General features: G+C 55.8%; 11 protein-coding genes, 1 long non-coding RNA gene and 1 pseudogene across 20 annotated transcripts; 5 read left to right on the top strand and 8 right to left on the bottom strand.

Annotated features, from left to right (window-relative positions):
* The first annotated feature begins 9,824 nt into the window (after positions 1 to 9,824).
* HGH1 (HGH1 homolog) lies at positions 9,825 to 12,643 on the top strand. Its single transcript, XM_021676005.2, has 6 exons — positions 9,825 to 10,417; positions 10,501 to 10,601; positions 10,690 to 10,788; positions 10,984 to 11,075; positions 11,158 to 11,280; positions 11,357 to 12,643. Exons 1-6 carry the CDS (start codon positions 9,825 to 9,827, stop codon positions 11,519 to 11,521), a joined length of 1,173 nt encoding a protein of 390 aa, XP_021531680.2. The 3' UTR covers positions 11,522 to 12,643.
* Positions 12,644 to 19,026: 6,383 nt separating this feature from the next.
* MROH1 (maestro heat like repeat family member 1) lies at positions 19,027 to 150,730 on the top strand. Of its 4 annotated transcripts, XM_064384717.1 has the most exons (44): positions 19,027 to 19,078; positions 36,717 to 36,794; positions 38,404 to 38,496; positions 39,759 to 39,904; positions 54,053 to 54,184; positions 54,740 to 54,902; positions 55,014 to 55,112; positions 63,724 to 63,875; positions 64,658 to 64,798; positions 65,215 to 65,307; positions 72,104 to 72,182; positions 73,397 to 73,510; positions 90,390 to 90,463; positions 100,032 to 100,154; positions 114,062 to 114,169; positions 114,341 to 114,485; positions 114,592 to 114,632; positions 114,881 to 115,022; positions 115,359 to 115,411; positions 115,730 to 115,837; positions 116,136 to 116,255; positions 116,508 to 116,630; positions 117,459 to 117,605; positions 117,708 to 117,734; positions 118,588 to 118,710; positions 118,960 to 119,039; positions 119,236 to 119,350; positions 119,459 to 119,554; positions 120,211 to 120,315; positions 122,246 to 122,381; positions 122,512 to 122,624; positions 123,712 to 123,864; positions 137,318 to 137,472; positions 143,063 to 143,228; positions 143,768 to 143,964; positions 146,931 to 147,068; positions 147,395 to 147,509; positions 148,040 to 148,186; positions 148,314 to 148,502; positions 148,798 to 148,953; positions 149,021 to 149,155; positions 149,238 to 149,340; positions 149,407 to 149,472; positions 149,795 to 150,730. In XM_064384717.1, exons 2-44 carry the CDS (start codon positions 36,773 to 36,775, stop codon positions 149,878 to 149,880), a joined length of 5,019 nt encoding a protein of 1,672 aa, XP_064240787.1. In that variant the 5' UTR covers positions 19,027 to 19,078; positions 36,717 to 36,772; the 3' UTR covers positions 149,881 to 150,730. The 4 variants fall into 4 exon arrangements, with proteins under 4 accessions (XP_064240787.1, XP_012328705.1, XP_064240788.1 ...); XM_012473282.3 differs by lacking the exon at positions 38,404 to 38,496 and having other exon boundaries at positions 149,795 to 150,729; XM_064384718.1 differs by lacking the exons at positions 38,404 to 38,496; positions 117,708 to 117,734 and having other exon boundaries at positions 149,795 to 150,729.
* Positions 47,219 to 47,676, bottom strand: LOC105731506 (small ribosomal subunit protein uS13-like; annotated as a pseudogene).
* LOC110569340 (uncharacterized) lies at positions 135,582 to 138,883 on the bottom strand. Its single transcript, XR_002479459.2, has 2 exons — positions 138,463 to 138,883; positions 135,582 to 136,968 (listed from the first exon to the last, which is right to left on the bottom strand). It is a non-coding gene; the product is annotated as an uncharacterized LOC110569340 (long non-coding RNA).
* BOP1 (BOP1 ribosomal biogenesis factor) lies at positions 150,261 to 179,055 on the bottom strand. The gene is made up of 16 exons (XM_012473281.3): positions 178,889 to 179,055; positions 176,769 to 176,978; positions 164,153 to 164,233; positions 152,993 to 153,147; positions 152,800 to 152,917; positions 152,609 to 152,710; positions 152,316 to 152,528; positions 152,070 to 152,231; positions 151,920 to 152,000; positions 151,785 to 151,854; positions 151,572 to 151,704; positions 151,315 to 151,495; positions 150,948 to 151,236; positions 150,759 to 150,843; positions 150,556 to 150,663; positions 150,261 to 150,477 (listed from the first exon to the last, which is right to left on the bottom strand). The coding sequence occupies exons 1-16, from the start codon at positions 178,985 to 178,987 to the stop codon at positions 150,324 to 150,326; spliced, it is 2,241 nt and encodes a 746-aa protein (XP_012328704.2). The 5' UTR covers positions 178,988 to 179,055; the 3' UTR covers positions 150,261 to 150,323.
* Positions 154,557 to 156,620, top strand: SCX (scleraxis bHLH transcription factor). Of its 2 annotated transcripts, none has more exons than XM_012473283.2 (2): positions 154,557 to 155,289; positions 156,226 to 156,620. In XM_012473283.2, the coding sequence occupies exons 1-2, from the start codon at positions 154,723 to 154,725 to the stop codon at positions 156,262 to 156,264; spliced, it is 606 nt and encodes a 201-aa protein (XP_012328706.1). In that variant the 5' UTR covers positions 154,557 to 154,722; the 3' UTR covers positions 156,265 to 156,620. The 2 variants fall into 2 exon arrangements, 1 of the variants encoding a protein (XP_012328706.1); XR_001110764.2 differs by lacking the exon at positions 154,557 to 155,289 and adding an exon at positions 155,477 to 155,941 and having other exon boundaries at positions 156,226 to 156,619.
* Positions 179,056 to 179,234: 179 nt separating the features above from the next.
* Positions 179,235 to 197,836, top strand: HSF1 (heat shock transcription factor 1). Its single transcript, XM_021676019.2, has 13 exons — positions 179,235 to 179,505; positions 192,138 to 192,246; positions 192,696 to 192,832; positions 193,007 to 193,131; positions 194,559 to 194,634; positions 194,709 to 194,770; positions 194,900 to 194,996; positions 195,091 to 195,227; positions 195,352 to 195,633; positions 196,768 to 196,873; positions 196,952 to 197,017; positions 197,092 to 197,161; positions 197,230 to 197,836. The coding sequence occupies exons 1-13, from the start codon at positions 179,389 to 179,391 to the stop codon at positions 197,433 to 197,435; spliced, it is 1,590 nt and encodes a 529-aa protein (XP_021531694.1). The 5' UTR covers positions 179,235 to 179,388; the 3' UTR covers positions 197,436 to 197,836.
* Positions 197,353 to 198,909, bottom strand: LOC105731486 (uncharacterized). The gene is given in 3 exon segments (XM_064384105.1): positions 197,353 to 198,542; positions 198,544 to 198,644; positions 198,847 to 198,909. Coding segments are annotated over 3 exon segments (696 nt in total). The 3' UTR covers positions 197,353 to 198,010.
* A 476-nt stretch (positions 198,910 to 199,385) lies between these two features.
* DGAT1 (diacylglycerol O-acyltransferase 1) lies at positions 199,386 to 209,682 on the bottom strand. 3 transcript variants are annotated; one of them, XM_021676017.2, is made up of 17 exons: positions 209,471 to 209,682; positions 204,313 to 204,400; positions 202,080 to 202,120; positions 201,887 to 201,972; positions 201,751 to 201,803; positions 201,514 to 201,619; positions 201,314 to 201,415; positions 201,148 to 201,222; positions 200,967 to 201,070; positions 200,836 to 200,874; positions 200,724 to 200,765; positions 200,597 to 200,641; positions 200,401 to 200,513; positions 200,248 to 200,313; positions 200,080 to 200,167; positions 199,913 to 199,975; positions 199,386 to 199,791 (listed from the first exon to the last, which is right to left on the bottom strand). In XM_021676017.2, the coding sequence occupies exons 1-17, from the start codon at positions 209,680 to 209,682 to the stop codon at positions 199,639 to 199,641; spliced, it is 1,476 nt and encodes a 491-aa protein (XP_021531692.2). In that variant the 3' UTR covers positions 199,386 to 199,638. The 3 variants fall into 3 exon arrangements, with proteins under 3 accessions (XP_021531692.2, XP_064240790.1, XP_021531690.1); XM_064384720.1 differs by lacking the exon at positions 209,471 to 209,682 and adding an exon at positions 206,802 to 209,229; XM_021676015.2 differs by lacking the exon at positions 209,471 to 209,682 and adding an exon at positions 204,682 to 206,444.
* Positions 209,683 to 215,950: 6,268 nt separating this feature from the next.
* On the bottom strand, positions 215,951 to 219,336 carry SCRT1 (scratch family transcriptional repressor 1). Its single transcript, XM_012473280.3, has 2 exons — positions 218,843 to 219,336; positions 215,951 to 216,882 (listed from the first exon to the last, which is right to left on the bottom strand). Exons 1-2 carry the CDS (start codon positions 218,955 to 218,957, stop codon positions 215,951 to 215,953), a joined length of 1,047 nt encoding a protein of 348 aa, XP_012328703.1. The 5' UTR covers positions 218,958 to 219,336.
* A 13,866-nt stretch (positions 219,337 to 233,202) lies between these two features.
* Positions 233,203 to 235,534, bottom strand: TMEM249 (transmembrane protein 249). Its single transcript, XM_064384106.1, has 7 exons — positions 235,384 to 235,534; positions 235,022 to 235,179; positions 234,767 to 234,917; positions 234,208 to 234,302; positions 233,921 to 234,116; positions 233,750 to 233,835; positions 233,203 to 233,501 (listed from the first exon to the last, which is right to left on the bottom strand). The coding sequence occupies exons 1-7, from the start codon at positions 235,532 to 235,534 to the stop codon at positions 233,325 to 233,327; spliced, it is 1,014 nt and encodes a 337-aa protein (XP_064240176.1). The 3' UTR covers positions 233,203 to 233,324.
* A 50-nt stretch (positions 235,535 to 235,584) lies between these two features.
* On the bottom strand, positions 235,585 to 238,635 carry FBXL6 (F-box and leucine rich repeat protein 6). Of its 2 annotated transcripts, none has more exons than XM_021676022.2 (9): positions 238,205 to 238,635; positions 237,801 to 237,959; positions 237,629 to 237,674; positions 237,147 to 237,278; positions 236,965 to 237,072; positions 236,765 to 236,878; positions 236,466 to 236,697; positions 236,134 to 236,380; positions 235,585 to 235,830 (listed from the first exon to the last, which is right to left on the bottom strand). In XM_021676022.2, exons 1-9 carry the CDS (start codon positions 238,609 to 238,611, stop codon positions 235,683 to 235,685), a joined length of 1,593 nt encoding a protein of 530 aa, XP_021531697.1. In that variant the 5' UTR covers positions 238,612 to 238,635; the 3' UTR covers positions 235,585 to 235,682. The 2 variants fall into 2 exon arrangements, with proteins under 2 accessions (XP_021531697.1, XP_021531696.1); XM_021676021.2 differs by having other exon boundaries at positions 237,611 to 237,674.
* A 231-nt stretch (positions 238,636 to 238,866) lies between these two features.
* Positions 238,867 to 241,422, top strand: SLC52A2 (solute carrier family 52 member 2). Of its 2 annotated transcripts, none has more exons than XM_012473298.2 (5): positions 238,867 to 239,150; positions 239,459 to 239,697; positions 239,792 to 240,662; positions 240,758 to 240,881; positions 240,967 to 241,422. In XM_012473298.2, the coding sequence occupies exons 2-5, from the start codon at positions 239,568 to 239,570 to the stop codon at positions 241,177 to 241,179; spliced, it is 1,338 nt and encodes a 445-aa protein (XP_012328721.1). In that variant the 5' UTR covers positions 238,867 to 239,150; positions 239,459 to 239,567; the 3' UTR covers positions 241,180 to 241,422. The 2 variants fall into 2 exon arrangements, with proteins under 2 accessions (XP_012328721.1, XP_064240224.1); XM_064384154.1 differs by having other exon boundaries at positions 239,005 to 239,150; positions 240,769 to 240,881; positions 240,967 to 241,412.
* The last annotated feature ends 15,221 nt before the right edge of the window (positions 241,423 to 256,643 follow it).

The raw sequence follows: 256,643 nt of genomic DNA on the forward strand, positions 1-256,643 counted from the left end.
CTGCGCCGGCTGAAACAGCTGTGCTGGGATTTGTGGTGGTTTTTTTGCCCAGGAATCTCCTGGCCTGGCTCCCTGTTTCAGTCCCCATTTTTATCAGTTGAATGGATGACTCTGTCTCCCAGGAGCTCCAATCGCCAGCTAAAACGGCGCCCGGACCCGCGTATTTTGTGCAGAGAGGGGCCAGGCTGGCGACCCGTGGGGCTCCTCTGCCTGGGAATCTCCTGGTCTGTGGGCAATAAAAATCCATCTGGAAATGTGGCGTCCACTCACCCTCCGCACTTTTGCTGAGAGCGGCAATCCTGAGCTGCTCCTAATTGGCCATCTTGGCTCCTCCCTCGATAATTTTTTTTAATTTTTAAAATTTCCGTTACTTATCTATCATCTCACTGTCTACCTATGTAACTACTTATCTGTTTTTTGGCTCGAGGTCTCAGTGTCACCTAGGCTGGAGTACATGGCTCTCTGCAGCCTTGACCTCCTTGGCTCAAGTGATGCTCCCACCTCAGCCTCCCGAATAGCTGGGACTACAGGTGGGCACCACCATGCCTGGCAATTTTTTCTTTTTTTGCGACTGAGTCTCACTCACTCTATTGCTTAGGCTGGAGTGCAGTGGTGCCATCCTGGCTCATTGCAACCTCTGCCTCCCAAGTTCCAGTGATTCTTATGCCTCAGCCTCCTGAGTAGCTGGAATCACAGGCACACACCACCACGCCTGGCTAATTTTTGTATTTTTAGTAGAGAGGGGCTTTCATCGTGTTTTTCAGGCTGGTCTCAAACTCTTGGCCACAAGTGATCTGCCTGCCTTGGCCTCCCAAAGTGCTGGGATTACAGGTGTGAGCCACCGCACCTGGCCCTCAGCTAATTTTTATAAATGTTTTTGTAGTGTTGGGAGTCTTACTATGTTGTCCAGGCTGTGACTCTTCTCTGAGTTTGAATTGTTATTCTAGTGAATTATCAAGCCTGAGTGGGCAATGGGGACTTCTGAATTTGTAGCCAGTTGGTTGGAAGTTAAGGCGGCCCTGGAATTTGTAGCCAGTTGGTTGGAGTTTAGGGTGGCCCTGGAAATCCCCAAATTTGTGGCTGGTGTCTGAAGTGAGAGCAGTTTTGTGGAAGGCTGTCCCTGCAACCCATGAAGTATGGCCTAACTCCAGGCAGTTAGTATCAGAAGTCACTGCAGAAGGTAAATTGGCACAACCCTTTTGGAAAGTTGTCTGGCATAAGCTAGTAAAAGTGAACATGGCCAGGAGCGGTGGCTCACACCTGTAATCCCAGCATTTTGGGAGGCCAGGGCAGGTAGATCATGAGGTCAGGAGTTCAAGACCAGCCTGGCTAAGATGGTGATTTTTAATCTCTATTAAAAATACAAAAAAATTAGCCAGACTCGGTCATGGGCACCTGTAATCCCAGCTACTTGGGAGGCTGAGGCAGGAGAATCACCTGAACCCAGGAGGCAGAGGTTGCAGTGAGCCGAGATTGCCCCATTGCACTCCAGCCTGGGTGACAGAGCAAGACTCTGCCTCAAAAAAAAAAAAAAAATAGTGAACATGTGCATAGCCCTGATCCTAGAGCTACTCTTGCACACGTACACCTGGCGACATTAAATAATGTTCTTAGCAGTATTTTCCTTTCTTTTTTTTTTTTTGAGACAGAGTCTCGCTCTGTCACCCAGGCTGGAGTGCAATGGAGCGATCTCGGCTCACTGCAACCTCTGCCTCCTGGTTTCAAGTGGTTCTCCTGCCTCAGCCTCCCCAGTAGCTGGGATTACAGGTGCGTGCCAGCATGCACGGCTAATTTTGTATTTTTTAAGTAGGGACAGGGTTTCACCATGTTGGCCAGGCTGGTCTTGAACTCCTGATCTCCAGTGATCCGCCTGCCTCGGCCTCCCAAAGTGCTAGAATTACAGGTGTGAGCTATAGCGCCTGGCCCTGCATTTTTAATAATAGCAAAAATTGGCAATAATCCTAACATCCAGAAACACTAAAATGGATGTATACATCCTGGCATAGTCACACAATGGAATAATGCACAGCAATGAAAATCATCAATCTTACAAACACAATAATGAGTGAAAGTAGGTCACGATAAGCACGGTGGTTCACACCTGTAATCCCAGCACTTTGGGAGGCTGAGGCAGGCAGATCACCTGAGGTCAGGAGTTCAAGACCAGCCTGGCCAACAGGGCAAAAGCCCATCTCTACTAAAAATACAAAAATTAGCCAGGCATGGGTGGCAGGCGCCTGTAATCCCAGCTACTCAGGAGGCTGAGGCAGGAGAACTGCTGGAACCCAGGGGGCAGAGGTTGCAGTGAGCCGAGACCATGCCACTGCACTCCAGTCTAGGCGACAGGGCAAGACTCTGTCTCAAAAAATAAAAAAAATGAAAGAAAGAAAGAAAGAGAGGGGCCCATGGGCCAAAGCCTTTCCTGGAGTCCAGGTGTCCGTTACCCACGCAGGTTTCCATGAGTTCTAATTAGTCAGCTTAGAGCAAGCAGGAATGAGTTCTATGGATGTGTGTTGTGACCGAGAGGTGGTCACCGCAGCAGCTTATCACGCAGTCTATGCAGGGTGTGGGGGTCTGTGGGGCAAGTCAACCAGCTTGTATGTAGATGTCCCTTATTTAACCAGGAGGTGGTTGAATAAGCAGGTATCTGGGTCAATCCCACTGAAGAACTGGAGGAGGAAGAGAACTGCAAACTGGGACAAGGGTGACTGAGCCTTGATTCTGGTATAAGAAAATCCAACTTATATTCAAAACAGATGCCAAAGCAAAATGTAATTGCAATTCACTATGCTTCCCATTCATTTTGAGCTCTTGAAGGTTCTCCTGACTTTCTTACAAGCTCAGTGTATATTTTAAAGGGTGTTTCTTGTATCTTCCCTCGTATTTCTAGATTGCAGTAAGAAGTTTTTTTTAGACTATTTGGTCTACTATATGGTTAGAGGAGAAAATCGCTCCTAATTCTTTTTTTCCATACATTTGAGTTTTTTCTTGCTTATTAGAGGCATATTAGATTTCCTGGAACTTCTTTTTTTTTTTTTTTTGAGACGGAGTTTCACTCTTGTTACCCAGGCTGGAGTGCAATGGCGTGATCTCGGCTCACCGCAACCTCCGCCTCCTGGGTTCAGGCAATTCTCCTGCCTCAGCCTCCTGAGTAGCTGGGATTACAGGCACGCGCCACCATACCCAGCTAATTTTTTGTATTTTTAGTAGAGACGGGGTTTCACCATGTTGACCAGGATGGTCTCGATCTCTTGACCTCGTGATCCACCCGCCTCGGCCTCCCAAAGTGCTGGGATTACAGGCGTGAGCCACCGCGCCTGGCGATTTCCTGGAACTTCTAACTTTCCTCTCATGTTTTTCTTCTTTGTTCTATTTTATTTATTTGTTTATTTAGAGATGGAGTCTCACTGTCACAGGCTGGAGTGCAGTGGCATGATCTTGGCTCATTGCAACCTCTGCCTCCCAGGTTCAAGCTACTCTCCTGCCTTAGCCTCCCAAATAGCTGGGTTTACAGGTGTGCACCACCATGCCCAGCTACCTTTTGTATTTTTAGTAGCAACAGGGTTTCACCATATTGGCCAGGCTGGTCTCGAACCCCTGACCTCAAGTGAGCCACCCGCCTCGGCCTCCCAAAGTGCTGGGATTACAGGCATGAGCCACCGCACCCGGCCACTATACTCTGGACTTTAACTTGCCAAACACTATTTCAATCTTCAGCCAGGTTCATTCTCCCATTGGTTTTGTTGTGTTGTGTTGTATTATATTATTTGAGACAGAGTTTCACTCTGTCCCCCAGGTTGGAGTACAGTGGTACGATCTTGGCTCACTGCAACCTCCACTGCCTCCCAGGTTCAAATGATTCTCCTGCCCCAGCCTCCTGAGTAGCTGGAATTACAGGCACATGGCCCCGTGCCAGGCTAATTTCCTGTGTTTTTAGTAGAGATGGAGTTTCAGCATGTTGGCCAGGCTGGTCTTGAACTCCTGACCTCATGATCTGTCTGCGTTGACCTCCCAAAGTGCTGTGATTACAGGCGTGAGCCACCGGGCCCAGCTCTCCCATTGGTTTTAAATGCAGCAATCATGATTTCAGTGTTCAATATATCTTTGTTCTCTGATTGCTCCTTTATCATGAAGACTGTTCTTGTTTTATGGGTGCAATATCTTCCCGGATTTTCAGAGCATAGTAACTAGAATTCTTTAAAAGTTCTGGCCCGGCACAGTGGCACATACCTGTAATCCCAGCACTTTGGGAGGCCAAGGTAGGCAGATTGCTCAAGCTCAAGAGTTCAAGACCACTCTAGGTAACACAGTGAAACCCTATCTCTGCAAAAAATACAAAAAATTAGTCAGGTATGGTGGTACACGTCTGTGGTCTCAACTACTCAGGAGGCTGAGGTGAGAGGATCACTTGAGCCTGAGAGGTGGAGGTTGCAGTGAGCCAAGACTGCACCACTACAGTCCAGCCTGGGTGAAGAAGGGAGACTCCGTCTCAAAAATAAATAAAAATAAAAGTTCCCTTCTGCTTCACATATTGTATTACCTCTGGAAATAAGTATATGCCTTTGGTTTACTTGTTTTTTTGTTCACATTAATTAGTGACATCAGTTGATCAGTTTGGGTGGCATCATCAGTTTGCTCAGTATTCAGGAAGGTAATTTCTGCAGCAGTTCTCTTTCCTAAACAGAGAGTCGTCTGTGGGCTCATGGGTGAGTGCTAGAAAGCCAACAGGCTGCAAATAGGGTTGCCAGATAAAATACAGCATACCCAGTTAAATTTGAATAGACGATACAGTATTTACTGCTTGTCTGAAATTCAAAATTTACTGTACAGGATACAGTTACATTTGACTTTCAGACAAACGGGATGCAGTTAAATTTGAATTTCAGACAAATAACAAATACTTTTTGGTATCAGTGTGTCCCAGATGGGTGCTCTCTTTTTAACAGCTCTGAGATATAGTTTAAATACAATCAACCCATTTCAAGTGTGCAATTTAAATGTTTTTAGTATATTCACAGTTGTGCAACAACCAGCATAATTTAACTTCAGAACATTTTCGACATCCAAAGAAGAAAGCCTGAATCCATTGTCTCAGTCAGCTCAGGCTGCCACAAAATGCCATAGACTGGGTGGCTTAACCTTCAGCAGAAATTTTTCTCACATTTTTGGAGTCCGGGAGGAAGTCCAAGTTCAAGGTGCTGCCCCATCTGGTTTCGGTGAGTGCTCCTCCATGTCCTCAGAGGCCCCATCTCTAAACACAGTCACACTGGGGTTAGGACTTGAGCATATCAATTTTCTGGAGGGCCCCACTGACAGTCACACCTGCTCTCCCACCCCGCCCTTCTCTTGACAGCTACTCATTGACTTTGTCTCCATGGACTGTCTAGTCCACACGTCTTATAAATGGGATCGTATGTGATTTCTCGTGATTGACCTCTTTCGCTTAGCCTGAGTTTTTGGAGTTCACGTACATTGTAGCATGTCAGCACTTTGCTCCTTTTCACAGTTGAATCATGTTCCTTTGCATGGATTGGTCCGTTTATTTATCCAGTCATCGGCTGATAGACGTTCGGGTGGTTTCCGCCTTTTGACCACTGTGAATAGCGCTACTTGTACACATCCATGTTTCTGTGCGGTTTTCAGTTTTCATTTCTCTCGACTACACGCCCAGGAGTGGAATTGCAGGACTACGAGGTAACTCTTGTGTTTGACTGTTTGAGGAGCTGACAAAATGTTTTCCACAGTGGCTGCTTCATTTTAGTCTCACCAGCAGTGTATGACGGTTCCAATTTCTCCACATCCTCATCAACAGCTGTTTCATGTCTGTTTCATCATAGCCATTCTAGTGGGTTTTGCACTTATAACGTCTGCTACACCCTACTTTGCAAAACCATCAAGACTACGCAAGGTTTGCTCTCAGGGCAGCTTCGTTAAGAGCCTGTGCAAGCATGGCACCGTGAAGCTGAAATTTTATTACCTTCAAGTACTATTTTTTTTTTTTGAGACAGAGTCTCGCTCTGTCACCCAGGCTAGAGAGCAGTGGTGAAATCTCCACTCACTACGACCTTCCTCTACCAGGTCAGATTCTTCTGCCTCAGCCTCCTGAGTAGCTGGGAGTACAGGCGCACGCCACTGCCTCAGCCTCCCGAGTAGCTGGGAGTACAGGCGCACGCCACTGCCTCAGCCTCCCCAGTAGCTGGGAGTACAGGCGCACGCCACTGCCTCAGCCTCCCCAGTAGCTGGGAGTACAGGCGCACGCCACTGCCTCAGCCTCCCCAGTAGCTGGGAGTACAGGCGCACACCACTGCCTCAGCCTCCCGAGTAGCTGGGAGTACAGGCGCACACCACTGCCTCAGCCTCCCGAGTAGCTGGGAGTACAGGCGCACACCACTGCCTCAGCCTCCCCAGTAGCTGGGAGTACAGGCGCACGCCACTGCCTCAGCCTCCCCAGTAGCTGGGAGTACAGGCGCACACCACTGCCTCAGCCTCCCCAGTAGCTGGGAGTACAGGCGCACACCACTGCCTCAGCCTCCCGAGTAGCTGGGAGTACAGGCGCACACCACTGCCTCAGCCTCCCCAGTAGCTGGGAGTACAGGCACACGCCACTATGCCCGTCTAATTTTTGCATTTTTAGTAGAAACCAGGTTTCATCATGTTGGCCAGGCTTGTCTCGAACTCCTGGTCTCAAGTGATCCACCTGCCTCAGCCTCCCAAAATGGTGAGATTGCAGGCATGAGCTATTGCACCTGGCCTAATTTACTATTATTTAATTTTTGAGATGGAGTCTCCCTACGTTGCCCAGGCTGAAGTGCAGTGGCGCAATCTCAGCTCATTGCAACCTCCTCCTCCTCGGTTCAAGCAATTCTGCTTCAGCATCTCAGGTAGCCAGGACTACAGGCATGTGCCACCATACCCAGCTACTTTTTATATATATTTTAGTAAAGCAGGGTTTCACCATGTTGGCCAAGCTGGTATCGAACTCCTGACCACCTCAGTCTCCCAAAGTGCTGGGATTACAGGAACGAGCCACCGCGCCCGGCCTAAGTACTGGCATCTTGAAGGAGGTGGATAGAAGCCAAGCAGCCATGGATGGTGGGTGGGCTGGGTCTCTGTGTAAGTTGCCCAGGGAAGTTGCCAGCCTTGTGTACAGCTGAGGAAAGAGCATTCCAGGCAGAAGAGACAGCAAGTGCAAAGACCCTGAGGCCAGAAAGGCCACCAATGTTGTTTGGCTCTGAGTCCTGAGCTACCAGCTTGGCAGACGGCAGGTACCCAAAGAATGCTGGAGGGAACGTCTTTCTTCTGCCTCCCTTCCTCCCCAGTCTGTGTGTCTCTGGGTTGCTGCTCCTCCTGTAGGGAGGACACGTGAAGAACTGGACTTCTTTCCTGTGACAGACTCCAATAGTGGTAGAGAGAAACTGTCTTCTGCCAGGACCATGGAACTGGGAGGTCCCAGTGCCTCTTTCCCAGCTGCTCTGAGAAAATCAGCCAGTGGCAGGTGGAAATGATATGGAGCCACAGAGCAGCAGGGTGGCAGAGAGGGAGAGAGATGGGAGGATAGGCAGTACAAGGCTCCAGAAAGCTCCTGGATACAGCAGTACCTGAAGCTGGTTCCCTCCAAACCTCCATTTACAAATTTTCTCTTCGTGCAAGTCAGTTTGAGTTGCGTTTGTGACATGCGGCTGAAGACGTCCTGACAAATGCCCCAAAGCTACCCGTTCCAAGATGCCCAGAGGCCTCTCCAAAGCTGCCTCTTCAGGTCTCCACTGGGGCCCCGTGCTGTCCCATCCCTGGGAGGCCCAAGCTTCTCGTTGGCTGTACCAGCCTGGATAAGAGCAAGCCTTCCTCCAGAGGGGCCTGGGGCCATTCCTCCAGTCAGCCCTTCACTGACAGGACAGCCGGGGCTAGAAGCCCGGGGCGCGGACCTCAGACCTTCAGGGCCCATGAGAGGCCAGGGCTGACCAGGTTCGGTGTGGCCAGCGCCCAGTGGGACGCACCGGCCGACCTAGATGAGAACACAAGGAGGTTTCTTTCTTTTTTCTTTTTTTTTTTTTGAGACGGAGTTTCGCTCTTGTTACCTACGCTGGAGTGCAATGGCGCGATCTCGGCTCACTGCAACCTCCGCCTCCTGGGTTCAGGCAATTCTCCTGCCTCAGCCTCCTGAGTAGCTGGGATTACAGGCACGCGCCACCATGCCTAGCTAATTTTTTGTATTAGTAGAGATGGGGTTTCACCATGTTGACCAGGATGGTCTAGATCTCTTGACCTCGTGATCCACCCGCCTCGGACTCCCAAAGTGCTGGGATTACAGGCTTGAGCCACCACCCCCGGCCTCTTTTTTTTTTTTTTTTTTTTTAGAGAAAGAAAGAAAGAGAAAGAAAAAGGGGGAGAGAGAACAGGATTCTTGCTCTATTGCCCGGGCCGGAATGCAATCTAAAAATAGGTATTAAAAACCTCTTTTAGGCCGGGCGTGGTGGCTCAAGCCTGTAATCCCAGCACTTTGGGAGGCCAAGGCGGGTGGATCACGAGGTCAAGAGATCGAGACTATCCTGGTCAACATGGTGAAACCCCGTCTCTACTAAAAATACAAAAATTAGCCAGGTGTGGTGGCGCACACCTGTAATCCCAGCTACTCGGGAGGCTGAGGCAGGAGAATTGCCTGAATCCGGGAGGCGGAGGTTGCGGTGAGCCGAGATCACGCCATTGCACTCCAGCCTGGGTGACGAGCAAAACTCCGTGTCAAAAAAAAAAAAAAAAAAACCTCTTTTATGCCGATAATTGTGCTTAACAACAAAGACAGGAAGGAATAAGGGAAGAAAATAAACAGCCAACCAATATTTCATTTAAGTCTGTGAAATGCTATGCAAATACTGAAGAGTGATTTACTTCCAATTATGTGGTCACTTTCAAAATAGGTGTAATGTGATACTGAGAAAAATGTATGTTCTGTGGACCTGGGGTGGAGAATTCTATAAATATTCACTGAGTTTACTTATTCCAGGTCTGAGTTCAAATCATAGATGTCCCTATTAATTTTCTATATCGTTGATCCGTCGAATATTAACAATGTGGTGTCAAAATCTCCCGCTATTATTTTGCGGGAGTCCAGGTCTCTTTATAAGTCATTAAGAACTTGTCTTACGTATCTGGGTGCTCCTGTATTGGGTGCATATATATTTGTGATCATTAACTCCTGTTGTTGCATTGATCCTTTTACTATTACATAATGTCCTTGTTTCTTTTAGTCTTTGTTACTATTAATGTCTATTTTGTGAGAGACGAAAGTTACAACTCGTTTTTTTCTCTCTCTCGATTTAATTGGTGAATCTTCCTCCATCCCTTTGAGTCTTTGTATGTCCTTGCTTGTGAAGTAGATCTGGATACAGCGTATCCATGGGTTTTGACTTTTTATTCAATTTACCTGTCTGTGTCTTTGATTGGGGCATTTAATCCATTTAAATTTAGAATTAATATTAATGTTTGTGAGTTCAATATTGTCATTTAATGCTAACTGGCTATTTTGCCCACTAGTTGACACACGGAGGTTTCTAGCGGGTGCGGACGCGAGACGCGACCAAATCGCGCCAGGCCTTGGGATCGCCCAGCACTCCCGCTCCGACCTCAGCAGCTTCCGGCCAGAGGCCGAGACCCACAACGCCCCGCGCGCGCCCTGGTCCCGCCTCCACACGCCGGTCCCGCCCCCTTGGGCCTAGTGGCAGCCTCGGATTGGCCGCTGCGGCTTTCGCTCCTCTGGTGGGCGAGGCTGCTCGTCCCACGGCGTCCGGGGCACGCGGGTTGTTGCGGGTGGCGGCCGAGGTCCGCTCAGCATGGAAGGGGCCACGGCTGGCGCGGGCGTGTCGGAAGGGACGGAGGCGGACCCGGAGGCTGAGGTGGTGAAGCTGCTGCCCTTCCTGGCGCCCGGCGCGCGGGCGGACCTGCAGGCGGCGGCGGTGCGGCACGTGCTGGCGCTGACTGGCTCCAGGCCCGGCCGCGTGCTGCTGGCGGGGCAGGCGGCGCTGCTGCGGGCACTGGCAGACCTGGCGCCGGCCTCCGCCCCGGCCCGCGACGCCGCCCGCGCGCTCGTGAACTTGGCCGCGGACCCCGGCCTGCACGAGCCGTTGCTGGCGGCCGACCCCGGGCTGCCCGCGCGCCTGCTGGGCCGCGCGTTGGACCCGCAGTGGCCCTGGGCGGAGGAGGCGGCCGCCGCGCTGGCCAACCTCAGTCGCGAGCCGGCGCCGTGTGCCGCGCTGATGGCGGCGCTGGCGGCCGCGGAGCCAGGAGACTCGGTCCTGGAGCGGCTGGTGCGCGCGCTGTGCACGCCCGGCTATAACGCCCGCGCGCCCCTGCACTACCTGGCGCCGCTGCTCTCCAACCTCAGTCAGCGCCCTGCGGCGCGGGCCTTCCTGCTGGACCCCGACAGGTGAAGGCCAGGGCGCCCGTGCGGGCGGGGAAGGGCCAGAAGTTAGCGGGGCCGGCCCTGAGTGACTCCTCCCATCCCAACAGGTGTGTGGTCCAGCGGCTGCTGCCCCTTACCCAGTACCCTGACTCCTCTGTGCGCAGGGGCGGGGTGGTGGGGACGCTTCGGAATTGCTGCTTCGAGCACCGTGAGTGGTGGGTGTGGCGGCGGGGCGTTGCCAGGGGTCGGGACTGGACACCGGGGCTCCTCATCTCCCCACCCCTGCCGTCCCTCAGGACATCACCAGTGGTTGCTTGGACCTGAGGTGGACATTCTCCCCTTTTTGCTGCTGCCCTTGGCTGGGCCTGAGGATTTCTCCGAGGAAGAGATGGAACGTGAGTGGCTAGTGTGGAGCCTCAGAGTTGGCCGGAGAGGAGGGAGGCCAGTGGAGGGAGAGAGAGGTGTCCAGGCCACAGGCCCCTTCTGAAACCTTGCAGCAGTGAGTTGCTGAGCACAGGTGGGGCTTACACAGGCAGAGCCTGGCCCACTCCCCAGCTCAGGGACACAGTGGCTCCCATATTCACCCCTAGGGCTGCCTGTCGATTTGCAGTACCTGCCCCCAGACAAGCAGCGAGAGCCTGATGCAGACATCCGCAAGATGCTTGTTGAAGCCATAATGCTGGTGAGCGGGACCCCTGCTGCATAAGCACCGCCCCGACACACACGAGCATGCTGACATCTGGGTAACCTCTTCACCTCCTCAGCTGACAGCCACCGCACCAGGTCGGCAGCAGGTGCGGGATCAGGGAGCCTACCTGGTCCTTCGAGAGCTGCACGGCTGGGAGCCAGAGTCCGACGTGCGGACGGCTTGTGAGAAGCTAATCCAGGTTGGTGCAGCGTTGGAGATTCTGGGGAAGGGGTGTTTATAGCTGGCCAGCTGCTCACCTGCCTCCCATCTGGCAGGTGCTTATTGGAGATGAACCTGAATGTGGCATGGAAAACCTGCTGGAAGTCCAGGTGCCTGAGGATGTGGAACAGCAGCTGCAGCAGCTGGATCAGCAGGAGCAGGAGCAGTTGGAGCGGGAGCTGGCTCCTGAGCCATGGGTGGAGAGGGCCACATCCAGCTGAGGCCCCTGCAGCCAGACACAAGCTCCAGGGCCCCCTTTGCCAGGCTTTCTCAGACCAGGCCTTCCTGCAGCTGCCTACAGGCCCCTTGGGTCCCCTTGCTCAGACTGTGCCCTGCCGAGAAGCAGGCTGCACTCAAGCTGCGTGAGGGTTGGAGGCACAGCAAGAATGAAAGTTGCTTAGAACAGCGCTGTGAGCCGGGTACCGTGACTCAGCTGCCTGTGCAAAAGGTGGAGGTGGCAGGTGGCTGGCCACGGAGCCATGAGAAGACTTCCCGGGCATGGCGTGCGGACCGGCCAGAAAACCACTGTAAGCCCCAAGGAGCCAGCTGGAGTGTCTCAATCCCGAGGCACCGCAGGGTCTGGGCAGACGTGGGCGCAGAAGTGCAAGTGGTGTTTTGTCAGCCCCCTCCCTGTGGCTCTCAGCCCCCCACTTCCTGAGACCTGGTCTCAAAGGGCTGACCCAGCCATACGTAGATCCTGGGGTCTTCCTGGGACTGTGCCTCCCTGCTTGGCCTATGCTGCAGGACCCTGTCCTCAACCCTTGTCAGCTCCTTAAGTCTCCCTGTTTCCCAGTCTTGGATCGGATGGCTTCTCAAGCTAGGCCATCTCCCTGGTCAGCTTCTTTGAGCCTGGGTCACTCTCCCTAGCCTTCCTACCTCTGCCAAGAGCCTCCAGATGTGCCTGCAGCCTGGCCCCTGCCCAAGCCCCTCTGCCCCTGTGGTAGAGCCCATGCTGGGCCCAGGGGCCTTACCTGCTTCTCTCCTGGACCTGTGTGCATCCTCCCACCTGCTAGTTCTGTGGCTGCCAAGCCCCACAGGCTGTCACGGTGGCTCTTACCACACTCTTCCTTCCTGAGCTCATCTGACCTCACTGCCACCTCTTGCACTGGGCTTCTGACTGCTGGCCCCTTCTCACTGATGGGCCCACCCAGGCCCCTTGAGCCCTGGTGAAAGAGCTTAGCTTGTCTTCTTGGGAGTTCACAGTGCCCCACTCCACACCCTAAAACTGGAGGCCTGCTCCACCTGTGGTCTCCTGCTGTAGCTGGGTGCTTCATCGGGTGCCGGGCATCTCCCTCCTCCAGGATCTCCTCTAACCTGCCCATTAAAGCTCTGCCACTCATGCAGGTATGTGTGGACTGGTGTCTTCCCCTGGCAAGAGCCCCATCCTGCCGCTAGAGGCCACTTGCCCTATCAGCACTCAGACATGTGCATCATCTTCACAGAATAAATGCTTTATCTGGCCTTGCCCCACCCACCCTCTAGTTTACCTGGGATTGCCCAGGCGTGCTCCTGATGGCAGACCTGGGGCATGGCAGCAGCAGCTGCCTGGAGTGCCGACTCCCAGGGTGGCTGCCACGGTGCTCTAGAGCCCCAGCCGAGCAGAGCTCACCCCTCCTGGGCATACCTCTGGCAGCCTGAGCTCCGGGCCCACGTTCTCCTTGGAAGCCCCTGCCGCTGGAGGCAGTGCAGCTACAGGACTGGGTGTTTACACTCAAGTCTTTGCCTGACTCCAGGTCATCCCAGGATGCTGGGAGTTGGGACTGCACCAGCTTCTCTGCAAGGGGCCACCTGCTGCCCAGCTGCTCACCCACAGGCCCACACCACACCATGTTCGCCACATGCAGCATCCAGCAGTGTGCAGCCACCTGCTGCAGGCCCAGGTGTTTGTGTGGGTGCAGTAGCGGCAGCCCCCAAATGAGTCCTGGCACTCTGTGGGCAAGGGCTCGGCTGCAGCCTGTCACCACCTCCCTTCAGCATCCCACCCCCACCCCATGCACGTCACTGCCAACAGTGCCAGCAGCTTAGAGGCGTCAGTCCTGTTGCCGATGACTGAGGTGTAGAGGGGCAAGGTGGTGTGCCCTGGGCTAGTGCAGAGCTCAGGTTTACAGTCACTGCCTTTCCTGAATTGCATTGAGTCAGGTCCTCCACCAGCCCAGCTTCCCTGTCACTGCAGTGCTTGGAGCAAACACCCCAGCCTGAGCGGGGAGGACTACCCTGCTTGGAGTTCAGGTCTCTCTCACTGCCACTCTCCAGGCCTAAGCTAGGTGTGGAAGGGACATGGAATGGGGCTTACATGGGGACAGACCTGGCCAGAAGGTGGGACCATGGCGCATGAGGAGCAGCATGCAGTGGGGCTGGCGCTCCTTGAAGGGCATCTTCTCGTTCGCCATGGCATAGAGAATGACATCTCAGGGCAAGAGCTCCTCAGGGTGTAGCCCCTTCCCAGCCCTCTGGTGGGCCCTGGCTACAGGGTTGGGGTGTCCTGGGGGCCTCACAGGTCGGCCCACTGCCTGGGGTCAGGGCTCCCGGGAGGCACTCGCAGGCTCCACAGGTCGGCCCATTGCCTGGGGTCAGGGCTCCCCGGGAGGCAGGCACAGGCTCCACAGGTCGGCCCATTGCCTGGGGTCAGGGCTCCCCGGGAGGCAGGCACAGGCTCCACAGGTCGGCCCATTGCCTGGGGTCAGGGCTCCCCGGGAGGCAGGCACAGGCTCCACAGGTCGGCCCATTGCCTGGGGTCAGGGCTCCCCGGGAGGCAGGCACAGGCTCCACAGGTCGGCCCATTGCCTGGGGTCCGGGCTCCCCGGGAGGCAGGCACAGGCTCCACAGGTCGGCCCATTGCCTGGGGTCCGGGCTCCCCGGGAGGCAGGCACAAGCTCCACAGGTCGGCCCGCTCCCTGCTATGCTTCTTGCTCATGAGGATCTCCGGGGCTGCGGGGCCTGCGGAGGCACAGAAAGTTCTAAGCAATGAGTTCCTGGGCCCCATGTAATTAGTGAGGCCGAAATCTGTATAGGGTGAGTGGGGAGGGTGGCACTGCGCATGAGGGCAGGAGTGCAGGGAGAGGGACTTCAGGATGCCAGTCTGCAGGAACGGCTGTGGAAGCTCGTGGGGTTGCGTGCAGTGCGTGGGCCGACAGCGAGAGTGTGGGTGTGGACGAGGTGGACCTGGGCTGGGGGCACACGTGGAGGTTAGGCCAGGGGCCTCAGGCCCTTGTGCAAGGGTGGCCTAAAGGCCTTCTGGGAGGGCTGAAGACAGGGGCCTGGCTGGGACAAGCGTCGGGGGTGGGCCCCTGCAGGTGGAGGCATTCATTCCCAGGCTGGGGGTAGGTGTGGGGCTGTAGACTCACTGGTAGGCTTGAGAAGGCCACAGTCACCCAGCAGTGTGTTCTTGCACTTCAGGTCCCTGCATGGGAGAGGGGAGGCAGGAGGTGGGGCTGGCTTGGGCTCAAGCAGGCCTCTCTGTGCATGTGGGCAGGCGATTGGCCCAGGTGCCGCCCTCACTGGTGCACGATACCCATGCTGTGGCAGTGCGCCACGGCACTGACCAGCTGCCAGAACAGCCCATGGGCCTCCTCCTTCTCCAGCCCTGGGTGGCAGCGGTGGTCCAAGGCGGTGTTGATGTGCTCCAGCAGGTCGCCCCGGGCCGCCAACTCCAGCAGCAGGCAGGAGCACTGGCTGCTCTGGTCGGTCTTGTACAGCTGCACCTGCAGCCCACACACCTGCAGCCCACACACCTGCCGTCACCTCGAGAGGGCCAAGGGTGTGCTGGAATCTGTCAACTGGCACCAGATCTGGGTTCCAGGGTGAGGTTGGGCTCCAGCCCTGGGACCAAAGGGAGGTCCAAGGTGGGAGGGGGCCACAGGCCTGGGGCAGGCAGCAGGTGGGGGAGAGCTAGCCCCCCACAGGTGGGGACAGGCTGTGTCTAGGCCTCTGCCCCCACGTTCAGCTGCTTATAGGCAGTGTTGAGTGATGAGATCTCACAGTGCAGAAACTTGTGGGAGAACCCCACCAGGGCCTTGGCTGTGGTGATGACCTTGATAGCCACCTGTGGGGCGAGACTCGGCCCCTGAGGGGCTGGCTGTGGCAGGGCAGTCCCCTGTCCTTTCTACACTTTTCTGAACTCAGGGGCGAGGCTGGGTGAGTAGTGCCCTTGGAGAGCAGCGATGACCTCCCAGCTCCCTCCTGTGCAGAGTACTCTGTGTTTAAGGGGTTTGGGAACAGGGGATGGTCAGCCTGCAGGAGCCCTGGGAAGGCCTCTGGGGAGGAAATGGGACTGGGGAAAGTTTCAGATGGAGGAAGCTGGAGCAGCTGGATGGTGCCTGAGAGGGTTTGAGACGCAGAGGGGCCTGCCAGGGCCAGGCTGGGAGGCACTGGAGCCCCTTGGGGAAGGAGGTAAGCCTGCCTCACCATGGTGTGGCACCTGCCTGCACGGAGGACAGCTTGGGGTTGTGCTGCAAATGCTCATGGGTGGCATAGGCCAAGTACAGCTTGGAGAAGGCCCCAGAACCGATCTTCTTGAAGGAGAGCAGGTAACCATTGTCCTTGCACTCACGCACCTGCTCCACAAAGGTTCTCTGATCCAGCTTCCGCCTGCTGTTACCCTTCATGGAGGGCAGTGTACCATGGTGGTCCAGCTTCAGCAGTCTTGGGGGGCACAGCTGAGGCTGACGTGTCAGAGGGCAGGTGCCAGGGTGGTGGGGGCTGGGTGGGAACTGCACCCCTCTTGACGCAGCAGCCAGGGTTCCGAAGGCTTGCTGGGACTGGGGCAGAGGCAGGGAGTGATGGGGCTGTGAGCTCAGGGCAGGGCTGGCACAGTCTGGACTGGGCAGGGCGAGGGCTAGCTCTGGGAGAGGACAGGCAGGTTCTAGGATGGAGAATTCTAGAGCTGTACCTCCACTGTGCCCTGGAAGGATATGTCTTCTTGTTTTGGGGACCTGCCCACTGAGGACATCTTGTGGGGCCAGTCCTGCCCACATGGGGCCCACTCTCTGTGGGGTGAAAACCCATTTCAAGGGCTAGAGCCAGGGTGAGGCCTCTGGACCCCTCTGGACATGGCTGGCCACAGAGAGCCGTTAAAGAAATTAGGGTGGGGATTTCTGGGGCAAAAGGAAAGGAAAAAGGACACATATGTGCCAACCACTGTTTCAGCTGCACCCCCTCCGCCTTTGAGAGGGTGCTGTGGCCACACTCAGCTGGGCCCTAAGGTGGGCTGAGCCAGAGAAAGGCAGGCAGGAGCCCAGTCTCCTGGCCTTCTCCACTGGAGCCTGAAGCACCTCCTGCCGAGGCCAGCAGGGTGCAGGAAGCCTCCCACCTAGAGCCCTCTGAACACTTGACCGCACACCCCAGGGCAAGTAAGGGCCCCACCCTTGAGCCCACCTCTGATCTACAGCTCCAGAGACAGAAGCCAACCTTGCCCCTCCCTTCGGGCACCCAGAGTGCCCTGTACGCACTATTACTGCTAACGTCTGAGTGCCAGGTGTCATTCTGGGCAGTCGTACCAGCTACAACTACCACCTGTAGCAGTCCTGACCCCGTTCACAGAACACACCCAAGTGCCCGGCCTGTGGGGGCAATGCACATCTAGGATCTCAAGTCCTAACAACCAGTACTTGCTTTACAGATGGTGAAACTGAGGCCCCATGGTGGTGGCGGAGCCTGGACCCAAATGTATGATCTCTGCTGTGAGCTGGAAGCACAGTGGCTGTGGGCCTGGAGGGCAGGGCTGCCTGCTGGGCAGCCATCCTGGGAATGTCTGCAAGGGCCCAGTGCTTGATACAGGCCAGTGAGTCTGGGGAATTGGAGTCTCCTCCACCAAGATCTGTGGGTGTATGTGGCATGTTTGCTGCAGCAAAGGCCCTGGAACGGGCTGGCGTAAACTGGAGACGCATTTTCTTATTCCTTTTAGACCATGAGCTTCTTGAGAGCAAGGCATGTGTTTGATATTCCTTGCTGACACACAGCTCTTGTTTGGCAAATTGCCTGGGATACAGAAAATAAGGACAAGGTCTGGGTGTAGCGGCTCATGCCTGTAATCCCAGCACTTTGGGTGGCCAAGGCAAGAGGATCTCTTGAGCCCAGGAGTTTCAGACCAGCCTGGCCAACATAGTGAGACCTTGTCTCTGCAACAAAATTAAAAAATTAGCCAGACATGGTGGTGCCTACCTGCAGTCCCAGCTATTTGGGAGGCTGAGGCAAGAGGATCACTTGAGTGCAGGAATTTAAGGGTGCTTGAGCTATGATCATGCCACTGCACTCCAGCCTGCACGACAGTGAGAGGCCTCGTTTCAACAACAAGAAAACCCAGCTCAAGCAACATAGTGAGACCCTGTCTCTTCCAAAAAATTTAAAAATCAGCCGGGTGTGGTGGTGTGCCTGTGGTCCCAGGTACTCCAGAGGCTGAGGTGGGAGGATCACCTGTGCCCGGTGAGGCTGACTTTGCAGTGAGCCCTCATCGCACTGCACTCCAGACTGGGTGACAGTGAGACCTCAGAAAAAACAAACCTGTTTGTGGTTGACCTAGGGGTTAGAAAAAAAGGGAAACTGCTCCAGGCAAGTGGGATTGATTGCTCAAGAGTCAGAAGGTCTGGAGAGGCACGGGGGCAGGGTGGAGTTCGGCGAAGGTGGGGGCTGCAAGAAGCAGTCACCGTAGAGCTGGAGCCAGGTGGTCCTGGCCCAGGGTGGCTGAGCCTCCGGGCTCTGCTGCGAAGCCTGGGAGCCTGCGCCCCGGCGGCGCACCTCCTCTCCCTCCCGGCTACCACCTGTGCCAGGACCCAGCTGGAAGCCCGCGAGTGTCAAGCCAAGTGACGACTGCAGGATCAGAACGGCCATTGGCTCTGTCCACCCTCCCTTTGCAGTCCCGATGCCTGCACCTGAATTCAAACCCGGGGCTTCACTGGGCAGCCCTCGGGAGCAAAGTGCAGACTCAGGCCTGCCCCTGTCGGAGGGGCGGGCGTTCGTCTGCGGTCGGAGTGACAGCGGGGCTGCGCTGCGCTCGGCAGCCGGTGTGCGTGGAGCGGGGGCGGCACCGAGGCCGGGAGGAGGCGGGGCCACCGGTGCCAAGGCCTGTGCGTGGGACGTCGCTGCAGGGGCCTCTCTCGCACCCGGGAGGGGTCCTGCGCGCTCCTGGGCGCCGTCCCCCAAGCGGGAGCCCAATACCCCGCCCTGGACGCGCGGGCGGGACGCTCCTCGGGGAGCGCTCTCCTTCTTCACGTCGCTCTTTTCGCGTCCCGAGTCCCCGGGACCCCGCTGGCCGCCTCCTTCCCAGCGAGCGCAGGGCCGCGCCAGTCCTGCCCGCCCTCGGGTGCCGCAGCTTCCAGCGGGCGCTTCCGGTCAGACGGAGGGTGGGCGTGTGCTTTGCGAGCGGCCGCAACGCGCGCGCGGCGTCTGGGAGTAGAGGTCGCCGGGGCTTGTGCGTCCGATGGGGACACGGGGACAGCTGCGCCCCGGGACTGCAGTCTTTATCACGAGCCTGAAGGCTGCGCCGGCGCCCAACAGTCAGAGGCGGTGACCAAGAAGCAGCCGGGGGGCGGGGCCGAGCGTGAGGCGGAGTCTGCGCACTCCAGCTTTGCAAATGAAGGTGGGCGGGGTGGAGCGAGCATGAGAGACGTGCCTCCGACCAATAAGTGCAGAGATCTTTCGGGGGCGGGGACCTACTGCCGCGCTCCGGGTTGCGGTTGGTCTGAAGGTAGCGGAGGCGGGCTCGGCGCGCGTGGCTCCGCCCACTCCGGGCAGCTGCTGGGCGGGAAGGCGGCGCCTGGGTCGCGCTGGCTGCGGCTCCTCAGGTAAACGGCGGGCGAGGATGAGCCTTCAGCGGCGCTGGGCAAGCGCCCCTTGGGGAAGTCTGGGCTGGAGGGTCTGGGGACCGCTCCCTTGGCCGGGCCGCGGAGGAAGCTGAGTCCGGAGGCGCCTCCCCAAGGTCACCGGGCGAGCGCCGGGAGGGTCGTGGGTGTTGCGGGGTCCTTGGCCCAGGTGTGCGCCGCGCAACAGCCCGGAAGAGAGGCCGGAAGTCTGCGGCTGTGCTCCTCCTCCTTCGCGCCGCTAAGTGGTCTCGGCGGCTTGCCCGCCCTCCTCGGGGGGCGCGGTGTTCCTCGGTGCCCGCGCCTCCCCGGGAGCGCGGCGGTCCCCGGCGCTCATCCCTCCCCGGGAGCGCGGCGGTCCCCCAGTGGGGCCACCGGGGGGTCCTGTCTCTGGGAAGCCAAGCATAAGCCCGGAGCCTGCCAAAGCCGCGTGCCCCGAGGCCTCCGTGAGCCTTCCGTATTCTCTGCCGATGCCGAGCAGGAAGGTGATTTGTCCTAGTCACGAGGATGACTGGTCATAGCGCGCAGGGCACAGAGCTGGCAGGGCCGCGGGGAGCCAGCCCTCTCTCGGCCGAGGCGGGACCTAGGGGCTGCGGAGCAGGAGCTGGCCGGCCGATTTGGGGTCGGATCTCCCCGCAGCGTCAGTGCAGCTGCAGGGTTTGGGTCAGAGGAGAGCGCTCTGGGCTCCGGTGGCTCGTCCTACACGCTCTGGGGAGGGGCTCCTTTGCCGGCCCGGGTGGGGATGGGACATACCCATAAACTCAAGTGCAGTGAGGTAAGCAGAAAGGGGTATGGGGGTGTGGCCGAACCTAGGGATGTGGGCGGAGCAGCGGTCGGGTGGGGGACAGCCTTGGAGGCAGAGACCACTTTGGAAGGGGTCGGTGGTGAATGCACACGATGCTGTAAGAGGCAGGCAGGGTAGGGGCAGTGAGAAGTCAGGTGAGGGTGGTGAGGTGAGTTTAGAGCTGTTGGGTCTCAGTTCTGTGACCGTGGATGGAGATGCCCCGAGGACACCGGGTCCTGGGGAGTTGAGGGCTGGAGATGTGTGTGGGAATCGTTGTTTCATTGGTGGTAGGTGTTTGTGATGTGGCTGCATGGACAGTCTGGGCACCCTGGGTGCTCAGTCTCAGGCTCTCAAGGCCCCTGGGAGCAGGTGTCTCTGGTCTCTCTTTGGTGTCAGAGTGGAATGACCTGAGGTTGAGTTGTCTTTGTTAATTTGAAACTGATGTGCAGGCTGCTGTGGCTTGTGGAGACCTGCATCTGGCCATTTCCCACAAGCTGGGGTTGATTGCTGACTTCTAAGGGACACTAGGGGTTCAGAGGTGGAGGCTGTGGGATGTGTGCTTTCCTGAGCTCATGGCTGTTCCCTGTGGCAGGAAACAGGCGCCTGTGCTTAGTTTTCTTTCCCTGGGGCCACAGAGGTCCAGGAGAGAAGTCTGGTTGCTGCTCTCTGTGGTTGACAGCCTGAGGCCTCATAGCCCCCTTTCATGGAGCTGGGTTATTTGGGGTAGAGACATCCTCTGTGTGTGCCAGTCCACACAGATTGGCCTCTTTGTGGTAGGAGCACCAGGAAGGGCTCCCATGGCTCTTGCCAGCTCCTAGCCAGTACTCAGAGAACACAGACTGCTGCACGTCATGAGAAATGTGCTTTCTTCCCTGAGCTGGAGGGGCTACCTGGTTTTGGGGTTTGCATGTGCACCAGTGACACAGCTTTGCATGGCCTATGTTGAGGAACCATGTTCTCAGTGAATTGTGAGCAGTGGGCTGTGGGATTGCATTTCCCTGGGTCATCAGCCCAAGGCCTTGTTGGTGACTTTGGAAGTTGATTCTGTGGCTGCTGTGCTAGGAGAGGAGGTTCCTTGGACCCGACGCATGGGTGGGGCATTCTGTGACCTCCCAATCTCCCTGCACACACCCGGCCCTGCAGGCTGGCTCACCATTGCTTCTGGGCTATGGTTTCTGTGGCCTTTACAACCTCGTACACCCCCGACTTATCCCTTTCTAACCCAGCACCTCTGTTGTGTGCATAGGTGTGGCATCCATAGTACTTTTTGTGGCCGGAGGGTTTTCAAGTCAGGAACTCTGGGCCTGAGATGTGACTGGTGGGTGTTTACTAAATGTGGTTGAGTGGAATGAAGAGGAAGCAGTTCTTTCATTTACACAGAAATGTGTGCTGTAGAGGGAGAGAAAGCCCTATCAATCCTGCCTGCCACCTTCTCCTGTTTGTTTGCTTTTTGTTAACCAGAACCCTGATTAGCATTTATGTTTTTTTCTGACATCCCCATTGCATACGTGTCTGTGTACTAGTGAGAGCGTCTGTAGATAGATGTGGAAAAGTGGGTGTTTGGCCACTCAGGCCTGTTGTGGCTGTTACTCATTCTCTGCGACTGGCACCGGCACCTGAATAGCTCCTGTCCCCACCAATCAAGATGCTGTGGGTGTTCAACTGTGTGCTGGCCTCATTGCAAGTCTTTGACTCACGAGACTTTTTGCCATGTGGCCTACACCTAGAGGTGCTGGTCATCGCTGATCATCACAATTTATAGGTGTTGGGACAGGGAGCAGGGATTTTCCACACCTGCTCATGGCTGCACAGTAAGCACACGTAAGGAGGGGCTGGGCACCTGACTCTGCCACTGAGCCCTCATCTAGCCACTGATATGGGAGTGCTGGGAAGTGAAGAGTGTGGCCCCTTAGGGAACAGGGGAAGGGAAGTGCTGGGTAGAGGAGGGCATGGTCCCTGACGAGGACTCCACCCCCATGGGCCTAGGTGAGGACAGGCACTCTTGCCTTCCTGCCCAAATGTTGCATTTCCCAAGGCCACCCTGGTTTTCCATGCCCCCATCCTATGCCTATAAAAATCCGAGACCTAGGCCAGGCGTGGTGGCTCACACCTGTAATCCCAGCACTTTGGGAGGCCGAGGTGGGTGGATCATGAGGTCAGGAGTTTGAGACCAGCCTGGCCAATGTGGTGAAACCCTGTCTCTACTAAAAATGCAAAAATGTGGGACGTGCCTGTCATCCCAGTTACTCAGGAGACTGAGGCAGGAGAATCGCTTGAACCCAGGAGGCGGAGGTTGCAGTGAGCCGAAGTCACCCCATTGCACTCCAACCTGGGTAACAGAGCCAGACTCCATCTCAAAAAAAAAAAGGCCCAAGAGACGGGGACAAGGCGGGGGCACCGGCAGCTGGACATGGAGACGAGCAGACTGGTGGAAGAAGACACAAGCAGCTGGACCTCAAAGGGAGCATGCAGGTAGAAGAGCACACCAACAGATCCCAGCACACTGGCAGGCCATCGACTGACTGGGCGAGGCCAAGTTTGGCTGGGGCAGTCGGAGGAGAGCTTGGGCTGCCAAGCGGCCCAACTCCAGGAGAAGACCATCTCCCTTCTGGCTCCCCCATCGGCTGAGAGCTACTTCCACTTGATAAAACTTTACACTCATTCTCCAAGCCCATGTGATCCGATTCTTCCAGTACACCAGAGGGCAAGAACCCAGGATATAGAGGGTCTGGTGGTTAACACAAGCCTCCTATAGATGGCAAACCAAAAGAGCACCCTATAACACACGGCCACTGGGGCTTCAGCTGTAAACATTCACTCCTAGACACTGCCATGGGGTTGGAGCCCCACAGCCTGCCCATCTGTATGCTCCCCTAGAGGTTTGAGCAGTGGGGCACTGAAAAAGCGAGCCACACCCGCATCGCATGCCCTGCGACCATGTGGACGAGGGAACTTTTCCTCACCACCATGCTGCACTGCTGTCAGCTCTGGAAGAGCAGGCGAGTGCATCTGCTTGTCCTAGGGTCAGGCAGCACGATCCCCATATGTCTGCTGGCCATCTCTCTCTCTCATGAGAATTCTTGAACATCCTTTGCTCTTTTTCCTGTTTATCAGGAAAGAGAGTGATGTGCACAAGCTCCTTTGCACACAGTAGTCCTTCCCTATCCACAGGGATACGTCCCGTACCTATATACCTTTGATAAAACTTAATTATAAATTAGGCACAGTAAGAGTTGGCAACAACAAATAATAAAATAGAACAATTTATGACAATATTCAGGACAGCATACAATTTAAAACATGAGTTCAGGCTGAACGTGGTGTCTCATGCCTGTAATCCTAGCACTTTGGGAGGCCAAGGCAGGCGGATCACCTGAGGTCAGAAATTCAAGACAGCCTGGCCAATGTGGTGAAACCCCATCTCTACTAAAAATACAAAAATTAGCCAGGCATTGTGGCACACGCATGTAATCCCAGGTACTTGGGAGGCTGAGGCAGGAGAATCACTTGAACTCGGGAGGCAGAGGTTTCAGTGAGCCAAGATCATGACATTGCACTCCAGCCTGGGCGACAGAGCAAAACTCCGTCTCAAAAAAAAAAAAAATTCATTTCTGGAATTTTTTTTCTTTTTTTCTTTCTTTTCTTTTTTGAGATGGAGTTTTGCTCTTGTTCCCCAGGCTGGAGTGCAGTGGCTCACTCTCAGGCCACTGCAACCTCCGCCTCCTGGGTTCAAGCCATTCTTCTGCCTCTGCCTCCCAAGTAGTTGGGATTACAGGCATGTGCCACCACACCCAACTAATTTTGTATTTTTAATAGAGATGGGATTTCTCAATGTTGGTCATGCTGGTCTTGAACTACTGATCTTAGGTGATCCATCCGCCTTAGCCTCCCAAAGTGCTGGGATTACAAGCATGAGCCACCGTGCCTGACCTTCTTTTGATTTTTAAAAATTACTTTAATTGACAAAATTGTATATGTTTGTGGTATCTAACCTGTTTTGAAATATGTATACCTGTGTAATGGCTAAATCAAGCTAATTAACATATACGTGACCTCATATACTTTCTACTCGGACTGGGAACACTTAAAATCTACTCTCGGCAATTTTCAAATATATATCGCATTGTTGTTACCTGTAGTCACCATGTTGTGCGATAGATCTCTTGAATTTATTCTTCCTGTCTAACTGAAACATTGTACCCTTTGACCAGGATCTCCCAATCCTCCACCTCTGCCAGCCCTGAGGTAGCATTCTACTCTCTGCTTCTGTGAGTTCAACTTGCCATAGAAGTTGAGTTTCCACATGTGATATCATGTGATTGTCTTTCTATTCCTGGCTTATTTTATTTCATATAACGTCCTTTAGTTCGTCACATTTCTCACAAATGACAGGAATTCCTTCCGTTGTTTTTTTTTTTTTTTTTTTTGAGACCAAGTTTCGCTCTTGTTGCCCAGGCTAGAGTGCAATGGTATGATCTCGGCTCACTGCAATCTCTGCCTCCCAGGTTCAAGTGATTCTGTAGCCTCAGCCTCCCAAGTAGCTGGGATTATAGGCATCTGCCACCACGCCTAGCTAATTTTTGTATTTTTTGTAGAGATGGTTTCACCATGTTGGCTAGGCTGGTCTCGAACTCCTGACCTCAAGCGATCCACCTGCCTCAGCCTCCTAAAGTGCTGGGATTACAGGCATGAGCCACCACGCCCAGTCAAATTCCTTTTTTTTTTTTTTGAAATGGAGTTTTACTCTGTCACCAGGCTGGAGTGCAGTGGTGTGGTCTCGGCTCACGGCAACCTCTGCCTCCTGGGTTCAAGCCATTTTCCTCCTGAGTAGCTGGGACTATAGGCACACCCCACCACGCCCAGCTAATTTTTTGTATTTTTAGTAGAGATGGCGTTTTACTGTGTTAGTCAGGATGGTCTCCATCTCCTGACTTTGTGATCCCCTGGCATCGGCCTCCCAAAGTGCTGGGATTACACTCATGAGCCACTGTGCCCGGCTTTCCACCTGGCTGCATTCCTTCTTTTTTGAGACTGAATAAATAATGTTTCATTGTGATATATACCACATTTTCTTTGTTTTCATTTTCTTCTTTCTTTAAATAATAACACATTTTCTTTATTCATTCATTCATCGATGCACACTTCGGTTGATTCCATATCCTGGCTTTTGTGAATAGTGCTGCAGTAACTATGGGAGTGCAGATTTCTTTTTGAGATCCTAATTTTATTTCCTTTGGATATGTACTCAGGATTGTTGGATGATATGGCAGTTCTGTTTTTATTTTATCTTTTTTTTTTTTTAAGACGGAGTCTGGCTCTGTTGCCCAGGTGCAGTGGCACGATATCGGCTCACTGTAACCTCCACCTCCTGGATTCAAGCCATTCTCCTGCCTCAGCCTTCCAAGTAGCTGGGACTATAGGTGCATGCCACCATGCCTGGCTATAATTTTTTGTTTTGTTGTAGAGATGTGGGTCTCGCTTTGCTGCCAGGCTGTTCTCAATCTCCTGCTTTGCCCCTTTTTAAGTTGGACTGCTTCCTTGCTACTGAGCTGAATTCCTTATATGTTGTAAACATTAACTGTTTCTCAGACGTGTGGTTTGCAAACATTTTGCCCCAGGCTGTAGGTCGTCTGCTCTTTTAGGGGTCTCCACTGGTTTGCTGTAATCCCATCGCCTGTTTTCTTGCCTGTGTCACCTCGTTTTTCATTTAGTTTATGCTCCACTGGGGTGTGCGGGATGGGTTGTGGGTGTGATTTAAATGGTGTAGTACCTGGTTTTTAAAAATACATGATTTTGACATTCAGAAGTTAATTTTTTTTTTTTTTTGAGACAGGGTCTTATTGTGTCATCCAGGCTTGAGTACAATGGCGTGATTACAGCTCACTGCAGCCTTGATCTTGCAGGCTCAAGCCATCCTCCCACCTCAGCCTCCTAAGTAGCTTAGACTATAGATACAGGCCTCCATGCCTGGCTAGTTTTTTTGTTTTTTGAGACAGGGTTTCACTGTGTTACCCAGGCTGGTCTTGAACTTCTGGGCTCAAGTGAGCCGCCTGCCTCAGCTCCCAAGTGCTGTGTGAGCCACCACACCTGGCCTAAAATTTTTATATGGTCAAACTGAATTATGTTCATTATGGCATCTGGGGTTTTATATTTGGCATAGAAAAGCATTTCCTATTCAAGACTAAAATATTTACCTATTCCCTCCCTCCCTTCTTCCTTTCCTTTCCTTTCCCCTCCCCTCCCCTCCCCTATGAGAGGCACAAGTGAGAGGCCTCAGCCTCTCAAAGTGCTGAAATTCCAGGTGTGAGCCACTGTGCTCCCCACCGCCCCTGCTTTTTTAAAAGACAGGGTTGGTCTCTGTCGCCCAAGCTAGAGAGCAGTGGAACCATCTCAGTTCACTGCAGCCTTGAAACCCTGGGCTCAAGGGATCCTCCTGCCTCCGCCTCCTGAGGAGCCTGGACTACAGGTGTGTGCCACCACACTTGGCTAATTTAAAAAAAAAAAATTTGGGCCGGGCGCGGTGGCTCACGCCTGTAATCCCAGCACTTTGGGAGGCTGAGGTGGGTGGATCACGAGGTCAAGAGATCAAGACCATCCTGGTCAACATGGTGAAACCCCGTCTCTACTAAAAATACAAAAAATTAGCTGGACATGGTGGCGCGTGCCTGTAATCCCAGCTACTCGGGAGGCTGAGGCAGGAGAATTGCCTGAACCCAGGAGGCGGAGGTTGCGGTGAGCCAAGATCGCACCATTGCACTCCAGCCTGGGTAACAAGAGCGAAACTCCGTCTCAAAAAAAAAAAAAAAAAAAATTGTAGCAATGAGGTCTTGCTGTGTTACCCAGGCTGGTATTCTTGGTTCTTTGTATGGTCTTCCCTTTATATCTATGGGGATTTTTTCCGGGAACCCCTGCAGATACCAAAATTTAGACACTCAAGTCCCTGATATAAAAGGGTGTGCATATGACCCTACACACATCCTCTCATATACTTTAAATAATCTCTGGATTACTTATAATAATACAATATAAAGGCTACATAAATAGTTGTTATAGCCTGGTATGGTGGTTTACACCTATAATCTCAGCACTTTGGGAGGCCAAGACAGGAGGATTGCTTGAGTCCAGGAATTTGAGACCAGCCTGGGCAACACGAAAGACCCCATCTCTAAAAAAATTTTTAAAAACTGAGCTGGATCAGAGCAAAGGCCCTGGTGAAGGGAAAAAAAAAAAAATGGTGAGCTGGCTGTGGTGGCATGTGTCTGTAGTCCCAGGTCCTCAAGAGGCTGAGGTGGGAGGATCGCTTGAGCCCAGGAGGTGGAGGCTGTAGTGAACTGTGATTGCGCTCCAGCCTGGGTGGCAGAGTGAGACCTTGTCTCAAAACAACAGAAGACTTTAAAAGATATTTTCTTACTGGCGGGTACTTCTTGACTTCAGGGATAAAGCATGGATGTAACTAATCTAAAAAAAGGGATCTTGTCCAGGCTTTCCTTTTGTACAGCCGGAAGACTGGCAGGTGATGTTTGTCTTTTCCCTTCAAGGCTCAGTGCTTAGCTTTATAGGTAAGCGCAGTCCTAACTGTAAAAACAGTTGTGCAGACCCCTTCCCACCTTACATCCTGGTGCTGCTTCTCTTCCTTACTAATAAATGTCCTTTGCGGCATGTTTTTCCAGAATAGGACGCTTTCGTCTGTGCTAAAAGCCTGTTCAGGCAATGTCCTTTCTTCTCAGTGACTTTTTTTCATGATGTCCATAATTTGTCTGATGACTCTTGGTTGGCAGAAGCTGTTTCTCCTGTTATCTTGACATTTTTTGCAAAACTCCTTTCTAAACTATCAAACTATCCTTTGCTGGCATTAAATCCCCAGCTTTAGATCTTTTCCTTCCTTTTGCTTCAAGTTGTTGTACAATGACTTTGCTTTTTCTCAAATCATGTTAAAGTCTACAGGTATGCCTTTCTTTTTGAGACGAAGTCTCACTCTGTCACCCAGTCTGGAGTGCAGTGGTGTGATCTCAGCTCACTGCAGCCTCCGCCTCCTGGGTTCAAGCAATTCTCCCATCTCAGCCTCCTGAGTAGCTGGGATTACAGGCCCAGGCTGGAGTGCAGTGGCACTATCTTGGATCACTGCAATCTCCACCTCCTAGGTTCAAGCAATTCTCCTGCCTCAGCCTCCTGAGTAGCTGGGATTACAGGCCTGTGCCACCCAGCCCGGCTAATTTTTTTGTAATTTTTAGTAGAGATGGGATTTCACCATCTTGGCCAGGCTGGTCTCGAACTCCTGACCTTGTGATCTACCTACCTCTGCCTCCCAAAGTGCTGGGATTACAGGAGTGACTCACCTTGCCCGGCCTGGTATGCCTTTCTTAGAGGAAACTTGCATCCACATGAAAGCTGCATTTTCAATACAAGGTAAAAAGATTTTTCACAAAAAGAGCAAGGTTTTTACATCTGCTGGTGTAGCTGTAGTGATGGCTTCATGAATTTCCTTTTCTTTTTTTTAAAAATGGTCCTTATGTGCTGGGCATGGTGGCACACGCCTGTAATCCCAGCACTTTGGGAGGTCAAGGTGGGCTGATCATGAGATCAAGAGATCGAGACCATCCTGGCCAACATGGTGAAACCCTGTCTCTACTAAAATACAAAAATTAGCTGGGCGTGGTGGCACGTGCCTGTAGTCCCAGCTACTCGGGAGGCTGAGGCAGGAGAATCGCTTGAAGATGGGAGGGAGAGGTTGTGGTGAGCTGAAATTGCGCCACTGCACTCCAGCCTGATGCCTGGTGACAGAGTGAGACTCTTGTCTCAAAAAAAAAAAAAAAAAAATGGTCCTTTTGCTGTATTCATTTATCTTTAAGTGGTGGCAACTGTGGCTGTAGACTTCAGGCTATGGTACAAACCAGGCAATTCAGCTTGTTCTTACAAAGTCATGACTTTCTTCCACTTTTTGGGAACACTTTGATCATCACTACTGGCACTGTGTGTGGGTCCCATGGTGTCATTAAAGTCACTGACTGAACATGATGAAAAATGTGGGAGAACCACAGGCAATGGGTTTTACTGCAAACTGCTCATGTGAGGATGATGGTGTCCCATGGTGTTTTAAGCAGATACACTCAATGCCTGAGCTCGCTGCAGTAGCAGTGAGAGGTGGCTGTGAAATTATCACAGCAGTACACTATGTGCTACAGTTAATTCCGTGTAGTTGTGATTCACTTCTGCATCTTTATGTTTGTTTAGATTTCTCTTGACTGCAGATGGCAGCATGTATAGTCTGTAAGTGTGCATGTATATTTTGATAAATTTTAACTTCTTACAATAGATTTCTGTATATTTCATGGTAGTAAATGATAAAATAGACTAGTATCTACATATATTTTATGCATTCATGACATATTTCACATTTTCTTAATTTTTTTGATTTTGCACTTTGAAAAGTTTTTTCAAAGTGCACAAATCTCCAAAAAGTTTTCCAGTATATTTATTGACAAAAGTCTGCGTATAAGTGAACCCACGCAGTGGAAACCCGTGTTGTTCAAGGGCCAACTGTATGATGTTAACTATAGGTTTTTCTTAGGTGTTTTTTTTTTTTTTTTTTTTTCGAGATGAAGTCTTGCTCTGTCACCCAGGCTGGAGTGCAGTGGCACAATCTCGGCTCACTGCAACCCCCGCTTCCTGGTTCAAGTGATTCTTCTGCCTCAGCCTCCTGAGTAACTGGGATTACAGGCGCTCGCCACCACGCCAGGCTAATTTTTATATTTTTAGTAGAGATGGGGTTTCACCATGTTGGCCAGGCTGGTCTCTAAGTCCTGACTTCAAATGATCCACCTGCTTTGACCTCCCAAGTGCTGGGATTATAGGCATGAACCACTATGCCCAGCCAGTTTTTCTTAGGTATTCTTTAACAAGTTGAGCAAGTTCTCTTCTCTTCCTAGTTGAGGAAGTTCCCTTCTCTTCTTGAGAATTTTTTTTTCTGCGATGGAGTCTAGCACTGTTGCCCAAGCTAGAGTACAGTGGCGCGATCTCAGCTCACTGCAACCTCCGCCTCCTGGATTCAAGCAATTCTCCTGCCTCAGCCTCCTGAGTAGCTGGGACTACAGGCGCCCACCACCACACCTAGCTAATTTTTATATTTTTAGTGGAGACGGAGTTTCACCGTGTTGGCCAGGCTGGTCTCGAACTTGTGACCTCGTGATCCACCCACCTCGGCCTCCTAAAGTGCTGGGATTATAAGTGTGAGCCACCACACCCAGCCTCTTCTTGAGAATTTTTATCATAAGTGAATGTTGGATTGTGACAAATGCTTTTTCTGCATTTATTGAGATGATCATATGGTTGTTCTTTATTAGTTTGTTAGCGTTATGAATTATATCAGCTGAATTTAAAAATATTAAAACCAGCCAGACACAGTGGCTCACGCCTGTAGTCCTAGCACTTTGGGAGGCTGAGATTGGCGAATCACCTGAGTTCAGGGGTTTGAGACCAGCCTGGGCAAATGGCAAAATACCATATCTTCTAAAAGAAATACAAAAATTAGCTGGGCATAGTGGCATGCCTGTAATCTCAGCTATTCAGGAAGCTGAGACAGGAGAATTGCTTGAACCTAGAAGGCAGAGATAACAGTGAGACAAGATCACGCCACTGCACTCCAGCCTGGGCAATAGAGTGAGACTCTATCTCAAAAAAAATGAAAGTGTATATATATATGTAAATGAATATATATAATACACATATTTATATACACACGCACACATATATATATATATATGGGATAAACCCCATTTGATCATGATGGAGTTATTCTTTTTATATGTTTCTAGATAATGATTTGATAAATATTAAGAATTTGCGTCCATAAGGAATTATTGTCCATAAGAATATTGGTTTATAGTTTTCTTTCTTTTTTGTTTTTTTTCTTGAGACAGAATCTCACACTGTCCCCAGGCTGCAGTGCAACGATGTGATCTTGGCTCACTGCAAATTCCACCTCCCAGGTTCAAGTGATTCTCTTGCCTCAGCCTCCTGAGTAGCTGGGATTATAGGCACACACCACCACGCCTGGCTAATTTTTGTATTTTCAGTAGAAACAGGGTTTCGCCATGTTGGCCAGGTTGGTCTTGAACTCCGGACCTCAGATGATCCACCCATCTTGGCCTCCCAGGGTGTTGAGATTACAGGTGTGAGCCACTATGCCCGGCCAGTTTTCTTTTTTTGTTTTAGATGGAGTCTTGATCTGTCACCCAGGCTGGAGTATAGTGGTGCCATCTCCGCTCACTGCAACCTCTGCCTCCTGAGTTCAAGTCATTCTTGTGCCTCAGCCTCCCGAGTAGCTGGGATTACAGGCATGTGCCACCATGCCCGGCTAATTTTTGTATTTTTAGTAGAGATAGGGTTTCCCCATGTTGGTCAGGCTGATCTTGAACTCCCGACCTCAGGTGATCCACCTCCCTCAGCTTCCCAAAGTGCTGGGATTACAGGCATGAGCCCCTGCGCCTGGCCTTTTTTTTTTGAAATGGAGTCCCACTCTGTCATCCATGTTGGAGTGCTGTGGCACGATCTCAGCTCCCTGCAACCTCCACCTCCTGGGTTCAAGCAATTCTTCTGTCTCAGCTTCCCAAGAAACTGGGATTACATGTGTACACCACCACACCTGGCTAATTTTTGTATTTTTAGTAGAGACAGGGTTGATCCTGATCTCAGGTGATCCACCCGCCTCAGCCTCCCAAAGTGCTGAGGTAACAGGCATGAGCCACTGTGCCGGGCCCCTAGTTTTTAAGGTAGAAGTCATTCTTTTTTTCCTTGCACAATCAACCTTTCAGCCTCCCAAAGTGCCAGGAGTGCGGGTGTGAGCCACTCTACCTGGCCTAATTTTCCGTTCACTTGTTCTATCAGAGACAGAGCTGGGTACGGTGGCTCATGCCTATAATCCCAGCACTTTGGGAGGCCGAGGCGGGTGGATCACCTGAGGTCAGGAGTTCAAGACCAGCCTGGCCAACATGATGAAACCCTGTCTCTACTAAAAATACAAAAATTAGCCAGGTGTGGTGGCATGCGCCTGTAGTCCCAGCTACTTGGGAGGCTGAGGCAGAAGACTCACTTGAACCCAGGAGGCAGAGGTTGCAGTGAGCCGAGATCTGACATTGCACTCCAGCTAGGGTGACAAAAGCAAAACACTGTGTCAAAAAAAAAAAAGAGATGTTGAAATGTGTACTATAATTTGGATTTGCTATTTTTCTTTGCGTTTTTATTAGTTTCGGCTTTGTGTATTTTGAAGCTCTGTTATTAGGTAAAAGGGTTTAGGATACTTAATATTTCTGAAATCTAGTTTGTCTAATATGACTCTAGCTTTCTTTTCTTTTTTTTTCTTTTGAGATCGAGTTTCACACTGGAGTGCGATGGCGTGATCTCACTGCAACCTCCACCTCCTGAGTTCAGGCGATTCTCCTGCCTCAGCCTCCCAAGTAGCTGGGATTATAGGCATGTGCCACCATGCCCGGCTAGTTTTGTATTTTTAGTAGAAATGGAGTTTCTCCATGTTGGCCAGGCTGGTCTCAAACTCCTAACCTCAGGTGATCCATCCATCTCGGCCTCCCAAAGTGTTGGGATTACAGGCGTGAGCCACTGCGCCTAGCTGACTCCAGCTTTCTTGTAACTAATGTCAGCCATGTTTTTCTTTGCCCATCCTTTTGCTTTCAACCTCCTAGTGTTAACATATTTAATTTTCCCTGTAGTTTTGTGAATATATGCAATAGTTCTAATAACAATCTAACGTCTGTGTCTCTGAACTCTTTCCTTTATATTATATCTGGATCAGTTAGTATTGGTTGGTTCGTCCTCACAATGGGTTGGCTCTTCTTGCTTCTTTGCACGCCTGGTGAATTTTGATTGGATGCTTGGCGTTGCTTTGCCTTGTTGGTGATGCTGCATATTTTTGTGTTCCTGTTAATAATCATGAGCTTTGCGCTGGGAACTGGCTAAGTACTTGGGAACAGTTTGATCTTGTCAGCCCTTTCTTTTAGCTTTGTTAGGTGAGACCAGAATGATGTCTAGTCTAGGATCGATTTGGTTAATTACTGAGGCGGAATCCTGAATCATGCAGGGAGCAGGCACCGTTCCTGTCCCCGTGGAAGCCCTGGGTGTCGCTGCTCCTGACATTCCTGTCCCCGTGGAAGCCCTGGGTGTCGCTGCTCCTGACATTCCTGTCCCCGTGGAAGCCCTGGGTGTCGCTGCTCCTGACATTCCTGTCCCCGTGGAAGCCCTGGGTGTCGCTGCTCCTGACATTCCTGTCCCCGTGGAAGCCCTGGGTGTTGCTGCTTAGACCACAAACTTAGTCCCTTAAGCAACACAAATTTATTTCCAGAAAGTTCTAACGTGGGTCTCACCAGCTAGAACCCAGGCATTAGGGGCTCCTCCCTTTTCTGGTGCCTCTGGGGAGGATCTGTTTCTGCTGTCTTGGGTTCCTGGCAGAATTTGGTTCTTTGTATCTGTAGGATGGAAGCCCCTGTTTTCTTGTCAGCCACCAGCTGAGGGCCATGCGCAGCTCCTCCAGGCCACCCGCACTCCTTGTCTCAGAGCCTCCCTCCTCCATCCTCTAGCCAGCAGTAGTGGGGTGAGTCCTTCTCATGCCTCAGATTTCTCCTCCTGCCTCTTCCGTCTCTTCTCTTTGACCCACCTGGGAAAGGTTCTCCAATTTTAAGGACTCACGTGATTAGTTTGGTCTCACCCAGATAATCTGGGATAATCTCCATGTATCAGGGCCTGCACCCTTAATCTCATCTTCTGAATCCCCTTTGCTGTGTTAAGGGATCATACACTGGTTCTGGGGATTAGGGTGTGAGCATCTTTGCGGCTATGATTCTGCTGACCAGTAACTTGCTGAGTGCCCAGGAAACCCTGTGCAGGTCTCTAAAGTTCTCTCTGGGCAGCGCTTTCTTTGTTACGAGAGCCTGCATACTCCAGCCACCCTGGTATAGGTCGGCACTCCCTGTTCTATCTCTTTAGCCTACGTGTTTTGCTGGGCCCTAGGCCTGGGTCCTGTCTCCAGGCAGTAAGCTGAGCTCTTATAGGGCTCCACCCCATTTCCTACTTCTCAGGGCTCACTGCCCTTCATTTTCCGATATCCATTGTCCTGAGAAACGGTGGTTTCTTGTGTTTTGTCCGGTTTTCAGTTGTCCTGTGATTCTTGCCTGGGCCAGGAGCAGAAAAGTCCAAGTACGCACGGTTGTTTATTTTCTTTACTTCTGTTTGAGTTGGGCGAGCGTGGCTGCTGCACTGGAAGGGGTATTGCACGGTTGTGGACTGGCGTCAGTTCCGCCTGTTTCTTCCTGGACGATGGAGCTGGGCAGGTCTGGCTACCCACAGGGCACAGCCTCTGGTCCCAGAGCCTGGTTGCTCAGCCCAGCTTCTCCGCCTCGCCAGCTCAGCTCAGGCCTGGGCACTCTGGCTTCTGATGCTCCACATCAGGCGTGCCCTTGTCTCTGGGAAGTGTGTGCTCTGGGCACTTGCACAGGTTTTCTGCCCTCTTCAGCTCTTAACTCTTCCACAACCTGGGATCTTTTTCTTCTCTTCGGTGTGCCACAAATGGAGTACTTTGTTTGTTTGATTGAGACGGAGCCTTGCTCTCTTGCCCAGGCTGGAGTGCAGTGGTGCGATTTCGGCTCACTGCAATCTCCACCTCCTGGGTTCAAGCGATTCTCCTGCCTCAGCCTCCTGAGTAGCTGGGATTACAGGTGCATGCCACCACTCCTGGCTAATTTTTGTATTTTTTTTTTTAGTAGAGACAGGGTTTTGCCATGTCGGCCAGGCGGGTCTCGAACTCCTGATCTCAGATGATCCACCTGCTTTGGCCTCTCAAAGTGCTGGGATTACAGGCATGAGCCATTGCACTCGGCCCTGTTTTTCTTTTCTTTTCTCCTTTTTTTTTTTTTTTTTTGAGACAGGGTCTCGCTCTGTTGACCAGGCTGGAGTGCAGTGCAGTGGTGCAATCTCAGTTCACTTCAACCTCCACCTCCCAGGTTCAAGCAATTCTGCCACCTCCGCCTCCTGAGTAACTGGGATTACAGGCATGAGCCACCTCACTGGCTAATTTTTTTTTTGTAATTTTAGTAGAGATGGTGATTTGCCATGTTGGCCAGGCTGATCTCAAACTCCTGGCCTCAAGTGATTCACCCGCCTCGGCCTCCCAAAATGTTGGGATTAAAGCCCTGAGCCACTGCGCCTGGTCTGTTTGTTAGGTAGTGTCTCACTCTGCACTTAGGCTGGAGTGCGGTGGTGCGATCTTGGCTCATGGCAACCTCCACCTCCTGGACTCAAGTAGTCCTCCCACCTCAGCCTCCTGAGTAGCTGAGACTATAGGTGTGTGCTACCATGCCCAGCTAATTTTTGTATTTTTTGTAAAGATGGGGTTTTGCCATGTTGCCAGGCTGGTCTTGGACTTCTGAGCTCAAGCAGTCGACCAGCTTCTGCCTCCCAAAGTGCTTGTTTGTTTTCAAAACAGTCTCACTCTTGCCTAGGCGGGAGTGCAGTGGCATGATCACAGCTCACCTCAGCCTGGGCTCAAGTGAGCCTCCTGCCTCGGCCTCCTGAGTAGCTGAGAATACAGGTGGTGACCATCACACCTGGCTAATTTCTGCCTTATTTGTAGAGATGGAGTCTTCCCATGTTGCCCAGGCTGGACTTCAACTCCTGGCCTCAAGCAGGTTTATTTTCTTTTAAGGTGTATTTTCTCTCATGTCATTGGAGTATTGGCAAGATCAGTCTGCCCCTTTGAGCTAGAATTTTCACACATTTTTAATTCCACCAGCTCTTAAGATTTCTGTGGTTTCTTTTTGTCTTTTTTTGAGATCGGGTCTAGCTTGTCGCCCAGGCCAGAGTGCAGTGGTATGTCTTGGCTCACTGCAACCTCCGCTTCCCAGGTTCAAGCAATTCTCGTGCCTCAGCCTCCTGAGTAGCTGCAACTAAAGGTGGCTGCCACCACGCCTGGCTAATTTTTGTGTTTTTAGTAGAGACAGAGTTTCATTGTATTGGCCCAGCTGGGCTCAAACTCCTGAGCTCAAACGATCTTCCCACCTTGGCCACCCAAAATGCTGGATTACAGGTGTGAGGCATCACTCCTGGCCAAGATTTCCGTGATTTCTTACTTTGCCTCCAGCCCATGTGTGCACACCCCAGGGAGGTGCGCTGCCTGATCAGGGATGGTCATGGCGTCTCCTTCATTTTTCTCGGGAGTGTGTTAGGAAGGAGTGGTGGATGGGAGGGGATTAAGGGAAGGAATGGGCTGGTGGGAGCTTCAGAGAACCGAGGATGTGAGTGTCAGGATGGTGGCTGCCATGCTCATGGTGAGCCTGTGGCCCTTGTGATCGTGCTTTCTGAGACACTGGACTTGAGTGTGTGCCAGTAGTGTAGACGCAGAGGGAACTTGGACGCTTGCTGGACTTGATTCTTTGGGACCACTGTTGCATGCGGTGGCGCGTGGCATGTGATACGTGAAAGCCATGGTGCCCGTGCTCAGTTCCTCACAGTGTGGAGGGGATGCTCTAGGTGGAGGTGCAGCCACTCATGCTGGGGCTGATGGTGATGAGGCGCCACTGTGGACAAGCCTGCGTATGCCGGTGAGGCACTGGCAGGGGCTGCTGGGTGCTCGGGGTTGGAGGAGAGGTGGAAACTGTTGAGGATCATGGTGCCCTTTGTCCTCCCTGAATGGTTCAAAGAAAATGTGACAGAGATATTTCCCCCAGAACAAATTCGTTTAAATTGTTCACAGAACATTTAATGATAATTGGTAATCGCCTGTAAACTCAGATATTGTAGAGGCTTATGAATTAAATCTTGTCATTTTGGTTATTCCAGATTGGAAAAGAAGTTGTCCATGTTCACACTGGGTGAAGGAAGCTGAAGCCGCAGAAATGACTGAGTCCTACATGAAGAGTGAGTGCATGGGGATTTGGGGTGGGCCGGGTGTGAGGCCTCTCTTGCCTCTGGGTGGTCAGGGCAGACCAAGGCTCTTATCAGCTCCAGTGGTGCCTGGAGTTTCCACCCTGCATTCGGGAGCCTGAGTGGGTTCTGGGCAGGTTGGATGATGCGGGCAGGTGTAGACCTCTCACACACAAACCTTGAGTTTGGGACTCGGAAAAGCACATGGTATTCAGGATGTGGTTTGAAGATTTTTTGGTTTCGTTTTGCAATGAAGTCTCACTGTGTTGCCAGGCAGATCTGGGCTCACCACAACCTCCGACTCCTGGGTTCAAGTGATTCTCTTGCCTCAGCCTCCCAAGTAGCTGGGACTACAGGTGCATGCTACCACCCCCAGCTAATTTTTGTATTTTTAGTAAAGACAGGGTTTCACCATGTTGGCCAGGCTGTTCTTGAACTCCTGACCCCAGGTGATCCGCCCACCTCGGCCTCCCAAAGAGCAGTGATTATACTTTGGCATGAGCCACCGCACCTGGCCGACTTTTTTTTTTTTTTTTTTTTTTTAAAGATAAGGTCTTCCACTGTCACCCAAGATGGAGTGCAGTGGTGCAATCATGGCTCATTGCAGCCTCAAACTCCTGAGCTCAGGTGATCCTCCCACCTCAGCCTCCTGAGTAGCTGGGCAAACAAGTGCATGCCACCATGCCCAGATAATTTTTTTGTATTTTTTATAGAGATGAGATTTTGTCATGTTGCCTAGGCTGATCTCAAACTTTTGGGCTCAAGTGATCCACCAACCTCAGCCTCCCAAAGAGCTGGGATTACAGGCTTGAGCCACCACACCCAACCTGGAGTGACTGTTTAATAAACATGTTTTCTCCAGGTTTCCATCAGAAAAAACAAAAACCAAAACCAGTAGTTGTCAAAGGCTGTTTAGGCTGCTGTAACAAAATATCTCAGATTGGGTAATTAATGAATAATAGAAATTTATTTCTCATAGTACTGGCGGCTGGGAAGTCGCAGATGAAGACACCGGCAGATTTGATGTCTGTGAGGGCTGTTCTCTGCCTCATAAATGGAGTCTCTTGCTGCTGTGTCATCTCATGGCTGGAGGGGCTAAAGGGACTAGGGTGTCCTTCAAGCTATTTTTTTTTTTTGAGACAATGTCTCTCTCTGTTGCCCGGGCTAGAGTGCAGTGACCTCCTTGGCTCAAGCCATCCTCCCACCTCAGCCTCCCATGTAGCTGAGATTACAGGCATGTGCCACCATACCCAGCTAATTTTTTAAAATTAGTTTTTGTAGAGACGAGGTCTCACTATGTTGCTTGGTGTGGTCTTGAATGCTTAGCTTCCTGTGATCCTTCCGCCTCAGCTTCACAAAGCCCTGGGGCTACAGTGTGAGCCACTATACAGGGCCTCAATCTTCTTCTTTTTTTTTTTTTTTTTTTTGATACTGGGTCTTGCTCTGTCACTCATGCTGGAGTGTGGTGGTGCTATCTCAGTTCATTGCAACCTCTGCCTCCTGGCCTCAAGGGATCCTCCCACCTCAGTCTCCTGAGTAGCTGGGGCTACAGCTGCGTGCAACTAGGCCCTCATTTTTGTATTTTTTTCTTTTTTTTTTGTAGAGATGGATTTTCACCATGTTGGCCAGGCTGGTCTCAAACTCCTGAACTCAAGTGATCCACCAGCCTTGGCCTCCCAAAGTGCTGGGATTACAGGTAGGAGCTACTGTGCCCAGCCATCAACCATTTTTCTTTTTTCTGAGATGGATTCTCTCTGTTGGCCAGGCTGGAGTGTAATGGCATGATCTCGGCTCTCTGCCTCCCGGGTTCAAGCGATTCTCCTGCCTCAGCCTCCCAAGTAGTTGGGACTACAGGCATCTGCCACCATGCCTGGCTAATTTTTGTATTTTTAGTAGAGATGGAGTTTCACCATGTTGGCCAGGCTGATCTCGAATTCCTGACCTCAGGTGATCCACCTGCCTCAGCCTGGCTGAACGTGGCCTTAGCTACAGTCAGATCTCATTGATTTGGATCAGCCTGTTTGTCTAACTATTGGACTTTGGAAATGGAGGGCTATTAAAAGTCCAGCTTCCTGCTCAGGAAGGAACCCCTTCCCAGAGGGGAGACTGAGTCACTCACTGAACACACAAATACCTGTGTGTCCCTCTGCCCCAGCAGAGGATGTCCTCATTGGCAGCCCGGGTGTAGTGCTGCTGGAGCAAAAGGGAAGGGGGACATCTCCAACCCAGCCTGGAGGGTCTTGTTGGGGTGGGGTGGCCGGTTGGCACAAGTCTCTAGGATACTTGGCCTGCCCTTTGCTGTGTGCAGGGGCCAGTGGTCACTGGCTAGGGAGCCACCTGGCCTTGCCTGTAGAGCACTACATTTATTCATTGATTTCCTTCACTCACTTCTGGTCCGTGGGGGCTGAGAGCCATGGGATGAGGCTGTATCTTTATTCCTTCATGTATTTCTCACTGCTGGGGTCTTGGACCCTCTGGCCACATGTGGGCAGTGGGGCCATGGGGAGTCCCAGGCTGTCTGGACACAGACCCTCAGGGAGCCTTCCTGAAGGGTCCGGCTAGTGAGTGAGCCGGTGTCCTCAAGGATGCTCAGGCCATGTGATCCGGACCGGAACAGTCTCTTTGCTGCCTATGTGGGAGGCAGGCTATGTCTTCTGTGTCTCTCAACCCTGATGGGCTAAATAGTGTGTGCTGGCCAGACAGCTCCTCAGGGACAGCTGAAATCTGAGTCCTGCAGCTCCACAGCTTGTCTCCTCAGTGCACTTGTCCCCTGCAGCAGCACAGGTGGGCAGTCCAGGCAGAGGGAGGTTACACTGGAGAGAAAGCAGCTGTACCCTCTCCTGCTCTTTGTCTGTGATCCTCACAGGCTACAGGTGTGTCCACTCCAGGAGTGGCAGCTGAGGTGTGATGGGGAGGGCGCTTGGGCATGAACATGCTAACTGGGCTTTGTCACTGCAGAGCTGTCCTCCACCCTGCTGGACGCCATCACCGATAAGGACCCCCTGGTGCAGGAGCAGGTCTGCAGTGCCCTGTGCTCCCTCGGGGAAGTGCGGCCAGTGGAGATGCTCTGCGCCTGTGAGGAGTACCTGCGGCAGCATGACAAGGTATTCATGCTCCTTGGTGGGATGATGATGTCAGGGCCATGGTCGTTTGGGGCTTACTTGGTTTGGGAAGAGACAGGACTGGCCACATGTCTAAGCAACCGCGCGCCTGCCTGTGTCAGGATGGCCAACCTGCCTCATCTTGTCATGTGTGGTGTATGGCTGCGTCCCCCAAAGAGCTCGGGGGCCCATCGTGAGGGACTGGGCTCTCACCACGGCATTGTTCAACCCTCCTGGTTGAGTATTTTTGCTTCCCCCTTTACCCACCAAGTGGAAGCCTAATGGCCAGGCTCTGCGCTCAGTTCCTGAGCGGCAGACCATGGTCCCTGCTTGATGGACAGAAGATTGTTTCCAAGAGAATCTCATCAACCCAAGGGGCTAGAAACACTGATAAGTGCTCAGAGAGTTCCCAAGGGCCCTCCGCTGCCGGTCCTCCTGCACCCTCAGGGAGGGGCTGCCCAGGAAGGGCCAGGGCCTTCCCTTGCTACGCTGGAATGTTCTTCCTCTGGCACAAACGTTGCCTACTCAGGAGAGCTGCAAGATTCTCGTGGGAAGTCTCTATGAAGCCCCACAGGGATGCCGAATCACTGATCCGAGCCCCAGGACAGACATGGCCTGGCTGGCTCTCGCCTTCTGGGATTTCGGCCTCTCTCGACCTTGGTTCACGGTTCTGTCTCCGCTGACAGCGTTAGCGCTGCGTTGTTTGAAACTGTTCCGCGCGCTGCCTGCTTTTCTCAGCGTATGTGGTTTGCGCTGTTCTGGGAAGGGGATGAGGCTTTTGCGGTATCAAAAGGCCATTTTTTTTTTGTTTTATTTAACATTTTGATATGTAAAAAGGGACCTCTATACGATTTATTTCTTGTCATCAGCTACCATCTCCTGGGGCAAATAACCCAGTTCTGTGAAAATATCTGCTCACTGCCATGGCCTGGCGGCACTTCCTGGGGCAGGGTCTCTCCTTTCTTCCCCTGTCAGCTGTCTTAGCTGTTTTTTAGTTTTAATTTTTAATAAATTTATTATTTATTTATTGATTGATTGATTTATTATTTTTATCTTTTTTTTTTCTTTTTTGAGATGGAGTCTCACTCTGTAGCCCAGGCTGGAGTACAATGGCACCATCTCAGCTCACTGCAGCCTCCGTGTCCTGGGTTCAAGTGATTCTCCTGCCTCAGCCTCCCAAGTAACTGGGATTACAGGCACATGCCACCACACCTGGCTAATTTTGTATTTTTATATTTATTATTTATTTATTTTTTGAGACGGAATTTGGCTGGAGTACAGTGGTAAGATCTCAGCTCACTGCAACCTCTACCTCTTGGGTTCAAGCAGTTCTCCTGCCTCAGCCTCCCAAGTAGCTGGGATTACTGGTACTCACCACCACGCCCAGCTAATTTTTGTGTTTTAGTAGAGATGAGGTTTCACCACATTGCCCAGGCTGGTCTTGAACTCCTGAACTCAGACGATCTGCCCGCCTCAGCCTCCCAAAGTGCTAGCCTTACAGGCATGAGCCACCACACCCAGGCTGAGTTTCTATTTTTAGTAGAGACAGGATTTCACCATGTTGGTCAGGCTGGTGTTGAACTCCTGACCTCAACTGATCCGCCACCTCTGCTTCCCACAGTGCTGGGATCACAGGCGTGAGCCGAGCCGTTGTGCCCGACCATTAGCTGCTTTTTGTTGTCGTTGTTTTGTTTTTGTTTTTGAGACTGAGTCTCACTCTGTCGCTAGGCTGGAGTGCGGTGGTGCAATCCTGGCTCCTGCAACCTCTGATTCCCTGGTTCAAGTGATTTTCCTGCCTCAGCCTCCCGAGTAACTGGGACTTCAGGTGTGCGCCACCACACCCGGATAATTTTTGCATTTTTAGTAGAGATGGGGTTTCACCATGTTGCCCAGGATGGTCTCGATCTCCTGACCTTGTGATCTGCCTGCTTTGGCCTCACAAAGTGCTGGTATTACAGGTGTGAGCCACTGTGCCTTGCCTTTTTGTTGTTGTTGTTTTTGAGACAGAGTCTGGCTCTGTTGCCCAGGCTGGAGTGCAGTGGTACAATTACAGCTCACTGCAACCTTGACCTTGTGGCCTCAAGTGATCTTCCTGCCTCAGCCTCCCGAGTAGCTGGGACTATAGGCATGTGCCACCCCTCCCAGCCAGCTGTCTTAGCTATTTTTGGCCCCTTGTGTTGTGGTAGGAGTGCTAGGACTAGCTTGTTGGGAGGTTGATTAGAGTTGTACTTGTTCATAGGTGAGTCTGGAAGGGGTGCCCTCCTGCTTGGAAAGGGTTGTGTTGTTACTGGAAAGGGGTCCTGATCCAGCCCCCAAAAGATGATTATTGGATCTCTCACAAGACAGGTTTAGAGGCAAATCCATAAAGTGAAAGCAAGTTTATTGGGAAGTAAGGAAACTTACTATGGCTACTCTGTAGACAGAGCAGCTGCTAGGTCTGCTGGTTGGCTATATTTTTTTTTTTTTTTTTTTTTTTGAGATGGAGTTTTGCTCTTGTTGCCCGGGCTGGAGTGTAATGGCGTGATCTTGGCTCACTGCAACCTCCACCTCCCAGGTTGAAGCAGTTCTGTCTCAGCCTCCTGAGTAGCTGGGATTACAGGCATGCGCCACTATGCCCAGCTAATTATTTTGTATTTTTAGTAGAAATGGGGTTTCTCCATGTTGGTCAGGCTGGTCTTGAACTCCCAACCTCAGGTGATCCACCTGCCTCGGCCTCCCAAAGTGCTGGGATTACAAGTATGAGCCACCGCGCCTGGCCTTGGTTGGCTATTTTTTAAATTATTTCTTGATTACATGCTAAACAAGGGGTGGATTATTCATGTGTTTTCCAGAAAAATGTCAGGCAGTTCATGGAACTGAGAGTTCATCCTCTTTTTAGACCATATAAGATAATGTCCTGACGTTGCCATGGCATCTGTAAATTGTCATGGTGCTGGTGGGAGTGTCTTTTAGCAGCCAGTGCGTTGTAATTAGTACATAATGGGCAGTGAGGACGACCAGAGATTCATCAGCATCTTGGTTTTGGCAGGTTTCCGTCGGCTTCTTTACTGCATTGTTTTTTTTTTTTTTTTTTTTTTTTTTTTTTTTGAGACGGAGTTTCGCTCGTTACCCAGGCTGGAGTGCAATGGCGCGATCTCGGCTCACCGCAACCTCCGCCTCCTGGGTTCAGGCAATTCTCCTGCCTCAGCCTCCTGAGTAGCTGGGATTACAGGCACGCGCCACCATGCCCAGCTAATTTTTTGTATTAGTAGAGACGGGGTTTCACCATGTTGACCAGGATGGTCTCGATCTCTTGACCTCGTGATCCACCCGCCTCGGCCTCCCAAAGTGCTGGGATTACAGGCTTGAGCCACCGCGCCCGGCCTGCATTCTGTTTTATCAGTGGGGTCTCTGTGACCTGTATCTCATGCTGACCTGTCTTATCCTGTGACTAAGAATGCCTGAACTCCTGGGAATACAGCCCAGTAGGTCTGAGTCTTATTATACCCAGCCCCTCTTCAAGATGGAGTCACTCTGGTTCAGACACCTCTGACAGTGTATCTTCCCACTGATGCGGCTCTCCTCTGGGCTTTAAATGAGCCTGGTGAACACACCACCTAGGTGCTGGACGTTGAGCCCTTCTCTCTGTGGCTGAAAGGCCCCATTGCCTGAGACATGCTGAAATCAATGTCTAATTGTCAGACAAAAGTAGGGCTGACCTTGCTATTTGAGGAAATGGCCAAAGAATACTAAACGTGGTTAAAAGAGTGTATTAGTCTGTTTTCACGCTGCTATTAAAAAAACTACCTGAGACTGGGTAATTTATAAAGGAAAGAGGTTTAATTGACTCACAGTTGCATACATTGTACAGGAGGCATGGCTCGGGTGGCCTCAGGAAATTTACAGTCCTGGCGGAAGGGTGAAGGGTAAGCAAGCATACCTTCACATGATGCCAGGCAAGCGAGAGCGAGCAGGGGGAGGTGCTACACACTTCCAAACAACCAGGTCTTGTGAGAACTCACTATCACAAGAACAGCAAGGGAGAAAGCCACCACCATGATGCAGTCACCTCCCGGCAAGTCTCTCCCCCAACATTGGGAATCACAGTTCAGCCTGAGATTTGAGTGGGGACACAGAGTCAAGCCATATGAAAAAGCCATTGTTATTTTTAGTAATTCATAGCAAAATGTAAGTATGACCTTTCCTCACCCATGCTAAGTGTCATGGCTGACAGTTCCATAACAAAAGGCAGATTAACAAGAGAAAAGCGTAACAAGTTTATTTAATCACAGTTTAGTGTGACATGGGAGCCTTCAGAGTGAAGGCCCAGAGGCCCTGGGAAGTGATCTGTTTTATGTATAGATTTGAAGAAACGGGCAGCTGTGTAGAAGTGGGCTTGGACACAGGGTGTGAGCCATGGAAGCATAGTGGGGGCATCCAGCAGGGCCCATCTCAAGTTCTCCTTGGCCTGTCTGAGCAGTACTCTTTCCTTTAGGTGGGGTGGACCCCTTTTGAATGGGGGTCTGAGACCTACAGTCAAACAAGGTTGGCCAGAGAATTTTTTTTCTTGAGACAGTCTCACTCTGTTACCCAGGCTGTAGTGCAGCGGCACAAACATGGCTCACTGCAGCCACAACCTCCCAGGTTCAAGCTATCCTCTTACCTCAGCCTCCCAAGTAGCTGGGTCTGCAGGTGCATGCCACCATGCCCACACCATGTTTCACCTTGTTGGCCAGGCTGGTCTCAAAGTCCTGACCTCATGATCCGCCCGCCTCGGCCTCCCAAAGTGCTGGGATTACAGGTGTGAGCCACCGCACCCGGCCAGAGAATTTCTTTACGACCAGTTTTTACACAGAATGGTGGGGGAAATTACAGTGATATTTACAGGGCTTTTTTTGTTCTTGTGTTTTTGAGATGGAGTCTCGCTCTGTCGCCTAGGCTGGAGTGCAGTGGTGCAATCTTGGCTCACTGCAGCCTCTGCCTCCCAGGTACAAGTGATTCTCCTGCCTCAGCCTCCTGAGTAGCTGGGATTATAGGTGCCTGCCATCGTGCCCACCTAATTTTTGTTTTTAGCAGACGCTGGGTTTCACCATGTTGGCCAGGCTCGTCTTGAACTCCTGACCTCAGGTGATCTGCCCACCTCAGCCTCCCTGAGTGCTGGGTGAGCCACCGTGCCTGGCCAATATTTACAGGTTTTATGGCTGCCTTGGGGGAGAATGAGGAGGAGAGAGAGGAGGGCAGAGCAGGTCTGAGAGGGACTTTGCTCCCGAGGTCTCTGTCTGGGGCATCCTCCTCCGAGCCCCTGCTGCTCCATGCTTGTCCTGATTTGTTTCTGATTTGACCCCTTTTCTAGCCTTTACAGTTTTTAAAAACTGAATTTAGAAAAGGTCTTCCTTCAAAATTGCATATTTATAGTGAACACACGCTGAGCTGGAAGCACTGACCCTGTGGACTGTGGCCGTTCCCGGGTCCCTAGTCCTCCCTTGCCTTAGTCGTCTTCTGTCGTGTCCTGCAGACCGCTCCAGGGGGTTTGGGTCACTGCCTCCAGTTGCTGCCGTTTGTTTGTGGGTCTCATTGCAGCTGCACCTCACTTGGCTGTGTCTTGCTTAGATAGCATGCGTGTTTCAGAGCCCACCGAGTGTCTCTCCAGAAAGATGTACTGGGGAAGAGTGATGCCACATCCCCCTCCAGGCCTCAGACGTCAGCCCAGCATCCTGGGGTACACCTGGGACTTTACAGGTTTCAAGCGATTGAAAAACCTCCTGGAGAAACCTCCTGTCTGGCCTTTGTGTTTGTGGTTCTGTTTTTATGAATGCGGAGGCCCATGACTTGGTAGCATGCGGTCTGTGCCGCTGAGGGGTGCTGGGCCTCATGGTTTTAGACACATCCAGTCTTGTGCACGTCAGCCAGGGTCCAGCACAGGATACACAGACTCCTCAGGAGCCATCAGGCCATGGGGAGGGATGGGATTTGGGGAAGAGAAGCAAAAACAGTAAAACTGGATTTTCAAATTCTGTGAGTGGAAAAACTCAAACTCACATTGTTTCCTCTGTTCTCACACCACGCAACAATCAACACAGATGTCTGTGACCAAATGTGGGGAGATAGCAAACAGCAGTCAGTTGTGCAGTGGACACCGGCTGGGTGTCCTTAATTCAGTTTGGGGACCATCTTCCTGGAGGTCAGGTGGAAGGCTCAGTTCCACACGATGGTCCTGCTTCCGATGCCAATCGCAAGCTTCAGGTGTGTGGCCTGTGCTTCTGACCGACCTGCAATGAATCAGGGTTCCCACAACCCCTTCCTCAGGTTTGGTGGATTGTAGGAGCGGGTTTATTACACAGGCTGTGATGAAAGTGTGGATGCACAGCAGGTGGAGGAGACGCCTGGGGCTGGAAGTGGGGGAAAGGTGGGGGCACGGAGCTCCCAGGCCCTCCCAGGAGTCACCTCCAGGCACCTGCATGTGTTCCGCTACCGGAAGTGCCTTTTGAGTTTTTGTGCGCAGTTGTGCACATGTTCACTTGAGGCATTCTTCCCTCACCAGCCGAATGTTTCTAGAGGAAGGCCGTATACTGGTTAAACACCACCGTTTTACCTTGGTGTGCCTGCTGGAGCCCATTCACCCAACTCCTGAGATCCTACCGGGAAGCTGCTGATCATCAGCCTTAGGCGCTTGCTTTCTGCTTTTTCTTATCTCCCCTGTGCAGAAGCTTTAGGTGTTTTCTGTCTATTGTGAGACTGTCTTTCCCTGATGCTGGCAACAACCAATTGTTATTTTAGAGAGACACTTAACTGCCTGACCATCACCTGATGACCGCCTGACATTCCTGGTTGGGGGCCTCTCCTGCCCTGTTCATGTCTGCCTAGTTGCCTACTCTAACATCCTCTTGTCCAAGGGGACCCGGGAGCAACCTGAAAAACTGAATTCCAGGCCATGACAGAAAGGGAGATTGGACACACCTCATTATACCTGCTCCCTTTTGGAGTTTAGACTACCAACCAACATTAGGTTAAAACAGAGGTTGGAACTCTGACAAAACAGATCCTTATAACAGTAAGATACCAAATTCCAGACTGGACTCCAGCAGAGCATCACGTGACAGATAGTGGACCCTAAAAGAAATAGAAGTATTTTACCCCAAAATATATTCTTGACATATTTGAAATGACCCTGCAAAGCCATATTTTGTAGGGGAAATTTATATCTGTGGAGAATCTCTTTCCCTTTCCAGGTCTTTTTCCGATTCAGAAGAGATTTAACTAAGAGTCTAACACCTTTATTTATTTATTTATTTATTTATTTTCAGTATATAAGCTATTTAACAGACAAGGCCTACAGACTTATTTCTTCTTGGACACACCCACGGTGCGGCCACGCGGCCAGTGGTCTTGATGTGCTGGCCTCGGACATGGAGGCCCCAGAAGTGGCGAAGCCCTCTATGGCCCTGAATCTTCTTCAGTCGCTCCAGGTCTTCACGGAGCTTGTTGTCCAGACCATTGGCTAGGACCTGGCTATACTTTCCATCCTTTCCATCCTTCTGTCTGTTCAAGAACCAGTCTGGGATCTTATATTGGCGTGGATTCTGCATAATGGTGATCACACGTTCCACCTCATCCTCAGTGAGTTCTCCTGCCCTCTTGGTGAGGTCAATGTCTGCTTTCCTCAACACCACATGAGCGTGTCTTCTGCCCACACCCTTAATGGCAGTGATGGCAAAGGCTATTTTCCGCCACCCATCAATGTTGGTGTTGAGTACTCGCAAAATATGCTGGAACTTTTCAGGGATCACTAGAGACATGGTGGCAGCACAGACGGCGGCGTGTAAGCCTCATGTGGAAGAGAGCGAGTCTGACACCTTTAAGGTCTAAAAAGAGACATTTACCATTATCTCTGAAGCTTGCTACCTGGAGGCTTCATCTACATAACAAGAACCTTGACTTTCACCGCAGCCTTTAATTCAGGCATTTATTTCTGCTGACTTCAACTCCTTAGGCAAAATTTAACTCTCTCTTTTTTTTTTTGAGATAGAATCTTGCTCTGTTACCCAGGCTGGAGTGCAGTGGCAGGATCTTGGCATACTGCGACCTCTGCCTCCCAGGTTCAAGCGATTCTCCTGCCTCAGCCTCCCGAGTAGCTGGGATTACAGGCGTGTGCCACCACACCTGGCTAATTTTTGTATTTTTAGTAGAAATGGGGTTCACCATGTTGGTCAGGCTGGTCTCGAACTCCTGACCTTGTGATCCACCTGCTTCAGCTTCCCAAAGTGTTGGGATTACAGGTGTGAGCCACTGTGCTCAGCCAGTTTAACTCAACCAATTGCCGATCAGAAAATCTTTGAATCCACCTATGCCCTATCAGCATTCCCTGAGATGGCCCACCTTTCTAGGCTGAACCAATGTATACCTTCCATGTATTGATTTATGTCTTTGCCTGTAATTCTGTCCCCTAAAATGTATAAAACCAAACTGACCTGACCATCTTGGGTGTATTTTTCAGATGTTCCCTGGGCCATGGTCACTCGTACTGGCACAGAATAAACCTTGTTAAGTATTTTACAGTTTAGCTTTTTCATCAACAGTATTTTTATTTAAAGGGGCTTATTACTGTGTTCGCTTTTCTCAGAGAACTTTCCTGAGTGGGCCTTTTCCAACTATGAATGGAGGCAGGGCTGTAAAAAGTGTGATACTGTGTTTTTATTTGAGACAGAGTCTCGCTCTGTCGCCCAGGCTGGAGTGCAGTGGTGCAATCTCAGGTCACTGTAACCTCTGCCTCCTGGGTTCAAGCAGTGTTTGTGCCTCAGTCTCCCAAGTAGCTGGGACTACAGGCACATGCTACCATTCCTGGCTAATTCTTTTTTGTATTTTTAGTAGAGATAGGGTTTCGCCATGTTGGCCAGGTTGGTCACGAACTCCTGACCTCAAGCAGTCTGCCTGCCTTGGACTCCCAAAGTGCTGGTGATGTAGGGTTCGTTTTCTTGGTCACTTTGCAAACCCCAGTGATGCCCCGCCTGGGCCTTGCTCAGCCACGCTGGTGTGCCCCAGCTCACCTGTGTTATAGCTTGTACCCATATTTGGCGGTTCCTGAGCTCTTGTACCATGCCCAAGAAGAATGAAGAGGCACTGGACATTGAAGGGTGAAGAGGCTAGACAAGAATTTAATTGAGCAATGAAAATGGCTCTTAGTAGAGAGGGGAGCTGGAGAGGGGATGGGAAGGACAGGTCATCTCCCCCAAAGTCACGTTGTCTCTTTGCCAAAGCTAGGCCATCTCCCCTATACCAACTGAGTCTGGGGTCTTTATAGGCCAGGATGAGGAGTGTGTGCTGATTGGTTTGTGAGTATGCAAAAGAGGTAAAAGCAAAGGCACCACTCAAAGGTGGGCACGACGTGTAGAAAACCAATTAGAAAGGGTAGATATTTGTAAAATAGGTTAAGGGTGGAGATCAGCCAGAGGAAAGCACGCCAAACAGGAAGGCAGGTTCTTAGTCCGCTCTGAGGATTTAACTTGTAGCTTGGCTTTCAGGCTTTAAACTGTCTTTGGCTTGGAGGTGGGGTTTCTCTAGGGATCCACTCCTATCTGCCTAGGCATTTGGCTGCCTCCTGTCGCTATCGCTGGGATTATAGGCATGAACCACCATGCCTGGCCACAGTATGGTGCTTATACCGTAAAATCAAACAATTCAAACCAACCTTGGGACACAAGTAATGCATAATATATATATATATTTTTTTGATTCAGGGATGGACTCCTTCTGTTGCCTAGGCTGGAGTGCAGTGTTGCAGTTTTGGCTCACTGCAGCCTTGACCCCCCGTACTCAAGTGATCCTCCTGCTTCAGCCTCCAAAGTAGCTGGGACCACAGGCACAGGCGCACCACCACACATGGCTAATTGTTTTATTTATTTTTTGTAGAAACAGGGTCTTGCTCTGTTACCCAGGCTGGTCTTGAACTCCTAGGCTCAAGTGATCTTCCTACCTTGACCTCCCAAACTGCTGGGGTTACAGGTGTCAGCCACTGCGCCTGGCCCCTATCCATTTTTTGTAAGATGTAGATTTCTATGCCTTTTTCATGGGTTCCTATGTATTTCAGTTGCATAGCCCATTGCAAACTTGCTGAGCCAGCCTGTCACTCTGCACTGAGCACTCAGTCACCAGGACACAGTGACAGAAGGACATACCACAGTTGTGAACAGAACCTGGAGAACTCAGTCCCAAGACTCCACTTCTCCTTATTGTTTTTCTCAGGACAAAAGCAAAGATTTCCCTCAAACTTCCTCATGTATGCGAAGAGAATTAGTAGCTAAAGATGAGAGCATAATGCAACTTGAGATGTGTTCCAAGAGCAAGAGCCAGAGAGGAGATGGCAGCAGTGGGTGTAAATGCCACGTGCGCCACCCGAGCTGCCCTCCCAACTCAGCCATGCTGATGACGAGATAGAGCCAGACTCATTTACACTGATTTTGAATTCTTTTCACCCCAGATCCTGCACTGTATCAGCTGTGCTGCCCTGGCAGCTAACCTACCCACTTAGAGCTTCAGCTCTACAATGTCCCAGGTGGCAGTGGGCTTCTCAGAGACCACATTGTCTCCTGCCTGGGAAGAGTGTCCAGGTTATGAAAGTCAGAAACAATAGGCCGGGTGCCGGGGTGCACACCTGGAATCCCAATACTTTGGGAACCTGAGAGAAGAGGATTGCTTGAGGCCAGAGGTTTGTGACCAGCCTGGGAGACATAGTGAGACCTCATCTCTAAAAAAAATAAAATAGGCCAGGCGTGGTGGCTCACACCTGTAATCCCAGCACTTTGGGAGGCCAAGGTGGGTAGATCACAAGCTCAGGAGATTGAGACCATCCTGGCCAACATGGTGAAACTCCGTCTGTACTAAAAATACAAAAATTATCCAGGTGTGGTGGTGGTTGCCTGTAGTCCCAGCTACTGAGGAGGCTGAAGCAGGACAATCGCTAGAACCTGGAAGGCAGAGGTTGGCATGAGCCGAGATCGTGCGACTGCACGCCAGCTTGGGCAAGAGTATGACACTCTGTCTCAAAAATAATAATAATAATTAGCCAGGGCTGGATGATGCAGTGGCTCATGCCTATTATCCCAGCACTTGGAGGCTGAGGCAGCTGGATCACTTGAGAGGAGGAGTTCGAGACCAGCCTGCCTGGCCAACATCGCAAAACCTCATCTCTACTGAAAATACAAAAAAAAAAAAAAAAAAAAGCCAGGAGTGGTGGTGCACATGTGTATTCCCAGGTACTCGGGAGGCTGAGGCATGATAGTCACTTGCACCTGGGATGCAGAGGTTGCAGTGAGCCAAGATCATGTACAAAAAGAAAATTTGGGCATGGTGGCTCATGCCTATAATCCTACCACCTTGGGAGGCCAGGGCAGGCGGATAACAATATCAGGAGACTGAGACCATCCTGGATAACATGGTGAAACCCATGTCTCTACTAAAAATGCAAAAATTAGCTGGGTGAGATGGTGTGCACCTGTAGTCCCAGCTACTTGGGAGGCTGAGGCAGGAGAATTGCTTGAACCTGGGAGGCAGAGGTTGTAGTGAGCCGAGATCGTGCCATTGCACTCCAGCCTGGGCGATAGAGCAAGACTCCATCTCAAAAAAAAAAAAAAAAAATTCATCATAGATTTCATTTATATTTGGTAAAAAAAAAAAAAAAAAAAAAAAAATAGCTAAGTGTGGTGGTGCGTCCCTGTAGTCCCAGCTACTTGAGAGATTGCGGCAGGAGGATCTCTTGAGCCCACGAGTTCAAGGTGCAGTAAGCTATGATCGCACAACTGCACTCTAGCCTGGGTGATGGAGTGAGATGCTGACTTAGAAAAAAAAAAGAAATTATTCTCTAATAGAGAATTTAAATACATTCTGCCTACAGAAGCCTTAAAGAAAAGGGAGTCTTGTGTAGCCAGTGGGCAGAGTGGCTGGCAAAGTGAGACGGATCCCCCACCAGACTGGCTCTTACCTCACGGCGGCACCAACACCCGAGGTTGGGAAATCTAACGCTGAAAATCAACCCCAGCTGAAGCTCTTTCTCTGGAGAACTGGCAGGTTCCCCATGAACTTAGTGTTCCATGCTGAGGCTTGTGACCTACACTGGCTATTTTCAGAAACAAAAATCACTCCCACTTGTGGGCCTGGGGATAAACCATGATTGTCTGTAACTCGTTCCGCAGAGCAGCGGTGAGCAAGCCTGTCTGCTGCTACTGATGCTGGGACTCTCAGTGTTTGAGACAGTTGCGTCATTCAGAACTCGTGTGCCACAGCCACGTGTGGCGAGTGTATGTGGGCCTGGGAACTGCCTGGCGCTGCCCCGTCACCTACACAGCTGTGTGCCAGAGCCAGGTGCATGTCTGTTAAGTGACTGGGTGTCAACTTCATTCCAATAGTTTCTGAACAAAACCAAGACTTTCACAAAGCTCGCAAGCCTTCGTCCTGTTGTTTCTCTCCAAACGACCTTGTCACAATCTCCTTACAATGTCCTATGTGGCAGTCTTCACTGAGCGGGTACCACTTCTCCCGTGTGGGCCCAAGCCCACCTGCCCTGGCTGCCGTAGCTGTCAGAGGGAGTGAGGGGAGGGCAGACTCTGTGACTGTCAGTGTCCCTACCTAAATCTCAGGTTGAGATATAATCCCCAGTGCTGCAGGTGGGGCCTGCAGGGAGGGGATCGGATCCTGCGGGCAACTCTCCACTTCGGTGCTGTTCTCTGATAGAATTCTCAGGAGGTCTGGTTGTTTGAAAGTGTGTGGCACATCCTCCTTCACTCTCTCCCTGCCGCCCAGGCCATGTGAGTTGTGCCTGCTTCCCCTTCATCCTCAACCATGACTGTGTTTTCCTGAGGCCTCTTCAGCCATGCTCCTTTGTGTGTGTGTGTGTGAGACAGAGTCTTGCTCTGTTGCCCAGGCTGGAGTGCAGTGGTGCGATTTCTCCTCACTGCAACTTCCGCCTCCCAAGTTTAAGAGATTCTTCTGCTTCATCCTCTTGAGTAGCTGGGACCACAGGCACCTGCCACGATGCCCTGCTAACTTTTGTATTTTTGGTAGAGATGGAGTTTGACCATATTGGCCAGGCTGGTCTTGAACTCCTGACCTCATGATCGACCTGCCTCGACCTCCCAAAGTGCTAGGATTACAGGTGTGAGCCACTGTTCCCGGCCTGTATATATATATATATATATATATATATATATTTTTTTTTTTTTTTTTTTTTTTGTAGAGACAGGGTTTCACCGTGTTGGCCAGGCTGGTCTCCTCTGTGCCCGACCTCAGGTATTTCTTTATAGCCATTTGGGAATGGATGGCAGTGCCTGTGGGCCACCGGGCCGCCCTGTGTCTGCCCTTCCCGGTGCCATGCTGCTGGTGCACGCTGCTGTCAGCATGGTGGAGGGAGGGGCTGTGGTGGGTGCATCATTGGGGAGGGGCTGTCACCACAGGGTGGCCGGGCGCCCCAGGGTCTTTTCCTGGGTTGGGCAGTGGCCTACTCTGCTGTGTGCCTCTGTGGGCCCCAGCTTTGTGGTTAGTGCAGCCAGTCCAAGTCCTTGGAGTGTCCCCAGTTGAGGCAAGAATGGTGCGTGCTTGTTGGATTTACAGAGGTGGTGACTGACAGGAGAGCTGTCAATGGGGAGGACGAAGGCAGGTGGCTGGACTCTGCGGAGGGTTAACCAGGGAGGCGGAGGTGGCCTGGGGGTGTGGCAGAAGGTGGGGCGGTGGGCGGTGCTATTCCTTAAGCAGCCTTGGGGAGGGGCCATTGGAGGCAAGCACTAGCCTAGCAGCAGTAGACTGAGGCCAGGGCTGCTGAGCTGCAGACAGGAGGATGTCCTCCTCTGACAGGGCAGGGTGGGGCAAGGAGGCAGAAGGGTGCTGGGAGCATCTTGTGACTGGGAGACCCTACTGGCCGCCCCTGGAGGAGAGAAGCCCCCCCACCTTGCCCTCTGCGTGTTGGTTGTCTGGCACAGGATAACCGTCCACCCTTCTGGAGATGGGGTGAGAGTATGCGGCTTGCAGGTCGGCTCTTAGGGCATGACAAGTGGTCAGGTACGCCCCTCCCCTCCTCCACTTGAGGCAGAGAGATTTGTGCTGTCTTGTCTCGAGATGGCGACAGGCACTCAGAGCGTCTGCGCGCAGGGCTCACCTGGAACTGTCCTGGATGGCGTCTCTCCGCAGCTGGCGCACCCATACCGAGCGGCAGTCCTCAGGGCCATGGAGAGGGTCCTGAGCAGTCGTGCCAGTGAGCTGGACAAGGACACAGCCAGCACCATCATCCTCCTGGCCTCCAGCGAGATGACCAAGATGAAGGTATGCAGCAGGCCCTCTGGCCTCGCAGACTCAGTCCTGGCTTGGGAAGGGAAGCTGTTTCTTGGCCTTTCTACCCAGCAGCCTTGAGAGTGTAGGGTGTGTGGTGTTTGGCTGCCTTGGGATGGCAGATGCCCCTTGGTCCCATGCACCACCCTGCAAGGGCGGGGGATAGTCCCCTGTGATTTTCAGAGGCAGCAACTGAAGCAGAGAGCAAGTTGCCGGAACTCAGCACACGCAGGGCAGTGGTGTGCGTGCGGCCGGGGCCTAGGGCTGTGCCTGGCGTTGGGGTTGGTGCAGGGCTCTGCTGGGCCTAACTCTCTCGGGGCACTGAGCACAGCCCCCTCTCACCAGGGCTCTGCTTCTCCTGTGTGTGTCGGGTCTCTTGGCAGCAGTCAAGAAAGGCTGTGCCCGCCCCCTTCTCTGACCCGCACTTTCTGGGGACACTGAAAACTGTGTGCTTGTCCGAGGCTGGCAGCGACTGAGGGCAGAACGTCTTGGTCTCGCCTTTTGGGAGATTTCAGGGAGAGGTTCTACCTGCTGGTGTTTTTGGTTCAGGACCTGGTCGGGGACTGGCAGCAGGCAGCGAGTGGCGTCCTGGTGGCCGTGGGAAGGCAGTTCATCGGCAAGGTGATGGAGGAGCTGCTGCACAGGCTGCATCCCGGGGCCCCGCCACACTGCGCCGTGCTGCACACACTCGCCAGCCTCTCAGTGGCCAACGGTAGGTGATGCGCAGCCTGCCCCCAGCTGGAGGGGCCCAGGGCGCCCATGGGAGGAGCACGGGGCAACTGGAAGGCCTGGCAGAGGCCGCTGACAGTGTCCTCTCTCACAGCTTTCGGCGTAGTTCCCTTCCTGCCATCCGTCCTGAGCTCCCTGCTGCCTGTGCTGGGCATGGCCAAGCAGGACACGGTGCGCATGGCGTTCTGCTCTGGTAAGAGGCAACCTTGTCACCTTCTGTCTGAAGTGCCCACTTGTCGGGGGCTTTGTGCAAGCATGCTTGATTTGGGGGGGCAGGTGGGCCCTTTAGGCTGCAGGAAGGGGGGCTGTTAGAAGGAGGGGCCCCCTGGCTGAGGCTGCTGGCTGGAGGGACCCATGTGGGGCTGCACAACCTCTGTCCCTTGTTTGTTTCTGCTCCTGGGGAGCCCTCCCGCCTTACACTGTGGGTCCACTGAGGCCTGGACATGGCTGGGGGGCAGGAAGAGATTTCCTCAAAGCCATGACTTTCTCTTTTCTTCCCCATTCCAGGCTAGAAAAGTGGCCACTCCCTGGGCATCTAAGGATCCAGAGGATGGGGGCACATTCATTCACCCCCACCCTCTCCCAGGAGTCCTTTTCCTGGCAGCAATGCCCACAACCCTTTGTGTGCCTGGCAGGGGACCACAGGCATGTCATGGGCCTGGACCTTGGTTTCAGCTGCCCCTGAGAGTGGGGCGTGGTTGGTGGGATTGGAGGACATTCCTGCTGGAAGGGGGTGTAGAGATTGGAGATCCTGAGGTGCCCTTAGTGCCCTCAGCCCACGGCCTCCTGTTCCCTGTGTCCTGTGTCCAGAAGACGGCCAGCCCTGGTAGATGGTTGGGAGGACCCGCCTCTTGTAAAGACCCAGCCCTGGGGGGGCGGGGCAGGGGTTTGTTGATTCCAGGCCAGGGAGGCAGCCGGTGTAGGAGGGCCCGGTGACTGGGGAGGGGCCTGGTAGGGCCTGGGCAGGGCATGTTTTCTGAGCATGGAGGGTGTGGTTACAGAGCTGGGCTGGGCTCTGTTGGCAGAAGGGTTGGTTTGGAGCATTTGGGCCCGCCTGCTCTGCTCATGGTTCTGATCACAGGGCTCCACCACCCTGCCCCTGGCCCCTGCACTCGCTCCATCTCTCCTGGCCCTCCTCTTTGATGGATGCTTTCATCATTGGGGTACTCCTTCACAGACTCTTTCTCACCTGTGGGTGAGGGCAGAGCCCCTTGGGTAGAAGGGATGGTATGGTAACCTTGCGGCCAGTTTTAGCTAAAAATGGGATTGGTGACAGGATGGGGGCAGCTGCACGCTGAGCCAGGTGTGAAGGAACAGAGTGGAAGTGGGTGTGGATGTGGACTCAGCTAAAGTACCCGGAACACAGAACGAGCTGTCCAGGCTACAGGGCAGAGACTTGAGGACGGGGCAGCTGGGGCGCCTGCTGAGCCCTGTGTCTCTGTGTCTCCTCTGGAAGTACATGGCCTTGATACCTTCAACTGCTGAGGCTCTAAGCAGAAACTGACTTGCAGTTCTGAACACCTCTTGCTTACCTTCATAGGAGACCTGCAGCTACTCCAGGTCCTACCGTGTTGGCATTTTCTGTGTCAAACACGTGGGTTCAGCCAGTGGGGATTCTTTGGGGCCTCCTCATGTGGGACATGTGCTCCCTACCACAAATGGAACGTTCCCTGTATGCATCTGGAGGGGGTGGTGGTCCTGCTGGCTGGAGCAGCCTGGGGCCAGCAAAGCCCATAGCAACCGGGTGAGACCTAGTGGTGGGGGGTAGCAGGCCTGTGTCCACTGCAGAAGGCTCAGGTCCAGCCGGGACAGGCACTGTGTCAAGGACAGGAGTGCCCTCAGGGCACTGCAGCTAGGAGGTGAGGAGCCTCGGGGAAGGCTCCCAGTGGTAGGGGCGTGGCTGGCCTGGCCACAGTGTCCAGCAGGGCAGGCAGCCAGTAATTCCTCCCAGCCGAGGAACCCCTCCAGTAGGAAAGGCAGCAGCGAAAGAAAGAGACTGATTGGGGATGTAGGCGGTTCACGGAGAAGAAAATAACAGAGAAAGAAAATCCCTGATTAATATTCTCAGGGAAATCGGTGGAAACCACGCATTCGTGGGACAAGAGGTGTCACCGTGAAGAAGCCACATTCAGAAAATAAAATTGACCTTCTGTGAATTAAAGGTGGCATAATAGAAATGAAAAAATAATATAAACATTGGAAGAGAGAGTTGTGGAAATTTCCAGAAAATAGAGGAAAAATTCAAAAATATGGAAAGTAGGAGAGAAAGAGAAGAACGAACTAGCAGGCTGAACCCTGAAGGCTGCATTGCAGTCAGAGGCACGCTAGAAAGAGGTGACTCAAAAGCAAGCCACAGTGGCTGGGTGCAGCGCCTCACGCCTGCAGTCCCAGCACTTCGGGAGGCCGAGGCAGGCAGATCACTTGAGGGCAAGACCGGTCTGACCAACATAGCGAATCCCCATCTCTACTAAAAATAGCAAAAAATTAGCCGGGCCTGCTGGTGCATGCCTGTAGTCCCTGCTACTCTGGCTGAAACAGAGGGATTGGGTGAGCCTGGGAGGTAGAGGCTGCAGTGAGCCAAGATTGCGCCACTGTACTCCAGCCCGTGTGACAGAATGAGACTGTGTCTGAAACAAAAAAATAAAAACCAGCTGGGTATGGTGGCTCATGCCTGTAATCCTAGTACTTTGGGAGGCAAAGGTGGGAGGATCACTTGAGCCCAGGAGTTTGAGACCAGCCTGGGCAACATGGTAAGACTCCATCTTTACAAAAAATATTTTAAAATATTTGCCAGGCATGGTAGCACATGCCTGTAGTCCCAGCTCCTTGGGAGGCTGAGGCAAGAGGATTGCTTGAGCCTGGGAGGTGGAGGCTGCAGTGAACTAAGATCAAGCCACTTCACTCCAGCCTGGTGACAGAGCGAGACTCTGTCTTAAAAAAAAAAAAAATCACAACCTAATAACACAATAGGGTAGGCTTTCTGCTTCTGGCAATATGGTGGTCTGTTACCCTGAAAAACACTCCCACTACAGAATACCTGGAATGCTGACGAGTTGACCTCACCAATCTGAGGTCAACTTCTGACCTCGGCTTGACCAATCAGTAGAAACCTAGGGACACGGAGACTAAGAGAAGTGAGGGTTAGAGGTCTCCAGTGGCCCCGGGCACCCGCCTGCCTTGATTCCACATGGGAGACAAGGCCTTTCTTTGCATTGGGCCAGAGCCCACCTATATGAGACCCTCCAAGGCCCCTCCTCAGCAAAAGTGATTGCTGAGGAACCTTCCACTTTGCGCCCTGGGAGGTAGTGTGTTTTGTTTAGAATTTCCTTTAAATCCCCTCTCCTGAGAATTTGTAACCATGGTTTGTCCTCATGTAGTCGTAGGGTTCGAGGTTATTCTTTCTGTTGGACTGGGGAGCCCTTAAGCTGAGTCATTAGCCTAGTAAATGGGCTGGGTTGAAGTGCCCTACTCTGTTGGTGCCCAGTCAGGCTGCATGGCGGTGGCTCTGGCCTGGGGGCATGGCTGTGGAAGCACTGCTCCCCTGGAGCGCAGGGTCTGAGCTCTGGTGTGGGGCCAGCAGCTCTCCATGGGCCCAGGGCCAGCAGTGTCAGTTACAACACAAAACATACACATCAGCATAAACAAAAGGAGCGTTAGAGCAGAAAGTAACGAAATTGGATTGATGAGATAGAGGACAGAAATAGCAGGATAAAGAGGTGAAAGCGAGAGACGGCAGGGTCCTGTGAGGACAGACCAGTGTGAAAAGAGAACCAGATACAGTCTAGAAACAAAGTTATAACCATTCCCATTAAAGAGAGGGGTGGGCCTGACTGCTGCTTCCGCTGGAATCCCGACGCTGTGCCACCGGACCCTTTCTGGCCTCTGGGGCCCGCCCGCCTCACCGTGTGTGTCGGGCCGTCGCGATTTTTATCGTTGCTGTGCTCGTCTTCTCACCTGCCCAGACCCGAGCAAGGCAGAAAACACAGAAATTAGTGCATTAGAAAATAGCAGTTGGCAAAACATGTTTTATACCTAGTTCTTTGAAAAAAGTGAATTAAATAGTTAAGCTGTTGCCTAATCAAGACAAAAGGGAGAAACAAGCCAAGTGGTAAAGGGGAGGTGAATAGAAGTGGGGACAGCGTGGGGACAGCACGGGGACAGTCGGGGGGACGGTGAGGGGAGGTGCGGGGACCTTGGAAGGGAGGATGAGGGATGGTGCTCAAACAGTGAGGGGCAGCGCAGGGACTGCAGGGGGCCAGCAAGAACCATCAAGGTACCGCGTGCCCAGTGCAGCCACCTCTGAAAGCCAGGCAATGAGTGCTCCGGGAGAGCGCCAGTCCCTGGGCAGTCCTTCTCGGGCTCCACGGTGGGCTCTCCCAGTCCTCAGGGGAAATGAAGCAAAAAGGACAGTTTCGAAATTCTTTTTTTTTTTCTTTTCTTTGAGACAGAGTCTCTGTCGCCCAGGCTGGAGTGCAGTGGCGTGATCTCAGCTCACTGCAACCTCTGCCTCCCAGATTCAAGTGATTCTCCTGCCTCAGCCTCCCAAGTAGCTGGGATTACAGGTACCCACCACCATGCCTGGCTAATTTTTGTATTTTCAGTAGAGACGGAATTTCACCATGTTGGTCAGGCTGGTCTCAAACTCCTGAACTAAGGTGATCTGCTCGCCTCAGCCTCCCAAAATGCTGGGATTGCAGGCTTGAGCCACTGCGCCCAGCCCCAAATTCTTTTTATAACCTGAGCATCACCACAAAAGAGACCTAGGGCCATTGTCACTCAGAGTCTGCCCTCCTCCATGCCCCTGCTGCTGGACCCGAGTCTGAGATGGTTTCGGGTGCCTTTGTTGGGGTATGGTGACCCTTCATACCCCAGAACTTGGAGCAAAGCAGATTCCTATCACCTTGCGTACCTCGCTGTGATTGCTGACCATAGAACAAAATCCACATTGCCTGGCACAGGGGCTAGATGTGTTCTGAGAGGGGGGTCACCCCCGGAGTGAGAGGCCACCTCCACATTGGGAGGCTGGACCCTCACACAGATCAGCATAAGAAGGAAAACCACAAGGCCACCGCCCTTGTTGATTCTTACTAAAAATTCAGGCCGGGCATGGTGGCCCACACCTGTAATTCCAGCACTTTGGGAGGCCGAGGTGGTTGGATCGCTTGAGCCCAGGAGTTTGAAACCAATCTGGGTGTCATGGTGAGACCTCTGTCTCTAAAAAATAACATAAAATTAGCCAGGTACAGTGGCACACACTTGTATTCCTAGCTACTTGGGAGGCTGAGGTGGGAGGATCACTTGAGCCCAGAAGGTTGAGGCTGCAGTGAGCTAAGATCGTGTCCCTACACTCCAGCCTGAGTGATAGACTGAAACGCTCTCTCGAAAAAAACAAAAACAAAAAAACCCTACAATCAACCATCCAGACAAATAAGGAATGGAAGAAACCAAAGGTTTTTGGTCTTCACTTAATAAAATTGTTTATATAAAAATCCCAGCACATTCTCACAAATTATTAGCAGTGAGCAGCGTTTAGCAGGATGCTGTTGGAGGCTCGGCAGCTAAAGATCTGCATTCCTGTACTAGACTCAAAGGCACCAGCTCCTCTGCTAATCTGTCATCACAGATTCTGGTGAGCTTCTAATGAGAGTCCCACAGGGCCTGAGTCGACCATTGGGTTAGCTCCTGGGGGTGCTGGTGGCTCTGAAGGCAGGGCTAGAAGGCAGCCAGTGGCCTCGTGAAGGGATGAGGGTGCAGCTGGAGATGTTTTGTCTGGATGACGCTTCTCAGGGCCTTTGCTCTTGCAGGGTTGGGACAGGACCCTGCTGCAGGGTCGGTGCCAGAGGGAGGCTTTCTGGGGACCACTGGCTACACGGGAGCCAGGTGGGGGGTGTGGGAATCACAGAGCATAGGTGTGGGTTCCAGTGATCTCAGGGTCCTCTTCGGTGAGGTTGTTAGCCCATTGTGATGAGGGGTTTGTGGCAAGAAAAGGGTGTGAGATGGTTGCCCAAGCATGGAGCCAGGGGCCGGCAAGCCTTGCAGGACTGTCGGGAGCACCTTCACCCTTTGGTTCTTACAGGCTGGGTTTAAAGTGAGATACAAAAAGTATAAATCACCAAGGAAAGATTAACAAGTTTGACATGGCAAATTAAAGACATTTGCTCATCAGAAGATCTGAAAAAATACACAGAACTATAGGTGAACATCAACAAGAAAAAGAATTACCAAAGAAGATACTACAAAAACTTTTCTCTATTTTATAGAAGTGGACAGGCTCAGCCATGGCCCTGGGAGCAGCAGTGGACAGGGCCTAAGGCCAGTGGGAACTGGCGCATACATCCCGACCTGGCCCTCTGCACCACATCTGCATCAGCCCCGGGGGTTGCATGCATCACAGCAGCCCTGGGTCAGGTGCTACCACTGCCCCATTTCTTTTTTTATTTAGACGGAGTCTCTCACCGTCTCCACTGTTGCCCAGGCTGGAGTTTAGTGGCGCGATCTCAGCTCACTGCAACGTCCCCCTCCGGGGTTTAAGTGACTCTCCTGCCTCAGCCTCCCGAGTAGCTGGGATTACAGGCCCCTGCCACCATGCCCAGCTAACTTTTTGTATTTTAGGAGAGACGGGGTTTTACCCTGTTGGCCTCAAGTGATCCACCCGTCTCGGCCTCCAAAGTGCAGGGATTACAGGCATGAGCCACTGTACCTAGTCACTGCCTCATCTTATAGGTGAGGAAACTGAGGCACCGAGTGGCTGAGTAACTCGTCCCAGGCCATGCAGCTGGGGAGTGGGAGAGCCAGGACTAGGCCTGGGCAGTCTGGCCTGTACCTCTGAGCTGCTCTTTAAAGCAGATGTGGGAAGAACTGCTATGAAATCAGAAGGGGAGACTACAGCTCAGAAAAATGGGGGGAGAAAAGGCCGGAACTACACAGCAGCCATCACACACAGAGAGAGGCGATCAGCCCACTAGTTTCAAAGAAGTATCATCTCACGTTAAGCAGTTTGGAGAAAATTAAAAGTAATTGTCTGAAAATACCAAGATTAGATTGTACACTGGAGCAGGGCCTGCAGCAGTGCTGCTGGGAATGGCAGTCAGCAACCACTCTGGAGAGAGTGGGGCAGCCGAGGCGGTCCCAGCAGCACCCCTCGGTCTTCTGCCTTGTGCAGCCCCCTCCCCGTGTGGCGGCCGTGTCCTCTCAGAACCTCTAGACTTTGCCCTGGAGCTCAGGGTCCCTTTGTGTCTCCTCCTCCAGTTTCCGCCTCTCCACCTGGTCCTTGGCAGGGCTGCAGGTGCTGGCCTCAGTTTTCTCTCCCTGTGCCCCTGTTTCCCCTTCACCTAGGGCGCAGGCCCACTGACCACTCACACATCTGCACCTACGTTAGGCCCATGTCCTGGGCTCCAGGCCCCATGGCCAGTGTTTTCTGACTCTCCACCCATATGTCCATGCGACTCGAAGCCCAGGCGGCCACCTGCCCAGGCCTCTGCCTGCTGCCAGCTCTGCCCGCACAGTTGGCCCAAGGCCATAGCTGAGTCACGTCCACAGGTCTCATCCATAGGCACCGGTGGGCTGTCAGGAGCTGCCCACCTGTGGGAGGGCCTCACGCTGACCCTGGTATCCCGGTGCCCCTCCACCCTGGCCATCGTCTCCCTGTGGCTCTTCCTGCCCACACTGTGCCCGCCACGGCAGCCTTCGGCACAATGTGTTTCACAAGTCTGTCTGTGAGGGTGGGTGGGTGTGGTGCTGCTCTTCTTGTCTCTGGCAGACTGGAGTTGGCAGGAACCTGTGGCCAGAGGGCATTTTTGGGAGGAGGGTGGTACTTGCACCAGTTTCCTTTGGTGACAGAGCACCAAGTGCAAATCGGGTGGCTTCAAATAACAGAAATGTATTTTCTCGCAGTTTAGGAGGCCAGAAGTCTGAACTCAAGATGTTGGCAGGATTGGTTCCTTCTTGGGGACCCAGAGAGATCATTCATTTCAGGCCTCCCCAGCTTCTGGTGGGGCCATAGATTCTGGGCGTCCTTGGCCTGAGGCAGCCACCCCGTCTGTGCCTCCGTGTCACATGGCCATCTTCCCCCTGCCTCTGTGTCTCTTTTTTTTTTTTCCCCAATAAATTTTTCTTTTTTAAAAAGACAGGGTTTTACCATGTTGCCAGGATGGTCTCGATCATCTGACCTCGTGATCCACCCGCCTCAGCCTCCCAAAGTGCTGGGATTACAGGCGTGAGCCACCGCGCCCGGCCTGTGTCTCTTCTTGTAAGGATGCTGTCATGTTGGAGTTATGGCCCACCCTACTTTGCTATGACCTCATTTTAACAGTCACATCTGGCTGGGCACCGTGGCTCACGCCTGTAATCCCAGCACTTCGGGAGGCCAAGGTGGGCAGATCACTTGAGGTCAGCAGTTTGAGACCAGCCTGGCCAACATGGTGAAACCCTGTGTCTAGTAAAAACATAAAATTAGCCAGGCATGGTGGTACGTACCTGTAGTCCCGGCTAGTTGAGAGGCTGAGGCAGAAAAATCTCTTGAACCCGGGAGGCAAAGGTTGCAGTGAGCTGAGATCGAGCCACTGCACTCCAGCCTGGGTGGCAGATTGAGACTCTGTCTCCAAAAAAAAAAAAGTCACATCTGCAAAGACCTTATTTCCAATAAGTCCATGAATTTGGAGGGACACCTTTTCCCTCTGTATAGTCCTGGAGTTCTGTGCTTGGCTGGTGTACTAGGGAGGGCGTCTTGCAGGCTGCAGACATAGGTGTTGGGAATCGTCACAAGCCCACGGCCTGCAGCCACTCACCACTGGCTGGTGTCGTAGCTCTGCAGCGCTTCAGCGAGGGTGCCCTGGAGTACCTGGCTAACCTGGACCGAGCCCCAGACCCCACGGTCAGGAAGGATGCCTTCGCCACCGACATCTTCAGCGCCTACGATGTTCTCTTCCACCACTGGCTGCAGAGTAGAGAAGCCAAGGTATGCCCCGCGGCTGCCTCAGTCTACACCTGATGCCAGGCGCTTTCCCCCCACGTTCCCTGCCCATGGCAAATTGATCAGAGGGTGGTGGTGTCGCATTGGAGAGCAGAAGTGGCTCACCTTTCTTTATATTTATTTATTTATTTATTTATTTTGAGACAGAGTCTCACTGTCACCCAGGCTGGAGTGCAGTGGCATGATCTTGGCTCACTGCAGACTCCGCCTCCTGGGTTCAAGTGATTCTCATGCCTCATTCTCCTGAGTAGCTAGGATTATAGGCGCCCACCACCATGCCTGGCTAGTTTTTGTATTTTTAATAGAGATGAGGTTTTGCCATGTTGGCCAGGCTGGTCTCGACCTTCTGACCTCAGGTGATCCACCCTCCTCGGCCTCCCAAAGCTCTGGGATTACAGGTGTGAGCCCCTGTGCCCGGCCACCTTTAGGCCGACACTCCTGCTCAGGACCCCACCTACATATAGGCCCCATACTTGTGACGGGTGCCAGAGGGGCCCAGTCACTGTGGGTTTTCCTTCTGCCCGGAGACCCAGTGCTGCTGGCGGGACACTGAGCATCTCCTACAAACCCTATTGGCCTGGCCACCATCTAGCTTGCCTTGGTAACCCCACAGCTGTCTGCTGGGTTCTGGCTTACTTCCCAGCCCCTGTAGCACCCACTGGTGTCCTGGCATTTGCTCACCTCCGTCCCGGGTGGTTGCTGGACATGCTCTTAACAGTTGGTGCTGACTGAGCAGTGTGAGCTTCCTGCCCGCTGTCCCCTCTCAGCTCCGGCTCGCCGTGGTGGAGGCTCTGGGGCCTATGAGCCATCTGCTGCCCAGTGAGAGGCTGGAAGAGCAGCTGCCCAAGCTCCTCCCTGGGATCCTCGCCCTCTACAAGAAGCACGCAGAGACCTTCTACGTGTCCAAGGTATCTGCAGTCAGGGCAGGTCTACCTGCCTAGTCCTTAAGGACCCCTCCAATCAGACTCCATGGGGGTGGCCCTGAGTCCTCTGCTAGGGCTCAATGGTGGGCTACGAAGGACAGAGCCCTTGCGGGGACCAGCTTAGAGTTTTCCCATTGCTCTGCCCTGGACGGTGCCAGGAACCTCTTGGTCCGTGGCACCTGTGGCCTAGGGAGCCCCTTTCCTGGGCCCTCACCGCCCTCCTCCCCAGCTCTGAGTTCTAGAGGTAGATGAAGGGCCTCCTCATTTGAGCCCCCAGATGGGGCCCGTGTACTCCTGGCCCATGTCTTCCTGTGGCTCAACTGCGAGGCTCTGGTTGACCTCACAGGCAGTTCAGGGGGCTGGAAGTAGGACTGGTGGCCTCTTCTCTCTACCCCGAGCAGAGCCTGGGCCAGATCCTCGAGGCGGCTGTGAGTGTGGGCAGCCGCACACTGGACTCCCAGCTGGATGCCCTCCTGGCTGCACTGCACTCCCAGGTAGGAGGTGGGCATGGGTGGGGCGGGTCCTGGTGCTGTAGACCCCTCAGTGTAAAGTTGCCAGATGAGGGGTGCAGAAAGTAGTCAGGTGGACAGCTCAGCCACATGGGGCTAAGGAGTGGGTATTCCCTGGGATTCACCCATGTTGCCATGCTCTTGCCCTGCCCAGCGGTGGCAGTGCAGGTGACATAGGAGTCCCCGGCATGAAGGTGGCAGGAGTAGGTGCTCAGGCCCAGTGCAGGCCCGGTACAGGAGGTCTGGGAGAAAGGTCAGCATGGCCAAAGCACCAGTTGGGCGAGGCCTGAGATTGCCCGGGGTTTCTGGGGACTGAGCTCAGAGGAGCAGAGGAGAGGCCCTGGGCTGCAGGGGAGGGGTCTTGAAGGCCCTGCTGGAGAGGAAGCCATCTGGGAGGAGGCTGAGCAGTGGGGACCCCTCTCCGGGTTGGGTGAATAAGATCTGAGAACGATTGAGGGACAAAGGTGCCGGGTCACCCATGGCCTTGGCAGTGGCTCATTTGCCCATGGGACTTTCTGGATGAGAGAGGAGAGGGCCAGAAAGCTAGAGATGCTGGTGTGGTGAAATCTGCAAGGAGACTTTCTGAAAAGAAGTGTGGAGGTGTGGGTTTGCCGCTTCTCTCTGCCCCTCACCTGGCCCACTCCAGCTGGGCCCCACCCTCTACCACCTGGATGGTCCTGGCTGCATCCCAGAAACAAAGGGGAAGAGGGGGCAGCAGCCACAGGGCTGGTAAACATAATGTAAGTACTGTGAACAGCTACGAGGGAACAGCTTTTAAAGCTGCATGAAATGGTTAGGTTCCTAGAAAAGTAAAAATGTCAAGATTCGTACGAAAAGCAGTAGAGAACTTAAACAAGCCAATAAAGCAACAGAAATAATATTCTTTTTTTTTTTTTTTTTGAAACAGAGTTTTGCTTTTGTTGCCCAGGCTGGAGTGCAATGGCGCGATCTCAGGTCACTGCAACTTCCGCCTCCCAGGTTCAAGCAATTCTCCTGCCTCAGCCTCCCTAGTAGCTGGGGTTACAGGCACACGCCACTGTGCCTGGCTAATTTTTGTATTTTTAGTAGAGACTAAAATGTTGGCCAGGCTGGTCTTGAACTCCTGACCTCAGGTGATCCACCCTCCTCGACCTCCCAAAGTGCTGGGTGGCATGAGCCACCACTCCCGGCCTTGGAAATAATATTCTAAGACATTTCTTCCTTAAAACAAGCCCATGACGTTTTGGGCTGGATGAAAGAAAAAAAAGAAATTAAAAAAAAAAAAGCCCAGGACCCAGATGGTTTTACAATTGAATTCTGCCGCACTTTTGAGGAACAATTAATTCCTGTCCAGTACAAGTACATTTGGAAATAGAAAAAGATCTAGAGCTGCCTCCTTCATTCTGTGAGGTCGTGGTCAAATCACTGTCAGAGCCACGTAAGGAAATGCAGGTGTGTAATGATGAGTATAGACGTGAGGTTTTGCATGAAGTAGCAGGTTACTGAACCCAAGGACGTACTTTTATTATTTATTTATTGAGACGGAGTTTTGCTCTTCTTACCCAGACTGGAGTGCAATGGCACAATCTTGGCTCACCGCAACATCCATCTCCCAGATACAAGTGATTCTCCTGCCTCAGCCTCCTGAGTAGCTGGGCTTATAGGTGCCCACCACCACGCCTGGCTAATTTTTTGTATTTTTAGTAGAGACGGGGTTTCACCATGCTAGCCAGGATGGTTTCGAACTCCTGACCTCAGATGATCCACCTGCCTTGTCCTCCCAAAGTGCTGGGATTATAGGCGTCAACCATGGTGCCTGGCCAAGACCGTACTTTTCAAAACACCTTATGTAGGAGGGTTTAGCTCAGAACTCAAGGCCTGCCCAGCGTTGAGGAGCTGTCAGTTCATTTTATCACAGTAATAGACTAAAGAAAAGTAGTGTCTGAGTTCCATCACTGCAGAAAAAGCTTTTAATGATTTTTTTTTCTCCTGAGATGGAGTTTTGCTCTTGTTGCCCAGGCTGGAGTGCAATGGTGCGATCTCATCTGACTGCAATCTCTGCCTCCTGGGTTTAAGTGATTCTCCTACCTCAGCCTCTCAAGTAGCTGGGGTTACAGGAGCGTACCACCGTGCCTGGCTAATTTTTATATTTTTAGTAAAGATGGGGTTTCACCATGTTGACCAGACTGGTCATGAACTCTTGACCTCAAGTGATCTGCCTGCCTGCTTTAGCCTTTCAAAGTGTTGGGATTATAGTGTGCCTGCCCTAAAATTCTTTTTTTTTTTTTTTTTTGAGACATAGTTGCCAGGCTGAAGTGCAGTGGTGTGATCTCGGCTTACTGCAACCTCCGCCCCCTGGGTTCAACTAATTCTCCTGCCTCAGCCTCCTGAGTAGCTGGGACTATAGGCACATGCCACCACACCCAGCTAATTTTTTTTTTTGTATTTTTAGTAGAGACAGGGTTTCACCATGTTGGTCAGGATGGTCTCAATCTCTTGACTTCATGATCCACCCGCCTCAGCCCCGCAAAGTGGTGGGATTACAGGCGTGAGCTACCACGCCTGGTCCTGGCCTAAAATTCTTAACAACTAAGCTTGAATAGGAACTTCCCTAACTTAACAAAGTTTGTATACCTGAACCCTCAGTCTATACCGTAACTGATGGGAAGTGTTATGCACATTCCCTGTAAGGTCAAGAACAGGAAGGGCCTGCCTCTCACCGCAGATGGGGTCCTCTGCTGGTTCTATAGGGAAAGAAAAGAACCAGGGAGGAAGGGAAGATGGTCATTATTCATCACCTGTCCACCTTCCTGGCCAAACTATTAGGATAATTAGAAGTTCTGGCAAGGCATGGTGGCTCACCCCTGTAATCCCAGTACTTTGGGAGGCTGAGGTTGGAGGATCAGTTGAACCCAGGAAGTTGAGGCTGCAGTGAGCCATGATCGTGCCACTGTTCTCCAGCCTGGGTGACAGAGTAAGACCTTGTCTCAAAAAAGAAAAAAAAGTTCTGCAAGGTTGCCAGTTACAAGACCAACCTACAAAAGCCAAGACCGTTTTTCTATACCATTAGTGACCCACTAGAAAGTATTAAAAAAACACTATCTACAATAACAGCAGAAACTTAATTTAACAGCCAGGTGTCATGGTACGTGCCTGTGGTTCCAGCTACTCCAGAGGCTGAGTTGGAAGGATTGTTGGAGCCCAGGAGGTTGAGGCTACAGTGAGCTGTGATCATGCCAGTGCATTCCAGTCTGGGCGACAGAGCAAGACCCTGTCTTTTTTAAAAAAGAAAAAGAAAAGGAACCTATTATGTATAGGAATTAATGAAGAATGTGCAAGAGCTCTATGGAGGAAAGGCTTACAATTCTAAAAACGGTAGTGAAACAGAGAGATGTGGCATAATACCATTTACACAGTCTGAAGATGAGCCAAACAATACAGATATGCAAAAAATATGAAAACAAAAAGAGTGATTATCTGCATGGGGTGGGCATGGGAGTAGAGAATGGATTGAAAAGGGAAATGTGAATATACGAAAGCTGAGAAGATAGAAAAAGGTGTTATTTCCTGTTCTTGAGCTATTCATTCATTTCTTTTGTTTTTCCATTGCATTCTAGGTTTTGTTCATGTTGATCTGTAACAGTTACTTATTTAATTTTTTTAGCAACAGGGTCTTGCTCTGTCCTGCAGGCTGGAGTACAGGGATGTGATCATAGCTCACTGCAGCTTCCAGCACCTAGGCTCATGCGATCCTCCTACCTCAGCCTCCAGAGTAGCTGTGACTATAGGTGCACGCCACCATGCCTGGCTTTTTTTGTTTTGAATTTTTTGTAGAAACAGAGTCTAGGCCGGGCGCAGTGGCTCACACCTGTAATCCCAGCACTTTGGGAGGCTGAGGGGGAGCAGATCACCTGAGGTCAGGAGTTCGAGACCAGCCTGGCCAACATGGCAAAACCCTGTCTCTACTAAAAAATACAAAAAATATTAGCCAGGCATGGTGGCATGTGCTTGTAATCCCAGCTACTTGGGAGACTGAGGCTGGAGAACCTCTTGAACCCAGGAGGCAGAGGTTGCAGTGAGCCGAGATTGTGCCATTGCACTCTAGCCTGGGCAACATAGTGAGACTCTGTTTCTTTTTTTGAGACGGAGTCTTACTCTGTTGCCCGGGCTGGTCTCCAACTCCTGGCTTCAGGTGATCCTCTCGTCTCAGCCTCCCAAAGTATAGAGATTACAGGTGTGTGTGAAAATATTTGCTCCTACTTTGTCAGTGATTCATTAATTCATTCTTGAGACAAGGTCTCACTTAGTCACCCAGGCTGGAGTACAGTGGCGATAACAGCTCACTGCAGCCTTGGCCTCCTAGGCTCGAGTGATCCTCCTGCCTCATCCCCTCGCCCGACCCCAGTAGCCAGGACCACACACACATGCTACTTTGTCCTTTATCTTTTAACTCTGTTTATATTTTTTAGCTGTACAAAGTTGTTTAATTTTTACATTATCATTTATCCATCTTTTATGTTATAGTTCAGGTTTTGTTATACATAGAAAAGCATTTCAAAATCAGAGATTAGCAGCCAGGCATGGTGGCTCAAACCTGTAATCCCAGCACTTTGGGAGGCTGAGGCGGGTGAATCACGAGGTCAGGAGTTCGAGACTAGCCTGGCCAACATGGTGAAACACAATACCATCTCTACTAAAAATACAAAAAATTAGCTGGGCATAATGGCAGGCACCTGTAATCCTAGCTACTTAGGAGGCTGGGGCAGGAGAATCAATTGAACCCGGTAGGCAGAGGTTGCGGTGAGCCAAGATCGTGTCACTGTGCTCCAATCCTGGCAACAAAGTAAGACTATCTCAAAAAAAAAAAAAAAAAGAAGAAAAGTTCAGTGATTGTTGTTTTCTGAATTCTCCCAGTTTCCCTTCCACTATTATTATTGGTATTATTATTATTATTATTTTGAGACAGAGTCTGCCACTCTGTCCCCAGGCTGGAGTGCAGTAGTGCAATCTTGACTCACCACAATCTCCACCTCCCAGGTTCAAGTCATTCTCCTGCCTCAGCCTCCCAAGTAGCTGGGATTACAGGTGTGTGCTACAACACCCAGCTAATTTTTGTATTTTTAGTAGAGATGGGGTTTCACCATGTTGGCCAGGCTGGTCTTGAACTCCTGACCTCAAGTGATCCACCCACCTCAGCCTCCCAAAGTGCTGGGATGACAGGTGTGAGACTCTGCACCTGGCCCCATACGCTTTTATTATTTAATCCATCTGGGATTTATTTTAGGTAAGGAATGAGAATCCAACTGTATCTTTTTTCTGTATGAATACCCATATGCATTAGTTATGTATTGCAGTGTAACCAATTACCACAAAACTTACCACCTTAAAACAACAGCTATGATCTCACAGTGGGTCCAGAGAGTGAGAGCAGCTCAGAGGGTCGCTCCAGCTCAGGGTCCCTTGTTAGTTTACAGCCATTCATGCTGTCGGTCTGGGCCGTGCCATCTAAGGCTTGACTGGGGCTGGAGGATCTGCTTCCAAGGCTGTTCATTCGCATGGCTGTTGACTGAAGGCCCTAGTTCCTCACCATGTGGATCGCTCTGTAAGGCCGATGAATTGTCCTCACACCATGGTGGCTGCTTCCTGCAGGGCAAGTGATCTGAAAGAGCGGGCAGGAAGCTGCAGCATCTCTTATGATCATATTTCATCTTTATAGTAGAAATCATAAGCAGATAGCAGGGAACCTAGAGCTGAGCCCTGGGGCCAAATCCTCCACCTCACTATGCTTCCTAACAGTTTTCTAAGAACCCAGGTTGGGCTGCGGCCCTCTGGGCCTGGGGCCTTTGCTGTGGTTACCTCTTCTGGCTCATAAGAGGGCTCTGCTGAAGAATTGCTTTGGAGCCCTTTGTACAGAGACCCTGTCAGCACCCTTTGCTGACCTGCGAGTAGGGACGTAGGATGTCACACCTGGATTACTGGGGGTGTGCTTCGACATCACTGTTAAGGTACCGTGGAGCCCAGAGAGGCATCTGCCAACATCCTTAATTTTTTTTTTGTTGTTTGTTAGTTTCTTTATTTGAGACAGGGTCTCTTGGACATGTCTTTATAGCAATGTAAAAAAAAAAAAAAAAAAGAAAAGAGAGATAGCGTCTTGCTCTGTCCCCAGACTGGAGTACAGTGGCGCCCTCATAGCTCACTGCAGCCTCGAACTTTTGGGCTTGTGCAGTCCTCACACATCAACCTCCTGAGTAGCTGAGACCACAAGCATGCACCACCATGCCCAGCCAACAGCCTTAGTTTTTGCTTTTTACCAATTCGAGTATTTTTTTCCTTATGACTTTAAAGAAGTGGACTCCAGAAGTTTTGGGTTCCAGTGCTTTATACTTTCCAGCCTGGGTTCCAGGCTTCGTGCCCCATGGGAGACACTCCTCTCTAGTAAAAAATGTCTCTTGGGAATCTGTTCTCCTGCCGCTGATAGGAGGGATGGAGGGTGGTGGAGCAGGATGTGTCCCTGAAGACTTGACAGCATCTGTGTGTCTGCCTGTTGCTGTCTGTCTCCCTCCTCTTTCCCACTGTAAGGAAATGGGGCTGGTCCTGGAGCGCCTCTGAGTACAGGGGGTGAGACTGTCCTGCACCCAGGGCCTGGATGAGGAAGAGCCTGGAGCTCCTGCTGCCTGCTGCAGGCATGGGGTGGAAACCTGGAGCCCTCTGCCCAGCTGCCCAGACCCAGAATCGTCAGAGAGCAGGATCCTTTCTTCTGGTCTCTCTGGGTCTACAACCTCGGCCCCTTTTCCTGGAGCAGATCTGTGTGCCTGTGGAGTCCTCAAGCCCCCTGGTGATGAGCAACCAGAAGGAGGTGCTGCGCTGCTTCACTGTGCTGGGTGAGTGGGAGGCCCAGCCTTGCCCACAGGGACCTGCGGACACTTGTGGGTCACCGCCTGCTGTGTGTGGAGGGTAGCAGTGGCTGGGGATGAGGAGGCCTCTGTTTCCACCTCTTCCGGGTCTGCCTGTGTCTCCAGGGTCCTCTGGACCAGGGCCTGGGCAGCGGTTGCAGCCTGGAACATTGCTGTCCTCAGAGTAGTGTGCTGCTGCCCTGCCCAAATCCTTGGGGGCCTCCAATCATGGTCTGGTCCACGCATTTCCTACCTGCCCCCTGCCCACTTGTTCTTCCGCACCCCATCTCTGGCTCCATGGCCTGCTCTCTGCTCCCTCAGGTGGCATGTGGCTGCTGGCCCTTGTCACCTGCCCAGCCTCCCATGACCCACCTGGAGGTGCTATACCTCCTGTCACCCCCCAACTCGATGCTGTCCCTATGCCCCACCAGGCCCTCATAGCCAACCTGGAGGGGCAGCAGATGGTGTGAGGAGGGGTCCTGCTTGTACTCGGGGCTGTCACCTTGCTGGGGCCACAGTGTCAGCATCTCCCTGGAGCTGGCCAGGCAGCGGGGGCCTCCCACCTGCATAAGCATCTGCCCTTACACAAGTCCCGCAGGAGAGGTGTGGGGAGACTGACGCAGACAGGCTGGGAGCAGGCTTGTGGCGGGCAGAGGGACCACAGGTCTGATGCCCCGGCAGAGCAGGCCTCCGGAGCCCACCTGGAATGGGGATGGCACTGGGCAGCAGCTGCAGTGAAGCCTGGTAAGGGGGTAAGGGAGCTGCCACAGTCATTGCCAGAGAGCTCCTGGAGTTAGGGCTGTATTAGCCCTGCCTGGGCTGGTGGTCTGTGTACTTGACAGTCGAGTCCCCTTGAGCCTTAGATGGGCCTGGAGCCAGGAGACTCAGGAGGGGCCATTGAGGGCCCTCTTGTGGGACCCCCTCTGAGTTGGAGAAGCTGAAACAAGCACCGGTGTGCTGGGTGGGCCAAGATTTGAGTCCCTGCATGCTCTGGGTGGTGCTGATGCTGCAGGGTAAGGGCCATGTGCTCCGACCCTGCCTTACACAAGGACATCAGAGCCCAGTGATTCGGTGGCCCCAGCTTCTCACCTTCACACGGTGACGCTCTCCTGGCTCCTCCTCTGTGCTGGGAAGTAGGAGGACGCTGTGTATAGGGACGAACAGGATGACATTGAGCCTAACCTGTGCCCGTTGCCCTGTAGCCTGCAACTCGCCTGGCCGCCTGCTGGCCTTCCTGCTTCCCCGGCTGGACGCTAGCAATGAGAGGACCCGCGTGGGCACCCTGCAGGTGGTCAGACATGTCATCAATTCGGCTGGTGAGTGCCTCCGTGCTAGCCTGGCCACCACCCCAGCCATGTCCAGGGTGGAGCAGGTCCTGGCAGATGTTGTCCCTTTAGGTGACAGTACCATCCTGCTTTGAATTCTCTAGAAAGATTTCCCTACTTTCTATTTTGTAAAATTCTGAACTTTTTGAAAAGTTGTAAGAATGTTACCTGTCTACCCTTCACCAGATGGTGGTGGTTCACGCTTGCTTTGACAACTGGCTGCAGACACCATGTGTGGCCACACTCCCCACGTGACTGTGCCTTTGAGGGCTCCCAGTGCCTCAGACAGCCGTTCCCCAGCTGGTCTAGCTCATTCTGGGATCAGTTCCAAGACATACTTTGCTTTAGTTTGGTTGTCTGTTAGACTTCTTTGCCCAAGAAGAGCCTTTTCACTGTTTGGTTGGGTTTTTCTGGGATGGAGTCTCACTCTGTCGCCCAGGCTGGAATGCAGTGGCATGATCTTGGCTCACTGCAACCTCCGTCTCCCGGGTTCAGGCAATTCTCCTGCCTCAGCCTCTCCAGTAGCTTGGATTACAGGCATGCGCCACCACACTTGGCTAATTTTTGTATTTTTAGTAGAGACGGGGTTTCACCGTATTGGCCAGACTGGTCTTGAACTCTTGACTTTGTGATCCGCCCGCTTCAGCCTCCCAAAGTGCTGGGATCACAGTGAGCCACCGCGCCCGGCCCTTTACTCTTTAGGAGACAAGGAGGCCGGTTGTTTTGTACAGCGTCCCTCGATTTACATATGTGTGATGGTGTCTTCACAATTAGACTAAAAACTTCACGTTTCCTTGCTTTAAGGCTTTATTTAATTTTTTTTTTTTGAGGCAGAGTCTCACTTTGTCACCAGGCTGGAGTGCAGTGGTGTGATCTCGGCTCACCGCAACCTCCGCCTCCGAGGTTCAAGCGATTCTTGTGCCTCAGCCTCCCGAGTAGCTGGGACTACAGGTGTGCGCCACCCCGCCCAGCTAATTTTTGGATTTTTTTAGTAGAGACGGGGATTCACCATGTTGGCCAGGATGGCCTGGATCTCCTGACCTCGTGATCCGCCCGCCTCGGCCTCCCCAAGTGCTGGGATTACAGGCGTGAGCCACCGCACCCGGCCTTAACGCTAACTGAAGTGATTAGTAATAAGCCTGAAAACATAGGGTTTTCCCAGGTGAGCTTCTGCTTTCCAGCGCGGCTCTGCCGCAGGTCAGTGCACGGTGGCCATGGCCCACCAGCCCTGCTCCGTCTGTGAGCTGGGGAGCTTTAATGGGTTATAAAAGCAAACAGAGGGACTGCACGTGACCCACAAAGCCTAAAATATTTTCTGTCTGCCCTTTTCAGAAGCGGCACACTGCCCCCTGTCCTGTGAGGTTCACTGTCAGGTGCTGGGTTGCAAACAGCTGCCACCGAGGGAGGCACATAGAGTTCTGGGACGTGTGGGAGCAGCTTGCGAAAGCAGGAGGGCCAAAGGAGGACGGGCAGGCAGGGCCACAGTGTGAAATGTCACCAGGCTAGGAGTCAGGCACAGGCACCGCGGGACACCCTCAGCGGCCCCTGCCCCACTGGAAGCAGCCTGAGGTCCTGCTGCTTTGGGCCTGCCCAGACTTCAGAGCCCACGGTAGTGCTGTGGTGGGCTGGATAGAGGCTGAGAGGGGAGGGAAGTGCAGGCTCTCTGTGGAGGGGCGGGGAGGGGAGCACCACCTCTGTGGAGGGGCGGGGAGGGGAGCACCCGCTCTGTGGAGGGACTGGGAGGGGAGCACCCGCTCTGTGGAGGGACTGGGAGGGGAGCACCCGCTCTGTGGAGGGGCGGGGAGGGGAGCACCCGCTCTGTGGAGGGACTGGGAGGGGAGCACCCGCTCTGTGGAGGGACTGGGAGGGGAGCACACGCTCTGTGGAGGGGCGGGGAGGAGAGCACCCGCTCTGTGGAGGGGCGGGGAGTGGAGCACCCACTCTGTTGAGGGACTGGGAGGGGAGCACCCGCTCTGTGGAGGGGCGGCGAGGGGAGCACCCGCTCTGTGGAGGGGCGGGGAGGGGAGCGCCCACTGTCTGTAGGGGCAGAGAGGGAGTTCCTGCTCTCTATGGAAAGGCTATGTGGGGAGCACTTGCTCTTTGTAGAAAGGCTAGGAGGATAGTAGGCTCTCTGTAGGGGCAGGGAGAGAGGAGCACCCACTCTTTGTAGGTCCGGGGTGGGGGCACCTGCTCTCTATGGAAAGGCTAGGAGGGGAGAACCTGCTCTCTGTAGGGGTGGGGAGGGGGCGCCTGCTCCCTGTAGAGGGGCTGAGAGGAGAGCCCCTGCAGCTTCCACACAGAGAGGGGCTGCTCTGGTTAGGATTCCTTGGGGAAGGGAGCCTCAGGAGCAGAGGGTGTGGCAGCCCCACCGAAAGTAAAGCGTCTGCAGCAGCAGCACACACTCAGCCCCTGGTGGTAGAAGTCACCCTTGAGACAGGTGCTCTTCTCCCCCGTTTCCCTGACGGGGCCAGCATCTGGAGTGGAATCTTACAGAATTCTTAGTGCCAGAGCTCTTGTTAAGAGCTGTGTTTCTCTATTCAGAAGTTCAGCATTTTATGGGGTTAACCAAGCTCAGTTTTCCTTTGTTAATTCATCAATTACATTTATGATTTTCAGAATTCACTTTGTTTTCCTCTGTACTTCATTATTTTCCTTAAAGTTCTTTCTCAGCATCTACATACATAGAAATGCACGTACGCAAAGAAATAATTTTTTCTTAATCAAATGATTAGTTCAAAACATACTTTTTTCACTTGCTAGTATATCTTAGAGAACTTTTAACATCAGCACGTATACATCTGTGTCACTTTTTTTTGTTTTGAGATAAGGTCTTATTCTGTCGCCGAGACTGGAGTGCAGTGGTGCAATCACAGCTCACTGTAGCCTTGAACTCCTGGGCTCAAGCAATTGATGGTCTCAATCTCTTGACCTTGTGATCCACCCACCTTGGCCTCTAAAAGTACTGGGATTACAGGTGTGAGCCGCCACACCCGGCCCCTGTTCAGTTCTTTTGCCCATTTCGATTGACTGATAGAGACAGGGTCTCACTGTTACTCAGGCCAGAGTTCAGTGCTGTGATCATAACTGACTGCAGCCTCAGCCTCCTGGGCTCAAGCGATCCTTCTGCCCTGGCCTCCGGAGTAGCCTGGGTCACAGGAGTATACTACCATGCCCAGCTGTTGTCCACTTAACAACTGGATTGTTTGTCATTTTATTATTTTGTAGTGTTCTTTATTGGATACATAGAGCCATAAATCTGTTTTTTTTTTTGTTTTTTTTTTTGAGACGGAGTTTCGCTCTTGTTACCCAGGCTGGAGTGCAATGGCACGATCTCGGCTCACCGCAATCTCCGCCTCCTGGGTTCAGGCAATTCTCCTGCCTCAGCCTCCCGAGTAGCTGGGATTACAGGCACGCGCCACCATGCTCAGCTAATTTTTTGTATTAGTAGAGACGGGGTTTCACCATGTTGACCAGGATGGTCTTGATCTCTTGACCTCGTGATCCACCCGCCTCGGCCTCCCAAAGTGCTGGGATTAAAGGCGTGAGCCACCGCGCCCGGCCATAAATCTGTTTTTATGATTTGTACCTTTATGTCTAAGAAAGCTTTGACTGCCAGAAATCATGAAAATATTCTTCTATATTTTCTTTTAGATGCTTTATTGCTTGAGCTTGCAAATTTATGTCTGTAATTTATCTTTTACTAATTTTGAGTGTGGGTGAAATGTAGGAGGCAAAGTTTTTTAAAATTAATTATTATTATTATTTTTTGAGACAGAGTTCGCTCTTGTTGCCCAGGTTGGAGTGCAGTGGCGCATTCTCAGCTCACTGCAGCCTCCACCTCCCAGGTTCAAGTGATTCTCTGCTTCAGCCTCCCAAGTATCTGAGTTTACAGGCATGCCCCATCATGCATGGCTAATTTTGTATTTTTAGTAGAGACGGAGTTTTGCCATGTTGGTCAGGCTGGTCTCAAACTCCTGTAATCTCAGCTGATCCTCCCACCTCGGCCTCCCAAAGTGCTGAGATTACAGGCATGAGCCACGTTCCTGGCCTGCATGGTTGTTTTTGTATGGATGTCCAGTTGCTCCAGTCTCACTTGTTGAGAAGACTTTACTTTCTCCATTGAATTGCTTCTGTCCCTTGGTAGAAGATCAAGTACCTTATGTATCAGTTTAACAGCTCCAGTAACAAAGTACCATAGACTGGGTGGTGGGGTTTTCTTTTCTATTACCCTGATCTCTGTTTTATCTTCACGTGTACTTTTCCTGCGTGCCTATCTGTATCCCTATATCCCCCTTTTATAAGGGCACCAGCCATATTGGATGAAGGGCCCATCCTACTCCAGTGTGACCCCCTCTCAACTCATTACTTCTGCAGTGACAGTTTCCAAGTAAGGCCACATTCTGAGGTACAGGGATTGGGATTTGCACATATGAATTTTGAGGCCACAATTCAACTTATACCATCATGGATTATTAGTGGGTTATTTCAGGACTACATTGTTTCCTTACACCAATATGACACTTTCTCTTTTTTTCTTTTTTGAAACAGAGTCTTACTTTGTCACCCAGGTGGGAAGCACCATCTTGGGTCACTGCAACCTTTGCCTCCTGGATTCAAGAAATTCTACTGCCTCAGGCTCCTGAATAACTGGAATGGTACATGTCACCATGCCTGGCTAATTTTTGTATTTTTAGTAGAGACAGGTTTTATATTGGCCAGGCTGATCTTGAACTTGTAATCTTAGGTGATCCAACTGCCTCAGCCTCCCAAAATGCTGGGATTACAGGTGTGAGCCACCGTGCCCAGCCTTTTTTTTTTGTTGTATTTTTAATAGAGACGGAGTTTCACCATGTTGGTCAGGCTTGTCTTGATCTCCTGGACTCAAGTGATGAACCCGCCTCACCTCCCAAAGTTCTGGGATTACAGGCCAATATCACACTTTAATTGTTTTAGTTTTATCGTAAATCTTTAAATCTGGTAGAGGATGTCCTTCAGCTTTGTTCTTCAAGATCGTTCATCCCTATTAAAAAATCTTTATTATAAAAGAAATCACGGAGGGGCACAGTGGTTCACACCTGTAATCCCAGCACTTTGGGACGCTGCAGCACGCAGATCACCTCATTCTAGGAGTTTGAGACTAGCCTGGAAAATGTGGTGAAACCCTGTCTCTAAATACAAAACGTTAGCCGGGTGTGGTAGCATGCATCTGTAGTCCCAGCTACTCTGGAGACTGAGGTGAGAGGATCACCTGAGCCCAAGGAGGTTGAGGCTGCAGTGAGCTGTGACCCTGTGTCAAAAAGAAAGAAAGAAAGAAAGAAATGACATGTAGAAACCACATAAAACAAATGTGTAACTTGTTGTTTTAAGACAACACCATCAGATCCACCACCAGCTCTTTTCGGATTGAAGTTGCCACCAACACACCCCTCTTTGCATCCTATTCCAGTCACAGTTCTTCACTCCCCAACAAGTAACAGCTGTCCTGATTTTTATAGTAATTGCTCCCTTGTGATTAGCTGTGTCCACTTTAAAAGCTTACCTATGGCTGAGCGAAGTGGCTCATGGCTTGTAATGCTAGCACTTTTTTTTTTTTTTTTTAATAGACAGAGTCTTGCTCCGTCACCAGGCTGGAGTGCAATAGCGCAATCTTGGCTCACTGCAGCCTCTGCCTCCCGGGTTCAAGCGATTGATTCTTCTGTCTCAGCCTCCTGAGTAGCTGGCATTACAGACACACACCACCACGCCCAGCTAATTTTTGTATTTTTAGTAGGGACGGGGTTTCACCATATTGGCCAGGCTGGTCTCAAACTCCTGACCTCGTGATTGACCCACCTCGGCCTCCCAAAGTGCTGGGATTATAGGTGTGAGCTGCCATGCCTGGCAATGCTGGCACTTTGGGAGGCCGACGCAGGTGGATCACTTAAGGTCAGGAGTTTGAGATCAGCCTGGCCAATGTGGTGAATCTCCATCTCTACTAAAAGTACAAAAATTAGCTGGTGTGGTGGCAGGTGTCTGTAATCCCAGCTACTTGGGAAGCTGAGACAAATTCTTGAACCTGGGAGGTGGAGGTTGCAGTGAGCCGAGATCATGCCACTGCATTCTAGCCTGGGCGACAAGCCAGACTCCGTCTCAAAAAAAAAAGTTTACATATACAGGCCGGGTGCAGTGGCTCACACCTGTAATACCAGCACTTTGGGAGGCTGAGGTGGGCAGATCACTTGAGGCCATGAGTTCAAAACCAGCCTGGACAACATGGCAAAACCCTGTCTCTGCTAAAAATACAAAAATTAGCTGGGTGTAGTGGCACACACCTGTCCTAGCTACTCAGGAGGCTGAGACACGAGAATCGCTTGAGCCTGGGAGACAGAGGTTGCAGTGAGCTCTGATCATGCCACTGTGCTCCAGCCTGGGCAACAGAGCGAGACTCTGTCTCAAAAAAAAAAAAACAAATTTATATATAGATAATATATAAATATATTTCTATATATGTTTAAGTCTTTTTCTGGAGGCTTGACCATTGGTGATTTTGTTTATTTTTAGTGTGGTAAAATAACACAAAACTTACCATCTTTATCATTCTTAAGCAAACACTTCAGTAATGTTAAGTACATTCAAATTGTTAGGCAACCGTCACGACCACCATTGGCCTCCAGAATGCTTTTCATCTCGCAAAACTGAAACTCCTTCCCTGTGAAACAGCAACTTTCCGTATGTGAGTCCCTCAGAAGCTACACGTTCCCCTCCTTCTTCTCTTTCTCTTATAATTTATCTAGAGAAGAGACTGGGTGTGGTGGCTCACACCTGTAATCCCAGCACTTTGGGAGGCTGAGGCAGGCAGATCATGGGGTTAAGAGATCACGACCATCCTGGTCAACATGGAGAAACCCTGTCTCTACTAAAAACAAAAAAATTAACTGGGCATGGTGGTGCCCGCCTGTAGTCCCAGCTACTCTGGAGGCTGAGGCAGGCGAATCACTTCAACCCAGGTGATGGAGGTTTCAGTGAGCTGAGATCATGCCATTGCACTCCAGCTTGGGCCACATGAGCAAAACTCCGTCTTAAAATAAAAAAAAAGAAGAACCTGACTGTTTGTTCTGTGGATTTTCTCATCGTTGAGTTTTGCTGACTGCATCGTCAAGGTGCAAGTCAACATGATTCTCTGCCATCTGAATTTCTTGCACATTGGCAGCTAGATTCAGAAACAGATTCGGGCTCTTTTAGTCCCTTGGGCAAGATGATCGGGGCCACATGATATGTGGTGTTCTCTCTTTTGAGCATCAGTCTTAGCAGCATTGATGCTGAATGCCTGTACCCATTAACTAATTAATTGGTAGGGGATTAATACTGGAATTCTATCTTTTTTTTTCATTGATTAAGTGGAACACCTTGACAAAGAGATACTTTCTTGGGAGACCGAGGCAGGCGGTTTACCTAAGGTCGGGAGTTCGAGACCAGCCTGGCCAACATGGTAAAATCCTGTCTCTACTAAAAATATGAAAAATTAGCCAGGTGCAGTGGTACGTTCTATAATTCCAGCTACTTGGGAGGCTGAGACAGAAGAATCCCTTGAACCCAGGAGGTGGAGGTTGCAGTGAGCCGAGATCGCACCACCGCACTCCAGCCTGGGCGACAAGCGAAACTCCATCTCAAAAAAAGAAAAAAAGGAAAAGAGAAGTTTAGCCCTTGATTCTTTAGTGTTGTTGTTTGTCAGTTTCTCAATGTAGTGGACTGGTTCCCTATCACTCTCCATAGGTGGTTGGGAAGGGCACGTTTGATGGCTTCGATGCAGTGCAGTCATCACCATTATCGAAGCTCGGATTGTCTGTCTTCGGCAAGTGGCAGTCTCTTGAGATCTGAATTCTTCTGACACTTTGGCAGCTCATGTTTTAGGCTTCTTTCATCTGTTTCTTGCTTTAGACGTAGAATCAGTCATTTCTACAAAAAAAACCCTGGTTCCTTTTAGTGAGAAGCTGCCTTTTTTTTTTTTTTTTTAATAGAAATGATCTTGTTTTGCTGCCCAGGCTGGAGTGTAGTGGCTCAAACATGGCTCAGTGCAGCCTTAACCTCCTGGGCTTAAGGGATCCTCCTGTCTCAGCCTCCCAAGTAGCTGGGACTTGCAGGTGCACACCACCATGCCTGGCCAATTTTTTAATTTTTTGTAAAGATGGGGTCTTACTATGTTGCCCAGGCTGGTCCTGAACTCCTGGGCTCAAGTGATCCAGTTACCTCGTCCTGCCATGGTGCTGGCATTACAAGTAGGAGTCACTACACCTAGCCAAGAAGTTGCCTTTTCAGACAGTAGTCTGTTTCTGGAGGGCTCATTACTTCTGGGTGGTTACTATTCCTGGGCCTTATCAGTAGACAGAGCTAGGACATCTCTATCAGCAGATAGATAATACCTTATGAGTTCATGTTGATACTTCAGATTTAACATACAGGCCTCACAGATTTTAACCTCTTTTCCATTACATCTTTTTTTGCCAGAGTCTTGCTCTGTTGCCCAGGCCAGAGTGCAGTGGTGGGATCTTGGCTCACTGCAACCTCTGCTTCCCATGTTCGAGCGATTCTCGTGCCTTAGCCTCCCTAGTAGCTGGGATATAGGCATGCGCCACCACACCTGGTTAATTTTTGTATTTTTAGTACAGATGGGGTTTCACCATGTTGGCCAGACTGGTCTCGAACTCCTGGCCTCAAGTGATCCACCCACTTCAGCCTCCCAAAGTGTTGGGACTACAGGCATGAGCCACCACATCTAACCTCTTTTCTGTTACAACTATATCTCTGTTCTCAAGAATCCAGTTCTCAAGGTTAATAGAAGTGGACTATCCCATGATTATTCATTTGTTTTATCTCTGTTACAGAGACAGCACATACACTAGAATAATACTGCTGTTGCTGTCACCAATCACATGACTGAAAACATGCGCTCTCCCACAGTCTGCTGTGCCCTGCGTCTGTGTCATTTGAGTAGCCATGGCTGTCACATCACGTGCTCTCCCTTCTCTGCCTTCTTGGTGTTGGTTCTGCAGGCAACTGCACATGTGACGCTCTGCCCCATCCTCTTGTTGTCCGAAGCTCATTCTCTGCAGGTTCCATGGGAAGGGCTCATGGGAACATGATCCTAGATCTCATGCTTGCTGATCGTAGTTTATTTGTGCCTTTTATATTTGATAGTTTGGCTGATTACAGAATTCTTGACATTTCCTTGAGTGTCTTAAAAGTTATTCCTTGTTCTTCTGGCAGAAAGTTGCCACATTTAGCAAAAACAAATAAACAGGATGCCCCAAATATTGTCTGGGACATTTTGTACTAAAACATTATTTGTTGGGCTGAGAGCAGTGGTTCACGTTTGTAAATCCCTGCACTTTGGGAGACCAAGGCCGGCAGATCAGTTGAGGCAGGAGTTCAAGATCAGCATGGGTAACATGGTGAAACCCCATCTCTGTTAAAAATACAAAAATTATCTGGACATGGTGGCTCGTACCTGTAATCCCAGCTACTCAGGAAGCTGAGCCAGGAGGATCACTTGAGCCTGGGAGGCAGAGGTTGCAGTGAGCCGAGATTGCACCACTGCACTCCAGCCTGGGCAACAGAGCAAGACTCCATCTAAAAAAAAAAACTTATTTGTTGTTTATCTGAAATTCACATTTAACTGAGCATCCCATATTTTATCTGGCAACCCTGTTCTGGCATAAAGCATTGTTCTCCAAGTCTGATGATAATCGAATTTTCTGTCCTCTTAGATGCCATATTTTTTTGTTGGTTTCTTTGTTTTGTTTTTGTTTTCAGATGTCAAAAGATGTTCTTTTTCTTTAAAACACAGTGATTTCACTAGAATATCCTGGTGTTGGTCATTCTTGGCCATGTCCTGAAGTTGGAACAATGCCCTGCTCCTCCCCACGGCCTCTCCATTCCCACCAGCTCCCAGGGCCATCCTCCCACCAGGGACCCCTCTGTGGCCACACCAGGCCTCCTGATGGTGGAGGCTCTTCCAGCCTGGACTCATCTTTCTGCGGCTCCTGCATAGCCAGCTCTCTTCCTTTAGGTCTTAGCTTCAGTGCCACTTTTCAGAATAGTCCCTGGTGCTGACCGCCCTCTTCAGATGCGACGCTCTCATGAGTCTGCTTCTCAGCCTCTCATCTGCACCTCTCATGATGCTGTTACAGTGTGTGGTGATCTTACTTGCAGTCCGGATGTCTTTGTATCTTTCGCATTAGGACAGGAGCCACTTGAGGGCAGGCCACGTCTGCCTTATAAAGGGCCTGGCAGGGAGTTGGCCTCGACATAAACTTGAGGAATGAATAAAATAATGCAGGTAGACCACACTGCATGTGAAACGTTATCAGTGACCGTGGCTTTCGCTTTTTCCTTTGAGCTTTTCAGTTCCTTTGTTGTCTCGAATCTCAGGGACATGGGCCTGGATGGGCCTGAATCCTCAGCCGCACCCCGGCTTGCGTTCTGCGTTCTCCTGCGTGGGGCCGTGCCCCCCCAGGCCTTGTTCCCCTTGCTTCCTCTTCTGGGTGGTAACTGCTCGTGGCTCATGTCCATTTTGCTCTTGGGTTGTTTGTTTATATTCTTTAACTTTTTGCATTAGGGTTCTCTAGAGGGACAGAACTAATAGGATAAGGGGAGTTTATTAAGGAGCATTGACTCACACGTTCACAAGGTGAGGTCCCACAATAGGCCGTCTGCAAGCTGGGGAGCAAGGGAGCCAGTCCGAGTCCCAAGGCTGAAGAACTTGCAGTCTGACGTTTGAGGACAGGAGGCATCCAGCACGGGAGAGGGATGGAGGCCAGAGACTAAACCAGTCTAGTCTTTCCATGTTCTTCTGCCTGCTTTCATTCTGGCCCTGCTGGCAGCTGATTAGATGGTGCCCACCCAGATTGAGGGAGGGTCTGCCTCTCCCAGTCCACTGACTCAAATGTGAGTCTCCTTTGGTAGCACCCTCACAGACGCACCCAGGAACGATACTTTGCCTCCTGCAGTCCAGTCAACTTGACACTAAATATTAACCATCACACTTTTTTTTTTTAATTTGAGGTGGAGTCTCACTCTGTCGCCCCGGTGGGCATGTAATGGTGCAGTCTCAGCTCACTGCAACCTCCACCCCCTGGGTTCAAGCGATTCTCCTGCCTCAGCCTCCTGAGTAGCTGGGATTACAGGCACCATCACACTTTTTAACATTTTATTGGGAAATACAAATACAGGTTGAGTATCTGTAATCTAAAAATTAGAAATCACAAACATGCCAAAGTTTGAAGCTTTTGAACACTGACATCATGGCAAAGATGACCTGAACACTACAGAAAACGTGCAGAAACACGTGGGGAGTGTGTGACGGGCTTATTAAAGGGCTGGAGCGCATGCCCTCGTAACGCAGCAAGAAACCAGTGATGTCTAAGATAAAAACCATTGTTTAGTGAGGCCGATGACCCTGGAGGAATAATTTTAAAAAGCATGTGGCAGAGCACCTCTCCTCCCTAGAGGACCACTTCCTGGTCCCTCAGCTGGATCTGAGGTTTCTTCTCACCTAAAAAATGCAGGCCAGGCATGGTGTCTCATGCCTGTAATCTCAGCACTTTGGGAGGCTGAGACAAGTGGATCATGAGGTCAGGAGTTCGAGACTAGCCTGACTAACATGGTGAAACCCCCATCTCTACTAAAAATACAAAAATTAGCTGGGTATGGTGGTGTGCACCTGTAATCCCAGCTACTCAGGAGGCTGAGGCAGGAGAATCACTTGAACCTGGGAGGTGGAGGTTGCAATGAGCTGAGATTGCACCCTTGCACTCTAGCTTGGGTGACAGAGCAACTCAGTCTCAAAAAAAAAAAAAAAAAAAAAAAAACTTAGCAGTAAAAAATATGACATATAGTTAATATAATGAAGACATCACGTGTTCAGGTAACCAAGTGCGTGGCAGCACCACTGGAACACTGGAGCAGCCGTTAAGCACCTGGAACCGCCATTGACAGCAGGCTTCCAGGCTCCGTCGATTGCAAAGTCACTGGACACCGTGTTTCTTTCTTTTTTTTTTTTTGAGACGGAGTTTTGCTCTTGTTGCCCAGGCTAATATTTTTAGTAGAGACAGGGTTTCTGCATGTTGGTCAGGCTGGTCTCAAACTCCCGATCTCAGTTGATCTGCCTGCCTCGGCCTCCCAAAGTGCTGGGATTACAGGTGTGAGCCACTGTACCTGGCCTTTTTATTTTTTGAGATAGAGTTTTACTCTTTTTGCCCAAGCTGGAGTACAATGGTGCGATCTCAGCTCACCACAACCTCCGCCTCCTGGGTTCAAGCAATTCTCCTGCCTCAGCCTCCCAAGTAGCTGGGGTTACAGACACATGCCACCACACCCGGCTAATTTTTATATTTTTAGTAGAGACGGGGTTTCACCATGTTGGTCAGGCTAGTCTCGAACTCCTGACCTCGTGATCCACTCATCTCAGCCTCCCAAAGTGCTGAGATTACAGGCATGAGACACCACGCTCAGCCTATTGCTAAGTTGTTATGTGTGAATAAGTGTAAGAAAATGATTGTGTCGGGCACGGTGGCTCACGCCTGTAATCCCAGCACTTTGGGAGGCCGAGGCGGGTGGATCACGAGGTCAAAAGATCAAAACCATCCTGGTCAACATGGTGAAACCCCGTCTCTACTAAAAATACAAAAAATTAGCTGGGCACGGTGGTGTGCACAAAATTTTAGAAATCTTGTATGAAATGACCTCCAAGCTGTAAGATATGTATGAAGCATACATGAACTCTGTGTTTAGACTTGGGCTCCATCTTCAGGAAATCTCATTGTGTATATGCAAATATTTCAAGCTCTGAAAGGCCCCAAAATCTGAAACACATCTGGTCCCGAGCATTTGAGATAAGGGATGCTCAACCTGTCCAAGCTAGAAGTTCGCAGAACACATAGGTGGGTTTAAGAAGTCATGTTTGAGGCTGGACACTGTGGCTCACGCCTGTAATCCCAGCACTTTGGGAGGCCGAGGCAGGTGGATCACCTGAGGTTGGGAGTTTGAGACCAGCCTGACTAGCACAGAGAAACCTCATTTCTACTAAAAATACAAAATTAGCTGAGCGTGGTGGTGCATACCTGTAATCCCGGCTACTTGGGAAGCTGAGTTGGGAGAATTGCTTGAACCCAGCAGGCAGAGGTTGCAGTGAGCCAAGATTGCACCACTGCACTCCAGCCTGGGCAACAAGAGCAAACTCTGTCTCAAAAAAAAAAAAAGGCCGGGCGCGGTGGCTTATGCCTATAATCCCAGCACTTTGGGAGGCTGAGGCGGGTGGATCACAAGGTCAAGAGATCGAGACCATCCTGGTCAACAAGGTGAAACCCCGTCTACTAAAAAATACAAAAATTAGCTGGGCATGGTGGCGCAGGCCTGTAGTCCCAGCTACTCGGGAGGCTGAGGCAGGAGAATTGCTTGAACCCAGGAGGCAGAGGTTGCAGTGAGCCGAGATCGCGCCATTGCACTCCAGCCTGGGTAACAAGAGCGAAACTCCATCTCAAAAAAAAAGAAAAAAAAGAAGAAGTAGTCGTGTTTGAGCCGAGTCCATCAGCCCCTCCACGGCAGTCACCAACTCTCACAGGGTCTCACTCTGCCACCCAGGCTGAAGTGCAGTGGCACGATCTTGGCTCATTGCAGCCTCTGCCTCCTGCATTCAAGTGATACTTGCGCCTTAGCGTCCTGAGCACCTGGGATTCCAGCGTGCGTGACTGTGCCTGGCTGATTTTTGTGGGACCAGACCTTACTGTTTCAGTTTTGCCTCCCTTGTGTGAGTCCCTGTGTAATAAACTGTGATCGTGCCCGTTTCCGAGCTTTATAGAAATAGGATCATACTGCCGTATTCTTCTGTGTTTGACCTCTATCCAGTAGAGTGTTGTCAGGATTCCTCTGGGTGGCTGTGTTGGTGACCCGTCCGCTCACTTCCGTTGCTGTGTCCCGTCCCATGGCTTGGAAGCCAGTGCACTATCAGTCCCCATCCTAGTGCAGTGTGTGCTCGGGTTCTTGACAGTCTGCTGTCATAAACAGGCCGCCCTGCATACGGCAGGGCTTCTCTGGGGAGGAACGTTACCTGAGATGGGATTGTTGGATCTTAGGTGTATATCCTCTGCCTTCTTAGATGATGCCGAGGTGTTTGCCAATGTCCCGTGCCAGTTTCTCCAGCAGCCTCCAAGCATTTTGTCTGTTCCAGCGCCCTTACTCTCATGAGGTTTTTGCCTGGACTCCTAGGCCTGTTCCTGCCAGGCTGTCATCCTGTGTCTCTCTGACCAGCAGGGAAGCCCAGTGGCATTGCATGGGTATTGGCAGTTGGGACTTTTGTTCACATTTTGTCTTTCTGTTGATGAGTCTTGTTCTCATCAACTTGTGGGAATTCCCTGCACCCTTTGCTGCGTCCAGCACAGCGGCTCTCCTTCCAGCTCTCTTCATACCGTTTGCTGCATCCAGCACAGCGGCTCTCCTTCCAGCTCTCTTCATACCGTTTGCTGCATCCAGCACGGCGGCTCTCCTTCCAGCTCTCTTCATGCCGTTTGCTGCATCCAGCACAGCGGCTCTCCTTCCAGCTCTCTTCGTGCCGTTTGCTGCATCCGGCACAGCGGCTCTCCTTCCAGCTCTCTTCATGCCGTTTGCTGCATCCAGCATGGTGGCTCTCCTTCCAGCTCTCTTCATGCCGTTTGCTGCATCCAGCACAGCGGCTCTCCTTCCAGCTCTCTTCGTGCCGTTTGCTGCATCCGGCACAGCGGCTCTCCTTCCAGCTCTCTTCATACCGTTTGCTGCATCCAGCACAGCGGCTCTCCTTCCAGCTCTCTTCATGCCGTTTGCTGCATCCAGCATGGTGGCTCTCCTTCCAGCTCTCTTCATGCCTTTTGCTGCATCCAGCACAGCGGCTCTCCTTCCAGCTCTCTTCGTGCCGTTTGCTGCATCCGACACAGCGGCTCTCCTTCCAGCTCTCTTCATACCGTTTGCTGCATCCACCACAGCGGCTCTCCTTCCAGCTCTCTTCATGCCGTTTGCTGCGTCCACCACAGTGGCTCTCCTTCCAGCTCTCTTCATACCGTTTGCTGCATCCCGCATGGTGGCTCTCCTTCCAGCTCTCTTCATACCGTTTGCTGCATCCAGCACAGCGGCTCTCCTTCCAGCTCTCTTCATACCGTTTGCTGCATCCACCACAGCGGCTCTCCTTCCAGCTCTCTTCATACCGTTTGCTGCGTCCACCACAGCGGCTCTCCTTCCAGCTCTCTTCATACCGTTTGCTGCGTCCACCACAGTGACTCTCCTTCCAGCTGTCTTCATACCGTTTGCTGCGTCCACCACAGCGGCTCTCCTTCCAGCTCTCTTCATACCGTTTTGATTCACGGAAATTCTGAACTTCAGAGTGGTCTCTTACCATACTTCTCTCACATCTTTTCTTTTTTGAGACAGGGCCTCACTCTGTTGTCCAGTCTAAAGTGTGGTGGTGTGATCTCAGCTCACTGCAACCTCCGCCTCCTTCGCTCCAGCGATTCCCATGCCTCAGCCTCCCAAGTAGCTGGGACTGTAGGCCTGCACTCTCACACCTAGCTAATTTGTGTAATATTTAGTATAGACAGGGTTTCACCACGTTGTCCAAGCTGGTCTTGAATTCCTGGGCTCAAGTGATCTGCCCACCTCAGCCTCCCAAAGTGCTGGGTTTACAGGCATGAGCCACCGCACTCAGCCCCTTACGTGTTTTCCTGTTGTCTTCCATACTTCCCAGTTCTGAGGCAATGAACATCCTTCCACAGCATCTTCTAAAGGCAGTATGGCATGTCTCATGGTTAGATCTGGAACCTGTGTTTTCTGAGCTTCTATGGCACACATCCGTTTCATCCTGCTGAACCCATGGCTGGAGTTGCCCAGAAGTGACATCAGGGGAGTTCCGGCAAGGGAATGCCCCAAACCCTTAGAGAAGGGACCAGTTGGGATCCCAAAGCAGCACTAAACGCCAGCTCGGAGCATTAATTAGGGGAACTTAGGCATAAAGAGCTGCAGCTAGCCTCAAAACCCACGGTGAGAGACAAGGTGTTCTACCCCGGTGTGCCTGCAGCGAGGGGCAGGGGAGGGAGTTCATGTGCAGGTTTAAGGCATTCTGCTCAAGGCTAACGCACGTGCTCCGGGCGTGAAGTGGCTGTGTCTGGCTCTGCCATTTGCTGCTCCACAGTCCCTGGGGCCTCCAGTTCCTCATCTGTGGCCTTGGGGTTGTGGTGACCCTTCTCTCCAAGGACTGTCATATGGGACAGCAGTCCTGTCCTGTGTAATGGACCTCAGAGGGCACTTGCACTGTTCCCAGCGGCCTTCATTTTTATAGTCTCTCAGCCGCTTGGTGACATCCACTTTTTATCCCCATTTAAATATTAGGAAATGAAGGCCCTGTTGATGGTTCTCAGGGGGGTCCCCAGACCGGCAGCATTAGCTCACTTTGGAACATGTGAGAAATGCACACCTGAGCCCCCCAAGACCTGCTGAGTCAGTGCCTGGAGGGGGCGCAGGAGAGGACCCCGCCGCAGTGTTTAATGTGCCTTCCAATTATTACAATACTGTAGCACTTGAGAACCACTGAAGGAACTTCCCTGGCATTGGAACCTGGGTGTACCTGACTCAGGCCCATTCTTCTGCACACTGCCCTAAACTGCCAACCATTTAGCTGTGTAATTAGGTAGAATGATGTCGTTTGAGGAAAGCAAATTATTTGTCCCCTGAAGGAAAGTGGGTATGCTTTGCTTATTCTCCCTCCTCCTCCTGCATGGGGACCACAGGGAGGCCAGACCCCTGGCAGTGTGGACGTGGACCTTGAGGTCCTCATCTCAGTGGGAGGCTGAGCTGTCCTGTTCGTTTCTTGCAGCTGCTCAGATGGAAGATAAGAAGCCTTTTATCCTCTCTTCCATGAGGCTTCCTCTTCTGGACACCAATAGCAAGGTAAACTGCATGGGCCAGCCCAGGCTGCACCACCATACCACAGGCAGCTGCAGGGTGGGCCCAGGCCGTGCTGTGCGGCCACCCACCAACCAGGCGGCCACCACCCTCAGCTGGACTGAGCTTGGGAACAAAGGACAACAATGTACCGTTCAGTGTGTGGGTGGCGCTTTTCCCACGTCTCACTCAGGAAACTCCCCAAGACCACCCTATACTGGCACCAGTTACAGGTCCCTGGGTCCCCAGCCCCTCCCTCAGGCTCAGTGATTCTCTAGAAGGACTCAGAGCTCCCAGTGCTGCTCTCCTCATGGTGATTGCAGCGACAGGATGCAGGTCCACGTCAGCCATGGTTGGGGTACCTGGGACAGAGTCCAGGAGGGCCACACACAGAGCTTCCTGCTGTCCTCCCCTGGGTCACGGACAGAGTTAGACCCCTGCTCCTCCCCACAGCAGTGATGTGGGTCAGCGTGCACAGAACATCACAACCAGGGAAGCTCCTGCCTTGGGGTCTGTCATGTGGACCTGATTGGCACCCTCTGGAGGTGGAGCTGATGCCATGTGGCCCAGAGCCCCCACCTGTCACTTGAGACCATCTGATGTGACCGGAGACCCCATGTGGACAAGAACATTCTTACCAGGCTGGACACTGGAGGCTTAGTCATGACCTCCCAGGACCTCAGGGCAGAGGCCAGGCCAATCTTTGAGCAGGTGGATCTTTGCAAAAGATAGGACTGCACCCAGATTACCAGGGGCTGCTGCCTTGGGTAGGACCTGCTTGCTGTAGGGGGAGCAGAATCCCCCAGCCCGGCGTCTGCTGCAGGCCTTGTGCAGGCGCTCCTCTCGGGGCCTGCTGTGGGACTCTCGCTGTGTTTCCCCAGAAGCTACTGAAATGGACCGCAGGCCACATCTGCTGTGGTGCTCCTTACGTGTCCCACACACTCCCCAGCGCTCAGAGCGCTTCTCCCGACGCGCCCCTGATGGGGCCTTCCGGTCGCTTTGGATGCCCACAATGCCAGGTGGTTAAACGCACCCAGTCTGGGACTAGCTGGCTCGCTCCTCCACACCCACCCTGTTCCCCAAGGAGGGACAAGGAGGAAGTGCTCGGAGGAGCCTCCTCAGGGTGGGGATGCTGTACCTGAGAGCTGAAGGGGCAGAGGCGTGACTGTGATGCTGGAGAAAAGGGTCCCGAGGGAGGGCAGCATGGGCAGAGCCGTGGCACTGGGGAAAGGGCCGGTTTGGCCATATTGGCCTGGCTGTGCCTTGAAGTCACCAGGTAGAGTTACTAGGCGAGGCTGGACATGCAGGCTCAACTTCTAGGATTATTTGGATGACAACTGCAGACTCAGGGACTAGATTTATGATGCACCCCAGGAAACACGGGGGTCACATGAGAGAAACTAGCTCAGAGGGACAGCAGCCCCACCCCAAGGCCAGGGTGAGCCCCGGACAGAGGGATGGGTATATTTGGAGCCTGGGAAAGGCAGCTGCCAGTGCCCAGGAGTCTGGGGGCTGGGAGCAGAGTGGTTGGGCAGAGCCCTCAGCAGAGCAGCTCTCTTGGAGTTGGGGTGCAGCTTAATGGAAGTGGATGGAGGAGGGAAAGCAAGTGAGATGATGAGAGGCCCCAGCAGCAGGAAGGGAGATGAGGGGGAGTGGAGGAAAGGAATTCTTCCCTACGGACCTGAGCACATCAACAAGCTGGCAGGAAGGCTGCCTTCCAGGAGCCGAGGAGTGTCCAAGCAGCCTAGGGACGGAGAAACAGGCAGACACAGGCACAGGTGAAGGTGCAGGTGTGTATACAGGTACATCCAGGAACAGGTGTGGGTGCAGACCCAGGTGTGAATGCAGGTAGGTATAGATATGGGTGTGGGTGCAGACCCAGGTGTGGATGCACGTAGGTATAGATATGTGTGTGGGTGCAGGCTTAGGTGTGGATGCAGGTAGGTATAGATATGGTTGTGGGTGCGGGCTCAGGTGTGAATGCAGGTAGGTATAGATATGGGTGTGTGTACAGACCCAGGTGTGAATACAGGTAGTTATAGATATGGGTGTGGGTGCAGACCCAGCTGTGAATGCAGGTAGGTACAGATATGGGTGTGTGTACAGACCCAGGTGTGAATGCAGGTAGGTATAGATATGGGTGTGGGTGCAGACCCAGGTGTGGGTACAGGTAGTTATAGATATGGGTGTGGGTGCAGACCCAGGTGTGAATGCAGGTAGGTATAGATATGGGTGTGGGTGCAGACTCAGGTGTGGATGCACGTAGGTATAGATATGTGTGTGGGTGCAGGCTGAGGTGTGGATGCAGGTAGGTATAGATATGGGTGTGGGTGCGGGCTCAGGTGTGAATGCAGGTAGGTATAGATATGGGTGTGCGTACAGACCCAGCTGTGAATGCAGGTAGGTATAGATATGGGTGTGTGTACAGACCCAGGTGTGAATACAGGTAGTTATAGATCTGGGTGTGGGTGCAGACCCAGCTGTGAATGCAGGTAGGTATAGATATGGGTGTGTGTACAGACCAAGGTGTGAATGCAGGTAGGTATAGCTATGGGTGTGTGTACAGACCCAGGTGTGAATGCAGGTAGGTATAGATATGGGTGTGGGTGCAGACCCAGGTGTGAATGCAGGTAGGTATGGATATGGGTGTGGGTGCAGACTCAGGTGTGAATGCAGGTAGGTATAGATATGGGTGTGGGTGCAGACCCAGGTGTGAATGCAGGTAGGTATAGATATGGGTGTGGGTGCAGACCCAGGTGTGAATGCAGGTAGGTATAGATATGGGTGTGGGTGCAGACCCAGGTGTGAATGCAGGTAGGTATAGATATGGGTGTGGGTGCAGCCCCAGGTGTGAATGCAGGTAGGTATAGATATGGGTGTGGGTGCAGACCCAGGTGTGAATGCAGGTAGGTATAGATATGGGTGTGGGTGCAGGCTCAGGTGTAGATGCAGGTAGTTATAGATATGGGTGTGGATGCAGACCCAGGTGTGGATGCAGGTAGGTATAGATATGGGTGTGGATGCAGGCTCAGGGGTGGATGCAGGTAGTTATAGATATGGGTGTGGGTGCAGACCCAGGTGTGGATGCAGGTAGGTATAGATATGGATGTGGGTGCAGACTCAGGTGTAGTTGCAGGTAGTTATAGATATGGGTGTGGATGCAGGCTCAGGTGTAGATGCAGGTAGGTATAGATATGGGTGTGGGTGTAGGCTCAGGTGTAGATGCAGGTAGGTATAGATACGGGTGTGGGTGCAGACCCAGGTGTGGATGCAGGTAGCTATAGATATGGGTGTGGATGCAGGCTCAGGTGTAGATGTAGGTAGGTATAGATATGGGTCTGAGTGCAGACTCAGCTGTGAATGCAGGTAGGTATAGATATGGGTGTGGGTGCAGGCTCAGGTGTGGATGCAGGTAATTATAGATATGGGTGTGAGTGCAGACTCAGCTGTGAATGCAGGTAGGTATAGATATGGGTGTGGGTGCACACCCAGGTGTGGATGCAGGTAGGTATAGATATGGGTGTCGGTGTTAGTGCTGGCAAAGGTGTGGAGGAAGATAGGTTCAGATACAGATATGGGAGCAGGCATGGGTGGATGTGGGTGCAGGTGGCTACAGGTGCAAGGGTGCAGGTGCAGGTGTGGGTGCAGGTACAGGACCCAGGGCGGCTGCAGGCCCAGGTATGTGGGTACAGGCCCAGACTCGGGTATGGATACAGATAGGTACAGGTGCAGGCCCAGATGTGGATGCAGGTAGGTGTAGATATGGGTGTGAGTGCGGGCTGATGTGTAGATGCACGTAGGTATAGATATGGGTGTGGGTATAGACTCAGGTGTGGATGCAGGTAGGTATAGATATGGTTGTTGGTGCGGGCTCAGGTGTGAATACAGGTAGGTATAGATATGGGTGTGGATGCAGGCTCAGGTGTGGATGCAGGTAGCTATAGATATGAGTGTGAGTGGGGGCTCGTGTAGATGCAGTTAGGAATAGATATGAGTGTGGGTATAGACTCAGGTGTGACTGCAGGTAGGTATAGATATGGGTGTGGGTATGGGCTCAGGGGTGAATGCAGGTAGGTATAGATATGGGTGTGTGTACAGACTCAGGTGTGAATGCAGGTAGGTATAGATATGGGTGTGGGTGCAGGCTCAGGTGTAGATGCAGGTAGTTATAGATATGGGTGTGGGTGCAGACCCAGGTGTGGATGCAGGTAGGTATAGATATGGGTGTGGGTGCAGACTCAGGTGTGGATGCAGGTAGTTGTAGATATGGGTGTGGATGCAGGCTCAGGTGTAGATGCAGGTAGGTATAGATACGGGTGTGGGTGCAGACCCAGGTGTGGATGCAGGTACGTATAGATATGGGTGTGGATGCAGGCTCAGGTGTGGATGCAGGTAGGTATAGATATGGGTGTGGGTGCAGATGCAGGTGTGGATGCAGATAGGTATAGATATGGGTGTGGGTGCAGACTCAGGTGTAGATGCAGGTAGTTATACATATGGGTGTGGGTGCAGACCCAGGTGTGGATGCACGTAGGTATAGATATGTGTGTGGGTGCAGGCTCAGGTGTGGATGCTGGTAGGTATAGATATGGTTGTGGGTGCGGGCTCAGGTGTGAATGCAGGTAGGTATAGATATGGGTGTGTGTACAAACCCAGATGTGAATACAGGTAGTTATAGATATGGGTGTGGGTGCAGACCCAGCTGTGAATGCAGGTAGGTATAGATAAGGGTGTGTGTACAGACCCAGGTGTGAATGCAGGTAGGTATAGATATGGGTGTGGGTGCAGACGCAGGTGTGGATGCACGTAGGTATAGATATGTGTGTGGGTGCAGGCTTAGGTGTGGATGCAGGTAGGTTTAGATATGGGTGTGGGTGCAGGCTCAGGTGTGAATGCAGGTAGGTAAGATATGGGTGTGCGTACAGACCCAGCTGTGAATGCAGGTAGGTATAGATATGGGTGTGTGTACAGACTCAGGTGTGGATGCAGGTAGGTATAGATATGGGTGTGGATGCAGGCTCAGGTGTTAATGCAGGTAGGTATAGATATGGGTGTGGGTGCAGACCCAGGTGTGGATGCTGTTAGGTATAGATATGGGTGTGGGTGCATACCCAGGTGTGAATGCAGGTAGGTATAGATATGGGTGTGTGTACAGACCCAGGTGTGAATCCAGGTAGGTATAGATAAGGATGTGGCTGCTGAGCCAGATGTGGATGCAGGTAGTTATAGATATGTGTGTGGGTGCAGACCCAGGTGTGGATGAAGGTAGTTATAGATACGGGTGTGGGTGCAGACCCAGGTGTGAAGCAGGTAGGTATAGATATGGGTGTGGGTGCAGACCCAGGTGTGGATGCAGGTAGATATGGATATGGGTGTGGGTGTAGGCTCAGGTGTGGATGCAGGTAGGTATAGATATGGATGTGGATGCAGGGTCAGGTGTGAATGCAGGTAGGTATAGATATGGGTGTGGGTGCAGACCCAGGTGTGGATGCTGTTAGGTATAGATATGGGTGTGGGTGCAGACCCAGGTGTGAATGCAGGTAGGTATAGATATGGGTGTGGGTGCAAACTCAGGTGTGGATGCAGGTAGGTATAGATATGTGTGTGGGTGCAGGCTCAGGTGTGAATGCAGGTAGGTATAGATATGGGTGTGGGTGCAGACTCAGGTGTGGATGCAGGTGGGTATAGATATGGGTGTGGGTGCAGGCTTAGGTGTGAATGCAGGTAGGTATAGATATGGGTGTGGGTGCAGACCCAGGTGTGGATGCTGTTAGGTATAGATATGGGTGTGGGTGCAGACTCAGGTGTAGATGCAGGTAGTTATACATATGGGTGTGGGTGCAGACCCAGGTGTGGATGCACGTAGGTATAGATATGTGTGTGGGTGCAGGCTCAGGTGTGGATGCTGGTAGGTATAGATATGGTTGTGGGTGCGGGCTCAGGTGTGAATGCAGGTAGGTATAGATATGGGTGTGTGTACAAACCCAGATGTGAATACAGGTAGTTATAGATATGGGTGTGGGTGCAGACCCAGCTGTGAATGCAGGTAGGTATAGATATGGGTGTGTGTACAGACTCAGATGTGGATGCAGGTAGGTATAGATATGGGTGTGGATGCAGGCTCAGGTGTTAATGCAGGTAGGTATAGATATGGGTGTGGGTGCAGATCCAGGTGTGGATGCTGTTAGGTATAGATATGGGTGTCGGTGCAGACTCAGGTGTGGATTCAGGTAGTTATAGATATGGGTGTGGGTGCAGGCTCAGGGGTAGTTGCAGGTAGGTATAGATATGGGTGTGGGTGCAGACTCAGGTGTGGGTGCAGGTAGGTATAGATATGGGTGTGGGTGCAGGCTCAGGTGTGGATGCAGGTAGATATAGATATGGGTGTGAGTGCGGGCTCAGGTGTGGATGCAGGTAGGTATAGATATGGGTGTGGGTGCAGACCCAGTTGTGGATGCAGGTAGTTATAGATATGGGTGTGGGTGCAGACCCAGGTGTGAATGCAGGTAGGTATAGATATGGGTGTGGGTGCAGACCGAGGTGTGAATGCAGGTACGTATAGATATGGGGTTGGGTGCAGACCCAGGTGTGGATGCAGGTAGATATGGATATGGGTGTGAGTGCAGACCCAGGTGTGAATGCAGGTAGGTATAGATATAGATGTGGGTGCAGAGCCAGCTGTGGATGCAGGTAGTTATAGGTATGGGTGTGGTTGCAAACCCAGGTCTGGATGAAGGTAGTTACAGATATGGGTGTGGGTGCAGACCCAGGTGTGAATGCAGGTAGGTATAGATATGTGTGTGGGTGCAGACCCAGGTGTGATGCAGGTAGATATGGATATGGGTGTGGGTGTAGGCTCAGGTGTGGATGCAGGTAGGTATAGATATGGGTGTGGGTGCAGACCCAGGTGTGGGTGCAGGTAGGTATAGATATGGGTGTAGGTGCAAACTCAGGTGTGGATACAGGTAGATATGGATATGGGTGTGGGTGCAGGCTCAGGTGTGGATACAGGTAGGTATAGTTATGAGTGTGGGTGCAGGCTCAGGTGTGAATGTATGTAGGTATAGTTATGGGTGTCGGTATAGACTCAGGTGTAGTTGCAGGTAGGTATAGATATGGGTGTGGGTGTGGGCTCAGGTGTGGGTACAGGTAGGTATAGATATGGGTGTGAGTGCAGACCCGGGTGTGAATGCAGGTAGGTATACATATGGGTGTGGGTGCAGACCCAGGTGTCTATGAAGGTAGTTATAGATATGGGTGTGGGTGCAGGTAGGTATAGATATGGGTGTGGGTACAGACCCAGGTGTGGATGCAGGTAGGTATAGATATGGGTTTGGGTTCAGGCTCATGTGTGGATGCTGGTAGGTATAGATATGGGTGTGGGTGCTGACCCAGGTGTGGATGCAGGTAGGTATAGATATGGGTGTGGGTGCAGGCTCAGGTGTACATGCAGGTAGGTATAGATATGGTTGTGGGTGCAGGTAGGTATAGATATGGATGTGGGTCCAGACCCAGGTGTGGGTGCAGGTATGTATCGATATGGGTGTGGGTGCAGATGCAGGTGTGGGTGCAGGTAGGTATAGATATGAATGTGAGTGCAGACCCAGGTGTGGATGCAGGTAGGTATAGATATGGGTGTGGGTGCAGACCCAGGTGTGGGTGCAGGTAGGTATAGATATGAATGTGGGTGCAGACCCAAGTGTGGATGCAGGTAGGTATAGATATGAATGTGGGTACAGACCCAGGTGTGAATGCAGGTAGGTATAGATATGGGTGTGGTTGCAGACCCAGGTGTGAATGCTGTTAGGTATAGATATGGGTGTGGTTGCCGACTCCGGTGTGAATGCAGGTAGGTATAGATATGGATGTGGGTCCAGACCCAGGTGTGGGTGCAGGTATGTATAGATATGGGTGTGGGTGCAGATGCAGGTGTGGGTGCAGTTAGGTATAGATATGAATGTGGGTTCAGACCCAGGTGTGAATGCAGGTAGGTATAGATATGGGTGTGGGTGCAGACCCAGGTGTGGATGCTGTTAGGTATAGATATGGGTGTGGGTGCAGACCCCGGTGTGGATGCAGGTAGGTATAGATATGGATGTGGGTCCAGACCCAGGTGTGGGTGCAGGTATGTATAGATATGGGTGTGGGTGCAGATGCAGGTGTGGGTGCAGGTAGGTATAGATATGAATGTGGGTTCAGACCCAGGTGTGAATGCAGGTAGGTATAGATATGGGTGTGGGTGCAGCCCCAGGTGTGAATGCAGGTAGGTGTAGATATGGGTGTGGGTGCAGACCCAGGTGTGAATGCAGGTAGGTATAGATATGGGTGTGGGTGCAGACTCAGGTGTGTGTGCAGGCTCAGGTGTGAATGTAGGTAGGTATAGATATGGATGTGGGTCCAGACCCAGGTGTGGGTGCAGGTATGTATAGATATGGGTGTGGGTGCAGATGCAGGTGTGGGTTCAGGTAGGTATAGATATGAATGTGGGTGCAGACCCAGGTGTGGATGCAGGTAGGTATAGATATGGGTGTGGGTGCAGACTCAGGTGTGGATGCAGGTAGGTATAGATATGGGTGTGGGTGCAGACCCAGGTGTGGGTGCAGGTAGGTATAGATATGGGTGTGGGTGCAGACCCAGGTGTGAATGCAGGTAGGTATAGATATGCGTGTGGGTGCACACCCAGGCGTGAATGCAGGTACGTATAGATATGCCTGTGGGTGCAGACCCTGGTGTGAATGCAGGTAGGTATAGATATGGATGTGGGTTCAGACCCAGGTGTGGATGCTGTTAAGTATAGATATGGGTGTGGGTGCAGACTCAGGTGTGGATTCAGGTAGTTATAGATATGGGTGTGGGTGCAGGCTCAGGTGTAGTTGCAGGTAGGTATAGATATGGGTGTAGGTGCAGACTCAGGTGTGGGTGCAGGTACGTATAGATATGGGAGTGGGTGCAGGCTCAGGTGTGGATGCAGGTAGATAGAGATATGGGTGTGAGTGCGGGCTCAGGTGTGGATGCAGGTAGGTATAGATATGGGTGTGGGTGCAGACCCAGGTGTGGATGCAGGTAGTTATAGATATGGGTGTGAGTGCAGACTCAGCTGTGAATGCAGGTAGGTATAGATATGGGTGTCGGTGTTAGTGCTGGCAAAGGTGTGGAGGAAGATAGGTTCAGATACAGATATGGGAGCAGGCATGGGTGGATGTGCGTTCAGGTGGCTACAGTTGCAAGGGTGCAGGTGCAGGTGTGGGTGCAGGTACAGGTCCCAGGGCGGCTGCAGGCCCAGGTATGTGGGTACAGGCCCAGACTCGGGTATGGATACAGATAGGTACAGGTGCAGGCCCAGATGTGGATGCAGGTAGATTCCGGTCCATGTGTCGGGGTAGGTCCAGGTACAGATATGGATTCAGGTGCAGACCCAGGTGTGGGTGCAGCTACAGGTGTTGGTGTAGGTGCAGGTGCGGGTTCGTGTCTGGGTGTGGGTGGGGGAACGGTGAGGTTGCCCTCTGCTGGTTGGACTGGTATGGCCGTCTCTGTGTGCGTCTCCCCTTCCTGATCTCCCATTGGTTCTGGGCAGGTGAAGCGGGCAGTGGTGCAGGTGATCAGCGCCATGGCGCACCACGGCTACCTGGAGCAGCCTGGAGGTGAGGCGATGATTGAGTACATCGTGCAGCAGTGCGCGCTGCCCCCCGAGGGAGAGGTAAGGCCCTGACACCTTGCCCGCCTTCTAGGCCCGTGCTGCCCCTGACCTGTGTTAGGCACTGTATCAGGAGCCGCTGGCCCGGCAGAGGGTGGATGTGTGGGCCACAGTCTGCGTGCGGAGGCACCCTCTGCTGTCTTTTGTTTGTTAAGAGAGACAGGGTCTAACTGTGTTGCCTGGGCTGGAGTGCAGTGGCTATTCTCAGGTGTGATCATAGCATGCTGCAACCTCAAACTCCTGGGAGCAAGCGACCCTCCCGCCTCAGCCCCCCAAGACTACAGGTGCAGACCACTGTGCCCGGCTCCCTCTGGTTGCCGAGTCAGAGCCTCTGCACTGCGCTCGTCCTCTCGGCAGCTCCCAGGAGTCAGAACGCAGAGGCAGGAAATAGAGAGATTGTTCTATTTGGGGCTCTTCTACTTAAGAAGTTACAAATGCTGATTTCTTCTTGAAGGAGAGCAAGGTAGGATGTGACCATCACTGCGGTGCCCACTGTGCCCCAAGTGGGATCTGTGTATTTATCCTGAAACGTCAGAGCTCAGCGAGAGCATAATCTGATGTTGCCTCTAAGCGCATGGTTGTCAGGGCCTGTCGTGCAGGCCCCAGCAGGTGGGCACCACCAGCTCGGCTGATTCTGACCTCAGCATCTTCACAGCAGCTCTGTGGGTCATTAGGCATGAACTGGAGAGCCAAGGCCTCTGTTTTAGTCTATTAGTTCCTAAGAGTTTGGGACTTGGAGGTTTCTTTTAATATTAGAAAACATTATGAAAGTTTTCTAAAAACAAAAACTGTTTTAAATAGGATGGAATCTAACAGACTCAAATATTTATATCTATGTAATAATAATAATTGTTATTATTTTTGAGACAAGGTCTCACTCTGTCACCCCGACTGGAGTGCATTCGTGAGATCACAGCTCCCTGCAGCCTTGAACTGGGCTGAAGCGATCCTCCTACCTCAGCCTCCTGAGTAGCTGGGGCTACAGGCCCGTGCCACCACACCCAGCTAATTTTTTACTTTTTGTAGAGACGGGATCTCACTAGGTTGCCCAGGCTGCTTTTGAATTCCTGAGCTCAAGCCACCCTCCCATCTCAGCCTCAAAAAGTGCTAGGACTACAGGTGCGTGCCACCATACCCAGCACTCAAATATGTTTTAACCACATATTTAACCACATACCTGGCAGTGTCTGTGGAGGCTCTCACTCAGTCTGCATTGCTTGATGTGTGGAGTTCAGTGTACTGATCTTTCTGCTTCTGCATGTTTCAAATTCTCCGTGATCAAATGTTCACAAAGCGGCTGGGCGCAGTGGCTCACACCTGTAATCGCACCACTTTGGGAGTCCAAGGCTGGTGGATCACCTGAGGTCGGGAGTTCAAGACCAGCCTGACCAACATGCAGAAACCCCATCTCTACTAAAAATGCCAAAAAAAAAAAAAAAATTAGCCAGGCATGGTGGTGCATGCCTATAACCCAGCTACTCGGGAGGCTGAGGCAGGAGAATCACTTGAACCTGGGAGGCGGAGGTTGTGGTGAGCCAAGATTGCGCCATTGCATTCCAGACTGGACAACAAGAGCAAAGCTCTGTCTCAAAAAAAAAAAAAGCAAAGCAGGACATGTTGCTCTGGGACAAGTGGGCCTTGGAGTGTTGGCCAAACACACTGCAGAGGGAGGTGAGCACCAGTGGCAGGCCCTGTGGTGCCATTGGGTGCTGGGCTCTTGTGGTCCAGCCCAAGTGGTGGCCAAATGATTCTGGAGCAATCAGGTGCAGGGCCACTGAGGAAGAGAGAAGATAAACCCAGGGAGCTTCACCTGTATGTAGATTCCATTTTATTTTATTTATTTTTTTATTTAATTTTAGTTTTTTTGAAGATGGGGTTTCACCATGATGATGGCCAGGCTGTTCTTGAACTCCTGACCTCAGGTGATCCACCCACCTCAGCCTCCCAAAGTGTTAGGATTACAGGCGTGATACACCATGCCCAGCCAGATTCCATTTTAAGGTTTTTAGAGAAATGAGTTAAATATTAGAATTAGTTATTATTGCCAAGTGTGGTGGCTGACGCCTGTAATCCCAGCATTTTAGGAGGCTGAGGCCAGTGGATCACCTGAGGTCAGGACTTCGAGGCCAGCCTGGCCAACACAGTGAAATGCCATCTCTACTAAAAATACAAAAAATTAGCTGGACATGATAGCAGGCGCCTGTAATCCCAGCTACTCGGGAGGCTGAGGCAGGAGAATCGCTTGAACCCAGGAGGCGGAGATTGCAGTGAGCCGAGATCGCACCATTGTACTTTAGCCTGGACAACAAGAGTGAAACTCCGTCTCAAAAAAAAAAATTTTTTTTTAAAGACAAGGTCTCACTCTGTTGCCCAGGCTGGAGTACAGTGGCAGGATAATGGCTCATTATAGCCTCAAACTCCTGGGCTCAGGCAATTCTCCCTCCTTGGCCTCCCAAGTAGGTAGGACCACGGGCGTACACCACCATTCCTGACACTTCTTATGCCCATTTTCAAATGGGGTTGTTTTCTTATTATTGAATTTTGAGAGATCTTTCTATATTCTGGACACAAGTCCTTCGTTGGACTTACGGCTTATAAATATTTTACTTTTTTTTTTTTAACTTTTAATACATATTATTTTGTTTTTGAATAGAGACTGCCTATGTTACCCAGGCTGATCTCTAACTCTTGGACTTGTGTGATTTGTGTGCCTCAGTCTCCCAGCGTGCTGGGATTATAGGCATGGGCCGCTGTGCCTGGCCGTAAATGTGTTCTTACAGGTCTGTTGCATGCCTATCTTTTTACTTTCTTAACACTGTCTTTCAGAGAGCAGAAGTTTTAATGTTTTTTTAATGGCCAGCTTACTTGAGACAGAATCTCGCTCTGTTGCCCAGGCTTGGGTGCATTGACATGATCTTGGTTTACTGCAACCTGCACCTCCCGGGTTCAAGCGATTCTCCTGCCTCAGCCTCCCGAGTAGCTGGGATCAGGGTTTCACCATGTTGGCCAGGCTGGTCTCAAAACTCCTGACCTCAGGTGATCTGCCCATCTCGGCCTCCCAAAGTGTTGGGATTACAGGTGTGAGCTGCCACACCTGGCCTAAAACTTTTAAGTTTTAGGACTCAAATATAGGCCTATGATCCATTTTTAGTTAAATTTTTTTTTTTTTTAAAGACGGGGTTTCACCATGTTGGTTAGACTGGTCTTGAACTCCCAACCTCAGGTGATCCACCCGCCTTGGCCTCCAAAGTGCTTGGATTACAGGCGTGAGCCACTACGCCCAGCCTAAATTTTGTTTTGTTTTGTTTTGTTTTTGAGATGGAGTCTCACTCCCTTGCCCAGGCTGTAGTGCAGTGGCGTGATCTCAGCTCACTGCAATCTTCGCCTCCTAGGTTCAAGCGATTCTCGTGCCTCAGCCTCCCAAGTAGCTGGGATTACAGGCGTGTGCCACCATGCCCAGCTAAGTTTTGTATTTTTAGTAGAGACAGGGTTTCACCGTGTTGGCCAGGCTGGTCTCAAACTCCTGACATCAAGTGATAAGCCTGTCTCAGCCTCCCAAAGTACTGGGATTACAGGCGTGAGCCACCGTACCCAGATGCTTTATAGTAAGTTCTGGATTCTGGTGTTATAAGTCTCCCACATTTGGTCTTTTTCTATCATGTTTTGGCTATTTTAGTTCCTTTGTTTCTCCCTGTAAATTTTAGAGTCATCTTGTTGATAACATTCAGTCTTCCAGTCCATGAAAACAGTATATTTCTACATTTATTTAGGTTTCTTTGATTTTGTTCACCAGTATTTTATGATTCTAAGCACGTAGATTCTGTGTATTCTGGTATTTTGTTAGACTTTTGTTTTACTGTCATTATAAATGGTATAATTTTGTTCATTTCATCTTCTAACTGTTCATTGCTAGCGTATAGAATATAGAATTGATTTTTGGATATTAACTGCGTATCCTGTGACTTTGCTTTTTTATAGATTCTTTGGGATTTTCTAAATAGAGCATCATGTCTTCTTCATATAGACCATTTTATTTGTAAATCTTGATGACCTTTTCTTTTTCTTGACTTACTGCCTTGGTGAAGCCTCCAGAATGATGCTGAATGAATAGAAGTGGTGAGAGCAGCCACTCCTGCTTTGTTCCCATAAGGGGAATGCACTGCCTTTTACTGTTAAGAATGCAGGGGGCTGGGCACAGTGGCTCACGCCTGTAATCCCAGCACTTTGGGAGGCCGAGGGAAGCAGATCATTCAATCTCCTTGAGTTCAGGAGTTTGAAACCAGCCTGGACAACATGGGGAAACCCCATCTTCACAAAAAATACAAAAGTTAGGTGGATGTGGTGGCGCATACCTGTAGTCCCAGCTACTCTGGAGGCTGGGACAGGAAGATGACTGAAGCCTGGGAGGTGGAGGTTGCAGTGAGCCGAGATCACGCCATTGTACTCCAGCCTGGGTGACAGAGCAAGACCCTGTCTTAAAAGAAAAAAAAGAAAAGAATGCTGGGCCAGCGCAGTGACTCTTTCCTGTAATCCCAGCACTTTGGGAGACCAAGGCAGGAGGATCGCTTGAGCCTGGGAGTTTAAGACCAGCCTTGGCAACATAGCAAGACCTTATCTCCACAAATAATTTAAAAAATTAGCTGGCCTGATGGCTTACACCTGAGGTCCCAACCACTCGGGAGGCTGAGGTGGGAGGATCACTTGAGCACAGGGCGTTGAGGCTGCAGTGAGCTGTGATCATGCCACTGCACTCCAGCCTGGGTGACGTCGTGAGACCCTATCTCAAAAAAGAAAAAAGAAAAGAGAATATTGTTTGGGGAAGCACTTTAGGAGGCTGGAGCGGGAAATCACTTAAGGCCAGGAGTTTGAGACCAGCCTGGACGATGTAGCCAGACCTTGTCTCTACAAAAAAAATTTAAAAATTAGCTGGGTGTGGTGGCGTGCACTGGCGGTCCCAGCTACTTGAGAGGCTGAGGTGGGAGGATCGCTTGAGCCCAGGAGGCTGATGCTGCAGTGAGCTGTAATCACACTATTATACTCCAGCCTGGGCAACAGAAGGAGACCCTCTCAGAAAAAAAAAAAAGTTATATTTATACTATACTGTAGTGTATTAAATGTGTAATAGCATTATGTCTAAGAAATGTACATGCCTAACTTACAAACACTTTATTGCTAAAAAAAAAATTGCTAAGGATCTTCTGAGCCATCAGCAAGTTACAATTTTCTTGCTAGTGGAGGATCTTGCCTTGATATTGATGGCTGCTGACTGATCAGGGCAGTGGTTACTGAAGGTTAGGGTGGCTGTGACAATTTCTCAAAATAGGGCAACAGTGAAGTTTGCTGCGTTGATTGACTCTTGCGTTCACAAAACTTTTCTATGTCTTATGCACTGCTAGCATTTTACCCACAGTAGATCTTTCAAAATGGGAGTCGGTCCTCTCAAACCCTGCCACTGCTTTATCGACTAAGTTTATGGAATACTCTAAATCCTCTGCTGTCATTTCAACAGTGTTCACAGCATTTTCACCAGGAGCACGTTCAGTCTCAAGAAACCACTTCCTTTGCCCATCCAAAAGAAACAAGTCATCCATTGCAGTTTGATCATGAGATGGCAGCAATTCACTTCCATCTTCAGACTCCACTTTCAATTCTAATTCTCTTGCTGTTTCCACCACATTTGCAATGACTTCCTCCACTGATGTCTTGACCCCCTCAAAGTTATCCATGAGGTTTGGAATCAACTTCTTCCAAACTCCTGTTCATGTTGGTATTGTTGACCTCTTCCCATGAATCACAAATATTCTTAATGGTATCCACTATGGTGAGTCCTTTCCAGAAGGTTTTAAATTTTTGTTGCCCAGATCTGTGAGAGAAATCACTATCTGTGGCAGCAATCAATCGCCTTATGATTTTTTCTTTCTTCTTTTTATTTTCAATAGGGTCTCACTCTGTAACCCAGGCCGGAGTGCAGTGGCTCAATCACAGCTCACTGCAGCCTCAACTTCTGGGACTCAATCAATCCTTCCACCTAAGCCTCCTGAGTAGCTGGGACTACAGGCACGCACCAACACACTCAGCTAATTTTTGTTTTGTTTTGAATTTTTTTTTAAAAGATAGGTTTCGCTATATTGCCCAGGTTGGTCTTGAACTCCTGAGCTCAAGCAGTCTGCCCACCTGGGCAACAGAGCGAGACTCCATCTCAAAGAAAAACAAAAAACCAAAGAAAGAAATAATAAAATGCTCTTAAAATGTTCTCCATGCAGCAGTAAGGCTGTTTTGTTTTCTCATAGCTTTTCCTTTGCCTTCATTACAACTCACACCTGTAATCCCAGCACTTTGGAAGACTGAGGCTGGTGGATCACTTGAGGCCAGGAGTTTTGAGACCAGCCTGGCCAACATGGTGAAACTCCATCTCTACTAAAAATACAAAACTTAGCCGAGCATGATGGACTGCACCTCTATTCCCGGCTACTTGGGAAGCTGAGGCAGGAGAATCATTTGAACCTGGGAGGCAGAGGCTACAGTGAGCCGAGATGGCACCACTGCACTCCAGCCTGGGCAACAGAGCTAGACTTCGTCTCAGGAGGAAAAACAATGCTCTTTGCTGAATCTCCTGGACAGCTCGTTGCAGTTTGGCCTTCAGCAGTTTCTGCCTCACCTTGTACTGTTGTTGTGGAGATGGCTTATTTCCTTGATCCTCATGAACCCACCTCTGCCAGCTTCGAGCTTGTCTTTAACAGCTTCCTCACCACTCTGAGCCTTCACAGAGTCGAAGAGAGTTGCTCTGGATTAGGCCTTGGCTTAAGGGAATGTTTGGCTGGTCTGGTTTCTATGCAGACCATTCAGACGTTCTCTATGTCAGCAGTAAAGCTGTTTTGTTTTCTTATCATTTGTATGTTCACTGGAGTAACACTTTTCATTTCCTTCAGGAGCTTTTCCTTTGCATTCACAACGTGGCTGACTAGCACAAGGTCTGGGTTTTGGCCTATTTCAGCTTTTAACATCCTTCATCACTAAGCTTAATCATTTCTGGCCTTTGATTTAAAGTGAGAAATGTGCAACTTTTCTTTTCACATGAACACAGAGGCTATTGTAGGGTTTCATTGGACTAACTTCAATATTCTTGTGTTTCAGGGAACAGGGAGACCGTAGCAGAGGGAGAGAGGGAGTGCCTGGCACTGTGTCAGGACACCCAACATTCATAGATTACACTTGCAGTCTTACTGCAGTTCATGGCACCCCAAAACAATTATGGTAGCAACTTCAGAGATCGCTAATCACAGATAAAATAATAATGAGACAGTTTGAAGTATTCCAAGAATTAGCAAAATGTGACACAGAGACACACAGCAAGCACATGCTGTTGAAAAAGGCGCCCGTGGACTTCCTGGACACAGCGCTGCCCCAGATCTTCAAGTCGGAAAAAATGGAGCTCCTGTGAAAGGCAGTAAAGCAGAGTCACTGAGACAAGGTCACACCCGAGACAGACAGTAAAGCGGAGTCACTGAGACAGGGTCACACCCGAGACGGACAGTAAAGCAGAGTCACTGAGACAAGGTCACACGCGAGACGGACAGTAAAACAGAGTCACTGAGACAGGGTCACACCCGAGATGGACAGTAAAGCAGTCATTGAGACAGGGTCACACCCGAGACGGACAGTAAAGCGGAGTCACTGAGACAGGGTCACACCCGAGACGGACAGTAAAGCAGTCATTGAGACAGGGTCACACCCGAGACAGGCAGTAAAGCGGAGTCACTGAGACAGGGTCACACCCGAGACGGACAGTAAAGCAGTCACTGAGACAGGGTCACACCCGAGACGGACAGTAAAGCGGAGTAACTGAGAGGGTCACACCCGAGACGGACAGTAAAGCGGAGTCACTGAGAGGGTCACACCCGAGACAGACAGTAAAGCGGAGTCACTGAGAGGGTCACACCCGAGACTGACAGTAAAGCGGAGTCACTGAGAGGGTCACACCCGAGACGGACAGTAAAGCGGAGTCACTGAGACAGGGTCACACCCGAGACGGACAGTAAAGCGGAGTCACTGAGACAGGGTCACACCCGAGACGGACAGTAAAGCGGAGTCACTGAGACAGGGTCACACCCGAGACAGACAGTAAAGCGGAGTCACTGAGACAGGGTCACACCCGAGACGGACAGTAAAGCGGAGTCACTGAGACAGGGTCACACCCGAGACGGACAGTAAAGCGGAGTCACTGAGACAGGGTCACACCCGAGACGGACAGTAAAGCGGAGTCACTGAGACAGTGTCACACCCGAGACGGGCAGTAAAGCAGAGTCACTGAGACAGGGTCACACCCGAGATGGACAGTAAAGCAGAGTCACTGAGACAGGGTCACACCCGAGACGGACAGTAAAGCAGTCACTGAGACAGGGTCACACCCGAGACGGACAGTAAAGCGGAGTCACTGAGACAGGGTCACACCCGAGACGGACAGTAAAGCGGAGTCACTGAGAGAAAGTCTCTCCTGAGATGAACTTGCTTTCTTATTTTCATTGACACATAATAGATTTACATATACTGGGTACATGTGATTATTTAATATGTTCATATTATGTGTAGAGATCAAATGTGTGTAACTGGGATATCCACCACCTTGCATGTTTGTATTTTTTTTTTTTTAATGCTACAAGCATTCTAATTATTCCTTTTCAGCTATTTAGAAATGTACAGTAGATTATACTGTAATCTGTAATCTATAGCATAATCTATAGTAGGATAACCTCTAGTCACCAGTCACCCTGCTGATCTATAGGATACTAGGTCTTTTTTCTCAATATATATTTGTACGCATTAATGAACCTGTCTTCATCACCCCCCCACACCCTTCCCAGCCTCTGTCAACCACCAGCCTCTCTCCGTCTCCATGAGAGCCACTGTTTTTGCTCCCACCTGTGATAGGTTTTCATGGATCCCCTTTATCAACTTGAAGAAATTCCTATTTCTAGTTTTCTAAGACTTATAGATTGATGTCAGAATTGAAACACTTTTTGTGCATCTATTGGTGAAATTATGTATTTTTTCTGCTTTTGACTGTTAGTATGGTAGATTACATTGGGTGCTTTGTTTATTTTTTTTTATGAGATAGGGTCTTGCTTTGTTGTCCAGGTTGGAGTATAGTGATGCAGTCTTGGCTCACTGCAGCCTCAACCTCCCAGGCTCAGGCAATCCTCCTGCCTCGGTCTCCCATGTAGCTGGGACCTCAGGTGGCCACCAACACACCTGGCTAATTTTTAATTGTGTTTTTGTAGGGATGGGGTCTCTGTCATGTTGCCCAGGCCAGTCTGGAACTCCTGAGCTCAAGCAATCTTTCTGCCTCGGCTTCCCAAAGGGCTGAGGTTACAGGCAAGAGCCACAGCACCTGGCCAGGACTGCCTTTTCAATAAAACATTTTTATTATGGTAAAATAACATAAACTTTACTGTCTCAGCCAATTTTAAGTGTACAGTTAAACATTAAATGCATTCACATTGGTGTGCAACCATCACCACCTTCCAGCGCCACAGCTTGTCCATGTTCCCAAACAGAAACTGTCCCCATGAAATGCTAACTCCCATTCTCCTCCCCCAGCTCCTGCACCCAGCCATTCTACCTTCTCTATGAATTTCACCGCTTGAGGTGCTTCGTGTAAATGGACGTAAACAGTGTTTGTTCTTTGGTGTCTGGCTTCTCCTACTCAGCATAAGGTCCTGAATGTTCTTCCATGGTGTAGCAGGTGCCAGAATTTCCCTCCTTCGGGGCTGAATATTCCCTGTGTGCCAATGCCGTATTTGCTTATTCCATTCATTCCTCTGTGGACACTTCGGCTGCTGCCACCTGCTGGCTGCTGTGAATAATGCTGCTGTGAAAATAGTTTGTAGCAAATTCTGAAATTGGGAAATAGGAGTGCTCCAACTTTGTTGTTTTTCAAGATTGTTTTGGCTATTTTGGGTCCCTTGAATTACCATGTGAATTATTTTGGGATCAGATTGTCAATTCTTGCACAGAAGTCACTAAAATCTTTGTATATATGAACATGGGATGTATTTCTATTTATTTAGGTCTTTAATTTCTTTTAACATTATTTTGACGTTTTCAGAGTATAAGTTTTACACTTCTTTCATTAGATTTATTCATAAATATTTTATTCTTTTTGATGCTATTGTAAATGGAATTTTTTTTTTCTTTTTTTCTTTTAGTTAGAGTCTTACTCTGTCTCCCAGGCTGGAGTGTAGTGGTGCAATACCGGCTCATTGCAACCCCTGCTTCCGAGCTCAAGCAATTCTCCTGCTCTAGCTTCCTGAGTAGCTGGGATTAACTCACAACCATACCCAGCTACTTTTTGTTTGTTTGTTTGTTTGTTTGGTAGAGATGGGGTTTCACCATGTTGGCCAGGCTAGTCTCAAACTCCTGACTTCAAGCCATCCACCCGTCTCAGCCTCCTAAAGTGCTGGGACCACAGCACCCAGCCTGAATTATTTTCTTAATTTCATTTGAAGTTTATTCTTTGCTACTATATAGAAATACAATTATCCTTTCATATTGATCTTGTATGCTGCAATCTTGTTGAACTCGCTCATTAGTTATAATAGTTTTTATTGGATTTCGTAGGATTTTCTATAAAGAATATATCATCTACAACTATAGTTCTACTTCTTTATTTTCAATCTGGATGCCTTTTATTTAATTTTCTTGCTGAGTTGTCCCAGCTAGAACTGTTGAATGAAATGGTTGTGAACAGACACCCTTGTCTTATTCCTTCTCTGTGTGGAAGCGTTTAGGCCAGCACCATCAGGTGTGACCCCCTCTGTGCTCCTTCGTCAGGTCACGGATGCCGCCTTCTAGTCCTGCTTTGTTGAATGTTTTGAAGAAGTTGTAAATTGTATGTGCTTCTTTCTGTGTCTAAGAGGAGCTTGTCATCTTTGTTCTTTATATGATATGGTGTATTTCATTAGGTGATTTCAGATGTTAAGTGTGCATTCCTGAGATAAATCCCACTTGATCATGGTGTATAATCGCTTGTATACATCGTCGTGTTCATGTGCTGGTTTGTTGAGGACTTTCATGTCTATATTTATAAGAGATCATGGTGTATACTTTTCTTATGCCTTTGTGTGGTATTCTTTATATAATTTGTACACACATACACATGTGCATTTTTTCCCAACTCGAGAGAAAATCTGAGACATTGTGTCCCTTTATCACTGACTACTAAATACCTTATTTCCTAAGAATGAGGACATTGTTCTGCATAACCATAGTCCAGCTGTTGGAATCAGGAAATTCAGCATGGAGGCCACGGTGTCACTTGATCATGCGCTTCCTCGGTCATCCCAGTTCTGTCCCTTTAATTGCTTTCCGGTGCAGGGTGCAGCCCAGACACATACTTCGTGTGGCTGCTGTGTCGGTTAGCCTCCTGCCCTGGTGTTTGTTGGCCTGGATACTTTCAAAGAATTGAGACCAGTTATTTTGCTGAGTAGCTCAAGCGTGTGGTGTCTCCTCATGATCTGACCCAGACGATGCAGTTTGGGGGGAATCTCATGAAATCCTGCGTGCCCCACCAGTGTGTCGTTTTGGGGGTCCCAGTGTTGGCTTGTTTCCACATTGATCTTGTTAAGTCTGATCACTTGTCTGTGCTCAGTTTCTGCACTGGAAAGTTGCTGCTTCCGCCTTGTAGTAAATGAGTAGTTTGTAGGGAGATCTTTGGAATTAAGAAAACATCTTCTTGTGATTAAACTTTTAGGCAGCATCAGGCCAGGTGCAGAGTCTCACACCTGTCATCCCAGCACTTTGGGAGGCCAAGGCGGGTGGATCACTTGAGATCAGGAGTTCGAGAACAGCTTGGCCAACATGGTGAAACCCCATCTCTACTAAAAATACAAAAACATTAGCCGGCGTGGTGGTGGGTGCCTGTAATCCCAGCTACTCAGGAGGCTGAGGCAGGAGAATCACTTGAACCCAGGAGGTGGAGGTTGCAGTGAGCCCAGATCACGCCACTGCACTCCAGCCTGGGTGGCAGTGTGAGACTCCATCTCAGAAAGTAAATCAACTGTAGTCAACATCACTTGTTTTTATCGTCCATGGATGATTTTCTAACCCCAGTGATACTGCTGTACAGAGCCTCTCCTGTTCTCATGAGCACACATCTCTCTCAGCGTGGACTCCTGTTTTGCTGTTTTACGTAATGATCCATGCACGGTTCCTGTCGCTGGCCTGTTGTTCAAACTGTCCCACACTTAGCAGCACCTTCGAGCGCACAGGCCCCTGTCTTGCAGCCTGGTTTCCCTTTCTGGTGCAGGAAGGCATCCCAGCTCACCGAGGGCTGCCTGTGCCCCTGCTTTTCGGACCCTCAATGAGCCTCTCCTCTTCTGTTTCTGGGAGGCTTGCTCCTTTATTTCTTGAGGATTTCTTGCCCTTGTTTCTGTATTACTCTGACTCTGGTTATCTGTTATCTGAACACTAGCACTGCTGTCTTCACTTTTTTTTTTAAAGACTCAGTCTTCCTCTTGTCTGCCAGGCTGGAGTGCAATGGCGTGATCTGGGCTCACTGCAATCTCCGCCTCCTGAGTTCAAGCTATCCTCCTGCCTCAGCCTCCTGAGTAGCTGGGATTACAGGTGCCTGCCACCACGCCTGACTAATTTTTGTTTTTTGTAGAGACAGGGTTTCACCATGTTGGCCAGGCTGGTCTCGAACTCCTGACTTCAGGTGATCCACCCACCTTGGCCTCCCAAAGTGCTGGGATTACAGGCGTGAGCCACTGCCCCTGGTGTCTTCACATCTTTTAGCTTTTTCTTCTTTCATTCTTTTAAAATTTCTTCTTCCTTGAAGTCTTCGGCAGTCTGTTCTTCCAAGTTAATTATTTCTTCCTCAGTGAGTCGTTACATTATTCGTTTCCTGAGTTGAATCCTTTGTTTCGTGGTGATGGTTTTTCACGCCGTCTTAGGGCTTTCCCTGCTGTGGTACTTCCGGTGCACTTTTCGCGTGAGCGCTGTCCTCGGCCTTCGTCCTAACACTCGTGTTTCTGGTGGAGTTGGAGTATGTCCTCAGTGTTCGAGATCAGGTAGTTTGCAATTTCTATTTGGTTTCTTTATTAACCGAAACGATTTTCATGATCTTTACAATCTCCAGGTCGATAGGTTTTCAGGGCTGTTGTGGATCTGCATTTTATTGTTATATTGAATCTGGCCAGATTGATTTCTGCTTTTTAGTGTTGGTTGCAATATTATTTTTGCCCTAATGGTCTGGATTTCAAAGCGGCTTGTGCGTGTTTAGTATAAAGGTCTATCTATATTTTTAGAGGCTGCTGTAAAAATTGTTCAAGGCCTAAATATCACTGTTTTTTTTCTGTGTGACTTTTGGCTTCTGAAAGAGAGAGATTAGGAGTCCCTGCCATGCTGCCATCTTTTCAATGCCTCTTTGTTGTTGAGCCTTTACTTTTTGGTGTTTCAAAACCTGAATGGTACGTGTGGGAAACAGAAGTCATCTTCTTACAGGGACGCCTCCCAGGGAGCTGAGTGTACCCAGAGGACGGCAGGCATCCAGCCCACCGCGGCTGCCGGAGCTGGGTGCAGCCCTAGTGGGAAGCAGGTTTTCTGACACGGTTAGCGTTCCCGCAGAGGCTCTCTGCTTCCTCCCCTTGCAGGCGTTGCAGCGTCAGGAGCAGAGTCATTTCTTAGAGAGTCAGTAGCCCGGGAAATGCCCAGGGTTTTGTTTGTTTTGGAGATGAGAACTGAGGCAGGTGAGCCTGCTTTCTCGGGCGATCTTAGCGGAGAGTGCCTTTCCTGTCTGTGGCAGGGGGTGCGCCTGTCCCGTGGCGAGCTCTGGGGTCTGGCCTGCTTCCAGGCAGGCTGTGTCCTCAGGCCCAGGGCCACGGCCACCCACATATGCTTTTGCCCTCCTCCAGCCTGAGAAGCCAGGCCCCGGCAGCGAGGACCCCAAGGCCGACAGCGTGCGGGCCATCAGCGTGCGCACCCTCTACCTGGTCAGCAGCACCGTGGACAGGATGAATCACGTGAGTGCGTGGCACCCGTCCCTGCCTGGTGACAACAGAGCTCTCCAGGGTAGTGGCCCGGGGTGCTCAGGCCCAACAAAGGATCTGTCTCAACTTTCAAAGCTCTGGCAGGGCCCTGTCTGCATGGAGCCTCCTCTGGGCAGATGCAGACCAGGCCCTCTGCTCCCCCAGGTCCTCTGGCCGTACCTGCTCCAGTTCCTCACCCCTGTGCGCTTCACCGGGGCCCTGACTCCACTCTGCAGGAGCCTCTTGCATCTGGCACAGAAGAGGCAGGAGGACGGGGCCGACACCTTCCTCATCCAATATGATGCCCATGGTTCGCGCCACACCCCCCTCCCCACTCCTGCCCCCACCTCCCCATCCTCCAGTTCCTGATCCCAGTCCCAGGCCCCTCACTGACTGTTTCCACCTCTTGTCTCCAGCGAGCCTCCCGTCTCCCTATGCTGTAACTGCAAGACTGTTGGTGAGCCTCGCCCTTTCACAGCATGCCCGGTGCCCCCATGTGTCCCTGCGCTCCACCCGGGCTGGGAAGGGGCTACCTTCCCAGTGGGCAGCCACGATTGGGGCTCAGGCATGGTTTTCCTCTACACGGGCGGCCCAGCTTCAGAAAGAGCCAGGCCCCCTCTCAGGTGCTGTGGCCCTGCAGGGGCAGGTTGTGGGCATGGACAGCAGTCCCTGCTCAGACCCAGCTCCCACTCTGCCTATCTGCAGGTCGTGTCTTCCAGCCCCTACCTGGGGGACGGACGTGGGGTGGTGGCGCTGCGACTCCTCAGTGTTCTGCACCCTAACATTCACCCTTTGCTGGGTCAGCATTGGGAGACAACTGTCCCACTGCTGCTGGGGTACCTGGATGGTGAGGCCGGGGTCAGGATGGGTGCATAGTCCTGTGGGGAAAGCAGCTCTTCTCTGACCCTGCCTTTGCTAGGTGGCACTAGGGTGGCCAGTGGGGACTAGGGTTATGTAATTGGAAAAAACAGCCTCCCCTGTGGTCCAAGAAGGGCCCCAGATGGCCTGGGGCTTGAAAGGCTCTCCTGCTGGATGTTTCCTGAGAGCAGGCGGAGGGTGGAGGGACCAGTGGGGCTGGTGGGGCCTGGCTATGCTGAGCACCCCCAGCTTCAGGGCAGGTGCTGGGCTCTGAGCCCCACTTGTGCGTGTTGGAATGGGCTGGCCTGGGCGGCTGTCGTTTCAGAGCATACGGAAGAGACCCTGCCACAGGAGGAGTGGGAGGAGAGGCTGTTGATGGTGAGCGCTGGGGGTAGTCAGAGCATGGCCCATCCTGGGCCTTTAGGCATTGCGTGGCCTGAGGACTGTTGTGGTGGCAGAAGCTGGGCCACTTGCCCCAACCTCGCTTTGTGGTGTGGCTGGGAAGCCAACAAGCAGGCAGAGTGGAGGCTGAGGACCCCGGCAGCCTTGCGGGAGCAGCTGTGCTGTGACAAGGCACCAGCCGCCCAGCAGCCACAGCCCCAAGCGACGGGGGCCTCCTCTCACCCTGCCTGGTGAGCCAACTGCGGCCTGGCTGCCCACCGAGGGTTTACCCCTCAATGGCATCTTCGCCCACAGTTCCTGCGAGACACTCTGGCCATCGTTTCTGACAGCGCGTGGATCTGCCAGCTGAGCCTGGAGCTGTGCAGGCAGCTGCCCTGCTACGACGGGGCGCCCCAGGAGAAGGTGGGGCCCGCTGGGGCTCTGAGTGTGGTTGTTGCGCTCTGAATTCCTGCGTCTCGTGTCTGTCACTTGCCCTCTGGGCCCGTCTCCCGTGGCCCTGGTGACCTGGCAGAGCCTCCTCATGGTGACTGAGGGCTGGGAGGTGCGAGAGCCCACCATCTCCACGTTATTCCTCGGATGTTGCCCCGGACTCACCCTGCAGCTCTCACCAGTGTGTGGGCGGGAGGTGCATTCCGGGGCAGCGCTGGGTCTCCCTGTACTCAGGAGTCAGGCACAGCCGTGTTCTCTGGTTTTGTTTCAGAACTTCCTGTACAAATGCATAGGCACCACCCTGGGTGCTGCTTCAAGTAAGGAGGTGGTGAGGAAGCACCTTCAGGAGCTGCTGGAGACGGCCAGATACCAGGAGGAGGCAGAACGTGAGGTGGGGCCCCTGGACCCCCGGGGCTGGAGGGTGGCGGCCACCTGCTGTTCTCTGAGGCAGCCTGTGCGTGCATGTGTGCATACACATGTGGTGTGCATATGTGACAGCAGGTGTGTACACAATGTGCAGCTGTGTATGCAGGCGTGCACGGGGCTGTACATGTGGGTGTGCCTGTGTCCACGCGTGACAGTGTGCGTGCGTGTGTGGCAGCAAGGGCCCTCCCCTGCCTGGGGTGAGTGTGCTGCCCCCCAGGGCCTCGCCTGCTGCTTTGGGATCTGTGCCATCTCCCACCTCGAGGACACGCTGGCCCAGCTGGAAGACTTCGTGAAGTCAGAGGTGTTCAGAAAATCCATAGGCATTCTCAACATTTTTAAGGTGAGGCTGACACGGGTGCAAGGCTGGGGACAGCTGTCTTTCCACAGGTTTGAGGCTCAGGGCGTGCCCTGCAGGGTGGGGTGGGGCAGGAAACTGGTTGCGTCCCTGGAGCACTTTTTGCTCCTGCATCCGCTCCATGGGCGGGGCCTGTGTGTGGGCGTGCCCAGTGGGGAGCGGGCAGAATGGTCTCCTGGAGGCAAACGTAGCTGTGGCCAGGGCAGAGTCTCTGCCAGGTGTGGGTGATGAGAGGGGCTCGTGGCCAGCACAGGCCTCTGCCCACTAATGGCTGGTAGATTCTGCGTTCTCGCCAAGGCACTGACCATGCTGGTGGAACCTCAGCCTGGTTTAGGGAAGGAGTGGGCCCCTGCTGCAGGCCCCCACCCCGGCCGTGGTCCCTCTGTTTTCTGTGTCCCATAACTGTGTCTCAGTTGCAGCATCTCAGGGCTGGGCCAAGCTCGCAGGGCCTCTCAGCCCTTGCTGGGCAGATGGGGACAGGTCTGCAGCGCAGCAAGGGTGTGGCCTTGAGCTCCTCTGGGCTGCCTTCTGCCTGACCCTCCCATGTAGCCTCGCTACCTCGGCCCTCATCCTCTGCCACTCAGTGCCCAGTGGGTCCGTGCCTGGCTGGCTGCCTGTGCTCCTGGCCCTTTCAAAGAGACTCTCCCTATCCCCAGATTCGGGTAACCCTGCTCGGCTGCGCCACACCTCTGCCATCACTGACTGGCTCTGGCCCTTCATCTGGGAAGACTGCAGGAGTCTCTGAGGCTGAGGCTTCCTGTCGGGGAGTGTAACTGTGTAACTGAAGTCCCGCTGGTTCCTCTGGCCTCTCAGGACCGAAGCGAGAACGAGGTGGAGAAGGTGAAGAGCGCGCTGATCCTGTGCTACGGGCACGTGGCGGCCCGGGCCCCACGTGAGCTAGTGCTGGCCAAAGTGGAGTCGGACATCCTCCGGAACATCTTCCAGCACTTCAGCACCAAGGTGGGCATCGTGGGGGGCCTGCCACACCGGGAGCTGGGGCCGCCAGGGACTCACACTGGTGCCGGCCTGGCATCTTAACTCATTTCACTTTTTGTCGTTCAGGTTCTGGGAGTAAAGGTAGAAAGCAAGGTACAGTGTATAGGAACCACGTGCTGGACTGGCTTCTCCCCTCCTGGCCCTCCTCTGGGCGGGCTGAGCTTCATGGGCAGAGGCTGGAAGGGGCGCTTGCTGGGGCTTCCTGGTCTCAGTCCCTGGGGGGCATTCTGAAGCATCACCCAGGACTCCTGCCCTGGCCTGGGCCCTGGACGGCAGTGGGAAGAAGGGAGGCGTCTGTGCCTCAGAGGGGCTGGGTCATGGGCTGTCGCCCCACTCCACCCAGGGAGTTCAGCCAGCCTCACCCGTCCCAGGACAGCTGGAACCTCCTCTGGCTCTGCTCCCCAGTGCTCGTGGGGGCTGCACCTCCCCGGACCTCAGTGAGCATCTAGGAGCGGGGCCAAGGCCCAAAACCAGTGGGAGTGGCAGTGCAGGCTCCACTGGCCCCCAAGACCTCACCGCAGCCTCACTAACAAGTTTCCCTTCTGTCATCCCTGGCACTAACCTGACAAGACCCTCTCTCAGGACAGTCAGCTCCTCCTTGAAGAACAGACCCTTCGCGTTCTCCTGCGGTGGTTGGGAGGGTGGGGCTGTTCTGAGAGACTCTTTCTTCCCAGCCCCTGGAGGGCTCTTCCTCTGCCATGGGGGGCCCTCTGGTCACACCACACAGTGTCTGCTCTACGGTCTGTCTTCCCTGGAGTGTGACACGGGGGACCCCTGTGTCCCCTTCTTCTTCCACACGGACTTTGATAAGCAAGAGGGCTGTCTGGAGAGCTCCCTTGAGAGCAGAGTGCAGCACATCTGGCTTCAGAGGAAAGAAAATGGGTGTGTGCAGGTTCAGCCCTGGAGAGCAGGCACGGGCAGCTCCTGCAGCTCTGTGTCCTTGCAGGACCCAGCCCTGAAGCTGTGCCTCGTCCAGAGCATGTGCATGATCAGCCGCGCCATCTGCAGCAGCACCCAGGCTGGCTCCTTCCACTTCAGCCGGAAAGCAGAGCTGGTGGCGCAGATGATGGTGAGTGCGGCCGTGGCCTGGCTGGTCCTTAAGCAGCTTCCTGGGAGACTGAGGTCAGAGGTGGGGATGGGGGCCACCAAGGGTGATAACATGAATATAGCCTGGGAACATGGGAGGGGCTGTGTTAGGGACCGATGGGGCTCTGCTTCTTGGGTCCCGCCTGTCACTTAGGCTGGGGGGCAGAGGCTGACCAGGGAGGAGAAGCTGGCGCTTCCTCCAAGGGCTGAGTCATGCACCTGCCTCACCCAGGAGTTCATCAGGGCAGAGCCTCTGGACTCCCTGAGGACACCTATTCGGAAGAAAGCCATGCTCACCTGCACTTATTTGGTGTATCCTTTCCCGCCTCTGCACAGGCCGTGCATCTTCGTGTGTGTGTGCGCACGTGCGTGCTGCCTGGGGCGCTGCCATGGTCTGGGGCAGATTAAACATGGCAGTGGGTGTGCTGCCCGCACAGGCCTGGAGGTTGCTGGGTGTCCAGGCCTCAGCCTCGGGATTATTGTCTGGAGCCCTTAACTTGCCGCTTAGCTCCGTGGAGCCGGCGCTGGACAAGCAGGCCTGGGCGGATGTGATCCGTGGCTGCCTGCACAGCGTCATGGCCCTGCTGCCTGAGCCCAAGGGGGAGGACGGAGGCTGCCAGGAGGTAACCCCGTGTTTCCCTTGCCTGTGTCCACAACCGTGGGAGCAGCGGGAAGGCCGCTGTAGGCGGTAGGGTCACTGGCGGGGCCGGGTGGCCTGGCTCTCCTTACAGTCCCTGTATCTGGACACGCTGCATGCCCTTGAGGATCTGCTGACTAGCCTTCTACAGCAGAACATGACCCCCCAAGGCCTGCAGATCATGATTGAGGTGTGCAGGGGTGGGAACTGTCGTGGGGGCGGGGATAGGGGCACGAAGGGGGCTCCACCTGGCTGCTGGCCCCTCACCTGCCTGTCCTGGCCCTCTCTCCCCATCAGGGCACCACAGGGACAGTTTGGTGCTCTCTGCAGTTGAGGGCGGTTTATGAACAGGCAGGTGCACCCCCCGATCTGGGCCGGCAAGCAGATGCGGGAGGCCCTGACCCTGGTGGGACCTCTGGAGCCTGTCCTCCTCTCCCGCCACTGCATGGTGCGGGGATGGACGGGCCCATGGGTACCCATGGCTCCTGACTGTCTGGGGGCCGCTGCCAGGGTGGTGCTCTGGTGGGCCAGGGCGGGGCCAACCCCCATGCTCAGAGTATGTTCTTCTAGGACCAAGGGGGGCTCCACCCTGTGCCTCCACAGTCTCGCTGGCCCCAGGTTCACCTGGCCTGGCCTGTGTCTATGACCAGACTGGAGGACAGAGTGGCAGGGCCAGAGGAGCTGCAGTGGCCTGTGGCTGGCACCACTCTGGGGTCCCCAGCTTGGCCCCCTGTAGGCTGGTAAGGATGGCCTGGCAGGGACACTGAGCTGGCCCAGGATGCACAAGGCTCCTGCTCCCAGGGCTGCCCTCTGAGCAGTGCCTGTGTGAAGCCCCCTCTTCCTCAGCACCTGAGCCCGTGGATCAAGTCCCCAAGAGGTCACGAGCGGGCACGGTCCCTGGGCGTAAGTGCCCACCTGCTGCGCTACTTCCTGGAGCACCTGCGTGTCAGCGTGAGTACCTGGGTCCCTGGCCGGGGTGCTGCTCCCTGTGACACTCATGACCCAGAGTGCAAGCAGGCTTCCTGGCTTCCTCTGGCCGCCACCCCAGCTCACACCACAGTCCTCTCCCTGGAGATGTGGGTTGAGGGCCTGTCAAGGCTGGGAGTTGTCAGGGATGGCTGTCCGTGGTCATCAGGGCTACTGTTAGCCAGGAGGAACGTGCGCCTCTCGTCTGCAGGGCTTCACCGGTAAGCACAGCGCTTGCTTTGGTTGACGATATTTTTTTATCATGTTCCAGAAGCATCTGTTTATTTTAATGAGAATTTTTATCAGGAACAGATAGTAGATTTTTCTAAATATCTTTTTGTTATCTATCAGGATTATTCTAGGCTTTTTTTTTTCTCTCTCTCTCTTTTTTTCCCTGAGATAGGGTCTCACTCTGTTGCCCAGGCTGTAGTGCAATGGTGCAAACATGGCTCACTGCAGCCTGGAACTCCTGGGCTCAAGTGATCCTCTCACCTTGGCCTCTCGAGTAGCTGAGACTACAGGTGCGTGCCACCACACCCAGCTAATCTTCTTTTATTTTTTGTAAAGATGGAGTCTTGCTACATTGCCCAGGCTGATCATGAACTCTTGGGCTCAAGTGATCCTCCTGGCTTGGGTTCCAAAAGTGCTGGGATTACAGATGTGAGCCACTGCACCTGGCCTTTTTTTAATGCACCAAAATTTTCTTTCTTTTCTTTTTTTTTTTTTTTTTTTTTTTTGAGAATGTGTCTTGCTCTCTTACCCAGGCTGGAGTACAGCAGCGTGACCTTGGCTGACAGCAACTTCTGCCTCCTGGGTTCAAGCGATTCTCCTGCCTCAGCCTCCCGAGTAGCTAGGATTACAGGCACCCACCACGCCTGGCTAATTTTTGTATTTTTAGTAGATGGGGTTTTGCCATGTTGGCCAGGCTGGTCTTGAACTCCTGACCTCAAGTGATCCACCAGCCTCAGCCTCCAAAAGTGCTGGGATTACAGGTGTGAGCCGCCTCACTCAGCTGAAACTTTCATTCTTTATGTGAGCAAATCTTGTGTGTTGAAGGCTCCTCCCATCTGCAGGCTTTCATGGCCTGCCCATCGCATAACCCTGGTCTGGCTGCAGCTTACTTTGGTGCATGGTGTGGCGTGTGTCTAACCTTACCAAGAACATGGCGGCTTACCCGCAGTCTTTAGCTAACATTCCAGCCTTTCCCTCTGACTTGAAATTCTTTCTCACTGATGCGGAGTTTCATTGGCATCAAGGTAGATGCCAGGTTTCCATCTGATAGAGCATCAGAGCCCAGGAACCAGTGCAGGAGCAGGGTAGGAACACCTCCCAGGAAGGCCTCTCGTGTGGGGGCTGAGAAGGGAGCAAGTGGTGGGAGGGTAACAGGTACGTATGCTGGGGAGGAGTGTGGAAGTAGGAGCATGGGAGGGGCAGGACTGAGGAGAACAGAAAGGCTCTGGGAGGTAGGACCAGAACCAGTCAGGGTGCAAGGGGGTCTTGTACAGTCCTGCCCCTCACCCAAATCAGCAGAGCCCGTGTGCTCCTCCCACCCCGACCTGCCCTCTGTTGCCCATTTGGGGGCCCCCTCCTAACCCTGGTTGTCTGTCTGCCTGCACACACCTGCTTGCCCCACATTGGCACGGCCTGCCCCTTCTTGTAGGGGTCCAGCATGGGATCCTGTGTGGTCTGGGTGCAGACAAGGTGTGGTCAGAGCTGAGCTGAGCGGGGCCCATGCTGCAGCGGGAGGGGAGGGGGGAGCTCACTGGGGGGCCATGTTGGCCACATCAAGGGCCCAGAGCTTCGTGGACACTAGCAGCACTCCTGGCCACACTCTAGCCCTCCTCTGGGTGTAGATGGCATAGGTGGCATCTGCCCACCCCCAGCGTTCCAATAGCCCAGCCATCTTCGCCTCCAGGCCCTGGTGCCCTTCCACAACCTGGGCCTCCTCGTCGGGCTCCTTTCTCCGAGGTGTGCGGACCTGTGGCCTGCCACCCGCCAGGAGGCTATGGACTGCATCCACTCCCTGCTCTGCCTCCAGCTCGGCTATGAGGGTGAGCCTTTGTCAGGGGTACAGAGGCCAGTGGTCATGCAGGGGTGCCGGGAGGTGTGAAGTGCAGAGTCCAGGCTGCGGGATCACCAGGGAGGGCCTGGGCCCAACTGCCCATTCCTGCCACCTCTCAGGCTTCTCCCGGGACTACCGCGATGACGTGGTGGAACGGCTCCTCAGCCTCAAGGATGGCCTCGTGCACCCTGACCCCGCCATTCTCTTCCACACCTGCCACAGCGTAGGCCAGGTACCAGCTGGGAGCTCTGCGGCCGGAAGGCAGGCTGGCACTGTCTGGGGCTAACGGGGACTTCCGAGGCAGCACCTGGCCTCCTCTAGCCTCTGTAAGTGCCACCCATGGCCAGTGGGCAGGGAGCAGGGGCCTGGGTGTTTGTGTTGCTGGTGCTGCCCTGGACTGGCCCCATCACCCACATCCGCCTACGCCATGGCAGTACAGTCCGTGCAAGAGGAAGGTGCGGTTTGTCTTGAGACCTGGCAGAGGCCGAGGAGGGAATGGGATGCCACAAGGCCCGGCCGCCCTCTGCCTGCCACTTACACCCTGGCCTGCTCGTGAACATGCAGTATTCCAGGGCCTGCTTTGTGCCCAAAGACTACCCGAGAGCCATGTAGGGGGCTGGGGTCATCGCCTGCGGGGTGCAGCGGGCTCTAGCCCTCTTGCCAAGGGGCCAGGGCCGGGCCCTGCCTTCGACTTCAGCTGATCAAGGTGCTTTGCCCACTGCCATTTGGAGGGAGGATGGCCCATGTTAAAACACAAACTTGAGTTCTATTAAAGAATTTGCATTTCAAAAAACAAAAAGTCCCTCCAAGGGGATAAGAAAGCTGCCCCTCCCTCAGTGTTCTCATGTGGGTCCCCAAGGTGGGCACTGCCTGTCTCCATCTGGTGCTTAGGAATGGCCTTCCAGGTAAAGAGACTGTGTCTCCTACAGAGGAAGGAGGGTGGGTCAACTGGGCCCTTTCTGGTGCTGGGATTACAGGTGTGAGCCAAGGCCCATCTGCCCTTGACCCCGTGTTCTAGAGAGCTCCAGGGCGACTGCACCACAGGCTGTGCCCAGCGCACTTCACTGGCCACAGGGAGCCGAGGAGGGTGCCAGCCTGCAGCTGCCCAGGCGCCGCCTTCCAGGAGCCCGCCACGCTGTAGCAGGCCCTGGCAGCTTCTGGAGAATGAGACCCCACCCACATGCTTCGAGCTTTTCGAAGGCACAGGGCTGGAAGGTGGGGCAAGGCTGCGAGGAGGGACATGGCCTCCTGCCCGTGGGAAGTAGTTTTGGAGGTGATCCCCTTTCCTCCCCAACCTTCCGGCTTCACCTTCCTCCTAGATCATTGCCAGGCGCCTCCCACCAGACCAGCTCATCAGCCTCTTGCTAACTATGTTTGAGGGCCTGGGAGACCCAGATCAGAACTGCTCCCGAGCAGCTACCGTCATGATCAACTGCCTGCTGCAGGAGCGGGGCGGAGCACTCCAGGAGAAGGTGGGAGAGGTGGGAGGTGTGGGGTGGGCGGAGCAGGAGTGGGGTGTGGCTCGGGGAGAGGGTGGGGTAGGGCGGGAGGGCAGGGCAGCAATGGGCCTCCAGCTCCAGGAGAAGGTGAGAGAAGGTAGGGCAGGGCGGGCAGGGCAGTGGCTCCCGGAGAGGTGGCACCTCGGGTGTGGGCGCGATGAGGCTGGCCCTGGCCTGTCCTGCACTGCCCTCCCTGGCCCTCCCTGGGTGTGACCCTCACTGCTCTGCCCCTTCTCCCTGCAGGACTGCTATGGACAAATCTTTCTCTTATTTCTGAGGACAGGGGTTAGAATTGGGCAAAAACAGGTGCTGAGCGAATAAGGGGGAAAAGCACGTGAAAGCACTCATGTTTCCTGAGACCTGGCCGAGCCCCCACTCGCATTGCTGGCGTGGACGTGGACGGAGGGTTCACCTGGGTTCTCAGGAGGCCACCTAGCTGAGGGATTCTAGGGTCCAGCACTGGGCGGGCACTGTCCTGCTGCCCTGCCCCTCATTGACCTCCCACCGTGTCTGGGGCCATCCGAGCCCCACGGCTGCCTCTCACTATGCGGCCTCCATGCAGTAGTTTGAAGCTGATGCTCAGTGCTCACTGTAAGGCTCAGTGCTGTGTGTGACTCGTAGTGCTGTGTGTGAGGCTCAGTGCTGTGTGTGGGACTCAGTGCTGTGTGTGACTCAGTACTGTGTGTGAGGCTCAGTGCTGTGTGTGAGGCTCAGTGCTGTGTGTGAGACTCAGGGCTGTGTGTGAGTCTCAGTGCTGCGTGTGAGGCTCAGTTCTGTGTGTGAGGCTCAGTGCTGTGTGTGACTCTCAGTGCTGCGTGTGACTCTCAGTGCTGTCTGTGAGGCTCACTGCTGTGTGTGACTCTCAGTGCTGTGTGTGACTCTCAGTGCTGTCTGTGAGGCTCACTGCTGTGTGTGACTCTCAGTGCTGTGTGTGAGGCTCAGTGCTGTGTGTGACTCTCAGTGCTGGGTGTGAGACTCAGTGCTGTGTGTGACTCTCAGTGCTCTCTGTGAGGCTCAGTGCTGTGTATGACTCTCAGTGCTGTGTGTGACTCTCAGTGCTGTCTGTGAGGCTCAGTGCGGTGTGTGACGCTGAGTGCTGTGTGTGACTCTCAGTGCTCTGTGTGAGGCTCAGTGCTGTGTGTGAGACTCAGTGCTGTGTGTGACGCTCAGTACTGTGTGTGAGGCTCAGTGCTGTGTGTGAGACTCAGTGCTCTGTGTGACTCTCAGTGCTGTGTGTGAGGCTCAGTGCTGTGTGTGACTCTCAGTGCTGAGTGTGAGGCTCAGTGCTGTGTGTGAGGCTCAGTGCTGTGTATGGGACTCAGTGCTGTGTGTGACTCTCAGTGCTATGTGTGACTCTCAGTGCTGTGTGTGAGGCTCAGTGCTGTGTGTGACTCTCAGTGCTGTGTGTGACGCTAAGTGCTGTGTCTGAGGCTCAGTGCTGTGTGTGACTATCAGTGCTGTGTGTGACGCTCAGTGCTGTGTGTGACTCTCAGTGCTGAGTGTGAGGCTTACTGTTGTGTGTGACTCTCAGTGCTGTGTGTGAGGCTCAGTGCTGTGTGTGACTCTCAATACTGTGTGTGACTCTCAGTGCTGTGTGTGACTCTCAGTTCTGTGTGTGAGGCTCAGTGCTGTCTGTGAGACTCAGTGCTGTGTGTGACTCTCAGTGCTGTGTGTGAGGCTCAGTGCTGTGTGTGACTCTCAGTGCTGTGTGTGACTCTGAGTGCTGTGTGTGAGGCTCAGTGCTGTGTGTGAGGTTCAGTGCTGTGTGTGAGGCTCAGTGCTGTGTGTGACGCTCAGTGCTGTGTGTGACTCTCAGTGCTGAGTGTGAGGCTCAGTGCTGAGTGTGAGGCTCAATGCTGTGTGTGCCTCTCAGTGCTGTGTGTGAGGCTCAGTGCTGTTTGTGACTCTCAGTGCTGTCTGTGACTCTCAGTGCTGTGTGTGAGGCTCACTGCTGTGTGTGACTCTGAGTGCTGTGTGTGACGCTCAGTGCTGTGTGTGACTCTCAGTGCTGTGTGTGAGGCTCAGTGCTGTGTGTGAGGCTCAGTGCTGTGTGTGATGCTCAGTGCTGTGTGTGACGCTCAGTGCTGTGTGTGAGGCTCAGTGCTGTGTGAGGCTCAGTGCTGTGTGTGAGGCTCAGTGCTGTGTGTGACTCAGTGCTGTCTGTGATGCTCACTGCTGTGTGTGACTCAGGGCTGAGTGTGAGGCTCAGTGCTGTGTGTGAGTCTCAGTGCTGTGTGTGACTCACAGTGCTGTTTGTGAGGCTCAGTGCTGTGTGTGACTCTGAGTGCTGTGTCTGACTCTCAGTGCTGAGTGTGAGGCTCAGTGATGTGTGTGACTCAGTGCTGTGTGTGAGGCTCAGTGCTGTGAGTGACTATCAGTGCTGTGTGTGAGGCTCAGTGCTGTATGTGAGACTCAGTGCTGTGTGTGACTCAGTGCTCTGTGTGAGGCTCAGTGCTGTGTGTGACTCTCAGTGCTGTGTGTGAGGCTCAGTGCTGTGTGTGACTCTCAGTGCTGTGTGTGACGCTCATTGCTGTGTATGAGACTCAGTGCTGTGTGTGACTCTCAGTGCTGTGTCTGACTCTCAGTGCTGACTGTGAGGCTCAGTGCAGTGTGTGACTCTCAGTGCTGTGTGTGAGGCTCAGTGCTGTGTGTGACACTGAGTGCTGTGTGTGACTCTCAGTGCTCTGTGTGAGGCTCAGTGCTGTCTGTGAGGCTCAGTGCTGTGTGTGACTCTCAGTGCTGTGTGTGACTCTGAGTGCTGTGTGTGAGGCTCAGTGCTGTGTGTGAGGTTCAGTGCTGTGTGTGAGGCTCAGTGCTGTGTGTGACACTCAGTGCTGTGTGTGACTCTCAGTGCTGAGTGTGAGGCTCAGTGCTGAGTGTGAGGCTCAATGCTGTGTGTGCCTCTCAGTGCTGTGTGTGAGGCTCAGTGCTGTTTGTGACGCTCAGTGCTGTCTGTGACTCTCAGTGCTGTGTGTGAGGCTCACTGCTGTGTGTGACTCTTGAGTGCTGTGTGTGACGCTCAGTGCTGTGTGTGACTCTCAGTGCTGTGTGTGAGGCTCAGTGCTGTGTGTGAGGCTCAGTGCTGTGTGTGACGCTCAGTGCTGTGTGTGAGGCTCAGTGCTGTGTGAGGCTCAGTGCTGTGTGTGAGGCTCAGTGCTGTGTGTGACTCAGTGCTGTCTGTGATGCTCACTGCTGTGTGTGACTCAGGGCTGAGTGTGAGGCTCAGTGCTGTGTGTGAGTCTCAGTGCTGTCTGTGACTCACAGTGCTGTGTGTGAGACTCAGTGCTGTGTGTGACTCTCAGTGCTGTGTGTGACTCTCAGTGCTGTGTGTGACTCTCAGTGCTGTGTGTGAATCTCAGTGCTGTGTGTGAGACTCAGTGCTGTGTGTGACTCTCAGTGCTGTGTGTGAATCTCAGTGCTGTCTGTGAGGCTCAGTGCGGTGTGTGACGCTGAGTGCTGTGTGTGACTCTCAGTGCTCTGTGTGAGGCTCAGTGCTGTGTGTGAGACTCAGTGCTGTGTGTGACGCTCAGTGCTGTGTGTGTGGCTCAGTGCTGTGTGTGAGACTCAGTGCTCTGTGTGACTCTCAGTGCTGTGTGTGAGGCTCAGTGCTGTGTGTGACTCTCAGTGCTGAGTGTGAGGCTCAGTGCTGTGTGTGAGGCTCAGTGCTGTGTATGGGACTCAGTGCTGTGTCTGACTGTCAGTGCTGTGTGTGACTCTCAGTGCTGTGTGTGAGGCTCAGTGCTGTGTGTCACGCTCAGTGCTGTGTCTGACTCTCAGTGCTGAGTGTGAGGCTCAGTGCTTTGTGACTCTCAGTGCTATGTGTGAGGCTGAGTGCTGTGTGTGACTCTCAGTGCTGTGTGTGACGCTCAGTGGTGTGTGTGAGACTCAGTGCTGTGTGTGACTCTCAGTGCTGTGTGTGACTCTCAGTGCTGTGTGTGACGCTCACTGCTGTGTGTGAGACTCAGTGCTGTGTGTGACTCTCAGTGCTGTGTGTGATGCTCACTGCTGTGTGAAACTCAGTGCTGTGCGTGACTCTCAGTGCTGTGTGTGAGGCTTAGTCCTGTGTGTGACTCTCAGTGCTGTGTGTGACGCTCAGTGCTGTGTGACTCTCAGTGCTGTGTGTGAGGCTCAGTGCGGTGTCTGAGGCTCAGTGCTGTGTGTGAGGCTCAGTGCTGTGTGTGACTCTAAGTCCTCTGTGTGAGGTTCAGTGCTGTGTGTGACTCTCAGTGCTCTGTGTGAGGCTCAGTGCTGTGTGAGAGGCTCAGTGCTGTGTGTGACGCTCAGTGCTGTGTGTGAGACTCAGTGCTGTGTTTGACTCTCAGTGCTGTGTGTGACGCTCAGTGCTGTGTGTGAGCCTCAGTGCTGTGTGTGACTCAGTGCTGTGTGTGAGTCTCAGTGCTGTGTGTGAGGCTCAGTGCTGTGTGTGACTCTCAGTGCTGTGTGTGAGGCTTACTCCTGTGTGTGACTCTCAGTGCTGTGTGTGAGTCTCAGTGCTGTATGTGACGCTCAGTGCTGTGTGTGACTCTCAGTGCGGTGTCTGAGGCTCAGTGCTTTGTGTGACTCTCAGTGCTGTGTGTGACGCTCAGTGCTGTGTGAGACTCAGTGCTGTGTGTGACGCTCAGTGCTGTGTGTGACTCTCAGTGCTGTGTGTGATGCTCAGTGCTATGTGTGAGGCTCAGTGCTGTGTGTGAGGCTCAGTGGTGTCTCTGAGGCTCAGTGCTGTTTTTGACTCTCAGTGCTGTGTGTGAGGCTCAGTGCTGTGTGTGACTCTCAGTGCTGTGTGTGAGGCTCAGTGCTCTGTGTGACTCAGTGCTGTGTGTGAGGCTCAGTGATGTGTGTGACTCTCAGTGCTGTGTGTGAGGCTCAGTACTGTGTGTGAGGCTCCGTGCTGTGTGTGAGGCTCAGTGCTGTGTGTGACTCTCAGTGCTGTGTGTGAGGCTCAGTGATGTGTGTGACTCTCAGTGCTGTGTGTGAGGCTCAGTACTGTGTGTGAGGCTCAGTGCTGTGTGTGAGGCTCAGTGCTGTGTGTGACTCTCAGTGCTGTGTGTGAGACTCAGTGCTGTGTGTGAGTCTCAGTGCTGTGTGTGACTCTCAGTGCTGTATGTGAGGCTCAGTGCTGTGTATCACTCTCAGTGCTGTGTGTGACTCTCAGTGCTGTGTGTGAGGCTCAGTTCTGTGTGTGAGACTCAATGCTCTGTGTGACTCTCAGTGCTGTGTGTCTCTCAGTGCTGTGTGTGACTCTCAGTGCTCTGTGTGAGGCTCAGTGCTGTGTGTGACGCTCAGTGCTGTGTGTGACTCTCAGTGCTATGTGTGAGACACAGTGCTGTGTGTGACTCTCAGTGCTGTGTGTTCGGATCAGTGCTGTGTGTCACGCTCAGTGCTGTGTGTGACTCTCAGTGCTGAGTGTGAGGCTCAGTGCTTTGTGACTCTCAGTGCTGTGTGTGAGGCTGAGTGCTGTGTGTGACTCTCAGTGCTGTGTGTGACGCTCAGTGCTGTGTGTGAGACTCAGTGCTGTGTGTGACTCTCAGTGCTGTGTGTGACTCTCCGTGCTGTGTGTGAGGCTCAGTGCTGTGTGTGACGCTCAGTGCTGTGTGTGACTCTCGGTGCTGTGTGTGAGGCTCAGTGCTGTGTGTGACGCTCAGTGCTGTGTGTGACTCTCAGTGCTGTGTGTGACTCTCAGTGCTGTGTGTGAGGCTCAGTGCTGTGTGTGACTCTCCGTGCTGAATGTGGAGCTCAGTGCTGTGTTTGACGCTTAGTGCTGCGTGTGGGGCTCAGTGCTGTGTGTGACTCTCAGTACTGCGTTTGAGGCTCAGTGCTGTGTGTGACGCTCAGTGCTGTGTGTGACTCTCAGTGCTGTGTGCGAGGCTCAGTGCTGTGTGTGACTCTCAGTGCTGTGTGCGAGGCTCAGTGCTATGTGTGAGGCTCAGTGCTGTGTGTGAGGCTCAGTGCTGTGTGTGACTCTCAGTGCTGTGTGTGAGGCTCAGTGCTGTGTGTGACTCTCAGTGCTGTGTGTGAGGCTCAGTGCTGTGTGTGAGTCTCAGTGCTGTGTGTGACTCTCAGTGCTGTGTGTGAGGCTTAGTCCTGTGTGTGACTCTCAGTGCTGTGTGTGAGGCTCAGTGCTGTGTGTGACGCTCAGTGCTGTGTGTGACTCTCAGTGCTGTGTGTGAGGCTCAGTGCTGTGTGTGACTCACAGTGCTGTGTGTGACACTCAGTGCTGTGGTAGACTCAGTGCTGTGTGTGACGCTCAGTGCTGTGTGTGACGCTCAGTGCTGTGTGTGACGCTCAGTGCTGTGTGTGACGCTCAGTGCTGTGTGAGACTCAGTGCTGTGTGTGACTCTCAGTGCTGTGTGTGAGGCTCAGTGCTGTGTGTGAGGCTTAGTCCTGTGTGTGACTCTCAGTGCTGTGTGTGAGGCTCAGTGCTGTGTGTGACGCTCAGTGCTGTGTGTGACTCTCAGTGCTGTGTGTGACGCTCAGTGCTGTGTGTGACTCTCAGTGCTGTGTGTGAGGCTCAGTGCTGTGTGTGACTCTCAGTGCTGAATGTGAGGCTCAATGCTCTGTGTGACGCTTAGTGCTGCGTGTGGGGCTCAGTGCTGTGTGTGATTCTCAGTGCTGCGTGTGAGGCTCAGTGCTGTGTGTGACTCTCAGTGCTGCGTGTGGGGCTCAGTGCTGTGTGTGACCCTCAGTGCTGCGTGTGGGGCTTAGTGCTGCGTGTGGGGCTCAGTGCTGTGTGTGACTCTCAGTGCTGAGTGTGGTACTCAGTGCTGTGTGTTATGCTCAGTGCTGCATGTGGGGCTCAGTGCTGTTTGTGACGCTCAGTGCTGCGTGTGGGGCTCAGTGCTGCATGTGAGGCTCCGTGCTGTGTGTGACGCTCAGTGCTGTGTTTGAGGCTCAGTGCTGTGTGTGACTCTCAGTGCTGTGTGTGACGCTCAGTGCTCTGTGTGACGCTCAGTGCTGTGTGTGACACTCAGTGCTGTGTTTGACTCTCAGTGCTGAGTGTGAGGCTCAGTGCTGTGTGTGAGGCTCAGTGCTCTGTGTGACTCTCAGTGTTGAGTGTGAGGCTGAGTGCTGTGTGTGACTCTCAGTGCTGTCTGTGAGGCTCAGTGCTGTGTGTGAGGCTCAGTGCTGTGTGTGACTCTCAGTGCTGTGTGTGAGGCTCAGTGCTGTGTGTGAGGCTCAGTGCTGTGGTGACTCTCAGTGCTGAGTGTGAGGCTGAGTGCTGTGTGTGAGGCTGAGTGCTGTGTGTAATTCTCAGTGCTGTGTGTGAGGCTCAGTGCTGTGTGACGCTCAGTGCTGTGTGTGAGGCTCAGTGCTGTGTGTGACTCTCAGTGCTGTGGGTGACTCTCAGTGCTGAGTGTGAGGCTCAGTGCTGTGTGAGACGCTCAGTGCTGTGTGAAGCTCAGTGCTGTGTGTGACTCTCAGTGCTGAGTGTGGGGCTCAGTGCTGTTTGTGACACTTAGTGCTGCGTGTGGGGCTCAGTGCTGTGTGTGACTCTCAGTGCTGCGTTTGAGGCTCAGTGCTGTGTGTGACTCTCAGTGCTGCGTGTGGGGCTCAGTGCTGTGTGTGACGCTCAGTGCTGCATGTGAGGCTCAGTGTTGCGTGTGACGCTCAGTGCTGCTTGTGGGGCTTAGTGCTGCGTGTGTGGCTCAGTGCTGTGTGTGACTCTCAGTGCTGAGTGTGGGGCTCAGTGCTGTATGTGATGCTCAGTGCTGCGTGTGGGACTCAGTGCTGTGTGTGATGCTCAGTGCTGCGTGTGGGGCTCAGTGCTGCGTGTGAGGCTCCGTGCTGTGTGTGACGCTCAGTGCTGTGTGTGACTCAGTGCTGCGTGTTGGGCTCAGTGCTGCGTGTGGGCCTCAGTCCTGAGTGTGGGGCTCAGTGCTGCATGTGGGGCTCAGTGCTGAGTGTGGGGCTCAGTGCTGCGGGTGACGCTCAGTGCTGCATGTGGGTCTCAGTGCTGCGTGTAGGGCTCAGTGCTGCGTGTGAGGCCCATGCTGTGTGTGACTCCGTGCTGCGTGTGGGGCTCAGTGCTGAGTGTGGGGCTCAGTGCTGTGTGTGACGCTCAGTGCTGCATGTGGGGCTCAGTGCTGCATGTGCGGCTCAGTGCTGCATGTGAGGCTCCGTGCTGTGTGTGACGCTCAGTGCTGGCAGCCGCTTTGCACAGATGCCTGAGAGGCACGTCAGAAATGCACATCCCTGTGTTCTGGCCCTTCTGGGTCTAGCGGGCTCCCATGGGCCAGCTGGCCGCTGGGATGGGTGCTCGTGAGTCTTCAAGAGGCCTGAGGCCCGGGACCCAGTCTCTGCACAGAAGAATTCTCAAGCTCTGTGTTCAAGTGAAGCATCGAGTACGGGGCGTCAGGAAGCTGCATGGACACCCTCAAGCGGAGCATCCCCCCCCGCTCCCACGCCCTCCCCTCGGGCACCACCACTGCCCCACCGCGCCGACCACTGCACCGGCTTGGCGTGCCGTCGTATACGTGGAACCCGGTGTCTGTGTGCGGTCCCTTGGTGTGAACGTGTATGTGTGCGAGGTTGTGCCCGTTGCACACACTCCACCGTGAACGCATCACGATTGTTAATCCGTCTGTCTCCATGAACGCTTGAGCAGGTCCCGGCTACAGCTGTCACAGGGTCCAGGTGCAACAGAGCTTGAAGGCCAGGCCCTGGTGCTCATCTCTGGATGGGGACCCTCTATCCTCCCACGGGAACACGGCTGGCGCCTGCTTGCCCACCTCACCCATCGATGTGTTTCCCACCCTTTGGAATGAGTGTGCGGCGGCTTCCTGTTCGAGTTTCATTTGTGTTTCTCAGTGGCTTGTGGAGGTGAACACTCGTTTGTGTGTTTACTGGCTACTCGGCTGTGTCCTTTTGAGACGATTCCAGTCTTTTTCCTGTGCTTTTCTTAATGATTGGTAGGAGTGCTTCCCCGCTCCCCAACCCCGAGACGGAGTCTTGCTCTGTCCCCCAGGCTGGAGTGCAGTGGTGCAATCTAAGCTCATTGCAACCTCCACCTTCCAGGTTCAAGCGATTCTCCTGCCTCAGCCTTCCCAGTAGCCAGGATTATAGGCGCGCACCACCATGCCCAGCTAATTATTTTATTTTTAGTAGAGAAGGGGTTTCGCCACGTTGGCCAGGATGGTCTTGAACTCCTGACCTCAGGTGATCCACATACCTCAGCCTCCCAAAGTGCTAGGATCACAGGCATGAGCCACCGTGCCCAGCTGGTGGGAGTGCTTTCTGCGTCTGGGATATACATACACACACAGTTTCTCCATTGGATATATGTAGACTGCACGTAGCTCCCTGGAGGGCATGAGCAGGAATGTACCAGTGGAGAAGAGGAGAGTGTGGGTGGAGGGCCCATGCCAAGGGAGCTGCACACTGTGTGGTTTCTGGAAAGTCAGGTCCCAGTGCTGCTGCGCGGCAGGAGGAAGAGGTCGAGGGTGGAGATGCTGGCATTGGCACCCAGGAGGGATGGGAGGCCGGAGGGTGGTGGAGGCGCAGTGTGATGCTCAGCCATTCGAAGGCTTGGGTTTTACTGTGCAGGCAGTGGGGCCCCAGGTCACATCTGAGGGTAGTAAGGCCCCCTGGCCACCTCTGCAGACGGTGAGAGAAGGACCAGGCTGGCGGCGGCTGCCCCAGGTGCTGGGTCGGGCTCCGCGTGGGACGGACCGGCCTGGGTGCTGGCGTCAGCCTCATGTGGGAAGGACCAGGCTGGCGGCGGCGGCGGCCCCAGGTGCCAGGTTGGGCTTAGCGTGGGATGGACCAGCCTGGGTGCTGGCGTCAGCCTCATGTGGGAAGGACCAGCCTGGTAGCAGCGGCCCCAGGTGCCGGGTCAGGCTCAGCGTGGGATGTGCTGTGTCGTGCCTTTCCATGTGTCTGTGTGCATGGACACCTGGGCAGATTCTCCCGAATGTGGGTATGCAATTTTTCTTCAAGTCCCTACCTTCAGTCCTTTTGGGGACATGCCCAGAATGGGACTGGCTGGATCACACTGAGGCCGGTGCTGGGCTCTGAGAGTGGTGCTTTTTTGCACAGCGGAGCTGTCCAGCTCTTTTCTTCCCAGCCCAGGTTTGCATACACACCACTCACCACAGCCCAGCCGGGCAGGGGCGTTGCTGACCCCCAGGCTAAGGCTTTGAGAGGCCTGCAGCACAGCCCCACAGGCACACCTGCAGCCAGCATCACCTACTCAGCTGTCGTGGCGAGCCTCTGTGTTCCTCCCTGCCCTGAGACCCTGGCAGAGACAGGCTGATGCTGTTGGGCTTTGAGTTCCTCTGACACTGAATCAGAACATGTGGCCCTATCGGGTGACATGTGACCTCCCCCAGCGTAAGATGACCATGAAGTAGAGAGTGCAGAGGGCATGACAGAGAACAGCAGGCTCCTGAGGCCGGTGTGTCCGAGGAGGAGGTAGCCTTCCCAGGGTTGAGGGGATGTGCAGGGGAGACTGAGGGAAGGACAGGAGAGGAGGCGACTCCACAGGAAACAGGCGGTGGTGGAAGTGGCGCTGCCACCTTGGGAAGGCCAAACAGAGTTGCCAAGTGACCCAGTAATCGCGCCCCAGGGATCTTCCTAAGAGAATGGAGCACGGTGCACACAGCAAGCCATTCCCAGCAGCGCCGCTCATGCCATCTGGGAAGCAGCCCAGGGCCCATCACTTTGCAAATAGGGAAAATGAATGTGGTCCATCCGTGCGACAGAACGTCATTGGGCCATAAAGGGACATGAAGCTCTGACACAGGCTATGAGGCAGATGAACCTGGAGAACATCATGTCAGTGAAAGAAGCAGACACCGAAAGCCACAACCATATGAGCCCGTTTTCACGAAATGTCCAGAAAAGGCAAATCCATAGTGACTGACAGGAGAACAGAGCTGACCAGGGGCTGGGGAGCAATCGGGGAGTGACTGCTAATGGAGACGGGCTTTCTTTTTCTTTTTTTTTTAGACAGGGTCTCGCTCTGTTGCCCAGGCTGAAGTGCTGTGATACGATCACAGCTTACTGCAGCCTCGACCTAGGCTGAGTTGATCCTCCATCCTCAGCCTCCCGAGTAGCTGGGACTACCAGTGTGCACCACCGTGCCCAGCTAATTTCTTGTATTTTTCGTAGAGACAGAGTTTCACCATGTTGCCCAGGCTGAGACAGGTTTCCTTTGAGGGTGATAGCTGTACACCCAGAGTGTACTGGAATCCTGGAGCTGTACACTTACAATGGTAGCTCTGGGGCTCTGAATTACATCTCAGTGACAGGAAGGGAGAGGACCTGGCGCAGGGGCTCACCATGGAGGAAGGAGCCACAACCCAGAGACCAGTGGAATAGCCTGGAAGGTGTGAGGTGCAGCTGAGCCTTGCAGACAGCTGGAATGCTGCCCCTCGTCCTGGGACCACATGGATTTTGCCCAGCAGTCTGCAGAAGCAGGAGCTTGCTCGGGACTGTGTGTGAGAGTCGACAGCTAAGAGGTGACCGTGGAAACCGCCTCTACCCTGCAAGCCCTCCACCCCCAGCGCACCCAGGCTGTTTCCCTAGTTTGTAAAAAGCATAGATTCAAGCGCACATGTGCACCAATAGGTTCAAGTTGTTTAAAAAAATAAATATGCAAAAGTAAAGAAAATATTAGAGAAGATAAGTAAACCCACTGAAACAATTAGCAAGACAGACCTTTTGTGAGACAAGTCATGGGAAAAGAGCCGACATCCATAAAAGCAAAATGTAATTAATTCAAGAAAGATGTTCAGGAAAAACAAGCAAAACGTAAAGTGAAAGAGGAAAAATATGTGCATTTAAGAGATGTGAAGAGCAGCAAAGTCTATATATCCATAAACAGCTGTGTTCCAAGACACCTGCCAACACCGATGAGAGGGAGGCGGGCAAGTCCAGTGGACCCGTAACTACTAAGGTGCTGGAAGTGGTTGCTCTGCGCATCCCCTGGAGTCACCCAGGCTGCGTCTTGGCAGAGGGGTAACTGCCCCTCACGCCGCTCAGGAGAATGGAGAGGCTGTGTCAGCAGCCAGTGTGGGTGCCCAGATAACATCATGGGGTGATCAGGTTGGTCTTGGCTTTAAAGCAAGCCCGTCTGCAAAAGTCACTCCCTGGAGGGCTGAGGAGCAAGACCCAGTGTGGAACAATATTTGCCTGAAGTTCAACACTCCTCACTGTCAAAACTTGCCAAAAGCCAGGAGTGCAGAGGAAACCAGTGGGCATGCAGCAGGCAGCTTCCACAGCCCTGGCAGTTGTCAGGGACGTAGCTGGGCTGGAACAAGGGGCTTATAGGTGGAGAAAAAGGCAAAGAAACAGGTCATCAGAACACAGCTGCTCCTGCAGGGAGCCGGGCACTCCGCTCTGCACTGGGGGTCTCGGAATGAAAGCAGTCAAGAGGTTTGCAGCTCCTTTGAGCGGCAGTGACCAGGAAGGACCGGCCCGTGCCTGGGCACCTTCCACTGGGCATGGCACCTGAACCCCTCAGCCGTGTCTCGCCACACTGTGGCGTCACCACAAGTGGTGGAGGCCTGACCCAGAAGTTTCTGCTGTCAGAATCTTCTCCAGTTCTACCTGCTGTTGCACTTTGAACCAGCCCCTTCTCCTTTCCAGTTGCCCGGGCTATCCGGTGGGTCCCTTGACCACAGCCAGGAAGTAGGACCCTAGCCCTGGCCCAGGAACCCTGGGGTGGGTGGAGCCCGCAGTCTGTCAGCCACCCCCCAGGGTGAGGCAAGCCTGACTTCACAGCTCATTGCTTTGTCTGTTTTCACCCCAGGTAGTGGTATTTTCCAGCTGTGCAGTAGGCATTTGTCAGTAGGGGTCACCATGGCTCTGGGGCTGGAGAGGAGACTCCCAGGTCAATACCCACATGGACAGGGAACCCCCTTGCAACAAGGCCATCCCCCAGAGTGAGGCTTACATGCTATGCTGCTGCAGCACTAGGGGGTGAGCCAGCATCCTCCTGCCCATGTTCCGCCATGTTCTGGAGCAGCAAGACAGTCGCAAACTTACAGCCCTCCAAGTCCCATCCTTGTATCTCAGGCCCAGCTCCAGCCTCGGTCTGGGAATCCATCTCCCTGTCCGTCTAGGTCCCCAGCCCGACTCCTGCAGGGGTGCAGTGCCAAGGGAGCCTGAGAGTTGGACCCAGCAGGTGTGCTGTGAGGGCACAGGGCCACTGGTTCTGTTGGCCGCCTGCCCAGCTCTGCACCAACCTCTACCTGCCAGGGCACTGGCCACTTTCCATGAGGAATCCAGGTGGTGGCTCCAATTCCTTGGATTCTGGGCTGTCTGTAGCCCACGGGAGATCCTGGCCGTGCCTCAGAGTGGCACCAGCAGTACGGAGCTCTGCATCTCATGGGGCCTCCCCGGTGGCCCCACCCCCTCGGGCTGACATATGTGTGCCTAGGGCTGCTCCCCACATGTGGCCTCACTGCCATGTCCCACCCGTCCACAGGTGCCCGAGATCGTGAGTGTGCTGCGCTCCAAGCTTCAGGAGGCCCAAGGAGAGCATGTCCTGCCAGCCGCCCAGCACAGCGTGTACCTCCTGGCCACCCAGCACTGTGCAGCCGTGGTGTCCAGCCTCCTGGGCAGCCCTCTGCCCTTGGACAGGTACCTAGCCCAGACTCCAGGCTCAGGGGTCCCTCTGGAATTGTGGTCCCCTGAGCCCTCTGTCTGCCTTTGCACCCCGGCTTTCTGCATGAGTTCCCATGGTTCTAGGCCACCTGGGACAGAAAGTGACATGGAGACAGCCCTCAGCCTCTCAGGTACCTGTGGGGACTGCTCCTCTCCAGGCACCTCGGGACCCTGCATAGCACCCCCACAGGGGGGCTGCTGTTTCTGCCCTCCTCTAAGGCCCCAAAGCTGCCTGGCTGCTCTGTCGGCCCCAGGCTCCAGCAGACACTGGAGGCTGCCTCTCACCCTGTGTCTTGGTCCCAGCTGCCCCGGCCTATCCTCTGCAAGGCGTCCACCACTGCCTGTGAGCAGACCCCGAGGAACTGCCCCATGTGAGCCTCCTCAGTAGCCCACGGACAGCCCTGTCTGTACCATGTAGCACTGTGACTTCCCAAACACACCTCCCAGTTCCCAACAAAGAGCAGGGCATGTCTACCACCCGCCAGCCCACCGGGGTGCCCCTTCCTCGCTGAGGCCTTCAGAACATGGGTCTGCTGGCCCCTCCTTTTCTGCCATCCCAGTGGTGGACAGAGGCTGGCCCAGGCCTGTGAGATCCCATGCTGGGCAAGGCAAAGTGACCCTTCCCCCTGGCAGACAGGACGTGCAGCTGCCGTGGGCACGTGGGTTCCTTGCATCTGGCCCTTTACCCTGTTTCATATGCTTTGAGGCCCTGCCATTAGGTGCATCCCAGCTGAAATGCTTCCTCCTGGCAGGGGGGACCTGCAGGCACCTTCTGTTCAGACGTGCACGTGTCTGGTGGCCCTGCTCCATCCTGGTACTGTTGACCTTTCTGTGTGTTTCTTTTCAACGTTACACATCGTAAATAGCTGCATTTTGTTACTGATAGAGTGACTTTAAATCCACTGTCACGTTTGTTTTTTAAAAATCTTGTCTTTTTTCAGATTGACAGTGTCGCTTTTACCTCACCTTCTCCACTCACTCTGGAGTCCTGCAGACTGTCCCTTTCCTTTTGGCGTTTGCCTTCAAAGTGGCCGCGTGTGTCCTTGCTGAAGTCCAGCATGGGCTGAGGTCTGGGTCCGGCTGGGTTGCTAGGTGACTCGAGTCCATCGTGGCTGTTGCTCTAGGATGGACTCAGTAGTGACCTGCGATTCCCGCGTGGCGTTACTGACCTGCGATTCCCGCGTGGCGTTACTCTTGGGCATGGTCGGTACTGACCTGCGTTTCCCGCGTGGCGTTACTCTGGGGAGTGGTCGGTACTGACCTGCGTTTCCCGCGTGGCGTTGCTCTGGGGCATGGTCGGTACTGACCTGCATTTCCCGCGTGGCGTTGCTCTGGGGCATGGTCAGTACTGACCAGCGTTTCCCGCGTGGCGTTGCTCTGGGGCGTGGTCAGTACTGACCAGCGTTTCCCGCGTGGCGTTGCCCTGGGGCGTGGTCGGTACTGACCTGCGTTTCCCGCGTGGCGTTGCTCTGGGGCATGGTCGGTACTGACCTGCATTTCCCGCGTGGCGTTGCTCTGGGGCATGGTCAGTACTGACCAGCGTTTCCCGCGTGGCGTTGCTCTGGGGCGTGGTCAGTACTGACCAGCGTTTCCCGCGTGGCGTTGCCCTGGGGCGTGGTCGGTACTGACCTGCGTTTCCCGCGTGGCGTTGCTCTGGGGCGTGGTCGGTACTGACCTGCGTTTCCCGCGTGGCGTTGCTCTTGGGCGTGGTCGGTACTGACCTGCGTTTCCCGCGTGGCGTTACTCTGGGGCGTGGTCGGTACTGACCTGCGTTTCCCGCGTGGCGTTACTCTGGGGAGTGGTCGGTACTGACCTGCGTTTCCCGCGTGGCGTTGCTCTGGGGCATGGTCAGTACTGACCAGCATTTCCCGCGTGGCGTTGCTATGGGGCGTGGTCAGTACTGACCTGCGTTTCCCGCGTGGCGTTGCCCTGGGGCGTGGTCAGTACTGACCTGCGTTTCCCGCGTGGCGTTGCTCTGGGGCGTGGTCAGTACTGACCTGCAGTTCCCGCGTGGCGTTGCTCTTGGGCATGGTCAGTACTGACCTGCGTTTCCCCCGTGGCGTTACTCTGGGGCGTGGTCGGTACTGACCTGCGTTTCCCACGTGGCGTTGCCTTGGGGCATGGTCGGTACTGACCTGCACTTCCCGCGTGGCGTTGCCCTGGGGCGTGGTCGGTACTGACCTGCGTTTCCCGCGTGGCGTTACTCTGGGGCGTGGTTGGTACTGACCTGCGTTTCCCGCGTGGCGTTACTCTGGGGCGTGGTCGGTACTGACCTGCGTTTCCCACGTGGCGTTGCTCGTGAGCATGGTCAGTACTGACCTGCGTCCCGCGTGGCGTTGCTCTGGGGCGTGGTCAGTACTGACCTGGAATTCCCACGTGGCGTTGCTCTTGGGCATGGTCGGTACTGACCTGCGTTTCCCGCGTGGCGTTACTCTGGGGAGTGGTCGGTACTGACCTGCGTTTCCCGCGTGGCGTTGCTCTGGGGCATGGTCAGTACTGACCAGCGTTTCCCGCGTGGCGTTGCTCTAGGGCATGGTCAGTACTGACCTGCATTTCCCGCATGGCGTTGATCTGGGGCATGGTCAGTACTGACCAGCGTTTCCCGCGTGGCGTTGCTCTGGGGCGTGGTCAGTACTGACCTGCAATTCCCGCGTGGCGTTGCCCTGGGGCATGGTCGGTACTGACCTGCATTTCCCGCGTGGCGTTGCTCTTGGGCGTGGTCGGTACTGACCTGCAATTCCCGCGTGGCGTTGCCCTGGGGCATGGTCGGTACTGACCTGCGTTTCCCGCGTGGCGTTGCTCTGGGGCGTGGTCGGTACTGACCAGCGTTGCCCGCGTGGCGTTGCTCTGGGGCGTGGTCGGTACTGACCTGCGTTTCCCGCGTGGCGTTGCTCTTGGGCGTGGTCGGTACTGACCTGCGTTTCCCGCGTGGCATTGCCCTGGGTCGTGGTCAGTACTGACCTGCAATTCCCGCGTGGCGTTGCCCTGGGGCATGGTCAGTACTGACCTGCGTTTCCCGCGTGGCGTTGCTCTGGGGCGTGGTCAGTACTGACCTGCAGTTCCCGCGTGGCGTTGCTCTTGGGCATGGTCAGTACTGACCTGCGTTTCCCCCGTGGCGTTACTCTGGAGCGTGGTCGGTACTGACCTGCGTTTCCCACGTGGCGTTGCCCTGGGGCATGGTCGGTACTGACCTGCACTTCCCGCGTGGCGTTGCCCTGGGGCATGGTCGGTACTGACCTGCGTTTCCCGCGTGGCATTACTCTGGGGCGTGGTTGGTACTGACCTGCGTTTCCCGCGTGGCGTTACTCTGGGGCGTGGTCGGTACTGACCTGCGTTTCCCACGTGGTGTTGCTCGTGGGCATGGTCAGTACTGACCTGCGTCCCGCGTGGCGTTGCTCTGGGGCGTGGTCGGTACTGACCTGCGTCCCGCGTGGCGTTGCCCTGGGGTGCTACCTCCTTCCAGCTGAAGGATGTCTTCTGGAATTCCCTCCACAAGGATCGGTCAGTCACAAACCGTCCGCCTTTGTTTACTTGAGAATGTCTTTGGCCATTGCTTGTGACTGTTCTTCCTGCGGCTTAGTATCCCAGTTCAGTGGAGTTTTCTCAGGTGTGTGTGGCAGCACGTGACTGTTTTCTGGCTTCTGCCATTGCTCTTGAGAGCCAGGTGAAGTCTCCTAGCACCATGTCTGTCAAGGAAAGCACTCCCTGCTTGCGGCTGGTCTGCAGTTTGTAGGTGGAAGTTGCTTGTCACTTATTCTGCTAGACGACTTCAGGGCTTCCTGTAGGTTAGTATCTTTTATCAGTTCTCAAGAACTCAGCCTTCCCCTTGTCAGCCATTCCGTTTCCTCTCCTTCCGGGACATCCATCGAATGCATGGTAGACCTCATTCCATCTTCTGCGTCTCTTATTCTGTCCTCTGCATCTCCACGTTATTCTTTCTCTGTAATAATGTTTTTTTCTTGCCGGGCGTGGTGGCTCAAGCCTGTAATCCCAGCACTTTGGGAGGCCGAGGCAGGTGGATCACAAGGTCAAGAGATCGAGACCATTCTGGTCAACATGGTGAAACCCCATCTCTACTAAAAACACAAAAAATTAGCTGGGCACGGCGGCGCATGCCTGTAATCCCAGCTACTCAGGAGGCTGAGGCAGGAGAATGGCTTGAACCCAGGAGGCAGAGGTTGCGGTGAGCCGAGATCGCGCCATTGCACTCCAGCCTGGGTAACAAGAGCGAAACTCCGTCTCAAAAAAAATAAAACAAAATAAAATAATGTTTTTTTCTTTTTTGAGACAGAGTCTTGCTCTGTTGCCCAGGCTGGAGTGCAATAGCGTGATTTCCACTCACCACAACCTCCGCCTCCTGGGTTCAAGCCATTCTCCTGCCTCAGCCTCCTGAGTAGCTGGGATTACAGGCGCATGCCACCACCACCAGCTAAGTTTTTGTATTTTTAGTAGAGACTGGTTTCACCATGTTGTCCAGGCTGGTCTCAAACGCCTGACCTCATGATCTTCCCACCTCGGTTTCCCAAAGTGCTGGGATTACAGGCATGAGCCACCGTGCCCAGCCCTTTCTCTGTAATAATTTATCTGAAATTTTTTTATCTTCCTATTCACTGAGTAATTTCTTTATCTTCCTAGTCACTGTTTCTCTCTCTCTTTTTTTTTTTTTTTTGAGACGGAGTTTTGCTCTTGTTACCCAGGCTGGAGTGCAATGGCGCGATCTCGGCTCACCGCAACCTCCACCTCCTGGGTTCAGGCAATTCTCCTGCCTCAGCCTCCCGAGTAGCTGGGATTACAGGCACACGCCACTATGTCCAGCTAATTTTTTGTATTTTTAGTAGAGACGGGGTTTCACCATGTTGACCAGGATGGTCTCGATCTCTTGACCTCGTGATCCACCCGCCTCGGCCTCCCAAAGTGTTGGGATTACAGGCGTCAGCCATCGCGCCTGGCCTGTTTCTCTCTTCTACTGTATCTAGGTTGGCACCAAATATGTCCGCATTTGTGTTTCATTTCTAAAAGGGCTGTTTGGTTTTCTTTTAAATTTGCTGTACCTGTTTTCAGAATTTCCAGTTCCCATCACATGCTTTAAAGTTGGTTTATTTCTGCAAACGCTGAGCATAGCTGCCTCACGGTGTGTCTGGCATCCGAGTGGTCTCGCTAGCACTGCTGGGTTTCCTTGTGAGCTGCACTCTTTGACCTGTGCCGTCCTGAGGCCTGGGCCAGACGCTGCTTCCTCCAGGGAAGATTTGCTCTCTCGATGCAGCCCCTCAGGGACCTCCCACACTGCTGCCCTGGGCCCTCTGTGTACAGGCCCAGATTTTTCTGTGTCCTTTATTGCCAGCTCTGTTTACAGACCCCTGGCGTCAGAGGAAGGGGTGAGCTCAGATCTGAGGCCAAGAGGCCGTTTCCCAGGTGGCTGCAGCTGAGCCTGGTGGCCAGGTCTGAGCATTGCGGAGCCAGGGTCTACAGCACCCAGGTGGTGGTGGGCAGGGATGCCTGGCCCAGGTGCCGGCAGTGCTGTGACCAGCCGTGGCCTCAAGGTGAATCTCCTCCTGCCCTGCTCCAGCCATACCTGCATGCTGTGGCGGGCGCTGGCGGCGGAACCTCGCCTGGCTGCTCAGGTCCTGGGGCTGCTGCTGGAGATGATGAGCAGGGACGTCCCATTCAAGGAGAGCCGAGCCTTCCTGCTGGGCCGCACCCCCGACCGCGTGGCCACGCTGCTGCCTCTCTCGGTGAGTCAGACTTTCAGGGCCACCCTGACACAGTCCCTGTCCTGCTTGCATGGGTGCAGCGGGGAGGCCCCTCGATGAGGTGGCCTGGACACCACCCCACGGGCACCTGGCAGCAGCACCAGCCGGGAGCTCTGAGCACAGGCTCGTAAAGGCCTCACAGGTGTGGACCCTCAGGGGAGACCACTTCACGTTTTATCCTGCAGAAAAAAAAATAAACCCAGCTTGGCAATGTTTTAAGCAGTAAAGCAGCTGTGAGAATTTCCTCCTCCCTTCTGAGGAGCTGAGAACAGATGGTCTGAGGTCTGTCCTGTGAAGGCTGGCTGCCCCTCTGTTCCTGCCTCCTGCCTCTGCCCGAGGGCCAAGCTGGACAGAGGTGTGCCTCGCCCTGCCTGTGCTGCCGCTCCCTGGGGCTCCAACCATGGGATCTGAGACCTCTATGTACACAGGGTGCATGACGGGGGATGCAGGCTTGTTAGGTGCAGGGCTCAGACTCTGCTGTGGCCTGGAGGGAGGCATGGCCTGTGGTGACTTCTCCCCAGGCCACCTGTGCACTGTCCGAGGTCATGTCCACTCCTGCGGTGGGGCCAGCCGTGCTAGAACTCTACCCCCAGCTGTTTGTGGCACTTCTGCTGCGCGTCAGCTGCACTGTGGGTGTCCAGCTGCCCCGGAACCTGCAGGCTCAGGAAAGGAGGGGTGCCAGTCCAGCCCCAGCCACCAGGAACCTGGAGCCCTGCAGGTATCTGGGTCCCCACTTCCCACCCCCAGTACTGGTTTGCAAGCACAGGCACGTGTGTCTGCACTCATGTGTCTGCACACGTGTGCACACGAACATGGTGGGGGGGATGGCAGATCGGAACCATGGGGAGCACAGAGTGATTTTGCCTCCAAGGCACCTCACGCAGGTGCAGGGCTGAGCCACCAGTGGTGACATCCATGGCCACCCTTCTCACGCTGGCTATTAAGGCCTTCCTCCTCGCCTTTGAGGGCGGTATGCACAGCGGTGCTCAACACGGGCAGCTGGTGGGAGCTTCATGTGGCAGCTCAGACAGGATCAGGGTGATGCCTTCTCTTGGGAGTGGAGTTGTGGGGAGTCTTTGGGGTGTAGGCTGGAGCCAACCATGGCAGGACCAGCTTCGTCCCTGCAACTGTCCCAGCAAAGTCCCTGACATGGAGGCACCTCAGGTCCCACACACCTCCTGGGGCCACAGCCAAGACAGAGCAAGTTGACAGCCTGGGCAGGTCTGGCTGTGGGGCCGCCCCCAGGACCGTGAGCCCACGTGAACGCAGGGCTGCTATGTCCTGCCTGCCCTGGCCGCCCAGGTTTGGGTGTGCACCTTGACAAGGATGCACTAGGGGAACAGCCTCACTTCACCCCCCTGCCAGCACCACAGGCTGCTCAGCCACAGGCCGACTCATAAATCCCAGTGGGGCCGGCTCCAGGGCTGCTCAGCCTCTTGCAAACTGAGTGGAAAATGTGAATGGGACAGGCAGCCACCAGCCACTGGGCCTGGCATGCTGGGAGTCAGCTCTGCCCCTGAACTGTGGGGCCGCCCCCAGGTACCCCTTCACTGGGATGACTGCAGTGCCTGGCGTACAGGCTGTCCGCCAATGGGTCAGACCCTTGCGGGTGCCACATTCTTAAATGTTCTGGCCACAAGAGCGAGGGAGGCACCGTCTTCTAAATCACTAACATTCCTGAGCCAAACACACGCTTCCCGTTAGATTTGTCGTAGCTGGTTGTGAATTGCTGCGTGTGCGCCATTTGCAGCCTGGAGTGCAGCCCTCGGTCCAGATGGCGCCTTGCAGGCCTCAAGACCTGGAGCAGGGTGTGGAGCTGGAGGCTGAGCTAAACTGACTGTGGCCCTGTGGGTCCTCCCTCTGCTTGGGCTGGCCCGGCCTGCCGGTGTCAAGGGCATCTCCTGTCAACACAGTGACGGTGTGCTTCTCACCTCTGCTGTGCTCAGTGCTGGCTGGCCTGTTCCCAGGGCTAGAAGCCCCCTTGGCACCCGGGCTACCTGGGCTCAAAGATCAGGCCCCACGCTGGAACCATGGGACTCCTGGTGCACCCAGAGCTGCCTTCTAGCATGTCCTACCTTGGGGAGGGACCCCCTGAGAGTGGGGCCTGGGGTTACTCATCAAGGGCCATGTGAAGGGCTGGCCCTGCTGTTGGTTAGCACCAGGCCGCGCAAGCATACCCATGGGGGCAGTGGTATAAAAGACCCCCAGCACCTGCTTCCTGGGCTGCCAGGACCCCCATGGCCCTCAGCTGCTGCAGCCTCTGCGCAGCTCTCAGGCCACCTCAGTCCTGCTGGCATCACCGGCCTGTGTGTCCAACCACCCAGAAGCCTCATGAGACCCATCACTAGATCTCTAACAAGCTCGTCCTATGCTCCTGTGCTCACCACACCCTCCTGGATCCCACCTGCACGACGGCCTCAAACACCATCCAGGCGAGCAGAACCTGTCCCCAGCTTGGCGGGGCCACTTTGCTCCCTGCTGGGCCCACCCCACATCCCAGCACACCACGCAACACAGCTGCGGCCTCCTGGTCAAGAGCCCATTACGGGAAGGGAGCCTGTGGGGCACCTGGCAGGTGACCAGTGCAGTGGCAGTCACCACAGCCAGTGGCCACCACATGGCTCATGCCACTTGGGAGTTGTCTGCTCTGGGCCAGGCGCTCCTGAGGACGAAGCCTTGTGGAGGCAGAGGTTCACAGGCAGCAGGGGCCTAACGTGTGAGGTGCTAGTGGCAGCGGAAAGCCGCATGGCAGGGGGCCGTGGGCACCCAAGTTGCAAGGGAGGGTCCTGCTGGGTGGGGAGGCTGGTGCAGGGCATCCTCTCCCCCAGACCATGCCTGTTGGGTCAGACGCTACGTCCTGCCCACTGGCAGCCAGGAGCACAGCAGCCTCAGCAGGGAAGGGCTCATTTGAGCTGATGGCAGATGCCAGGTTCAAGCCGGGCCCTGCCGAGGCTTCAACATCAAACTCTCCCTATTCACTTCAACATCAAACTCTCCCTATCAGTTTCTGGCCTCTGAGCCCCAGCCCTGCCTCCCACCACTGCCGGAGACCAGAGGGCAAGTGGGGCTCTGGGGAGTCAGGAGAGCTGGAGCGTTGTCCAGGTGTCAGGCCAGTGGTGGCCCGAGTTCCCGCCTGTTCGCTCTCTGGGGTGGGGGTGGGAAGAGACCCGCCTGCTCTTCAGCATGGGTGGGCTGGGTGCAACCCTGCAGCCACTCCAGCTCTCAGCACCATCCTCCACTCACTTGCCAGCTAGCCTCAGCCAACACTGGGAAAGGATCAGGGGCTTGGTTTAGCTGCCTCCCAGAGGGCTATGGAGTCTCCTGGGGTATAGATGTGAGAGCCTGAGGTGCCAGGCAGCAAAGGCCCAGGGGTGGGCATCTGTGGTATGGGTGCCCAGCACTGTCCAGGTGTCCAGAAAGGCAGGCAGGTGCCGCCAGGGGGCTTTGGCTGTGTCCAGCTCTCACTTGGATACCTCCGGGCCAACATCTGCATCTTTGCCTTGGGTGGGGAAAACGGGGGCGCTCCAGCAGGTGGCCCAGAGCCTGCTTCCTGGAGGATGGCTCTGGCAGGGATAGGGCTAGGCGCCAGGTGGACAACACACTGGGTGCAGACCTGAGTGGCTCCTCAGGAAGGGAGGGGGCCACATGTGCCCTCACCAGCCAAGCACCCTGGCAATCCTGCAGTTCTGCTGTGGACACCCTGCGGACTGTGCTGCTCCGAAGCGGCAGCGAGGATGTGGCACAGTGCATGGACCAAGAGGGAGGCTGGGAGCTGCTCAGGACCTCGGCAGGGCACGAGGAGGGGGCCACGAGGTTGGCCAGGTGAGCAGGCCCAGCCCATTGCAACTCTAGCACTGGCTGGGCTCCAACTGATCTCCGGGGGCCTGGGACGTGACAAGGATCAGGCAAGGGTCCCACGTGTGTCAGGCCAGTGGTGGCCTGAACTGCCTGTTCACTCCCTGGGGCGGGGAGAGAGAGACCCCTTTGCAGAGGCTTGGCGAGACAAGCTGGGAGGCACCAGTGAGGGAAGAACTCGCAGAGCCTGGCAGCTGGAGGTGAACTGACCAGGGCTGTGCAGGGTGGGAGGTGCCTGGGTAGGGTTCAGCACAGAGCAACGGCCCCTGCACCTTCAGCAACCCCCTTTCCAGGGCCATGGCTGAGCATGCGGGGCCCCGGCTACCCCTGGTGCTGAAGGCACTGGCATGCACACAGAGCAGTGCCTATGAGATCCAGAGGGTGACCACCACCGCCTTTCTGGCTGAGGTAGGCCTTTCCAGGGAAGGAGACTGAGCATCAGGGTGGGGCTCCTGCTCAGGACAGGCACGGGACACCCTTTTCTGAACCCTAAAAGGCCCCCTTAACTAGGGCCTGCAAGGGAGGGAAGTGGACGCTAGCCACCTCCTCCCGGTGTGCCAGAACTTGCTCCGTCCCCCCCAACACCTCTGTTCTTGGTGAGAGGACCCAGGTTGCCTGCAGCCTGTGCTCTGCCCAGGCCCTGCTGGGCACATCTGTAGCTGGGCAGGGCTGACCCTTGGAACTCCAGATGACTCTGGCGGTGTGGTCTTGGCCCTTGTGGCCAAAGATGCCAGAATCTTGCCCATGTCCATGCAGCAGGGTAGGGTGGGGGTCAGAGCGGGCCCCAGCGGCAGACGTGGGAGCGCTTGCCACAGATCTGAGCCAGGGAGTAGGTCCTTGTCTGCCTCACCGGCGCGGGGGCAGCCTCTGGGGTTCCGGGCCTGGGCTGCTGGGTCGGGTCCTAGGATTAGCTGGAGGGGCAGCACCTCTGCCTGCAGCTGCTGAACAGCAACGTGGCCAACGACCTGATGCTCCTGGACTCACTGCTCGAGAGCCTGGCGGCGCGGCAGAAAGACACATGCGCCAGTGTGCGGAGGCTGGTGCTCCGTGGCCTGGCCAACCTGGCCTCTGGCAGCCCTGACAAGGTGGGGTGGCCTCCAGCCCCTCTGGGGCCGAGGCAGCGTGGGTGGGGACTGTGCATGAATGCCACCCCGTCTGGTGGGGTGGCAGACGGTGACTCTGGGACCCAGGCTGAATGTAGGGTATCCTCAGGTGCGGGCTCACGGCCCCCAGCTCCTCACAGCCATGATTGGTGGGCTGGATGACGGGGACAACCCTCACAGCCCAGTGGCCCTGGAAGCCATGGTGGGCCTGGCGCGGCTGCTGCACCTGATGGAGGCCTGGGACCTGCGCTCGGGGCTGCTGCACATGGCCATCCGCATCCGGCCCTTCTTCGACAGTGTAGGCTGCACTGGGGTTGGGGCGGGGGAGGCAGAGCCCCAGCCCTCCCTGCCTTTTACTCTGAGCTTTAGCCCCAGCCCCATCCTGCTCCCTGTCATTCTCCCACCGCTGCTAGGTGACCACAGAGAGCTCAGACTTGCATGGGTGCTGCTTTGCTGGGCCTGGCAGCCCCCACCTGTCAGGGAGTGTTTCCTGGCCTGTGTCAGGCGAGGGCGCCATCAATGGCGGGGGGCTAGGACAGGCAGGCCCGCAGGGGCACAGCAGTGAGGGGATGCATGCTGCATGTCCGTTCCAGGAGAAGATGGAGTTCCGGACGGCGTCCATCCGCCTCTTCGGGCACCTTAACAAGGTCTGCCACGGAGACTGTGAGGACGTCTTCCTGGACCAGGTGATGGGCGGGCTGGCGCCCCTGCTGCTACACCTGCAGGACCCTCAGGCTGCTGTGGCCAGCGTGAGTAGCCAGGGGGTGGGGGGGTTGTGGCCCCAACTGGATTCAGCCTCAGCGCTGCACCCCTCAGGCCTGCAGGTTCGCCCTGCTCATGTGTGGCCCCAACCTGGCATGTGAGGAGCTCTCAGCCGCCTTCCAGAAGCACCTGCAGGAGGGCCGGGCCCTACACTTCGGGGAGTTCCTCAACACCACCTGCAGGCACCTGGTGAGGGGCATGGTGGGGCCCGGCGGATGGGGCGGGGCCAGGAGGGGCGGGGCCAGGAAGAGCTGACCAGGCTTCTCCCCAGATGCACCACTTCCCAGACCTGCTGGGCCGCCTGCTGAGCACCTGCCTGTTCTACTTCAAGAGCAGCTGGGAGGACGTCCGGGCCGCCGCCCCCCTGTTCACGGGTGAGCACCAGCCCCTGCCCTGCCCCCATCCCGCCCGCAGCCCCGCCTGACACCCCCACTTCACAGGGTTCCTGGTGCTGCACGCGGAGCCCAGGCAGCAGCCGCAGGTGGACCTGGACCAGCTCATTTCGGGTGAGCACCCCCTCCACAGGGCCCCTCTGACCCTGTAGGCACCCGCAGGGACTAAGTGATTTTCCTGGATTTCAGGATTTTTTTCCCTGTCACTGGTGACCTCATCGTCTCTAGTAATTCACGGAAACTTCTTAACTGTTCCAAAAGAGCTTAAAAAACACTAAAAAAGGAAAAACTATCTTTCCGTTGGCTCCTGAGCCCTCCCAGCAGAGGCTGTCAGGAGAGCGTGGCCCACAAGCAGGCACAGGCGTGCGGAGGTCACAGCCCCCAGGCACGGTGGCTGCAAGGCACTGCCCCTGGCAGCCCCTCCCTCTGCCCCCAGCACTCCAGATCCTGCTGAAGGACCCGGCCCCAGAGGTGCGGACGAGGGCTGCTGAGGCCCTGGGCCGCCTGGTGAAGCTCGCCTGAGGCTCCGGCCAGCACCCCCAGCAAGGAGTACCCACCCAGACCCGTGCCTGAGCTCCAAGACAGGGCCTCCTGAGGACCAGCTGCAGGGTTGGAGGGGCCTGGCCCCAGAACAGGCACTGCCAGGGACCAAACCCAAGCCCTCAGTGAGGGATGTGCTGGGGCCAGACAGGGTGTGGGAGACCGTGTGCCCAATAAACTCTCTGCTCCCAGCAACTGACTGACAGGGTGCAATGCCAGAGCCTCTAAGGGGATGGGCCAGAGGGTGCCCTGGGCTGGGTGTGTTGTCCCCACCGTTTTGCAAAACTGAGTGGGGGGCTCGGTGCTGTGGCTGGGGCGGCTTTGTTGGCAACCCCAATTCAAGAAGGTGAGGGCACCAGGCGGCACAGGGAAAAGCCTCTATTGACTCCAGCACAACCGCCCCGGCCCCAGGGCAGGCGGCAGAGCTATGAGAAGAGGCGGACGGTCCCATCTGCCCCCGAGGAGAAGACCCACGGCTGAGTGGGGTGGAAGGTGATGTCCAGCACTCCCAGGTCTCGGGTCAGCGTGTGTCCCTTCAGCACCTTGACAGGCACCAGCAGGGGGTTCTGCAGAAGGTCACTGTGGGGACAAGGATGACTCAGGACACAGCCAGACACCACTGCCCTGGGGAGGGGGCCAGGCAGGGTCGGCACTCACTTGTACACCATGCCATGGCAGACGATGACGCTGCCGTCATCCGACCCTGATGCAAAGAGCGGGTACCGGGGGTGGAAGGCCACGGCTCGCAGAGCTTTCTTGTGGTGTCTGTGGGGAGGAAGCAGGTTGAAGGCAGGCTCGGGCTAGAGGGAGGGGCTCCACTGGCCTCCTCCACCCCCGCCCCCCCGCCCCGCTCTTCTCACCTCAGCACCCTGTATGGCTTGGTGGAAAGATCCAGGTCAAACCACACCAGCTTGCTGTCGTAGCTCCCACAGATGACGTTGTCACCTAGGGCCCGAGGCTGTGATGCAAGTGTCCCCACCCCTCCCTCACCTGCCACGTGCGCAGCCCCCGCCCCTCACCTGCCACGTGCACAGCTCCCCACCCCTCACCTGCCGGGTGCACAGCCAGGCTGGACACCCACTTGCAGTTGGGCATCAGCTTCTTGGTGAGCTCCTGGCGCAGCAGGTGGTAGAGGCGGATGCTGCGCTGGGACGCCACCAACAAGAAGGGACGTGAAGGGTGGAAGGCCACCCGCTGCACCTGCCCGTGGCTGCGGCGGAACGGGCTCTGGCTGCGGCGACGGCTCAGCTGATGGATCAGCACCTGGGTGTGGCCCTGGGTGGCTAGAACCACGGCCAGGTAGTCCCCACGTCCATGCCAGGTCACCTGCGTCACTGGCTGCAGGAGGGCAAGGCTGGCTGATTGGCTGAGCCAGGCCCCTCCCATGAAGCCTCACCCCCGACGCACCCCACGCACCTTGCCATGGCAGACTCGCAGCCGCAGGCCCACTTGGCGCTCCTCCTCCGAGGCCTCCAGCCAGCGGGCGGGCTGCAAGGCGGGCTCCTCAGGCGGGACGAAGGCACTCAGCAGCTGATCCGTGCCGCCTGCCACCAGCCGGTCCCCCAGAGCCGGGTTCAGCAGTAGCACCGAGTCCTCCCTGCGGGCCAGACCCAGACAGAGCCCCTCAGCACGGCGCCACCCCTGGCTCCCTCGCCCCCAGGGGCCCCACTTACACGGCCACAGCCACCAGGCAGACAGTAGGGTTAGGGTTCCAGGCCACACTCCTCACCACGCCCCCCACAGACACAGTCCTCACACAGCGGGCAGTGGCCACCTCCCAGAGCCGCAGGGAGCCATCGTCGGAGCCTGGACACAGCAGGGAAGGATCTCAGCACCTGGCCGTCCCACCTGCCCCCAGCTCAAGGCTGCCCCCAGCTCAGACTCACCTGAAGCCAGCCACTGGCCCCCAGGAGAGACGCTGAGGCAGCGGACAAGGTCACTGTGGCCCCTGTAGACCTGAGAAGGCGGCGGTGAGGAGCCAGGCACGGAGGGCTCAACCCCGGCCCCCAGTCTCCACTTACCAGGGCCTGGCACGTGGGGAAGGGCTGCAGGTCCCTTGGCCGAGGCAGCTTGGGGATGAGGTCCTCGGGGTCTACGTTCACCTGGGGCAGGAGGGCACCAGGTCAGCCTTGCCCCATGTGCTGCCCCCCAGGTGTGCCGCCCCCACGCACCCTCATCTTGCGCTGCCGAGGGCACAGGTACAGGTCGAGGCAGCGCTCGAAGCGTTCCTGAATAAAGCGTCCGTAGGCAGGCACGGCCCGCAGGCTCGGGAACTTGCGTGGCAAAAAGCTCAGCCTCCTCTCGCTCGGCTCCTGCTGTTCCCACGCTGCGCGCTGTGGAGGCCGGGGGGCAGTCGGGTGAGGGGGGTGGGGGGCAGCATGGGGGCAGGGCCCAGACCCCCACCAACGCAGGCCCACCTCCTCCTCGCCAAGCAGGTATTCGGGGGGTGGGTTGTATGACTCGGCATGGCCGGGCAGGGCCAGCTTGGGTGCGGGCACATGCATCTTGTGACGCCCCAGCACGGCATTGGGGTCCTCCTGAGCCCACAGGTCATAGAAGCTGGGGGTGGGGTCTTGGGGCCGGCGAGGCTGGATCCAGCCCATCTTAATGGCGTGCACCATGCGAGAGACCTGCACAGACAGCCGGGTCAGGACGGACAACACAGGGCGGGCAGCCCAGGCCGAGCCCCAGGGGCACAGGGCGGCCCCACCTTCTCCTTCTCCACCAGGGAGGGGATGAAGCTTCGCTTGTCGGCTGGGCGGTTGGTCACCGGGTGGATCATGACGTCCCCACTGAAGAAATCGACAGCCGGCTGGGGAACAGACGTGGGCATGTGGGCCAGGGTGGCAGAGCCCCCGATGGTGCCTTCAGAGCCCCCCAGGGCCAGCCGCTGCCACCTACCTCATAGGGGTCGAAGCCTGTGTCCCCAAACTGGCCGCTCTGCAGCCGCCGCACCAGTGCCACCTGCTCGTCCGTCAGCCTCAGGTCCCGCCCTGTCATTGGGTCCTGCACAGTGCGCCTGGAGACTGCCAGTCAGACCTGCCCCACCCCCCAGGCCTGCCCCGGCCACCAGCCCTGCCCCACCAGCCCTCACCAGTAGTCAGGGTTGTCCATCTTGTCCAGGAACTGATCCAGCTCATCCTGGGTCCTCAAGGGCTTGTAGATGCACCTGCCATCCAGGTCGTAGCCCACGTGGGGGAAGTCCTCATACCACTCCAGGGGCACATTGCCCACCGTGTTCCGGATGTCCTGCAGCCAGCGGGGGCCACCATGTCAGCATTTGACCCTACAAGGCCTGTCCCGGCATCGGGTCACCCAGGGGAGCAGGTGAGGAGGTTGCAGGGTGAGTGCAGGCCTGGCCTCAAGGGCCCTGAGGTCACGGGCCCCGACATACGCCCTTTCCCCAGCCCTGGGGTCTGACGTGGCACGGCGGCCACGCTGCCCCCACCCCCGCCCTTGGAGGCGCCGGAGCTGCACCTTCACATTTTCCACTGAAGTGGTGCCAACCCCAGAGCTCCCCCCTCGTTGGATTCCTTGGCCAGGGCTCTGGGCAGCCACAGACAGGGATGACCTCATCACCCTCGGGCTCCCTCCCCTGGCAGGGGCCTTAGGCAGAAGTGGGCAGCTGCAAGACAGGGACTCAGGGAAGACCCCGCCTGACCCAGTCCACAGAGAGACAGAAGCCGAGGCCTCTCCGTGGGAGCACCCCGCTGTCTGCCCCCAGCCCCTCCCCAGGCAGAACAGCCACGTTCCTGGACGCACATTCCTGGTTGCAGCCCCTGCCAGCCGCCACCCTCGCTCTTTCCAGCCTGAGGACCGCTGCCCAGGCGGCTGCTTCCTGCAACAGTAGCCACGGGGAGGGGCCCAGGCAAGACAGAGCACAGCTGGGAGCCTGCCGCCCCCCTGCCATAGGAGGGACCCCTTGGGCCCTGCCCCTCCCCAGAGGGCCACCCCCAGCACCTCCCCACACCCCTGCCTTCCCTCTCCTCCCCATGGGAAAAGGGGGCCATCCCCAAACTGGAGAATAGGGTTTGTGTATGTCTCCTGAGAGGCCTGGTGGCCCTGGAGAGAAGCAGGAGACAGGTGAGAGATGAGAAACAGACCCGCGGGGAGAGGGGTCCACACAGCACAGGAACAGGGGACCTGGTCAGGGCCTGGCAGGAGGCACAGTCCGTGCCAAGCCTGGAGGGGCAGGTGCAGGACAGACAGGCAGGGACTGAGCTCTAGGCCCTTGAATGCTCGGCTGTGCCCGCCCCCTGCACACACGGCCTGGCACAGGCAGAACCTGGCGCACACGGAGTCAGAGACAGACAGGGTGCGGTCAGGCAGCAGGGCCAGGGCGGCTGGGTTAACACGGTTGTGCCACGGGAGAAAGACGGGTGGTGGGTCCCGCTGACCTCCTTCCCCTCTCCTGGGGAGGGGGGGCACTGCAGTCTTGGGGCCCTGAGTAACTACGGCCTAGAGGCCTCCCGCTTCCTCCGCATCCCCAGAGACAGAAGATGCTCCAAAGACCCGCACCCCGCCCCCGCAAGCGTGGCCACAGAAAGCCCAGGGACTCCACCGGCAGCTTGAGGAGCCTCCGAGCCCGGAGGGGCGGGGCGTGCACGGGGGCGGGGCCGGGCCACCGCTATAAAGGCGCGGCTCGGGGCCCCGCTCCAGCCCGGGACGCACATGTGCGCGCGGCGCCCGGCAGCTGCCACCGCGGGGCGCAGCCGAGACCCCGCGCCTTGCCTCGGCCCCGGGTGGCCCGCGAGGCCCGCGGCGGCCGCAGGAGGCGGCATGAGCAGCGTGCGACGGAGCTGACGCCGCGCCCCCGCTGGCCCCATGTCCTTCGCCACGCTGCGCCCGGCGCCGCCGGGCCGCTACCTGTACCCCGAGGTGAGCCCGCTGTCGGAGGATGAGGACCGCGGCAGCGAGAGCTCGGGCTCCGACGAGAAACCCTGTCGCGTGCACGCGGCGCGCTGCGGCCTCCAGGGCGCCCGGCGGAGGTCTGGGGGCCGGCGAGCCGGGGGCGGGGGTCCGGGGGGCCGGCCAGGCCGTGAGCCCCGGCAGCGGCACACGGCGAACGCGCGCGAGCGGGACCGCACCAACAGCGTGAACACGGCCTTCACGGCGCTGCGCACGCTGATCCCCACCGAGCCCGCCGACCGCAAGCTCTCAAAGATCGAGACACTGCGCCTGGCCTCCAGCTACATCTCGCACCTGGGCAACGTGCTGCTGGCGGGCGAGGCCTGCGGAGACGGACAGCCGTGCCACTCGGGTCCGGCCTTCTTCCACGCGGCGCGCGCGGGCAGCCCCCCGCCACCGCCACCGCCGCCTCCCGCCCGCGACGGCGAGAACGCCCAGCCCAAACACATCTGCACCTTCTGCCTCAGCAACCAGAGGAAGCTGGTGAGCACGGGCCGTGGGGCACCGCGGGGGCCTCCAATGCACCCCTCAGCCCACACCTGCCAGGCAGAGGAGGCGAGGCCACGCAGGCAGGGCTCCCCAGCAGGGCACAGGCAGGCACACCTGTAACACAGACCTGCCGGGGGCTGGGCCTTCTCCTTGGGCTCCTCCTCTAGGAGTCCCTAGGACACCTGGCTCCCGGTGCAGTGTGGAGTCCCTCCCAGGGAGCTGCATGAGGGGCAAGAGCCAGAGGGGGCCCCACCCAGGGCGGGGAGGCTGGGGTGCTGGACCAGGCGGCTGCAAGCTGCCCTATTCAGCAAGTGGAAACAGCAGAGCTCATAAGTAAGATGCTGCTTCAAGCCCACCCACTCTGCCCCTGGCAAGGGGCAGCAAGAGAGTTGGGACCCCGGGATCTTCACAGCCCCTGCGGCCCACCACCGGCCTAGGCCATCTTGGGCACCTGCTGTCCACCACCCGCCCACGCTGCACAGCAAGACGCCAGGTCCTGTAGGGCTGCCGGAGACATGGACCATGGGACATGAAGGCAGAGGCTGGAAGGAGATGTGGGGGCCGGGGAGGTGAGGGCCCCTGCAGGAGACGCTGGCCAGCTGTGATTTACAGCTCCTGCTGTGCTTGGTGGCACCGGAAAAGCAGGGTGAGCAGGGAGAAAATACGGCACGGCTTTTCCCAATCCCCATTTCCTCTCCAGACAGCACGCGCGAGCTCCTGGGGCCTGAACATCTGGGAAATTTAATTTTACAATTTCGGCTGTGCAGCAGTGTGCTCCCCTCCCCAAAACGCTTGGGGGAAGCTGGGGAGAGCTGGGAAGGAGGTGCCTCAGCGCTGGCCACCTGAGACTGCACCCAGCAGGGAGGCCAGAGAGGCGCAGACTGGCGCTGGGCTCTGCTGGGCCCTGACACCCCTCCCTCCCCTCTGCAGAGCAAGGACCGCGACAGAAAGACAGCGATTCGCAGTTAGGAGGTGGCCGGCAGCAGCCAGGAGGCAGACGCTACTGGGGGAGGTGGACGCCCTGGGTGACCACAGACAGCCCCACCTTGGACCTGAGCTGGGCGAGGTCCGCCGTGAGCACGCCCCCAAGGCCAGCCCTGCCCTGGCTGTGAGCAGGGCCGAAGGACAGACGGACGTACAGACAGGCACCGGCAGCGGGACTCTGCACTGGCCCCAGCACCTGCCCAGGCCCACTGGGACTTTCTGCGCTGGCTTCGGGCCTGGGTTTTCTTCTGGCCACCGTGTGTGGGCATGTTGTGTTTTTGATATGATAATATAAAGTCTGAAAATTTTTGTATAATTAAAAACAAAACAGTATCTTCCAAGTATGGAGACCAACCGTCCTCTTGAAAGTTTCGGAATGCACCCCCAGCCCTGGTGGTCCCATCCTCCTTGGGCCAAGTATCCGCAGCTCCCTGGGAAACCCTCACTTTCCAGGGTTCAGGGCCATCCCTCCCTGGGCTGAGGTGGTGAGGACAGGCTTAGCTCACCCACAGAGGCCTCTATGGGAAAGCTGTGGGGTGGGGAACGAGGGAGCCATGCCAGGGGAGAGGGTGGGGGAGGAGCTGTGTGGCAGAAGGTGGGAGGGTGAGGAAGGACAGGGCCCCGCCACAAGGCACGGACGTGGGCAGCAGCAGGGCAGGGGTGCCCCACTCTGGGGCCTACCAGGCACACAGGGGACAGGAGAGTGAGGAGGGTGCCGCCTCTGGCCTCGGAGTGCCAAGGAGTGGCCACAAGGAGTGGAGCAAGCTGTGCTGCCCAGCAGAGGGGGTGGGTGCCCTGCCTCCACGAGCCTGGACTGGAGGGACGGACGTCTCCGCCTGCACCAGGGCCACTTGGACCCTGGAAGCACTGCCCACATGGGAAGGAGGACCCCCTGGCCACCCTCCTCCCACCACCAGGCGCCACCCAGCCGGCTCCCTGAAGACCCCGCCCACCACAGGAGGTGGGTTGAGCCCCTACGGCGGTCTGCACACAGCTGGCGTCATTAAAACCCTGCAGGTGACAATTACCACTTAGTGGTGTGAGCTCACTGGGCACAAAGAGAAGAGAGGCAGGCGGTGCCCCCCAACCCTGCCAGGCCACAGCCTGACTTCCGGCTGGGGGGACAATGGCTGTTAGTGCCAGATGCGGGCGTCGGGGCAAGGGCCGGCCCCAGTCCCCTCCTCAGCACAGGCACGGATGCGCCCCCAGAGGGGAGACCAGGTGCTGTGGCCCACGTGGGCATCGGTGCAGGGCTGGGCCAGGACTGCCCCTCCTCTGCAAAGACAGGCTCCAGGGAACCACGGAGCAGGAAGCAGTGGTGTAATTTTGGAGGAAATTCTCAAAGCCAGAGCCATTAAGGGCTAGAGGGGGGCTGTGTCCAATCTGATAGAAATACAACAGGATAAAAAGTCACAACGGCAGGTTTCGTTCAGAGAGAAACCCAACCCCAAATTTCCTTTCCCTAATCCTGCAGGAGCCCACAGCTGGCCAGAGGGAGGGGAGGGAGGGCAAGCTCAGTCACTGCAGAAGCCCCCGCCCGCCGGGAAGCCAGGCCCCGGGGGACATGGGGGTGCAGCTGGGGGCTGAGGCACCCCCCCACCTCCCCTCCTCGGGTGCTTTCCTCACAACCCCGCCCACCACCCTCCCAGGCGCTAAGACGCCAGTGAGTGAGGAGTGGGGTGGACCCAGGAGCAAGGCCAGGCCGGGCGCTCTGCACAGCACCCGAAGGCCCACGGCCCCTGTGCCGGCCCTTCCTCCATGGGCACTGGGCGTAGTTCTGTAGGGAGGGTCTGTGACCCACCTGCCCTTCACCTCCAGGCCTCCCATTTCCAGACCTGGGCCTGGGGGGTGTTGCAAACTTCCACATGAACCCCCACCTCAATGGCCAGTCAGCGTCGGGGACAAATCTGAGGAGCGGGCACTTGGAAGATACTGAGTCCCCAGGGCAGGGACACCAGGGGCTGCCGGCCTGAGCAGGCAGGTGCGGGACCTCGGTGGCCGGCACCAATGGCCACCCCATGGCCAGAGCCCAGTGCCGGAGGGGATGCCAGCATCGAGTTCAGAGCGGGAACGCCGAGAGCAGACAAGCAGGCGGGAAGGTACCAGCCGAGCTAGGAGTCTGGGCAGGGTCAAGAGGGACGGCAAGGGAAAGGGAGGTCAGAGTCCCCAGGACTGGGGCCAGACTTTGGGGTGTCTAACAAGGCCAGAAGAAAGGGCATTGACCCAGAGGACTCGGAGCCGAAAGGATCCCCAGGGCCCCGCTGGTCGGGGTGCAGCACTCACAGCCAAGCCCTCTGCTGCAGGCCTGACTCCGACCGCGGCTGCAGCTTGGCCAGCCTCAGGCCTCGGCAACCAGCCCAGCCGCTCCCTGAGCTGCACCGGTAGCAGCGGCCGAGGGCCTGGCCCGCCAGCCAGCAAGAGGGGAGGGGTGGGGGAGAAACACTCCGTCACCCTCCACTGCTCCAGAAATTCAAACCAGACCGGGGGTGGCGTGGGCTGACCCCCAGGCCCGCGGCGGCCCCCCTGAATCCCCTCTCGGCTCATAGCCGCAGGGCAGAGGAGTGGCAGGTGCTCCCTGCCCACCACAGCCCCTGGCTCCCTTCCCGGAGTGCTGGCCTCACCTCCACAGACCCAGGGCTCCCTCTGCCTGTGCCCCACAGAGGCAGCTGGGACAGAAGGGGGCCCAGCCTGCACCCTGGGCCAGCAGCCGCCCCTGTGAGGAGAGCTGGGCTGGAAATGCTCTGCTGGGCCTCAGCTGTCAGCTCCTGTCCCCGGCCTGGGGAACGAGCTGCTGGCGGCACACATGATTCATCACCGGCCGCCTGCGCCCACCGCCAGCCACCCCGCCCTGCACAGCACCTGCGGGCGCCAGGAAACACATGTGACCCCTCCGGGTCAGGCCCCGCACGAGACCCGGGCCAGCCAGGGGCACACACAGACCCAGCATCAGTGCTCTCCTGGGGGCCGCCCAGCCCCAAGGACAGGCCCCCAGCCCAGACTGCACCGGACACAGGCCACAACTGGCTGATGTGTCGGCTGGGATTTTTCCGCTCTCGATGAGCCCCTTTCCCTCCCCCTCCCCAAAGCGGCTGCAGCTGTCAGGACCACAGATTGGAACTGCAGGTATGGGGCTGGCCCGCTGCCCGCCTCCTCCCGTGTCTGTCTGCGAGAGAGGAAGCCGGCCCACCTCTGGAATCCTTCACTCTCTCCTCGTTCCGCCTCTCCCACCTGTCCCCAGGGAGCGTGGGGTCAGCCGCCCTCGCTCCGTCTCTCTCTTCCCCAGCCCCTCTCCGATTACAATGCGGGTAGTGTTCAGCGCTCTCGACGCTCCCCTGCACGCAACGCCCGCCTGTCTCGGAGCACCACAGGGCCTTCCCGTGCGACGTGAGGCCTCCTCCTCCTCCTCCTCCTCCTCCTCCTCTTCCTCAGGGCTTTATCTGTCAAAGTACTCAGGGCAAGGCCAGGGCAGGAGGCTCACCTGCCGCATCGCAGCCTACTGAAGCTTCCAGTGGGCTGCTGGGCCCTGGAGCCCAGGCCAGAGGGGAGAAAGAAAGCCAGGTCCTGCTTGGCCTCCTCCCCAAAGTCCAAACCAGTTGAGCAGACCCCAGCCCAAGGTGGGGGCCCAGGCAGGAGGAGCCGCCAGCCCAGACACCCTCACCTCCAGCCCTGCTCATGTCTGTGCGTCTGCCCTTCCAGGGGCTATGCGCCCACAGCTGAGCCTCCTCCCTGCACCTCCACAGCTGGGAGGGCAGCACGTCAGCCCCTTGGGGTCTGCAGGCTGGAGAGAGGGCACTACTGGCCTGCCTCAGTCTCTGGTGGGGCTGGCCCAGGGACAATGGCTGTCTGACCCCTGCAGAGCACCCCAGTGCCTGGCGGCTCATAAGCAGGGCCTCCCAGAAACTCCTGCAGGATGCTGGGAGTGGGGCATGGGCTTGGGGCACGGCACCCAACACCTAGTGCCCACCCCTTCTCAGCCTGCTCTGAGCCCCACGACTCAGTGCAGCTTCTAGGTGGGCTGGGGACAGGGCTCCAGAACCCTACACCCGATCAGCTCCCAACTCCAGACACCTCCAAAATCTCAACATGGAAACCTTCCCCTCAGTCCCAAGCCACACACACACACAAACACACCTGTGACTCCCATCCCCGGCGGAACCATCCTGGCCTTGGGACACACACCCAGCCCCAGCCCTCTGCAGCCAGCCTCCCCAGAAGGCCCAGAGCCTGCAGCCCCCAGCACCCGCCCAGCAGGCCTTGCCCTCCAACAGCTTTGCCAGCTCAGCTTCAGGGGCCGCTCTGCCAGCCCCAGGGCAAAGCCTCTGCTCAGGAACCCCGTGGAGCACACCTACCCCCCCACCCGGGTTTCTGCTGCCAAGGAGCCTGGCCCCGAGTGGGCGCAGCAGGCCAGAGCCTCCACCACCCTTGCAGCACACAAGCAGGAGGCCAAGGCTCTGAAGAGGCCAGGCCCACCTGCCAGCCACTGCCCGGCCTGGCTTCATCTGAGAGCCCAGGGTGCCCCCATGAGGGCCCTGGCTTCCCCTGCCCCTCCTCACTGAGCACAAGAGACGCTCCCAACAGGAAAACAGTGCGGCAGGCCAGGCCTAGGAGGGCCTGGGGCCAAGGGGCAGCAGCAGTCACGCCACACACACCCACCCGTGCCCCTCCTCAGTGGGAAGGGACCAGACCCGAGGGCCAGCCCCAGCGCAGCCAGCAGCGCCCTCGGAGGGAGGCGTACAGGCGGCCTCGGGGGTGGATGGCCGCCAGGGAGATCAGGGCGGTCCGCGGGCTGGGGCGCCCTCCACAAGCAGCGTGAGGAGGGCCGTTTGCTTGCCGGGAAACCTGAGCTGAGGCCGCGCTGCCAGCAGCGACGCAAGCCTGAGTGCGCGGGGCCAGGAAGAGGGGGCGGGGGCAGCCGCGAGGAGTGGGAGGCCGCCCGCGCTGAAGGCAGCTGCCGGTTCAGTAGCTGGGAGAGGCCATTAACGGCGCTTGGCGTGAGAGCAGAGGAGACCACGGGCTCTGGATGCAGGCAGGCCAGGCCGCATCCCTGCGGGAACCAGACTCAGCCCAGGCGGGGTCAAGGGCACCGGGGAGCCGCCAGGGCTGCACCCCAGCCCCAGCCTCCAGAGCCCCAGGAGGCCTTGCAAGGGACGGCCCCAGCCCAGTGCCCCGGGGCACGGAAAAGGGATGGCAGAGGGCAGCTCCTCCGGCCAGATTTCATGGCCACCCTGACCCCTGGCCTGCCGCACTTTCCCGACAAGCACGGCCGCGGGCTGCTGGGCAGGCAGGGGAGGGTGGGTGGCCGCATCCTCCGCCCGACAGCTGCCCAGCCTCAGTTTCTCCCACACGCTCAAATCAAATCAGAGTGGCTGCTTCTGCAAAGGCTGAGCAGCCCCCTCGCCCCGCCCCCCCACCCCGGCCCACCTCCCCGGGGGTCCCAGCGGCTGGATGAGATCACGTCTGTGAAGCTCCAGGCGCGGTGGGAGAGGGGTGAGGTGGCCATGTGGGGGCGGGGCAGCCTGAGGCTCAGCCGGCTCCTGGGGGCCCCCCACTGCCGGCGGCAGGACCCCAGCCAGGCCCAGCGCCTCCTCCAGGGGCTCCGCCCGCCTCCCTCTGCCTGCTGGCTGCTGCCTGCACATCTGGGGGAAGGGAACAAGGAGCTGTGAGGGGCTGCTCAGGTCTTCCAAAGTCAGCGTCCGGCAGGGGGTCCCTGACACAGTGACAGGCCCAGAAGCCCCAGTGTCATCCCGGTCCAGGCCTGGGTCCAGACCCAGGAAGGGCAGGGAAGCGGCCAAGGAGAAGGGGAGGCGAGTGGGCAGGGGGTGGCGAGAAGGAACCTCCCACCAGCAGGAGCTCGGCCCGGCCTTCTCAGCACCGCAGCCACCGCCACCCTCGATCCCCAGCGAGATGGCCACTCGCAGGATCCACACCCCAGCGGCACCCTCCCTGCCCTGCTGCCAGCCCTGGAGGGCCGTGGCAGTGAGGTCAGCCCAGGGACCTCTCCCAGCCAGCTCTGCCCAGTGCCAAGGAAGACCAGAGTCCTGGTGCCACGGCCACCTCCAAGGACACGGGGCTGCCCAAAGGGCCCTGCTCTCTTCACCCCAGTCTCATCGGAGCATGGCAGGCTCAGCGCCTCCCAAGCCTCTCCCTGCCCACCGTGGCCCCACATCACTCCCCCAGGGCCACCCCACTCTGCTCCAAGGGAATGGAGACCCAGGCAGATTCGGACTTCTCTGGAAGGGAGGCATCTGTACCGGCCCGGCCCGGCTCCTGAAAGCTGAGCTCTGCCGCCCCCTCGAGCCGCTGGCCGGCTGTGGTGGCAGGAGCGCCAGCAGCATCCCGGCCCCCTTGCTGTCACTCAGACCAGCATATGGGATAGTCATCACCGGAGGAAGCGGCCCCCACAGCCCTGGCCGGCTTCCTCCCGGCACGGCAGGGGGCTGCCCACCCGGCAGGCAGCAGGGGCACCACGCAGGCCCCGGCGAGGCACCCCCAGGCAGCAGGGGCACCGCACAGGCCCTGGCGAAGCACCCCCAGGCAGCAGGGGCACCGCGCAGGCCCCGGCGAAGCACCCCCAGGCAGCAGGGGCACCGCGCAGGCCCCGGCGAGGCCCCTCCCCCGGCCTCCGCACTCCATTTACAATCATCATCGATTTCTCCAAATACCAAATATAAAAAAGTAGCCGACAGGATGTGGCTGCCGACAGCCAGAGCCCCTGGGAGGGGGAGGGGAGACAGGCGGGGAGCGCACGGCGTGGCCGCCCCCCCCCCCCCCGAAGTGAGCCACTGCTCCGGCCAGGAAACCAATTTATTTTGTTTTGTCTCTGTTCTGAATGCGCAGCAGAGACCGGATCGGGCGAGCAGCCAAGACTCCTGCAGCCACAGCCAACAGCCGAAGGACGGGGGAGGAACCTGGGGCGGGGGGGGGGGGGACGCGTGTCTCCCCAAGGTCCCCGGGGACAGCCCAACGGGCAGGCAGGAAGAGCTCCTTCGGGAAGACCCTACGCCAAAGCCTCCTCCTTCCCCTGCAGCCCCCCGGGGCCCGAAGGGGGCTCCGCCTCACACCCAAGTGCTCCACTGGGACCACAGCCCTGCCTAGGGTCAGGCCGCACTGAGAAGGGTACAGGCGGACAGTGCCTCTGACCCCAGAGCTCCTCAGAGCATCCAGCCCCTCCCAAATGAGGGCCGCCCCCACGAAGCCAAATCTGCTCCTGGACACAGCCCGTCCCAGCCTCTCCACACCAGCGGAGCCAGCCCAGCAGCAAACTCCTAACGAGAAACAGCCAGCCTCCTGCCCCTCCTGAGAGGTGCTCCTGGGACTCAGAGGCCCGGAGGCAGTAGCCCCAGCCATGTCAGCCACCACGGGGGGGTGGGGGGAACTCCAGGGGAAGGGAAGGGCCACCGCTGCCCAGAACACCGGGAGGTGGTCCAGCCCTGTCCTGCCAGAGGCCAACCTGTGGCCCACCCCACAGCAGGCACGACCGGGGCACCACCCATGCCCATCGCCCCCACCCAGACCATGCATGCTGCCGCCAGAGAGCCCACAGTCACCCTGAGGATGCCACAGGAGTCCCAGGACGGACACGGGGCTCAGAGCCAGCCCAGTCCCTTCCCTTTCACAGGTGATGATGACACACAAACACTACAGTCATGTGTCCCAGACCCCGAAATTGCTCTTCCAGACAGGGTGCAGGACCCCGAGCCAGGACGCCCACTCAGGCCTCGGCAGTAAGAAGACGCCTGTGTCCTTGCCAACGTGACCCGCCCGCGGGCAGGCCCCAGCACCCCCAGGGCAATGCTGGCCCCGAGGCCCTGCACCTGCTGGGCTGTAATGGAAGCTGCCCCACCCTGCCAGTGGGAAAGAGGCCGCAGCCCACCTCCTCATCAGAGCTGTCCTCAGCATACTCATCCGCAGTCAGGACACTCGCCATCTCCGTCCTGGGGCAAGCGGTGTCAGCCTGCAGAGAGAGGGGAGAGTGGTTACCTCAGGGAATAGAAGATGCCCTTTGACCTTGGGGAGACCCCAGACCCAAGCACCCCACCCCCCCGCAAGTCTCTGAGCAGCTCCAGCCCGGCCCAGGCCACAGCACAAGGCCAAGAACATCCAGCTCAAAGGGAGTCTCTGGGGGCTGCGGCTGGCACCTGGCACCACAGGTCCTGCCCACGGCCCTGTCCTCTGCAAGGCTGGGCTGCAGCCTCCCCGGACCTCTGTCCCTGGGCCGACAAGGGTGTCAGGCTGGACACAGGGCCACTGGGGCAGTCAGAAGCAAAGTCCCCAGTTGAGAACTAAGACCACACCCCACCCACAGCCAACCACCCCATATACCCATCCATGTCAAAGCTGCAGGATTCCTCCCAAAGGCCCCACCCGGGACTCCTGCCAAGGCCCACCTGGGACCAGGGGCAACATGGTGGGGGTAGGAGCAGACACAGGCATCACAGCATCACCAGGTACAATGCTCTTGAAGGGGTCGGGGCACACATTGTCCTGGGGGCCACATCCAGCCCGGTCCAGCCAGCAGAGGGCCCAGAGAGGCACCCAAACACTCTGAATGCCTGCAGCCCCCATCATTCTCCCACTCCCCATGTCCACAGCCCAGGCCAACTCCATCCCACCAGGTCACAGAGTGGGCGCCACTGAGAATTCACATCCCAACCTGGAAAACAGATTCTGCCCTCGACTGGGGAGGTGAGGATGGCTCCAACCAGATCGGGTTTACTGGCGGAACCAGGACTGATGGGGAAAACAGGCCCACCTCTCACCCTTGGGGGCAGTAAAGTGCTCGGGCGCAGGAACCCCAGAGTGAGGGCGGGCTTGCCCCACCCCCGCCCCGAGCCCCTTCCCTCCTGCCCAGGCAAGAGCCAAAGGCCTTTGGAGCCAAGCTCCTCTGCCTGTTTTTCCCTTCAATATAGAGAGAGATGGGAGACTAAGTTTTTTTCCAGGCCAGGAACAAGGAAGGATTCAGTTTCCACATCTCCCACCACTGCTGACAGTGGCCTGGGGCACCCAGTGACACTAAGCTCTTGCCCCTGCCCAGGGCACACAGGCCCCACAGCCACAGCAGACACGCCGACCCCGGCCCCAAGCCCCAGACCTGCACGAGGGCAGTTCCACACCCAGCTGTGGTCAGCTGCCCCCGCCCAGCCTCTGCTGCACGGGTCTCCACAGTGGCCCGGGCTGAAGCACCCCGGGAGTCCCAGCCTCAGTGTTGCTCATGGGCCAGTCCCAGGGTCCTGGCAGGTGACGACAGACTTGTCACCCAGAGCTCTGTGCCCCGTGGCCCCTGTGCTAGACATGGACAGGCCACAGCACAGGCAGGCCCTGGGCAAGGGACAGAGGTACCTTCAGAGGTGCTGGGTTCCCAGGGGCACAGCATCCCCATGGGATAGCTGCAGGGCACACTGAGTCCACCAGGGGGCGGCAGCACCCATCCGGGCCCAGAGGTGCGGGCAGGGGCGGTGCGGGCAGGGGCGTCCTCTGCTGGGAACTGCCTGACCTAGAAGCCCCTTCAGATTCTGAAGACGGATGCTGCGGGGCATTAGAAATATATATATTGTTTGTTTGGTTGGTTGGTTGGTTGGTTTTTGCCAAGCGCAGTGGCTCGCGGCTGTAATCCCCGCTCTGCGGGAGGCCAAGGCGGGCGGACCACCTGAGGTCGGGAGTTTGAGACCAACCTGACCAACATGGAGAAACCCCGTCTCTACTAAAAATACAAAATTAACCGGGCATGGTGGTGTGCGCCTGTAATCCCAGCTACTCAGGAGGCTGAGGCAGGAGAATTGTTTGAACCCGAGAGGCAGAGGTTGCAGTGAGCTGAGATTGAGCCACTGCACTCCAGCCTGGGCAACGAGAGCAAAACTTCCTCTCAAAAAAAAATTAAATTTAAAAAAAAGAAGAGGCCACTAAAACCCTAACGAGGCCGGGCACGGTGGCTCACGCCTGTAATCCCAACACTTTGGGGAGGCCGAGGCGGGCAGATCAAAGTCAGGAGATTGAGACCATCCTGGCCAACAAGGTGAAACCCCGTCTCTACTAAAAATACAAAAAAATAATTAGCCAGGTATGGTGGTGGGCGTCTGCAATCCCAGCTACTCGGGAGGCTGAAGCAGGAGAATGACTTGAACCCGGGAGGCAGAGGTTGCAGTGAGCTGAGATTGTGCCACTGCACTCCAGCCTGGGTGACAGTGCGAGATTCCGTCTCAAAGAAAAAAAAAACCTCTAACAACACTGACAACAGAACACAGACCCACGCCACACTCCAGACTCCTGGGGACAGGACCCCTCCGTGACACCATGGCTGGAGTCCGCCCAGATCCTCCAGGACCCCAGCACCACCTGCAGGAACCCCGGCACAGCCTGACTGAGGACTTCCGCCACCAGTGGGGTGACACGAGGGAAGGGTCCACAGGCAGGGATCCCTGAGGAGGGGCCGGGCCTGACGGAGCCCAAGAGTCACGTGAAGATGAAGGAGAAGTCTAGAGAGGGCGGGCGAGCGCCACTGGGCAGCGGCAGGTGGGACTGAAGGACCAACGGGTGGGCAGGGAGCCGCTGAGGGGAAGCGTGAGGACGTGGTGTCAGGACGTGGCAGTACCACAGAGGGTGGTGCCGCTGGAGCCTGGGGAAGGCAGCTGCAGCCCCTGAACCCTGTGTGGCCTCTGCCCAGCCCCAGGGCTAGAATGCCACCATGAGGACCAAAGAAAGAAACCCAGGGCGGGCTCAGCCAGCCAGAAACGGCATGCAAGCACATGGCCCCTACTGTGACTACAGCAGAGCCTGCCTGCCCAGTATCAGGCCAGCCAGGCTGCGCCCCACTGCCACCAACCAGGCACGTGACAAAGGCTTTGCCCTCACCTCCTGGGAGAGAAGACAGAACTGCCTGGGCCTGGGTCGGTGGGAAGGAAACTCTGCCCCCAAGGCTACCTTCCCTATGGGGTCTGCATCAGGGCTGCCCACGGGAGGGGTCTTCTGGAGAGGGACAATACTAGGGGCGCAATCACACCTTGCCCAGAGGCCAGAGCCAGAGTGTCGCTGGCAGAGCACCAAGGAGGCCAAGAGAACCCAGTGCTGCACCAGACGTCCCAGACCTGGCACCTCGGCGTGGCCAAGGCTCCCCAAGGCCCTGCTCACGTGAGCTGCAGGGTGCCCGGCAGAGAGACGGGCTGGCATCCGAGGGCTCTGTGCTGACGGCTCCTCTGACAGCAACGACTCGTAAACCGGTACCCAGGAAGCCCACGTTTTGTTTTAAAGAAAGCACATGAGCAGGGACTGAAAAGCCCAGGGAAAATACAAGCCGAAAAATACCGCTTTTTTCTCAGGGGAAAGGAAGGTAACTCAGAGGAGGCCAAGAATGGCAGGGTCATTCCCAGGGATGAAGGCCAACCCTGCACGAGGCACTGGCCATGTGTGCCGCCACCACAGACCCCATGACCACCAGACCCCACGACCACCATGGCCACGGCCGTAAGACCCCCACGACCACCACGGGCCACGACCACCACGGGCCACGACCACCACTGGCCAGGTGCCCAGCCACCTTAGGACCACCACAGACCAGAGACCACTGTACAGCATTGTGACTTGGTGCCCCACCGCACACAGCTGGGCAGAGAGGAGCCCAAGGACCCCAGTCTGCCAGGCCTGGTTTAGATGAGACCCTGGCAGTGGAAGGAATTTCTGAGGAGCCTTGGGGGAAGAGTATTTGGCAAGGGTGAGGGTGACTGTGGCCATTTTAAAACACAGCCACAAATCTTTGATTTTCGTCCCATCAAGAGATGGAGTCTGTCCCCCCACCCCAAATCTGGGTGGGCTATGGCTGCTCTACCCACCCACGGGAGGCAGCCCACATTGACCCCACGGGTTGTGGGCTGAGCTCACGAGGGCCGTGTAGCTCTGCCCGACACAGGAGACGCTGTCATTGCAGCCCTGAACCCTGGGAGAGAGAACAGCTAAACAGGGGTGCCCTTCGTGAACACGGCCGTCAGGGACGGTCTGGACGCAGAGGAGGCCCAGCTGTGCTCACCTGAGCTCCTCACCCAAACCCCAGAGCACAGGATGTGAGCTGAGTGTCGCTCTTCCTCAAGTGGAATGTACCAGAATCCCCTGAGACTCCCCTACCCCTCCGCGTGACACCGCACCAGGGCTGTGCTGACCCTACTGCTTTCAGCCTGAACTCTGAGCCCTCAAATCCAGGATGCCATAAAATGTCTGTCTGATGCTGCAAAGTGCCAGGGCGGGGTGCAGAGCAGCTGCCTGACTCCCCCATGGGGGCCTAGAAACTCGGAGCAGGCGGTCTGTCAGGGAACCCAAAGCGAGGGCATGGGCGGAGGCGAGAGGGGAGCTCGCCGCCACCCCCAGCTCTGTGGTCCACAGCCAGACAAGCTCGCCCGACGTGGGTCCCACTAACCAGCGGCTGAGAATCTGGGCAACCCCTTCCCAGACCCCACAGAGTGCAGCTCCAGACCACTCTCCACCAGACGGCAACGGCACCCGGACCCCAGAACCACAGCGACACGGCAGCCCGGGCCAGGTTTCCCAGGGCTGCAGCAACACACCCTGCGGCCTGCCACTCCCAGAGCCACGCAGAGACCCTGACAGGTCCCCTGCCCAACGGTCGAACTCTCAGCACAGGCAGAACTCTCCTGACATCATCCGGGAAGGCCGGGCGCAGTGGCTCACCCCTGTCATCTTGGCACTTTGGGAGGTCGAGGTAGGCGGATCAGTTGAGGTCAGGAGTTCGAGACCAGGCTGGCCGACATGGCAAAAGCCCATCTCTACTAAAAATACAAAAAATTAGCTGGGCGTGGTGGTGGCACACACCTGTAATCCCAGCGGGAGGCCGAAGCAGAAGAATCGCTTGAATCCAGGAGGTGGAGATTGTAGTGAGCCACGATCAGGCTATACTGCACTCCAGCCTGGGCGACAGACAGACTCGTCTCAAAAAAAAAAAAAAAACTGGGAACTATCACTTAACACTAGGTCTCTTCTTGTTTGTTTGTTTTCTTTCAAGACGGAGTCTCACTCCGTCACCCAGGCTGGAGTGCAGCGGCGTGATTTAAACTCACTGCAGCCTCCGCCTCCCAGGCTCAAGCGACTCACGTGGGGTGTCACCAGGGGCCAGGCTGCTGTCAAACTCAAGTGATTTGCCCGCTTTGGCTTCCCAAAGTGCTGGGATTCCAGGTTTGGGTCACGATACCAACTTTTCTCACATTCTTGACTGTGGTAAGCAGATTAAACTGATAAAACAGAAACTTTTGCACAGAAGAATAAAAAGAAAAAACTCACATAAATAAAAAGACAAAGCAGGCCGACGTGGAGGCTCACTCCCCCAGCACTTTGGGAGGTCCAGGCGGGTGGACTGCCTGAGCTTGGGACCAATCCAGGCAACAACGGTGAAACCCTTTCTCTACTAAAAAAACACAAAAACTTAGCCGGGCGTGGTGCCGCATACCTGTAATCCAAGCTACTTGGGAGGCTGAGGCAAGAGAATTGCTCGTACCTGGGAGGCAGAGGTTGCAGTGAACCAAGATCGCACCACGGCACTCCAGCATAGGCAAAAGAGCGAGCCTCTGTCTCAGAATATATATATATATATAAATAAAAACAAAGCCAAACGAAATTAGGGAAAAAAATGAATCTAAATGAGCACAGAAGGGAAAAAAATGGCCGAAAGCCCACAGATCCACTCAATACCAGCAATAAAGAGAGGGCAGTGCCACCAGCGGTCGCTCCCGTGAGCCCGAGGCCCATGGCACACGCTGCTGTGAGCTGCCGGGGAGGGCACTGGGAGCACAGGGCAGGCCGGCAGGAGGCAGGTTCCTCGCCGACCTGGTCCGTGGAGAGCCGGGAGCACCAGTGTCAGAGGCGCTGCAGGGCAGGGAGCACACAGCCCAGGGCGCCCCCCCAGTGGGGCAGCTTGCAGACATGGTCAACAGCTAGAAGGGCAGGGGCTGGAGAGGGTTCAGGGAGTGGGAACCAGGCCAGGAGACAGAACTCTTCTTGGGTCATCTAGGTGGCACAGAATGCCACTAAGAGGCAGGATGGGCCGGGTGTGGTGGCTCACGCCTGTAATCCCAGCACTTTGGGAGGCAGAGGTGGGCGGATCACGAGGTCAAGAGATCAAGACCATCCTGGCCAACATGGTGAGACCCTGTCTCTACTAAAAATACAAAAATCAGCTGGGCATGGTGGTGCATGCCTGTAGTCCCAGCTACTTGGGAGGCTGAGACAGGAGAACCACCCAGGAGGCAGAGGTTGAAGTGAGCCAAGATCACACCACTGTACTCCAGCCTGGTGACAAGAGTGAGACTCCATCTCAAAAAAAAAAAAAAAAAAAAGGCCAGGCGCAGGGGCTCACGCCTGTAATCCCAGCACTTTGGGAGGCCGAGGCGGGCGGGTCAGGAGTTCAAGATCAACCTGACCAACATGGAGAAACGCCCTCTACTAGAAACACAAAAAATTAGTTGGGCGTGCTGGCACACAGCTGTACTCCCAGCTGCTCGGGAGGCTGAGGCAGGAGAATCACCTGAACCACAGAAGCAGAGGTTGTGGTGGGTCAAGATTGTGCCACTGCACTCCAGCCTGAGCAACGATAGCAAAACTCTGTCTCAAAAACAAAATAAGGCGGGACTGCCAGGCCCAAGGCAGGGAGGCTGGGGATGGGGTGGGCGCCAGGGTGAGGCTGACCCAGCAAGCTCGGGCCAGAGCAAGCGGACCAGGGAAGAGCAGTCGCTGCAGCAGGGACGCAAGGGGTGGGGAAGGAATGCCGGCCCCCAACCACACACGAACACAAATAAACCCACTGGGCCCGAGCAAGCTACTAGCAACAGCTGCAGGCCCCACCACGGACAAGCCCAGACACCCAGGGAGGGAAGGGGCGGTACAGAGCCCACCCCATCTTCTTGGGCCCCGTCCCTGTCCTCATCCCCAGAAACAGAGCACCCGCTCCCCCTTCACTCCTGAGCTCCTCATGCCAGCAGTCAAGGGAGGAGGTGGGACGGGCACAGGCCCTGCTCCCGAGTGCACAGACGATCCCACCACAGGGAGAAGACGGCAGGGCTTCCCGGACTGGGACCACAGGCGCACACAGCCACGCCCAGCTCATTTTTGTTTTTTAATTTTCAGTAAAAACGGGTCTCCCACTATATGGTACAGGCTGGTTTTGAACTTCTGGGCTCCAGTGATCCACCTGCCTCAGCCTCCCGAAGTGCCGGGATTACATGTAAGAGCCACTGTGCCTGGCCTATGGCTCATTCTTTCTCTTTTTCATTCTTCCAGTTAAGCCCAGCTGTGTGAGTCTCATCCTTAATAAAAGGAAACCACCACTAAACAAGGAGATGAAGGAGCAACACCACGAGGGCGCCGGAGGCGGGAAAGCAGCTCAGGGCAGCCGCGGGAGCGCAGGGCATCACCCTTTCGCGAGGCACCTCACAATTAAGGGCACGGAGGCTCATCCTGTCGTCCCAGCACGCCGGGCATGGAGGCTCATCCTGTCGTCCCAGCACGCCGGGCACGGAGGCTCATCCTGTCGTCCCAGCACTTTGGGAGGCTGAGGTGGGCAATCACCTGAGGTCAGGAGTTTGAGACCAGCCGGCCATCTCTACTAAAAACACAAACATCAGCTCTGGCCATGGTGACAGGTGCCTGTAGTCCCAGCTACTTGGGAAGCTGAGACAGGAGAATCACTTGAACCCAGGAGGCGGAGGTTGCAGTGAGCCGAGATCACACCACTGCACTCTGGCCCGAGTGAGAGACCCTGTCTTAAAAAAAGCATTTGCCCTTTGACCCAGAAATGTTCTTGGAATTTATCCCAAGAATGGTGTGCACACGTGAGAAACAGCACAACGCTGTTGTCACACGAACTGTAAGAGCGAAAGCCTGCAACTGGCCGCCCGCCGGAGCTGGTGAGATCGAGCCGCCAGCCACTCCGCGGGCACCAGGCACTCTGCACGCCAGAGCCACGGCCTCCCTCACAGAATCGTCCTGAGAGCGCACGGCTGCCCTTTCTGTTAAGAAAACTCTGTGCACGTACACAAACCTGGATGTGTCTAGAACACCCTGGAAAGAGACTTTGGCATTGCAAACAGTAGTCGCCTGGATGCAGGGACAGGCGCCAGGAGGGAAAGGGAGCTCGATCCCTGGCACGCCCCTCAGGGGCACCTGAACATCCTCAAGTGCCCACAATGCCACGTGCACCTTTACTTATGCAATAAATGACATCTAATTCCACACAGCCCTTAAAAAGAAAGCAGGGCTGGGCCAGGTGTGGTGGCTCACGCCTGTAATCCCAGCACTTTGGGAGGCTAAGGCAGGCAGATCACTAGGTCAACAGATCGAGACCATCCTGGCCAACATGGTGAAACCTCGTCTCCACTAAAAATGCAAAAATTAGCCAGACATGGTGGCGCACGCCTGTAGTCCCAGCTACTTGGGAAGCTAAGGCAGGAGAATCACTTGAACCCGGGAGGCGGAGGTTACAGTGAGCCGATATTGTGCCATTACACTCCAGCCTGGTGACAGGGCGAGACTCTATCTCGATTAAAAAAAAAAAGAAGGCAGGGTTGTGACCATGGCAACGCTAAAGGCCTGAGGGCAGAAAGCCAGAGGGAAGCCTGTGGCCAGGCACCAAAGCCAGGTGCACGCCCACCCTTGGTCCACCCAGACAGGAGGTCTCGGCAGGTCTCCACAGGGGCCGCCAGCAGCTGACTCCCAGCAGTCACCCAGCGCCCCGCTGCAAGGCCCTCCGACTGTGGGGTGCTCGGCAAGGTACCCTTGGCCTGCCTGGGTTGACCTGGGTACACACTTGGTATCACATTTATGGACGAGGCTCTGAAGGTGAGCCATCAGCCACATCACTGCCAGGGTGGCAGAGACGAAAGCCCCAGCTGCCTCCCATGTCGGTCGTGCAGCCACCTTCGTCACAGCATACACTGGGCCAGGAATATCCACCAAGGGCCAAGTGGCCTGACGTCGTGTGTCCCCGATGTGTCCATGACGAGATGCACACATGCTGCCCGACGCCCATCCCCTTCCCGCCACTGTTCCAGCGGGATGTGACTCTGCGGCTGGGCTGTCTTTCAGACGCACGAGGCAGAGGCCACAGGGACCACGTCTTGCCAACTAACGCGGAGGCAACAGTGATGGGGGGACAGACAGGAGCACGCGGCAGAAGAGAAATTAGCAAAAAACTTACCGAGTAGCCCACCTAGGCCCATGAACTGTCTGCAAGACCGCACAAGTGGCCGTGGCCAGGATCACAACCCTGAGTGTGCCTGCCTACCGCAGAGCAAGGACGCTTAGCAGCAGCGCAGGAGAAGCTGCTATGTCACTGTTGTGTGAATTCCCAGAACCGACGGGCACTGATGCTAGAAGCCGCTCAACAGAAGGGTTCTTGGGTTGAGGACCCACAACCAGTGGCAGGAGCCACGGAGGCAGAATCCTCCAGATGGCCGTGGCGGGCGAGGGAGGCCCGACCCCGCGGACCCGCGACATGAGTGGCGTGTTGCAGAGTTACAGGCATAAGGAGCCCTGGACTGCCTTCAGGACAGAGAAACAGGACTAACCTGAGGCCACCAACTGGGCATGACAGGGCCATCTTGGTGGCACCCTGGGAGGGCTTATGGGGTCACGCTTAAACAGGAAGCAGTGCTGGGGGCTGCACAATGGGAAAGGACTCCCCCCGCCACGAGGGCTGCAGATGGACCGACGCAGGAGGGAGTGCCCTCAGCAGGCTGAGGTGCTTGGGCGGCTTCTGACGAGTGGGTGGGGAAAGGGGGGAAATGGGAGGGCTTCCCACTAAGGAGGTGAAAGCGCCCCCACCTCATCAATTCACTCTCCTGACCTGGAATAATTTAAACCCAGTAATGAGAATCACACTTGAGAACCGGAAACACCCCAACAGGACCCGAGTGCCCCTCAGCAAAAGCACAGGACACGCAGGCAGACACCCAAGTGCCACGGTGGGGAGGCGTGGGAAACGCTGAGGACCCTCCCCCGCCCTCCTGCCATGCAGCCTCAGGCCCTCCTGGATGACGAAGGACAGAGACTGTGGTGCTTCGGAAATGCCCTGCATGGGGCAGCCAGTCACACTGTCAGAGAAACCTGAGCGGGGCACCGGGCAGGCGAGCACACGCTCAGCAGTGCAGAGGGCCTGGAGCTCCAGGCCAGGAGGCGAGCAGCGAGAAGATGGCACCTCACCCGGACCCCACAGGCTGGAGTGCAGTGGCACAACCTCAGCTCAATGCAATCTCTGCCTCCTGGGTTCAAGCGATTCTCTTGCCTCAGCCTCCCAAAGTGCTGGGATTACAGGCGTGAGCCACCACACCCAGCCTTGCATCCGTTATTATGTGAAAAAAATTTGTTTCCGTTTTTGAGGCAGTCTCACTCTGTCGCCCAGGCTGGAGTGCAGTGGCGCAATCTCAGCTAACTGCAACCTCTGTCTCCGGGGTTCAAATGATTCTCATGCCTCAGCCTCCTGAGTAGCTGGGATTACAAGCATGCGCCACCACACCGGCTAATTTTTGCATTTTTGGTAGAGATGTGGTTTCACCATGTTGGCCAGGCTGGTCTTGAACTCCTGACCTCAGGTGATCTACCCACTTCAGCCTCCCAAAGTGCTAGGATTACAGGCGTGAGCCACCGCGCCCAGCAGAAAGAATTTAATAGTAAGAAAATCGGGCCGGGCGCGGTGGCTCACACCTGTAATCCCAGCACTTTGGGAGGCCGAGGCGGGTGGATCACGAGGTCAAGAGAGCGAGACCATCCTGGTCAACACGGTGAAACCCCGTCTCTACTAAAAATACAAAAAATTAGCTGGGCATGGTGGCGCGTGCCTGTAATCCCAGCTACTCGGGAGGCTGAGGCAGGAGAATTGCCTGAACCCAGGAGGTGGAGGTTGCGGTGAGCCGAGATCGCGCCATTGCACTCCAGCCTGGGTAACAAGAGCGAAACTCCGTCTCAAAAAAAAAAAAAAAAAAAAGAAAATCATTAACATGTAAATCCTTAATTTTAAAAAGGGACAGAAGACCCAGAAAGATGCACATCAGACCACTAACTTTGCTCACTGTTAGGAGTGAGGGCCCTGAGTAGGAGCTTCCACCCGACTGAATGGTGCTGATGCCGTATCTAAATTATTTTTCAGGATATTATATCTTACAGGTTTTTTCAGAAACAGAGTCTTGCTCTGTCGCCCAGACGGGAGTGCAGTGGTTCTATCATAGCTCACTGCAGCCTGGATTCCTGGGCTTAGGTGATCCTCCTACTTAGGCCTCTCGAGCTGCTGGGATTACAGGCATGAGCCACTGTGCCCGGCCTGGCATTGTATAATTCTAAAACCTTAACAAGAAGGGGTAACATAGTTGTCCCTGATCTTACAAAGCATTGTCGACACAGCACATCATTTTCTCTCTGCATATACTAGTGCTATAATTAAAGCCTGAATTAAATGTGATTTTATATATTTTGTTCCCAGTAAACAAGCCAATCCCACACAGCTAACACAGACTGAACGAGACATGGCTCCTTGGTTTCTATCACGGGGCCTCTGCACCAGCCAAGGCCATAACTTCCAGGACACTGAAACTACCGGAAGAGCAAATCCTTACAAACCGTTTCCAGAATAGTTTTCTTTTTTTTTTTTTGAGATTGAGTTTTACTCAGTCTGGGCTGGGGTGCTGGCTCACGCCTGTAATCCCAGCACTTCGGGAGGCCAAGGCAGGCGGATCATCTCGAGGTCAGCAGTTCAAGACCAGCCTGGCCAACATGGCGAAATCCCCGTCTCCACTAAACATACAAAAAAAAAATTAGCTTGGCGTGGTGGCATGTGCCTGCAATCCCAGCTACTCGGGAGGCTGAGGCAGAAGAACTGTTCGAACCCAGGAGGTGGAGGTTGCAGTGAGCCAAGCTACTGCACTCCAGCCTGTGCAACAAAGCAAGACCCTGTCTCAAAAAAAAAAAAAAAAAGGAGAAGAATAATGCTGTGTTTTAGTTAAATCACACTTTTTTCATGTTGTTCTCAATGAGAGTGGGTGCGCCCTCCCCACCATAGCTACAACAGGCACGATGTCTAACCCTCTACCTATGGACTGCTCAGGCCCCTGACGCCCTGTGGGGTAGGTCAGGCCTGGCTGGGCCCCCATGCCACCTGCTTGAGCCCTGCCCACACTGCACAGCTCCCTCCTTGGCTGGGTCCTGCCACTCGATCCCAGGCAGTGGAATCCACACCTCGTGGAAACCCAGCCTGTCACCGGGAGCGTCACCCGTGCAGCATCTGAGGGGAAGGGACTGGGCATGTGGATTCTCAGAGTTCCCGAGAATGGCACACAACTGGGGATAGAACCAGTGTCCTAGGGCCCAAGTGTGCCCCAGGTGCGGCAAAGGAGGGACACGGGCCTTGGGGTTCCGAGGGACAGTGGAGAAAGCAGTGCAGTGCAGCTCAGAAAGTCCAAAGCCACCTGCATGTAGGGGAGAGCCCACAACAGGGCTCCTTGTTCACCCACCTGCGCCTGCTCCTCAGTGGTCTTCTCCGTCCCACCAGGGCCCTCGTCACTGCCGGCTCCATCCTTTCCCTTCTCATCGCCTTCATCATCACCCTCACTGCTGTCACTGCCGGAATCTTCCAGACCTGAGAAGATACTCTCCTCGCTGTCGGAGACGCCAGAATCGCTGCCGGCACCGTGGCTGAGAGGAGAGGTGCAGAGGAGAGGGGGCTACAAGGAAACAGTGGGTTGGTGATGACTGTCCCTCCAGGCATGGGGCGATGAACACTGCAGGGAGAACTGCCTCACACCCCTCCATGCACCGGCCAGCAGCTCTGTGGTGCGGCCTCCAGGACCACGCCCCTGCAGTCACCAACTTCTACCAAAACCATCCACCCAACTTGAACCTTCCTAATCTTCTACCTCCATGGACAAGACAGCCTCCTGCCTTTGGCATCGACATTTTAATTCCTAGCACCTCATAGGGAGAGGGCTTTTCAAGGACAATCTCCCCTTCTTGGAGCTCAGCTCTCATCACAAAACCAACACTGCTCTCTACCGCCCACTGCCACTCCAGAGGCCCTGTGGGGTCAGGCTGGGCTGGACTCCATTGGGTCTCTCACACAGCTTGCCTGGCTGAGTCCTCTCCACACTGCACCCTGGCATCCAAGGCCTCAGAGCCATGAGGTCACTAACTAGAAAAGGGGCTGGAGGCTGGGAGAGAATCGGAGTCCTCAAGCAGAAGCCTCCTCATTTAACCAAATTGGCACCAACAGGTAATGAGTACATTGAAAGGACTGACAAGTCACAGAGACGATACAGACTCTGACTGTAATCACATGTCAACCCACCCACTCCTCTCCCTGAGCAGGACCACAGCTGCCTGTGAGTAGAGCCCTGCTGACTGCGTGACCCCAGCACGCTCGGTGTGGGGTCCTTCACTGGCCTTAAAAAGTGGAACAAGAACTTAGACTCTTAGGAAGCAGCTGAAGGCCAGGCACGGTGGCTCACACCTATAATCCCAGCACTTTGGGAGGCCAAGGCGAGTAGATCACCTGAGGTCAGGAGCTCAAGACCAGCCTGGCCAACCTGGTGGAAACCCCATCTCTACTAAAAATACAAAAATTAGCTGGTGGTGGCAGGCGCCTGTAATCCCAGCTACACAGGAGGCTGAGGCTGCAGTGAGCCAAGATCAAGCCACTGCACTCCAGCCTGGGCAACAGAGCGAAACTCTGTCTCAAAAAAAAAAAGAAAGAAAGAAAGAAAGATGAAGCAGTTGAATGCAAAATTCTAGATTTTACTGTTTTCCTAATAGCTTACAAGTCTCACTTAAGGAAGGAGCCGCATTTATTAGCTATTGCATACTGAGTTTTCACACAATGCCTCTCTCACAGAGTCATGCTGTGTCTCCAGTATTCAGTTAGCTACACAATCAAAATAACCAGTGGAAACGGCATGCCTGATCTGGGACAAACACAACTGGCTCCTGAGGACCATTTAGCCCAAGGGTGGAAGTAGAACCTGGCTGGCGCCTAGAGCTGCCTTTCAGTCGGGATAGGGAGCAAGATGAATTCGCTTCACAAAGCAATGCGGCAGTTTCAACAACCCAGTGCGGCCGCGGGGGCTGTGAGGGGCTGGCTGTTCATTCCCTCCACCACCCAGTTTTACGACCCCCACAATCAAGCCGGGGCTGAGCTGGCAGAGAACAGTGAGTTCTGATACAGCAAATGCAGCAGACATGGGTTCTCTTCAGGTTTTCTTATTCTCATGTCTAACTCGTGAGCATAAAAACGAAATTAAGTAGGGTACAAGTAGGTTAAGCATTTACTGGGGGGCGCAAGCCGAGCCCTTTTATTGGCAGGATGCACAAACGGAACGGCTGGAGAGGCTGCTGCGAGGGGGTGCCCCGTCGCCACTCGCCGCTCCCCCGTTTCTTTGCTTCCCGGACGCCGTCCTTCACCCCGCAGTCCGCTCTGCCTAGGACGCCCCCCGGAGAGGAGCTGCGGCCACGCGCAAGGCCGACTTCCGGGACACGGGCGCCCCGATGACAGCAGCAGCCGGGCCCGCCGGCCCCCACCCGGCCACGTGCACGCCGGGTCCCGGTAGGGACGCGCCCCGCCGCCCCGCTTCCCCGCAGTCACCTCTGGCTCGGGCTCAGGCTCCAACTCGGGCTCCGACCGCCGCTTCCACGGCCGCACACTCAGCACCGCCGCTCGCCCTGCGCTCCGCGAACCCGCCATGCCCCGCCGCGCGCCGGCCGCGAGCCCAACTGCCGCTTCCGGCAGCGATGGAGCCGCGTGCGCAGGAGGGCGCGCCCCGCCCAACCTGGTCCCGATTGGCGGACGACGGAGGCGGGACGAGCACGCGCAGGCTCCCGGAGGAGCCGGGGCGGGGTCTGGGCCTGCGTGCGCGCGCCCGCGTGACGCTGGAGGGCGGTGGCGGCGGTGGCGGCGGCGGTGGCGGCGGCGGCGGCGGCGGGAGTGCGCCCGTTTCAAGATGGCGACGGCCATGCTGGGCCCCGGGGCTGTGTGTGCGCAGCGGGCGGCACTGCGGCCTGGGCGGCTGGCGCGGCGACGGCGCTAGCCCGGCCCTCGGTCCCCCTTCGCGGCCGCTCCCTCCACCTCTTCCCGCCTTCCCCGACATGGATCTGCCCGTGGGCCCTGGCGCGGCTGGGCCCAGCAACGTCCCGGCCTTCCTGACCAAACTGTGGACCCTCGTGAGCGACCCGGACACTGACGCGCTCATATGCTGGAGCCCGGTAAGGGCAGCGCGCGGGCATGGGGCCCGTGGGGACCGGGAGGGAGCAGGGCCGCGGCGGACGCGCGGGAGGGGCTCGGCGAGGGGACTGGAGAGCCGGGCCCAGCCGCACCTTGGCTTCCGCGCGGTGACTCTGCCATGGCCCCGCCGGAGAAGGGCGACGGGTCCCGAGCTTGCCCAGACCCAGAGCATTAGGTTGAGAAAGTGGCTGCGAGGCCCACTCCCGGTTTAATTCCTGCCCTAGCGAAGTTTCCTTGGGATGGGGAGAATGGGCCGTCCCATGCTTTGGGCTTCTGCTAACTGTTGGGCGGTTGCGGAAGTGTCCGCACTTGGGGCAAGCACCCGGCTTCGCCAGCGGACGCTGTGCCCCAGGGGACATCGGCGTCCCCAGGGCATGGCCTGTGGGGTGCTGGGTCGGCAACTATTCCGAGAAAGTCAGGACTTGGCACGTGAAGCGGAGGGCGTTGCTGTGGTGGAACAGGAAAGGCCGTGAAAACAGAAAGTAAGACGTCATGAGGCTTCAGGTTGATATCAAGCCCGTTTCCAAATCCCAAATCTGGGTTTCCCAAGAGGAGTTTTTTTTTCATTCCTTATGGGGAGTCTTTATTCGTGTCTCTGTCTTCAGTTGCCTGGCAGCAGGCTTGTTTACATGATCCGACCCTGCAAGACCGGACAGCTCCGGTTTGCAGAAGTAAATCAGTGATTGTCTGGAGTTGGAGATCAGAATCTGCTGTTCACATCCCGGCTGTGACGTCGTGTCCGGTGAGGGGCAGAGCCACAGCCCATGGCTGGCAGTTGATGGCCTGAAGAAAGGCCACACTGGCCGAGCAGGGTGGCTCCTGCCTGTAATCCCAGCACTTTAGGAGGCAGAGAGGGGTGGATCACTTGAGGCCAGGAGTTCAAGACCAGCCCGGACAATATGTCGAATCCCCCACTCTACTAAACATGCAAAAAATTAGCCAGGCATGGTGACACTTGCCTGTGTTCCCAGCTACTTGGGAGGCTGAGGTAGGAGCATCCCTTGAACCTGGGAGGCAGAGGTTGCAGTGAGCTGAGATCCTGCCACTGCACTCCAGCCTGGGCAAGAGTGACACCCTGTCTCAGACAAAAAAAAAAAAAAAGCCACTGATCATTGGGAGCTTTTGGAGGGACCGTGACAGGCGGGGTGCCACCAAGCATGTGTGGCCTCCCAGGAGCTAAGACTCCAGAGTTCTTCAGGCTCTGCTGAGTGCCTCCTGTTTGCACAGCCTCCTACGCTGTTAGGAATGAAGAGAAGTGAACTGAAGCTGACCCAGCCAGGAGGCCAGGTTTTCTGCTTCTCAGGTTTACTGAGGCTCTGCTTTACCTACAGAGTGTTTGGGAATAAAGAGAAGACTGGAAGTCTTTGCTCTTGTTAGAAACACTTTGTATGTGTCCTGCTGATGCCTCTGCATTGGCTTCCCATTCCCAAGTCCCAGTAAGGTAAGGTGCAGTGCACCTTCCTGCAGCTTGACTTCATTTCACCATCTCTTCATTCTAGACCTTGGCATTCTTATGCAAAGGAAATTCTCCCGTGTTTCTGTCTTCTTTTATCCTTCTTTCTTTTTCTTTTTCTTTTTTTTTTTTTTTTGAGACAGAGTCTGGCTCTGTCGCCAGGCTGGAGTATGCAGTGGCACAGTCTCAGCTCACTGTAACCTCCGCCTCCCAGGTTCAAGCAGTTCTCCTGCCTCAGCCTCCTGAGTAGCTGGGATTACAGGTGCACACCACCACTCCCGGCAAATTGTTGTATTTTTAGTAGAGATGGGGTTTCACCACGTTGGCCAGATTGGTCTGGAACTCCTGACCTCAAGTGATCCACCCACCTTGGCCTCCCACAGTGCTGGGATTACAGTGAGCCACCGCACCCAGCCCTTCTTTTTCTTATTCCCCTTAACTCTCAGAAATACTCTCTTGCCCCTTGCGGGAGGGACATCCGAGATTCTCTGGGATATTCTAAGCTTAATCCTACTAGCATGATCTATCCTGTCCTGTAATCTGCTTGCTGTTTCTGCTTAAAGATTATGAGGCATGTGGATTAGGTCCCAGTGTACTGTTTTTGGGACCAAGGCATGTCCTGGGCAGGGCTTTTGAGCAAAGGAGGCAGATCTGATGAGGCCTGTGGCTGGCCTCCACTCCACTCACAGGTGCAGCACCTGTGGGCCTGTTCTCCCTGGGGAGGGATGGGGAGCTGACTGGAATGTGAGTGTCAGTTCCAACTGGTCAGTACGAAGTGGCCATGGTTGGTGTGGGACATAGCAGTGGGGGCTAACATGGAAATGAGACAGAAGCACTGACTTAGAATGGGAAGAAGCCCTTCTCCAGGCTGGGCAGGGGGCTGCAGAGCTTTCTGGCCCTGGCTACCTATCCTGGAGAAAGGAGGTGATCGTCCCATCCTGTGGCTTTGACGGCACTCACACAAGGCCTGAGGACTCCCTGTTGGCAGAGTCCCAAAAGGGGATCCTCCCATCAATCTACTGGCCAGGCCCAGCTGGCTCTCCTGGTGCCCATGCTCTCTGCTGCCTTCTCTGGGACAGTCTCCTTCTGGCTCGGAGTCGTACCACATTCTGCCAAGGAAAACTGTCCCTGTTTAAGAAGATAATGAAGAATTACAGTCATGGTGACTGACTTTCAAGGCTGAATTACTTGGGGGAGACTGAGGCCCAAAAACTGGCCAGTGACTTCACTGCGCCTGGCCAGGAATGGGACCAGGTCTGGACAGCCATTGCACTTCCTCTCCCTGGCTTGAGGTCTGGAGCCCGCTGCAGGCACGGGAGGCAGAACACTGGCTCACTGCCCAGGAGAGCTCGTTTGCTGGGGACTGTGGTAGCTGCCCCATCCCTCTGCTGTTTGATTTCCCACCCCCTAGACCCTCATTCCCACCCACACAGGCAAGGGCCTAGAGGGGACCCAGCAAGTCATGGAGGACAGCATAGCCCTGCCTGCCCTGGAGAGGAATTGTGTCATCCACAAAGTTATGATCACAGGGGATCCACACAAGAGCATAGGCGTGGATGTGGGTGATCCTCCCTCAGCCAGCTTCTCAACAACTTATCCGAAAGGTGCACCTGGATCCAGTACCACTGAGACCTAAAGACATGGGGGGTGTGGGTGCTGAATACCTGGACTAACAGGCAGCTCCATAGGCAGAGCTTGAGACCTGGGACCCGGACCCTCCCTGCCCCGTGCCCTGGTGCCAGCTCTCAGCCCTCCTTCCTCCTCTGCAAGCAGCAGCTCCTCTGTCCACCAGTGGAGGCTCTTATAGGGCCTTGCTGGGCTGCAGCTGACTCAGGAGGGCAGCAGCCTCTTCAGAGAATTTGACAGCATGGAGATCCAAACAGAAGCAGAAAGTGAAGGCCCAGAACTCGGTTCACCATCATCTCAGTTTCTTACAAGCTATGATTCTGTCCCGCCTCTATTAACAAAATTGAAAGGAAGTATAAAAAGTGCTTCTTAGACGGAGAGGTTACAGATATTTCACAAGTGAGAGTAGGAAATGTTTTCAAACCTGATCCACGTTCTAAAAAGAGCCTGGAGAGCCAAGATGGCCGATTACTAACAGCTCAGGATTGTAGCTCCCAGTGAAAGCACACAGAACGAGAGGACGCCACACTTTCAGACGTATTTTTGTTGCTCACGGACCAGGAGATTCCCAGCGGAGGAGCCCCACGGGTCGCCAGCGTGACTCTTGTGGCCGGCGTGGCGGTTCCCAGTGCGGAGTAAATGGGACTGGGTCCCCTTTTGGTTGACATTTGGAGCTCCGGGAAGGCAGAGTCGCCTATTCAGCTGATTGAAAAAGGGACTCAAGAAGGAAGCCAGACTAGAGATTCCCAGGCAGAAAAGCACCATGAATCTTAATACCGCTGTTTTAGCTGGTGCAGTGAGTTGCTCAGATTTCGGCACTGGGATCAAGCTGGACGTCCACTCAGAGACCTTATTTGAAAGTTGGTAATTACAAAGACGACAGGTGGATAAATTTACAATGATGGGAAGAAACCAGCGTAAAAAGGCTGAGAATACCCAAGATCAGAATGCCTCTCCCTCTACAGGGGATCACAGTTCCTCATCAACAAGAGAACAAGACCTGATTGAGAACGAGTGCGTTCCATTAACAGACTTAGGCTTCAGAAAGTGGATAATAAGAAACTTCTGTGAGTTAAAAGAACATGTTCTAGCCCAATGTAAAGAAACTAAGAACCTTGAAAAAAGGTTTGATGAAATGCTAACGAGAATAGACGATTTAGAGAGGATTATAAGTGAATTAATGGAACTGAAGAATACAATACGAGAACTCCGTGAAGTATGCACAGGTTTTAACAGTCGACTTGATCAAGCAGAAGAAAGGATATCAGAGGTCGAACACCAACTTAATGAAATGAAATGAGAAGACAAGTTTACAGAAAAAAGAGTAAAAAGGAATGAGCAAAGTCTCCAAGAAATATGGGGCTATGTGAAAAGACCGAATTTACGTTTGATAGGTATACCTGAATGTCATGAAGAGAATGAATCCAAGCTGGAAAATATTCTTCAGGATATTATTCGGGAAAACTTTCCTAACCTAGTAAGGCAGAACAATACTCAACTCCAGGTAATACAGAGAACACCACAAAGATATTCCTGAAGTAGAGCAACTCCAAGACACATAATCGTTAAATTCACCAGAGTTGAAATAAAGGAGAAAATTCTAAGGGCAGCTAGAGAAAAAGGTCAGGTTACCCATAAAGGGAAGCCTATCAGACTCACAGCAGATCTCTCAGCAGAAACCCTACAAACCAGAAGAGAGTGGGGGTCAATATTCAATATCCTTAAAGAGAAGAATTTTCAACCCAGAATCTCATATCCAGCCAAACTAAGCTTCATAAATGAAGAAAAAATAAAATTTTTCGTGAACAAGCAAGCACTCAGAGATTTCATCACCACCAGGCCTGCTTTACAAGAGCTTCTGAAAGAAGCACTATACACAGAAAGGAACAACCAGTATCAGTCATCCCAAAAACTTACCACAAGGTAAAGAGTATCTCCATAATGAAGAATTTATATCAACTAATGGGAAAAATAGCCAGCTAGCATTAAACCACAATATTGAACTCACAAATATTAATATTAATTCTAAATTTAACTATATTAAATGCCCCAATCAAAGACACAGACAGGCAAATTGAATAAAAAGTCAAAACCCATCAGTACGCTGTATCCAGATCCATCTCATAAGCAAGGACATACTAAGACTTAAAGCAAAGGGTTGGTGGAAGACTTACCAATCAAATGGAGAGAAAAAAAAACAGGAGGTGTAACTTTCGTCTCTGACAAAATAGACTTTAATAGTAACAAAGGCTAAAAGAAACAACGAAGGACATTACATAATGGTAAAAGGATCAATGCAACAACAGGAGTCAATGACCCCATAAATATATATGCACCCAATACAGGAGCACCCAGATACATAAGACAAGTTCTTAATGACTTATAAAGAGACTTGGACTCCCGCAAAATAATAGCGGGAGATTTTGACACCACATTGTTAATATTCGACGGATCAACAATATAGAAAATTAACAGGGACATCTATGATTTGAACTCAGACCTGGAACAAGTAAACTCAGTGAATATTTATAGAATTCTCCACTCCAGGTCCACAGAACATACATTTTTCTCAGTATCACACCTATTTTGAAAGTGACCACATAACTGGAAGTAAATCACTCTTCAGCATTTGCATAGCATTTCACAGACTTAAATGAAATATTGGCTGGCTGGCTGTTTGTTATTTTCTTCCCTTATTCCTTCCTGTCTCCGTTGTTAAGCACAATTATCAGCATAAAAGAGGTTTTTAATACCTATTTTTAGATTGCATTCCGGCCCGGGCAAGAGAGCAAGACTCTGGTTCTCTCTCCTCCTTTTTCTTTCTTTTTCTTTCTTCTCTTTTTCTCCTCCTCCCTCACTCCCTCTTTCCCTCCCTCTCTCCCTACTTCCTTCAAAAAAAAAAAGAAAGAAAGAAAATGTTAGAGGGCAGACCAGCCATAGAGCTCGCTCCCTACAAATTTCTAGGACACAGATCTGCCTCAAATGACCATGCAGGATATGAAAACCAGGGAGCGATATGTAATAGAATGGCCAGGCATTGATGAAGATGAGGCCTGAGGGAAAAGAGCCTGGCCCAGCCCCACTTCCCTGCCCTACAGGGCTAACTGTGGCTGCCCTAGGCAGCCGTGGACTCCAGGCTGAGGCCTGGCTGTGGCATCCGAGCCCCAGGGGCCACCCAACTGGCTGAGGAGCCTAAGGACAAGGCACAGCCACACGACCTGTGCCAGACAAATGCTGGGATGTTGGTCGTGAATGCAGGTTAGGATGAACTCCAGTAGACCCAGGCCTTGGGATCAGGGTGAGGCCAGAGGGGCGTCCGGGTGCAAAATTTAAGGAAGCACTCTCTATATTATTATTCTTTTTTAGACAAGGTCTCTCTCTGTTGCCCAGGCTGGAGTGCAGGGCTATGATTGCAGCTCACTGCATCCTCTGCCTCCCGGGCTCAAGTGATCCAGTCACCTCAGCTGAGTCATTGGGACTACAGGCTCACACCACCAGCACACCTGGCTTTTTTTTTTTTTGTTAAGGTTTTAGTGGAGACAAAGGCTCACCATATTGCCCAACTCGAGCTGCCCTCCCACCTCAGCCTCACAAGGTGCTGGGATTACAGGCTTGAGCCACCGCGCCTGGCCCGGAGGCATTCCTTTTTAAGACCCGCCTGTATTTGGATGGCCCTGAGAGTGAGGGCCTCCTTAGATGTGGGCTCCTGGACACCTGTCTTCACCTGGCTCCAGCCTCACGGGTGCAGTTCTCTTCTCTTTGGCAGCAGGAAGGACTCTAGAAGAATGTGCTGAGACCCTGGGGGTCCCTGAGATTGAGAGAGCTGGAGGTCACCAAGACCTTGGGCCTATCCCCTGAGGTGGGGTCCACTGAAAGCCAGCGGTCAGATGGCCACGGTGGAGGGGATGGGTCTCTGGGTGCACAGTTGGGAGCAGAGTGATCCCTGCGGTAAGGCAAGCGGCAAGGCATCCACTCGTGAACACATGAGGATTTACAGAAGCAGAGCTGATCTGGCCACACCCAGTCACTCAGACCCTGGCCCCAGATTGTGTCCAGAGCTCCCACAGCAGGCAGGGCCACTCCTGCTTCCCCGGTTCTGAGAGCTGCCAGGACCCAGCAGGCCCACCGGCCCCACCCTTGCAGGTCGGCATTTGGCCCAGTGTGCTAGAGGCCCCACAGCAGTAGCTGTGAGGAGCATTACAGGGTCTGGAGGCCCCGATGTACCCCTGGACCGGAGTGCCTCCAGGTACGGCCGTGAGAAGTCACACAGCTGTCCCTGCACAGCCTCTGTGCAAAACACGAGGTCGAGCCTTCTTGGTCTTTGTCCTCTTCTGTCCATAGCCTTTCACATAGACGGCACAGTGCCCACTTTCTAGATGAGAAAACCGAGGCTCATCACCACCAGGCACCACGCCTTTCCTGAGCAGGGCAACAAAAGCCTGGCCCAAACTTGACTCCTTAAAACAACAAACATTTGGCCAGGCACGCTGGCTCGCACCTGTAATCCCAGCACTTTGGGAGGCCGAGGAGGATCACCTGAGATTAGGAGTCCAGACCAGCCTAGCCAACGTGGTAAAACTCTGTCTCTACTAAAATACAAAAATTAGCTGGGCATGGCGGCATGCACCTGTAATCCCAGCTACTTGGGAGGCTGAGGCAGGAGAATCACTTGAACCTAGGAGGCAGAGGTTGCAGTGAGCTGGGATCATGGCACTACACCAGGACTCTATCTCAAAAAAAAAAAAAAAAAACCTGGGTAAGTTAAAGGCCTAAATAAATGGAGAGAAATAGTTCCATTTCTGGGAACAGAAGACTTAGTGTTATTTAAAGGAGAACAAAATTAGAAGAGTTACACTATCTGAACTCAAGACTCACTATAAAGCTCTAATAATCAAGACTGAATGATATAAGCATAAATATAAACATGTAAACAAACGGAGCAGACTATATGTTTCAGAAATAGACTCACCCATCCAAGGCTGGTTGATCTTGACAAAGGTGCCACTAGTTCAATGGAGAAATAATCTGTTCAACAAACAGTGCTGGGAAAATGGGACGTCCATAAACAAAAACGTGAGCCTTGTCCTTTACCTCACACCATATACAAAACTAACTGAGAATGGATTGGAGATTAAATATGAGCTGAGACAACAAAACTTCTCGAGAAAAAAACCCTTTTAATCTTGAGTTAGGACACAAAATCACAAAATAGGGAAAAATTGATAAAGTCTACTTCATCAAAGTTAAAAATATCTCCTCTTCAAAACACACCGTTAAGAAATTAAGAAGCGGGGCCGGGCACGGTGGCTCACGCCTGTAATCCCAGCACTTTGGGAGACCGAGGCGGGTGGATCAAGAGGTCAAGAGATCGAGACCATCCTGGTCAACATGGTGAAACCCCGTCTCTACTAAAAATACAAAAAATTAGCTGGGCATGGTGGCGCATGCCTGTAATCCCAGCTACTTGGGAGGCTGAGGCAGGAGAATTGCCTGAACCCAGGAGGCGGAGGTTGCGGTGAGCCGAGATCGCGCCATTGCACTCCAGCCTGGGTAACAAGAGCGAAACTCCGTCTCAAAAAAAAAAGTTGTAGTTTTGAAAATGCTTTAATGAGGTGAGAGCTGAGGAGAGGGTGATCAGAGCCCTGGGTGTCCTCCGCCTGCTGTGGCTGGGGCGGAGTCTCCACTCTGAGGGGTGGGCAAGGTGGAGGAAGGGAGCCTTGGCCTTTTGGCCACATGCACCAGGAACTTAGTCTCTTCAGCCTGGAGTCAGTGAGGATGAGATGTTCTGGTGGTCTTTCTAGCCCGTGAGATCCAAGGGCTCCCATCTTCTTCCCCTCCCTTCAGGTGTAGTGTACATCAGGCAAGCTGGGGCTCAGATGCCACCAAGACTCACTGTTCATACCAAGTGTTAGCAGATTTTACTCAACACATGTTATCTGTCATACGCCTTTAGGACAGTTCTGAGATTTTAAGCAGGCTTCGCTTGTTTCACGGGAAGTGCCTCCACAAAGCTCCTCACAACATGGCTGTTCCAGAAGTGGAAATCTCTCCATTTTCAAAGGACAGTCTTCACTGGGTCTTACTGTGTTGCCCAGGCTGATCTCCAACTCCTGGGCTCAAGCAGTCGTCCTGCTGTGGCCTCCCAAAGTGCTGGGATCACAGGCATGAGTTGCCACACCCAGCCAATATAGAATGATTGAGTGGCAGGGTCTTTTAATACTTTCACTTTATCTGTTTTATTTTGTTTTTTGAGATGGAGTGTCACCCAAGCTGAAGTAGAGTGTCTTGATCTCAGCTCACTCTAACCTCCACCTCCCGGGTTCAAGCGATTCTCCTGCCTCAGCCTCCCAAGTAACTAGGATTGCAGGCACCCATCACCACACCCATCTAATTTTTGTATTTTTAGTAGAGACAGGGTTTCACCATGCTGGCCAGGAGGTCTCAATCTCTTGTCCTCGTGATCCACCCAACTCAGCCCCCAAGGTGCTGGGATTACAGGCCTGAGCCACCGCGCCCGGCTGGCTCTGCTCATTTTTATTCCTTCTTTTTTCTTTCTTTTCCTCACACTGGACCATCTTTGTTGACCTATCTTCATGTTTGCTGGCCCCTCCGTCTCCTAGTCAGGTCTGCTCTTGAGCCCCTCTGGTTAACTTTTAATCGGAGTTATTAATACTTTCAACTCCATAATTTTGATTTTGTGCTTCTTTATAATTTTTATCTTTTTTTAATGGCAAGAACTGCAATTAAATTTTCCTCTCTTTACTGATACATTGTTTGGTAAGATGTCATTCTCATGCTTTAGTTCTTCAGATGTGGTTTCCTTTAGTTGTTTTAATTTTTTTTTTTTTTTGAAAACTAGAGTTTTGTTTGTCTGTTTTCAGTCTGTTACTGAGGCTGGAGCGAAGCAGCCCAGTCACAGCTCACTGCAGCCTTCACCTCTGGAGCTCAAGGGATCCTCCCTCCTCAGCCTCCCGAGTAGGTGGGATGACAGGTGTGTACCACCACGCCCAGCTAATTTCTCTATTTTTTCTGGAGACGGGGTTTCACCTCGTTGCCCAGGCCAGTCTCCAACTCCTGAGCTCAAGCGATCCACCCACCTCACTCTCCCAAAGTGCTAGGACCACAGGCATGCGCCAGCGTTCCCGGCTGGAAAACTGGAATTCTAACAGGTAGCCAGCGGCAGCTCTGGAGCTCGGGTTCCCCGCCTCCCCAGATTGGCCGTCGCTCCTGTTTGTTAGGTGGCTTTTTGGGACTCTGTAAAGGTTGTGTTCTTTGTTGTTTATGGCAACTGTAGTCTCTGTTCAGTTAACTGACTTAGGTGGTGATGGGGCAGAAATGTTCTTGAATGCCTGGAGCCACTGACTCTCCCGTCTTTTCTGGGGGCTGTGTGTGTGTGTTGGGGATGCCTTCAGCACTCGGCCAGGCAGTGGACAACCTGACTATACCGTTTCCCTCCCGCTTACGCAGAGCCTCAAGGTCAGCCAGAGGCGAGAGCTCGGGGCTGGCTTGGGTCTTTCCTGAACGTGGGCATGTACGTAGCTGCAGGATGTCCAGGAATGTCTCCGAGCTTTCCAGAGCCCCTAGTGGCACCTCCTTCTCCAGCTTTTCCTGCCAGGTCTCCTGGTTAGTTGTCGTTCCCAGCTGCCAGGCATGCCTCAGGCGGCCACAGCATTCAGACATCACCGCTAGATATTTCAGCAGGCACACCTAGGAAAAAGGCTTTTTTATACAGGAGAGCTTCAAGTCAGATCAGAGACAGCCTTGCGAGTGAACTCTTCAGGTCAGATACTGACAGTTCTCTGGGAATGGGACCTTGAAGAGCCCAAGCCCTGCCCCACACCTCAGTGGCTGCCAGGATGCTGGTTCCCACAGGGACTGCAGCTGTTGGTTTTCAGGGCTGCAGAAGGAGTGGGAATAGGGCATGTTAAAATGCCACAAAGCCTGGCCAGGCACGGTAGCTCATGCCTCTTTTCCCAGCACCCGGGAAGGCTGAGGTGGGTGAATCACTTGAGGTCAGGAATTCAAGACCAGCCTGGACAACATGGTGAAACCCCATCTCTACTAAAAATACAGAAATTAGCCGGGCATGGTGGCACCTGTAGCCCCAGCTACTCTGGAGGCTGAGGCACGAGAATCGCTTGAACTAGGGAGGCGGAGGCTGAGCTGAGCTGTGTTCAAGCCACTGCACTCCAGCCTGAGCAAAAGAGCAAGACCCGGTCTCCAAAAAAATAAAACTCACAAAGCCCACAGTTCTAAGATTGGGCTGTTTTTCTTGCATGAACGCTGCCTGTGCTACTGTGATGCTGTGGTTAATTTTCAGAGTTCTGGAAAGTCGGCTCGGCGGCTTTCACCGTCTCTCTGCTGCTCTTTTGGAGCCCTTTCCCTGACCACCTCCCTCCCCCCACACGCACATCCCTGTTTATTTTTTATTATTATTATTTTTATTTATTTATTTGAGACGGAGTTTCGCTCTTGTTACCCAGGCTGGAGTGCAATGGCGTGATCTCGGCTCACCGCAACCTCCGCCTCCTGGGTTCAGGCAATTCTCCTATCTCAGCCTCCTGAGTAGCTGGGATTACAGGCACGCGCCACCATGCCCAGCTAATTTTTTGTATTTTTAGTAGAGACGGGGTTTCACCATGTTGACCAGGATGGTCTCGATCTCTTGACCTCTTGATCCACCCGCCTCGGCCTCCCAAAGTGCTGGGATTACAGGCGTGAGCCACCGCGCCCGGCCATCCCTGTTTATTTTCACATCTCTAGACTGGAAAGCGGTTCTCCACTTCTGGTACCACCCCACAGAGTCCTTCTGGCTTTTCTTCCTGTTGACATCTGTCGCTCCCTTCCCTGGCAAGGAGAAACCTATCCCACTACCCTGAACTCATTTCTTCACTGGGTCAGTCACCCCTTCCTAGGAATGTGCCCCTCATCACTTGCTGGCCCTGCTCTGGGCCCCCTTCCCTGCTGTGTGGGTTTCTCTCCGTCCCCTCTGAGCCACCGTGGCGACGGCCAGCAGGGATGCCTCCCTCACCAACTCCTCCTAATGGCTCAGGGCCTGGGCTCAGGAAGGACGTGGAAGAGGAAGAGAATATGCAGTGTTTGACTATCTCTGTTTCTCATCTCACATGACAAAACGAGAATGAACTTGGATTTCTGAACACAACCGTGTTTTCCTCGGGAGTGATGAAATTAGGGCTCCCTTTCCTTAGCTGTTCCTAAGGGAAATGTGCTGCTTAAAGCCAAACACTCATCCCATAGACACAGGCCAGCGTGTGGTGGGTGCTTTGTGAGTGGAAAGGTGGCATCGGTCATCTCTAGAATGTCTGGGGAGGGGCTTCCCGACCACGAGGAAGGCCCTGCAGCTGCCCACTGCCAAGTCCTGGGCCTCACAGTGAGGATGCAGACCACGCAGCACAGATGAGGCCCAGGTGGCAGGTGGTCCCAGGAACAAACTCACGTCCTGCCAGCCCCCGGGGCGGCCCAGGCACCGCTGCCCTTTGCTGCCAGGCGTGACCCACCCATGTCTCCTGACAGAGTGGGAACAGCTTCCACGTGTTCGACCAGGGCCAGTTTGCCAAGGAGGTGCTGCCCAAGTACTTCAAGCACAACAACATGGCCAGCTTCGTGCGGCAGCTCAACATGTGTGAGTGCTGCCTCTGGGCAGGCAGGGGCGTGGGCATGCGGACAGTGAGTCAGGACCCAGCAGGAGGACCCTGTGGAAGAAGGATGGGACCCCTGTGCTGGCCAGGGCCATGGTGTGGAACCCTGCATGCCTGGGGGCCAGGGGCAGCTGCCTCTTCCATGGTGGGGGAGGGTCCTTGTGGGTGTGAACCTGGGGTCCCCAGGGAAAAACCGTGAAGCCCGAGCTGAACTCGCATGTGTATCGGGCGCGGGGAGCCCTGTGGGGACACGGGGTCTCCCTTAGACCAAGACCACCTGGCCACCCAGGCATGGGCTCTGAGGAGGCAAAGTGGGCTCTTACCAGGGCCAAGTCCCCAGCAGCCTCCCGGGGCAGTGGCCGCTCTTGTGGCCGCTCTCGGAGGCTGCTGGTCCCGTCCTGAGGCAGAGCCACCACCGCCCTGTTACGTGCAGATGGCTTCCGGAAAGTGGTCCACATCGAGCAGGGCGGCCTGGTCAAGCCAGAGAGAGATGACACAGAGTTCCAGCACCCGTGCTTCCTGCGTGGCCAGGAGCAGCTCCTTGAGAACATCAAGAGGAAAGTGACCAGTGTAAGTGCTGCGCCATACCCTCGCCTGCCCTCGCACACCTCTCCCTCAGAGCTCCCACCCCAGCCTGCCCCCTTCCTGGGAGACCCGGTGGCCCTGGGCGAGCCCCAGCCTGCCAAGCTCCCAGGCCCCTTCAGTGACTCCCTTTCCTCTCGGGGCGGGGCGGGGGGGATCCAGGTTTCCACCCTGAAGAGCGAGGACATCAAGATCCGCCAGGACAGCGTCACTAAGCTGCTGACGGACGTGCAGCTGATGAAGGGGAAGCAGGAGTGCATGGACTCCAAGCTCCTGGCCATGAAGCAGTAGGTCCACACCAGCACTGTGGGCTGCACTGGGTCCTGGCGCCCACCAGGAGGCCCCGTGTGCTGTGGGGGCAGAGCCTTGTCTGGGGCCCCAGGTGCTCGGCCCCACCCTCCCCCTCCACGCAGATGTACCCTAGGCCTCTGTGGCAGCCCCACCACCCGTGGCTGCTTCAGAAGCTCTAGGGCAGCCATTCTCCACGTGCAGAAGGGAGTTGGGGGTGCCCTGCTCCGTACATCTCCAGTGCCCCCTGGGCCATCCTGGCTTCCTGGGGCATTGGCTTCTGCCTGGGGCCCACAGCACAGGCGAGCTGGGTGCCAAGCTTGGCAGGACCCACCAGCCTACTTCTGAGCACAAACCCTGTACACCAGACCCCTCCCACAGGCCAGGGTCAGCAGGAGCTTCCGCAGCAGGCCTGTGGCCGGACCTCTTGCTGCTCCCCCGTCCCCTCCCCATGGCTCCATCTCGAGGTGCAGCGGGTCGCCATCCCACCCGCCTCAACCCTGGGGGTAGATGCATCTCTGCCCTACACGTGCTGGGCTTACGGAGCCATCCCCCGAGTCCCTCCTCTCCAGGACCCTGCAGCTCTGGGAAAACCTTAGCAGGGGCCTAACACACAGTGTTGCCTGAGAAACTGAGGCAGGGCTACTTCAGAAGGCTGGCTCAGGTCTCACACCCACTTTGGGACTCCAGGCGTGCGGGAACGCCAACCCCAGTGCGGTATCCTCAGCTCCAAGCAGCAGGTGCTCTTGACCCCCACGTCATGGAGGAGGCCCTGGCCTCAGACTCTTCCGCATGGGGTCCAGCAGGAGCCACTGGCTTTGTGATTCCTGGAATCCGGCCACATGGGCCTGGCCTACTAGGACACAGGCACCTCTCAGGGTGGCCCCAAGAAGACTCACAGGCTTGGCTGGGCCTAGCCTCCCAGAGCAGCAGGAGCCCGCTCACGGCCCTGCTCACCTGCCTGGGGACAGTGCTGGGGAAGCTCCTCCCTACCACATGGGGCCACCTCTGAGCCACTCCTAGGCCTGTCGAGGGTCCTGAGCATCTGCAGGATACAGGACAGCTGGTTGTGCAGCCTGAAGAACCGTCCTCCCCAAACCTGGCTTCTCGGGCCTTGTAGGGGAGGCTCAAGGGTCTGCCCTTAAGGCATCCCTCCAGATGTTGTCCAGGATGGATGCCAGGATCTGGGTGCACCTGGCTCGCTCTGTCCCCAACCACTCTACCTGACACCAGCAGTCCCCGGCAGGGAGGGGCAGTGGGACCAGCAAGCTCTGGCCTGTCCCCTAGCCCCTCCACACAGCAGTTCTCATACTGGACTGGGCCAGGCCAGACATGGTCACAGTCACCCCTGCTCCCACCTGGGAGACGGTAGGGTCTGTGGGGCTCCTGGAATTGGGCCCCACTGACCCAGCCTGGTCTGTTGCAGTGAGAATGAGGCTCTGTGGCGGGAGGTGGCCAGCCTTCGGCAGAAGCACGCCCAGCAGCAGAAAGTCGTCAACAAGGTGGGGACAGGGCCAGAGGGCCAGCGGGGGCCCCACAAGTGCCGGGGTGACTGTGTCCTCCTCTCTCCCCACAGCTCATTCAGTTCCTCATCTCGCTGGTGCAGTCAAACCGGATCCTGGGAGTGAAGAGAAAGATGTGAGGTTCTGGGGATACCTGCATCCGCCACACGGGGCGCGGGGCCCAGGGCCATCCCCCTCCTCTGTCAGCTGTGCCCTGTGTGCCCCAAGCCTGGGGGAGGCGGCTGACCCGCACCCTTTCCTGCAGCCCCCTGATGCTGAACGACAGCGGCTCAGCACATTCCATGCCCAAGTATGGCCGGCAATTCTCCCTGGAGCACGTCCATGGCCCAGGCCCCTACTCGGTGAGCCCCGGGGGCAGGGCTCCCATCCAGGCATGGGGGCGGTGATGGGGTCGCCCCGGCCCGTGTTTCATGGGCCTCCTGCCTTTGATTGCAGGCCCCATCCCCGGCCTACAGCAGCTCCAGCCTCTACGCCCCCGATGCTGTGGCCAGCTCTGGACCCATCATCTCCGACATCACTGAGCTGGCTCCTGCCAGCCCCGTGGCCTCCCCCGGCGGGAGCATAGACGAGAGGTGGGGGCCGCATCACCCCAGCCCTGTTCCCCCAATGAGGCGAGCCCCTTTGGGCCCAGGGCAGAGTTGGGGGTGAGGTGGGGCCGCCAAGACACCAGCTAATGTGGCCCCGCCTGGTATCCAGGCCCCTGTCCAGCAGCCCCCTGGTGCGTGTCAAGGAGGAGCCCCCCAGCCCACCTCAGAGCCCCCGGGTAGAGGAGGCGAGTCCCGGGCACCCATCTTCCGTGGACACCCTCTTGTCCCCGACCGCCCTCATTGACTCCATCCTGCGGGAGAGTGAGCCTGCCCCCGCCTCCGCCACAGCCCTCACGGACGCCAGGGGCCACACGGACACCGAGGGCCGACCCCCCTCACCCCCGCCCACCTCCACCCCTGAAAAGTGCCTCAGCGTAGCCTGCCTGGACAAGTGAGTGCTGCCCCTACCTCAGAGCTCGGGGCTGGGGAGGGGGATGGGTGCCAACCAGATCACCCCACAGCCCCGAACGCCACGGAAGCCAAGGGCGTGGCAGGACAGGCTGCCGGACCCTGCTCTTGGCCACCCCTCCTGCTGCCGCCACCCTCTCGCCACAGGCCACGGGTCCCAGCATCAGTCATGCCACCCAGACCGACAGCAGGAGATGGTGAGCGGGGCCCAGCCTCGACACCCCCAGCCCCTGCCTGCAGTGGGGACTCTTGTTTTTGTATCTTGCAGTTTGGCTCGCACTCCACAGATGTCTGGGGTCGCCCGCCTCTTCCCCTGCCCCTCTTCCTCTCCACATGGCCGAGTCCAGCCAGGGTTAGCGCTGACCCCACTGGGGAGGGAGGAGGGCCCTGCCAGAGCCCGGGCCCTCCCACACAGCCGTGGACCAGACCCAGCCTGGCCGGGCACGAGCATTGGGCCTGGGCAGTAGCACTCTGGGCCCCTCTGTGACGGGGGCTCAATGTCATCCTGCCTCTCCTGACCACAGGCCTGTGGTCATTGCCTGTGACAAGGACAGGCTTCCCTGGCCTGGCGCGGCCTCTGGTGCTGGCAGGATCCAGGCTGCGGTACTGACTGCACTTCCCTGTCAGGCGTGGTCTCTGGGGCACCTCCAGGACCCAGCCTGGCTGCCTGTCCAATGGCTCAGGTGTGCCCCATGGCCTTGGGCTCTCTTGGTCACCACCATCAGACCGTGGGTCTTATCCCTACAGCAGCATTGGGGCAGGGGCTGAACCACCCACACGCTGAGCACGGCCCCAGCTGTTTTCCAAACGCAACGGGAAACCTCACCAGCCCTGAAAACTGAAACCCCCGACCCTCATGCTGGAGCTGAATACACCTCTTCTCTCCTGCTGCCGCCAAGGCCTCCAGGCCCTCATGGTGACGGGATGCCCCGCATGGGTCCGGCCACACCCGTGCAGGGCACAGAGCCCCCACCGCCTTCCAGGCCGTCCTCCAGCCTGTGCAGGCCTATACGGGGGCATTACCTGGGGGACACAGCCAAGGGGGGCCCTTCTGCAGGAGGGCATCAGGGTGCAGGGCCTGGGGCACTTGTTCACCTACCCCCTCATCCCGGACCAGGAATGAGCTCAGCGACCACCTGGATGCTATGGACTCCAACCTGGACAGCCTGCAGACCATGCTGAGCAGCCACGGCTTCAGTGTGGACACCAGCGCCCTGCTGGATGTGAGTCAAGCCCCGCCCCGCCCCGCCCCGCCCCGCCCCGCCCCAGGTGCAGTGCTGACTTCCCTCCCTCCTCTGCAGCTGTTCAGCCCCTCGGTGACTGTGCCCGACATGAGTCTGCCTGACCTTGACAGCAGCCTGGCCAGTGTGCGTAGGTGGGTGGGGGGGGTGAGGGGGAATGAGACAGGCAGGAGTACTCACGGTACCCCTCCACCCCACAGATCCAGGAGCTCCTGTCTCCCCAGGAGCCCCCCAGGCCTCCTGAGGCAGAGAACAGCAGCCCAGATTCAGGTGAGCCAAATCCCATCAGTCCCCCTCTCTGCCCGACCCGCACAGCCTTGACACCCCCACCCCCGCAGGGAAGCAGCTGGTGCACTACACGGCGCAGCCCCTGTTCCTGCTGGACCCCGGCTCCGTGGACACCGGGAGCAGCGACCTGCCCGTGCTGTTTGAGCTGGGAGAGGGCTCCTACTTCTCCGAAGGGGACGGCTTTGCAGAGGACCCCACCATCTCCCTGCTGACAGGCTCAGAGCCTCCCAAAGCCAAGGACCCCACTATCTCCTAGATGACCGGGAGGAGCCGGGCCAGCCATGGCCTGCCCACCCCCACCCCCAGTGCAGGGCTGGTCCTGGGGAGGCGAGGCAGGCTCACGGTCCTGGGCACTGGTGGGTTGGCCACCACAGCCCTAGCAGGATACACAGAGGGGCTTGGGCCTGGGCAGCACCTCTGGTCAGGAGGGTCGCCCGCCTGCCAGTCTGCCTTCACCCAACCCCGTGTCCTGTGGTTTGGTTGGGGCTTCACAGCCACACTTGGACTGACCCTGCAGGTTGTTCATAGTCAGAATTGTATTTTGGATTTTTACACAACTATCCTGTTTCCTGTTCCATAGAGATATACAGATATATACACACAAGTGGACAGACGGACAGACGAGACAGGCAGAGATCTATAAACAGACAGGCTCTATGCTGTGGCCTCCCATGTGGTTCCTCTGTCCCAGAGTGGTGTGGTGGGTGGGGATGCAGTGAGGGGCCCAGGGCACAGAAGGGCTGGGCTGCAGCGGCCTCCTGGGGGAAGGCAGATGCTTGCAGTGCCCTGTGCACCCCCACCTCTGCGGGACCAGCATTTGCTCGTAGTTCTTTATTGAGGGACCAGGGTTGGGCACCCAAGAACTGCAAGGAACCCCCTTCCCAAGGTGTCTGCACTCAAGGATGAGGACACAGGGTGGGCACACTGTCTTCCATCAGAGCCTGAACCCTCCTATGTAGGCATGGGCAACGGGAGCCTGTCCCATGGCCTCAGGGTTTTCCACTCCGCCTGGTGGAGGAAGGGAAGGTGGCCTCCCAGGCAGCCTGGGGTGGGCAGTGGAACGGGCTTTGCCTCCTGGGCAAGGCCTTCTCAGCCTCCGTTCCATTCTTTATCTGGCAGAAACAGCTTGTTCTCAGGCTCCATTGGCCAAGGGGTGGGGAGAGGCACAGGACCGTATGCAGCATGGGGGAGTCGGGACCCCACTATTGCCTCCGGCACAGGGCCCACCAGCCCCTACTGGGGTAGAGGGAGGACACCACCAAGGTATCCCACCCTCCCCACAAGGCCACCACAGTCCAACGGGTTGCTGATGAGGCCCAGGGTGCAGCTCTGGGACCCGTACAGTGCTTCAAACAACACCTGCCTGTTGGGCCACAGCTGCAGGTCTGGGAGCACCAGGGACTGGTATAGTTTTGAGGTCTTTAATCAGGTAGTCACCCCAGCAAGGTAAGGCAGCAGCAGGGCCCTGGGGTTACCCCTGACCTCTCTGCAACTAGGGTGGCTCTATCTGCCCAGCTTCATGGATATAAAGGCTGCAGGGCTACACGGTTTACACTGCCCAGCCAGCCTGGAGCCAGGAGTGCAGAGGGCAAGGAAGGCCCGGGAACCAGGGGTGGCCCAGCCTCATGGAGGGCAGCTGAGGGCCACCTGGCTGCCCAGGTTCCAACTGAAGGAGAGAAGCTGCCAAACCGGGGCCCTGCCCCAAGGTGAATGACCACGGACACAGCCATTGTGCACCACAGCCTCTTAGCTCACCAGACACACGCCAGAAAGGCCCTAGGGACTGCCCATCCCTGGGCCACCCTGGTCGGGGCCCACTTACAACAGGCCCAGGGCGACCTCTTCCCAAGCCCAGGCTGAGCATGGTGGATCCAAGTTGGCCAAGCAGGCTCATCCTGCAGCAAGGGCCAGAGTGCTGATTCCCCCATACCCAGCAGAGGCAGTGCCAGGACAGGACACCTGAGCTGAGCTTTTCTAAGGGGAAGTGCAGGGAAGGGGGATGTCTGCCTGACCTTGCACTCCCCCTACCGGCCATGCCCGCCCTGCTGCAGTGGAGCTGCCTCTCCCAGCAGGTCCTGGGGCCCTCAGGCACACAAGGTAGCTTGGAGAACAACAGGCCTCCCAGCCCCTGGAGTAGCTGTCCATGTGGCCCTGGCACTTGGCCATACCTCCCACCAGTCCTCAGGCTCCCGGCAGGCTGAAGAGGTAACTGGACAGCACTTTATTGACACTGTCAGACGCCAGAGCAGGGTCGGCAAAGCTCCCAGCTGGCACTAGCTTGCTGTCGCCATCACTGAGGGGTGCAGGACAGAGCCCCATAGGGGCAGAGAGGCCTCCCTGGGGCAGGAGGAGGGTGCTGTGCAACCAGGCCTGTCCCTAGCACTCGAGGCCCAGGAAGAGAGGCTGGCTGTGGCCGCAGGTGCGAGATGGCAGTGAGAAGCCAGGCGCTTGGGTGCAGCTCAGGCCCCTACTGGGGCCTCGTAGTTGAGCACGTAGTAGTCGTGGACGTACATGAGCACGACTATTGGCTGTCCAATGATGAGCGTCACCCACATAGCCGCATTGCCATAGTTGCCCTGGAAAAAGCGGCCCACGAACCAGGCCAGTGGGACCTGCGGAAGGTGGGGCTGAGTCAGTCGGTCATAGTGACCACAGACCTGAAGGCCTCCAAGGTCCCAGGGGGTCAGGCAGGGGTAAGTGAGCGAGTGAGGCGGCCACGTGGGGGTCACTCACCTGAGCCATCATGCCCGTGAACGCCCAGAGGCGGAACATTCGCAGAGGGATGCTCACCAGGTACTGGAGGGAGGAAGAGGGGACAGCAGGGAATGGGGTGTCGGCCATCCCTGTCGTGGGCACACCCCTGCCCAGGGATGAGGCAGGATGTCCCACAGAGCACTGACCTCGTGGAAGAAGGCCGAGGCCAGGAACACCCCTGTCTTGGCCATCCACCTGCTGCTGCCCCTTCGAAGCATGGGCTTGTAGAAGTGTCTGCAGAGGATGGGGCAGGGAAAGGGGCTCAGGTTCACAGCCATGTTCGACATCCCCCCGCAGGCACACACACTACCCACCTGAGGCACCACTTGTGTACAGGGATGTTCCAGTTCTGCCAGAAGTAGATGACAGACTCGGAGTTCCTAGGGCCAAGAGAGGATGGGGGGGGCGGTGGTCACAGCACACCATGGCCCATCCCAGGGCCCCAGGGGCACCCCAGGGCCACTCACCACCAATCCCGGTAGAACTCCCGGTCTCCAAACTGCATGAGCTCAGCCACAGCATTCATGGAGGAGTGGAAGAGCCAGTAGAAGAAGACCAGCCAGATGAGGTGGTTGGGGACCTGGTGGGGAAGTGGGGATGGGCGCCAAGTTGTAGAACCTTTCCCTACATGCCACCGACCCCTCCTGTCCTGGCCACACTCACCGCCAGCTTCAGGAGGCGCTCAATGATGCGTGAGTAGTCCATGTCCTGCAGAAACGAGCCCTTCGGCCAACCATTCTCCCAGTCTCTCTCCAGCCACCCCAGCCACAAGAGCACCTGAGCCACTCACCTTGAAGGGCTTCATGGAGTTCTGGATGGTAGGGACCATCCACTGCAAAGGAGGGCACCATGTCAGCTCCCAGCTGCGCCAGCTGTACCCAACCCTGCCACACCCCACTTACCTGCTGGATCAGCCCCACCTGGAGCTGGGTGAAGAACAGCTGAGGGAGGAACCAGAGAGCAGCCAGCTAAGGGCCTGGCCAGCCGGGAGGCCCCCCAGCCTCCAACGGCCCCCCTCAGCCCCCAACCTCACCATCTCAAGGAGTCGTCGCAGCAAAAAGCGCTTCCGGATTCGGGGAGAGCGGGGATAGTTGAGCTCGTAACACAAGGTGGGGGCGAAGAGGAAGTAGTAGAGATCTGGAATGGGAATGGGGGGCTGGCACCAGCACAGGCCTGGCCTGTCCCCCGCACCTCCGCCCCCCGGAGGTCCTCACCACAGTAGGTCAGGTTGTCTGGGTAGCTCACGGTGTGCAGGGCAGTGGCGCTGCTGGCCTTCTTCCCTGCAGAGGCTACGAGCACAGCAGGGTGGGAGGGAAGTGGTGGGGTCCTGCTGCTGCCCAGCCCCCCAGCAGGCAGCCCCAACCCCCAGCAGCCCCTCACCAGCCTTGGCCCTGGCCCTGCGGCACCACGAGTTGACGTCTCGGTAGGAAAAGAGCTTGAGGAAGAGGATGGTGTGCACCATCAGCGCCAGCAGGGAGCCCACTGCGGAAGAGATGGGCTCAGGCCTCCACAGGGCCACAGCCAGAGGCTGTGCCTGTGGCTGGCACAAGACAGCTGAGCAGGATAGGGTGGGAGCGCACCTGGAGTGATGGACTCGACCAGCAAGGCCACAGCCGCTGGGAAGCACAGAATGGTGGCCAGGTTGGCCACGTGTAGCAGCAGCCCCACCTGCTCCGTCAGGACACCCTGGAGTGAGGAACAGAGCGGTCAACCAGGGCTCCCACTGCCTGGGGGAGGGCTGCCGAGCCTGGGGAGCAGCTCCTCCCAAGAACGCACACAGCAGGGTGAGCGCACCACAGGTGAGGGGCACTGCTTACCGCCGCCAGGCGCTTCTCAATCTGGAACCCAGCCACAGCAAAGACATTGGCCACTGTGGTTAAAAGCACCAAGGGGCAGTTTCAGGGCCATGTCAGCCTGATCCCCACCCAAGGCCCTCCTCAGATCCCAGCTCACCAATAACCAGGCATGGGGCAGGCCAACTGTAGGGATCCTTCAGGAACAGAGATACCACCTGGATGGGGTCCACCAGGATGCCATACCTGGAGGTGGAGTGGTGAGGACCTGAGTGGGTGGCAGGTGGGGCCATGGGGCAGCCCCTGGGCAGTCCATGGGTGGAACAGAAGCAAGACCTGGCAAAGGCACTCACTTGATGAGGTTCTCCAGAAATAACCGGGCATTGCTCAAGATCTGTGAGGGACAGACAGGAGGGTGCAGCCCCTTTAGTCCTGGCCACAGGGCACTCACCCCAGCTCCTCCCAACACCTCTGGGCACGTCCCAGCCCGAGCTCAGGGCAGAGCCTCAGGCTTGCAGACCCAGCCCTGTCTGATCTCCATCCCAAGCTCCGAGACTCGGCACCCACCTCAGCCAACACCAGTGCTGGGCAAGCAGAAGTCCCTCCCTGTCCCTACCACTCCAGAGGGGCCCACATGGAGGGAACCAACCACACCCAGGCACTGGCCAGACACCTGGGTCTTCTGGAGCAGCCAAACCTGCTGCTTAGCTGCTCACATCCCTCCTGCTGAGCCGAGCCAGTGAGGGACCCAAGGTTCCCACAGACAACCACAGAGACAGCCCCAAAACCCAGGCCTGCCCACAGCTGAGCCTCAAGGAACCAGTCCCTACTGGTGGCCCAGGCTGAAGAGGAGAAGAGGAGGAGTTGTCCACCCTTTCCCTGTAGGAGCAGTACCTAGCTGTGTGGCAAGGGGGGCTGGGCCTAGACTGCTTCCCAGGGCTTATGCCCTGTCTGCCTCTTCTGCTTCCTGCAGCCCTCCAAGCCCTGGACACTTGGCTCCAAGCAGCTTTCCCAGGACTAAGCCCCCATGGAAAAAGGCACCTGGGTCTAGCCTGGAGCTGGGTGCTTGACCTCCCTCTGCAAGGACAGGAACCTCTTCCTCCATCTTACAAGCACTACCAACACCTCCGTGAGCTGGGCCCCAATGCCACAGACCTGGCTGACCACCCGGAGCTCAGGCTTCATGCAAGGGTGTGAACTGGTGCTGGGGAAAAGGAACACTGTCAAGGAAACACTGAGGGTCTCTCCCTTAGTGGTCAGGGAAGGCTTCATGAAAGAGAAGACTGGTTCCGGGACACAAGGGCCACTGCCCTGCCTCCCACAGCTGGAGGGCTGACACACAAGCCTTCTGCAGGGACACATGTGACCCACACTGTCACCCGTGTCTCCTGAGGGCTGACAGCAGGCAGGAGCCAAAGCTGCCAATGTGAGGTACCTACTTCCAGGCCCAGGCCACAGAGATAATGTAACAGGCAGCCCAAAGCGAAATGCACTCCTGGGATCAGGGCCATGGGGGAGCCAGAAGCAGGGAAAAGGCTTCAGGGCTGGGCACAAATGGCCAAGCAGGCCCAAAGAGCTGGGAGAACACAGTGCTGCCCGGACTGGACAAGGCCCAGCCTGAATGGGCTGCATCTCCTGAGTGCTGGGCCAGCACTGGGCCCACTGTCCTCCTGCCTGGCCAGCTTCTCAGCCACCAGGCCTCATGAGCCTCCACAATTGGCCACCCCCAGGGAACCTGCCAGGACCATGGCAGCAGGGGATGTGGATGTGCGTGGAGCTCCTTCCATGTTGGTAGCCACAGGAGCCACACCCAAGGGCAGAGACAGCCTGGGTGAGGGTCAAAGGCCTCGAGCCACATCAGCCCTGAGTGGTGGAGGCCAGACCCAGACAGCCCTTGCCCTCAACCTGCCCTGCGGGCTGCCCCTTTGAGCCCTGGACTCCAAATACTTCTAGGGTGGGGCAGCCCCACCCCATGAAGTGCCAGTGGGAACCAGGCCCAGAGGCAGGCCTTGGATATGGCACAGGGCTCTATCTAATCACCTTCCTAGGGGGCTCATAGGACCCACAGCTAAGCAAAGGGGCCAGGAGGACTGTAGAGTGGTGTCCAGGCCTGCAGGGGCTCCATACTAACAAAGGCCATGTGGCATAACACAGGAAACTCTTCTCACATCCCCTGCCAGAGAGGCCTCACGTCCACAGAGCCCAAAGGCCACTGTCCCACCAGCCCAGGGCAAGCCCCGCCTCCATCCTGCTCTCCATGGAGGCCCTGCACCCCTCAGGCCCAGCTCACAGCACACAGGCTCCAGCCCAGGCACCCCACAGCCACACCACATCTGCAGGGCTCTCCCGGGTCCAATGGGGAGCAGCAAGTGTGTGGTGCACAGGCACCCAAGAGGCCACAGCAGGGGTAGACACTACCACCTCCTCTCCCCAGCAGCCCAGTGCTGGTGGCCACATGGAGATGCAGCCTGCTCCATGCACCCCAGCCCACAGGGGCACCAGTCCCCACACCCTGGGTGGCAGAGCCTGTTCCCAGGTAAAGGCCAGCCTGGCCCTAACCTGCTCCCAACACCATGTCCCACTCACCAGCATCACCACACACCAGTTCAGGATGCCACGGTAGTTGCTGAAACCACTGTCAGAGCTGAACAAAGAATCCTGCAGGCGATGGCACCTGATGGGGCATGACACAAGCACCCCCTTAGCAGACACCAGCAGGGCAGGGCCACCCCCGCAGGATCCATGCCCCCACCCCAGCCTCCTTGTCTGCCCACAGGCCCCACTCCCTATTTACAACCAGGAGGAGGAGCCAGGCAGAGCCACACTGTGGCCATGAGACCTACAGTGGGCAAAGCTCTCAGGACCCCCAGAGCCTGCACCTCCAGGGTGCAGCCTCAGGCTTGTAGACCCAGCCCTGTCTGATCTCCATCCCAAGCTCCGAGACTCGGCACCCACCTCAGCCAACACCAGTGCTGGGCAAGGGGAAGTCCAGGGAGCAGGCAGGGCACATCAGAGTCAGGAGAAGCAAGCCCAGGTGGCCCTGCCTCTGGCCACTGCCATGCACTCTGGCTGTGGACTAGCACTGGGGCCACAAGCAGAGTCCAACCTGGAGATGGACCAGGGGGCACCACCCAGCGCTGCAGGGACCAAGTGGTGAGGGTTGATTCCCCCACATCCCAGCACCTGGGAGCCAAGGCATCCCTACTCAAAGGGGCAGCAGGCTCGAACTGGCAAAGGCAGGCCAAGTGCCAGTCACATACCAGCCTGACATGCACTTTCCTGGAGGCAGGGAGCCAGCCCTCATGTGCCAGTGTGGCCTGCACTTGTTTGTGCTGTGTTCCAGCCCAGGCTGAGGGAGCTGAAAGGACCCCACCCAGGGCTAAGTGCCTGCTGGCTGGCCAGGAGGCTTCTGACAGAGGCGGGTGCCCACCCATGATCTCCCAACCAGCGTTGGAGGGGCACAGGCAGACCCTGCCTGATCCTCCATGTACTGCACAGGTGGAAGAGGGCACCCAGCCCAACATAGGGACTGCCATGAAGCTAGGGCAAGGATAGCAGGAGCCTGGCCAGGCCCCACATGTCCTAGGAAGAAGTGCTGGCTCACACATACCAGCTGCAGCCCCACTTCATCCCCCAGCTGCTGTGCTACCAGGAAGCCACACGCAGCAATTGAGCAAGTCCTCAGTTTTGTAAGAGGAGAGACCAGAACCTCCTTTTCCCTCCCACACACACACATCTGCCCTAGGCAGGGAGAGTGGGCCTGAAGCGATGGCAGGAGCCCCTTGATGCAGATGCCCTCAGGGCGCCCAAGGCAAGCTGGCTAAGGTCAGGGTTGGCAGTCAGACGGCCCTGCCCAGGAGGCAAGGGGCCAGGGAGGCCGAGGGGCAATGCCAACGAGCCCAACCTTTGCCCTCCAAGACCAAGGTTGGTGCAGCACCTGCCCCATCTACACCTACACAGTTCCTGGACAAGCCTACACTAGCCCCAGAGACCCTCATACAGGGAAGATAATCACACCCTTCCCTCTGCCCATCTAGGCTGACGAACCAGGACAGGAAGCTCTACCCTAGCCCCAGACCCTGCCTCTCCCAGCTCCAACCTGAGCATCCTGCCTCCACCCACCAGGTCCATCTTGGGCCATGCAGTGATGCTGTGGTCTCCAACTGAGCCTCCCTCCTCCCCAAGTTGGCAGCTGCCTTCCCAACTGACCATTACCCTCAGCTTATCTCCCCAGCCCACTCCACTCGCTGCCTGCCCCCGACCAGGAGGCTGAGTGTGCACGCCACCAGAGCTCCAACACCATAACAAGAGCAGAGGCACGAGGCCCAACTGCCCAACAGCTTCTCTGGGGGGTCTGCTGGACTGGGCCTCCCCACTGTCCCCTCTTCCCCAAGTTCAAGCTCATTTGTTTTCAGCAGAATGATCCCAAGCCTCAGGGTTGGCCTTCTTGTATCATAACCTACCAACCACAGCTGTTTCACAACAGTGTGACCCCTGCCCACTTTGAACCATGGATACCATGCTGGCTTTACTCGTGCCCATCTCCAAGATGAAAGCCGGAGTCGGGAAAGGATGGTGCTTCCCAAAGCTCACTCCAGACAATCTTACATGAGCTTTCTCAGGGGCCCCTGAGGCTTCCAAGGCCTACCTCAACCCAGCCACGCCCCCACCTCAGGTCCTCCACAGGCCTCCTGACCAGCCCCACCCCCAGGAAACACTCCCACTGCACTGCTCCTACCCCTCACAGATCCTCATGAGGAGGAAGCCCCAGTCCACCAGTGCCTACACAGCTGCAGGCTTGCCAGTGCAGCCAGGATCAAGTGGGCTAGAGAGCATGATGCAGGGAGCGGCATGGGGAGGCGGGATCTGCCCCTGTGCCCAGAGCACCTTTGTCACCCTCTCACCTACTGGAGGGCCTGCCCAAGCCTCTGTACATTTCAGCTGTCCCTACACCCACTCCCCAGGCCAAGAAGACTCGGAGCAGCCCACCCTCCCACCCTGCAGCCCCCAGGCCCACCCAGCCAACAAGATCCTCTCAGTCTCACAGCAACACTGAGACCTTGGCACACGCCCACCTGCCACCCTGTCTCCAGGTTCAAAATGTGCCCAAAGACACAGGTCCCAGCGATTCCCACACTTGGGCCCCACAGACTGCAGCTCCAGGGCAAAGCACAATCAGGAGTGGGCAGGGTCCAGCTCTGCTCCCAGCTGCCACCTCCTCCACACTGGCCTCTGGGCTGGGCCTGGGGTTCAAGATGGTTGGAGCAGGCTAACTGCACCACACAGACCCTGCTGGAGACAGTAAGGGAGAGTCAGAGAAGACACCTCAGGGACAGAACACCCTGGGAGAAGCCAGAAACCAGAAGGCCCCAACTGGGGTGCCTGTGAACAGAGGGCTGATGGGAGTGTGCAAAGAGCCTGGCAGGAGTGAGCCACAGGCAGGGCAGAAAGGGGTGCCCTCTCCTGCCTGCCTCACAGCCTCACCTTGCCACGGGGCCGGAAGAAAAAAGCTCATACCCAGAGCCCAGCCCAAGGTAAGCAGGAAGTGCCAGTGAGGGGAGGAGGCCCAGAGCTCTAGGAGTAAAGAGGAAGCGGGAAAGGAAAGGCTGGGCTGGGCCAAGAGAGGCAGCAACTGGGAGGGAGGGAAGGCTGTAAGGCTGACAAGGGAGTGCACTAGAGGCCAAGTCCCAGGAGGGCAGGCAGAGCAAGGCCTGACCCAGACAGCAGGGAGAAAGTGTCCACAGCCAGTGGTCCCTGAGCCCTGCTGCATCCCCACATCTGAGGGACAAGCACATGTGGCCTGCAAGTCCTAGAGACCCGGGAGCAGATGGACTTTCGGGCTCAGCCTCCAGCCCCAGGAAAGCCCCACCTCTGCCTTCTACTGCCCCTCTTCCCAAAGAGACCCAACCTCAGTGTCAGGGACGGGGACTCTCCAGGCCTCTCCCATGGGCTCTGCACCCAACCCACACCAGCAGAAGTACAGGAAAGGCTCAATGGTTTGAAAAGCAGGAAGGTGACTCTCCCCTGCCTACCCCAGGGTGGCAGCTTGGCCCAAAGCTGGAATACCCTCATCTCACACTAAAAAAATCTCAATTCCTTGGAGCCGGGCACAGTGGCTCACACCTGTAATCCCAACACTTTGGGAGGCCGAGGCAGGTGGATCACGAGGTCAAGAGATCCAGACCATCCTGGTCAACATGGTGAAACCCCGTCTCTACTAAAAATACAAAAAATTAGCTGGGCGTGGTGGCGCATGCCTGTAATCCCAGCTACTCAGGAGGCTGAGGCAGGAGAATTGCCTGAACCCAGGAGGCGGAGGTTGCGGTGAGCCAAGATTGCGCCATTGCACTCCAGCCTGGGTAACAAGAGCGAAACTCCGACTCAAAAAAAAAAATCTCAATTCCTGGCCAGGTGCGGTGGCTCACACCTGTAATCCCAGCACTTTGGGAGGCCGAGGCAAGTGGATCACCTGAGGTCAGGAGCTCAAGAGCAGTCTGGCCAACATGGTAAAACTCCACCTCTACTAAAAATACAAAAATTAGCTGGGCGTGGTGACGGGTGCCTATAATTCCAACTACTTGGGAGGCTGAGGCAGGACAATCTCCTGAACCCAGGAGGCAGAGGTTGCAGTGAGCCAAGACTGCGCCATTGCACTCCAGCCTGGGCAACAAGAGCGAAACTCATCTCAAAAGAAAAAAGAAAAATCTCAATTCCCATGCCCTCCAGAGGTCATGGCCAGCCTCCCTCAGCAGCACCCCAGGCCCACAGCAAACAAGCGCCCCTCTCAGGAGGGCCACCAGCCTCCCCATGGCACCTTCATGGCCTCGTGCCCGACCTTTGTCCACACTGCTCCGTGCCTGCCTCTTACTGAGGTTATCTTATCTCCCAGATGAACTGAGCACCCTGAGGGCCACGACGGTGACTGCCCTCCCCCAGTCCCATCTCCATGGTGGCCAGTGAAGACAAGCTCCATTCTTATTCATTGAGACAGCAAATCCTTGCCAACTAAATATCCAAAATCTGCCCACTTCCACCTTAATAACCTCTAGGCCTTCAGCTGCTCTCTAAAACAAAACCCCTGAGGGCCCCTGGGCCAGGGTAAAGGCCATAAAAGGGGGATGGAGGGTGGCAAAGGGATTGCTCAAGGCCAGCTTGGAGGAGGAAGCCAATGCCCAGGCTGGCCAAGTCCTTCCCATCAGCCACGGTTCGCTCCCTCCACCCGTCAGTCAGTCATCCAGCTGAGCAGGGCACCCACCTGTAGGTGTGTCCACCATCCCTGTGCCCACCTCCCTCCTGAAGGATGGAAGTCCCAACACAGAACCCAACTCTCTGTCCCTACAGCAAACGCCGGTTCTGGCAACAGCAGCAGGGACGAAGGGGGCAGCTGCTCATTCCCCCATCCTCAGACAGGCCCTACCCGCAAGGCACCGCTCAGAGCACCAAGACGGAACCCATCACCGCGAACCGCCCAGATCTCGTCTGATTCCGTCCAAGGCTGGGACACGCGGGGTCTCCGCAGCGCGCCCCTGGAAAGCGCTCAGGAGCCCCTGAGGATCCGAAAGCGGGGCACGTGCCGGTTCCCCTGCGCCCGGCCAAGGCGGCAGGCTCCACGAGCCCCCGCCCCGTGACCTTGCAGCCGACCCTCCCGCAAAGCCTCAGCTTCCCCGTAAGGGCCACGGCCCAGGTTCTCGGCCTCGGAGCTCGCACCGCGGAGCCCCGGGTCAGAAGCCAGGCGCTCCGCTACCTCAGCTCCCAGGGGCCGCTGCCCACGCCGGCCTCCCCGTCCTTGCTGAGGGCCAGGGCTGGCGCGTCCCCCGCGGCTCCCACGTCGGGGCCCGCGGCGGCATCCCGCACCTCCTCTTCCGCCGCCGCCGCCGGCCCGCCGCCCCCGTGGCTCGAGGGCCGCGACCCTGTCCTCCGACGCCGGGAACCGCCCGCGCCTCCGCGGTCGCTCATGGCCTCGGCCAGTACCCGGCCGCGGCTAAGCTGAGGCCCGCCGGGTTCACGGCGCGCGAGGCCCGCGGCCGCACCTCGGGACACCTGGGCAACAGCCGCCGCCGCCCCCTGCCGGCCGCCGTAGCCCGTGTGCCCGCCCCACCGGCGCGTTCGGCCCGTCCGCGTTGGTCCCGTCGCCTCAAGGCCCGCGGCCGCGTCGCTCGGGAGCCGCTAACTAACGGGCGGCCGCTTCTCACGTCCATTTGTAGTCCGCGGCCGACCTGAGGCGGGGCCTGGAGAGGCTGGCAGGGCGCAAAGCACCCTGGGAGTCATGGTCATCGCGGGCTCGCCGGCGCAGAGCATCCTGGGAGTCGTAGTCGCCGCGGGCTCGCCGGCGCAGAGCACCCTGGGAGCCGTAGTCGCCGCGGGCGCACCAGCGCAGAGCACTCTGGGAGCCGTCGTCGCTCGCAGGGCCGGGGTTGCAGGTGGCGAGCACGGAGCGAGAACGGACCTAGCATCGCCCCCGCGTGGTGCCAGGGTCTTGTCCAGCTCCACGGAGCGGGATTTTCTGCCGAGGGCTGCTCCGGGCCCCGGCTTCCTGGCCGCTGTGCGCCGGCCCCTCGTCCCACTTGTGTACACACGGGATCTCGTCAGCCCCAGCCCAACGAGCCGCTCGGGGCAGTCATTTAGGAAGCGCCTCGGGCTGCCCGGGCCAGTGTCCGCGGCAGCTCGCGTCGCCCTCCACCCAGCGCGTTGGTTTCCGCGCGCGCAGCTTACGGTAACGTCCCCGGCGCGCTTGTGCTCCACGAGCCCTCTGGTTACCCCGGCAGGAACCTGCTTTTCTTCGCCTTAGGGGGACATCAGACAAGGGCCAGGTCAGAAGACCAAGCTGGAGAAATGCGCCAGGCCCCGCGTCACCGGGACGCCTGCCCTGCACGCGACTCCCAGGCTCTCCACCTCCCCGCCGGCAGAGCCCGGCTAGGGTAGGGCGAGGGCGCAGGCCCCTTGGTGTCGTCTCCCTGGCCCACCCACTCCTTCCACAGGGAGCTCCACGTCCCTCAACTCTCAGGGCCTCCCGATTTCCAACCTGGGCCAGCCTCTCCAGGATGTCAGGAGCCTGGGGCGCTGGATCGCCAGGATTCAGAGGTTTCTGTGCATTTGCACAGCCTGTGTAACCACCCTGCTGTCTTTTGTTATTTTTTCTAAAGACAGGATCTCGCTATTCTGCCCAGGCTGGTCTGGATCTCCTGGCCTCAAGCGATCCTCCCACCTCAGACTCTGAAGGTGCTGGGATTACAGGTTATGAGCCAGCCATCTTGTATGTTAAATGAAGCAACTAATCAACTGTAACAGCCACAGGTGCGGCCCACCTTGGCCTGGCATGCATAGGCACAGGGCATGCAGTGAGAACATCCTGGATCTCAGGGTGCCAGGGTTCACTAGAAACCTAGAAACACCTCCATTCCTCTGGGGTGAGCAGGGACAAGAAGTGGCTCTCTGGAAACAAACAGCTGCTCCTCCTGAAGTCAGGTCCTCTCACATGGACTGGTCACAGACTCTGCTGAGCTCAGTCCTCTTCTGACACCTCCACCAACAGCGGCTGCCAGGCTGCCCACCCGGCTGCCCCCTTGGTAACAGGTGCCCCTCCTGAAGTCAAGTCCTCTCATGTGGACTGGTCACAGACTCTGCTGAGCTCAGTCCTCTTCCGCCACCTCCACCAACAGCGGCTGGCAGGCTGCCCACCTGGCTGCCCCTTTGGTGACAGGTTCTTGTCACCACAGGCCATTGTGAGTTGCTGCCAGCCAGGCATCAGGCAGGCGGGAGCTACCTGGCAGATGCTCTTCGTGTACCCTGCTGAGTGGGGCCACCCTCACTGGGCCAGAGAGCCCCTCACACATGGGCCTTGGTCTGTCAGGACCACAGCCCCATCTCCTACCCAGTCTCCTAGAACATTCATCTGTTCACCACAGTCACTGGCAGACACACTCTGCAGCCAGGCCCAGGCCTCTGAGTATGGACTGACACCAAGCTCAGAGCGGTCTGGGCCTGGCCGTAGAGCACCTCGGGCTAGGCAAAGGAGATCCACAGCTCGGCCTGTGGTCGCGTCCCAACTCAAGGCCGGCAAGTATCCAGAAGAAAGACCACGGGAGGGTGGACTGGACCACCAGGGAGGATGGGTCGGGCCTGGTGAGCAGAGCTGGGCCTGGAGCCGATAGGAAAGCCCTGGCTGCGGGTGCACCGTTAAGGAAGGGTCTTGCCACCAGGGGTGAGGGCAGCGTGGGGCGGCAGCTCCAGAGCCTGGTGAAGCCCTGCCCAGACAGCCCCTGCACCCTGGGATCTAGGTGAGGGGAATGGCCAGGGTAGGCAAGGTTGGCTGGGGACAAGGGTGTGAGTGGCCGGGTCATCGAGGACAGCGTGGTACAGGTCACCCTGCTGGGGGCAGCAACAAATGAGGGGGCTCGAGCCTGGAGTAAGTTGCCTTGCAGGACTAGTGGAATAAAGGGCCAGAAGGGGGTCGTGGCCTCAGGCTGACCCAGGGCTTAGGGGCCATGGGTAGGCCAAGGAGGCCTGTGAGAAGCATGGGCCAGTGGTGGTCGGTGGCTCGTGCCACTCATTCTCTCAGAGAGAAAGTTGTGTCCCTGGCTGGGAGGAATTGGGAGGTCAAGCTCAACCCAGGCCTCAGGGAGGCCATCTCCATCCTTCACCCGCTCTACACATCAGAATCCTGGAGGATAGAAACAGTCACTCATTGTGGAGTCCTTTGGAAGGACGGGGTGGCTAGGAGCCTTCCTCCTGGCCATTGCTGCCTGCCATTGTCATTGCTGGCAGTGCTCTCCCCAAGGGAGCACGCACCTGCACCCTGGCCCCTCCAAATGCCAGCACACAGCCATAACATGCTGCAGGCCTGGCTCCCCTGCTCTCCATCCCAGTGGAGTCTGGGCAGGTCTGTCTCCTGTCCCTGCCAGGGTGTAGGCAGCTTTGCTGTACCTAGGACTGACCTGGTTTGAATGTATGTGCATGAAGACTTTGGGCTTCTCAGCTCATGCCTGCCTACCTGGTTACCAGGGGCCATTGTTGGGCAGAGGGTCCCTGCCCCTCATCTCCTCCACTGCTCACTCTGTCTAGAGCCCCTGGGCAATGGTTAGAGAAGCCTCTCTCCCCGCTGGGCACCTCCCCCCAGGACTGGTCCAACCCAGCTGTCCATGGAGCTGTCCATGGAGGCCTCCTCAGACACTGGAGGAGACACAGGGCCAGACCTTGAACCCTCTGCTGTCCCCATTTCCTGCAAAAGCATCTCAGAGGGCTTGGAGTGGCTCTCAGGCCTTCCGGCACAGCACAAGCTCCTACAGGGAGAGAATACTGGAGGCACCCAGGCTGGGGAACTGCAGCTCCTACTGTGCCTACCCTGCCCACTCTGAACCAACCGTGGGCTGGGCCTGACTTTGGGCTGGAGCCCCTTAGGGCTCTAATTCCTGGTGCAGAGCAGATCCACCTACCCCAGGGGAAATGCCAACTGCTTTGCCTTCAGACCCGATGCTCCCGTGGTTGGCCTGCTGAGCTAGCCCTCCCCAGTGGAAGAAGAGGGCCCTCTTGTGAAAAGCCTCAGCGTGACCCTTGCAGCACCAGCCTCTGAGGTACTGCCGGACTGGGAAGACCCTCCCAGCCACCCCTAACCGCATGGGCCCAGCCGAGGACACATCAGCCCGACACTCCAAATTCTATCAAGAGTGGCATTTATTCTCCTTGTGGAGGTGCGGCGCTCCGGGGAGCTGGTGCTATTGTGCTTAGGAAGGAGGTCTGTCCGTCCGTCCGTCTGTCCGGCCGGCCTGGCCCCAAACGGGGGCAGAAGAAGGGCACGGCCCGAGTAAAAATCCCGGCCTATTCCGGGTGGGAATATGTACAAGGCGGCGGGGCGCAGGCGGGGGTGAGGGTGGGCGGGCCGGTGGCCGCAGCCCCCACCCGAGGGCCCCCGCACCTCGGGCCCTACTTGTAGAATCAGTACAAAATAGGTGCTACCTAAACGTTCCTTCTACCTGAATTCGCTAAGTCGGTTATTGTGCTGCTTAGTTATGGGGGCGGGAGGGGGCCCATGGCTTTCCACGGCGGCGAGGTGTAGGGGGAAGCAGGAGACCCTGACGGGCCCACAGCCCTCCAGCTTTCTCCTTAGGTAGGTAGACAGGAGCATGGGGTGGGGTGGGGTGGGGTGGGGGCGCCTGTGTGTGCGTGTGCATGCAGCACAGGTGTGCAGGCACCACGCTTGGTTGTGTAGGGTATTGGACGTGGGCACTGCTATGCAGAGCAGCGGGTCATCCTTGTGGGGCAGCCACACTTCTGCTGGGGGTGAGTGAGGGTGGCCACACCATAGGCTACAGCTTGCACCTTCTTCTCCGGCCATGGCTCTGCCCCTGGCTGGACATGGCAAATGTGTGTTGGCCAGGGAATCAGAGAAGTGGCCACTTGTGTGGGGGCCCAGTGTCTCAGGGCCCTGGAGCCCTGGGTCTGTCCCCCTCAGCTGGGCCCAAAAGGCCTAAGTCATAGGTAGAGCCCAGTTGTGCCCAGCAGGGACTGGTTGAGGTGGGGAGGAGAGTGGGGGGCATCTGAGCCTAGGGACCTGGTCACTGTGTCTGCCGTTCTTCCCTGGCCCGCCCAAGCCAGTTGAATCCCTGTCCTGCAAACACCTCCCAGCAGGTGGTTGCGTTCCTGGCGGACTCAGCAATTGGCCTGGCACATAGTAGGTGCTCAATGAACAGTAAGTGAAAGATTAATGACTGAAGGAGGGGTCTTGGGTGCATCCACCCCACCCCCGCCCATGGAACCAATACACCCGCCGGGCTCTGCCGTGGGAGTCGGGGAGGAGTGGGGAGAAAGTCTGCGCGGCCGGCCCCGCGCAGCGTCCCTGATCTAGGGGCCTATGGGGTGGGTAGGGCAAGGGGATACCTGATTCTCAGTAACTCTAGAGGCGGCGGCAGCTTCGCATGCAGTGCGCATTATTGCTCTATAGTCGGCATCGGACTACCTAAGAGGGAAGGGGAGTGGGCAGCCCCGGGTAGGGTCGGGAGGAGGGGTGGGGCTGCATGCAGTGACGTCACAAAGGCGGCGGCCAATGGGGCGGGCCCTTGGGATGGGGTCGCCGCCGAGGCTTTGGCATAGACGGGCGAAAGTTGGCAACCGAATGAGGGCGGGGCCTGGGCCTCAGGGGTGGGGCCTGCCTCTGAGAGGCGGGGCCTGAGGCGCCCAGCTAGGGGCGGGCCTCGGGGCGTGGAAAGTAATCTCAATCCCAAGCCCCCGGCGTCGGCGGGCAAGATGGGGGTTCAGCGCCCCCTCCCTGACCCGAGTGCAATCCGTTCATAAATAAAACGTACAAATACAGAAAGAAAGAAACCCGACGCGTCCGCAACCCCCCCAGGGGGCTTTACCCGCAAAGCGAATACAGAGGTGTGTAGAGGGCAGCACCCAGGCCTGCCTGTCGGCCCCGGGAATCCGTCCTCCAACACGAATGCCCAGGGTACGGGGGTGGGGGCCCGGGGCAGGGCGGAAGCGGGGTCTGAGGAGGTCGGATAAGTCCATGCGATTCGATATGTGTCATTATTATTCGATATGGAGGACAGAGCCCGGGAAGCTGGGCTGGAAGAATTCGGATTTGGCAGAGGATGCGAGGCGAGGGTAGGAGGGCGGCTCCAACTGAGGCCCCAAAAGCAGCCCGAGGGAGGGGGTGCCGCCGTCCGCCCCTCTCCCCGACCCCCAACTCGTCTAACACTCCCGGGAGTTCCGCGAAGACTGTGAGGCAGGGGCGCCCCTGCAGGCCCTCCCGCTCCTCATCCGCCCCGGCCTGCTGCCGAGGAGGGGCCGGCTCCCTGGACGTCTGGGCGGCAGGACCGGCGCTAGAAGGCTTGGGAAGGGGTGGGGGAAGACCTGAGTCCCTGCGACGCGATCCAGGGGCGCAGAGGCGGGAGGAGGGGCTCCCTACCTCACCTCACCCCCGTCTTCAGAGACCCAACTCGGAGATGAGGTTCGGTTCTGGGTCTCATCGACCCTATTGCTGGGAGAAAGCCGGGGGCACCCTGGAGGGGAGGGAAGGGGGCTCGGGGTGGGTCTCCCCTCGGGACCCTATTGCTTGAAGGGGCCAGCAAGGCCCCTGGCGGGCGGGGCGGGGTAGGACCGGGCCCGCCTCCCCCTATTGCTGTGAGGAGGGGCCCGCCCTCCGGCCCCTCCACCCGGACGCCAGCGAAGACTTCCCTGGGGGGCCGTATTGCTGAGAGCCGACCTGGCTGGGGGAGGCCCCTCCGCCCTAGGCCTGCACAGGGCTGAGCTGTGGCGGCGCAGGAGCCGCGGGGCCGCCGGCGCCGCCCTTGAAGCAGGCCGACTCGTAGTGCTTGTTGAGATAGGACTTGAGCGCGAAGCTCTTCTTGCAGCGCTTGCACTGGAAGTGCTTGAAGGCCGAATGCGTCTGCATGTGCGCGCGTAGGTTGGAGCGGTCGGCGAAGGCCTTGCCGCAGTGCGCGCAGCCGAAGGGTTTCTCGCCGGTGTGCGAGCGCATGTGGCCCTGCAGCAGCCAGGGCCGCGAGAAGGCTTTGCCGCACACGCCACACTTGTGGCGCAGGTCGTGCGTGAGCAGGTGCATGGCCATGGCCGGCATGGACACGTACACCTTGCCGCACGTCGGGCAGCGCCGCGCCAGCTGGCTGTCCAGGCTGCGGTGCGTTTGCTTGTGGCGGCTCAGGTTCGACGACGTGGCGTACGTTTTGCCGCACTCGCCGCAGGCGTGCCGGCCGCCAGCACCTGCGGCCCCTGGCCCCGCGCGCGCCTCGGTGCCTGCCCCCGCGCGGGTGCCGCCCCGGCCCCCAGGCCCGGATCCCACGCTGCGCCCACCCGCCCCGCCCCCGCCTCCGGCATCGCTGTCGGGGGCCGCCGCCGAGGCTGTGGAGGGAGCAGCGGCAGCGCCGGCATTGGAAGCCTTACGCCGCGAGCGCCCGTCGGTGATGAAGAAGGCGTCCGCCGCGTAGCCCTCGCTGACGGCCGCGTCACCGTTGATGTAGCCGCCCGCAGCGGTGGCCAGCTCCGGGCGCGGGGTGGGCGGCGGCGCAGAGCCTGCAGCCGCCGGACCCAGCTCTCCACGCACAGCTGCCGCGTACATGGGCTCCGGCGACGGCCCTTTGAGCAGCGCAGCCTCGGCGTCGCCATCGTAGACGGACGGGGGCCCCACGTAGTCGCTGAGGTACCCTGCGGGCCGAGGCGGACGGACAGCGGGAGGGGAATGGGGCGGCGGCAGAACACACATGGGGGTCGGGAGACAGGAGACGCGGACCGGGAGACCCGGGTCCGGGAGAGAGGCGAACAGGGAGAAGGACAAAGGAGAGGGGGCCGAGGGACCGCAGGACAGAAAGGATGGAGACGGCAGGGAGGGGAAGAGAGGAGAGGAGAGGAGACGATGAGACAGGGCCGGGCCAGGCTCCGCCCCCGCCGCCCCACCCTCGCGGGGAGGAGGAGAGAGGAGCATCTTCGGGCGCGGCTGCCCCCCTTCCATGGAGCCTCAAGGTCAGGGGGGAGGGGCGGTGCTTCCTCTCCCTCCTCCCCCACCCTCTGTACCCTCCCCCTCGGGTTCTCCCCACTTCAGCAGTTTTCCCTGATTATGCAACACACTGCAGACCCGCGGCGCACAAAGCCAGGACCGCCGGCCCAGGAACCCCTCTGTCCCGCCTCTCCAGGGTCCTTGCCGGCTCTCGCCCTGGCCTGCAAAACACGCGCTCCATTTTGATGCTGACCCCCGCTGGCCGTCTAGTTCCTCCAACACGCCCTGAAGACGTCTCCCTTCCCCAGTTACTGTGGCCTCACCAGCACCTCCCTCAGCTCTCCTGCCACCCGCTGGACTTGACCCTGCCCTTGCTGCCCAGGCCAGAGTCTCCTCCATGCACTCTGCTTCTCCCCAAAACTCCCTCTCACCAACCTGCACCCTACCTGTTCAACATTGCCCTCTCCCGCTCACACCCGAACCCCTTTCAGGGCCTTCTCAAGCCCCTGAACAGGTGACGAGGGAGACGCCGCGGTGCAGAGAGGGCCAGGGTGTCCACCTTCACAGGGAGGAGCTGCAGGAGGGCAGCATCACTCATGCGGGGGTCTGCAGTTGTTCCCCAGGCACAAGATGGATCTCATAACTTCAAAGTCACAAATGCATGCCCCTCGTCATGCCCTGGCTCCTTCAGGGTTACACCCAGTCTTCCAGCACCGTCAGCCCTTGTGTCCCCTCACAGGGTGGGCTGCACACTGATCTTCGGAACTCACCACCTCTTCAGTCACGCAGGGTCACACATGCAGTCACTCCAGACACACTTTCAGTCACATGGTGCACAGCAGCCTCGGAATCACATGGTCCCATGTAGTGGCACACAGGCGAGCACATACACACACACAGGGTCACACACAAGCGCACACGGTCACATGGCCACACACAGTCACATGGACCCACACAGGCTGACACTCCTGCAGGTCACACTTGCTCTGCCACCCCACGCTGCTGGCACTCCCGTCCCCCTCTCCTGCATGCTGACAGTTGTCCTTGAACTTGGGCACCCTTACACAAAGAGCCTCCCCCTGCTTCCCACACCTTGGACGTCCCTTGCTCACAGCCTCCTCCCTGCTTCCTCTCCCTGACCCAGGCTTCAGGGAAGAGACTGCTGCTGCCTCTGCTGTCCCTTCTGCTCTGACAGGTGGGCGGCCCTGCTGTACCCCCCCACCCCGCCCCACTCCCTGGAGCTCCCTGCATTTCCCAGCTAGCCCTAGCAGGTGTCCTGGTGCAACCAAGGAAGAGGAGGGTGGTGAGGCAGCCCCGGTCTCAGTGTAGGTTTGTGTGTGCCGGCATAGCTGGGTCCCTGCCATGGCAGCATCCATGCGGCTGTATCTGTCCCGGCCTGGGTCAGGGTGTGGGTCCATGTGTGCCTTCGGGTACCTCCAGTTCCTGATCCTCTTCTCCACCCTCTGTCCAGCGTCAACACTCTCCCTGCCCAGCCTTAGCCTCTGCGTTCCCCTTCCTCTCCTCTACAGTCCAGGCTCCAGCCACAGCCCCTTGCCGTTTTGGTTCCCTTTAGTCTGTTTCCCCGGGCTCTGCCCTCCGCCCCCACACTCTGGCCCTCCACCTTCCAGCAAAGCCCTAGGCCTTGCGCCCCAGGCTCAGACCGGCACTCACCTTTATCGTGCAGTGGCACGCCGAGGTCGCTGCGAGCGCGCCCGTATGAGCTCTCCAGGTCTGCCGAAGAGAACGTGTCAAGTTTGACCTTCTTGACCAGGAAGGACCTGGGCATGATTCCTGCGGGGCTCCGGCGCTGTGGGCCTGCGGAGCCGGGGCTTGGGGGGGCTGCGGCGGCAGGGCCTCGTCACCATCCGAGGAACGGCAGAGACAGCGCGGGTACCCTGGCCTTTGGATGCTGCCGCGCCAGTGGTGTCCTCTCTCCTTGCTGCCCTGCGTCTCCTTCGGGGCCCCTCCGGATCCCTCTTCTTTTCCCTTCCTTTCTTCCTTCCTTCCTGCTTCCTTCCTTCCTCCTCTCCTCGCCTCGCCTCGCCTCTCTCCTCTCCTCTCCTCTCCTCTCTCTCCTCTCCTCTCCTCTTCCTTCCTTCCCTTCTCTGGTCCCGGCTTCCCAGCCCGCAGTGCCGCCCCTGGACAGGCGGGGGAGGAGGCTGGGGGGGCGGAGAGGGGGGGAGCGGCTCCGTCCCGGGCCTGGAGGCTGTGAGTGGGTGCAGGGCTGGCCCGGCTCCGTGGCCCCCTTCCCCTCCCCCCCCGCCGCCGCGGCGGAGCCTCAGTCAGCGGCCCCCCATGCCCCCGGGGGCGGCGGCGCCGGGCCCGGAAAAAGCGGCGGCGGCGGCGGCGGCGGCGGCGGCAGCGCCGGCAGCTTCAGCACCGCGGCCAGCGCCGGCCTGGGCAGCACCGCGGCCAGCTCCCGGCCGCGCTCTACGGGCCGCGCGGAGAGGGGCGGTCCGCGGGGGCTTGGCCGCCGGGCAGGGGTCCTCGGCGGGGGTCTCTGGGAGGCTTGCTTTATTGTTCTGCAGCCGGAGCAAGCGGCAGCGGCAGCGGCGGCGGCGGCGGCGGCGGCGGCGGCGGCAGCGGGCGGGGGGCGGGGGTCCTGGGGGGAGGGGTGCGCAGGGAGGGCGGGCCGAGGGAGGGACAGGGGCTCCGGGGGCGGGGCTCGGCGCTCGGACAGCTCCAGGGGCCGGCCTCCCTAGCCCGCAGCCGCCTCTGCCTGCGGCCCGGCCCAGCCTCTGGCTTTTAAAGCCCAGGAGCTGGGGAAGGGGGAGGGAGAGGGGGAGAGGCCGGCGGAAATGGCTGCGCTAGGCCGAGCCCGGGCCTGGGTCTCCTGGGAGGGGTCCTGGGGATGCCTCAGCCTGCGCGTGTGGGGAATTCCCCCGCGGGGCTCGGGTAACCGCGGCCGGGCGGTCAGCAGCATTGTCGGGAGCGTGGGGAGAAATGGAACCAGGCCTGGGACCCACGCGCCCGGGACTTGGGGTCTTCTGGGGAGGAACGCAGGGCGGACCCCAGTCCGGCCTGCCTCGCTCCGAGCCTGGGGCGAGGGATCTGCAGGGGCGGGCGGGGTAGGCGGGAGCCGGAGGGGCGAGTGCTGAGGCAGCGAACGCGCAGCGTGCGCCCTGTGCCGCAGTGGTTCCTGCCGCTCGGTCACCCGGGCTGACCCGGTGCCCGCTGGAGGGGCCTCCCCGCCCCCGTCTCTCTCCCCCGGGGCGGGTGTGCAGCGCAGCGGTGTTGCTGCGAGAGGGGTGTGGAGGGGAAAGGGGGGCTGCCACGACCCTGCTTCAGAAATTCTGTGGCTTCGGGGGTTTTCCGCCCTTCCGCGCGGCTGCAGCTCCCCCCGGCATCCCCGCAACCAAGCGGATAACCCTTCCCTCTGCCGCCCGCCCGGCGTTTGCAGCCCCTATGACGTCAGGCTCAGCGGCCAATGGCGGGGCGCCGGGCGCGGGGGCTCCGGGGCTCCGGGCCGCACAATGGCCGCGCGCGGGTGCAAATGTCCCCAATTAGGGCCCGGCGCCGCCATTGTCCCCTCACCCGCCCCGCCCGGTGGTCCAGGTCTACGTCCTCCAAGCGCGCTCCCACGCGCCCCGCTGTCGCTGGGGAGCAAGGTCGCGGGGGCGGCCCCGGGGAGCGTCCGGGCGCGGGTGTGCCGGGAGCGCGTGCGATGCTGGCGCGCGCTCGTTGCGGCGCTCAGTGACCTTGCGCGGGGCGGGCCGTGGAGAAGACGGCCTGCGGGGACGCGCCGCAGTTGCTGAGCTCAGCGCTCCGCCCCGTCCGCCCGGCCCCGCGCAGATCGCGGGTGGGTGTGACCTCGCTCGCCCGCGCGGGGGGTGCGGCGGAGACCACGGACCCGCTTTGTGCCAGCCGCCCCGGCCCGGGCAGCGGCGGGACATTCATCTTGCGTGGCAGGCGCTCCCGAGGGGTGGGGGCGGGGCTCGGCCGCCCCCTTATCGCGGAGCAGCAGCCGGCGAGGCTCGCGGTGGGGGCGGGGGCGGGATCCCCCTCGGCCGCACCGCGCGGGTCCAGGCTCCCTCCCAGGGGGGCCGGGCCGAGGCTCAGCCGGAGGCGCGGGGCCAATTAACATTTTGATTGCGGGACTGGGGGGCCATCTGGACCGAGGCCTAATTACCCGGCAGACCCTCGGGGCGCCGGCGGGACGTGTCCGATGCGAAGCCCTCATCACCCGGTGCTCACCGCCTCCTGCCGGACACTGTCCCCGCCCTCAACTCTGTCCTTACAACTCCATCCCTGGCCTCCTCCACTCGTCCTAGTATTCTTGCCTCTCCGTCCCCACACTCTGGTCCCTCCGGCCCCCAACTGTGTCCCTTCCTCATTCCTCTGTTCCTCTGCTCCGTCCCCCCACCCCGTCTCTCTCCTTTGTCCCTCCCTCCCACCTCATCCCTTCTCCCTGCGCCATTCCTGTCGCCCTATGCTCACCCCGTTTCCCTGTCCCTCCATCCACCCTCTCAGCCCCTTCCTCTCCTGCCTCTGTGCACATACCTGCCCCTCTCTATCAACCTTCTCACCCCCTCGCTCCCAGCCCCCTTGACAAAAGAGGCAGAGTGGGACACATGTGTCCCTCGGACAGGCGCTCGCGAAGGGACCACTGGGGCGGCCCTTGCTCCCGCTCGGGTGGAGCCTGCAGCCCCCTGGGACCCCTGGCGGGGAGGGACAGCTGGGTCCAGGCCTTGGCCATCAGTCTGCACCTACCCGGGTGCGGAGCGCACATGCGACCCGGGCACAATTACTTGGCCTCCTTGCCCCGCCCCCTGCCTCAGCATCCTGACCCCCCCTTCCTCCTCACCCCCAACATCAGGAGGTGGATGTGGTGCCCCAGTCCTGGGCCCCAGCTAGGAGAGGCTGGAGGAGGACAGTGGACGATTCTCACGCTTTGGAAAAGTGTCAGCACTCCTGCATGGGAGGCCTCTCGAGTCTCTTACTGAGAGCTGGGGCCTTGGGAGGCTTTGTTGCAGGAGAGGAGATGGTCAGGGCACAGGCTGACTTGGCCCCCAGCCCGTCAAAGTCCTGGTCCCCCTCGCCACTCTCTGCTCTCTGCAGAGCCCCAGCTGGGGAGTCTCTTCCTGCCACCCTGATGCAAGCCCGAGTTCTGCCCCTTGTCCCTTTTAGTGGGTGCAGTGTTGGCTCCAAATCCTGTGCCCTCTGCTGCTGGCTGCACCTCTCCCTGCCCCTCCCAGGCCCCATATTGTAGAAAGGTCAGTCGTAAGGGTCAGGGGTTCCCACTCTTGTGTCCCCAGCACCCCACCCTCAGCAAAGCCAGAGCCCCTGCTGCGCCCACCCTCAAGTCTGCAGTCACACTCTCACCCACCCCTGCCCTGTCGAGACTCCAACCCAGTAAACCAGTGGACAGCCCAGATTCGAGGGTTCACCCTGCTGGACAGAAGCGATGGTCAGAGAATGGGGTGTTGAATGGCGGTGACAGGTACGGGGTAGTTACTGGTGGGGATAGAGCACAGTTGGGGCAGAAGACGAGAACATTGACTTGGTTTTTGTTTTGGGGGCAGAGCTTTGCTCTTGTTGCCGAGGCTGGAGTGCAGTGGCACGATCTTGGCTCACCCCAACCTCTGCCTCCCAGGTTCAAGCGATTCTCCTGTCTCAGCCTCCCGAGTAGCTGGGATTAGAGGTATGCACTACCACGCCCAGCTAATTTTGTGTTTTAAGTAGAGACAGGGTTTCTCCATATTGATCAGGCTGCTCTTGAACTCCCGACCTCAGGTGATCTGCCTGCCTCAGCCTCCCAAAGTGCTGGGATGACAGGCATGAGCCACCGTGCCCGGCCGAGGACATTGACTTGGAGAAGGGGTCAAGGCTCAGAGGGGACAGGCAGTCTGCAGAGGTTCATTCACGAGAACATTAGACCACCAGGAATTTGGGCACGCTGGGCAGGCGTGAAGCCACAGTGAGGGCTGCTGGCTGGTTAGGGGCCGAAGATGCACGCTCCAGCTAGGGAATGGGGGTCTGCAGGCCTCAGCCAGGAGCACAGGAGTGGTTGAGGGAGAGAGAAAGCAGCCCTCAGAGAGGGCTATGGGGAGGGACAGCATGGAAGGAGAGCCCTCAGCAGTGAGGTCGCGGGGTCGCTGGGGACAGCGTTTAGGAGAGGGTTTCAGGATGGGGGTGTCTGTTTTCCAAAATGATTCTGATGGGGTTGGGGGAGGCATGGGGATGAGGGCGCGTGAGGAGTGACCCAGACAAGCCCAAGGGCAGACTTGGTCCCTGCTGGGGCAGGAGCTTTGGAGGAGCCACAAGAGCAAGGCTGCCCCACAACACAACTGTAAATGTGCGTGTGAAAAAGAGAAGCAGAGAGCAAGGGCAGCCTCAGTGCCAGGAGGTGTAACAACAGACTCGCATTCTGATTGTCGAAAGAAGTAACTGGCACCAATGAACTCTTTACACAACAAAGATGCCGAGACCCCAAAAGGGTTAGCAGGTAACTGACTACAGAAGAAATAAGAGACCTGCTAGGAATCTAAGACATGCTGGCTGGGTGAGGCGGCTCCCTGTCATCCCAGCACTTTGGGAGGCTGAGGCCGGGGGATCACCTGAGGTCAGGAGTTCAAGACCAGCCTGGCCAACATGGTGAAACCTGTCTCTACTAAATATACAAAAATTAGTTGGACATGGTGGCAGATGTCTCTAAACCCAGCTACTCAGGGGGCTGAGATGGAAGAATCAGTTGAACCTGGGAGGCGGAGGTTCCAGTGAGCTAAGATTGTACCGTTGCACTCCAGCCTGGGCATTCTCAAAAAAAAAAAAAAAAAAAGGTATCAGAGACATCCAAATTAAATGACAAAATGCAAATTTTAGGGGTTTTCTTCTTGTTTATTACAGAAAATATCAAATATGCACAGATGTGCAAAGAGCCAGGTGATCTGGGTTCCCCTCATGCCCAACAAGCACCTTCACTAAAGACCAGCCATGGGCATCCTGCTTCCTCCCTGACTCCCTCATCATTCTGAAGCAAATCCCAGACGTCACATCACAGAATGCCATTCTTGGCAGGGCTTGGTGGCTCACGCCTTGGTAATCCCAGCAGTTTGGGGAGCCGAGGTGGGCAGATCACCTGAAGTCAGGACTTGGAGACCAGCCTGGCCAGCATGATGAAACTCCATCTCTACTAAAAATACAAAAATTGGCCGGGCACGGTGGCTCATGCACAGGCATGAGCTTTGGGAGGCCATGGTGGGCAAATCCCAGCGCTTTGGGAGGCCGAGGTGGGCAGATAGCAAGGTCAGGAATTTGAGACCAGCCTGGCCAACATGGTGAAACCCCATCTCTACCAAAAATACAAAATTAGTCGGGCATGCTGGCAGGTGCCTATAATCCCAGATATTCGGGAGACTGAGGCAGCAGAATCACTTGAACCTGGGAGGCGGAGGTTCCAGTGAGCTGAGACTGAGCCACTGCACTCCAGCCTGGGCAACAGAGCGAGACTTCGTCTGAAAAAAAAAAAAAAAAAGCCAAGTGCAGTGGCAGGTGCCTATAATCTCAGCAACTTGGGAGGCTGAGGCAGGAGAATCATTTGAATGGGAAGGCACAGGTTGCAGTGAGCCGAGATCGCACTACTGCACTCCAGCCTGGGCGACAGAGCAAGACTCCATCTCAAAAACAAAAACAAAACAAAAAAAAACCCCGTGGTCATTTTTCTCTTGATAAAGACATGAGTGGGAGTGTGGGGGGCAGCTAAGGAGCTGCAGAGCTGGGCCTCCACCTCCTGCTCAGGGCCAGCCCAGCTTGAGCTGGGGGTGCCTGGAGACACGATTGGACCCCGCCTCCTTCTTGCTTTCAGCAGGGCAACCCCTCAGTCTCCTGTGTCCCCCGGACTACATCACAGAGGGGCCAGCAGCCCTGAAGTGGCCCCAATCCCACCCCCTTCCAAGCGGTCCAACTGCCTGACCTGCTCAGACCTTCCACTTCTGGCAGGGATCACTTAATTTTTTTTTTAAGAGAAAGGGTCTTGCTATGTTGCCCAGGCTGGAGTGCAGTGGCTATTCACAGGCATGATCCCACTACTGATCGGCACAGGAGTCCAACCTGGGCCAGTTCACCCCTCCTTAGGCAACCTGGTGGTCCCCTGCTCCTGGGAGATCACCATTATTGATGCCAAACTTAGTGCAGACACCCGACTGGCATAGCACACTACAGCCCAGAACTCCTGGGCTCAAGCGATCCTCGCACCTCAGCCTCCCAAGTAGCTGGGACTACAGGCACGTGCCACTGCACCCGGCTGGAGATACAATTTTCATACGGTAAAATCCCTTAAATGTAGATTCCATCAGCTTTAAAAACATATATTATCTTGCAACCCACTCACCTACAGAGACACAGGATACTTCCATGCCCTACAGGATGGTCTTTTGGGGCAGGTGAAAAGTTTTGAAGGAGACACTGAGGAGAGGCTGGAGGAACCTGAGAGTGAGGGCTGGGAGGAGGCAGAGAGAGAGGAGTGGGGGGAGGAAAGAGGTGGGGGAGGAAGAGGCCGAGGTGGAGGAAGCGGGGCGGAGGGAGAGGGCTTCCACCAGAGGGCAGCTAGGCCCCACCTAAGCACTCCAAGCACTCCTGGCAGCTGGGCTCACTTCTTTCCTAGCAGGGTGACACGGGGAGGGCTCTGGAGGTGGCCAGTGGGCACTGATCTGCCTGAACGGTGGAAGCCCGGTGTCAACCGCCTGGCAACCTTCTAATTCCTGATGCAGCATGGGCCTCCCCACCCTCACCTTCCCGGATCTCCCCATGGTATGGCTTGACTGATGGAGGCAGGACTGCAAAGGCCCAGACATTCCTGCCTGAGGCAGGACAACCTTGATGGGCCATGTGCTCAGGCTTTTTGGCAGCCAGCAAAGGTGGTTGCTCCTGGGTGACCATCACTCCTCCCTCCACCCCATCTGACCTCCTAGCACTCCCTCCACAGATGTCCATCCTGAAAGCAGTCCTTTAAACATCCGAAAGCCCCAAACTCAGGCTCAGAGTCCCTTCCCAGAACTTCATTTTGCCCCCTCCAGCGGAATGTGATCCTCCAGCCAAGTTCACACTCTTGTCCCCACTTCCACCCCAGCCGCCGCGCTCCCCTTCCCAGGTTCCTTGAAGGCTTTGGGCCTGGCTGTCCTCCCCAGACTCTCCTGTTGGCTGAAAAGTCCCTGGGGACAGTGCACATAGCCCAGCCTCTGCAACAGCCATTTCTACTCCTCGCCCTGGCCAAGCCCTCCGGGGTTCTCTTTGTGCCTGTTCACCCTGGGGGTGTTCAAGGCTCCATGCCAGGCACCCCATCATCTCCTTGCCCTGCCAGCCTCAGGTCCTTTGCCCTGGTGCTCTCACCCCAACACCTCAAACTCAGTAGAGCCTCCAGCCTTCAGCCTCAACACGTCTCTCTGCCTGTGGCCGCTGCTCCCATGGAGCCCCAGGAATCGTTCCTCTCTGGGCTTCGCCCTTGTGGATCCCCTTCCGATACTGACTTGGGTCTGGCTGTGGGAATCACCAAGACTGATCTGAGCCAAGGCTGTGACTACGCACACCGTGGGATGACTCCGGAGCACTCCCTTGCTTTGGGACGCCTGCAGCCACAGCCAGCCGCGCAGAGCTCAGGCGACGAACTCAGACTGGGCTGCTCAGGGCAGGCCACACAGAGCGTTTCTGTTGGACAGGTGCCACAGAAGGTCCAGCCCCAGCCGACCTCCCAACCAAATGCAATCACACAAGTGACCCCAGCTATAAAGCATAGGGTAGAACTGCCCTGCAGAGCCAGTCAGCTTGCACGATCAGAGAAATAGTAAGTTGCTACTGGCCAGGTGCAATGGCTCATGCCTGTAATCTCAGCACTGTGGGAGGCCCAGGCAGGTGGATCACCTGAGGCCAGGTGTTCTAGCGCAGCCTGGCCAACATGGCGAAACCCCGTCCCTACTAAAAAATACAAAACTTGGGGCCGGGCACGGTGGCTCGCGCTTGTAATTCCAGCACTTCTGGAGGCTAAGGCTGGGGGATGACAAGGTCAGGAGTTCAAGACCAGCCTAGCCAAGATGGTGAAACCCCGTCTCCACTAAAAATACAAAAAAATTAGCTGGGCGTGGTGGCAGGTACCTGTAATCCCAGCTACTTGGGAGGCTGAGGCAAAGAACTGCTTGAACCCGGGAGGCAGAGGTTGCAGTGAGCCGAGATCGTGCCACTGTACTCCTGCTTGGCCACAGAGTGAGACTCTGTCTCAGAAAAACAAAACAAAACAAAAATTAGCCAGGCGTGGTGGCACATGCCTGTAGTCCCAGCTACTAGGGAGGCCGAGGCAGGAGAATTGCTTGAACCTGGGAGGCAGAAGTTGCAATGAGCCAAGATTGTACCACTGCACTCCAGCCTGGATGACAGAACAAGACTCCGTCTCAAAAAAAAGTTGCTACTGGGCCAGGCGCAGTGGCTCACGCCTGTAATCCCAGCACTTTGGGAGGCCGAGGCGGGTGGATCACGAGGTCAAGAGATCGAGACCATCCTGGTCAACATGGTGAAACCCCGTCTCTACTAAAATACAAAAAATTAGCTGGGCACGGTGGCGCGTGCCTGTAATCCCAGCTACTCAGGAGGCTGAGGCAGGAAGAATTGCCTGAACCCAGGAGGCAGAGGTTGCGGTGAGCCGAGATCGCGCCATTGCACTCCAGCCGGGGTAACAAGAGCGAAACTCCGTCTTAAAAAAAAAAAAAAAAAAAAGTTGCTACTAGCATCTACATTTTACACAGCAATAGGTGACTGAAACAGAAGTTGGCAGCTGGAAGTGGGGTGCTGTTGTACCAAATATCTAAAATCAGTGGTACTGGCTCTGGACCGGGTTGCAAGCAGAGGCCTGAGGGGACTGTCTACAGAGAATGGGAGTGAAGGAATCCACAAGGGGGATGGAGGAAGGTGAGCCATGTCAGCAGGATGCCCAGAGACTCAGCAGGCAAAATTGTGTAGGTGCCTGGTATGGGATGAAATGCCCCACCACCAAATAAAGATGTGTTGAAGTCCTAATCCATAGTATCTCAGGATATAACAATATCTGGAAATAGGACCATTGCATGCAGATTGAATTAGTTCAATGACAGGGTGGACCTTTTTTTTTTTTTTTTTTTTTTTGAGACAGAGTCTCCCAGGCTGGAGTGCAGTGGCGTGATCTCAACTCACCACAACCTCCACATTCAAGTGATTCTCCTGCCTCAGCCTCCTGAGTAGCTGGGATTACAAGCACACACCACCATGCCCTGCTAACTTTTTTGTATTTTTAGTAGAGATGGGGTTTCACCATGTTGACCAGGCTGGTCTCGAACTTTGGGAGCACGAGGTGGGCAGATCACCTGGGGTCGGGAGTTCAAGACCAGCCTGACCAACATGGAGAAACCCCGTCTCTACTAAAAAAACTTAGCTGGTTGTGGTGGTACTCCCTGTAATCCCAGTTACTCAGGAGACTGAGGCAGGAGAATTGCTTGAACCCAGGAGGCAGAGGTTCCGGTGAGCCAAGAATGCACCACTGCATGCCAGCCTGGGCAACAGAGCAAGACTTCATCTCAAAAAAAAAAAAAGAGTCCAAACAATAGTAGCTTAAGCTGGACATTTGTCTCTTTCACATAAACAGAGTTCGATGAAAGCCATCCAGGACTAGCAGGGCAACTCCATATCCATAGAGCTCCATAATTCTATCTTCTTGTTGTTCTTTGTTTTTTAAAAAAACAGAGTAGGCCGGGTGTGGTGGCTCACACCTGTAATCCAAGCACTTTGGAGGCCAAGGCGGGCAGATCACCTGAGGTCAGGAGTTCAAGACCAGCCTGACCAACATGGTGAAACCCCGTCTTAAAAAAATAAATAAATAAAATAAAATAAAACAGAGTAGGGCCGGGCACGGTGGCTCACGCCTGTAATCCCAGCACTTTGGGAGGCCGAGGCGGGTGGATCACGAAGTCAAGTGATCGAGACCATCCTGGTCAACATGGTGAAACCCCGTCTCTACTAAAAATACAAAAAATTAGCTGGGCATGGTGGCGCGTGCCTGTAATCCCAGCTACTCAGGAGGCTGAGGCAGGAGAATTGCCTGAACCCAGGAGGCGGAGGTTGCAGTGAGCCAAGATCGCGCCATTGCACTCCAGCCTGGGTAACAAGAGTGAAACTCCGCCTCAAAAAAATAAATTAAATAAATAAATAAATAAATATCTATAGGGCTATGTGCACCTACACACCAATAAGCAAGACCTCCCCGTTGCAAGTTGCCCCCTGGTTTCTCTGCCCATGACAGTGAAACTTCCTCTCTACCCTCTTCTTCTCCCCGCCCCCTGCCCTCCCTCGTGCAGTTCCTCGCAGGAGGCCCCTTCCCTAAGGCTGTTCCTGCAGGGGTGTTCCTGCCTCTGTGAGTGCCCATTTTACTTAACACGGGTCCCTCTTCCTCCATTTGGGCCCTCTTCCCTCTGCGGGCTTTGGTCTGCCTCTGTGTGTCTGATGCCAGGGCTCCATCCTTGGCCCTCCTCTGTTCTCTTTCATCCTCTGTGTTGCCAGGGACCTCTCATCTAGGGCTTTGGCTTTAGGCACCTCCCAGGACATAATGGTTTCAGGTCTGTGCGTCCCCCTTTCCTTTCTCCCCAGAGCCTTCCTTTTTGCCTTTTTAAAATCTCCCCTGCAAGGTCCCATAAGCTCCTCAGGCCTTGTCTAACTCAGAGCTCCTGACTGCCAACCCTCCTCCCCATGGCCCCCAGCCCTAGCGCCCAGGCCAGAAACCCTGAACTCCCCAAGTCAGCTTTCCTCCCAGCTCACTTCCCATCCAGCAGCAAACCCCATCAACGGTTTGGTAGCTCAGAACTGCCTGTGATCTGTGCACCTCTCTGTTCCCCTCTGCCCTTCCAGCTCCCTTTCCTCCCCGCACAATTCCTGCAGCCTCCTGGTCCTTCCCCAGCACTCCCTCCCTGGGAGTGCATCTCTGCTTACAGCTCTCCAACAGATTCCAATGGCACACAGAGCTAAAGCTCGGAGCCACGGCCTCCAAAGACACTGCCGCCCTTCCCACCTCATCTCAGGCCTCCTTCTCCCTCATCCTCTCTTCTGACCGTCCCAATCCTGTTGCAGCCTCTTGAGCACACCCGGCTCACGCAGTCCTGCATCACGCCCTTGTGCTGCCCAGGACGCCCTTCCCTCAGAGCTCCCTGGAAAGGCTTTCCTGAGCTCCCCAGTCGGAGGGACTCTGGCCCTCCAACCACTCTTCGTTCTGGGTTCCTCTCAGATCACCAGCTCCAGGGGAGGAGGGACTTTCCCTGCCTGAGCGAAACTGAGCCCTCAACCCGAACCTAAGATGGGTACTGCCACTCTAGGTCATCTTGAGCCCCATCTTCCAGGCAGTGGTGGGGGGGTCTCTGCACTTGTGCCGTTAATAACAGTTGCTCCCAGGGACAATCTAAAGGCATTTCAGTAGCCCCCAGATCCTGCCCCAGAAATGGGCCAGGGTGCCTGGTGCCCACTGAGTTTGAGCAGCCTTAGGATGGGGGTCAAGCAGAGAAGCCATGGTTCCAGGCAGAACTGGCTTCTTGGGCCTGCAACGTGGGCAGTCACAGAGGGCCCCAGGCTCAGGATGGCCCCACACTTGGGTTTTTGTTGTTGTTTTGTTTTGAAACAGGGTCTCACCCTGTCGCCCAGGCTGGAGTGCAATGGTGCTATCTCAGCTCACTGCAACCTCTGCCTCCCAGGATCAAGTGATTCTCTTGCCTCAGCTTCCTGAGTAGCTGGGATTACAGCACACATCACCACACCTGTTAATTTTTAGTAGCGCTGGGGTTTCGCCATGTTGGCCAGGCTGTCTCAAACTCCTAATCTCAAGTGATCCACCTGCCTCTGCCTCCCAAAGTGCTGGGATTACCAGCAGGAGCCACCATACCTGGCCCATACTTGGTTTAAATTATATGCTATTGCCATCTTGAAATTTATTTATTTGTTTATTTATTTTTGGGAGGGGGAAGGAAGGAAGGAGGGAAGGAAGGAAGGAAGGAATTTATTTTTTATTATATTTTTTGAGTTGGAGTCTCACTCTGTCACCTAGACTGGAGTGCAGTGGCACTATTTTGGTTCACTGCAACTTCTGTCAACTGGATTCAAGTGATTCTCCTGCCTCAACCTCCCGAGTAGCTGGGACTACAGGCACCCACCACCACACCCTGCTATTTGTTTGTTTTCTTGAGATGGAGTCTTGCTCTGTGGCCCAGGCTGGAGTACAATGGTGCTATCTCAGCTCACTGCAACCTCTGCCTCCCGGGTTCAAGTGATTCTCCTGCCTCAGCCTCCCGAGTAGCTGGGATTACAGGCGCCTGCCACCACACCTGGCTAATTTTGTTTGTTTGGTTTTTTTCTTGAGATGGAGTCTTGCTCTGTGGCCCAGGCTGGAGTGCAGTGGTGCTATCTCAGCTCACTGCAACCTCTGCCTCCTGGGTTCGAGTGATTTCAAGCCTCCTCTCAAGTAGCTGAGATTACAGGCACACACCACCATGCCCAGTTAGTTTTTTATATTTTAGTAGAGACGGTTTCACCATGATGACCAGGATGGTCTCGATCTCCTGACCTCGTGATCCACCTGCCTCGGCCTCCCAAAGTGCTGGGATTACAGGCATGAGCCACCACACCCGGCCCATACTTGATTTAAATTATATGTTATTTCCATCTTGAAATTTTTTTTGAGTTGGAGTCTCACTCTGTCACCTAGACTGGAGTGCAATGGCGTTATCTTGGTTCACTGTAACCTCTGCCTCCTAGGTTCCAGTGCTTCTCCTGCCTCAGCCTTCCGAGTAGCAGGGAATACAGGCACCTGCCACCACACCCGGCTATTTTTTTTATATTTTTAGTAGAGATGAGGTTTTACCATGTTGGCCAGGCTGGTCTCAAACTCCTGACCTCAAGTGATCCACCCATCTTGGCCTCCCAAAGTGCTGGAATTACACGTGTGAACCACCATGCCCAGCCTATCTTGAAATTCTTAATAACTTTATTTTTATTGTTTATTTTTTTAGAGACTGGGTCTCACTATGTTGTCCAGGCTAGCCTTGAGCTCCTGGGTTCAAGCTCTCCCACCTCAGCTTCCTGAGCAGCTGGGACTACAGGCATACACCAGTGCACTCCACTCAATAACTTTCTAACTCTGGCCTCCAAACTTCCATTTGTCATGGAGCCCTGCAAATTATGTAGCTGCTCCTGGATGCAGGGATGCTCAGCTGACATTGCTTGAAGGCCTGGAAAGCCAGGTGCTGCCTCCCCTGGGACGCCATGGCCCACAACCTTCTCAGCTTCCACGACAGCCGCCAGCACCCAGGAGGCCTCAGGTGCTGCAGTGAGAGTTGGGGGATCCGCTGGACAAGGGAGCGTGGGCCTGGGTTCCAGCGGGGACGGAGAGCAAGCGTCAGAGGCACGGGGCAGGGGTTCCAGCGGGGACGGGAAACGGTTGTCAGGGGCGCGGAGCAGACGGGAAGCAGGTGTCAGAGGCGCAGGGCAGGGGTTCCAGCGGGGACAGGGAGTGGGTGTCAGGGTCGCCGGGTGAGGGTTCCAGCGGGCTCAAGGAGCAGGTGCCAGGGGTGCTGCACATTCTCCCTCCTAGGAGGCCCTGGACACTGGCCCGGGACTCTCACACAGCCCCTCGGAGGCAAGTGGCAGCAGCTTTGTGGTTATGAGCCCAGCATGCGCCCCCAGGCACAGGGCTTGTCTAGCTGTACCCCACCCCATTGCTGGTTGGACTAGCAGCTGGCACCGGGCTCAGAATGGACCAATCAGATTCTGACTCCTGGATTCCACGCATTGGTCAGCACCTCTGAGGTCAGAGAGGACAAGTTAAGTGCTGCTGGCTAAGAGGGGCTGGAGTTCCCAGCCTCTCAAGTGATGGGCCCAAGCCAGCGGCCTGGCTGTATTCCATCCCTTGCTCCCAGCTGTTCCTGTGTTCGAACCCAAGTTCTGGGCTTTGCCAGGCTCCCTCAGGTCCTAGGAGTGCACCATGGTGGAAGCCGTAGGCACCAGAGCACCTCCCCTGCCCCCATAAAATGACCCGTGTGGAAGCTGAGGCAACTTTACTGAAGGGAAGGCCAGTGAGTGGGGCTCATACTTGATCTGCCCCAGAGTGGGGCGCTGGGAGGCTGGGGAGAACGCAGTCCTGGGGTGGGGGTGGCCCTCGGAGTCACACCTCCAGTTTGGACTGAGAGGAGCTGGGCTTGCCCACGAGGTTCTTGCGCGACACGGCGCCGCCGCTAGAGGGTGGCCAGTGGCGAACCACGTGCCGGTAGGAGGCGGCCAGACAGTCGAAGTAGTTGATGTTGAGTTGCCGGGCCATGTAACGGCCCAAGTATTCCATTTGCTGTGGGGCAGGTGGCGCTCAACTCGGGCCGGGACAGGACGGACCCCAGTCGCCCTGAGGGCGACCCCTTCCCTTTCCAGGCAGCATGCCCATTCCTGCCCGCAGCCCCGGCGCCCTCTCCACGGCCCCCAGCGACCAGGACCGCGCTGTATTTACCCTCTGCGTGCGAAACAGCCCCACCCAAAGACCCTAAACAGCGACCGGCGTCATCGTGTCCCGAGCCGGGCACGTGTCTGGGCGGGACCCACCTCGTAGCGCTCCGACAGCTGCACCAGCACCAGCGGCTCCAACCCGTGGCCGCCGAGGACCAGCTGGAAGAAGCACCTTCCGTAGGCTGCGGGAAGAGTGGGCTCAGCCGGCCTGCACGCCCCTCCGCGCTCCCAAGCGGCCACCCCATCCCGGTCCGTCCCGGGCGTCACCGTCGGAGCTGAACGCCAGGCGCACGTAGACCAGGTGCAAGGGGCCCTGGCACACGGCGCGGCCCTGGACGGAGAAGTGGTACACGCCGCGCGTGTGGTTCAGCACCAGGCGGCGCCGCGGCAGCGACGAGACCACCATCCACAGGCCCACGCCCACGCCGTACGCGGGGAAGGCCCAGGTCTCCTGCTTCTGCACCTGTGGGCGGGCGCCGCGGGGGGCGTCTGAGCGGGTGCGGGGCGAGCGCGCGGGGGCGGAGGGCAGCGGGGTGGGGCCCGGGAGCTCACACCTCTCTCAGGGAGCTGACGCTGACCAGGACCACGCAAACCGCGAAGAGCAGCATTCCCTTCCACAGCGTGTCCACGTAGTACTCGAGCACGAAGACTAGGGGCGGCGCGGCGTGTGAGGACGCCCGGGCCGCCCGCAGCCGGAGGTGGCGGCGTCCGCGCAGGGCTCGGGGCGGCAGCTGCAACTAGTCCGTTGCGTTTCCGCCCCCAGGAGCACGGGCCGGCCCCGCCCACCCGGCTCCGCTCCATTCAGACCCCGCCCACCCGGCCCCGCCCACCTGGCTCCGCTCCATTCAGACCCCGCCCACCCGGCCCCGCTCCATTCAGGCCCCGCCCAGGGCCCCCGCCCCGGGCCCCCGGCCCCGCCCACCCGGCTCCACTCCATTCAGGCCCCGCCCAGGGCCCCCGGCCCCGCCCACCCGGCTCCGCTCCGTTCAGGCCCCGCCCACCCGGCCCCGCTCCATCCAGGCCCCGCCCACCCGGCTCCGCTCCATTCAGGCCCCGCCCACCCGGCCCAGCTCCATTCAGGCCCCGCCCCGCCCCACCGCGCCCCGCGCTCACCGTTTGGCTGCTGCTGCTCGAACGGGTAGAAGCTATTGTTCTTAAGGCACCTGGCCAGGTGGCGCTCCGGGCAGAAGAGTCCTAGGGACCACAGCCGGAAGCGCCAGCCGAAGGAGGTCGTGCGCAGGCCGCGGGCCTGGCCCTTACGGATCTGCCTCTTAGGCATCTGCCCCTTAGGGATCCGGGTCAAGCAGAGGTGGTCAGCCTGGCCGCTCGCCCGCCGCCGTCGCCCACTGCCCACAGCGGCGCTCCTACCTGGCTGAGCAAATTCTCCAGGGCTGCAGGCCCAAGAAGGAGCAGGAGCTCACAGACGACTGGCAGGGCAGCAAGGCCAGGTGGCGGCCCAGGGTGGACGCGCACACGTTCTAGAAGTTCTGAGCGGGTTCTAGAAGGGGCCACTCTGTTGACCACCCCTTAGGGTGTGCCGGACTGAGGTCCCACAGTGAGAATGAGCTTCTTGGCCAGTCCATGCACTGGAGGCCCCTGTATGGCCTGTTCACAGTCCTCATCTGAAGGGTGGATGGGTGGACACCCCACGCCTGAGGTGGAGAGAAATCTGCAGGCAGGGACCCTTCAATGAACCCCACAGCTGGGCAGGGCCCCACCTCTACACCCACATGCAACCACCGACAGCTCACCAGTGTTCCCGAGGGTGGGATATACACACACTGGATCCCGCAGTTGGCAGGCAAAGGCATAGCCACCTGCAGGCTCAAGAACCCTTGGGCCACACAGGCTCTGGGCTGGCTGCAGCCCCAGTGGTACCATCAGGTATAACCCGTTGCCCAACCCTTCCCTAAGGACCACACACACAGAGCTCCTAAAAAAGTTTTATTTTAACAAAATGCTCCAATATCTGAAACTGGGCAAAGGTGGGTGGGGGACAGGCTGGCTGGTGTCCCAGGTCTGTGGCTGCCTAGCTGGGTGAGGGGCTGGTGAGCAGCTGCTCCAGACACCACTGGACTTCCTCCATGCCCCGGTAGGCCCGCTTCAGGCCCCGGGGAAGGCAGCGGCAGGACTCCAGGTTGAGGTAGAGCAGGCCTGGGCAGCTGCTGATCACAGAGCTGTGGGCAGGGCAGGCCACAGGAAGTTGAGCCATTGCCCAGAAGACTTGCCTCAGAAGGGCTCAGGCCAAGCTAGGGAGCTGTGCCTGCTGGTGCTCCACACCTGGTTCTGCCACCCATAGCCACCAAGGCCAAGCCCAGTTGCCCCAGTGTCCCCAAGCCCACCCCACGAAGGGGCTTGGACAATATGCATGCCCCTCTGACCCCTGGAGGTCTCAGGCCAGGCAGGACACCACTTTCTGGCCCCAGGCAGACGTGGTGACAGCCACACTGGCTCTAGGGACTAGGGGAGGGGATGCTGACCTGACTGTGCTTGGTGTGACCCTGGTGCCCCTGAGATTAAGGGAGCACAGGGCTTGGTGCGAGCCCCCAGGGGTGCTTAAGAAGGCAGCCAGGGCCTGCTCCAGGTCCTTCTCACTGAACCCCTGGCCACTCAAGTCCAGTTCTCGCAGGGTGTGGCACCACTTCTGGGTCAACAGGGGGCTGCCCTCCTTGGCTAGAGTCAGCCGGTCTGAGGTCCCATACAAGCCCAGATGAAGCTGCTCCAGCTCTGTGGTGAGAGGAGTGAGCATAAGCTGCTGGGTGGCAAGGGCCCCCACACCTCACCCACCCGGCCACCACCCAGGACTGCTGACCCCGGCACGGCAGATCTTGAAGGCCAGCTGGCGTGATGCGCCCACAGCCACGAAGATCCAGCAAGCGCAGTTTGGGAGAGCCGTGGAGCAGGCGGCCCAGGACCTCGTTGCTCACAAAGTTGCAGGTGGAGCTCGCCAGGCAGAGCTCCTCCAGGCTGGGGAAGCCTGGCCCAGGAGCTGCCCCTCGTCCAGGAGGCTTGGGCAGCCACGTCAGGTTCAGCAGCCGCAGCACCTGGGGACAAGGCCTAAGCTGTAGATGCGGGAGGGTGTCACAGGTGGGGGGGTGGGGAACCAGGTACCTGGAGCTGGGGACAGGCTTTCTGCAGAGCCTCGACAGGCAGCTGGAGGGGAATGCTATTGCGGCTGATGTCGCTGCTCACCTCCAGGAGCTGAAGCTGGGGGCAGCAGCTGGCCTGCAGAGGTAGGGGGTGTCACAGGGTCAGTGGTCTGGCAGTCCCCAGCTCAGCATCTGACTCTGCTCCCACCAATGCCAACCTACCAGCAGTGCGCCCAGGATGGCTGTTGTCTGGGAGCTGTAGGTCAGCCACAGCTTGCGCATTCGGGGCCCTGCCTCCTCCAAGAAGCTCACCACAGCTGTGGACTCCACCTGGGGCCCCAGTACAAGAGAACCTGTCACCCCGGCCTGGGCTTTTTCGGGGCCCCTTGGGACACAGGGCTCACCATGGAGTGCTGTAGGTCCAGGCTATGGAGCTGGCAGCAGGCTTTGGCTAGCATGACCAGAGCATCAGCAGTCACACCGTGGCAGCCGGAGAGTTTGAGGAAGGTGAGCCGAGGACAGGACTCACCCACCAGCTGCGGGGAGACAGAGGGCCAGCTGGGGTTGGGAAAGGGCAGGCTAAGATCCACAAGGGAAACAGACAAGTGGCTGGTGCCAACCCCACTTTACCACCTTAGCTGTGACCTCGTTTCTGCCCATGTCAGGTCTACCTGGGTGTCCCTGCCTCTGACACCTCCCTGCTGGAGGAAACAGCAGGAAAGGAGTACCAAGCAGGCAAGTAGGCAGGCAGGCAGGCAGGCATCACCATGGAGCAGCGTGGGCCCCCAAGGTGCCTGACCCACTTCCTAGAGTACTGAACAGTCCCAGAGGGTCACAGCTGGTGTGCAGGGCAGCCTGAAGCTCTCACCTTCAACACGGGGTGTACCTGAGACTTCCAGTGGATGAGGGTCAGCCTCTGGAGCTGTGAAAACCTGGGCCGACAGCAGAGGCAAAACTGCACTAATGTTCCCACACGAGTCCTTCCCACCCAAAACCTTGGTGCAGGGAGACGGAAGGGGCCTGGAGCCAGGGGATAAGGAAAAGACGGAACCCCTCACCGACTGGGCATAAGCCACTCCAGGGACGCAAGGAGTTTCTTCTCCGCCTTGACCCTGCCGTTGGCAGGCCGGCTGGCCAGCGGGGGCGACAGGGTCACGGTGTGCCAGAGCGCGGGTTGGGAGGCGGCCTCCTGCCAGCGGCGGCACACGCGCGCAGCCCTGGGAGAACAGCGCTGTTGAGGGTACCGGCTCCTTCGTAGGCGATGCCCCCCTCTCGCAGCGCAGTGGACACCCGGCTCAAAGCTAGGCCCCTGGGGCTCCAACTGGGCGCCTAAGGGACTGAGCTCTCGGACGGCGGGGTGTGCGCTCCGATGCTTTCGCCCTCCGCCCCCGCCCAGGCCACCGCTTGGACCTCATCTGGCCCAAGCCCGTGAGCTCAGCGGCGGGCCCGGCAGCAGCGTTACCTGCCGAGGAAGGGCATGGGCCCGTCCGCCGCCACCAGCAACCTGAAAATCTGCACCAGGATTTCCAAGGGAATGCGGTCTCCCCAGCCCGCGTCTGGCCCGTCCTCGGGCGTTGGCGTGGCCGCCGGCTCGGGTCTAAGCCTGGCCTTGGGCTTGGGCTTGGGCTTGGCGGCGGAGCGGGGGCCCGGGGGCGGCTGCCTCCGGGGAGCGCGGCGGGCAGCGCGCCGCTGTGCGCGGGGTCGGGCGGGCCCGGGTTCGGACAGCACCAGCAGCATGCTGTCGGACTGCAGCAGGTGGTACCCCGAGCCGCCCGGCGCCAGCCGGTCCCCCCACCAGTCCTCGACCGAGCGGGCCCGCGGCACTGCCCGGGCTCTGCGCCCCACCCGACGAGACGCCGGGGCAGCCATGGCCACCGACTGCGCTCGGGGCAGTCCCAGGGAGCGGAACGGGCGGGCTTACAGACCGATACCCCCCGCCTCCGCTCAGCGCCAGCCTGCGACCCGCTTCCGGGGCGGGACTTTCCGGCCATGGGCCGCGCGGGGGGCGGGACTTCCGGCCATGGGGGGCGCTGGGGGCGGGACTTCCGGTCGTGGGCCGCGCTTTGGGCGGGACTTCTGGTCGTGGGCCGCGCTGGGGGCGGGCCCGGAGCCTCAGTGGGTGTATCGGATCCTGGTTGGCGCGGGGCCGTTAGCGCTCTGGACTGAGGTGGCGTTCCTGGGCCGGACGACGGCGTCCTGGCGTGGCCGGAAGCCGGCATTGGAGAGGGAGCGCACGGGGCGCGTGACCGGGAAGCGCAGGGACCGGACTGCTCCCGGGTCACCCACCTGTTGCTGGGGAGAGGGCGGTGCCCCTCCAAGCAGAGCCGCCCGGCCACTCCCCTAGCATCTGACTTTCCTCCAGCGGTCCCGGGCGCGCAGAAGCCCTGCGGCGTGCGTGGGTCCTGCTGGTAGGCGCCCTGGCCTGGGGTGCGGCTTGGGGTGGTGGGTGCGGTGGCTCCAGCCCCGCCTCGCCCTGCGCAGGGGGCTCCACCTGCTCTTTCGGCCTCCTCCCCTGGGGCCGCGGCACCTCGGGCCGGCTTCCGGCTCTCCTGCCTGCCGGCGGTCCAGACTGGCGGGCGGTGCTGCTGGGCGCGTTTCAGCCAATCCTCCCCATCCCCACTCCTGCCCGGTGCTCCTCCAGCTCCCATGTTGGTGGTGGTCGCACCCTGTTCTGACTCCGGCTCTGTATCCTCCATGCTTGTCTGTTTCTTTCAAGCTAAAAGAGGTCTTAAGTTCCCAGAAGAGTCAAGCATCTCTGGACCTCGGTGGGAAAAGAACTGGCTGTGACCTTTGCCCTGACCTGGAGGGGCCTAGCCTCGGGCTGAATGGCAGCACCCACACCCGGCCGGCCGGTGCTGACCCACCTGCTAGTGGCTCTCTTCGGCATGGGCTCTTGGGCTGCGGTCAATGGGATCTGGGTGGAACTACCTGTGGTGGTCAGAGACCTTCCCGAGGGTGAGTGGGAGGAAGTGCAGGCGGGCCCAGGAAGGTGGGCTTTGGCTTCCCTTGGGCGTCATGCCCCTGACATGACCTCCTCCCTTCCCTGCAGGTTGGAACCTCCCCTCCTACCTCTCTGTGCTAGTGGCTCTGGGGAACCTGGGTCTGCTGGTGGTGACCCTCTGGAGGCGGCTGGTCCCAGGAAAGGGCGAGCAGGTCCCCATCCGGGTGGTACAGGTGCTGAGCATGGTGGGCACAGCCCTGCTGGCCTCTCTGTGGCACCATGTGGCCCCAGTAGCAGGACAGCTGCATTCCGTGGCCTTCCTAGCACTGGCCTTCATGCTGGCGCTGGCATGCTGTGCCTCTAATGTCACTTTCCTGCCCTTCCTGAGCCACCTGCCACCTCACTTCTTACGGTCGTTCTTCCTGGGTCAAGGCCTGAGTGCCCTGCTGCCCTGCATGCTGGCCCTAGTGCAGGGTGTGGGTCGCCTTGAGTGCCCACCAGCCCCCACCAACGGCACCCCTGGTCCCCCGCTCAACTTCCCTGAGCGTTTTCCCGCCAGCACCTTCTTCTGGGCACTGACCACCCTTCTGGTCACTTCAGCTGCTGCCTTCCAGGGTCTCTTGCTGCTGTTGCCGTCACCCCCATCTGTACCCACAGGGGGTTTAGGATCAGGCCTCCATGTGGAAGCCACAGGAGCAGAGGAAGAGGTGGAAGAGGCCTCGCCATTGCAAGAGCCACCAAGCCAGGCGGCAGGCAACCCCCCTGGTCCAGACCCTAAGGCCTATGGGCTTTTCTCGGCCCGCAGTGCCTGCCTGCTGGGCCTGCTGGCCACCACCAATGCACTGACCAACGGGGTGCTGCCTGCTGTGCAGAGCTTTTCCTGCTTACCCTACGGGCGTCTGGCCTACCACCTGGCTGTGGTACTGGGCAGTGCTGCCAATCCCCTTGCCTGCTTCCTGGCCATGGGTGTGCTGTGCAGGTACACAAGGGCCCCCCAGCCCCTGGGTGGGTGGAACTCAGGGCTGGGAGCCAGGTCCTGGCACAGTCAGCCCTGACTCTGCTCACCCGCTGCAGGTCCTTGGCAGGGCTGGGCGGCCTCTCTCTGCTGGGCGTGCTCTTTGGGGCCTACCTGATGGCGCTGGCAATCCTGAGCCCCTGCCCACCCCTCGTGGGCACCTTGGCAGGAGTGGTCCTCGTGGTGAGCACAGGGGGCATGACGTGGGGCGGGGGTATTCCCCCGGAGCAGGTGCATCTCACGCTCAGCTGCTGCTGTGTCCCCTCAGGTGCTGTCGTGGGTCCTGTGTCTGGGCGTGTTCTCTTACGTCAAGGTGGCAGCCAGCTCCCTGTTGCATGGCGGGGGCCGGCCGGCGTTGCTGGCAGCCGGCGTGGCCATCCAGGTGGGCTCTCTGCTTGGTGCTGTGGCTATGTTCCCTCCTGTCAGCATCTACCACATGTTCCACAGCAGAAAGGACTGTGCAGACCCTTGTGGCTCCTGAGCCTGGGCTCCCCCGTGCCTGTATTTACCTCAGTGCTGCCACCATGCCCGAATGCCGCAGCCCAGGAGGCCCCCGCGCCGGCACGCTCGTGGACACTCACACACTCCATAGGAGACCTGGCTTTCCAGGCGGGGGGTCGGGGGCAAGGACCAGGCTTGGAGCCAGGGACTGGTTGGGGCTGTAGGGTAAGCCCCGGGGCCTGAGACCTACATGTGGCTTGTGTAATAAAACATTTTTATGTAATGAGTTGGCATTAATTCTTTGAGAACTTCTCTTTGTATGGATGCTTCCCTGAGCCAGAGCCGTGACCTGGCCTGTTTAGCAGGAGCCGCCTCTCCCCAGGCCCTGGGCAGGTCCTTGCCCTCTGCAGGCTGGTCTCGGATTGCGCAGTCTTACCCTCTGAGCCCAGGCTCCCCGACATTGCTTCTTGGAACTGCCCTGAGCTCTCTGGGCCCACACAAGCTACCATGCTCAGAGGAGTAGGAGGCCCTCCTCCAGGTAGGGCCACTGCGCCACAAGCATCTCTCAAGGGCACGAGGGTCAGTCAGGATGGGTCTGTGACATGCTGAGCTCCCAGTCCACCCTCACTCCTGGAATGACTCCTTGTCTGCTGGCTTCCCAGGAGTATCCTGCTAGGGATTGACACCAAGGGGTTGAAGTGCAGACCCCGGGGTGCTCAGTGCGGGGGGACTCAGAAGAGATACAGTTTAAGATTCTAGCCCATCGAGACCCTTCGGCCTGAGCATTCCCGCCTCCCCTGAGCCTCCAGCCTCTCAGCGCCAGCTCCTCCTGCAATCAGACCCCCAAAGGTATGAAACTTTCTTCAGGCAGACTTGGCTACAGCTGCCTTCTCCCTGAGCTGCTGGCACACTGCCCCTGGCCCCGGGCAGCCTGGGCCTGTGCATGTCGGCATTTGCAGGGAGCGGGGCCTCAGCACTGACCATGACCTGTTTTGGGCTGGGTGGTTTCTCAGGCTCCCACTAAAAGGGCTGGAGCTGCAGAGGAACTAACTGAGAGGAGCCCCTGAGCTTGGCAGCAAGGATCTGGAAGAAGGTGCTGGGGGAGGCTGTGCCAAGGTGGGAGCCTGACTTTTTTCACCGTGTGAGCAGCCACCCCAGGGAGGCAGGGCACCAGACTAATCCAGTGTGACTGGCCTGGCAGCAAGGCCTGTTCTCACAGGCAAGAGGCCCCACTTCTGCAGAGGAACCCCTGCAGCCGCAGGGAGTGGGCAGGCAGGCACTGGGGAAGATGGGTCCATTCCTGCTGCCCGAGTGCCGCCTACGACAGTTCCGCTCTCTGGACGCTTTCTCTGACTGTTCTTGAGTCGGCCTGTACATGGGCCTTTGAAGGGCCTGGCTTTTCTCCCTGTTTCTGCTCCATCCTGTCTTGGCAGGACCATCGGAGGAGGAAGGAGCCCCTGTGACCGGGAAAGCCTCTGGTCTGAGGCCCCATCAAATGTCAGGGGCGGGCCAGCTCCCAGGGGACTCAGGACCTCCCAGCTCCAAGAGCAGAGGTCACCGCCAGGTCCAGCCTTCCAGGATGCTGCCTGAGTCTGGGCCCCTGCCCAGCTGACCTGGCGACTTCCCTTTGGGGGTTGCAGGTATTGAGGACTCTAGGGGTTGGGGACTGCAGGTTGGGTGTGAGCTTCAGAAGTCACCTGGTAAGAGAAGAAAGATTCTGAGGTATGATGAGGACAAGGATGGGACGAGGCAGGTGGTATTGGTGGCACGGCCACGGACGGCAGGGCTCCTGGTCTCATGCTCACCTCCTTCCCCTCATCACTCTGCCCCTGCCCCCGTCAGCACCGGTGCTTGGGGCCTGCCCGATCGTGTCCACCCTGGGCTGCAGGCTGATGGAGCGACCTCCCAGCTTCCTCCTGGCTTCCTTCCCATAGAGCAGCGATCAAAGGCATCCGTGGAGCCTCTGCTCTGCGCCACACATGAGCCGCGGTCCCCAGGGCCGCAGAGGAGCAAGGTGCACAGGCCTGAGTGAGGAATCCGCTGCCTTCTGAAGTCCCCATGAGCTTCCTGCCCATATCCCCATTATTATTTTGACCCCCGCCCCAGTTCCTACTGTAGGAACTGGGGCGGGGGTCAAAATAATAACAGCAGGAAAGTGCCTCAGCTTTGAGTGCTGCTTACTTACGGTTTCCCAGGGCTGAGGCCAGGGCCAAGGCCAGGCCCTGCAGAGGCAGAATAGCCCGCCATGAAGGGCCTGCTGGGGCCAGGATGCCCACCATCACCAGCTGCACAGCAGGTGGCCAGAGGCTTCTGGAGACTCTGCCTCAGCACTTTGGGAGGCTGAGGAGGACGGATCACCTGAGGTGGAGTTTAAGACCAGCCTGGCCAACATGGCAAAACTCCATCTCTACTAAAAATACAAAAATTAGCTGGGCATGGTAGCAGGTGCCTGTAATTCCAGCTACTTGGGAGGCTGAGGCACAAAAATCGCTTGAACATGGGAGAAGGAGGTTGCGGTGAGCAGAGACCACGCCATTGCACTCTAGCATGGGCAGCAGAGTGAGATTCTCTCTCAGAAAAAAAAGAAAAAAAGCCAGATGAGGTGGCTCATGCCTGTAATCCCAGCACTTTGGGAGGCTGAGGCAGGCGGATCACCTGAGGTCGGGAGTTCAAGACCAGCCTGACCAACATGGAGAAACACCGTCTCTACTAAAAATACAAAATTATCTGGGTGTGGTGGTGCATGCCTGTAATCCCAGCTACTCAGGAGGCTGAGGCGGCAGAATCGCTTGAACTCAGGAGGCAGAAGTTGCAGTGAGCCGAGATTACACCACTGCACTCCAGCCTTGGCAACAAGAGCGAAACTCTGTCTCAAAAAAAAAAAAAACAGCAGAGAAGGGCCAGCCAGGCTGTGGCCACCACATGCAGCCGCCTCTCCCAGGTGTGTGGCCATCTCGTCTGACGCTAATCCCATGCGTGTGGCCATCTCGCCTGATGCTAATCCCATGCGTGTGGCCATCTCGCCTGACGCTAATCCCATGCGTGTGGCCATCTCGTCTGACGCTAATCCCATGCGTGTGGGGACAAGCCTCGTCGGCTGTGATTGAGCGGCTGACAGAGGAGCCTTCCCCTCCTTCAGTCCCGTGGTTCTCTGCCCAGCGTAGTCCCTAGACAGGTACAGGTGACGACGGGGTGAAGGAACTGTTGCACCCCTGGGTTTTTGTTTGTTTTTTAGAGATGGGGTCTCGCTCTGTTGCCCAGGCCTGAGGCTCAAGTGAGGTCAAGGATTCAAGTGATCCTCCTACCTCAGCCTCCTGAGTAGCTGGGACTACTGGTGCACGCCACCACGCCTGGCTAATGTCTGTATTTTTAGTGGAGACGGGGTTTCGCCGTATCGGCCAGATGGTCTTGGTCTCTTGACCTCATGATCCGCCTGCCTCGGCCTCCCAAAGTGCTGGGATTACAGGCGTGAGCCACCGCGCCCGGTCCTAATTTTCTTTTGTTTTTTGTAGAGACAGGGTCCCACCATGTTGCCCAGGCTGATCACGAACTCGGGCTCCCAAGTGATCTTCCTGCCTCCACCTCCCAAAGTGCTGGGATCACGGGTGTGAGCCACAGTGCCCAGCCACGCCCCTTGATGTCGATTTGCTCAGAGAACCCACTGACTGACATGGGGACACGGACAGTGGTCCTGTAGGGGGCTCTCTTGATTCCACTGAATACCCAAAGTATTCAGGGAGCCCACCTGAGAAGGAGGAGCCCCAGGGCAAGCAGAGCTGGGGGGAGACGGCAAGAGGCAGAGCCCTGACCACACCCCGGCCACCTGGGGCTGGTGGCGCCTGAGCGAGTGCCCCTTGGGCTCTGAGTTCCAGGATGCCCGGTCCTCCCGGTCTGTCCAACCCAGTTTCCACAGTTACCCAGTTTTCTCAGTACTAGACCATCCCCCAGGCCCCAGACCCTCATGTCTAATTACCCTGTAATCAGTCAACAGGTTTTCAGTGCCAGATCGTGGAGGTAGCAGCATTCCAGTAAAGAAAGAGTTTAAGTGGGTCCAGGCGCGGTGGCTCACGCCTGTAATCCCAGCACTTTGGGAGGCCGAGGCAGGTGATGACAAGGTCAAGAGAGCGAGACCATCCTGGTCAACATGGTGAAACCCCATCTCTACTAAAAAAATACAAAAATTAGCTGGGCATGGTGGCGCGTGCCTGTAGTCCCAGCTACTCGGGAGGCTGAGGCAGAAGAATTGCTTGAACCCAGGAGATGGAGGTTGCAGTAAGTCGAGATCGTGCCACTGCACTCCAGTCTGGGTAACAAGAGCGAAACTCCGTCTCAAAAAAAAAAAAAAAAAGAAAGAAAGAAAAAACACAATGCAAAAGGCTGAAAAACATCTCGAAATACCAGTGTTAGGTTCTACAATAGTGATGTTATTGACAGGAGTGATTGGAGAAGTTGCAAATCTTGGGCCCTCCAGAACAATGGCTGGTTATTGGTTAACTACCCTGCATCTTGGCAGAGTTCTGGCTCCTCTCATTATCCCAATCTTGTGTTTCATTCGTTTTACAAAGGCTGTTTAGTTTTGGGAAGGGCTGTTATCATCCTTGTTTTAAAGTTAAACCAGGCTGGATGCAGTGGCTCATGCCTGTAATCCCAGCACATTGGGAGGCCAAGGTGGGGGAATCGCTTGAGCCCAAGAGTTAGATACAGCCTGGACAACATATCCAGATCTTGGCTCTACTAAAAATTAGCCAGACATGGTGGTGCATGCCGGTAGTCCCAGCTACTCGGGAGGCTGAGGTGGAAGGATCACTTGAGCCCAGGAGGTCAAGGCTGCAGGGAGCCTTGATCAGGGCACTGCACTCCAGCCTGGGCAGCAGAGTGAGACCTTATCTCAGAAAAATAAAGTTAAACTGTGAGCTGAATTTCTCCCAAAGTCAGCTTGGCCTATCCCCAGGAATGAACAGGGACAGCTTGGAGGTTAGAAGCAAGAAGGAGTCAGCATGTCAGATTTCTCTTGCTGTCAATTTTGCAAAGGTGGTTTCAACTTCTGTGCCTAGTCCCCGTCTCCATGTTCTGTCCTCATCCCGGGCCCCGATTCTTTGTTTCTGGAATTTCCCAGGCTTCAGATCCCTCAAGGCCCCCCAGTGCGCCTCAGCACCAGCCCTCACGGTGCCTCCTAAGGACTGAAGACCCAGCCACCTCCCCTCACTGAGCCCAGAAACCCCGTGGATTCCAGCACATCCAGGGCGAAGGGGCCAGACCATCAGACACTGGTGTGAGGTGCAAGGGGAGAGGGATGGTGGCTGTTTATTCAGAAAAACAAGAAAGCCTGACATTCTTCAGGCCAGGCCCCAGGACACCACCTTGAGCAGCAGCTACCTGCCTGAGGCGGGAGGAGCCCTTGAGCCGGGGAGCCGAGGCTGCAGTGAGCTGTATTTGTGCCACTGCACTCCAACCTGGGCAACAGAGTGAGGACCCTGTCTCTAATAATAAAAAAAAAAAAGCCAGGCACAATGGCTCATGCCTGTAATCTAACATTTTGGGAGGCCAAGGTAGGTGGATCATGAGGTCAGGAGTTCAAGATCAGTCTGGCCAACATGGTGAAATCCCGTCTACTAAAAATACAAAAATTAGCTGTGTGTGTGGCAGGTGCATGTAGTCTCAGCTGCTCAGGAGGCTGAGGCAGGAGAATCGCTTGAACTTGGGAGGCGAAGGTTGCAGTGAGCAGAGATCATACCACTACACTCCAGCCTGGGCGACAGAATGAGACTCCATCACCCACCTTCCAAAAAAATAATTAGCCAGGTGTGATGGTACATGCCTGTAACCCCAGCTGCTTGAGAGGCTGAGGCAGGAGGATCACTTGAACCCCAGAGACGGAGGTTGCGTCAGCCGAGATCACGTCATTGAACTCTAGCCTGGGCAACAAGAGTGAGACTCTGTCTCAAAAAAAAAAAAAAAAAGACATTTGGGTTGTTTCCACTGTTTGGCTATTGTGAATAATGCTGCTACAACCATTGCTGTGCAGCAGGTTGTGTATAGATGTGTGTTGTCATTTCGCAGAGGAGTGGAATTGCTGTGTCACAGGACGCCTGTATCTTTAACACTTTCAGGAACTGCTAGACTGTTTTCCAAAGCGGTTCAGTTTTGACCCCACCATCGATGAATGAGAGAGTTTCAGTTTCTTTCCTTTCCTTTTTTTTTTAATTTTTAATTTTTTTGAGACAGAATTTCTCTCTTGTTGCCAGGGCTGCAGTGCAATGGCGTGATCTCGGCTCACCACAACCTCTGTCTCCCATGTTCAAGTGATTCTCCTGCCTCAGCCTCCCGAGTAGCTGGGATTACAGAAGCACACCACCACACCTGGCTAATTTTTTGTATTTTTAGTTGAGATGGGGTTTCGCTATGTTGGCCAGACTGGTCTCGAACTCCTGACCTCAGGTGATCTGCCCACTTCACCTCCCAAAGTGCTGGGATTACAGGTGTGAGCCACTGTGCCCAGCTCTCTATCAGGATGTTTTCTCATATCTAAAACCATCTTGGGCCAGGCATGGTGGCTCACACCTGTAATCTCAGCACTTTGGGAGGCGAAGTGGGCAGATCACCTGAGGTCAGGAGATCGAGACCAGTCTGGCCAACGTGATAAAACCTCATCTCTACTAAAAATACAAAAATTAGCCGGGCATGGTGGTGCGCACCTACAATCCCAGCTACTCGGGAGGCTGAGGCAGGAGAATCGCTTGAACCCGGGAGGTGCAGGTTGCAGTGAACTGAGATTGCACCACTGCACTCCAGCCTGGGCAATGACAGAACAAGACTCTGTCTCAAAAAAAAAAAAAAAAAAAATCTTGAGCCTGGGCAACTTAGTGAGATCCCATCTCTGCAAAAAATTTTAAATATTGGCTGGGTGGCCAGGCACAGTGGCTCATGCCTGGGAGGCTGAGGTGGGCGGATCACAAGGTCAGGAGTTTGAGACCAGCCTGGCCAATATGGTGAAACCCCATCTCTACTAAAAATACAAAAAAAAAAAAAAAAAAATTAGCCAGGGTGGTGGCACATGCCTGTGATCCCAGCTACTCAGGAGGCTTAGGCAGGAGAATTGCTTGAACCTGGGAGGCGGAGGTTGTAGTGAGCTGAGATCGTGCCACTGCACTCCAGCCTGGGTGACAGAGTGAGACTCCATCTCAAAAAATATATATATATTGGCTGGGCATGGTAGTAAGAGCCTGTAGTCCCACTTACTCAGGAGGCTGAGGCAGGAGGATCACTTGAGCCCCAGAGGTCTAGGCTGTAGTGAGCCCAGATTACAACCCACATTTCAGCCTAGGTAACAGAGCGAGACCCATCTCTAAATAAAATAAATAAACAATCTTGGAGATTCTCCAGAAATGTGTCCTTTGACCTCCTGTCCTTCATTCCCAGAGGCTCTTCCTGAGCCTCCTCACTTTTCATGGAGACATAGATATTTGCATGGTGTCTCGGGTCATTTTGTGCTGCTGTAATGCCACGGACTGGGTAATTGATAATAAACAGAGATTTATTGGTTCTGGAGATTTGGAAGTCCAAGAGTGAGGGGCCACATCTCATGAGGCTCTTCCTACTACGATGTAACATGGCAGGAGGCATTACAGAGCTGGACAGAAACGGGCCAAACTCATCTTTTTACAAGGAATCAATTTCAGAAATAATGGCATTAGTCCCTGCATGACAGCGAAACCCTGAAGACCTAATCACCTCTTAAAGGTCCCACCCCCAGAACTGCCTCATTGGGGATCAAGTTTCCAATCCATGAACTCTGGGGGACACACTCAGACCACAGGACACAGATCCAGTTAAGACACCAGCCTCCTTTTACAGAGTACAACTGGACGGATTGGTCGTGCGGCCGAGGCCTGCCCTTTTACAGAGTACAACTGGACGGATTGGTCGTGCGGCCGAGGCCCTGCCCTTTTACAGAGTACAACTGGACGGATTGGTCGTGCGGCCGAGCCCTGCCCTTTTACAGAGTACAACTGGACGGATTGGTCGTGCGGCCGAGGCCCTGCCCTTTTACAGAGTACAACTGGACGGATTGGTCGTGCGGCCGAGGCCCTGCCCTTTTACAGAGTACAACTGGACGGATTGGTCGTGCGGCCGAGGCCCTGCCCTTTTACAGAGTACAACTGGACGGATTGGTCGTGCGGCCGAGGCCTTCCCCAGACTGTCACATGGAGAGTTCTGCTCTTTCTTTTGTTGCTGTGGTGGTGGTTTTTCTTTTTTGAGACGGAGTCTTGCTCTGTCACCCAGACTGGAGTGCAGTGGTGCAATCTCGGCTCACTGCAACCTCCGCCTCCTGGGTTCAAGGCATTCTCCTGCCTCAGCCTCCTGAGTAGCTGGGATTACAGGTACCCAACACTGCCCCCAGCTAATTTTTGTGTTTTTAGTAGAGATGGGTTTTTGCCATGTTGGCCAAACCCCTCCTGACCTCAAATAATCTGTCTGCCTTGGGATTATAGGCGTGAGCCACAGTGCCCGGCCAAATTTTGCTCTTTCACTGGGGATGACCAGCCTCTGCTTCAGACCTAGCGTTACTGTTATGAAGGAGTGCCTGCAAACCCTCCTGAGGGTACAGAACCAGGCCTTGCAGGTGGCCATGAAGGCAATTTCCTGGGAGGCCCAGGAACACAAATATTGACCCAAATTATAGGTATTGTGTTTCTTGCCTCACAAACAACAGAGGTTAAATCTGATATATTTTTTGTTTTTGGGACAGCGTTTCACTCTTCTTGCCCAGACTGGAGTGCATGGCATGACCAGCTGGGCAACAAGAGTTATCACTGCAACCTCCACCTCCTGGATTCAAGCAATTCTCCTGCCTCAGCCTCCCGAGAGGCTGGGATTACAGGCATGTGCCACCACACCCAGCTGATTTTGTATTTTAGTAGAATTTTAGCTAAATTTGTATTTTTGTATTTTTAGGTTTCTCCACATTGGTCAGGCTGGTCTTGAACTCCTAACCTCAGCTGATCTGCCTGCCTAGGCCTCCCAAAGTGCTGGGATTACAGGCACGAGCCACTACACTCGGCTTTTTAAAAAATTTATTTATTTATTTTGAAACAGAGTCTCACTCTGTCACACAGGCTGGGTGCAATGATGTGGTTTCAGCTCACTGCAACCTCTGCCTCCCGGGTTCAAGCAATTCTCCTGCCTCAGCCTCCCAAGTAGCTGGGACTACAGGTGTGTGCCACAGCTAATTTTTGTATTTTTAGTAGAGACAGGATTTTGCCATGTTCATTTAACTGGTTCTATGGCAAGACTGTTCTCAAACTCCTGACCTCAGATGATCCACCCGCCTAGGCCTCCCGAAGTGCTGAGATTACAGGTATGAACCACCATGCCTGGCCGAGTGTTCTTTTTTTGAAATATTTTTTTTTTTTTTTTTTTTTTTAGAGACGGGATTTCACCATGTTGGCCAGGATGGTCTCGATCTCCTGACCTCGTGATCCACCCACCTCCCAAAGTGTTGGGATTACAGGCGTGAGCCACCGCGCCTGGCCTGAAAATTTTTTTAATCAAAAGAGGAAATGGGGAATCAGCAACAACAACTTTGAACTTTGGAGTAAGCAAAATGTATTACTGGTATTTCCAGTTGAAAAGTACACAAGGTTCAGAGGACAAGCTCCCAGGTTATCTGATTGTGATTCGGGTTCCTGCTTTTCATTGTCTCTGAGCTATTTTATGGGTCTGTAAATTACAAATAATTGATAGCAATGCAAACAATTTCCTTTTATACACATACAAGTAATTTTGGTCCAGTAGAGTTTCCTTTACTCCATATAAATTTGTGGTTCTCAAAAAACAAAGGCTGCAGTGAGCCAAAATTGCACCATTGCACTCCAGCCTGGGCGACAGGGCAAGACCCCATCTCAAAAAAATTTGTGGTTCTTAGGCATCTCTTTTGAACTGGTCATAACAACTTTCCTGGTTTCTTTATTAGTAAATTAGGTTGTTGTTGTTGTTGTTGTTTTTCTTTGAGATGGAGTCTCCCTCTGTTGCCCAGGCTGGAGTGCGGTGGCACAATCTCGGCTCACTGCAGCCCCCACCTCCCGGGCTCAAAGGATTCTCCTGCCTCAGCCTCTAAGTAACTGGAATTACAGGCACCTGCCACCACGTCCAGCTAATTTTTGTATTTTTAGTAGAGATGGGATTTCACCAGGTTGGCCAGGCTGGTCTTGAATTCCTGATCTCAGGTGATCCACCTGCCTGGGCCTCCCAAAGTGCTGGCATTACAGGCCTGAGCCATCACACCCAGCTAAGTTAATTAGTTAAATGAACTTTTGACACACTGTCATTTCCTAGGACTGCCAGAACAAATTACCACAATTTAGTGACTTAAATTTGATGCAAAATTTTCTTCTCAGTCACTTTGCAAGCCAGGGACCTCCAGCCAGTGATGCCAAGGATCACAAGGTCAAGAGATCAAGACCCTCCCAGCCAACATGGTGAAACCCCATCTCCAGTAAAATACAAAAATTAGTTGGGCATGGTGGCAGGTGCCTGTAATCCCGGCTACTGGGGGTGCTGAGGCAGAAGAACTGCTTGAACCCAGGAGGCAGAGGTTGCAGTGAGCCAAGATCACACCACTGTACTCTAACCTGGGCAACAGAGCGAGACTCTGTCTCAAAAAAAAAAAAAAAAAGAATTTCAATGATTAGTCATGCAATAAATGTTCTGGTTTTTAAAAATAATAATAATAGGCCGGGCGCGGTGGCTCAAGCCTGTAATCCCAGCACTTTGGGAGGCCGAGGCGGGTGGATCACGAGGTCAAGAGATCGAGACCATCCTGGTCAACATGGTGAAACCCCGTCTCTACTAATACAAAAAATTAGCTGGGCACGGTGGCGCGTGCCTGTAATCCCAGCTACTCAGGAGGCTGAGGCAGGAGAATTGCCTGAACCCAGGAGGCGGAGGTTGCGGTGAGCCGAGATCGCGCCATTGCGCTCCAGCCTGGGTATCAAGAGCGAAACTCCGTCTCAAAAAAAAAAATAAAAATAAAAATAATAATAATAATAAAAAACAGGTGAGGGGTTTATTGAGTGATTAAAGCTTTCAGTGGAGAGGGGTCGTGGGGATGGTTCCCCTACCCAGAGGCAGAAAAGTCCCCTCAATGTAGCTGAGTCTGGGGCTTTTACGGCTCAGAATTGTGGAGGGGCAGGCCATAGGCAGTATTGGAAAAGGCAGCAGTTGACTGGTTAAAAAGCATTATTCAGCCGGGCGCGGTGGCTCACACCTGTAATCCCAGCACTTTGGGAGGCTGAGGCGGGTGGATCACGAGGTCAAGAGATCGAGACCATCCTGGTCAACATGGTGAAACCCCGTCTCTACTAAAAATACAAAAAATTAGCTGGGCATGGTGGCGCGTGCCTGTAATCCCAGCTACTCAGGAGGCTGAGGCGGGAGAATTGCCTGAACCCAGGAGGCGGAGGTTGCAGTGAGCCAAGATCGCACCATTGCACTCCAGCCTGGGTAACAAGAGCAAAACTCCGTCTCAAAAAAAAAAAAAGCATTATTCAGGCTGGGTGCAGTGGCTCACACCCGGAATCCCAGCACTTTGGGAGGCCAAGGCGGGCAGACCATCTGAGGTCAGGAGTTTGGGATCAGCCTGGCCAACATGGTGAAACCCCACTGGAAATGGGATCATTACAGATGAAATTAAACCAAGAATCTTTAGACAAAGTCACCGTGGGTAAGGGCAGGCCCTGAATCCAGTGACAGGTGTCCTTATGGGAGAAGGAAGAGGGCGATTGGAGACACAGCAAGAAAGGCCACCTGAAGCTGGAAGTACAGATTAGGTAGGGGTCAGGACAGTGTCTCTTTTTGGGGGGCAGGGATGGAGTCTTGCTCTGTCGCCAGGCTGGGGTGCAGTGGGGTGCAGCGGCGAGATCTACTAAAATACAAAAAATAGCCGGGTGTGGTGGTGCATGCCTGTAACCCCAGCCACTTGGGAAGCTGAGGAGGGAGGATCCCTTGATCCCAGGAGGTCGAGGCTGCAGCGAGCTATGATCGCACCACTGCACTCCAGTCTGGGTGAAGTCTGAAATCTCACTGCTCTGTGTGTGTAAACAAAACAGACAAACAAAAACACAGGTCTGAAATCAGGTGTCAGCAGGGCTGGTTCCCTCTGAGGCTCTGAGGAAGAACCTGCCAGTTCTCTTTCCTGCTGTGGAGTTGCCAGCTCCGGGCGCCCTCGGCTGTAATCCTCTCACTCCCATCTCTACATCCACCTTTGCGTGGCCTTTCCTGCTGTGTCTCCAATCGCCTCTTCCTTCTCCTGTAGACGCACCTGCCACTGGATTCACGGCCTGCCCTTTCCCACAGTGACTTTGTCTAAAGACCCTCAGCCTAATTTTGTCTGTAATGATCCCATTTCCAAATAAATCTGCATTCCCAGGCTCTGGGGGTTAGGACAGTGTCTCTTTTTTTGGGGGACAGGACGGAGTCTTGCTCTGTCACCAGCTGGGGTGCAGTGGTGCGATCTCAGCGCACTGCCAACTCTGCTTCTTGGGTTCAAGCGATTCCCCTGCCTCAGCCTCCCAACTGGCTGGGATTACAGGCATGCCACCACCACACCCGGCTAATTTTTTGTATTTTAGTAGAGATGGGGTTTCACCATGTTGGCCAGGATGGTCTCGACCTCTTGACCTCATGATCCACCCGCCTCGGCCTCCCAAAGTGCTGGGATTCCAGGCGTGAGCCACCGCGCCCGGCTTGGACAGCGTCCTTTTGGACGGTGCTCAGTCCAGGACACGTGAAATGAACGTGCTCATTCTGTAGTTGTGTGAGAGCCATGCTTCTTCACACCTCTCTAACCTCATCTTTTTGTTGTAGTTTTTGTTTTTTGAGATGGAGTCTCGCTCTGTCACTCAGGTTGGAGTGCAGTGGTGCGATCTCGGCTCACTGCAACCTCCGCCTTCTGGGTTCAAGCAATCCTGCCTCAGCCTCCCGGGTAGCTGGGATTATAGGCACGCACCACCATGCCCAGCTAATTTTTGCATTTTTAGTAGAGATGGGTTTTCACCGTGTTGGCCAGGCTGATCTTGAACTCCTGATTTCAGGAGATCTGCCCGCCTTGGCTTCTCAGTGTTGAGATTACAGGTGTGAGCCACTGCGCCTGGCCCCTTCTTTCTTTAATGGCAGTTTTGGAGACCAGAGAGACTGGGAACACACAGGGCTTGGGGAACTTGGGAGTGCTGGGAGATGAGGGGGGCGGGCTTGAGAGGGGGCTGCACTGAAGGGCTGGAGTGAGCTGCATTTCTGGGGCTTGGATGGGGCAGGGGCTGTGGGCACTTGGGACCCGGGGAAGGCTTTCACCATGCCCCTGGGCCCTGTGGCTCAGCTGTGTGACATGGACTCCCCCCACACCCTCAGGAGACAGGATGCCACACCCTGTCCTGGGCCCTGTAGCACGGACAGGATCCTAGTCCACAGTGCGGGTCCAGAGATGTGGAAACAGGACAGAGGCCATTCCTTTGTTCATTTATGGGGGTGTCTCCCAGGAGTGGATGTCAGAGTCCTCCACTCGGCCCTTCCCACAGTGGGGCAGCCGTGGCGGTTGGTGGCCAAGGCTCCCTTGTGATGGCAGTGCCCAGGCTTCTAGGCACACACTTTGCTCACATCGCAGCACAGATGCCTGGAGGCCTTACTGTGTCAGCCCACATGGCTTTCCTGGGCCTGTTCCATCCCACAGGAAAGGTTGCCGAGGGAGGCAGATGTTAGCAAGTGAGAACACTCCAGAAAGCCTGGCCCCGGAAGGAGCCCCAGGTCCATCTGTCAAGCTCTAGTCTGTGCTTTGGGGATGAGCCACTGAAGACTGGAGGCCAATTTCTGTCCTGCTAGCAAAGTGACGGGGGGCACAAAGAATCATTGATCCAGCATACTTGACCTTGGGGATGACGGAGACTTCACAGGAGACATGCCATCACAGAAGAGGCGCTAGAGGGTGGGAGGTACTGCTTTCCCCACCCCTCTGAAGAGATGCCTTTGGGTTCAGTGCCAGTGGAAGGAGCAAGAGAAGTGGAGGAGGAGGAGGAGGAGCCATGAGGGAGAAGGAGGAGCCATGAGGGAGGAGGAGGAGCCATGAGGGAGGAGGAGGAGCCATGTGGGAGGAGGAGGAGCCATGACGGAGGAGGAGGAGGAGCTGTGGATAACACCCCCCCGATGGGCACCAAGGAAGAACTGTCCAAACCCCAGGCACAACTAGTGCCTGAAGAATACCTTAGTTTATAGTGTTATTGCTCAGCTGTTTCCTTTATATAATCCTTCACGTATAATCATATATTAGTTTATAGAATTAGTGCTTGAAGTGTAACTTACTGCTTACATATATCTAGCATACTTAGTTCTATATAATCTTTCTATATAATCATATAGGTACTGTAGTTGGAGCTGTACTGACACATTCAGTGCTGATTTATAGAATCCTTCCATAGAACCATATAGTAGTCTGTAGTAGGAGGAATCCCTAGAGCAGCCACAGAACAGAAGCCGTACATGGGAAAACAGCCAGACCAGGACAAGAACCAAAGACCCAGGCGATGGCGTCCCTGCCTGAAAGGGCACACGCTGTATGGCAGGCTTGGAGCAGGAGCCTCTCCTCCTGATAAAGGAGTTGTAGCACCTTGCATCCAGCTCCTGTGGAAAGTCAGCCTCAGGCCTGAGATCCTGGAAGTAACTGAGGGAGAAGAACCCCTCTGGTGTGACCAGTCACGGTGGCTGTACACCCTGTCAGTCTTTTCTCGCTTCTGTGCTGGCTCAAATCATCCTCCCATAAATATCTTAAGAGAAGAGCACACGTCTGTCAGCTCCCACTGCATTAAGCTTACAGTATCCTTCTATGAGAAATACTTTGAAGTCTTCAGCCCCCAGAGAAGAAGTGTTGCGCATGACACCTGTTGCACACAGCCCACCTCCTTGCCTCGGTAACCTTATGGGGGTGGACCCCTTTTCTGTATACGACCCTCTACTACTGCACACGGCACAGCCCCCTGCTGCACACAGCCCACCTCTCTGCTCAGGTATAATGGGGTGGTCCCCTCGATTGTAACTCACGTGATTATGTATGCCCTAACACTAAGCCTATAGATGATGACCTCACTCACGACCCTGCCCCCTGCTTGTACCTAATAAATACAGATGCTCTGGGGCATTTGGGGGCCACTGCTGATCTCCGCTCACAGGTGGTGTGGCCCCCCGAGTCCAGATGCTCTTCGCCAGTCCTTCAGTGTCCTGTCTCTTTACCTCTTGGATCCAGCACCTCAACACAGCATAAGGGACACCCCACGACCCTGTGGGGCCTCCACAGCCCTACAAGGAGCCACTTGTGAGAGTTGTGAAAAGGCGTTGAGGCCTAAAAACCTCCCATTTTCAGCTACTGTGGCACCCTTAGGCCAGGCTGGCTCAGGAGCCTTTGTGGATTCTACAAGGATGGTGTTTTATTTCATGTCACAGTGGGGTCTAGGAGGGCTTCCA

The sequence above is a fragment of the Aotus nancymaae genome, unplaced genomic scaffold, assembly GCF_030222135.1.
Source record: "Aotus nancymaae isolate 86718 unplaced genomic scaffold, 86718_ANA_hifiasm-v0.15.2.pri h1tg000036l, whole genome shotgun sequence".
Classification (NCBI taxonomy): Eukaryota; Metazoa; Chordata; class Mammalia; order Primates; family Aotidae; genus Aotus; species Aotus nancymaae.

Coding starts and splice junctions, on each gene's coding strand:
- SCRT1 (XM_012473280.3), bottom strand. CDS start 218,957: ATGCCCAGGTCCTTCCTGGTCAAGAAGGTCAAACTTGACACGTTCTCT. Junction 216,883..218,842: donor CGTGCCACTGCACGATAAAG/GTGAGTGCCGGT, acceptor CTCGGCCCGCAG/GGTACCTCAGCGACTACGTG.
- SLC52A2 (XM_064384154.1), top strand. CDS start 239,568: ATGGCAGCACCCACACCCGGCCGGCCGGTGCTGACCCACCTGCTAGTG. Junction 239,698..239,791: donor GGTCAGAGACCTTCCCGAGG/GTGAGTGGGAGG, acceptor CCTTCCCTGCAG/GTTGGAACCTCCCCTCCTAC. Junction 240,882..240,966: donor TGGCAGGAGTGGTCCTCGTG/GTGAGCACAGGG, acceptor GTGTCCCCTCAG/GTGCTGTCGTGGGTCCTGTG.
- DGAT1 (XM_021676015.2), bottom strand. CDS start 205,334: ATGTGTGAGCCAGCACTTCTTCCTAGGACATGTGGGGCCTGGCCAGGC. Junction 201,416..201,513: donor GGTCGAGTCCATCACTCCAG/GTGCGCTCCCAC, acceptor TCTCTTCCGCAG/TGGGCTCCCTGCTGGCGCTG. Junction 200,168..200,247: donor GTACACAAGTGGTGCCTCAG/GTGGGTAGTGTG, acceptor CATCCTCTGCAG/ACACTTCTACAAGCCCATGC.
- TMEM249 (XM_064384106.1), bottom strand. CDS start 235,534: ATGGTACCACTGGGGCTGCAGCCAGCCCAGAGCCTGTGTGGCCCAAGG. Junction 235,180..235,383: donor TGAGCTGTCGGTGGTTGCAT/GTGGGTGTAGAG, acceptor GCACACCCTAAG/GGGTGGTCAACAGAGTGGCC. Junction 233,836..233,920: donor CCTGGCGTTCAGCTCCGACG/GTGACGCCCGGG, acceptor CTCTTCCCGCAG/CCTACGGAAGGTGCTTCTTC.
- SCX (XM_012473283.2), top strand. CDS start 154,723: ATGTCCTTCGCCACGCTGCGCCCGGCGCCGCCGGGCCGCTACCTGTAC. Junction 155,290..156,225: donor TCAGCAACCAGAGGAAGCTG/GTGAGCACGGGC, acceptor TCCCCTCTGCAG/AGCAAGGACCGCGACAGAAA.
- HSF1 (XM_021676019.2), top strand. CDS start 179,389: ATGGATCTGCCCGTGGGCCCTGGCGCGGCTGGGCCCAGCAACGTCCCG. Junction 195,228..195,351: donor GGCGGGAGCATAGACGAGAG/GTGGGGGCCGCA, acceptor CCTGGTATCCAG/GCCCCTGTCCAGCAGCCCCC. Junction 197,162..197,229: donor GAACAGCAGCCCAGATTCAG/GTGAGCCAAATC, acceptor CCACCCCCGCAG/GGAAGCAGCTGGTGCACTAC.
- BOP1 (XM_012473281.3), bottom strand. CDS start 178,987: ATGGCGGGTTCGCGGAGCGCAGGGCGAGCGGCGGTGCTGAGTGTGCGG. Junction 151,705..151,784: donor GGGCCAGTGGCTGGCTTCAG/GTGAGTCTGAGC, acceptor TGCTGTGTCCAG/GCTCCGACGATGGCTCCCTG. Junction 150,664..150,758: donor AAGCCATACAGGGTGCTGAG/GTGAGAAGAGCG, acceptor TCCTCCCCACAG/ACACCACAAGAAAGCTCTGC.
- HGH1 (XM_021676005.2), top strand. CDS start 9,825: ATGGAAGGGGCCACGGCTGGCGCGGGCGTGTCGGAAGGGACGGAGGCG. Junction 10,602..10,689: donor GAATTGCTGCTTCGAGCACC/GTGAGTGGTGGG, acceptor GCCGTCCCTCAG/GACATCACCAGTGGTTGCTT. Junction 11,076..11,157: donor TTGTTGAAGCCATAATGCTG/GTGAGCGGGACC, acceptor TCACCTCCTCAG/CTGACAGCCACCGCACCAGG.
- MROH1 (XM_064384717.1), top strand. CDS start 36,773: ATGACTGAGTCCTACATGAAGA. Junction 39,905..54,052: donor ACCTGCGGCAGCATGACAAG/GTATTCATGCTC, acceptor GTCTCTCCGCAG/CTGGCGCACCCATACCGAGC. Junction 114,633..114,880: donor CTGTAACTGCAAGACTGTTG/GTGAGCCTCGCC, acceptor GCCTATCTGCAG/GTCGTGTCTTCCAGCCCCTA.
- FBXL6 (XM_021676021.2), bottom strand. CDS start 238,611: ATGGCTGCCCCGGCGTCTCGTCGGGTGGGGCGCAGAGCCCGGGCAGTG. Junction 237,073..237,146: donor TGGACCTACAGCACTCCATG/GTGAGCCCTGTG, acceptor CTGGGGCCCCAG/GTGGAGTCCACAGCTGTGGT. Junction 236,879..236,964: donor CCATCCTGGGCGCACTGCTG/GTAGGTTGGCAT, acceptor CTACCTCTGCAG/GCCAGCTGCTGCCCCCAGCT.